Source organism: Pogoniulus pusillus, chromosome 4 (assembly GCF_015220805.1).
Source record: "Pogoniulus pusillus isolate bPogPus1 chromosome 4, bPogPus1.pri, whole genome shotgun sequence".
NCBI lineage: Eukaryota > Metazoa > Chordata > Aves > Piciformes > Lybiidae > Pogoniulus > Pogoniulus pusillus.
This window is the reverse complement of record NC_087267.1, coordinates 3,276,863-3,540,292: the sequence shown is the minus strand read 5'-3', so window position 1 is coordinate 3,540,292 and position 263,430 is coordinate 3,276,863. Positions and strand designations below refer to the sequence as shown.

Genomic DNA, 263,430 nt, shown 5'->3' with positions numbered 1-263,430 from the left:
GCTTTGTGGCTTGTGCAGGCTGACTTTGGCATGTGATAATCAGCACGATTCAGGACACCATACTGGCTCCCATAACATCCTTGTGAGCAAGCTCAGGAAGTGTGGTATGAAAGAACAGACAATGAGATGGATTCAAAGCAAACAGGTAGAATCAACCAGGTTGGAAGAGACCTCCAAGCTCATCCCATCCAACCTAGCACCCAGCCCTAGCCACTCAACTAGACCTCATCCAGGCTTTTCTAGAACACCTCCAGGGACGGTGCCTCCACCACCTCCCTGGGCAGCCCATTCCAATGCCAATCACTCTGCCAACAACTTCCTCCTAACATCCAGCCTAGACCTCCCCTGGCACAACTTGAGACTGTGTCCCCTTCTTCTGTTGCTGGTTGCCTGGGAGAAGAGGCCAATCCCCACCTGGCTACAGCCTCCCTTCAGGTAGTTGTAGACAGCAATGAGCTCTGCCCTGAGCCTCCTCTTCTGCAGGCTGCACACCCCCAGCTCCCTCAGCCTCTCCTCACAGGGTTTGTGTTCCAGGCCCCTCACCTGCTTCGTTGCCCTTCTCTGGACACCTTCCAGCACCTCAACATCTCTCTTGAATTGAGGAGCCCAGAACTGGACACAGCACTCAAGGTAAGGCCTGACCAGTGATGGTGATATAGAAACTAATGTGTGTGGATGGAGAGGTTGGGAGGAGAGAAGAAGCAACCTATTCAGGTAAAAGGTGCAAGAAATTCTGTGAGAAGGCAAACTGCTCAGCTTTGGTGCCTAATCTTAGGTCGCTTATGATCAACTAATCAAAGGGTCAGATCCACCACGTGCTGGTCTCTGCCCATCCTTCACATGTTCAAAGTGGTCAGGGACATGCCTTAAGCCAGTGAGGCAACAACATGACAGAATGTAGTTCCCACTCACTTGGTAGCCCATTGGCTGCTCCCAGCCTGCCCCAGCAGGAGAGCCTCCAATATGCCTGGGTTTGCACAGTAAGCTGCTGAAAAGGGCCAGATGGGCTAAAACATCTGCTGATACTGATGACACACCTGACTTCTTCAGGTCCTGGTTTGTTTTGTTTTTTTTGTTTTTTGTTTTGTTTTTGTTTTGTTTGGTTTGGGGTTTTTTTTTGCCTTTTTTTTTTTTACTTTGTTTTGCTTTCTTTTTGGTTTTGTTTGTTTCTATTTTCTTTGTTTCATTCAGCTGGGCAGAAAGTGATCTGGGGGTACTGGTTGACAACAGCTGAACATCACACAGTATCACCAAGGTTGGAAGAGACCTCATAGATCATCAAGTCCAACCCTTTACCACAGAGCTCAAGGCCAGACCATGGCACCAAGTGCCACGTCCAATCCTGCCTTGAACAGCTCCAGGGACGGCGACTCCACCACCTCCCCGGGCAGCCCATTCCAGTGTCCAATGACTCTCTCAGTGAAGAACTTTCTCCTCACCTCCAGCCTAAATCTCCCCTGGAGCAGCCTGAGGCTGTGTCCTCTCGTTCTGGCGCTGGCCACCTGAGAGAAGAGAGCAACCTCCTCCTGGCCACAACCACCCCTCAGGTAGTTGTAGACAGCAATAAGGTCTGCCCTGAGCCTCCTCTTCTCCAGGCTAACCAATCCCAGCTCCCTCAGCCTCTCCTCATAGGGCTGTGCTCAAGGCCTCTCCCCAGCCTCGTTGCCCTTCTCTGGACACACTCAAGCATCTCAATGTCCCTCCTAAACTGGGGGGCCCAGAACTGAACACAGCACTCAAGGTGTGGTCTAACCAGTGCAGAGTACAGGGGCAGAATGACCTCCCTGCTCCTGCTGGCCACACTGTTCCTGATGCAGGCCAGGATGCCACTGGCTCTCATGAGCCAGCAGTGTGTCCAAGCGACCAAGTGATCTTCTGTAACAGGTGCAAAACATCTGACTACGAAGATGCACTGTTGCTGCCTGCTGGGGGTTAGAGCTGCCTTGCAGCGAGGCTGTGCTGCACCCAGGCCGTGCCCCGCGGCGCTGCTGTGGCTGGGCGGTGATCCCCTCGGCGCGGTCACTAGGTGCCACTGGTGCTCCATGCACGCAGAGCTGCCGCAGCTCCTCTGCTTTAGCGTTTCCAGTCTCCCTCCCCGCTTTCAGGCGGTGAGCGTTTCCCAAGCCGTTCACCTTTGGCTTGCTGGAGCGTGTGCAGAGCAGGGCCGTGAGGACGGCCGGGGGGCTGGAGCGCCTCTCTGGGCACGGGCTGAGAGCTGCGGCTGCTCAGAGGGGAGAGGAGGAGAAGACTCCCAGGAAACCTCACTGTGGCCTTCCAGTGTCTGAAGGGAGCCTACAGGGAAGCTGGGGAGGGACTTTTTACGATGTCAGGTAGTGATAGGACTCGGGGGAATGGAGCAAAACAGAAGTGGGTGGATTCAGATTGGCTGTTAGGAAGAAGTTCTTCACCATGAGGGTGGTGAGACACTGGAACAGGTTGCCCAAGGAGGTGATGGAAGCTCCATCCCTGGAAGTTTCTGAAGCCAGGCTGGATGTGGCTCTGAGCAACCTGCTGTCGTGTGAGGTGTCCCTGCCCATGGCAGGGGAGTTGGAACTAGATGATCCTCAAGATCACTTCCAACCTTGACAGTGCTATGATTCATTTCTATTATTCTGTGACTTCACATTGCAGCCTCTCAGCTCTATTTGACATCTCTTCGTAAACTTGCTAACGTTGAGTAGTGATCCCAAAGTACAGAGACAGGCTGATAGTGCATCTTTGGAACCAGTCCTGGAGCAGCACACTAAGCACTACAAAGGCTATAAGAAATTGTCTCTCTGGAGGATGGGCTGGCAGCTGAAAGAAACTCTCTTCAGGTAGAGGATATTTTCCTATGACAGGCAAGATTTTCATCATCAATACTGGAGCTGAGCTGTTCCATGCTGTCAGCTGAAAGAAAAAGATTACTTTTAGTCCAACTTCTGTAAAAACAAAACAAAGATACACGGAGGCACCGTCCCTGGAGGTCATCAAGAAAAGACAGGATGAGGCACCTGGTGCCATGGTCTAGTTGAGTGGCTAGGGCTGGGTGCTAGGTTGGACTGGATGAGATTGGAGGTCTCTTCCAATCTGGTTGATTCTATGATCTGAAAGAATCACTTGGATCAGATGGTCTCTGGTCTCTGAAGCCATGAGCAGCTCTTCAGGATTATTAGAGGGACCTGAACAGTACAACATGCAAGACCGGTATTTGCTGAAATTCAGTATCCAGAAAAAAAGTGAATTAGAAGCATCCTTGCCCTAAGGAAGCTGTAAGTACACAGTTTGTATGGGCTGGTGCTGGGTTTTTTTCACTGTGCTCACCTTTGAGCAGGTTACCGTGCAGTGTTGCTGGTGCCAACACTGATTAGTGATCTCATGAGCTGTTGCTGGTCTCTAGAAAATGGGTTATCTCATAAACAAGCATGTTCTGGGTTTGACTTACATCCTCTGTCAGTGTCTCTCTGTCAAACAGCTTGGTGCCCCAATAATAAAGCTTTCTCTTCCTTCCTTCCTTCCTTCCTTCCTTCCTTCCTTCCTTCCTTCCTTCCTTCCTTCCTTCCTTCCTTCCTTCCTTCCTTCCTTCCTTCCTTCCTTCCTTCCTTCCTTCCTTCCTTCCTTCCTTCCTTCCTTCCTTCCTTCCTCCCTCCCTCCCTCCCTCCCTTCCTCCCTTCCCTTCCCTTCCCTCCTTTCCTTTTGTCTGCCTGCCTGCCTCATTTTTCCTTCCAGCAGGTGTGTTCTGCTCTGAGATCCTGATGGAGAGTATGGAAAGCTTTGATGAAGGTACTTTGATGATGATGAAAAGAGCCATCACACAGAAATAGAAAGGAGTTTCTTCTTTTATCTTCTCACACAACAGGCTGACTAATTGGAAATGGGACTGCTAAATTGCATCGTGATTATTCACCAGCTTTTAAGCTCCATCCAGGATCACAGAGCAGAGAGTAAGTCCTGCTTGCTTTTCTGTCAGGCAGAACATGTGCCCACAGGATTTTCAAGCTTTGCCATCCACATATGTGGATTGTTGTGGGTTAAACGTATTCTTCAGGTTGTTTTGTTCACAACTCCCATGCAGAGATGGACTAGAGCCTTGTGTACAGCCTTGTGTACTCTAACCCTGAGGTTATTACTCTCAAAGTAAGTGTTACAAGTACATTGTCTGGGACTTATTGCCAGGCTCTCTTCTTGGCTTTTGAAATCATAGAATCAGAGAATCAACCAGGTTGGAAGAGACCTCCAAGAGCATCCAGGCCAACCTATCCCCCAGCCCTATCCAGTCAACCAGACCATGGCACTAAGTGCCTCATCCAGGCTTCTCTTGAACACCTCCAGGGAAGGTGACTCCACCACCTCCCTGGGCAGCCCATTCCAATGCCAATCACTCTCTCTGTGAAGAACTTCCTCCTAACATCCAGCCTGTACTTCCCCTGGCACAACTTGAGACTGTGTCCCCTTGTTCTGTTGCTGGTTGCCTGGCAGAAGAGCCCGACCCCACCTGGCTAATGTTGCAGACTTTTAGTTGCTTGTGCTGCAGGCTCTTGTTTTAAGTTAAGGCCATTTCAGGATGGGAAGAGCATGTCAGCTTAGGTCCTTAGCTGCCTTAAGACAGTGGTCTTAGTTGAGAAAGGATTGAGTTCTTCTTCCCTCAGTGTTTGGTAGATCCTTGCTCCTATCGAAGGGAGCTAAGATGTGACAGCAAGATACCCTTTTCCTGTCCTCCTTAAGCATAGTGTACCTCTAAATCAGGCCAAGCTTCCACCTTGAGCTGTGGGTTCCAAGAAACCTGGTGGTCCAAGGAAAGCTGTCAGATTGCACAGTGAGCAGCAAGGCTTATCTTACACCACTTTGAGCTGCTTCCAAAGGGGCCTTTGCACTGCACGGCATATATCTTCAGATGGCAACCCATGGCTGGAAAAGCAACCAGCATTGCTCTCTTTTCAGCTATTCTCCTTCTGAGAGGCTACATCAGCTGGAAAGTTCTTGGATTTTCTTTAGGTAACTTCTACATCTTAGCTGCTGTGACCTGGTCACACAAGACTTGAAGTGAAGGTATTTTGAAGGGATATGTAGACAGTATCCTGCTTCCTAGAATGGCAGTTATGCTTTTTGAAGCACACATAAAACTGCACCGAAGCTATGAGCAGAAAGACTGTAGGACAAAGCATCAAGGAGGTGGGGTTTTATTGACTACATTCCCTCTGGATTTTTCTTACCAGTGTGGAATTTGCACTTGACTCTTGTGTATCAGGAAGAATCACTCCAGAAAGAGAGGTCAATGCCTCAAGCAGTGAATGTAATATTCATCTGTTTTCCATTAGATAAATCCTTTAAGACACCCAAGGCTCCCTAAACTTTACTTCAAAGGGAATCATGTTTCGTGCAGTGAAGAAACTGACACAGGGCAGTGGATTTAGCAGCTGAATTTTCTTGGTGATCAGGAAAGGAGTTCCTGATGTGTTCTGCATCGTTCAAGTGCTGCTGCTGCTGCTGCACACGGGAGCTATGCTGGGTGGACAGGTGCAAGAGGCTTTTAAGCTTCAGAAGCATCCTTAGGCAATCAGATCTAAAGAAATTTGATCCAAGGGTGGCTACCACTCAGCAAGGAAATTTCCTATTGAATTGCAGTGGTGCACATTCTCACAATAGCTTCTGGCTTCACATCCCCTCTTTGCTGTCACTTTTACAGACTGCTTACCTCTACAGTATTTGTCCCTGAAAGTTATCTCTTCTGCTCTCTTCTCTCAATGTTGCTAAGGCACAAATACTCACACAGAGAACTGGAGGACTGTTTTGGTTTTGGTTCTGTGAGTGACAAGAGGTTGTGCTTGGTACAGTGGAGGTGCCTCACCACCCTCATATCTATAGATAGAGTAGTATTAGTGTTTACCATACTCCAAAGCCCTACTGGTGCCATACAGGGTAAGTGGAGTAAGAAACTGAAGTACCAAATTGAAAGAGCATAAATAGTACAGACAGAGGAAAGATAAGGGAAAAAATCCAAGCATATTTGATTACTACTTGGATTAGATACAGAGGCAGTTTCCACCCTGTGTGATGTACCTACCTGATAAGTATTCATACCTACCTGCCAAGAGGTTGGAGCACCCCTGTATATTTTCTTTGTTGAAGAAGACAGGAATGACTTAATTTCCTATTTCAGATTGCTTTTGCTTGCTTATTTCTTGCAGCTGTGGACATTTATGTCCTTATCTCAGATGTGAAGGAGCTTTGATTCTCCTCCAAGGTCTCTTGGACATGCAGCCATAGAGTGGCTGCCCTATTGCTGGGTCCATGGGATTGCTTACCTACTCCCAAAAGGAACTGAGGCACTTTGTGGTGACCATGGGCATGAGGTGAATGACTACACTCCTCCTAGGTCTTACATCTAAGGATAAGGTGATTTTTTTCCCAAAGATCATTCCTCATGATACTCCAGAAGCCTGTTCAGTTAGTGAAAGCAATCATCTCCTGAACTATTTTTACAGGTAAAATTTACACTTTGTGGATGAAAATTCTGTGGTTTTTAGGTAGATGTATAGAAGAAAACTGCTTTCCAGGACACTGAGCAAATGGCAATATCCAAGGGATGCTGCTTAGGAGCACCTTTTTTTTCCCCTTACCCTGTGCAATCTGTCCCCCTGTTTCTTGTAAATTAATCCTTGCATTGTTTTAAGCTTTAATTTGCCTCTGCATTTTCTATGAACCTGTGGTTTGCTGGTTCAGTGCACTGCAGCAGTCTCCACTTTCCACTCATGCTTCCAAGCTGCTCTTATCTTTCAAGCACAGCAGTTGCAAGTCGGTCTTCCCATGGTTAAGGCACAATCCTTGATCAAATGATGGCATTTCTTTTTGGGAGGGTGTTGTTCTTTGATTCCAGTGCAATTCCTCTCATGCACATTTGATGCAAACCCTTAGATTAGCTAAACCAAGTATTTCTATCCCTTACAAAGCAAGTTATCTTCAGAAAGTTTTATTCTTTCTAGAAGTATGATGCTACCAAAATTTCTGTGGATGTTTCCCGGAGAGGTCTTGTCCTCTTAGCTGAACAGAGTTTTTTACCCTTATCTGTCCTGTGAATTGTGCTGTGCCACAGGCATGAGGAACACAAGATTCAGGAGATTTGGAAACCTAGGTTCCTACAGGATTTTGTGGGGAGAAACCTTGACCAACAGAGGAGATAAGATCTAGCAACTGCCCACTGGAGTTAGACAATGTTTCTTGGTGTCTGTGTGGTTTCTGAGACTCTCCACCCCCTGTTTTCTCTCAGGTTGTCATTGCTGAAAAAACAGTGACTGTATTCTGACTGGAGGACCCTGCAGTACTGGAAAGTCATTTGAGAGTCATCCTTCCACCTTCATTTAAGAATCATAAGAATCATAAAATCAAGCAGGTTGGAAGAGACCTCCAAGATCATCCTAATTTATCCTCTTTCTAATTCGCCTTTGCCCTGCCACGGCTCCTTGGCACTGATATGACACCATAACCAGTCATTTATGATGGAAAGCAACATGGTAGCCTTTTAGCCTTGAGACTTAAAAAATTGCAGCAGAATCTGTTTTATGCTAACCTATCTGGATCAGGACGAATCACAGTACTCTCTCCAAGGTGATGTATACATCCCAGAAGGTCAGGGAAAGGACTGATGGATCTGGGGAGCTCTAGTGATGCTCCTGGCATCACTCAAAGTTGGGCTAGAAGCAGCATCAGGGGCTTAGTTTTCTTTCAGAAGGGTACTGAAACTCACCTGACTTTTCTGAAGGTAGGAGATTTATCTGAAGGCTACATGAGTAAGGTAACAAGTTAACCTTGGGTTTTGCTCTCCTGGCAGGAGCCTATGAGATGAAAATGAGGTAGAAAGTGGCACAACTGATTAAGTGTAGAAAAGGAAAACAGAGACAGAAAAAAAGATTGGGAGGATCTAAGTCTTTGAGGTCAAATGTGGTCACAAAGGAGTTGGGAGAGAGTTGCTGTCCACAGCCCTTCTTCTGAAATACAGCATAAGTCATTTGTTACAGCTGCAAAGCCACCAATAATGCCTGCCCAGGGGGTTGTGGAGACTCCCTCTCTGGAGATATTCAAGACCCACCTGAAGACATTCCTGTGTGATCTGCTCTAGATTATCCTGCTCTGGCAAGGAGCTTGAACTGGATGATCTCTCGAGGTCCCTTCCAGCCCCTAACCTCCTGTGATTCTGTGATATTAAACCAGCACCATGGTTAGGCTGCTTCTCCAGTTGGTCTATCAAGGAAAGTACTTTTTTGTTGTTCTTAGGCACATCAGGCATAAAATTCTACTTGTGAGTCTTCATATTGGCTTTTCACATTTCATAGTTTCTAAATGATATTCAATGTTATCAATTAATCCTTTAATTAATTTATTCTTAAAAAGAAAGGGAAAAAAAAGGAGAAGGAGGAGGATGAGGAGGGGGAAAAGGAGGAGGAGGAGAAAGGGGAGGAGGAGGAGGAGAAGGAGAAAGGGGAGGAGGAGGAGGAGGAGGAGGAGGAGGAGGAGGAGGAGGAGGAGGAGGAGGAGTGGGGAGAAGGAGGAGGAAGAGAAGGAGGAAAAGGGGGAGGAGAAGGAGGAGGAGGAGGAAGAGGAGAAGGAGAAGGACAAAGACAAAGGGAAGGAGGAGGAGAAAGAGGAGAAAGAGAAGAAGTCAGGTTATTTTGCAAGCACTACAGCCTTATTTCCCCACTGTGGGGTTGTGGCTTTCTTAGCATTTAGTGAAATACTCTTAAATATCTCCCAATTAACATTTTTTCTTTTTAGAGTCATCTCCCAAACGATTTCAGTCAATTGTTTTCAGCTTGGTAAAAAGTAATCCCTTTCCAAACCCTGAGGATGTATATAGTTTACTGGTTTGGACTCTGTGCTAGTTACACAGAACAAAGGTAATGAAATCATGATTGCTGGCTCCTGAATTACCACTGCCGCCTGCTTCCCTGAATGACTTCTGTGTCAACAGAAGGGCTAAATATAAATCCTTCCCATATTGAATGTAATGCTTGAACTCAGATGTTGCCTATGATTCTCAGAAATGAAGGAAACCCTCATACTTGCAGCGTGAGACTCCTGAAACCCTTGTTTTCTTCTTCCTGAATGCTGCAGATAGGTCTGTGGGAGTCAGTCATCCTTCAAACCTCTGACCTTACCAAAACTTGAATTCTTTTGCCATTCTGGCATTCACAGCCTGTAATCTAGCTCTTCTCACCAAAACATTCTAGCCTGCTTCAAACTAGCACAGCCATGGAGACAGCACCAGTTATATACAGCATACAGTGCTTTCTAACCACCCACACCCCATGAAAAACAGACATTAAGTTTTTTAATAGACAGCAAAGCAGGATCCCCTGAGATAGTTTGCACAGGAATGCATCCAGGTAGGTTTTGAAAGTCTCCAGAGAAGGAGACTCCACAACCTCTCTGGGCAGCCTGTTCCAATGGTCTATCACCCTCACTCTAAAGAAGTTTCTCCTCATGTTGAGGTGAAACCTTTTATGTTCCAGTTGGTATCCATTGTGCCTTGTCTTACTGATGTGCACCACCAAAATTGCCCCCATCCCCTTGACACACACCCACCAGATATTTATAGACATTGATCAGATCTCCTCTCAGTCTTCTTTTCTCCAGCCTAAACAGCCCCAGGGCTCTCAGTCTCTCTCCTTAGGGGAGATGCCCAAGTGCCCTACTCATCCTCATGGCTCTCTGTTGGACTGTTTCCAACACTCTTGAACTGCCACCCTTGAACTGAGAAGCCCAAAACCAAACACAGTATTGCAGGTGTGGTCTCACTAGGACAGAGTAGAGGGGGAGAAGAACCTCCCTAGCCCTCCTAAACATACTTTTCCTGCTGCCCCCCAGGATGCCATTGGGTCTCTTGGCTACAAGAGCACATTGCTGTCCCATGCAGAGCTTCCTGCCCACCAGAACTCCAAGGTCTTTCCCCATGGAGCTGCTTTCCAGCAGGGCAGCCCTCAACCTGTACTGCTGTCTGCTGTTATTCCTGCCCAGATACAGGACCCTGTGCTTGTCCTTATTGCACTTTCTGTGCTTAGCCTTTGACCAGCACTCTGAAGTCATTGAAAGAGAGAGAAGCAGGGTGTTACTGGTAAGCTGAATCCTCTGTGGATACGTTGTCTAGCCAGGAGCTGTAAGTCTGCTCTCTACAGAACCTGTGAAGAAGTTTCCATTTTCAACTAAGGCCAAAGTAAATACAGACTAAAGACTACACTTACACTTCCAGGAGCAGGCTGGAAGCCTGTGCTTTGGGACGCTGTTCTGCATGCCAGCACCATCATGATGCCTCTGTGTTCTGCATTCCATTTTGGATCACAGTGCCAGATTCAGTGTTCACCAGGCATTGCCCTTACCAGGCACTGTGGTAGGTGTTGAAGCCATTGGCTTAACAGGTAGAGACCTAGCTATGCAAGGAGAGAGGGAGAGTGTGATGGTTTGGGTGTTCCCCACCCCCCACACACTTTAGAAATCACCCAGGCTAGACTCAGTCAGCTCTGGGAATATGAATGAAGCTTATATTTACAGCTGGCACAGTATACAAGCAGATAGTTACAGTGTATACAGAAATATACAAGGTGAAAGGTAATAGAGAAACACAACAGCCCTCCCAGAAACCTGAGTCCCCAGGAGGGGCTCCCAACCACCCTTCCACCTTCTCCCACCCCTCTCAACCTTACCCCAGTCCCAGGGAAGAATGGAGGTTCAGCCAGAGGTTAAGAAGCAAAGTGGGTTAGCCCAAACTGGAGGATGAGGTTAGAGAGCAAGATGCAGCTCAGCCAGCAGCCCCAGCCAGAGTGAATCATGGTGAGAGTGGTTATCAAATGGTTTTATTTCTTGTTCTCATACTTCTCAGCAAGCCTATGAGTGAAGTAGACATCACCACTGTTTTCTTTCCACAGCCTGCAATCTAGTTCTTCTAACCAAAACATTCTAGCCTGCTTCAAACTAGCACAGAGAGAAAGAGGGAGAAGGAGAGGGGGAGAGAGAGGATTCCTTCCCAATATGCAGATGTTGGAGGTATGTGGCTCCCTGTAATTGCAGTTTTGGCTCTAGCACTAAAAATGCATATTTCTTTACTTTAGATGTGCAATCCTGTTCTTTCTGCCATGGAATCACATACATCATTCCAGCTGCAGCAGGGCAGTCCCTAGCTTCTTTACTTACCATACAGCCAGGCTGGTTTCTCTGAAATCAAAGGCTTGGATCTCATTTTGTTTATTTTGCTTCTTTTAAATAGAGAGACTTTCCAAACAAAGAGCCAAACAAATTTTTCCTGTGATCTTCCTAGATTTGTTCTGCTTCAGTTAAAGAAACATGTAGGACAAGTCAAAGTATATTAAGGAACAGTGGAAAAACAGAGAGTAATCCACTTTTTTCCCCCCCCTGTCTTGAAGAGCTCCCTAAACAAAAGCAGAAAACTTTCAGGGTCTCAGTCTGGGCATTCTTGAAATCTGTGCCTGACCTCTCCTCTTCAAACAATGAACCTCCTCACAAAGAAAGTGACAAGTGTTAGCCCAGTGTTCATTTGAACTTCCTCCAGCTCCAGAAGAAAGGGAAGAAACAAATTCCACTTGGGATGCCAGCCAGCCTCGTTTGTGTGGCTGGCACTTCTGAGGGATTCCAGATGGCTTAAGCCCTCCTTTTGAACATATCTTTTGATCTCATCTAAGTTTCCTCCTGATTTCACCTGCTCTGTATTTTACCAACCAGAGGATACACAGGTGGATGTAGTAACTCCACCACAGGGCACGAATGGATAAAAAGGAAATTTGTGTGCAGGAGGGAGGTTGTGTAGCACAACTAATACATCCAGCTCCACTCCATGGCTTACAATTCAGGAACCACAGCATAATTTGAACTGACACAAGAAACAAGAATTTTTAACTGACAGAACAAATCTTCACTCTCCCCAGTGTGTGTTTTCTAGATGTACTCTTCAATCTGGTGCTCACCTAGAAAGTAAAGCAAGAGCGAGAAACTTTTATAACCACCTTCTGTGGTCATGCATTTTATCCTGTTCTTTGTTTAAAGTTCTCCCTGTGCACAAACAAGTCATGCTTCAAACTTTCAAGCTGTAGAATCATAGAATGGTCTGGGTTGGAAGGATCCTCCAAAGCTCATCTAGTCCAACACCCCTGCAGTCAGCAGGGACAGCCTCAATTAGATCAGACTGCCCAGAGCCCTGTCCAGAATATCCACAATATCTGAATCCATTAGATTAAGAAAACTGATGCTCAGGTTTATGTACATTTGGTTATCACTTAGTTTTATAAAAATATATGAAACTGAGAAGATAAAGAGACAGAGTTTTTCTACTGGCAATAGGAAAATCCCCAGTGTCATCAGAAACCACTAGCAAGCAGTACAACATAGAATCATAGAATCAACCAGGTTGGAAGAGACCTCCAAGATCATCCAGTCCAACCTAGCATCCAGCCCTAGCCAGTCAACTAGACCATGGCACTAAGTGCCTCAGCCAGGCTTTGCTTCAACTCCTCCAGGGACGGTGCCTCCACCACCTCCCTGGGCAGCCCATTCCAATGCCAATCACTCTCTCTCTGAAGAACTTCCTCCTAACATCCAGCCTGTACTTCCCCTGGCACAATTTGAGACTGTGTCCCCTTGTTCTATTGCTGGTTGCCTGGGAGAAGACCTCAACATCTGACATTACTCAAAACCAGATCTGAAAATGCTGTACAGGTAAAGGCCAGCACAGTGCACAGCATCAGCTTTGAAGACTGAGATTTTTGCCTAGATAAGGGAATTCTTCATATATGTCTGTGCCAGGTCCACATCTGTGTTTAGATATTTAACTTCACTGATTTCCACAGAAGGTTGCGTGCCCAGTTGTCTCTAGAACTTGGCTATATCTATTAAGGGATGAAAACATGTCCTGACGTACATCCACACATGCTACTTCTTGATTCTAGTTTACCATGACTCCTTTTAGTGTCAACCCAGGTCCAGGTAGCTGCATTGGAGGCTTAGAGAATAAATATGTCTAGATTTTCAATGATGTTGATCATCTTTTGCTACTTGCTTTCAAGTAAACCACAAAACACATTGTTTCCCAAAATACTTGAGCTCTCTCCAGTCACCTGCTGGAAAGATATGATGAAGTTTCTAGCCAAGTCACCCAACCACTCTGAACTTGTCTTTCCTGACTCTTTGCTTCAGAAGGCTCTCGTTGGCCTAGTGTTGATGTTTGCAGCTGAGACAGACTTTCAGATGCTATCTCTAACTAAACGAGAGAAGCAAACCTTTCTGCAGCATGATTCTCTCCATCCTAGGCAAACAAAACACCAGAGCAGCTATTCCAGCAGCAGGCTTCACTGATAAGAGAGGGAACATGTGATGACCAGCATAAATTTAATTCAAATGACCTAAGACCTGCTGTCTACTGATGACAGTCAAACTTGTTCCTTGATCTACCCTCAGGGTTAATCCAGTAGAGATGCTGATGTTTTCTTGTTTTCAGCACAGTGCCCAACCAACCTGTCACAGGCTATTGAGCTGCGGTGAGACCTGCCTGCAGTCATTCCTGTGGCTGGCAGTGGCATGGCCTTCCCCCTAGTAGCCATGGTGTGTACTTTTCCATTCACATGGCTCCTGAGAAACATGAGACACCTCTTTCTCCCCTGAGAACTAAACATGTTGCTTTTCTAACATTCCCAACTCTCACAGCTGCTGAAGAACCACTGCAAGTGTCTCTTTCGGACAGTGCAGTATCCTAATCCTAATGTGTCCTGAGTACATCCCACTGAAATCAGGAATGGTCAGTAAAGGAGTCAAGTCATATTTGCAAAAGATAGCAAATAGCTCCACGTGCAGGGTGCTGCACTTTGGCCACAACAACCCCATGCAGAGATACAGGCTGGGGTCGGAGTGGCTGGAGAGCAGCCAAACAGAGAGGGATCTGGGGGTGCTGATTGATACCCACCTGAACATGAGCCAGCAGTGTGCCCAGGTGGCCAAGAGAGCCAGTGGCATCCTGGCCTGCATCAGGAATGGTGTGGCCAGCAGGAGCAGGGAGGTCATTCTGCCCCTGGACTCTGCACTGCTTAGACCACACCTTGAGTACTGTGTTCAGTTCTGGGCCCCCCAGTTTAGGAGGGACATTGAGATGCTTGAGCGTGTCCAGAGAAGGGCGACGAGGCTGGGGAGAGGCCTTGAGCACAGCCCTACGAGGAGAGGCTGAAGGAGCTGGGATTGGTTAGCCTGGAGAAGAGGAGGCTCAGGAGTGACCTCATTGCTGTCTACAACTACCTGAAGGGAGGCTGTAGCCAGGTGGGGTTGGTCTCTTCTGCCAGGCAACCAGCAACAGAACAAGGGGACACAGTCACAAGTTGTGCCAGGGGAAGTACAGGCTGGATGTTAGGAGGAAGTTGTTGGCAGAGAGAGTGATTGGCATTGGAATGGGCTGCCCAGGGAGGTGGAGTCACCATCCCTGGAGGTGTTCAAGAAAAACCTGGATGAGGCACTTAGTGCCAAGGTCTGGTTGACTGGCTAGGGCTGGGTGCTAGGTTGGCCTGGATGCTCTTGGAGGTCTCTTCCAACCTGGTTGATTCTACGATTCAGTGATTATGTGCATGCAGACTGGACATGGCATGAAGATGCTTTTATTACCCTGAATTCAAAATATTTTGCTAGAAGACAGTGGGGGAATTACTGAGAGGAACAAGCAGATGTTTGCTGTCAAAGATCAGCATGTTATACAATCGTGTTTACAGGAACTGCTTTTGAATGTAAGCTAACTTCTGACCAGTCTTTTCTAACCTACTGCACAAGCTGCCTGTTGTTCCTTTTGTCAGCTACAAGTAAACACCTACCCAGAGTGGAAAGGGCTTTGCTCATGAAAGACTTCTTTGATTTACTATAAGATGAAAACTTGCGTGCCAGAAGCTTTTTGCTTCTCTTAATCACAGCTCAGCAAACTTTTCTTTGGCTTGACCACTCTGATCTCATTGCCTAAACATACCAGCAAACAGCTAACAATTGTGGTGGCTTTTTATTTTTGCTTCCTTGAGCAGAGCTTTCCTTCCCTCTGGACAGGGCAGATGCTGGAGATGGCTTCAGTAGCCAGAAAAAGCCTCTTTATCTCCTGATTAGCCTGAAGTACTTGAACCCACAAACCCAACAATAATCACAGGCTCACAGAAAACGTTCAGGGTGGAAAAGGCTCTCAGGATCACTCATAACCCTACTCTACAAGATGCACCCTAAACCATATCCCCAAGCATCACATCCAAACGATCTTTAAACACTTCCAGGGCTGGTGACTCAGCCACCACCCTGGGCAGCCCATTCCAATGTCAGGGAAGGAAGCTTTGAAAATAAACAGATTAACTGGGTGCATCTTCTTGAGCCCAGTGCTTCTGTGCCAGACACTAATGCTTAATTACTGCCCAAGTAGGCAGCTGTGGCTATAAAAAGTATCATTAGTATTGCAAAGGCAGGAAAAAAATCCCTCACAATTGCTGACAGAAAGGTAGAGCTTCCACATCTTCAAAAGGTGAGCACTGTTTATAAAAGAAGCACTGCTGCTGCTATTAGATGCTTCAACCCCATGAGAAGCCTAGACGAGGAACATGCCTTCTCTCTGCTGCAGGCTAGTAGCAAGTGCCACTGCTTCAGGTAACAGTGTCTCCTCTCATTCTCCCTTTCCCTTCCCTTTTCCCTCTCTCCCCTCCCCCCCTCTCTCTCCCCTTTTCCCTTTCCTTCTCCCTCTCCCTCCACCTCTCTCTCTCCCTCCTCCTCCCCCTCCACCCCTCCCTCTCTCCCTCTCTTTTCCCCTTCCTCTCCCCCTTTCCCTTCCTCTTTCCCTTCCCCTTCCTCTTTCCCTTCCCCTTCCTCTTTCCCTTCTTTGAAAAAGCCTGATTACAAAATTAGCCTAAAAAAAGCAGGAATGAACTGAACACAAACCAAGGAGCTGCATTTTCTTGTTACTCAAAATATTTCCTGCCTAGTCCATTGGAATGGGCTGCCCAGGGAGGTGGTGGAGTCACCGTCCCTTGAGGTGTTCAAGCAAAGCCTGGGTGAGGCACTTAGTGCCATGGTCTGGTTGACTGGCTAGGGCTGGGGGATAGGTTGGACTGGATGATCTTGGAGGTCTCTTCCAACCTGGTTGATTCTATGATTCTATGATTCTATGAAGAAGGTTTAAACCTTTTATGAACAGCCACTTCCCCAAATCCCACTGCATACCATCCAGATAGACCACTTTGTTCCCCTTGCAAACACTCTGCCTCCTCATCATGACTGTTTCTTCTACATCTTAATCACAAAGGCAAAGAAGGTGCTGCTGCATTGGCTTTGAAGTTTGGAAAATTTTTACAGAGTTGTTACCTCCTCCACTGAGGATGGAAGTAGTTTGGACATGGTTCATTTAACAGAGAAAAAAAAAATAATCATAGAATAAAAGAATCATAGAAATGTCAGGGCTGGAAGGGACTTCAAGGATCATTTAGTTCCAACCCCCATGCAATGGGCAGGGAGACTTCACACTAGATTAGGTTTCTCAGAGCCACATCCAGCCTGGCCTTAAATCCTCCAGGGATGCCTACATGTAACCTGCTCTCGTGGTACTTCAGGAATGCTCTTTTCCTTTCTCCCTGGAAACCCCTAATCTTTTCTGTTTTTTTCCCAATTCAGAGCTGAATCTCACCTCATCTGATATCACCAACTGGAAACAGTCACAGGGAGCCAATATTAAGTCTTCTTTTCCTCCCAGACCCATGCAGACAGTGGAGGGCAGAATCTGTAGTCCAGCTTTTGCACCTAAGAGATTACTTACTAAGTTTTGAACAGTCTGTACCACTTTGAGGCTAATTGGAATATTTTAATGAGAGAAATTAGATCATTGGTTGTAAAAAGAAGATAATGATGAAGACTGTATCATTCACTGGTTTGCTGAGAGGGATAAAAAGCCAAAATGTCAACAATTTGTCCCACTCTGCTCTGGGATGCTGGATCTATTTGCTTCCTCCTCAGTCCACTCTAATATGTCTCCACCAACAGAAAACAACATCAGCTTTGCTGGTTGTTTTGTTTGTCTGCCTGGGAAAGTAGAGGAAGAAAGAGAACCATAGAATCATAGAATCAACCAGGTTGGAAGAGACCTCCAAGATCATCCAGTCCAACCTATCCAATCAACTAGACCATGGCACTAAGTGCCTCATCCAGTCTTTTCTTGAAGGCAGCTTTGAGTCCCTTCTGGGCAGTTTGTTCTGGAGAGAGTTTAGATTTCTGCCTGGTTTCTGATTTGTCTATAATTGTAAATATTTGTACATCCATTGGGTACATATGCTTGTAAATCTACTTTTGCTGTAAAGACAGCTTCATCTTATTTCCAAGCCATCTGAGCTGGTCTGGTACATCTCTATAGTGTGTGTGTGTGTGAAGTTCCTAACCCACCACACAGTCCTGTTCTAAAACACTTGTCATAGGAGAGCAGACTGCTGGATGCAGCTGCTGTAGAGCGCAGCAGTCAGGACAAATTCCCACCAAACTGCTCCAACTGCTGGTTGGTTATTAGCTGTCAGTTTGCCACAGCTGGCCCAGGTAGACAGGTGGCAGTTGTCAGGAAATAGCTGCCAGGACCCGGATCAAGTGGGAAGCCAGAACAACCAACTAAAACCTCGGTGTTTTCTGGGGCACGATAATTGGTATAAATTGCAGGGGGTGTGGATAGAGGAGAGATGGAAGAAAAGCCTAATGTGCAAAGCTTTCTTTTCCACAGAGAAAAGCCTTCACACCAACTTTTCAGCAAAGCTGTTTCATGTGTAATGTCCCACTGGGTTTCAGTTTAAAGGGCAGCTAAAAATAAACTTCTTTATGCTCTGTGAAAAGATCACTGAAAAAAAGTGATTTAAGAGGAAGGAAAGCTGAGCACTTTTCCCTACCTATACATATGTTCATCACATGCACATCTGAGCAGAGAGGGACTTCTCACCCTAGAGGAAGAGCTAAATTACCCGAGAAGTTGCCAGTACTTTGCCAGTGCTAATGAGAGGGAGTCTAAATGTTTTGAGAGATTTGCAGCCATAGGAATAAGGGTGGCACAATAATCTGAGGCTGACAATGACTGTGGTTATGCAGTCCCTTGAAAAGTCTTCCCAAATAATTTGGGAGCTAAAAATGAATGCTTCTGAGTACTTTCATTGCCACAGAACAATTTTAGCATCATGTTAATTGCATATTTTGCAGGAACATTTGCTTTTGGCTCAGGAAAAGACCACAGAATGAAGTGTTTGTTATTGATGCCGTCTCGTTGTCCTGGGTGCCTTACTTCAGAAGAGAGATGCTTCTCAAAACAGTTTTCAGTCAAAATCATAGAACCACAGAATTTTCAGGGTTGGAAGGGACCACAAGGATCATCTAGTTCCAACCTCCCTGTCATGGGCAGGGACACCTCACACTAGATCAGGTTGCTTAGAGCCACATTCCGCCTGGTCTTAAAAATATCCATGGATGGGGCTTCCTTCACCTCCTTCAGCAACCTGTTTCAGTGTCTCACCACCCTCATAGTGAAGAACTTCTTCCTAACATCTAATCTAAAGCTATCCTTCTGCAGCTTGGCCCTTCCAGGCACCTAATACCTTCATGACACCCCCCACCAGAATAGTCCAGGCTTTGAGGGTTTGCTCATTTGGACAAATTTAATTTGACTATTACTCCCATTTTACAGCTGGAGATTTAGTGGTTTCCTTGCCCAAGCTCACTGTCCAAGTTTGTGTAAGAACAGAGGGCTTCAGCTCCATGGCTTCACCACAGTCATCTTGTTCTTATTACAATTTCAATGTGTGGCAAAGTCAACATGTGCGACACAGCATCACTTGATTTTGCTACAATGGACTCCGTTCAGTACATAGAATTATAGAATCAATCAGGTTGGAAGAGACCTCCAAGCTCATCCAGTCCAACCTAGCATCCAGCCCTAGCCAATCAACCAGACCATGGCACTAAGTGCCTCAGCCAGGCTTTGCTTCAACATCTCCAGGGATGGTGACTCCACCACCTCCCTGGGCAGCCCATTCCAATGCCAATCACTCTCTCTGCCAACAACTTCCTCCTAACATCCAGCCTGTACTTCCCCTGGCACAACTTGAGACTGTGTCCCCTTGTTCTATTGCTGGTTGCCTGGAGAAGAGACCAACCCCCACCTGGCTACAGCCTCCCTTCAGGTAGTGAAAAAGGTTCTGCTCCTATGATGATTCTCACTCTCCCATTCCCCGAACTATACAGTTATGAACCTGTTAATCAAATGTGCCTGTCTTTTTTTGAGCTCTGCAGAGCTGTCACAATGGACTGCTAAGTTACTCACCTGGCATTTCTTTTTTTTCCTATATGAATTCTTTTTTTCAATCAGGATTTTGTGGCAGAGCTTGCACACAAAGCAGCTAGGACTAGGTGCCACGTGGCAAGGGCTTTCCTTCCAGCTGCGCAGGGGAGAGCTCTGCTCTCAGACTCAAGCTTGTAGCTGTTTAATGGAAGAAATGGGAATTTCATGTGTCTGATTGCAGCAGCAGAAGCCTAAACTGGCTCATTCTAAAGGATGAAAGCACATGGCCAAGCTCTTGCCCTGGTAAGCTAGTCTGTGGCAAGTGTTCAAGGGAAGTATCTTTGGCTAATCCTTCTGTTTTGATTTTCGACCTGTCAACTTTGTTTTCTTTCTCAATTTCCTCCTTTTTCTCACATCTGTTCATTGCTTTTCTATGCTTGCTCTATGTGCCCTTATATTCCTTTAAATGCTACTATTTCCTCTTTTTTAACCTTGCTGTTTTCAACCACATCATCTATTTCTTTCCTTTCTATCATTTCATGCCACCCTGAAGCCCATCTTGTTCTGATTTTCATACCCCTGACACCCAGTCCCTCAAGCCTGCTCTGCTGTGCTAGTTGGCAGCTGATATCTGCCAGGCAGCCCAACCAAAACTGCAGCTAACCACAGGCTTTTTAATTTTCTTTTAAACCAACTGGGCTAATAATGATTGCAGTTTGTCTTATTTGCAGTGGGAAATGTTTTGTGAGTAAATTTTGGTCAATCACAATCTGGCACTGGAACAAGCAACTTGGGTAGTTCTAGGGGCACTAGATAAATTGGCCTTAGATCTTTGATTTCAAGCTGTATTTGAGTCCTGTTCTGTAGCTGCCATTTGCATGCCAGAGGAATTGTGTAGGGGTAATACACACATCAAAGTTGCATTCATCTAGGCTTGGGTGTACTAACTGCAATTAGTAGTGTAATTTTAGGAGACAATGCCACTCTTGTAAGATGACCTGAAACTGCAGCAGCACTTGAGCAGAAAGGCAAAGCTGATGCAGCTCGTTCCTCTCCCAGCAGCAGGGACTAATTGCAGTGGGAGATACTTATGTTACACCCACAAAACCCCCTGGTGTATTTCCAAACTAGGGTGAGAATACTAACTGAAACTCAGGTATTTTAGTACTGTGGCTCTCACCAGGAGGAAAGAAAGTGCTGCAAAGAGAGGATATTTGCTTTGTGTGCTGCATGGGGAAATGAAAGATTAGTGGCCACCAGTCAGAGGGAGAGGCAGAAGGGTTTGGGGTGATATTTCATGTTCCTATTTGTCTCCTCATTGATTTCTTATTGTTCTTTCCTTTCTAAAGACAGCCGTGCTTGAGTATTTTTTTCCCGTGCTGAGAGGAAAAATCTGCCATCCCAGGAACTCTTGAAGAAGAGAAGACTGGGAGAGGATCTGACCAATGCCTATAAATATCTGAGCAGTGGGTGTCAAGTGGAGGGAGGCAATCTCTTTTTGGTGGTGCAGAGTAATAAGACACGGAGCCATGGATGAAAACTTGAACAGATAAGGTTTTGGCTCAACATGAGGAGGACCTTCTTTAGAGTGAGAGTGACAGAGCACTGGAACAGGCTGCCCAGAGAGGTTGTGGAATCTCCTTCTCTGGAGGCTTTCAAAACCTGCCTGGATGCATTCCTGTGTGGACTATCCTAGGGGTTGGACTGGATGATCTCCAAAGGTCCATTGCAACTTCTTGGTTCTGTGAATTCACCTGTCCCTTTTATACCAAAATGTGTTACACATATTGCTAGGCAATTCTTTTTTCTCCACTACTTCTTCTTGGTTTTGTCTCCACCCACTTTCATACTTTTCCTGCTCTGACCCAACGTGCAGCATGGAAGATGGCAACCAACACTGAGAAAGCTGCAGCCCTAAGGGTTCCAGCCTTTGTAAAGTGTGGCTGCTTGTGAAGCAGGTCATTAATGATAGGTGGGATTATGACTATTGCAGAGCATGGCAAATCATGGTCAAATTGTACCTCAGGCTTACAAAGCTGTTTATAAATGCAAAGGTGTCTATTAAAGGATATATTTTAGACATGCACATCCAGAGGCTAAATCATTTCAAATTCTGGATGTCTTCAGGTACAGATATGGAGGGGGGAATTGAGGTTGAGCACTCTAGGTCATGCTTGTGCATTCCAAGGACTGAACTGTGAGACTTCTAAAATGCAGTCTGAGTCTGAGGGACTCACTGCTGCTGAACTTGTCTGACATGGATGGTTTCATCTGTTGTCTTAAACTCATCTCCACGTGATGTGTGAAACTAGCACGTAGACAGGAGATACAATACATGCCTGTCTGTGATCTTATTACAGAGCCTAGACATGCCTGTCTGTGTCCCTTCATTAAGGCCATTAAAGAATCATAATGTGGGCTCAGTGGCACCCGAGAAAATCATCTGATCCAAACCTCTGCTCAGATAAGGACCAGCTGGGGGCTGCATCAGGCTGCATGGGGCAAGAGTGTACACCCCCAAAATGGAAACTCCATTCCTTCCCTAATCACATCATTATAGAATGATAGGGATTGGAAGTGACCTCTGGAGATCATCTAGTCCAACCCCTCTGCTACAGCAGATTCAGCTAGAGCAGGTTGCACAGGATGGCATTCAAGTGGTTTGGAATGACTCAGAGATGAAGACTTCGCCACCTCTCTGAGCAGTCTGTTCCAGTGCTCTCCACCCTTGAAATACAGAAGTTCATCCTCATGTTTAGATAGAAATGCTTGTGTTCAAGTTTATGTCCATTAACTCTTGTCCTGTCACTGGGAGCACTGAAAAAATCTGGTCCCATCCTCCTGACAGCCACCCTTTAAGTATTTCTAGGCATTAATAAACTGCCTCTTTGGTCTTCTCTTCTCTAGGCTAGAAAGCCTCAAGTCCCTCAGCCTTTCTTCACAGCAGAGGTGTTCTAGTCCCCTAATCATCTTCATACCCTTTTGCTGTGACTTCTCAAGCAGTTCCCTGTCCTTCTGTAACTGGGGAACCCAGAATAAGACACAGTACTCCAGATGAAGCCTCATCATGGTAAAGTAGAGGGGGAGCATAACCTCCCAAGAGCTGCTTGCCACACTCCTCTTGATGCACTCCAGGATGCCATTTGCTTTCTTGGCCAGAAGGGCACATTCCTGGCTCATGGTCATCCTGCTGTCCACCAGGACTCCCAGGTCTTTTTCCACACAGCTGCTTTACAGCAGGTCAGTCCCTATCATGTACCAATGCATGGGGTTATTGCTCCCTAGGTGCAGTACCTTACATTTGCCCTTTCTGGCTTTCTTAAGATTACTCTCTGCCCCACACTCCAGCCTGGCCAGGTCACTCTGGACAGCAGCAGAGTTTTCTGGTGTGTCAGCCACCCCTCCCAGTTGTGTGTCATCAGCAAAGATGCCGAGCATACACTCTATTCCTTCATCCAGGTTATTTATGGGTATATTGCAGGGGACTGCATCCAGTACTGACAGCTGTGATTGCACCACTCGTTAATCTCTGGCTAGCCTCTGCTATCCCTATGGCAAATCCTTTTTTCCCCTTTTAGCTGAATTGCAGTGTCCTTTGTTGCAGCTTAGGTCTGCAGGTTCTTTCTCGTGCTGCTGGGCACCTCCTGGAAGAGAGAGTCTGACTTCATCTTCTCTACACCTTCCTGATACTGTTAAACGATGTGCTGTATCTCATGGTTGCCACTTAATAAGGCTTAATACTCAATTAGAAACATTTGACTTCTGCAAAAGCCTGGCGACAGAGGTATTTATGTAAGCCAGGCAACCTGGAACTTGCTCAGAGTCTGCAGTAAAATGCCCAGCTAAACACTTTTGATAGTAAAAAGAACCTTTCTTGCTTTCCTAATATATATTTTTAATGGGTAGATCACAATGGCAACTGAGAAATCTTTGTTGTTCCTTTCTCTCCTGTCAGTAACACTCATAACCAGGCTGAATAAATCCTTCAACAGCATTCTTTGCTCATGGCTGTTTGATGTGATTCCAGCAGCTTCAAACACAGGAGGCATCCAAACTGCTGGAAGTTGAAAAGGCCGAAACACAGCAGCCCAAATGGCAAGGAAGTGACCTGGCAATGTCTCACAGACCCAGGGGTGCACACTCACCACTCCTTCTGATCTGCTGTGCAACATGGCAGCACTTGAAGTGGCTTTCCTAGGGATTGAGACAAGTGGAAAGGTGGTGACAGGGTGCTGTGGGAGGTGTTTCTGCATCTGTCACCCAGTGAGTGTTAGGAGTGCACTGAGACCAACTGTCTGTCAGAGGGTAGCTGCTGGAAGGAACAGCAGCAGTATGGGTACCCTGGCTCTGGTGAAATTAGTGGTAGAGCAGAGCTAAGGAATCTGCTTAGCATGCTATATAATGGGGTCCAGCCTGAAGAAGGGGGTCAAAAAAGTAAAGGTGATGACAGAGTTGTTGGCCCCTGGAGCAGGGTCATGTTTGCACTGCTGTGCCCATGACACTCTCTCCTCAGGTGATGTCTCGGGGATGTATGATATCTGTGGGTCTTGTTGTGGCTTGGGGGTTGGTTCCTAATGTTGCTAAGCCACATGCTTTGGTACCCTTGTGTCTGTCAGCTGGTTCTGTCTACTCAGAAGCGGCATCCAAGAAACAGATGAACAGCTGGAGAAGGCAAGGCCAGCAGAGAAGGTAGGCAACCTGGAGGCTGTGAACACCTTTCCTCGACAGAAAGTGATACAGTGCTGGCCATTTGTGAGTGTGGTATCTCCTTCTTTGGCAGCAGGTCCAGGGGAGACCTGCTTGGCGGGTGAGTGGGTGGATGGATGCTCCAGCATCAAAGTCATCATTTCCTTCTAAGCCCTAGGCTGGCTACAGCATACTGATGTCTCCACAGACCAAGTCTTTCTCTCTGATGAATGTGTAAACGAAAAAGCTGGGCTGAACTTGAGTGTAAATATGGTTGCAAAGTGGCTGTAACAACTAATTGATATTTCAGTGCTAGGGCAAATCAGTAAGTGCCTGTCATCCTTCCTGCCAGTGGCAGTGTCTACTCAAAGCTCCATCTCTGGCCCCAGCAGGTCTCCCTTTAATGAGTGTGTTGTGCATGCCCAGAGCATGCTTTCCTTCAGCTTCTGGCTTCTTCCTTGGCTTGTTACCCTTTGGCTTCAGACTATGACTTACATTTTTGAGTTTATACTAAGCCAAACTGCCTGGATGCTGGATGAGGAGACTTTCTGAGTAGAGTGACTTAGGAGTTACTGATGAAATGGGTCTTGTAGAAAATGATGATTTGTGAAAACAATCCCCCCAAAATGTGTTTTTATTTAAACAAATCTATTAAAAGCAGAACTTACTAAACCCAGAAGAAAAGAAGCAGACCCTTCCCATGATGTGGAGAATTCAAGGATGAATGAGAAGAGTTCAATTAGTTTTCTGCTATTCATTCCAGACTGTCTTTTTCTGTCCTTCTGGAACTGCTGCAAGGTTTGCTACTGCTCCTGAAGAACTGTGGTGTGGACAGACTTTGTCTTCCTCAGCTAGCATTCTGTCACCTTTCAAGAGAATAAAACTCATTGCAATAACAAAATCCCCCAGTAAGAAACCTCAAGTAATTAGAGGACACCACCACACAGGTATACAATATCCAGTAGAAGACCTTGCTGAAAACTAAATAGATTATTCTTGTTAGATGTGGCTGAACTGGACTGGTGATGTTAAAGCTGTCCAAAACACAAATAGATCTTGATGTTCTGTCAGAGCCTGTGGTTTGGTGTTCACACATTCTAGGCTCCAGTTAGATGATTTACAGTACAGTGTAATGCCTTTCAGCTGTCACTTGCACAAAAAGATCCCTTGAATGATCTGCCAGGCAATGAACACTTGTCCAGGGTGGAGTTTAGCCAGCACTGGAAAACCCAGTGTGCTAAGATGTAGAGGAGCAATCATATAACCCACTGTGGCCCAGGCTTGGTTTCCAGGAAACTGAAGCTGCAATTGTATTTGTAAAAATAATGAATCTGAAACCACAGAATCACAGAGTGACAGAACATCAGGGGTTGGAAAGGGCCTCAAAAGCTCATCCAGTCCAGGCCCCCTGCCAGAGCAGGAGCACCTACACCGGATCGCGCAGGAGAGCATGCAGGTGGGTCTGGAATATCTCCAGAGAAGGAGACCCCACAACCCCCTGGGCAGCCTGCTCCAGTGCTCTGTCACCCTCACAGGGAAAAAATTCCTCCTCCCATTTCTGTGGAACTTCCTATGCCTCAGCTTCCACCCATTGCCCCTTGTCCTGGTGTTGGGCATCACTGAGCAGAGCCTGGCTCCAGCCTCTTGGCACTCACCTTTACATACGTAAAAAGGTTGATGAGGTCACCCCTCAGTCTCCTCCTCTCCAGCTCCCTCAGTCTCTCCTCATCAGAAAGATGTTCCACTCCCTTCAGCATTTTTGTGGTGCTGTGCTGGACTACTTCAAGCAGTTCCCTGAGGCCCTTGTTGAACTGAGGGGCTCAGAACTGGACACAATACAGAAGATATTTGTTCTGGTGTGGGGCATTTATGAGTAGCCACCTCTACAAAGGCTGGGGTTTCAGGAATGCTGCAATTCTTTGCCTTTCTTAGGAACTTTCATCTGTTCTTGATCTTTAAATGGTGTGAATTGAAGTTTTCCTCAAAACCCCTTCACAATGGACTCAAAATATCCCAGCTGTCACATAACAACTGGCTGAGGAGAAACAGTTGTCATGGGACAGTGAAAAATGTACTTCAAGAGCAAGGGAAGAAATAAAGCCACAGCTCTTCCGAAATGATGCATTTCAGGGTTTGACATGACCTTAAGTTCCTTGTTTCATTACTACACAAAGTCATACTGTGCCTCTTAAAGACCAAATATCCATGTATGAACAGCACCTAGCTGTGACATCAGCCTGTGAGATGCTTCGTCCATCTGTGGAGTGAAACTGTAGGTAGGCACTCAGGAATGCAAATCCTTTATTTAGGCTTTGGCCTTAGTTCTGGAATTAGTTGCCATTTTTTCATAGAATCATAGAATCAACCAGGTTGGAAGAGACCTCCAAGATCATCCAGTCCAACCTAGCACCCAGCCCTAGCCAGTCAACTAGACCATGGCACCAGGTGCCTCCATAACACCAAGTGTCTTTAAGGCTTGAATAAGATATTGGACAAAAGCATGTAGAGGGTACCAGGGACCCCATCTTGCCCTTTCTGCATGAAGCCTTAAAGGAAATGTTTAGCTAATAGTGTGTCTTTTAGAAACTCCTGCTCGTAAGAGTCAGGTGGTTAAGGGCCCAGGTAAAGGCTAGCAGTTACTTAATGGACTGTTAGTAGCAGGTACCCTGGACCCTGTCTAAACTTACTGTAGATTTAATTTTGTCAGACTCAGGAGGCTTTTTTGTAAATGGAAACTGGTTCTGCTAGTAGCAGAAGACTGCATCTGGGATGCTTTTTAAGGATCTCCCCCCGTTCTGATCCGCTGGAGAACTGGTTGAGCTCACTCATCCTGCAGACAGCTGCTTCTTTTCAGGTGAGGACATAGAGTGAAGGAAAGACCTCTCTTCCAGCACAAGGGAGCAGTTCAGATAGTGCAGGCAGTCCCCCTGAATTGGGTTCAAAGTAAATCTCTTACTCTGTGATACAACTTTGCACGATTCTGAAAAGCACTTGCCACTTCTTCAAGTCTCATCATAACTTTCTTCAAGATTCCTTTTGAACTATGGGCACCAGAAGACCTTTTTTAGACCTGCACCTCTTTAATAACAACATCTGGTTAAGATCTTTAATTCTGTCTGTCATAGAAAATTCCATCAACATCCCTGCAAGGTCGTCTCTTGCTCTTTCATGTGAGAGATGATTCAGGACTGTCTGAAAGGGAAGAGAGTCCTGTCAGCTCCTCCATGCTGCTCCCCTCTGTACTTTGATGGGTAACTCAGCTGGGAGAGCTCTGCTAAATTGGGAAGAATGAGCAGGATTAAACAGCTCAAGATGCCCAACAAGTCTGGGACAATCTCCAGTGCTCAGCTAGCACAGCATGGCCTGAAAGTCAAAGTAACCTTCATGCATTCAGCAGGAGTTGCTTCTAGACTCCAAGTATAGCCTACAAAAGAGCCAAGTTAAGTTTGTGTCATGTAGCTGAGTTCTTGGATCCAAAGCATCGAGGTGGTAACTTTACAGCTGTGCTAGGGTTTCACGGCAAAATTCTTTGCCTTTCATAACAACTCCAGAGATACGAAGTGACACTGCTGCATCACTGACTCTGGAAGAGGGGGAAGCCTGAGTGGAGAATTGCACAATGGCTAGGAAGGTGGCATTGGCAACACACAAGGTTATAATTGCTGTTAATCACTTGGAAGGTTTTAAGAAGCTTCTCCCTTCCCCCCTTCATTTCAAAAAGACATTCCTTGGCTTGTCTTTTAAGGACGTTACTTGTGCTGAGTACAATAGACAAAGCATACCTCCCAATTAGCCACTCTTCCCCTTGTAATTCTTCTCTTTCTGTTTTTTTTCTGGGATGCTGAAAGGGGCCACATCCAAAAGGAATGGCTTTTGCTAGGAGAGGAAGCAGAGTTAAAAAGAAACGTGGGATTCTGCACCCTTCTTTCCATCAAGATATTGTGTTCAGCAGATCTTTTTCTTTTATCTTAATCTCTTCCAGAACAACCTTTGCCAGGGGTATTTGAGTCAAAAGCTGTTGCATGAGGATATGCCAAATCCACTTGAAAAGTGAGCAGGAATCTCAATATCTAACCACCCTCATGGCTCTTTTCAGCTGCTTTCTGTACTTACCAGCTCACCCATTTTACACAGGCGTTTGTGTTACTCATTTTCTTCAGAGGATACCACTCTCCTCCAAGCAGAACAGACTTGTCTGAGTGATCAAAACCTGTTTCACTCAAAATTCTGCTCAACAAACTATTTTCTTATTGTCCTCTAAGCCCCCAAGGAAACATCACATCCAAGGCATTCCTCTGGCCACAGTATTGCTGCTCCTCTTGCTTGTGGGTGGTCTGCAAGGTGTAGTACTACACCTGTAGGCTTCAACATGGTCTTACTGCAGCATTGAATGGGCCCTCCAAAAAGACCAGACGTGGAGGGTTGTGAACAAATGCAGCTCTTGTGGATTTTCAGTTACTTGGGTTCTGTTGACTTCTTGTTTATTTGAAGTTACTGACTTTTAAGTCAAAACACAGAAAGGGAGCAATAGGAGAGGGGGAAATGCCTAAATCACATATTTGGTGAAAGGCTGGGAGAGTTGGAGATGTTTGGCCTGGAGAAAGGAGGGCTCCATGGAGATCTTGCTGTGGCTTTTCAATATATAAAGGGGGCTTATGAAAAGATGCAAAGAAACCTTTTACTTGGTCCTGTAATGACAGGGCAAGGGGCAATGGTTTTAAACTAAAAGATGGTAGCTTTAGATTAAATATAAGGAAGAAGTTTGTTTCAGCAAGGGTAGTGAGACACTGGAAGAGGTTGCCCTGAGACATTGTGTATGCCCTGTCTCTGGCAGTGTTCAGGGTCCAGTTGGATGTGGCTTTAAACAACCTGATCTAGTGAAAGATGTCCATACCCATGACACAGATCACTTCCATCCCAAACCATTCTGTGGTTCTGTATTACAAAATCATGTGTTGGAAAGACACTCAGGAACAGCTGCAGAGACCCACAGGGTTTACAGTGATCTCAGTTTCAGCTCCTTGCAAGTGACAAAGATGCATTTGCTTCCAGAGGAGCAGCGCACCCACCTCATCGGTTGCCACACTTGCACCTGCTCCCACTGATTTCAGAGGTACACAGGAACAAATGAAGACCCCAAATCCACCTCTACCTGGAATACCCTCACTTCTCCTTGTCAAGTGGATCAATGTAACTTCTGACACATGGAACACTCAGTAGCTCTGGTAGTTTTGGGGATGGAAGAAAGCGTTAAACCAGGTCAGCATTTCAGCTTCATTTCAGAGTTGATTGCTTTTAAGGATAAGCCTTGGAGGTGGAACTATTGCTCCTGTCTTATATGTGAGAAAGTGAAGCAGTACAGTCTATATCAAGCCTCTGCTTCAGAAAAAATCCCCATTTCTTGTGGCTGTAGCTGTAAAAGAGGATCAACCTTTATTCCTTTGCATAATGAAGTGGTTAAATAAATTGAATTGGGATGTGCAGTTTCTTGACTTTTTAAACCATTGTACCATCAAGGAAATGCAGTCATTCTCCAGAGAAACCACGGGAGAAATGGCACTCACAGTGACCACCCTCTTGCTGAAGGGTGGAATTGTGCCTTCTGAAACAGCCATGACTCTAATTGAGCATTTGGATTTTCAGCTGGATTAGCCTAATTTGAAGCGAGTCAGACTCCAGCACATTGTGTGTTTTGTGCATAGTAACCTAGTTTGTCCAACAAATTCTGGTAGCTAAGTGTTATGAGGACTGGGGGAAATGCCAGCCCAGGGTCGTGGTGAGCTCTGTTTGGACAAGGCTTCTGCTTACTAGGCTGAAACATGGGCATGAGGTATAAACAGCATGGGGTGGCCTTTCCAAAACTGCCTGTTAATGGACTCCCACTGGTCCTTGCCTATGTGTGAGGCTTGTGGGGGTCTCTGGGCAGGCAGAAAGCAGCACAACTGGAGCACACTGCATGCTCCAGGGTTTATTTCTGGAAGCACAGGCTGATATTATGCCAAGCTGGGCAGAGCATGAGGAAGCAGGACTGTGAGTCAAAGCAAATATACCCTTTGCAAAACTCAGTAGAAGAAACATTGACCTCCAGTTTGATTTTGCAACCATTTAACTCCTCAGTACAAGTCACCCCCTGTCACATCTGCTACGAGTCCTGTATAAGCAGAGCCCCAGAAGGAAGGTATCTGAAAAGCCATCATTGTGCTGTGTGAGTTTATAGGGCAGCACATTCACTGGAGCTGCTGTTTGCATGGGCACACTGGTCTTGTGTTCTGCTTTTCAGGCACGGTGGCTTGTGTTGACCCAGCATGAACAGTGCCCCTGCAAGTTCAAGCTGGTGTCTCATTCATTCAATAAAACCTACTTGAACTTCAAGTAGTCAAAATGTATTACATTTTGAAAGTGCAGCTTATCTTGAAGACAAGTCTTTTTCCTTCCCCTGGGACTTTTGTTTTAGACACAGTGACAAATATTTAAATGGCTTTAAAGAAACGCAAACTTTGATAGAAGTCTTTGTCTCTGATTTCTCTGTCTGAGTACTGTGGGGCTGCATTCATTGCCAGCTGCAGGCAGCCTCACCTCCTCCTCTGCCCAGGCTGTCCCCAGGTAGCACTGGCAATGCCAGATACTGAAGCCAGCACCACATCTCACAGCTTTTCTGTTATTTTGGGGTGCATCTGCCCAGAAGCAGCTGGTCACCTGGTTGCCAAGGAGAGTGCTTGACATGTGAGCTTATCCATGTAGGCTGACCTGAAAGAGAGAAGTAGAAGTTGCTTCTGCAAAGTTATGTGCTTACAGGCTGGCCTCTCCTCCCTCCCTGGCCATCAGATCCACCAGGGATGCACTATGAAAGAGTTAGAGAGGACTTCTGAACATGTCCCTCATCAGCATGTGAACTGCTTATGAGCTCTAGCTCAGTCAGACAGGGAATGTGTACTAAACCCTCTGAAAAAAACACATTTCCATGGAAAGATTTGCACAGCAAGGCTGTTCCTGTCCTTTGATGGGCAATGTGGAAAAGGATTAAAATGCTATTTCTGCAACTAATATAAAGAACAGAATATTCTAACCCAAAAATGCAGCATGGGTTTTTGGCTGGTTTTTTTTTCATTTGGTTGGTTTTTAAACTTTAAATCGTGATGGTTCCTTTCAGTTAATGTCACCTGAATGTCATGCAATTTGGAAAGCCCTAGAGGCAAGCAGCAAATCTGCTCATACATGCATGCATGGAATTCTCAAACCCTTCTGTTCTCCTAATCTGTCTGTTCTGTGCCCTGGTGGGCTTCATATCATTGCTAAGCATCTGTGACCTTACACAGCTGAACTGCGCAGCTGCCTTCAGCCAGGCACCAAGGAATGTGTAAGTAATTGTGCTCCTCCAGCAGGAGCTGGGTGCTGGGAGCCACACACAAATTACTGGCCAGTACCTCAGCAGCCACCCCAGTGGAAAGCTGCAAGAAAAATAAACAACAACAACTGTGACTCATCTGACTCGAAAATACCTTTTTAACTAGCTGGTTTTGTCGCTTGTTTGTTTAAAGCATCACATGAGCAAATCCTGCTGGCAGAGTTTAGAGATGGAGAGGGTGTCACTGGCCTAATCATGATCCAAGGTTGGGGTATGGCCTAAGCACAGCACTTTGTCACCCTGTCAAACATGAATTCATAGTCATAGAATCATAGAATCAACCATGTTGGAAGAGACCTCCAGGATCATCCAGTCCAACCTAGCACCCAGCCCTGTCCAATCAACCAGACCATGGCACTAAGTGCCGCATCCAGGCTTTTCCTGAACACCCCCAGTGATGGTGCCTCCACCACCTCCCTGGGCAGCCCATTCCAATGCCAATCACTCTCTCTGCCAACAACTTCCTCCTAACATCCAGACTATACCTCCCCTGGCACAACTTGAGACTGTGTCCCCTTGTTCTATTGCTGGTTGCCTGGGAGAAGAGACCAACCCCCACCTGGCTACAACCTCCCTTCAGGGAGTTGTAGCCAGCAATGAGGTCTGCCCTGAGCCTCCTCTTCTCCAGGCTGCACACCCCCAGCTCCCTCAGCCTCTCCTCACAGTGCTGTGCTCCAGGCCCCTCACCAGCTTTGTTGCCCTTCTCTGGACACATTCCAGCACCTCAGCATCTCTCTTGAATTGAGAGTCACACTGAAAGACCTGTGGAATTTGGTAGGATTTAATCTCTCTTACACATGAGAGCACTTCTGGCTGATGCAGTTTTTCTAGACCTGAGTTGAAACGACTGCAAGTCCCAGAGCTGCTGTGAAGCTCTGCCCCCAAGCAATGCTTCGACTCTTCTAATGCAATGCTGCAGGCAGGGCAGGCACACAGAAATCCTGGCAGAACTGCAGGCCATTTTAAGCAACCCTCAGCCTTCTGCTGCCAGATCTCCCCTTAGCATCTGCAAGGGGATTTTTTTTTTCCCATAGTGGGCAAACTGAGTAGAACAGATGTTGCAGAGAGAGGAAAATTCAGCAAATCTGTCTAGCAGAAATAAAGCTGCAGTGTTTGAACTAACAGTGGTAGGTCTGGCCAAAACTTTGAGTCTGGCTTTTGGAGTCTGAGTCTCACAGGCAGTGAATCATGTGGAACGGTTTGGAATTAAAAAAAACCCAAAACTGAAACCTTTGTATTCCTTGAAATGCACCTCAAAGCTGGAAGAAGAACAACTGGACCATGCCTTCACACAGAGGAAGGTGTGCTCGGTCCCAGTAGCCAGCACTGCCTCTGGGTGCGAGAGACCCCGCGAGCATCACCATCACCACAGCTTTGCACAGCACAGCCAGCCTCCTGCTACTGGCAGCAATGGTGCTGCCACATGGCTTGCTTGACAGGTGGCAAAGGGAGTTCACTGGCACACAGCTTGCTTTCTTTCCATGCCTTAGGTATTTGCCGTTTGAACTGCTGTGCATAGCTGGATGTACTGATGTTTGAAATGTGACTGAAGAAAGCAGAAGTGTGTGTGGCTGGAGACCCAGCTTGTGTTTGTCTTCTCTTCCAGAAGATGTTCACAGTATCACAGTATCATCAGGGTTGGAAGAGACCTCATAGATCATCAAGTCCAACCCTTGACCACAGAGCTCAAGGCCAGACCATGGCACCAAGTGCCACGTCCAATCCTGCCTTGAACAGCTCCAGGGACGGCGACTCCACCACCTCCCCGGGCAGCCCATTCCAGTAGCCAATGACTCTCTCTCTTAGTTCTAGATCCCTGAAAAGAAAGCTCTTTCTTCAGCAAACCTGAGCTCTTTTACTGCCACTTCATAGAAGACACCAGGCAAATGGCCTTGTTCATGCTGCTTCTCGTTATTGCCTCAGGTCGAGCAGGCAGCTGGCCTGGCTGTTCCCCTCCCTCCCCTGCGCTGCACCCAGAGGGCTGCAGCAATGCATGGCAATGAGGAGGCTGGTCTCCTGCTGGACCAGGCTTGCTGGGCAGCATCTGCAGTCCCAATGCACAAAGGACAAAGTAAATGCAGATCTTTAGTAAATGCAGATCTTTAGAAAGCTGTCCTCTCTCTCTCTGTCCTAAGGAAAGCTTTTTATTTGGCCTACAGGTCTGTTAACTCAGTAAGACCACGAAAATCAGGTCAATAAACTAGACTTTTTCATTTGTAACTGAAAACCTCTCACTCACCAATTCCATGCCTCAGATGATGGGCTATTTATTTTTTGCCTCCCAGATAACAAGGTTCCCAGAAGTGTAGTATATGAAGGGCCAGTAAGCACTTGTGGATACTCTTCTTCGGTGCAGACAGAAACCATCTTCCTTGTTTCCCAGCCACAGCGCATCACAAAGCTCTAGATTGTCACAAAAGGCAGTACCCCAACTTTCCACAGTCTGAAGACAACAAGACAAGGGAACACGGTGATACTTGAACAGGAAACATAACTAAAGCTGGACCATCACCTGTTTGGACAGAGGCTCTGAGAAGAATATCCAGGCACCATGAGCAGGGTGCACCAGCTTGGCTTGACTGACTGCCAGCGCAGTGCAGGGGAAGGAGGACAAGGTGGAGGGCAAATACAGGGAGAGAAGCTCCTGGCTTTCCGTGCTGTCCCCTTCTTTGCAAAGGAACTCTTGTTGCTCTTTTCAAACAGTTGTTCCTTTTAAGAGCTGTGGGGCTAAAAGCAGGGAAAGCAACTCCACACTGCACTGTTTCAAGAGGGTGTTCTACAAAAGCCACCAGCCCAGCGCTGATGAGACTGCAGCAGGCCACATAGAACAGTACCCAAAAAACTAAAGCAGCATCTTTATTTTATACATAACTGTCAGTATAAAAAGTTTATTACATAAGAGCTGGTTTGTTTACAATATATTATATTACCCCAAGCTGATGCAGAAAGTTTATATGGCACAGTTTTACATCGTTTACACCACGCTGGCTTAAATGCACCACTGAAGTGCATTTTTAATACACTTGGTACTTTCCAAAACTGTAAGGCAAGAAATATCAGTGAATTTAGTCATTCAGCTTTTAAATTAGGCAACTTCTCAATTGTACTTTCTCTTTCCTTAGTGGAAAGTCTAAATACAGCAAATATGTTCAATGCACCTTTCTTTTGCCTTAGGGAAAAAAAAACTTCATCATCATCATAGAATCAACCAGGTTGAAAGAGACCTCCAAGATCATCCAGGCCAACCTAGCACCCAGCCCTAGCCAGTGAACCAGACCATGGCACTAAGTGCCTCATCCAGGCTTTTCCTGAACACCTCCAGGGATGGTGCCTCCACCACCTCCCTGGGCAGCCCATCCCAATGCCAATCACTCTCTCTGCCAACAACTTCCTCCTAACATCCAGCCTAGACCTCCCCTGGCACAACTTGAGACTGTGTCCCCTTGTTCTGTTGCTGCTTGCCTGGGAGAAGAGACCAACCCCACCTGGCTACAGCCTCCCTTCAGGTAGTTGTAGACAGCAATGAGGTCTGCCCTGAGCCTCCTCTTCTGCAGGCTGCACACCCCCAGCTCCCTCAGCCTCTTCTCACAGGGCTGTGCTCCAGGCCCCTCACAGCTTTGTTGCCCTTCTCTGGACACCTTCCAGCACCTCAACATCTCTCTTGAATTGAGGAGCCCAGAAGTGGACACAGCACTCAAGGTGTGGCCTGACCAGTGCTGAGTACAGGGGAAGGAAAATCACATCTGTACTCATTGGAATGATTCAGGTTAGAATCCAAAAGGTTTTCTGCTTGGCTCTTGTTAATTTTTGGAAAATATTTGCAGCTATATAATAAAACAAAAAAAAAAAAAAGAGAGGTTTAAATGTAACTGCAGCACAAAACACCACTGAAAGCACTGAAAGCAGCAGCCTATACAATCAGGAGACAGAAGGATGTATCAAACTTTAAAGAGGAACTGTAATTATCAGCTCAGTGGTTTATAATGAAACTAGTAAAAACTTCAGGCAGTAATCTCAACTGTAACGAACAGAGGTTTAACATTCAACCCGTGAGAGGTTAATGAAGGCTATGAACCCGGTGTAAGACGAACCGTTTCAGATGCTGGAGCTCACCAGATGTAATTGGATTCGGGTGGCACATGCCTCTCCTCCTCCCTTTTTGGCGAAGGCGTGTGCTGCCTGTGCTTGCTGCCTGATGGCCTCAGGGCACTCAGACTGCTGGCTCCATACCCTGGAAAATGATCCGGTTCAAGAGAAAAGAAACCCTAGAAGCGGGATCACCATCCACAGCTAGCATTTCGAGTGGAGACGGTCTCTCCTCCTTGAACAAAGTATTTTGCTCTGCCTTACGCAAGCACTTGCCCCTCTGCACCCTTGTGCTAGTTTGAAGCAGGCTAGAATGTTTTGGTGAGAGAAAGTAGGTTATTGGCTATGAAAGGGAAACATTGGTGATGTCTCCTGCCCTCAGAGTATCGATGAAGAAGAATGTAAACAACAGATAACACTTTTGGCCATTTTCTCACTCTGCTTCTGGCTTCAGACTGAGCTACATCTCCTTAACCTCACTGCCACTAAACCTTGCTCCTTAACCTCTTGGCTGAACCTCTTTTCTTCCTAGGACTGGGGTAAGGTTGAGAGGGGCAGGGGGAAGGTGCAGGGTGGTTGAGAGCCCCTGCTGGGGACTCAGGTTTCTTGCAGGGCTGTTGTGTTTCTGTATTGTTTTCACCTTGTGTATTTCTGCCTATAACTGTATATAACCCTGATGATACTGTGATACTGTAAATAGCTGCTTGTATATTGTGCTGCTGTAAATAAATAGCTTCATTTATATTCCCAGAGTCCATCTGAGTTAGCTGGGGTACCTTCTAAAGTGTGGGGGGGCGGGGAACAGCCAAACCACCACAACCCTCCGGGGATGGATGAGGTGCTGCTAGACAGGGATGCTCACCTGGCCAGGGAGACCAGAGGACCATCAGCACACCCAGGCTGTGGCTCAGCCCTGGCTTCATGTGTGCACAGCCCATGCTGGGTGGATGAGTCATGCTGATCTGCCAGCACGGGCTCTAAAACCGGGTGTAAGCATCTCCCTGGGGGAAATCTGTGCCTGCTGCCTGAGCTTGGCTTTGTTTTATGGCTGAATGCAGAAAGCAGAGTAAGAACATGTGGCCGTTTGAGCTGATTTTCTAGCTCAGACATAGGGGAAAGATGAACACTCCAGGGATTGGCCACATAATGACAACAATAGATAAACTGATATCATTTCAGTGGAGCATCAAGAGCTTAATGTCTAGAAGCCAGCAGAAGAAGTGGGAGAACAAGCTGTGCTTCTAGACATTAAGCTCTTGATGCTCCAATGAAATGATATCAATTTATCTATTGTTGCCATTGTGTGGCCTATCCCTGGAGTGTTCATCTTTCCCCCTATGTCTGAGCTAGAAAATCAGCTCAAATGGCCACAAAACAACAGTGATAACAAACGCCTAGCAGGGGCAAAAGCAGTCTTAGCAGACCTGGTTTGTTGTGGAAAATGAAAACAAACAATGGAACTCAAAGTATTATGTTGCCATTATTTATAGGCTTTTTTTACCCATCTCATTGCTCAAAGCTCATGGAAATTACTTTGAAAACCTGAGGCCTCCATTCAGTTCTTTACCCACTTCTTCTTAGAATTATAGAATCATGGAATCAACCAGGTTGGAAGAGACCTCCAAGATCATCCAGTCCAACCTAGCACCCAGCCCTAGCCAGTCAACTAGACCATGGCACCAAGTGTCTTTTCTTGAACACCTCCAGGGACGGTGCCTCCACCACCTCCCTGGGCAGCCCATTCCAATGGGAAATCACTCTCTCTGTGAAGAACTTCTTCCTAATATCCAGCCTATACCTACCCTGGCACAACTTGAGACTGTGTCCCCTTGTTCTGTTGCTGGTTGCCTGGGAGAAGAGGCTTTTTACTGAGGAGTTATTAATTTGAAGGAGGATGAAGGACGTCTCTCAAACGAACAAAAAAATCTCCTCTCAAGATCAGGATAGGGACATTGGGGGTTGTTTTGCACTTACTTTTATTGCAGTGTCTCCCATGCCAACCTTCTTTGCATTGGCATTTGTTGGGCTCGGTGCAGGTGCCATACAGGCCACAGCCAGGTTCGCAGACAGCTGTAAGAAAATGAGCACACATGGCTGATGTCTTGAAAAGACAGAGTTGCACAGCTGCTTCCCGAGCTGCTCCTCACAATGGGTTGGTCCCGGCACTGCCTGGGGCTCTCCCAGTAAATCCCTGCCTTTGCAGCGAGTGTGTGCACAGGCACCAAACAGTTCATCCCTCCTTCATTTGCAAGGTCTGCCTTTGGCAGAGCAGAGAGGAACAAACAGCAGGGTCGAGTGTCTGCCAGAAGCAGCAAGAGAAGAAGAGTAGCACCCAGCATCCCTCTGCCAGTGTGTTCCAAATGGATTTTAACACTGCAGTGTATTGACACTTTATTAGGTATTTATCTGGGATGTTAATGAGCTGACACAGTGCTGTTTATAGAAACTCAAATTCAAGAAAGATGTTGAGGTGCTGGAACATGTCCAGAGAAGGGCAACAAAGCTGGTGAGGGGCCTGGAGCACAAACCCTATGAGGAGAGGCTGAGGGAGCTGGGGGTGTGCAGCCTGGAGAAGAGGAGGCTCAGGGGTGATCTTATTACTGTCTACAACTACCTGAAGGGACATTGTAGCCAGGTGGGGGGTGGCCTCTTCTCCCAGGCAACCAGCAATAGAACAAGGGGACACAGTCTCAAGTTGTGCCAGGGTAGGTATAGGCTGGATGTTAGGAAGAAGTTCTTCACAGAGAGAGTGATTGGCATTGGAATGGGCTGCCCAGGGAGGTGGTGGAGGCACCGTCCCTGGGGGTCTTCAAGAAAAGCCTGAATGAGGCACTTAGTGCCATGGTCTAGTTGACTGGTTAGGGATGGGTGCTAGGTTGGACTGGATGATCTTGGAGGTCTCTTCCAACCTGGTTGATTCTATGATTCTATGTAAGAGACTTTCACAGAGGTTGGAAGTGACCTCCAGAGATCACCCAGTCCAATCCCCCTTGCCAAAGCAGGATCCCCTGGGGTTGTCCATATAGGAATGATTCCAGGCAGGTTTTAAAAGTCTCCAAGAAGGAGACTCCACAATCTCTCTGGGCAGCCTGTCCCAGGGCTCTGTCACCCTCACTATAAAGAAGTTACTCCTCATGTTGAGCTGAAACCTTCTATGTTCAAGTTTGTAGCTATTGATCCTTATCTTGTTGCTGCAGACCTCCAAAAAGAAATTGGCCCTCTCTGCTTGACACCCACCTCTCAGATATTTATAGACATTGGTCAGATCCCTTCTCAGTCTTCTCTTCACCAAACTGAAGAGCTCCAAGTCTCTCAGTCTTTATTCACAGGACAGATGCTCAAGGCCCCCAGTCATCCTTGTGGCCCTCCATAGGACTCCCTCCAGCAGGTCTCTGTCTCTCTTGAACTGGGGAGCCCAAACTGGACACAGTCTTCCAGGTGTGGTCTCACCAGGGCAGAGTAGAAGGGGAGAAGAACCTCCCTAGACCTGCTGGACACACTTTTCTTGGTGTACACTTGTCTTTGGGAATGGTTTTGTGAAAAAAAACCAAGAGAATTTCTGGTTTCATTAAGTCTGCTATATGTCTGCAAAGTAAATCAACCTGATGTCACATAAAAAGGCACTGTGCAGTCAGCCTGATGCTCCTACACCACGGAGACAGATGGAGAGATGCTGGTACTTACGCTTTGAGCACAGGTCTCCCTGGTAGCCTTTGGAGCACTTGCATTTGTTCTTACCAGTGCATTTGCCTCCATTACGACAGGGCTGATGGCATTTACCTAGAAATCAGACACATGGAAACAATGATCTTTGTCTGAGGCATTTACTGGAGACAAGTGTCTGAGGAGCCTGCCTTGTATACGAAAAATTCATTGGATGCTGGTGTAAAAGTGTGCACTGCAGATCCTGTGAGAAGATTCTGATGCAAATCTGTATTTCCAATTTACACAGAATCACAGAACAGTCCAGGCTGGAGGGGACCTGCAAAGAGCATCTAGTCCAATCCCCCCTGCAGTCAGCAGGGACAGCCTCAACTAAATCCCATTGCCCAGAGCCCTGTCCAGCCTCATCTTGAATATCTCCAAGAATGGGGCACCAACCACCTCCCTGGGAAACCTGTTCCAGTGTTCCAAAACCCTCACAGTAAAGAATCTGTTCCTAACATCCAACCTAAATCTGCTCTTCTCCTCTTTGAAACCATTGTCCCTCATCCTATCACCAGAGGCCTCTGTGAACAGTCTCTCTGCATCCTTCTTGTAGGCCCCCTTTAGTACTGGAAGGCTGCTGTTAAGTCTCCCCAGAGCCTCCTCTTCTCCAGGCTGAACAACCCCAGCTTCCTCAGCCTGTCTTTGTAGCAGAGGTGCTCCAACCCCTTGATTATTTTCATGGTCCTCCTCTGGTCCCACTTCTTCTTCTACCCTCTGCCCTACCACTCAGTATTGCTTGCATACATACAGCTTGAGGGTTGTTACTAAGCCTAGTTAATAGCAAAACCAGAAATAAGACAGGGGATGAGAGTGTCTAGCAATGAGTCAACCTTATCTGACTTGATGAGGACCCCACCGTGTCTGCTCACCCTCGCTGTGACCCCAGCAGAGGTAAGCTGCATATCAGACATTCAGAAATGGACATCAGAAGAAGGTGTAAGTGAACGCAAGCACATGGAGATGCTACTCACTGATTTCACATTGGTCTCCTTCATAGCCTGAAGGACAAATGCATTTTCCCAGGTAGAAACATGTTCCTCCATTGAAGCAGGTCGTTGTACAGTTTGCTGAAACACACAGAACATCAATGGAGTCACTACTATGAACTCAGTCTGACTTGACCCTAATATCTTTGGCTGATCACTGTAAATCAACTCTGAATAGCTTTTTAAATGCTGCATTAGTATCTTTTCATTTGGTTTATAAAGGAAGACTGAACTGTGTTTTTTCCTACATAATGCCTCACCATGGACACACTCAAAAGCCAACACAGAAAGAGACAAATGAACAATACAGCAGTAAGCAGACTGTGTTACATCTTTATCAGTCCTCATGTGTAAAGATCATTGAAGGACCAAGTCACTATTGAAACTGCCAGTGTCTGACAACAGGAGCACAAACTAGGACTGAAAGTTACTTCTGCAAGAGAAAATGCCCCTGCATTTCTTAATCAACACCTTGACTAGAATCATAGAATCAACCAGGTTGGAAGAGACCTCCAAGCTCATCCAGTCCAACCTAGCACCCAGCCCTAGCCAGTCAACTAGACTATGGCACCAAGTGTCTTTGCTTGAACACCTCCAGGGACAGCGCCTCCACCACCTCCCTGGGCAGCCCATTCCAATGGCAAATCACTCTCTCTGGGAAGAACTTCCTCCTAACTAGGAAGGAATCTTCATAGATTTTTGCTGTACAGTGACACTGATGCAAATGCTGTGTGTCTGGCTCAGAGAGCTGGGATTCACACGAATTCCTCAAGACATTGGGAGCACTTCATCACTGTGCAGTTTTGAAACCTTTTGGAAAGTGCAGTGATCCTCAGGGATCAGACACAAGTCAGGACACTTGCAACAACAGTTTGTGCAAGCATGTCTAATGGCCTAGGAAGCATCTCATCTGCTGGGACATCTTTCATTTAGTCTTTACTTCAATATAGTTCTGCAGTAACAAATGCAACCTGATGTTCTGTAGTCTGCTCCAGCTATATTTCTGCAGGAAATTACTTGCTTTTCCTACTTGGTAGCCTGGACTGATCCAGATTACTGTTCTGAACAACTGATTGCTTCCATTTTTATCCTTCCTGAGCCACAATGTGGCAACAAAATATGAATGGCCTGCTTATTCTTTTTTTCCTGGTGTCCAGATGCAGCAAGTTAATGCACTAAATAATCAGCAAAACTAATTTTACTCCAGGAAACCAGAATTCAGAGACAGATAATTTTTGTCCCCAAGCCAGAAGTGTAAGTGCATTTTGTGGTAGGTCCCACACCTTTCAGTGGAGCAGCTAAGGTGATTATCTGAATTACCTTTCCCAGAAGTGGCATGTATGCTTGCCAGCACACACAGCTGCAAAAGCTTTGCAAATCCCTACACTCCTCTAGCAGCTGATGGCTTCTGCTTGAGCATCTATTTGAAGAATCACAAAACTTCCACAGCTACCTTAATTCATCACTCGCCTGATTTTCCAAGATCCACTTCTAGAGGGATCACAGGATGTTAGGGGTTGGAAGAGACCTCCAGAGATCTTCCAGTCCAACCTCCCCCTGCCAGAGCAAGACCATAGAATCTAGCACAGGTCACACAGGAATGAGTCCAGACAGGGCAGGAAAGTCTCCAGAGAAGGAGACTCCACAACTGCTCTAGGGAGGCCTGTTCCAGTGCTCTGCCACCCTTACAGTAAAGAAGTCGAGGTGGAACTTGCTGTGCTGTAGTTTCCATCCATTGCCCCTTGTCCTATCCCAGGGCACAGGTGAGCAGAGCCTGTCCCTTCCTTCCTAACACCCAGTCCTCATCTATTTATAACCATTTATTAGATCCCCTCTCAGCCTCCTCTTCTCAAGACTAAACAGCCCCAGGTCTCCCAGACTTTACTCATGAGGCAGTGCTCCAATCCCTTCACCATCCTCATAGCCCTCTCTTGGACTCTGTCCAGTAGATCCTTGTCCCTCTTGAACTGGGGAGCCCAGAACTGGATGCAATATTCCAGGTGGGGCCTCATTAGGGCAGAGTAGAGGGGGAGGAGAACCTCCCTCGATCTGCTGGGCACATTTTTGTTAACGCACCCTAGGACACCCTAAGGAAACTAATACAAACGACTAAGGAGACTGCTGGGTAAGATTCATGGGGGGTGGTTTTAAACAGCAGTTACCTTTGTCACAGTTGATGCCATAGAAGCCTGGAGGGCAGATGCAGAGTCCAGGTGTAATGCAGAGCCCACCATTCATGCAGCGAGGAGCACACAACGCTGGAGAGCAGGAAGAACAGAAAAAGCATTGCTGCTGTGATAGCATCTGGCTACTTAAACACATGGCACAAAGACTCCCTACGCTGCTTTTCCTCCTGCTGAACGTATTATCACCTTTGCAATGCCTCTCTGTCTAGTGGATTAGATCAATCACACCTCTGGTTTGTGTCTCACCATTTGTATACAGTATTGCTAAAACAGTGAAGACTAAGTTCACATCTGGTTCCCTATCACAGAATGGTAGGGGTTGGAAGGGACATCTGGGGATCATTTAACTCCACTCTCCTGTTAAAGCAGGTCCACCTAGATCAGGTTACACAGGAACACGTCCAGGTGAGTTTTGAAAGCCTCCAGACATTGAGACTCCACAACCCTTCTGGGCAGCCTGTTCCAGTGCTCTATTGTCCTCGAAGTAAAGAAGTTTTCCCTTGTGGTTAGATGAACGTCCTGTGTTCTAGTTTATGCCCATTGCCCATTGCCCCTTGACTCACTGAGCACCACTGAAAAGAGCCCAGTCCCATCTTCTTGATGCTTGTTTTGATAAGATCCCTTCTCAGACTTCCCCAGGCTAAACAGCCCAGATCTTGTAGTCTTTCCTAATGAGAGAGATGCTCCAGTCCCCAAATTATGTTTATAACCCTCCATTGGACTCTCTCCAGTAGTTCCTTGTCTCTCCTGAACTGCAGAACCCAAAACCGGACACAGTAATCCAGATGTGGTCTAACAAAAATAGAGTAGAGGGGGAGAAGGACCTCACTCAGCCTGCTGGTCAGACTCTTATTCATCCAAATATGTAAGCAGAAATTGCCTCTTGTACAGCTTAGTTTCAAGTAGAGGAAGTCAAAGTGCCCACCTAGGCTCTCTGGACATTGGCAGTCTGCCCAGAGCAGTGTCCACCATGACTTGACTGCAGTGCTGCAGCTGGTGCCTCAGCTCTGCAGATAGGACCATTCCTTTAGGGGCTGCACTGAGAAGTGTCAGTAATTCAATGGGCTTCCTAGGCAAGCTTTACAAGGAACCCTCCCTTCTCCCTCTGCATACCTGCACTGGGAAGGGAGACCTGCTGTGTGGCCTAGTTTGGTAGTCAAACTGCCCTGCAGGTTCCCCATGAACCTTCTCCAGAGCTCCTGCATGAGGTCAAGTAGGGGCACCAGACCATACATCTTGTGACACTGTCAGTGCTGTCTGTCACAAATCTTTGTCTCCAGCTGACTGGCAAACTCCCCTGGGAAAGGCCACAGGGTGAGAAGTAGCCACTGGCTCCTTAAACATGTAAGCTGTGCCATGCCAGCTGCTCTCCAGGCCAGAGAACAGTCTCTAATCCTTTGTGCTCAATGTTTTGGCTGTAGCCAGAGTGTCTGGGAGTGAATGACAGCATTGGAATAAGAAGCCCATGGGGATGGTCTGCTACATCTCAAGCCACCCCAGGATATCCACTGTGGGACAAGGAAGGAAAACATAGGAAGAAGAGTTAACTTCCTCAACAAGTCACATTCAATTTCCTGCTCTTTCCCTTCTGGAAATGTTGCTTGGGGCCATTAGTCATTGATGGAAGGGAAAAAGAGACTTTTTCCTTCATTTTCCCATCTTCATTGTCAGTCTGACTCCAAACTAGGTCTCATCTCCAAATAAACAACTGCAGAACAACTAAATCCTGTGCTTTGCTTCCCACTAGTCCTCATTAGCAGAATTTTATTTAATCATTTTGCCAGATGAATTTCCCTGTGAATAAGTGCCAGGTTTTGCTAAAAGCAATCTCCTAGAGACAAAACATTTTTCTTATAAGCAGCTAATGTTTCCACTAGACTGTGGATGATAACAGCAATTCTCTTATGTGTGTGAACTCAAAACATATGAACTCTGCAGAATAGACCAGTCTCATTTTTTAGGAGAGGTCAATGTGCTGTAGCTACAGTTTTGTTGAGCTCATAGTGAAGAAGACAGTTGAAAATCTTTTTTTATGATTACCTTTCTCACAGTGTGGTCCATAAAATCCATCTGGGCACTGGCAGATACGTCTTTCATTGCAAAACCCTCCATTTCTGCATCCTCCTGGGCATTCAGCTTCATAAAACATAACAACAACCTTAACTGAATATTACATACTTCAGCTGTCAGCCAGCTCTTGGCTGGATCAATATATTTCTCTGACACAATGATAGAAGTATTTCACAGAATCACAGAACATTAGAGGTTGGAAGGGACCTCCACAGATCATTAAGCCCAACTCCATGCCAAAGCAGGAGGATCACCCAGGGTATTCTGCACAGGAATGCATCCAGGTGGAAAACTCAGGTTTGAAAACCTGCATCCAGGTTTGAAAATCTCCAGAGAAGGAGAATTCACAACCTCGCTGAGCAGCCTGCTCCAGTGCTCTGTTACCCTCACTATAAAGAAGCTTCTCCTGGTGAGATGAAACCTTCTGTGCTCAAGTTTGTAGCCATTGTTCTTTATCTTATTGCTGCAGACCACCAAAAAGAGATCAGCCCTCTCCACTTGACACCCACCCCTCAGATATTCATAGACATTGATCAGATCCCCTCTCAGTCTTCTCTTTTCCACGCCAACCAGCCTCAGTGTCTCTCCACAGGGGAGATGCTCAAGGCCCCCAGTCATCCTCTTAGCTCTCTGTTGGATTCTCTCCAGCATATTTGCAAACCCTGGCAGAAATTGAAGCTCAGCTAAGACCTCCTCAAGAGAGGTTAGTTGATTTCTTGTTAACAAAGAGAGGTTTCATCACATCTTCAGAAAAATGAACAATTTTCTCCTCATTGCTCTGCTGCTCTTTAAGTGGATGAGCAATGTGGACGTTCTGCTCGATCCAGCAGTTGCTCCTCTGCATGGAAGTGAGCAGGCAGCTCAGTGCAGGACTTGTATTGCTGGTTAGACCTGCCCTTGTTATGCAGGACCTCTTTGAATTTCTGCCACCTTAAGCAGACTGCACTGCAACTTGCATTTCATTAATTACTACAGCTGTTACTACTGAGGTGACAGAGTGATTAAATCTGTATCCAAATTAGATTCAACTTCAAGGCTAAATGAAAAAAAAATGGCCAGAGAAGAAGATAAAAGCATTGCTGAACAGTGGTCCTGTATCTTCATTCAACTCTCACCTGTATCTCAACTACTGATCAAATGCTGGGAATAGCATTTGGCAACACTGTCTGCACTATACCAAGGACAAGACACATGTCCAGGTACCAGAACCATCATCAAAACACCCAAGTCCATCAAACATGAGGTCAGCTAAAATGAATCCTATGGAAACTCTGCTATAGATAAGCCTGAGATAGGGGCTAAATGTAGACATACTGGCATCATGTGCCACAGGGCTGTAAACAAGCATGACCAACAACATCTGCCAACGGTATCCTTACCTCTTTTCCACTGCCTCACCAGGAAGCACTGGCATCTACCAACCCTAGGCTGTAAAGAAGTACCACTGATTCACACTGATTCCCAACCACGTAACACCCAAGTTCAAGCTGAAGCAGTCATAGTCTTTAAGCTGCACTTGTTTGAACTGGCAAAGAGTGGCAGGATGTGTATAAATTCAGGAGAGGCAGGTTGCATGAGACATTTTTGCAGCCCACAGAGATTCTTTAAACCATATCTCCTGTTAATACAGAAGAAATATAACCCTGGATTTACAAACATGATTCTCCCTTTAAATATTTAAGTCAAATGACTTAGCTGCTAGACTCATATAGAAATAAAATTCTGGTTTTAAAAATCTGAGAGTTGGTTAGAAACTGCTATAGCTATGCAGTATTCTGCTGCACTTGGGTAATAGCTCTCTATTCAATGGGATCACAGGATGTTAGAGGTTGGAAGAGACCTCCAGAGATCTTCCAGTCCAACCCCCTGCCAAAGCAGGACCATAGAACCTAGTGCAGGTCACAAAAGAATGCATCCAGACAGGGCTTGAAAGTCTCCAGAGAAGGAGACTCCACAATCTCTCTGAGGAGCCTCTTTCAGTGCTCTGTCACCCTTACAGTAAGAAGTTCTCGCTCATGTTGAGGTGGAACTTGCTGTGCTGCAGTTTCCATCCATTGCCCCTTGTCCTATCCCAGGGCACAAGTGAGCAGAGGCTGTCCCTTCCTTCCTGACACTCAGACCTCATCTATGTATATATGGATATACATATTAGATCCTCTTTCCCTCTTCTCCTCTGCAGACTAAACAGCCCCAGGTCTCTCAGCATTTCCTCATGAGGCAGTGCTCCAGACCTATCATCACCCTTGTAGCCCTCTGTTGGACTCTGTCCAGTAGATCTCTGTCCCTCTTGAGCTGGGAAGCCCAGAACTAGATGCAATATTCCAGACGGGACCTCACTAGGGCAAAGTAGAGGGGGAGGAGAACCTCCCTTGATCTGCTGTACTCTTCTTAATGCACCCTAGGGCTTTGAAAGGGAACTCTAAGGCCAAGCAAAAGGAAAGAAAATCTTATGTACCCATCAGGTTGCTGGATACTGTGTACAACTGCCAAACAAACAGGAAAGAGACAGGAGGAAAAGTGTAACTTTAAAATGCTCTCTGTGAACGAAACAACAAGCAGTGCTTTCACAGTAAAGCTGTTTGCAGTAGCAGTAATAGTGGTAAAGGCTTGCTGGTCTTACTGTATCCCAACACTGTACTCTAGGACTCTTCCTGGAAGCTCTTCTCTCTTTGTACCTGAATGCAGAGCTGCTATCCATTTCAGAAGATGAATGCCTAAACACATGCTATTCCAAACACAAACCCACAAAAGCATCCTTTGCGTGTGCCACGTCTTAGTCACATCAAATCCTCTCCTCTCCCACAAATTGCTCCCTTGCTCCCCTTACTTCCTCTGGCAAGGGCCCTTCTGGATAACCAAGAATGGCTGGAGACAGTAACCAGGGCCCTGGCAGGAGGAATTGGAGCTCCTTGCCATGAACAATGTCTTTCAGAGGAGGGAAACTCACCTCTACTCTAACATCAACCACTAGAGACATTCTTATTCTTTTCACCACATGTCCCAAAACACTCTGGTGTCCACTTTATCAGAGAGAGGGCAGGAACAGGAATCATCTCAGTATGTGCTGGATATGAGGTGAGAAAACTTCTCTGCCCACGTCTAGAGTTTGGAAAATCATCCTTGCATCTCTTAGCTGGCTCCAGGAACAAAAGACTGGGACAATAATCTTCTCCAACTTACCTAAGAGGTCACATAGAATCAACCAGGTTGGAAGAGACCTCCAAGATCATCCAGTCCAACCTAGCACCCAGTCCCAGCCAGTCAACTAGACCATGGCACTAAGTGCCTCATCCAGGCTTTTCTTGAACACCTCCAGGGACAGTGCCTGCACCACCTCCCTGGGCAGCCCATTCCAATGCCAATCACTCTCTCTGCCAACAACTCCCTCCTAACATCCAGCCTAGACCTCCCCTGGCACAACTTGAGACTGTGTCCCCTTGTTCTGTGGCTGCTTGCCTGGGGGAAGAGGCCAACCCCCACCTGGCTACAACCGCCCTTCAGGTAGCTGTAGACAGCAATGAGGTCACCCCTGAGCCTCCTCTTCTCCAGGCTAAACAACCCCAGCTCCCTCAGCCTCTCCTCATAGGGTTTGTGTTCCATGATGCAATATTACTAAATTGTTAAGTACTGTATCTGACATCAAAATGGTAACAGCAACTAATAACTGAGAAGTGATGACTTGGATGAATGTTACTACTAAATTGAGTTTGGGGTGTACTCTGTTTAACCTGTATTTCCTACAATACAGACCTGTAACTCTGCTGCCCATATTAAACCACCTCAACACCACTTCCAAAATTTATTAAGCTCAGTACTTTTGAACTGAACTGGAAAAACACCCCAAATATATATCTCAAATGTTCTGTGATGTATTTGCATCAGACACACAATCCCATAGGTGAGATCTGATTGCCTTTGCTTCCATTAAGCCCCAAAATTTTCCTTTGTGTTCCTCTGGCCACTTCTTCCCCTCCTGCAGTTTCTCTGGGCTAATTGGCAGCAGCAAGGCTTCAAAGGACACAGGCAGCTTTGCTGTTTAGGTGTAGTGAGGTTTCAAATAATAAACAGCTCCTGCTCCTGCTGCTTGCTCTTTGAAGCTGAACTACAGCCAATTCGCTTGAAGAAAAGAGAACAGAGTAAAAAGTATGGATCTGGGAATGAAGATTTAATAGAAGAATAAAAATCTCACTGTGTACATCAGCCCTGTTATGGGTTAATTTGACACAGTTGCACATGACATAGGAAACCTGCCTTATCTCACAGTATCACAGTATCATCAGGGTTGGAAGAGACCTCACAGATCATCAAGTCCAACCCTTTACCACAGAGCTCAAGGCTAGACCATGGCACCAAGTGCCAAGTCCAACCTTGCCATTTTTCACTTTCCACAGCCTCACTTTACAGTGATAATTGTAGTTGTTTGCAGTGCATCAAATTAATCCACAGTCTTATTGCACAGTATTTATGGTTGATTAAACAGGTTTTCTGCTATTCAAGTAAACACTGAAATAGCTGCACAGAATCATAGAATGGTTTGGGCTGGAAGGGACCTCCAAAGGTTATCTAGTTCAACCCCATCTGCAGTCAGCAGGGACAGCCTCAACTAAATCAGGTTGCCCACAGCCCTGTCCAGCCTCACCTTGAATATCTCCAGGAATGGGGCACCAACTACCTCCCTGGGCAACCTGTTCCAGTGTTCCAAAACCCTCATAGTAAAGAATCCACTCCTAACATCCAATCTAAATCTGCTCTTCTCTACTTTGAAGCCATTGTCCCTCATCCTATCACCACAGGCCTTTGTAAACAGTCTCTCTCCATCCTTCTTGTAGCCCCCTTCAGAAACTGGAAGGCTGCTGTTAGGTCTCCTCAGAGCCTCCTCTTTTCCAGGCTGAATAACCCCAGCTCCCTTAGCCTGTCATTGTAGAAGAGGTGCTCACACCCCTCGATCATTTTCGTGGCCCTCCTCTGGACCCACTCCACCATCCCTTCACAGTGCCCCTCTTCTACCAGCATATTCTCTGGGTGCTTACTGTTTGATGGCTGCTGGCATAGAGAACCAGCTTTCATCACCTCACCTGTATGCAAAGCCAAGAGCTTGCCATCAGAGCTCCAGAGCCAACTTTTGTGGAATTTTCTGATTTAGGACTTTTACATTCAGTTTGGATGTGCAAGCTGAGATTTAAGGAACTTCTGAGCTAAGGCACCAAATATTCATTGAAGTCAGTGTCCCCACTACAGACCCAGTTCTGCAAAAGTGGAGACAGTGTCAAATTTGATACAATCACCGAATCACAAAGTTCAGTTCTGCAAGTATGTGCTATTTCTGTGAAGATAAGCCTCAGCTTGTTTTCACAGGACTATTTCTCCTCTAAGCACCTCACATCATTTGCTAACAGGTGTTTCACATATCATACATTTTTGTGATCATCCCAGACACAGTAAGCAGTGAACAGGAGAAATGCCTCCAGCTCAGACTGCTAAAAGAGATCACAGAAACATTCAGCTTAGAAAAGACTCTCAGGATCACCAAGTCCAACTCATAACCCTACTCTACAAGGTGCACCCTAAACCATATCTCAAGCACCACAGCCAAATGAACTCTAAATACATCCAGGGTTGGTGACTGCACCACCTCCCTGGGCAGCCCATTCCAATGCCTGACCACTCCTGCCATGAAAAAATGTTGCCTAATGTCCAGCCCAAACATACTCAGTCACAGCTGGAGGTCATTCCCTCTTGTTCTGTCACTAATTACCTGTGAGAAGAGGCCAGCACCAACCTCTCCACAAGGTCCTTTCAGGTAGCTGTAGACAGCAATGAGGTCTCCCCTCAGCCTTCTCTGTTGCAAACTCAACAGCCTCAGCTCCTTCAGTCTCTCTTCATTAGATTTATTCTCCAGCCCCTTCCCCAGCTTGGTTTCCCTCCTCTGCACTTACCTCCACATCTCTCTTGTATTGAGATCTCCAAAACTGAACACAATACTCGAGGAGATGCAGCTGACACTAAGAAAAAGGTTGGTGAACACATAGTAAATGAAGAGCAAACCTATGGACAGAGCCAGAGCATCTTGGCATTCACCATCATTATTACACATTGTGTGACCACTTTATTTCCATCTCCTCTAGTCCTTATAATGAAACATGCAAAAGATGGGTGACTTGGTCTAATAGTATTCCAGCATGTTTTCTTTAGTGTTACCTTGCTGACAGGTTTTAAAGAAGATGGCATTCTGAGGAGTCTGGAGAATAATATTGCTTTCTGAATTCATTATTATCACGTTCACTTCAAAGGCAGCAACCCCATCTTGTTTGCCAAGGCAAGGGAATCCAACCTGAACAACTTAAAAGAGAAAAAGAGCATAATGACAATATTTATGAGCACATATATTTAAAAGTATACATCAAAATACAAATACTAGATATGTTTCAGCTTTAGTGCAATGCTATTGATGAACATCTGCAATACAGAGAACACAGAGATCGCTCTAGCCATAGGCAGCTCCAGGACTGGAAATAAAGCAGCACAGAACAGGAGATGAGCTTCTGTCATTTGCTGACATCACCCCAATGGTCAACAGCATAGAAAGCCATCTTCAAACAAACATGCTTTTGCTTGCAAACAAAGCCAATGCTTACATGGAGTTCTCTAAAAATGCACCTAAACAAGCTGGAAGCCTACATTTCATTTTCTAAGCTGAGCTGATCACTTCTTAGTCCAAATTTTGCAGGCTTTAGTATGACTTCTGCAAAAACATCTTACACACATTTTGGAGGAAAAAAAAAAAGGTTAATTTAGACTCATTTTTTTTTCTGGTTTGGATATTGCAATTAATACTGTTATGAAAGGGCCAGTTGAAATCTGAGTTTGGGGTGAAATGCAATGAGGCTGATCCAAAAGTTATTCAATAATTTATTAATATACGCAAAATAACTTCCCCCAAACTTATTTACAACTATCCTTATTAGATCCCACATGATCACTAAGACACTGCTGTCACTCAGATGCACATTTCTGCCTTTCTGCCACAGGTTAGCCTTGGAACAGATCATGTAAACTGCTCTTCATTCACTTCAGAGCAAAGAGGATCTGATAATCTTATGGAAAGCATTTTTGCTCCACCCAGCTCACTGTGCACTACAGTGCTTCTGGAGCACTCACCTTGGCTTGGTCTCAGCCCCTGGTATGGAGCTATAAGCTCCCGTGGAGAAATAAGAACACCCAGCTAAGGGAGAAGTCAATGGTAATACCTTGAATCAGAACTTATCCCTTTTAGCTGAATGCCTGATGGCAACAGCTGAACCCAACTGGAAGTAAAACCACTCACAAACTGCAACCTCTGATAAGCAGAGTAATTTTATAACTTGACCCATATAGTGATCAAAGATTTTGTTTCCTGAAAGCTGTTTTGAATATTATAAGTAATAATATTCATGCACCTGAATTTTATCAACAATTCTGCACAAGGTTCTGCTGATTTATGTACATGCAAAAGCTTCATGTGACTTGGCTCAGACAAACTAAGCTGCCACAGTCAGGCAAGGCACTCACAAACTGCTCAGTGTCAAGCACTGTGGCAAGCATTTCTTTAGCAATAAGCTTCAGAACTGCAATCTGTAATAAAATATTCATACTTTACTGGCTGTGGAATATTTTTTTACAGGAGCACAGTTTGTAATATTAACAGCACAAACCTGATGCCTTATGAGGAACTGTTCCCAGCAGAGGGATATTTAGAGTTGGATCAGCCATTATGCCTTTATCCAGAGAGCGCAAGGACAAGAACTCGTAGAAGTACTCAGCCTGTAATAAAATGCATGAAACTTTGATATGCACTTGAACTGCATTCACAGAAGCAAACGATTTAGCATATAAACTCAGCAGAAAAATATTACACTTTCCATTACACCATTCACTGGATTTGTTTCTATTACTTCCCTGAGTTCTTCACTGAAGCATCAGGTGTGCCCAGGTGGCCAAGAGAGCCAGTGGCATCCTGGCCTGCATCAGGAATGGTGTGGCCAGCAGGAGCAGGGAGGTCATTCTGCCCCTGGACTCTGCACTGCTTAGACCACACCTTGAGTACTGTGTTCAGTTCTTGGCCCCCCAGTTTAGGAGGGACATTGAGATGCTTGAGCGTGTCCAGAGAAGGGCGACGAGGCTGGGGAGAGGCCTTGAGCACAGCCCTACGAGGAGAGGCTGAGGGAGCTGGGATTGGTTAGCCTGGAGAAGAGAAGGCTCAGGGGTGACCTTATTGCTGTCTACAACTACCTGAGGGGTGGTTGTGGCCAGGAGGAGGTTGCTCTCTCCTCTCAGGTGGCCAGCACCAGAACAAGAGGACACAGCCTCAGGCTGTGCCAGGGGAAATTTTGAATTGAGGATCCCAGAACTGGACACAGTACTCAAGGTGTGGCTTGAGCAGTGCTGATCATTGAGACCAGGCTGTTTGGTCTTGTGTCACTCAGGCCTTCTGTGATGCTGTGCTCTACTAATATGAGCAGAAGCCTTGGCAGAGTGAACAAAACCATCTCTCTTAGCTCTTGGTGGCACCAGCAAACACTCATAAGCTGGGTTCATTATGAAACTCCTCATCAGCCTTAGGAGCACAGGCACCACTCTGTGGGGACGGTATGGAGAACCCAAATAGCATGTGGGGGCTACACTCCACATGGCAAGTCTTCAGAGGATGTTGGATAGGCATGGAGACCTCGGGGGAGGACTTACAAAACAATAGGGAAGGAAGCAATCAAAGTGTTTAAGGATGGGTTAAACACATGGAGTGCTCATGGAAGGGAGAGGGAACATGGAGAAAGGCAGTAAAAGAGATGAAAACTGAAGTCAGGGGGCAATGTTCAAAACACTGCTTTTAATTAAAGACTCTTTTTTTCCAATACAACATACCATGCCAAAATATGAACACAAGCTATAAAGTCAGATTGGGAACATTTTTGTTTTGAAATAAAACTCTGGTTCACAAAAATAATGACATGCCCCCACACATCTATAGAACAGCACAGTCAGTGAGTCAACACCGTCCTGTCTGTTTCTCATTGGTTAGCTTTGATGTTTGGTTATAGCCAAACCAGGTCCTAATGGGTTGGGATATTAAAACATCATATTCTTACCATTCTAGTAAACAACAAAGAGCAACCAGACCAAACAGCTTCACTCCCACATATCCATTCCAGTCACACTGCTGCAGCAAGCTGGCTTGTGAGCCAGAGCCCTGATTTGTAGGAAAGGAACTTCCCAGAGAGAGTGATTGGCATTGGAATGGGCTGCCCAGGGAGGTGGTGGAGTCACCGTCCCTGGAGGTGTTCAAGCAAAGCCTGGCTGAGGCACTTAGTGCCATGGTCTAGTTGACTGGCTAGGGCTGGGTGCTAGGTTGGACTGGATGATCTTGGAGGTCTCTTCCAACCTGGTTGATTCTACGATTCTATTTTCTAGAGTTGAAATTATGCCTAAGGACAAAGACAAGAAGAAAATTCACTGTGGGAAGGGGGACTGCTTGCTGCATGAGCCACAACTCACTGCCTTTCAAGGAAGGAATTCCTCTAACCAGACTAGAGACATAGCAATGATTAGTGGCTGAGGCAGGAGTATATTCTGCCCACATTAGAAAGATGGGAAATGACAACTGCCCAAGCAACAGGCTGCTCAGGAGGAAAGCCACGCAGCGCAGTGGGGCACATATCTGCTCCCACCACCTCAGCAAAGGTTTGTGCATCTGCCAAGCTAACGAAAGAATGAACTTCTAAGAAGACCTGCAATGCCTCAGGTCTATCCAGCTAGCATGAATTCGAAGTTGTGAAGCCATGTGCTGCAGAGTATGTCTGCAAACAACATGCTCTGGACTAAGCTGGTTACATTTTGGTTTTGATGAAGACCAAAATTTACCAGGAAGTTTGCAGATGACACCAAGTTAGGTGGCAGTCTGATCTTCATGAGGGTAGGGAGGCTCTACAGAGGAACTTGGATAGATTGGATTAACGGGCCAATGTTAAGGGGAGGAGATTCAATAAGACCAAATGCCAGGTCCTGCACTTCTGTCACAACAAACCCAAACAGAGGCTTGTGGCATTGTGGCTGTAAAGCTGTCTGGCAGAAAGGGGCATGGGGGTTCTAATCGACAAGCAGCTGAATATGAGCAAGCAGTGTGCCCAGGTGGCCAAGAAAGGCAATGGCAGCCTGGCTGGGATTAGAAATGCTGTGTCCAGCAGGAGCAGGGAGGAGGTTGCCCCCTTGGAATCAGCTCTGGTGAGGCCACACCTCGACTACTGTGTGCAGATTTGGGCACCTTAATACAAGAGAGATGTGAAGGTGCTGGAGTGAGTGCAGAGGAAGGCAACCGAGCTGGGGAACAGCCTGGAGAATAAATCTGATGAAGAGAGACTGAGAGAGCTGAGGCTGTTGAGTTTGGAACAGAGAAGGCTGAGGGGAGACCTCATTGCTGTCTACAGCTATCTGAAAGGACCTTGTGGAGAGGTTGGTGCTGGCCTCTTCTCACAGGTAATTAGTGACAGAACAAGAGGGAATGGCCTCAAGCTGCGACTGAGTATGTTTAGGCTGGACATTAGGAAACATTTTTTCATGGCAAGAGTGGTCAGGCATTGGAATGGGCTGCCCAGGGAGGTGATGGAGTTACTGACCCTGGATGTGTTTAAAGGTCATCTGGATGTGGTGCTTGGGGATATGGTTTAGGGTGCACCTTGTAGAGTAGGGTTATGGGTTGGACTTGGTGATCCCAAGAGTTTTCCAACGTGAATGCTTCTGTGATTCTGTGATTCAGTTTCTGTAGCTAACTTATCTGGAAGACATAAAAATCATATGCAATGACCAGCCTAGAGAGGCTGAAGTGAAGCAGAATGCATTAACTCCTCAGTGAATCTGAAATAAGATTCAGCTGCCAGAAATCCTACCTATTTGGAAAAAAAATGGTCTTGACACAATGCCTACATCCACTCTCCAGTATTCAAGTGAATTGCCAATCAACTTGCATTAATCACCTCTTCTCCAGGCTAAACACCCCCAGCTCCCTCAGCCTCTCCTCATAGGGTTTGTGTTCCAGGCCCCTCACCAGCTTTGTCGCCCTTCTCTGGACACATTCCAGCACCTCAACATCTCTCTTGAATTGAGGAGCCCAGAACTGGACACAGCACTCAAGGTGTGGTCTGACCAGTGCTGAGTACAGGGGCAGAATAACCTCCCTTGTCCTACTGGCCACACTGTTCCTGATGCAGGCCAGGATGCCATTGGCTCTCTTGGCCACCTGGGCACACTGCTGGCTCATCTTCAGCCTACATAAACCCAACAATTTAAAAAATCCTCTACAATATTGTCTCATCAGGTTAGTTCCTAAAAAAAAAACTACTACTGTAACCTGCAACACATCTATGTGGTTCTATCTACATTGAGAGCAAATGGCAAGATCATTTTTTTTCCCCTGGCAGCTTGAAAAAGAAGTGAAAATCTTGGCTGTTTAGCCCTGTGAGTGCATCTTTACACAGACTGTAGACTGCTTGCAGTTTCAGGCTCTGGATAGATTCATTTCTAATACATTAGCCTGAGAATTCTTTTCAAAGAATGCCAAACAATTTCAATCAAAACCTTACAATTAGGATAAATATTGCACTTCAGGAGCATTCACGGTTGTGATGGAGATCCAAGCAGATGCTACACTTAATGAAACAGAACACTTTCAAAAGCATAAATGTGAACCTTGGAGATGGTGGCTCATCTGACATGATGCTAGAAAGTTCACAGCTAAAGATTAAAGCTAATCCACCTCTTGCATGGTGGTAAACATGGATAATGCACACAGATGCATTTTGGTCATGCTTCAAACTTTCAACCCTTTGTTCTTAAGCCTCACAGGACTGCTTTGAAGTCGAGGATAAAGCTCCTCTAGCACACCATTACCAAAGAAAAACCTTCTGATTCTGATCTCATGAAAGCGTAATCAATAACTTACACAAGTTAAAAGCCTGGCAAACAGCAAAGGTCATGTAATTGGGCCTTTATTGAGTCCATGTGTTTCACTCTCAGCTTTAACTGCCACTCCTGTATAATAAATATCCCTCCCCAAAATGTAAGCAATGAACTTTCTCAAAAGTTATGAAATCTCACAGCGGCTTCTGTTACTCTGGAGCCCTTCTAGGGTCTCCAAGGAGAACACTTCCACTTGTTCAAGGCAAGGTTGGACGTGACACTTGGTGCCATGGTCTGGCCTTGAGCTCTGTGGTAAAGGGTTGGACTTGATGATCTGTGAGGTCTCTTCCAACCCTGATGATACTGTGATACTTTCGGGTACCCAAGTGACAAAGTCTGCACCACCTCTGAGAATCTTTACTGCCCAGTAGATACCACTCTTTAGCCTTGTATTCCAAGGAAGTGAGTGTTTAAAAGTGATGGGGGGGAAAAAATCTTCTCTTTAATGACTTGTTAGAAAGACTGCCTTAATACTGCTCCCTTTTAACACCTGCTGCGTGGATCTTTCAAATGCCATTTCTCTGTGACTGTTCAGAGTAACTGACAAAAGTAATCACAGATACTACAATGAGAGAGGAGTTAGTTACATTTGTTATTTAAAGAGAATATTTGGTCAGTGTATTTGAGAAGGAACTCATGGGTCTGCTGTTCTACCTGAAATCATGTTGATTTGCCTACTAAGACCCTGGTATGTAAACATATATTACTGTAATATTTCCTTGTACCACACAGACCTCCATAGAGTTATGTCCTCCATAACTATACTTTGAACTGTTCAAAGCAAGATGGACTTAACTTTGCAGTAAGCAGGGAAGTATTACCTTACCTCCAGGTTTTGATGAGAAACTGAACAGTTTCCACAAACAACTTTTCTGTCTTTCAGGCTGTTTTCCACAAGCAGGCTCTGAACTGCTTCACTCTTGGCTTTACAGCACCAGTTTCACAGGGTCCAATCTTAGGAGTTAAGGTCCAGAACAGTATTTCCCAGGTTGAGCTGAAACCTACTATTGTCATTCAAAACCAGCCTGCCTCATGCCAGCTGCAGAATGAAAGTGCTGGCTGGAGCACAGTAGTATGGGGCTTGAAGTTGAAACTGTAAGATGAGAGGCTTCCTGTTCTAGTAGCTGGGTTTGGGTTCCAGGGTCTGGTGTTGGTACTTTTTGGTGAAGAGGGTGGATGGACAGGTGGGAGTTGGTTAGCTGCTTGTTTTCTGCTTTATGCTGCTGCTTTTCTGCATTTTCATAGAATCATAGAATCAACCAGGTTGGAAGAGACCTCCAAGATCATCCAGTCCAACCTATCCCCCAGCCCTAGCCAGTCAACCAGACCATGGCACTAAGTGCCTCATCCAGGCTTTGCTTGAACACCTCCAGGGACAGTGACTCCACCACCTCCCTGGGCAGCCCATTCCAATGCCAATCACTCTCTCTGGGAAGAACTTCCTCCTAACATCCAGCCTGTACTTCCCCTGGCACAACTTGAGACTGTGTCCCCTTGTTCTATTGCTGCTTGCCTGGGAGAAGAAGCCACCCCCCACCTGGCTACAATGTCCCTTCAGGTAGTTATAGACAGTAATAAGATCACCCCTGAGCCTCCTCTTCTCCAGGCTGCACACCCCCAGCTCCCTCAGCCTCTCCTCATAGGGTTTGTGTTCCAGGCCCCTCACCAGCTTTGTTGCCCTTCTCTGGACACCTTCCAGCACCTCAACATCTTTCTTGAATTGAGGGGCCCAGAACTGGACACCTCCAAGATCATCCAGTCCAACCTAGCACCCAGCCCTAGCCAGTCAACCAGACCATGGCACTAAGTGCCTCAGCCAGGCTTTTCTTGAACACCATCATAGAATCATAGAATTTTGCAGTGCTTTTTCTGCAAACAGGCCAAGGTAATTGTGCATTACATGATCACCTTTATATTAAACTCTTTATCTCAACCTGGAGGGTTTTTTTTTGTGTTACTTCTGTGCTGTTGGGAAACAGGCAGGTTAATCCACTACAATTCTCTTTACAGACACCTCATCCTCAAGTTACTGTACAGAAGGAGAGACATCAGGACTTGCAGAAGAAAATGCAGCCTAGTCAGAGTCTGATTTAGCAGCTGCCTTTCTCTCTCCCTGGGTGCAGACAGAGTCTATTTGCAGCATAGCCTGGACTCTCTTGACTTGCTCTGCACTGGTTTGCTAGCAATATCACATCGCAGAGAGGTGACAAGTCCTGAATCTCACTGTGGCATGTGGGCTGCAATGATAAGTTCACAGCATGTGGTATCATAGTATCACAGTAACATCAGGGTTGGAAGAGACCTCACAGATCATCAAGTCCAACCCTTTACCACAGAGCTCAAGGCCAGACCATGGCACCAAGTGCCACGTCCAATCCTGCCTTGAACAGCTCCAGGGACGGCGACTCCACCACCTCCCCGGGCAGCCCATTCCAGTGTCCAATGACTCTCTCAGTGAAGAACTTTCTCCTCACCTCCAGCCTAAATCTCCCCTGGCGCAGCCTGAGGCTGTGTCCTCTTGTTCTGGTGCTGGCCACCTGAGAGAAGAGAGCAACCTCCTCCTGGCCACAACCACCCCTCAGGTAGTTGTAGACAGCAATAAGGTCTCCCCTGAGCCTCCTCTTCTCCAGGCTAACCAATCCCAGCTCCCTCAGCCTCTCCTCATAGGGCTGTGCTCAAGGCCTCTCACCAGCCTCGTTGCTCTTCTCTGGACACGCTCAAGCATCTCAATGTCCCTCCTAAACTGGGGGACCCAGAACTGAACACAGCACTCAAGGTGTGGTCTAACCAGTGCAGAGTACAGGGGCAGAATGACCTCCCTGCTCCTGCTGGCCACACCATTCCTGATGCAGGCCAGGATGCCACTGGCTCTCTTGGCCACCTGGGCACACTGCTGGCTCATGTTCACTTCATTGAGTCTCAGCAACAGCTGTTTGGGGAAATCCTCCCATCAAAAACGCCTTCCTTCTGCCTCTAGCCACTGCTGGTGTACCAGTCCCTTTCTACTCTTCAAGGTCTGTCCTTTTTGCCTTCCCTTTCTTCTTACAATCTTTCTTTAAAGGGTATTCAGACGATGAATACAGCAAACAGTCATGCTGGTTTTATTGTTTTTCCTCCTCTTTCTTCAACGGGATTAAGAAAAGATCCTGACATTTTCTAGGTTTAAAGTTTGATGCAGATGAATTTGGTGAGAGACAAAAGCAGTGTTCTGATCCAGGCAGTGCTGGCACGACCAGGGCAATCCCTCATTCGAGGCAGATGAAAGAAATTAGGAAGAGTTATGACAGTCAGAGTCAAGCTGAGCTTCCAGACAAAACCTTTGCACACTCTTGCAGGAGTAAGTCCTACTCAGCCAGGTATGCAGTTTATTTTGGGAAAGCTACATTGTCCTGAGGGCTCTTTTGTTTGATTGTTTATTGGTGTGTTGGGGTTTTTGTGTGTGTTGGTTTTGGTTGGGGTTTTTTTGTTTGTTTGTTTGAACTCTGTATACTGTAACCTATCATCTGTCAGTGCAAATCCTGACAGGGAGGGCTAGCAGCTGAAAGCATCCCAGAGGGATATTTTGCAGAGACTCTAACCTCATTTTTGTTAGAGAAAATGCCAGTGGGACAGTTCAGGTTCAGAAACAAATGTGTGGACCTTCTCAAGCCCAAATATACCTCTAATGAAAAACCAGTAGGAGTCTTAGGACAGTGGAACTCTATACTCTGCTGCGAGGTAGCTGCCTCCTTTGGGATTAGTAAGTTTTGCCAAGATCAGAGATGTAATTTATTCCTTGATGCACAGCTATGGTAAATCTGGTTTGTTCTTGCAGAGTGAGGCCAAATTGTCCTTTTTGTCACGCAACGTGCCTCAGATGTGCTGACAAACCCTAAATACTGCTACAGTCAAAGGCTGCTGAAGGTCTCCAAATACCACAAGCCAGCCTTTATCAACTAAATGGAGTAGCTCTGGGCTGTGTGAGCCATGGAAACGCTGGAGCAGAATTGCACTGAAAAACTTGCTGACCTGTCAGCTCTGCTCTCTGCCATCACTATAAGACCCAAAACCGCAGTGCTGTGATGGTTTGGGGGTTACCCCACCCCCCCACACTTTTGTATTTGCCCCAGCTAACTCAGACGGACCCTGGGAATATAGATGAAGCAATTTATTTACAGCTAGCAGAATTTACAAGCAGCTATTTACAATATATACAGTTATATACAATTATATACAGAAATATACAAAGGATAAACAATACAAAAGCACAACTCCCCTCCCAGAAACCTGAGTCCCCAGGAGGGGCTCTCAAACCACCCCAACACCTCCCCCCGGCCCTCTCAACCTTACCCCAGTTCTCAGGAAGAAAAGAGGTGCAGCCAAGAGGTTAGGGAGCAAGGTTAGTAGGAGCAGGGTTAATGAGATGTGACCAGGTCTAAGGCCAAAGCAAGAGTGAGAAACAAAATGGAGAAAAAGTCTTTCTTCTTCCCAGAGTTCTCAGCGTGACTGTGAGAGAAGTAGACACAATTGTTTTTCATTTCACTGCCCGTTATCTAGTCCTTCTACCAAAACATTCCAGCTTGCTTCAAACTAGCACAAGTGCTCAGCACAGCAGCCTGAGGATCAAACCCTCTCTGTCATCTGCAGCAGGACACAATGTAATACCAGTCAGCTGAGTCAACTTTGTTTGGTTCTGCTTGAATTTCTGCCTGACAGCAACGTGGTCTAGTTGATTGGACAGGGCTGGGTGATAGGTTGGACTGGATAATCTTGGAGGTCCTTTCCAACCTGGTTGATTCTATGATTACTGATGGCACTGCCAGAGCTGCCACACTGACACAAGGCATTTTATCCCAGAGAAAAATAAAACATCCAAACACATGATTAACCACCATCAGAAACGTGATCTTTCAATTGTTCATTAAGGTTACACATCAGGAATAATTCAAGCTAACTCTTGTCTGCAATGTTCTTAAGCTTGAGGCCCTTCATTTAACAGGTTTCTTTGCAGCAACACTGAATCACAAACACATTTCTTAAACAGGATCAAGGAGCTGTAGTCTTTAAACACAAGATGACAGGAATGCCGTGTGATGTGTCTCAGGAAAGTGAGACACATCAAGGGCCACCTCTTTGACTGTGGCATGCCACTTAGGTGTGCTGTGCAGCTGAACTGAGGACAGGCTGCCTTCCTACATCTTAGCAAGATGCTTGGAATTAGAGAGGAGACCAGACAAGGGTGATGCACCAGGAAGCTTTTGTGATCAAACCAACCAAACTGACAAAGTTTGCCAGTGAAGAAGTCCACTGGTCAGAGTACGAGCACAGAATCACAGAAGGTTAGGGGCTGGAAGGGACCTCGAAAGATCATCCAGTCCAACCCACCTGCCAGAGCAGGATCACCTGGAGCAGATCACACAGGAACGCATCCAGCTGGGTCTTGAATATCTTCAGAGAGGGAGACTCCACAAAGCCCCTTGGCAGCCTGTTCCACCTTGGCTAAAGAGGCTGGTGCAAAGGCAGGCCCATGCTCTGCTGCTTTTGTGCACAAGATGCTCAGGCAAACTAGACTAAAACACTGCCCTGCTGAATGAAATGAGCCTGACACTCGTCCAACTGCCTTTGCTCTCAGTGCGGTGCACACAGCATAGGGGCTCCCTCATGTGGATCTCCTAAGACGTACCAGAAAAAAGGCCATGCAAGCACAGCCCAGGAGCAGTGCAGCTGAGGAAGACACAGCACAACCTGCTTTCTTCAGCTCTTCTTGGAGCAGGGACTCTGCCACACCCTCCTCAGCATGCCAAAATGAGATCCCGTCTCTGCTATGCTCAGAACGAAAAGACACACTTCTGCTTAGACAATGGGATTAGGCTTTTGCAACACACAAACTATTTTCAAACTTCTAAATTTCTGTGGCACAAAGTGAGGGTTTTTTGCCCCTAATTCTTTCTACCTTTCATTCTTTTATTTTTTTTCCCTTAAGGAAACAGAGAAAATAATATACAAATCCAAAATAATATTAACATTCAGTGGCTGGGGGTGGTGAGAGTTCAGAATATTGAAACTGATAATTATCTCTTTTTATAGAGTATCATCTTGCACCAATTAATTTCTCCCCTCCACCACAATTGGCATAGGTGGCAGAATCCCCCCCACGACACCAAGTAGCTCTGGATGTGATGAAGGTCTGTAAAGGACAGTATGAATTTCTCCACCCTGTACCTAGTGCTAACACATCACAGCTCTGACTAGAGCGAAGTAACCCACTGGGTCACACGCTGTGAGCTATGCTCCTTTGCCAATACAGAAATGTCATCACACCAACACAATATGAATAGATCTTTCTGTGCAAAACCAGCATGCAGGTCAATTAAAAACAATCAAACAAACAAACAAGTAAATCACAGAATGTTAGGGGCTGGAAAGGACCTCAAGAGATCACCCAGTTCAACCCCCCTGCCAGAGCAGGATCACCTATAGAATCATAGAATCAACCAGGTTGGAAGAGACCTCCAAGATCATCCAGGCCAACCTAGCACCCAGCCCTAACCAATCAACTAGACCATGGCACTAAGTGCCTCATCCAGTCTTTTCTTGAAGACCCCCAGGGACGGTGCCTCCACCACCTATGCCAGATCACACTGGAATGCAACCAGGCGGGTCTTGAACATCTCCAGAGAAGGAGACGCCACAACCCCCCTGGGCAGCCTGTTCCAGTATTCCATCAGCCTCTCAGTGAAAAAACTCTTTTTGTGTATCCATGGAACTTCTTGTGCCTCAGCTTCCACCCACTGATTGCCTCCTGTCCCATCATTGGGCATCACCGAGCAGAGCTTGGCACCATGCTCTTCGCACTCATCCTTTACATAGGTATAAGCATTCCTGAGGTCACCCCTCAGTCTTCTCCTCAAGCTCAAGAGCCCAAACTCCCTCAATATCTCCTCATAAGGAAGGTGTTTCATGCCCTTCATCATTTTCATGGCTCTGTGTTGGACTCTTTCAAGCAGTTTCCTGTCCTTGAACTGAAGGGCCAAAATCAGCCAAGGTACTGGCCAGCACCCCCTGCTAGCAAAGCATTTCCCAATTCTCAGTATGGCTACACATTTCATTTGTTGCTTGGCATTACAGGGCTGGGTAACTGTATTTTGCCTCTTCTTCCTCTCTGAAGGATCTTGATGTGCTGTGCAACCTGTCTGTTCTCCCTGAAGGTCCCTTGTGTGGAATAACACAAGCACGCAGCTGCTTGTATTTAATCTGTGGCTTCTCAAGGGAAAAGTAAATTTCTTTCTATGTGATTACTCAAATGGACTCTGTTTAAGCAGTCCAATTTATTTTCCAGAACTTCTGCAAGAAAGAGAACTGGCTAAGGTTCAATTTTGGGAAAATGAAAGCAGTGTTTACTGCAGTTTGAAAGGAACAGGCTGCAGTTGATACTTGCACTCCTTACTGAAGGTGTTCAGTCAACTTGGTTATTTGCCTACACAGTTTTTAGTGTCAGATTCCCATTGACTATAGCAGTATTTGCACATTTGCAAGTTGAGAGCAAGTAGAAAACATTGCAGAGAGTGCCTATCTTCTCCTGCTCATTGAAAGGTTGGGATGTCTCCATGTCTTCCTCATGTGCTCAGAAAAGAAGTGGGTTCATAATTGCAGTATTGAGAACTCCAAACACATTCTCTGATGGTTAGGATGCTCCAAGACATCATTCTGAAGGTTGCCTCTGCTGCTCTTGCTATGGTTTCAGTGCTTCAGTGCTCAAAGCTGGTGACAGGTCTTCTCATTAGCAGGCTGCTGTTAGCAGAGTTTGTTTTCATTGATGATGGGCCAAAACCTGAGGCTGGGAGATTGCCAGGCTTGATGTCAGATATATTTATTTCCTTTAGGATCAGTTGGGTTTCATTAGCTATTTATCCAGCCTCAGGAGCAACTTCAGAGGATTTGTGAGACCAGACCTGAAGGCAGTAGTTGGTTATTTATTGAAGCAATTTGGCAGGGATGGCAGCAAGTGCTGAAGAAGTTGGAAGGCAATTGCCCACTTTTCCTTGTGTGACTCAAACTAGATTCTACCAGTTAGATGCAAAACAAAGCAAATTTTCATACCAGGTCTTCTGGTTTTGAGTTGAAAAAACAAACAACCAACCAAACAACTCCACTTTGCTTAGGCATTTCTGTTCTGCAAGTGCCTTTTCTCCAAGTCAGACAGATTTGTCAGGTCTGCTCCTCCTTAGTATGTTTATACAGCATCTATGAATGGACCATGAAGACACACACCATGGTGGATTTCGGGTACCATAGCTAAAGCCTTGTCAGTGCCTCTGTAAGACAATATTGCTGTCTTTGCTTTATTTATACTACTTCTGGGGCAGATTTCGTTTTGCTGCTTAGCTTTGATTGCACAAGCTACTCTGTTTCGTGCTCCTGCAGGGCCCATTTCATGCTAATGGTTTGCTTAGGAGATGAGAAGAGCAGTGCATTTTATTTACCTAGACTTTATGTCCTCACAGCAGTGAGGAAGGGAAATTCACATCAGGCAGACTGCTGCACCGCCAGGCTCAGTGGGCTGGCAGCAGCAAGTCCAGCTGGAGACCAACAGGGTATCTGAGTGGTTGATACGAGGGCTCCTACTCTTTAATATCTTCACTAAAGAACTGGACATTGTGACAGGCTGCACCCCTGGCAAGCCTGTAGATGATACAAAACTGGGAGGAGCAACTGATACACCAGAAGACCATGTGTCCATCCACAGGGACCTCAAGAGGCTGGAGGTATGGGCTTACAGGAACTTAATGAAGTCCAGCAAGGGCAAGTGCAACGTCCTGCATCTGGGGAGGAACAATCCCATGCACCAGTACTGGAGGGCAAGCAGCTGTAAAACAGCTTGGCAGAAATGTACATGGGGATCTTGGTGGTCACCAGGATGACCACAAGCCAGTACTGCACCCCTGTGATGAAGACAGTCAACAGCTTCCTGGGCTGCATGAGGCAGCAGGTCAAAAGAGGTGATCCTTCCCCCTGTGCTCAGCCCTGGTAAGACACATCTGGAATGCTGGGTTCAGTGCTGAACTCACCAGTACAAGAGAGACACTCACTGGAGTGAGCTCTGGGAAGGGGCAGAGGATGATGCAAGCATGCTGTTGTGGAGGCAGGGAATTAATGTGGCCAAGTCAGGAGCTAGAAAAATAGAATTATTTTTGTTTTCCTGAAAGCCCTGCCCCCACACTGTACACAAAACTGGTTTAGGTTTCTTTACAGGTTCTAATTCAATTGGGAATTCTTCAAAAGGATGCTACGGACAAATGCAGAGATTTAGGAAGTCAGGAAATGGAAAAGGCTAAGCTATAAACGCAGCTTTGCCCCACTATCAATCAGGCTGAGCAGAGAATTAAGGGAACAGCAGGCTTTACTCATGGAAGCGAGATAGGAAATTGGAGGTGAACCCTTGCTGGATTTCTCTGCAGCTCAGCTGCCTCCTGACACTGCAAGCAATATCCAGTATTGTGCATCCACGTGGCAGAAGCCCAAGGTGAGTGGCAAAGCTGCCAAACGCAGGAATGCCTCGAGACACGGCTGCCACAAGACAAGGATTCGTGGAAGCAACGCTGTTTCAGCAGTGGCAGGGGAGAACCAAACTGGGGCTGAGAGTAGTCTGGTCTGGGGGCCACCAGCAGCCCTCTCTCAAAGGGACCCCAGGACTTGCCAAGCTCGCAAGTTTGCACAGAATGGTGCAAAAGTATCACAGTATCACCAAGGTTGGAAGAGACCTCACAGATCATCAAGTCCAACCCTTTACCACAGAGCTCAAGGCTAGACCATGGCACCAAGTGCCACGTCCAGTCCTGCCTTGAACAGCTCCAGGGACGGCGACTCCACCACCTCCCCGGGCAGCCCATTCCAGTGTCCAATGACTCTCTCAGGGAAGAACTTTCTCCTCACCTCAAGCCTAAATTTCCCCTGGCGCAGCCTGAGGCTGTGTCCTCTCGTTCTGGTGCTGGTCACCTGAGAGAAGAGTGGGGAGAACCATCCAAAGGCAGGGACGAGGTAAAACTGACAGCCATGTAAAAAGGTAGAAGCTGTCCAAAAGCAGAGACAGTCCAAAATGGGCATTCTGTCACAGCAGGAACCCTGTCAAGGCAGGAATCCCCTCGCCTTCTCCCTTGCTCTATTCATGCTTTTCTAGACAAAGTGTCCATCTGCCATTTTATACTGGGCACAAAAACCCAGCCAAGCACCAGCCTGACTGCAGCACAGGCTCCCACACCAGGCAGCACACCTGCAGAAACGCCTCCTGCTGTTGCCCCTTCAAGCCTGCAGGGCTGGGGGGAAAGCAGTTTTCATGTCTCCTTCTCCTCCCCATTCAAACCCTTGAGGGGAGAGAAGAAAGGAGTTTGGAGCACTCTGGCATACATGCCTCACAGGAGTTTCAGGACATGCCTGGGTTTCCCTATACAGTACTTTCTTCTATAAGTTAAGTGCAAGGAAAAAAAATGTTCTGCAGCTTCTTCTACAGGTTGAGAGGTCTCAGCAGAGACTGGGAGCACCAGTGATGCAGAGGACTGTGAGCTCACACACATCATCTGCCAGGCTGCCACCCAAGACACACATAGAATCAACCAGGTTGGAAGAGACCTCCAAGCTCATCCAGTCCAACCTAGCACCCAGCCCTAGCCAGTCAACCAGACCATGGCACTAAGTGCCTCATCCAGGCTTTGCTTGAACACCTCCAGGGACAGTGCCTCCACCACCTCCCCAGGCAACCCATTCCACACTGGCTGAGCAGGACTTCTAGTACCTCATACTATTAGCACAGCTCAAAACATCACAGATAGCTCAAGTGTGTTGTGGTTTACCTCGGACTAGCACAAGGTGCTCCTTGTACAAGGACATCAACTTAAATTTGTATAAGAGCCAATCTTTCATGACATTATCACATCTATTATATCCCAATCACAGTTTATTACAATTCAGAATTCAAAGTATCAGTCTTCACAAGCCAAATAGAAGGGGGAATGCAAAGATACCTTTGCATTCAACAACCTATACAAAATGTGGTTGATTTTGTGATTCTTCCATATACACTTTTATGTCAAAAATCCATTTGCATAGCAGAAAACACCAAAAACTCTTCTGCTTTTACTGAAACACATACCTGCAGCTGATTCTGCCCCCTTTACCCTGCTCTCATCAGACCTCACCTGGAGTCCTATGTACAGTTCTGGAGGCCCCAACACAAAAAGGACAGGGAACTGATGGAGCCCAGAGAAGGGCCACAAAGATGAGCAGAGGGCTGGAGCACCTGCTATGAGGACAGCTGGTTGCTGTCTACAACTACCTGAAGGGGCATTGTAGCCAGGTGGGGGGTGGCCTCTTCTCCCAGGCAAGCAGCAATAGAACAAGGGGACACAGTCTCAAGTTGTGCCAGGGTAGGCATAGGCTGGATGTTAGGAAGAAGTTCTTCCCAGAGAGAGTGATTGGCATTGGAATGGGCTGCCCAGGGAGGTGGTGGAGGCACTGTCCCTGGGGGTCTTCAAGCAAAGCCTGGATGAGGCACTTAGTGCCATGGTCTGGTTGACTGGATAGGGCTGGGTGCTAGGTTGGACTGGATGATCTTGGAGGTCTCTTCCAACCTGGTTGATTCTATGATTAGATAGGCTACAAGAGTTGAGGCTCTTCAGCATGGAGAAGACTTTGAGGAGACCTTCTAGTGGCCTTCCAATATCTGAAGGAGGCCCACAGGAAGGATGGGGAGGGACTATTTACAAGGTCTTGTAATGACAGGATGAAGGGTAATGGGTTTGAACTGGAAGAAGGGAGGTTCAAACTGGATGTTAGGAAAGGGTTCTTTACAGTGGTGGAAGCCCCATCCCTGAAGGTTTTTAAGGACAGGCTAGGTGGGGCTCTGAGCAACCTGATGCAGTGTGAGGTGTCCCTGCCCATGGCAGGGGGGTTATAACTGGATGATCTTTGAGGTCCCTTCCAACCCTGACAATTCTGTGATTCTATGAACTCGCTTGGCTAGAAACAAATCACTGTTACTTGGCAGCCACCAAAAAAAAAATCCCTCTTTGAAAAGTGTGATACCAACATAAGCCATCATACACGTTAAAAATCCCTTCAGTTCGTTCTTGTTATGGCTACTACTTTTACTCCACAGCACTACTCGTAACAGCATTAACTTCAGACCGCTAAGAACACACTTGGCAAACTGCCTGCAAAAAAGAGGTGATGTTGACAGAAAAATATTTTCACTCCCACGAAGAGGAAAGAAACACAGCCTGGATGTTTTATTTCAGAAAACAAAACTAAAACCCAACCACACAAACAACACAAACCCAAACCAAACCAACTGTGGGTAACACAGAGAGCGATCTGTAGATTTCACAAAACACAGCCTTGGGGTGCCCTGTCAGGTCCAGTTCTTTTTTTAACAGTTCTGCTTTACAATGCAGCTCCTACTGTAAAAGTAGTGGAAAGATTTTTATAACTTAAGTTTTGGGTTTGGCTGGGTTTTTGGTTGGTTTTTTTTTAGTTTTGTTATAAATGTATTAGAACCTTTATAGAAAGAAAGGCTAAACAATGAAAACCTGGAAGAATGGTTTATTTAATGCAGCTTTACACTGCTGTGTAAAAAGAATAATTGTGTAGTTTACATAGATTCCATGTAAATTACTATGGAAACCAGATGTAGCTTACACTACAAGGTGCCTTGTAACTCATCTCTGCTGAGCAATAAATTTCCCCTTTTTTTTCCCCTTCTTGGCAAAGCTTTGAGAAACTTTACTGCTGTTTTCTATCAGCAGATACAACAGATGGCTGGCATATGCCTGCTTTACTAAGAAAGTGGGATCTCTACAGCATTACTTTGATCCCTGGTGGCATGTCTACAACACTGAGACGTAAAATACCACAGCTAAGCAGCATCTAAATATTAAAGGTTCAGAGCTGTGCTCTTGATATGAGAGCCCCCTGTCTAAAAATCATGCTCACAGTATGTAAACATCTTCACATTCCACATAGAAGTTTCGGGACAGAGGTTTGAAAACAAAGTATTTCCTCATGTCACATGTTTGGTGACGTGAAACCACAGTGAAGGCACTACTGTAAGTCCCAGGAGCACAAGTTTATGCAATTGCCTTGACCAAACTTCCAAAACAGTCATATTTTTAATAGGAAAAAAACCCAAACCTCTAAATTTTGTGTATGAGAAGTATTTTAGTTGAAAAGCATCACTGTAATCAGTGGGTATGAATAAGATATTTACCAAAAGCTCAGCAATTCCTTTGAAGGAAAGTTTTGCAATGTAGTGCTGCTTCTTTTCTTTCAGTTTATTGGGAAAACAGTCATGTTTCAATGGAGCACAGGATTGCATCCCTAATGCCTTAAAACTGCTAACCTGCTTTCTAAGCTCTACTTTACAATACAGAAATTATGCTAGAAAACACACAACATATATTCTTTCTTCCTAAGAGATGAGCATCTTTTTGCTTTACTCAAGGCTATGAGTAACTCTTTAATCAGAGATAACCCAGTCTTTCCAGTAAGGACAGGTACAATTGCCTCTTTTAAGGGCTGTGAGGACTGCATGCTCCTGACATTTCACAGAATCACAGAAGGTCACGGGCTGGAAGGGATCTTGAGAGATCATCCAGCCCAACACCCCTGCCAGAGCAGGATCATCTAGAGCAGATCACATGCACACATGCAGGTGGGCCTTGAATATGTCCACAGAGGGAGACCCCACAACAGCCCTGGGCAGCCTGTTCCAGTATTCCATCACCTTCACAGTGAAAAAAAAAATCTTTCTCGTGTTTCCATGGAACTTCCTTTGCCTCAGCTTCCACCCATTGCCCCTTGTCCTGGCATTGAGCATCACTGAGCAGAGCCTGGCTCCCTCCTCTTGGCACTGACTGCTTACATTTGTATAAACATAGATGAGGTCACCCCTCAGTCTCCTCTCCAAGCTAAAGAGCCCCAGCTCCCTCAGTCTCTCCTTCAGCATTTTTTTGTGGCTCTGCGCTGGACTCTCTCAAGCAATATCCTGAGGTCCTTCTTGAACTGAGAGTCCCAGAACTGGTTACAGTATTCCAGATGCTGGCTCACCAGGGCAGAGTAGAGGGAGAGAAGAACCTCTCTTGACCTACTAACCCACAGCCCTTCTAATACACCCCAGAATGGCATTGGCTTTTTTGGCCACCAGAACACATTGCTGGCTCACAGTTAACCTCTCATCCACTAGGACCCCCAGGTCCTTTTCCCCTGCACTGCTCTCCAACAGGTCAGCCCACAACCTATCCTGATTCATGGGGTTGTGCTCTCCCAAGCGCAAGACTCTGTGCTTGCCCTTGCTATACTTCAATTTCTCCCTTAAATTTGCACCCTTGTGACTAAAAGCACTCTCAGACTAAAGACCTCTCCCCAGCACTTGATCCCTTTGTACACAGATGCACATCTCCTGTAGTAAGGCAGAACCACCACTGCCATATAACAAAATGGCAACATAAGACTGTATATAACTTTAGCACACAATATACATGCAATATCCATGCACTGAGAGATATATACATTCATCCTCCAGCCACATGAGCCATATCCCATGCATTGAATCATAGAATGGTCTGGGTTGGAAGGGACCTCCAAAAGTTATCTAGTTCAGCCCCCTCTGCAATCAGCAGGGACATCCTTAACTAGATCAGGTTATCCACAGCCCTCTTGAGCCTCACTCTGGTTATCTCCAGGGATGGAGCCCAAACCACCTCCCTGAGCAACTTGTTCCAGTGCTCCACCACCCTCATAGTAAAAAGCCTCTTCCTAACATCCAGTCTAAATCTGCTTTTCTCTACTTTGAAACCACTGCCCCTCATCCTACTACCACAGACCTTTGTAAACAGTCTTGTAGGCTCCCTTCAGGTACTGGAGGGCTGCTATTAAGTCTCCCTAGAGCCTCCTTTTCTCCAGGCTGAACCACCCCAGCTCCCTCAGCTTTTCTTTGCAGCAGAGGTGCTCCAATCCCCTGATCATTTTCGTGGCCCTCCTCTGGACCTGCTCCATCATGCCCATGTCCTTCCTATATTGACCTACAGGACTGAGTATTCAGATGTCACATTGTGGGCACTCATTCAACTGTGCAGCAGGAGAGGAGCCATGGGGTACTCACAAGAGCTGAGATTAGAAAACAAGCTGCTACACCAATTCATCTGATCACAAATACTTCTCCCACATCTGAAAGGAACAAAGTGTTCTGGGCAAACCGCGGCCCAAACTGGTTACTTCTCTGCATCAGACCAGAGACTGCTATAGAACAAAAATTCCAACTTGCTTTTTGGGTTTCTTTTTTCATCTTCTGTTTACTAAATCACCTCAGCTGCTACTCTCTCCTGTGCACTGATCATTCCTTTCTTTCTTTCTTTCTTCTTTTTGACATGGTTCTCTCCCACCAATATTCACTCACGTGTGAATTAAATTTTATTGCTGTCAGAGTCCTACTGCAAGCTAAGCATATTGAGGTTTGTGGATCTGAAGCTTAAATCCTTGTCACAAGTTCTTAAATGCTGTAAAAATGATCTTATCACTGCTATCTTTGGTACCTTCAAGTGATGGCTGCAGTGAAATGTGCTGAAGTATTACCATAACACAGTCTAATCCCGGTCTCACTGGGGAGTCTTTAAGTGCAGTCTTTGCAAGAGGACCTTTCCTTTGGTAGCAAACACACACAAGACCAAGAAACACTAGTGAGCTCTAGTGGTCACGCAGATGACTACTGCATGCTATATATTGCCACTGACTTTTGCTTTTTTTCATATCAAGGAGCAACATTTCTAAGCAGCAATTTAATGAGACTGGGTTGGTGATTTTTTTTTCCTGAAGAAAATGTAACATCTGCAATCTTAGGTTTAAATTCATAGGTAAAAATATAAAGTGCACAAAACTGTAACAATCCCATTCTGCAGTACTTCAGCCTTCTCATAACCCCTGGCTCATCCTGATTTCACCATAAAGTGCAGGTATTCAGCCACTGCCGATCCTTACATCTTGTGTTTCTCCCAGTATTTTCTCATCATTAACTAGACTACTGGACTAAGGACTAGAAACATTCAATGCTTTTCTTTGGTTAGTAGTTTCTAGTGAGAATGGCTTTTTCCACATAAAATGGATACAGGGCACTGTATCAGAAATGTGACACCTAAATGTAGTGGGCTTTCACCACTTCAGTTTACATAGAATACAGGTATCATCTAGTGCATAAAAATGCTCCTTTCAACAAACACTTTTTAATTAGAATGTGGATGTCATGAAGCAGGAATATTGCCAGTTGCCTGGGCTGCATTATTTACTCACATCTTGGATCATTATTTATCCCAGGAGCAGGTAGAAGCAATGTGCACTTTCCCACGGGTGTAAACAGAGGTGCAAGGTGCATGTCAGGAGACATTAAGCCCTGTTCTTATGGAGATTCCAGATGTGGTGAATTGACCTTGGCTGGCACCTACATAGACACTCCCTCCCCTGTCTTGAGATCAAGGCAAGGAACCATATAATGACACAGATAGGATCTCCTGCATTTACTTAAGAGTAGTCTGTTACCTATAGACCCCAAAAGGATGTAGCTACTGCTAGAGACGGCAGCATATACTACTGACAGCCCCCAAAACCTTGGAGCCCTTGAGAAACATCTTAAAATTCAGTGGGATACAAAGCTAAAATATCTATAAAGACTCAGAGACAAGACTCACAGAAGAACCTGTTTTGGTTTTACCAAACAGAAGGCAACTGTGTGCTAGTTAACAGTTGTTTAACCAAAAGCAATCTAGTACCTCAGTATCTTGAATGCCTTCTTCAAAGAATGCTAGTTCCCATTTCCTTTATTCCTTTCCACCTGTTAAAACCTACTCACCTCTCACTCCCACAAACCACTGGACATTCTGAAGAAACTGTGTTCTTTTGCCACATTTTTTCCCCCCAATAACTTTTATCCTACTTTTCTTTGCAAAGTTACTGTGAGCAATGATGTTGCCCTATGGTCACAGAATGAGTATTCTTGTTCTATTTCTTTCCCCTTCTCATAATGTAAAGGGCTGGGTGGCATCAGAACAATAAGTGTCCTATTTTCCACAGAAGAGTGCAAGAACTGTGAGTAACAGACAGCTGTACTCACCTCTAGTGGATGCAAAACTCAACAGGACTATTGGTGATTAGAAAAAAAACCAAAATCTAAGATTCCAAGTGTGTCTAATTTTTAACCCAACCCCTGAAACACAAAGGAGGTGAAACTCCTTCCTTAGCTTAGGCTGCTGGTGGAAACCCTGCTCTTCATCTGCAGACCTGCGTAAGTATCTAAATATCCACAGCCATAAAGACTGGAGTGGCAATGTTTACATTCTGTCCACACAGATGAATTTGCAAGAAGTAGCTAGATGGGATTATAAAATCTCCAAATACAGAGCCTCGGTTTTGACATCTGTGAATGTTAACACAGTGTTCTAGGAACAGAGTAGCACAACCATGGTGCTTTAACTACTTAGCTATCTCACTTATAAATAATGTTTTATTTAACAGGAATCAGGTCATTCAGCACAGAGAAATAATGGGTTAGAGAGCTTTGATGCTGCTCAGAAGGGATTTTTGTCCTGCCAGTTGCATCAAGGAGAACATCTGTCTATGCTGTCTTTAAGCTTTCCACTGTCCTCACTGAAATCTGTGCTGCAATCACCTTTTCCTAAGGAGCTACCTGCAGGCAGAAAAGGAAGGAGAGTATAAGAAAGGACAACAAGAGGAGGACATAGTTAAGTCTAACATCTCAGTTATCCTTTACAGAAAATAAGGTAGCTTTATCATGGACCCCAAGTGAAAGCTGGCCAAGAAATAGAGCAGGAAGTACAGTTCCAAAACACACTAATTATTTCTAGGTATTTAAAAGTCTACCCTTGACAAAGTTGTTTTCTCTGTAAAGCTGGGCTGGAATGTCAAAGACTTTGAGTAAGTCACTTAGCCTTTGTGACTAAGTTTTGTCTCTCCACATTCCCCTCCCTCTCTAAAAGAGGAGGTGAAGTGTTTCCTAAATTGAAAGGCATTGTGAGGACAGCAAAAACTACAAGTGCCTCAGACAACACCTCAAAGCCAAACAAGTCCTGTAGCTAGAAAGAGTATTTTAAAACAATCAAAACCACACACAAATTTGTGAAGCTGCAATTAACACAATTACACACCTAATTCTCATTAAATATTTGGAGGTAAATACTGTTTCATCTTTACCATGCTCTTTGCTGTATAAAGCCGATGTCCAGCATTGCTAAAGCTAATTAATTTTATCCATCGTTTTTACCTTACAATTTCTTTTTCTGTGGCCATGCAACAGTGTTTCAGCTTTATGCACATATGTTGCCAGTGTGTTAAATCATGCATATGTTTATTGACAAAAATGTCACGCATTCTTAGCTTTTCAACAAAAGAGTCCAAAGAGATCCAGCACACTGCAGATTTACGTAGTCTTCCAATTAAGCTTGGTGAAATTAGGTCTACAGAACAGGATTATGATGTGCCGGAACTACACGTTAAGTGTGCACACTTAGCACACAGCTATCAGTAAATAATAACCTGTAGTGCATGTGCATAAGCTGAAGAAAGCCGAGAGAGAATTGCACCCACATAAATACTCTCGGGAAGACTTCTACTAAAACTAAACTTTAACCGCTGGCTCGCCGGTGAACCTCAGCCGCCGCCTCATGCCTGGCCAGCTTGCCAGGCTCTCCGCCGCCCGCGATACTCATACAGCCCTGCCTCCAGAAGCGCTTTCCCAGCGACCCGTCCGCGTCTCTCCCCGGTCCCCAGCCCTCCCCATGGCCCTTCGCTTCCCGTGCCGCCGATGCCCGCGCCTGCCGGTACCTCCGGACCCCGCAAGGTTTCGGACGCTGCCCACGGCGGTCGGCAAGGGGCACGACGGCAGCTACTCGCAGCCGTAGCCTCCTCAGCACACCTCGGAGAGGCTTTTCTCAACTGCTCCAAAGCCAAACCACCTGCCTGAGTTTAAAGAGCCGCCGCGACCCCATCTTTGTACCTACCCGTCCCGTTGCCTGCCAGGTGAAGTTCATGGCCTGGATGCTAACAGGAATAGCGGGCATTCTCTGCTGGGCTTTCCTGAAGTCGTGCGTGAAGGGAGCCATCTTCCCCTCGGACACGATCAGAATATCCTCCTCGAAGCCTGCCAAAGGCAAAGGGGGGCAATGAGCGGCAGTCCCGCCGAGCCGGGCTGTGCGCCGCAGGGGCAGCCTGCTCGCACTCTCGGCAGCCTGCTCGCACTCTCGGCAGCCTGCTCGCACTCTCGGCAGCCTGCTCGCACTCTCGGCAGCCTGCTCGCACTCTCGGCAGCCTGCTCGCACTCTCGGCAGCCTGCTCGCACTCTCGGCAGCCTGCTCGCACTCTCGGCAGCCTGCTCGCACTCTCGGCAGCCTGCTCGCACTCTCGGCAGCCTGCTCGCACTCTCGGCAGCCTGCTCGCACTCTCGGCAGCCTGCTCGCACTCTCGGCAGCCTGCTCGCACTCTCGGCAGCCTGCTCGCACTCTCGGCAGCCTGCTCGCACTCTCGGCAGCCTGCTCGCACTCTCGGCAGCCTGCTCGCACTCTCGGCAGCCTGCTCGCACTCTCGGCAGCCTGCTCGCACTCTCGGCAGCCTGCTCGCACTCTCGGCAGCCTGCTCGCACTCTCGGCAGCCTGCTCGCACTCTCGGCAGCCTGCTCGCACTCTCGGCAGCCTGCTCGCACTCTCGGCAGCCTGCTCGCACTCTCGGCCGCCGCGGCACCCGGCGTGGCGTCCCCGCTTACCGATGAGGACTCTCGCTTGCTGCGCGTCGATCCACATGTAAAGCGTGTCGGCCTGCCGCGGCGCGGCCCGCACACTACAGAGGCTGAGGGCGCCGCAGAGCAGCGCGGCGCACAGCCGCCCCGCTGGGGCCATGCTCCGCGCACCGCCCGGGACCCGCCGCTGCCGCTCCGGCCGCGCCTCTCTCTGCCACTGTGCGCCTACAGGCGCGGGGCGGCCCCGCCGGCGGGAGGAGGGCGCGGCGCGGGGAGGTCCCGGCGGCGGCGGCGGAGAGGGGGGCGCGGCTCTCGGTGGGTGGCGAGGGAGTTTGAGCTCCTCCGGGCGCGTTCCTATCCCAGCCGAGGAGGGCAGCTGCACGGTGGAGCAGCGCGGAGCGAGGCTGTAACGAGACAGCACTTCGTTGCACCGGGGCCGGAAGGCCGCCGGCACGGGCACAGCCGAGTGTCATAACAGGGTGCTCTCCGGGAGGCGTGCCTCGGAGTAGCAGAGCCTGGCACATGCCGTGCACTCAGTGCCGCCTATCCCTGCCCCACTCTCGCTGAGCACGCCACCGGGGCAGCCTGGCACTCAAGACGGCAGCACCGCAGTCACAAAAGCGCAGCTGAAGGAACTCACGTCTGCGTGATAAAGCTAAGCTTGGGCGCACCTGGTCATCTTTACAGCCTGCGTTTGTGTCGGGACTGAAGAAGCATCGCTGAAATGGCACCTGGCTGCAGGTGGGCAGGTGTTCCTAGCAGGATCCAGCAAGGCTGCATGAAGTGCTCTTTCGTACTGGCAAGTCGGGCCACGGAGCCATCATTCCGATGGTGCAGCAGGGACAGCTCTTCTCAGCTGTGGGTGAACGTGGCGACGTGCCAAAGACAGAAAAGGCTTTCGTCTTGTGTTTGTCCGAAGAGCTCGGGAATAGTGGAGTCAGAAAAAAACACTGAAATGTTGGTATTTACATAGAAACTGTAACTGGCTCAATATAGAAACTTAGTAAAGCTGAAAGAATTTTCTGTTTAAAAAGTTATTTAATCAGAACCGTGCCTTTTAGAGGAATAAAGAAAAGTTTCTAGTTTGTCTGGATACTTTCAAAAGTATCCAGTATGCTGAACTTCAGCCGAAATGTTTATGTAAGTTCAGCACATGAAATAACTTCACCTTCCCAGTGACATGCTGTGCTCTTTGGTTTTCCTGAAGCTCCTCTTAAGGAATCTTCCGCTGTTGTGGATGCATCACATCACTAACCCTGCATTGCAGTTCCTGTCCTAGAGCAGGTATCTCTCCCTTACTTCTGTCATTCTGTCTGCTCAGGATTTTATTGTCAAATTTCCTAGAAAAGCTCACATGAGCACTGGAGAGCAACACACATATTTACATGTGCATGGGTGTATAAGCCCATATTCATAAATACCCTGTAATCATGACACCGAAACAACATGCCCACATTTTCCATGCACAAGTGTATGTAAGGCACCTTCCAACACTTTAAAACACTTCTGCTTCCAGCTTCACTGCATTTTATGTGTAGCTAGCTGAGACATGGGGAGGGAGTGATCTGTATAAGTTTACCCAAGGAACACATACGTGGGCAAATGTAGGCTGGAATACCACTCTCCAGACCTCAAAAGCTAGAGTCAGCATATGTACTCTAAGAGAAATGCTCTATCTCTGATGTTTGTTAGGAGTGATTATTTACTGCTTTTTATTATTATTTATTATTTATCACACATATTTGTGTGCAGGTGCAGCTGGAAAGCTGCCTGGTGCAAAAAGACTTGGAGGCGTGTTTGCTGACAGCCATCTGAACACGAGCTGACAGTGTGTGAGGTGGCCAAGAAGGCCAGCAGCATCCTGGCCTGTATCAGAAATAGTATGACCAGCATGAGTAGGGGGACATGATCCTGCCTCTGTACTTGGCACTGATGCGGCCACACCTTGAATACTGTGTTAGGTTTTGGGCCCCTCACTACAAGAAAGACATTGTGACGCTGGAGGTGTCCATAGAAGGGCAACAGAGCTGGTGAGGGTTCTAGATCAGAAGTCTTATGAGAAGCAGCTGGAGGGAGCTGGTATTTAGCCTAGGGAAAGGGAGATCTTTTCATTCTCTACAACCATATGAAGGGTGTTTGCATGAAGGTGGGTGTTGGTCTCTTCTCTCAAGTAGCAAGCAATAAGACAAATGGGAATGACTCATTTAGCATTAGGGGAGGTTTGAGTTGGACATTAGGGAAAAATTTCTTCACTGAAAGAGTTCTCAAGCCCTGGAACAGCCTACCCAGGGAAGTGATGGAGTCACCATTCCTGGAGGTATTGAAGACATGTAGATACGGTGCTCAGGTGCATGGATTCATGGTGAACTTGGCAATGCTGGGTTAACAGTTGGGCTCGATGATCATAAAGGCCCTTTACAGCCTAAACAGTTCTGTGATTTATATCAGGACCAGATCCTGCATTGCCTTTACCTACGATGTGGTTTATCATGCACACACTCTCCCGTGCTTGCACCATATATACAGGCAGGTGGATAACTGTGGATGGCATTGCTCTCTAACTCACTTTTTCCCGGCTGCTGGAAGCACCCAGCGGGTGCTGTCACTCTACCCGGCCCGCCCCGGTACAGCGGTTCCCCTCTACGGGCGAGCTAGCGGGCGGCTGGATTTCGAGGGCCCCCGGTAGGGACAGCCGGTGAGAGATCGCCCTCTGCTGGCTGAATCTGGCACTGCAAGCCCGCGGCCCGGCGGCGGAGGGGGCTGCTCTTTGCCCAGGGTGGTGCAGCGACTTCCCTTTCCTCCCCCTTGCCCGGAGGAGCTCTCTATTGCTCCTGGCAGCGTGATGTGGCGCGCTTATTTCTTAGGCTGAACTGCCAGAGAGCCTCTTGAGTAACATGATAGACAAGCAGATGTTCAAAAAACTCCACGCCAGATGAAGTTGTAGCTTAGGTAGACCTGAGATGTGCATAAAAGAGCTATTAAACAGTTTGGAAGTTTACTACTAGTGGATTTGATTTTAGAAAGCATAAAATATTTTGATCTTAAGAGTTAAATGTGATTAATTTTTTCTTAGCTCCAAAATATACAAGCAATTTTAGTGTGTGATTGAAGAGATGTATAGTGTAGAAAGGTTAAAATGGAACCTTAATATAGGTAAGATTTTTGTATACTTTAATACAATTAGTTACAGTTATTTATGACTTGAAGCAGCTTTCTTAAGACCTAGTGAAGGCAGAAAATTTATTTGCTGAGTGAAAACTCTGGAATTTGATTTCTGAAACTGTGATGGCACAAAATGAGTACTCCTGAGCAAAAAAATGCGGCAGACATCACTTTCTGCAGAAATAAGTAACAAACAGTGACTGAGATAATGTTCAGTGGGTATGTATGTGTGTCTACAGACTATCCTAGCCCATATACATCACTGCATGTGTTTGCATGTCATGTGTCTCTTCTCCAACAACATCTAACACAACATGAGTGAGCCCTGTTAGTGCTGAGATTGAACTGTAGGACTGCAGTGTCCATTCTCCTGGGCTTCTCTCTTGAGTAGTATTGTACCATGATGACAAAATGTATTGAAGATATAGTTTGAAGGGCTTGCATTCATGCTGCCTGCTTGCATTAAACGTGAAGATCTAGGTAAAGTATTGTTATATTTCTTCTCAATCCTCATTTAAGTGTCTTTTCCTCCTAACTTACATGATGTATTTCAGGGAATAGTAGTTATTCTAGGAGTGAGTTGAGAGCACTATGGGAAGTGGGTTGAAATATAGTTAGAAAACCAAATGTTTTGTGGTTCTTTGTTTAATGAAATGGAAGACATACATGAAAAAAGAATTACACCGAAAACAGGGCTTTGAGATTTGCTAACTTCCATAGGCACACACACACAGTGTGATTGTGGCCTGCTCTGACATGCATTGCAACTGACACCATCCCACTGATGGCAGCCTCAGAATGAACAAAGTAATGAATGGATGGTTTGAATGATGGTATATCTAGGGAGGGATATGGAAGTCTGTGCCTGTTGCCCTTTGATCATCAGGAGCAATATAAAAACAGGAGGAGAAAAATGCATAAATAACAGTAATTGGCATAAATATGGCCTGAGATGATAGTTTCCATCAGATTGCTCAGAGCCACATCCAGCCTGGCCTTAAAACATCCAGGAACGGGGCTTCCCCCACCTCTGTGGGCAACCTGTTCCTGTGTCTTACCTCTCTCCTGGTGAAGAACTTCTTCCAAGCATCCAATCTGAATCTACCCACTTCTAGTTTTGCTCCATTCTCCCTAATCCTATCACTACTCAACATCCTAAAAAGTTCTTTCTGGTGAACATTGTTAGATAATTAACACTTGAACAATTTAAATAAGGAAGAAGATTCCAAACTGCATCAAAATTTTCAGGAGGGATCAGTTTTTGCTGTTTGGGTTTGTTCACTGAAGTGAATCACAAAACTCCTGACAGTTTCAGCAGAAACATTTATTTGCTATTAGATCCCCTTAAATTCTTGCTAGTTAAACCAAAACAACTGGCATCAAAAGCTGGGGGGGGGGGGGGGGGGGGGGGGAGGGAATTACTAGAATTATTTTTATTAGAAAAACCAGTTTTTCTTAAGTCTGAATATGTTGAAGATTATGAAATTTCAAATGAGAAACTAAAGACTCACCCTTCAATTACTCTGAATATAACATTCCAATTATTTATTTTAGAACATAGCCTGTATTGTATTATTAAAACCTATGTTAAAACGACACTCTGAGGGTAGTAAACTCACAAATTCTAGAGGCAGGAGAGGTTTCCTATTTTGTATTGCTTATGATACAATTTGTTATCTGTTCTGTTTCTTTTCCTATAATATTCTTGGCTCATCCATTTGAGAACATGGAATTAGTCTGGCTTTGAACCAGGCTAGGTGCTGATGAAGGCAGTTCATTTCAGAGCAGTTGCCTCATTTGTTGCTGAAGTTGACAGAAGCTTGCAGAAGTAAAAAACATCACATAGCTAAAGAAGTTAGAGAGAGATGTTCTTGTCTTTGTTTTTCTCACGTTCCTATGTGACAGTAAGCAAGTTACTTAATTCTTTCACTCAGGTGGTCACCAGTGTTTGTTCTTCATTTCACAGTGCCTGTCGTCAGGTCTTTGGTCTTCTCTACAGAATCCAGGTAGGTTATCTCTATATATAGTTCTGTCTTTAAAAAGGATAGGGTAGCAGAGAAGATCAGTGTTGGATGATGAAGAGTTTGGAGAAACTGATATATCAGGCAGGCCTGATTTGTTTTCTGCAACTGTTAGCTACCACCTCATAGAATCAACCAGGTTGGAAGAGACCTCCAAAATCATCCAGTCCAGCCTAGCACCCAGAGCTTTAAAAGGCTTTCAGTCATTTCATTTACAATCTTTGAAATGCTGAAGTGGGGGCTGTGATAATTCGTGTGCCATATCTCAGCTTTTAAAATAGCAGAGCTAAACTTCTTTTAAACTGCACCAGCAAATCACTCTGCTTTAATTATTTCCATTGCAATTTTCATTATTTTAGTAGATTGCAGTAAATTCCATGTTTTTTGGGTTTTTTTTTTAAGGAATGGTGTACACTACTACTTTACCAATTAATTCTCAAATTGGTCATTGCTCTTAGCCTGCAGGCACCAGTTCCCAGCTTGTTCTCCTGGTGACATGAGTTTTAACTTTGCTTCGAGCTATAAGTACCATTTCTGAATCCTAATCTGTATATTACTGTTCTGATTTATTACATTTTTATTAATAATTTCCATGCAAGCATATTTTTATTGCTTTCTCAAATGCTGATTATTGACTTTTTCATTGAAAAATATATACAATGAAAATCATGTCCTTAAAACAACTGAAAAATATGTGTAGTGTTGGCATAATTCATTGTACCTTTCCTATCTACAGGATTAGCACTTTTAGTTAAAAATTAATGTATCAAAGTTGCAGTGAAGTCAAAGTTGCAGTGAAGTTTTTAGCTGTGAAATACTCTCAGAAAGGAATGCTTTATATTGAAGTACGTATTGACAAAACTATTCCAGGAGCTTGCTTTTATCTTGTATTCATGAAACTTCTGTGGTGTATTTCAGGGAATGAGGGGAACAGCACCACCTCACTTCACCCCTTTTGTCCTGTGCTGTTTGAAAGAGGATGGGACATTGCCTGGAGATTGTAGCCTTAGCTTAGGCGGGTACTCCAGGATCTGGGGCTCCGCATCGGTTCTTCCACAGAAGAAGCAAGAATCCTGTTTAATTGCGCCATTCAGTTTAGCAGGATGCAAGGGGCAGCCGCTTGCCCTGCTTTCGCGGGAGCAAGCAGAGATGGCCTGGGAGGTGAAGCTCAGCTCTCCTTGCAGCCCGGCGGCAGCAGGTGGAGCGCCAGGACGCTGCAAGGACTCGGCCACCGCCGGGGCTCAGCCCCCGAGCAGCGCCGGGAGCTGCCGGGAGGCTGTCAGGGTGCCCCGGGCACTGGGTTTGTCTGTGCTCAGACACAACGAATGAAAGGCCATTCTGAAGGCCAAGGGGAAATCTCCCACTTTCGGATGACGTTATTTCCCTCAGCATTCCTTTGTTTTGCAGACTAAGGAAATCCTTCTCCTTCTGCTCTCCACTGCTTAGTGTTCTAAATATCAGCACGACTTAGCTGCTTGTGGCTTCTCTACAGTGCACATAATTGCTTTCTCTGTAGATCAGAGCACTTCCATGTTCTTAGTCACTCTTTCTCCCCTTTTGGGGTTACCTGCTACCTTTGCAACAGTCTTTCTAGAGCTACGCTGACAAATGCTGTTGGCTGGGTTCCAACTGAGGCCACATCACCGATTTTTCTTCAGAGCATTGTCTTAAATTGATTGGGAACAAAACGAGTAGGAATGTATTTACTGTAAGGGTCATGGAGCACTTGAATAGGCTCCCCAGAGAGGTTGTGGAATCTCCTTCTCTGGAGGCAAAATTCAAGACCTGTCTGGATGTGTTCCTGTGTGACCTGTGCTAGATGATGTTCCTGATCTGCCTGGGGGGATGGACTCAATGATGTTCGGAGGCCCCTTTCAACTCTTAACATCCTGTGATCCTGATCCTGTGATATGCAGTTACAATGTCTATGAACTTATCAGTTGATTTCTACCAATTATGATGTATAAGTTTCAGTGTATTTAATATTATATTGCAAGTTTTTAGTAGTAAAGCAGATGAGCCATCTTTTAAATGTCTCCTCTGTGACACAAGTGCAGTCTGTCTTCACACATTATTACATCTCCCTAGGTGCAGAGGGAAGTTCAGTTGAAAATTGCACCTTCTCAAAGAGAAAACCAATCAGTCACAAGATACAAACAGTAGTAATTCAGTCTATGTTAGACTCTAGAGCCTATGAGGCTGTCAGCATCGTTCATTATCCGATTTTTGCATAAACTAACTGTCTTTGCAACAATCTTATTTCTTTGTACCTGTTTGGCACAAATCTTAGATCTTATGAAGAGGTACTGTGACTTACATTTTCCCCTCTAGTGGATGTTGTTTTGTGCTAGGTAGCAGTTAATTCAGTGAAGTTTCAGAGGGAAAGATAGAGTATCTTAGCCAAGTGAATGACAAAAAGGAGGGAGGAGGGAAGAGTGAATTCAATTAGGTTTCTACCTTGGAAATGACAGAGGATGTGAATTAACAGCTGACAAAAATTATTATTACAAAATAATTCTTGAATTGTACCAAAGGAAGCAATCTCTTTCATCAGTTACCTGCAACATCACCATCAGAGTGTTTAACATTTATAACTGTTGGAGGAATGAATGGGTGGATTTGATAAATATTACTCACTGAAAAGGAATGAAATGCACGAGAGCTGTGTGATTTGCTGCTGAATATGGCTGCCCACAGAGCCTTTGATGCGTGTGTCATACACTGGAGATTAAAAGCTCAAATTCTGCGACTATGTGATCATGCAAGTTTCTTTGACAACTGATCAAGTGGTCTGTGACTTGCCTAGCAAGAAAGCTTTGAGCGCTTACAGAATCAAAGGTAAAACTAAAGGTATCGTTACAGTTTCTCAGGAAATAATCCAAAAGCTCATCAAAACAATCTAGGAAAACTCTTGGACAATTCTATCCAATGTCTGAAAAGACCATCAGAGCAACAGTGTCCTAGGAACACGAAGATAACATTTATATTCCCTGTGGTGGAGAAGAATAGACACAAGAGCAATTATAGATGCCATAAGATGAAATAATGCCTTGCATATGGTGAAGAATATGTGAATTGTAAGGAGGGAAAAATCACTTTGGGCCATATGTTTCCCTCTGGCAACAAACTGCATGGGAGAACAAAACAATCCCAAAACCATGTGATTTTTGAAGCACAGCCATTCAATTGCATCCTCCTGCTGCCTTTGCACACTATGCATAGCTGGATCCAGACGTGCCATAATGCTTTGAACAGTGCTAAATTAAAGGGAAGCATGGCTACATTCACCTCTGGGTTCAAACCTTCTCCATGCTAGAACCAGCAAGGAAGCAGAAGAGCAAGGGTAGGCGAGGCCTAACACTCCTTTCAGAGTTACAGTAGGAAATCAGGCATGCAGAATGCCATCCTAACCCAAACAAAGTCAGTGGTAAAACTGCCACTGAATTAGCAGGGCCAGAATTTACACCTCAGTATATAGTATTCTCGATGCCCCCCATCTTCTTGGGACAGCTGTGCAGCTGCTGCTGAGGCATAAGCCTGGGGGCTTAGGTCCTGTACCACACAGCACTCCCAGCAGCATCAGGAGATAGAACAGTACACCAAGTGGCTCATGGTAGAGCAGGACCACCCAGACCCTGCATTTTGTGTGTGTATTTTAGATGGTGTCAGGAGTATGACATTGTGGGAAGCTGCTCATTTGTCAGATCTTTCCTTCCTGTCACTGGGTTTTCATCTGTTTTTCAAACAAACAACTCCCCCCACAAAAAAACTCCTAAAAAACCCCAAACCAAAACCCAATAAAACAAGCCACAACTTTTTTTTACAGGAAATAGAATACAATTAGTTTTCTCCTTGGAGCAAAGCCCCTTTCATTGCTTGATTTTGCTGCTTCTCTTGCCATGCAGCTATACAGATGGGAACATAAGCATGGGAAACCTGGAAGGAGTGCTTTGTAGGAGCTCCATTCAAAATGTGTGTATTAGCAGAAGATAGGATGTGTGATAGTTCTGCTTACATGGCAAGCAGGCTGTCCTGGTTTGGCTAGGACAGAATCATAGGCCGTTCTGAGTCAGCCAGGACAGCTGACTTATGTTGGCTTACAGGTGTATCCCATAACATGAGCATCACACTCAGTATGATGGAGGAAGTTTGCTGAGAAGAGGGGAGTCTTCTGCTAGGGCTTCTCGCCCTGTTGTTCTTCCATCTTCTGCTCTCAGGGACTGTCTTAATGTATGTTCTGAATACTGCATGTTTGCCTGGCTAAGCAAAAATGTATATACTTTGTATTGACATTGCCATTCACTGAATCTGTCTTTGTTTCAGCCTGTGGATCTTCTCTCCTTTTTCCAATTCCCTTTCCCTGCTCTGGAGGGTGATAGAGTGCCTGCTATAGTTTACACCTAAATATAGGCTAAATGAAGACATAGGCAAAGGTGTACTGACAAATCTCACTATAAGAGAAGATCATAAAATCATTTGCAAGTAGGTGAAGCATATCAAGCTATAAAACTAAGCAGAGGAAAAAATTGCCACACTGAGGTGATCTGAAACAACAGAAAACAATGAACTTAAAATTAAGGCTTCTTACTTCTTTAATTGTTTAATGTCTTTTTTTTTCTCCAGTAAATTATTTTCTACCACAAGCTTTTAATTTCTCAATTCACTGGGCATTTAGAATGGACTTTTTTATTTCTTATGTTTATTTCACTTGCTAAGCCTAATTTCTCACACTTGAGGGAATAAAATCTTAGTAGTGACTTCTGGCATGGAGCAGACTAAAAGGTGGGTTTTGTGTAGGAGTAAGTACCAAGATTCAAGTCATCAGGAGAGAGGGCAAAGACTGAATTTTCAGTTCCTTTGGTAATGATGGGTAAAGGAGCTCAGGAACTAAATGCCAAGAGTTGTAATCCTCCACATCCGGGAAAAATGCTGAGAGAAGTGTGGTCATTTGAGCTAAATTTCTAGCTCAGACATAAAAAAAAATCAGAACACAGAAACTTAGAAATGGAAATTCTGAGTGGAGAGAAAAGAAAGGCAGTAACAGATGTAGAAGGATAGGGTATTGCAAATTCAAAACCTACGAGAGGATCCAGCTGGCAAGACAATGATGTGCCTGGTATTAAACACAGCAATTGCAAATCTCTTTAATTGCATTAAAGTTCTTCCATATTTGCTCAATGACATCTCTGAAAAATAGAAAGTTCCACCTCAACATGAGCAAGAACTTCTTACTGTTAACGGTGACAGAGCACTGGAAGAGGAGCACTGGAAGAGGCTCCCCAGAGAGGTTGTGGAGTCTCCTTTTCTGGAGACTTTCAAGCCCTGTCTGGATGTGTTCCTGTGCGACCTGCACTAGATTCTATGGTCCTGCTCTGGCAGGGGGTTGGACTGGAAGATCTCTGGATGTCACTTCCAACCGCTAACATCCTGTGATCCTGAGTGCCAACTCACAGAGCAAAGGCTCTACTCGTGTTTGTGCTCCTAAGGTTTGTGCCTTACCTCAACTGCTATGTTTTCTTATTTCTGCTATATACAACATTGTTGACTTAATCTTTCTGTTATGATCTAACGCTGTTATTAATTTCTTCTATCTGTGTCTGTTGCAGCAGGCTTCTAGGGGTCCAGTAATATATGCCCACCTTGTTTCTGCTTATGACAACTTTATAAATTACATAGTCAGATACACCTTTTTTCTCCCCTGCTCCAGATGGGGTGAGCTGTTGTTTCATTTTTCCCATGAGTGACTCTGCAACATTATCTATATAGCACATTATCTCTTTGTTTGCAGCAGATGATAGAAGTAATCCAGCATTTCATTAATTAGCATTTTTTTTTCTGTATGATTTGCAGATTTGCTTTTTCTAACAAAATACAATTCCTAGTAACAAAAATGTCCTTCTGCAAGAAGTCCAGCAAGAAGAGCACAAAGGATGGGCTGGGGAGAGCACTATGATGGAATTTCTACTTCATTCTTCTATAACATTTTCCATCCTCATTCTTACAGGATTTTTACAAACATAAATCATTATTTCCACGTGCCCATGGCAGAAACTGAGTCACCTGAAGAGGAAGTGATTTGCCATACAGCAAGTTTGTGGCAGAGGCAAGAGACAATAACAAGAGTCTTTATTTCCTACCTGGTGCCCTTATGACATTAACTCAGTTTACAGTTCTGCCAGAGACATCTTTATCACCCTAAGAAGGTAATTTCTTATAGACTCCTTGCAGGGAAGACTTTTTAGCTCAGTGCACTGTTATACTAGGTAATATTTTATTTTTCTGGTTGTATTTATTTTTAGTAATTTTAGCTAGAGAAAACCTGTCTTCATAGATGAAGTAAGTTAGGAGACTCTCAGTGGCTACACTACCTGTGTGCCATGAACATCCAATTATTCTAGAAAGACTATGGCATTCTGAGGTGCATCAAGGAAAGTATGTCCAACAGGTCTAGGGAGGTTCTTCTCCCCCTCTACTCTGCCCTGGTGAGACCACGCCTGCAATGTGTGCAATTTTGGGCTCCTCAGTCCAAGAGAGACAGGGACCTGCTGGAAAGAGTCCACCAGAGAGCCACAAGGACGAGCAGGGGACTTGAGGCATCTCCCCTATGGAGAGAGTCTGAGACACCTGGGGCTGTTTATTCTGGAGAATGGAAGACTGAGAGGAGATCTGATCAATGTCTATAAATATCTGAGGGGTGGGTGTCAAGTGGAGAAGGCTAATGTCTTTTTGGTGGTGCACAGCAATAAGATAAGGAGCAATGGATACAAACCAGAACATAGGTTTCACCTCGAGGAGAAACTTCTTTACAGTGAGGGTGACAGAGCACTGGAACAGGCTGCCCAGGGAGGTTGTGGAGACTCCTTTTCTGGAGACTTTCAAACCCAGGGCACTTTCTCCAGAAAAGGACTTTCTCCTTTTCTGGAGGCTTTTCTACAGGATGCTTTCCTGTGTGGATTACCCTAGGTGATCCTGCTTTGGCAGGGAGGTTGGACTCAATGATTATCTCTGGAGGTTCCTTTGTAACCTTTAAGGTTCTCTGATTCAGCCTTGCAAAAGGCTATTGTTTTTCCGATAAACACCTGGAGCACGACTGTCTGCACTCTCATGCTGTGTTGCAAGTGAGAGGATAGTTCACTTCTCTACCTACTGCTCCCTATGCAGCATGGACGAACAGCTGAGAAAAACATCTTCTCTACCCTGCTCTTTCTCATCCCATACTTGCATAAAGCTCTTCCAAACACTTCCCCCAGCATTCCTTGTAAGAACACTTTTGCAGTGTCCTACAAAGCTTCATGTGGTGTAAAGCATTTGTTTCAGTATTTGTCTCTACATTTTTTGTGTATTTTGCCATTTTTACTTTCTGCTCCCACCTCTGCTTTCTTCTGTTCCCTATGTTTTCCTTCTTCTGTTTTTTTTTTAAAATACTCTCTCTTATTTCTACTGTCTTCCCCCCCACCCTGTCTTTGTTTGAGCTTTTTATTCTTATTTTCTACAAGAAAATGGGTGTATTTCACTCTAGCTCAAACTCAGTTATAAAGGCATGGAGAGGTGAGCTGGTGAGCTGGCAGAAAGCACTGCTCTTGTCTATCTAGCTGGGAGAGGACTAGGACTTTGCTGCTGTTAAGATTTCCCAGAAGTAATATTGGAGCTGGTCCAACAGTTTACAGTAAAATGACTGCAGTTCTAATGCAAGTTCAGCAAGGTGAATGCCATCTTTTTTTCAGGCAAGGAACAATTACCAAGAGTAGCTTGTCAGATATGACTCTGAGAAATTAAATAACATCTTTGGAAGGGATGCTGCATGGTACATCCTGGACTTGAAGAATCCAGGCTTCATATGAAGTCTGACAGGAGAGGCAGATCTCTGCTCTGTAGTGAGCATGCAGAGTTTAGAACAAAAGGCCTCATATCTGGAGGACATTAGTGTGGTGCCACAGCATCAATTCCTGGTTCCATTCTTCAACCAAGATGCTCATCAGTGTTTACAAACAATCCCAGCTCTGAAAAACATTTAAACTTGCTTACATTTGGGTCAACCTAGAGGAGTAGCAGAAGAATGTGTGTTTGGATTACAGACACTTTAGGTACTTGTCAAAGTGATGAAACCTTGGCTTCTCTGCCACACACTGCCCAAGTATTGGGAGCTGTTGAGTGACCAGACATCGATTTCAGCACCTCTGAAGGATGAATATGTCCCACTGTTGAGTTTAGTGCTATCTCATAAATCGCAGAGTAGAAGCTGAAGCAATGGGGCAGAAGCCATTAGCAGCATAGTTTGTGGAGAACAGCTAAACAGTGTTGAAGAAAAACACTCTGTGCATCATACTCACAGGGGGGACCTGTGATGACATCTACATGTGGCAGACGACTGGAGAGTGTGGTGCATGCCACAGCCCCCTATGCTGTGTGACAGGTAGGACCAAACATTGCTTTAGATGGAGATAAAACTATCCATATGACGAAAACCAGTTGTTGTAAACACTTCCTAAATGTACTTGATTTTTATGAGAGAAACAAAGTTCTAGAAATGCAGGTACTTGGAGTAGGAAATGGCAGTGCTCAGGGCCAGTGGAACCTTGTTCCCACTGTCTGGTGTTTTTTTGTGGAAGTTCTTCCATTCTCTATGTAAGAATTTTTCTGACAGTGGAGTTATTGACAGTGAAAATCAGACAGGTAAGGACAGTTAAGTTAAATGTGCCAATCCCCCTGAACGCTTGCAACAAAATAATTGATTTAAAATAAGAACCTGAGAGCAGGAGACTGAGATGCTTGTGGCAGTCTGCACTGCTGAGATGCAGAACTGCTTTCTGTAGGATCATGGCATTTTCTAAGGGCTGACGGCTTCCTGCTTATATATCCAGCCTGCAGTTCAGGTGAGAAGTAATGGAGGCAAGTGTGTACTTGAGACAGGGAACGTAATCTCTTGTTTGCACAGTGCCAAATACAAGAGACCAATGAAAACGGGTCAGGCCTCCAAGTGCTAAACAAGCACAGGGAGTAATTGAAATGATTGTTTGGAACACACTGAATTTAGTGCTTTGCAGCAGCCTAATGATGCCAATAGAAAGCATAATGGTGGCCCTAGTACGAACTTATTTGATTTCATTATTTTTGTCTATTGCATGTATTTATACCCTGCTTATTCATTGAGTGAAGTGAATGTAGATCTTTGTGGGGAAGAAATGCATGACAATCAAAATGCAAAATGTAAACTTATTTTTATTCAGTGAATTATGGTTCTTCTTTTGAACATTATTAGGTGACTGAAATGTAAGCTTTCAAGAGATTAGCCTTGGATCAAAGTTAGAATGTAACTGTAAACAGTGAGCTCTTTGTGGCTATTTCTGCACTGCTCTTCACATTGCCACCAAACACTAGCAAGGTCTCAGGCTAGAATGCTTTGTCTACAGTCATGTTAAAGGCTGTTTAGGACACCACAAAAAAGTATCGTTAGGTATCTACAATATGCTTCCACCATGCATGATGCTTACACCTACTTCCTTAAGTAAGAAAGATACAATACATGAAATCAGGTGTCTCCATGTTTTCAGGGTTCTGTGGATTTCAGACAAATGGGATTCCTTCCCAGTATTCTCCTGCGATTAAGGATGTATTTCTAGTTTTTATCATTCCTTAGGCTGTGAAAATACTTGCAAGGGATACCAAATAATATGAAGTAGATGCTCAAAAGTCAGAATAGTGTATTCCCATGACTTTTGGCCTGTAGTGGGTTAGGACCTTTCCACCCTGCCACTATAGAAATTTGCCAGGGCAGCTCAGACAACATCGAAGTAGGATCAAGCTATCTTTACAGCAAAGCTAAATTTACAAGCATATGTACACCAATGATCTAATTTCTCTCATTAAAATATTCTCATTAGCCTCAAACTCGCACATGGCCACAACACTGTGCTGGTAGGGTATGATACATAAGGAGAAGTGCCTCCACCAATTCTGAGGGGCAAAATTAACCAGAGCTTCTGTATGTTACAAGTAATGAACCAATATGAAAAATATTTCACTTTTTCCTTTTCAAATTTAAACAAAAAACTCTGTATGTAATCTATTGTGATGCTTTAGAGAATGAATCACTGATTTGTTACCTGTTTAGAACTGTCTATTAGACAATGCGGTAATCTTCTAGCAAAAACTATTAAGATATGAAAGCTAACAGAGCAAAGATTTTAGGGACCAACTGGTGATTGAACCTACTTATGAAACATATTCTCTCTCAATAATTCCAGGATGGCACTCTCAACCATTCATCTGCATTTTATATATCTGTCTCACTAGGGCAGAGTAGAGGGGGAGAAAAACCTCCCTAGACCTGCTGGACACACTTATCTTGATGCATCCCAGGATACTATTGGCTCTCTTGGCCACCAGGGCACATTGCTAGCCCATGGAGAACTTGCTGTCTACCAGCACTCCAAGGTCTTTCTCTACGGAGATGTTTTCCAGCAGGGCAACCCCTAACCTGTACTAGTGCCTGCTGTTATTCCTCCCCAGATGCAAGACTCTGAACTTGTCCTTATTGAACTTCACGTGGTTAGCCTTCGTCCAGCAGTCTGGCCTGTCTGAAGGCTGAGCACGTGAAATTAACAATCATTAACATCACATTTCTAAGAGGAAGGGACTGTGGTTGGAGAATATATTAAAGCTCAAAAATAAAAAAGGTAAATAGACAGCAGCATTTACAATACTGAGAGTTTTACAAGAGGATCATGTTTCTTTTAGATGTGACTCACGATTTCTAAACGCTTCAAGTATGCAGCAGTGAGTTGTGTGGAAACTAGGCTGCATTAGTTGATAGAAGAAGCTGCAGTAAGCGATGTGCTAACCCCTGAAAGGTAGCTGTCTTTCACAAATTCTAAGAACACACAAAAATGCATAAACATCACAGAAATTTGCAATCAGGAATGAAAGATAAAAGAGGTATTAAGATAGAACTTCTTAATACCAGTCCAATGAGGTGGATGGAAGTATGGTTGATGGAAGTATGGTTGATAACTTTCAGAAGAACATAATGGAAGTATGGTTGATAACTTTCAGGGAAGAACTGGCAGTTCCCTTAGAGCACCAAGTCCTTTAAGGATGAGAGGAAAACAGAAATCTTTAATGTCTTAGTCAAAACCCCAGCCATTTTTTCCTGATGTGTAACAGTCTCCACACTCCCTGGCACCAATACCTTTAAAAAAGCATCTACTTTTCAGTGTCTACTTCAAAATTTACTTTAAAAAATTTACTATATGGAGGTATTGTATCATGTCCCTTATGAGGAAAGGCTGAGAGAGCTTGCTTTCTTTAGGTTGGAAAAGAGGAGGCTGAGACATGACCTCATTAATGTTTGCAAACACGTGAGGGGTGAGTCCCAGGAGCACCAAGCCAGGCTCTTCTTGGTGATGTTCAATGATAGGACAAGGCGGAGTGGGTGCAATCTGGAGTATAGAAGGTTCCATGTGAGCATAAGGAATTTTTTTTTCCCTGTGAGGATGACAAAGCACTGGAACAGACTGCCCAGAGATGTTGTGGAGTCTCCTCCTCTAGAGAAATTCAAAACCCTTCTGGATGCATTCCTGTGTGACCTACTCTAGATGATCCTGCCTTGGCAGGAGGGAGGGCTGGACTAAACGATCTTTCAAGGTCCCTTCCAACCCCTTAACGTTCTGTGATTCTGTATTGATTCTAATGAAGTATAGGTGTTATTAATAATAATAATGAAAGAAATGTGGATGTTTTGGACTAATAGAGGAAGAATCCTTACTTCACTATCAGCCAGAAGACATGTTTTTGAAACATTTCAAAATATTTTGGCACGTAGATTTTAAAGCACGACTTGGACAATGCAGACTTTTCAGTCAGCTCTTCTGTGTATCTACATGCTATCATCTTGCAGAGGATGATTCAATTGCTAACAATTTGTGGTAATTACAGCCCTCCTGCTGCTAAGTAAACAATTTTATATAATAACTCATGCCCTGAAACAGGCAGAACATCTGAGTTGCATTGGTAAGACAACAGGATCTTCACTTCTTGTGGGACAGTATTATGTTCTTAGAGGGATGGTGCTTAAGCAGGCGCTAGGCAGAATTGCACTTACCAGAATGGTATCTGGTCTGGGAGTGGCTGCTGGTGGTTTGGGCACTGCCAGTCAGCCAGAGGTGAGCACAGAACATGGACAGGCATATCCAAACATGTATCCCAAATAGCTGGGGGAAGGTATGGGTTACTTCTCATTGAGAAGGAGGAATGGAATGTTGGAAGCATTTCTCATGGCATTTGGACCACCAGTTAGCTACCACGGATTGCAGAGGTCAGAGCAGGCACTTTTACACTACTGGTTTAATGTGCTGTATGTGAAATGACTGTGCACAGTGATATGATGTAGAGTGTGCCTGTAATACAGACCATTGTAGTGCTTCTCAGCCTTACGAAAATCATGTTAAACGAGGCTTAGATGAACAATTGAACAGGTTCTGCGTTCCCAGGTGTGGCTGGTCAGGAATGGAGGGTGAGGTACAGGAGTTAATCATCACCATTCATCATCATTAGTGTTCAGTTCTGCTCTCTGCTATATAAAACCAGATGTGGACAGCTTGTACAGGGCCCAGAGAAGGGCCACAAAGATGATCAAAGGACTGGGAAGCCTGCCATCTGAGGAAAGGCTGAGGGAACTGGGTTTATTCAGTCTTGAGAAAAGAAGGCTGAGGAGAGACCTCAATATCTATCATGTTCCAGTATTTAAAGGGTGGCTACAAGTAATATGGAGACTCCTTTTTTTCAAGGAGGCACAAGGAAAAGAGGAGGGGTAGTGGGTAAAACTTAATACTGGGGAGATTATAATTTGCCACAAGAGGAAAAATTTTCACAGTAATTAACCATTGGAGTAATCTCCCCAGAGAAGTGGTGGACTCCCCAGCATTTGCTACTTCTAAGATTTTTAGACTGTGCTTTTGCCAAGAAAGGTTGGAGTAGATGATCCTTCAGGTCACTTCCAACCTGGCATTCTATGATCATCAGTCATCACAAAAGATGGTTCTGTGCCACTAGTGCCATGGTCTAGTTGATTGGTTAGGGCTGGGTGATAGGTTGGACTGGATGATCTTGGAGGTCTCATCCAACCTGGTTGATTCTATGATTCTATGATCTAGTTCTGTAGATTTGGCTTGACCTTCAGCATGTACCTGCCTCACAGCTACCTTAAATCCTGCTCTGTAAATGCTCCTCAACAAGATTAGCAACTTCGGTTTTGCCATTAGCAGGGCACATCCACAATATCCTCACTGCAGCAGACTATGAGGGGGAAATACACAACTGTTCCTGCAGCTAGATCTTGTTTCTTGAACCACTTCTGCACGTTATGTTGTAAGGCCAGTGAAACTCTGCCTCCTGCATTTTTGGTGTAGTAAGGAGTAGATAAGCCCAGGTCTTTGTCATTCAGGTTGGATAGATAGAGACAGAGCTCAGGAGATTCTGAAGCCTCCATATGAGATACACATTTTAAGAAAGGCCAGTCCCTTTATGTTAGTACAACCCCTTCGACACACACATTTCTGCATGCAGTTTTAACTGCAACACATCTATAAGACCGTGTTTTCCCAAAGAAAAGAGCAAGATACATCCAGGCAATCACAGACTCAATGAGGGCGGTGCTCAGCCCCTGACAGTGAGAATGAGGATTTCCAGAGCGTTCAGGCCGTTACATCTGTCCCCTCGCAGCTCCAGATGCCGGACTTCTGACCAAGTTCTCCCAGCGCACCAGTGGAAGCAAGCACACTACCCGCACCTCGGGGAAGGGCCCAATGAAGGTGCGTGCTGGGTTCTTCGGGTCTCTTTAGCCATTGTTAGGCTAACTGTGTACCCTGGAAACCGCGTTAAAGGATATTTGCCGTTGAGCGTGACGCTTCTCGCTATGTTTTCCCCCCAAGTAATCAGACATCCAGACGGCTATCGCATCTTAACGTCTGTTTGCAGGCATACGAAACCAGCGCCTTTCTGACGGGATCTGCCCTTCCAACGCCGAAAGCCGCCGCCGGTAAGCAGAGCTGCCTCTCGCTTGCGCACTTCCCACTTCGGCGACGCCTGGCCGCCGGGGTTACCGCACACCGCACTGTGCCGCCCGTACCTCCCAAGGGTAGCCTGCGCGGGGTTCCCCCCTCGCCTCCAGCTGTTCCCCGCACGCAGGGCTTTTCCCGGCGCACCGCTCGCGGGAGCGGCTCCAGGCGCCGCCTCCCCCAGCCGCCGGGGTCCCCGCGCGCCAGCCGGTGCCGGGCGGCGGCGCGGGGGAGGGCCGCCGGCGCCGCGCGACCCCGCCCCCCCCCAGCCCCGTCTGGCCGCGGCCGCGGCGGGCGGCGCTCGCGGGGTGACAGGCGGGTCTAGGCCACAGCCGAGTGCGCACGCGTCAGTTCCGGCGGGGAGCGCGGCGCGGCGCGTGGGTAGGAAACGCCGCGGCGGCGGGGGAGCGGAAAATGGCGACGGCCGCGCAGCTCACGGACGAGGAGCTCTTCTCGGAGCTGAGGCGCTTTGGCTTCTCCCCGGGGCCGGTCACGGAGAGCACCCGGCCCGTCTACCTGAAGAAGCTGAAGAAGTTGCGCGAGGATGAGCGGGCTGGGGCCCGCAGCGGCGCCAGCAAGACCCGGAACAGCAACAACAATAACACGGGTGCCGGAGCGGCGCCGGGCGGAGGCGGTGGCCCCGGGCGAGCGGCCCCGGGCTTGGGCGCGCGGCTGGTCGGGGCCGAGCACCCCTACCTCCCCGGGGCCGCCGCCGGGAGCGGCCGGAGCCGCGCAGCACCCCCTGCCGGGGGCGGCAAAGTGCTGCTGGGCTTCAGCTCGGACGAGTCGGATGTGGAAACCAGTCCCCGGAGCCAGGCCGGCGCCGGTGGCGGCAGCAGGAGGGAGCGGGCTTCACCCCTCTTCCGCGGCCTGAGGCCATCCGTCCCCCACGGCGCCTGCAGCTTGAGTAACAGCTCTGCTCCGGAGGAGGCGGCCAGGCGGAAGCCCAGCGCCTGGTGGGGGGCGGCGGCCAGGAGACCGGCAGCGGATCAGGGTGTGAGGGAGTCCGGAGACGGCCAGGAGGAAGGAGGAGACGAGGACGACGAAGAAGAGGAGGGGAGCAGGCAACGGCGGTGGAAGAACCGGACCGTGAACGGTAACCGTTTCCTCTCTTACGGCGGCAGCAGGGACAAGTACTCTGACTCGGAGGAGGAGGAGGAGGCGGCGTCAGGGACGAGGGCCAAGCAGCAGGTACCGAAGGAGGAGTCAGTCGTCCGCCGGCCCAGACGGAGCCTCAGCAAGTCTCCTGCTCCATTCATAACAAGCAAATGCGCTGCAGCCGGCGCTGGCGTGATGGAGACGGGCCAAGAAAGGGCTGGCGGAGGCTGCGGTGCTGGTGTAGTAACGAATGACAGGGCGGCGGCGGAGGCAGCTGCTGCCGGGAGTCTAGACGGGGACAGAAATCGGGAGGAGGAGGAGGCGGCGGGAAAAGGAGGAGGAGGAGGATATGAGAATCTGGACTCTAGTCCTTCCAGCCCCAGATACCGCCTTGGCCTATCTAAGAAATCCCCTGCAATGTTGCTGCTGCCCCCGCCGCTCACGGACGTGGACAGCAGTAAAATCAGTGACCCTCCAGGCACCATTAGGAAAGCGACCAATAATCACGTACTCGGCGGTGCTGCTGGTAGCTGTAATGTTGAATCCAGAATCTATTCAGCTACTAATAGCCTTCCCTCGGGTGGAACCACCTCCTCCCTTAGACTCAACCACTCCAATCATACGGGTTCAAATCACACCTACCTGAAAAACACCTACCAGAAGAATCTCTCAGAGCCCGAGGAGGAGCTTCTCCAACAGTTCAAAAGAGAGGAGGTATCCACCACTGGAGGCTTCAGTGCACATTACCTGTCCATGTTCCTCTTAACTGCTGCATGCTTGTTCTTTCTGGTACTGGGATTCACATACCTGAGAATGAGAGGTTCTGGAGTAGCTGAGGATGTGGGAGCCAACAGTAAGTATTAGGTGAAGGGTAAGAGCAGTTTCTGTCACTAGATATAAAACTGTTAATTAACCTTTGTGTTTCCAGAAGTGAGTTCTATCTTGGTGTAATTTTTTAATATAGAGCACAGAGAAAATGTCTTTCCTTTTAAGTATGTGCCTCGCAAGCTGGTATAATAATCTTGCAATGCATCCTGACATTCTGTAGTGTAATCCATTGATATATTTTTTTTATCATGTTTTCTTCACAAAGCAATTTTACCTGTTTCATTCAATGTAGCAGATGTGTGATGAATAGAATTCACGAGGCAAGGCTTTGTGCCAGAGGTAATCATGCATATTTGGATACCTGAGATTGCTGCAGGGCTAAAATTTGACTATCGTTGTTCGATAACAAAGTTTCCATTTATGCATATTGAGGCTTGAAAAAAGTGTGACATTGAGATGATGTTGCACATTGCAGTAGACTTCGTGCAGTGAATGCTGAGCCTGTTGTGAATTGTTTTCTAAAAAGTAGTTTTTTTCCTAAATATAGGTGAGAGTATGTGTGTACACGTAGTACGGTTGTGCTTTAGTCTGAATTTCAGAGCATCCTAAATGGGAACTCCTTTAACATGTGAAAGTAACTTCTCGGAATGTATTTACAAACTACCATTTTCAATTCACAGAGCATATAAAAAATGGAAACGTACCATCTAAGGGTGGTGATTCATGCTAATGCAATTTTTAGCTGCTCTGAAATGTATAGTGGAGATTCTAACATCAGGAAAAATCGTGCCGTTGGTGTCTTAATTTCTCATCAGTAGCAATGAGAAATTACACTAAAAGCTAGTTTTGAGGCATAAGAGCGTTAGAAGTGTCCTTGGGGACTTGTGGTTTTTCTTGAACTGATTGAGGAAGGTGCGGGGGATGTATGCGTGTGCATATATTTCTTCGTATAGATAGTAGAGGATTTACATACTTGTGTGGCCATGTATACAGTGCCTTGTAAGGATTGATCCCAGTGTTGGACTGCGATCTGCTTGATGTTGCAGGGCAGAAATAGCAGTGTGAGCTGGTTGAGTTTTTGGTTGTTGTTGTGTGTTGTTGTGGTGTTTTTTTTTCCTCCAAGAGTTATTCTTTACGTTATGGTAGCAGAATTGTGCTTACTTCTGTGCTGTTTGGTGTTCACGGAGACCTGTAGCATCAAGGACTTAAGCAGTTTGCAGGGGTTGAGTAGATGCCCACGTGACTCTTAACTGCCGTTCAGCCTTGTTTTTGGAGAAGGCGGTGAACATAGGTGGGCTAAAATTAGATCCAGTATAGTGTGACTGTTGGGACTACTTATGTTCTGTGCTTAACTTCTGACCATCACTGCTTGAGACATACGTAGATTTTCTTAATGACAAGCTGTGTAATTCTACAAATACATATTGAATTTTCTAGTCTTGAAATCTGATTTTAATAGGGAAGGTCTGTCAGCCTACTGGGGTGAACTTACTGGCTGTCAAATTCAGTGATCGAGTTAAAACTTAACTGCCATGCTGATCGATAAAGCTAAATGTCTCAGCTCTGCAGGTAGCTGTAATACTGTGAGAAGAAATCCACTCTAAACTTACTGGCTTGGACAAAACTTGGTTTTGAATGAGTGAGCTTTCCTATAGAGCACATGGGGTCACTGTGTTGTGTGTATTGCTCTTGAAAAGTTAACCCAACTGCAACTGATAAACAGGGAAAACTGTTCTTTTCTGCTCTTCTGCTTATGTTGGGCTGCTCAGGTTATTGTCTGGTGGCCCACAGTTTCTTGGTAGTTCAGTTAAGCCAGTTCTTGGCCTGATCCTGTTCGCTCTCTTTTGAGTGGAACTCCTGACAGTGGACTTCCAGAACTGTTCTGACAGTGATGCTCACATTTCATCTGTTCTCCTTTCTCCAAGTCCTGGACTTTGCAATGTTAAAAGATAGGAACAGGGGGAAGAGGGCCCGTCGGAAGAAGCAAAGAGTAGGTTTTGTGACTATCTCCTTTGATAGGACGAGGAGCTAGCCACTTCTTTTAAGTAATGTGGGAGTAAACAGGGGATTACCTTGCACATACTTAGTAAATTTTTGCTTCTCAAATGGGCGTATGCAACAGAAATATGGTAGGTCTGTAGAACAGGCAAGAACAGACAAGACTAGCCAATAAAACTGATTGCTTTTGCAAAGGGAAAGAACACTGACTTATCTTAGGTGCTTCCCTAAGCTTAAGCATCATCTGAGCAAGTCCCTGTGGCTCCTCTATTTGTGTGGATGTGTTGTCTGTTTACTTCATACAAGCAGAACTGTTTCATACATTTTAAATAAAAATTAATGTATCTCAAGAAACAACCCTTCAGTTGAGTGAGTGAATATGGAGCTGTTTTTTTCTGTCTTGCAGATGGCTTTAGGTGAGAATTTTGTTGGCAGAGAATGATTTGATTGTGTAAAACTGTTATTTTGAACTTCAAAAGACATCATAAATGTTTTTAGGATTCAGTGAAGTTGTGCTATACCATAATTAAAATAGTTATTTTAAGAGAACAAAAAAGGCAGTTATTTTTATGTTTGAGTTCCTTCTTATTTTAGCTTTGCAGGGAATGGTGCATAATGAGCTTAATGCTGGTTGTCTTAATTGTTCTTTACCTAAAATGAAGTTAAAGTGATGTTATGTGTGTGGGGCATTGAGAAATACTTATCACCAAGTACACCAATTAGGTTGTAATCTAAGAACAGAGGAGATGTGTGCAATGGGGGAGAGCTTAAAACTAGGTGTGAGGTTGAATTTAGGCCAGGTAAAATAATACAGATAAGTGGTAAGCAGAAAACTTCAGAAGAGGATTGAAACTTTTGCCATGCATAATAATGTTCACATGAAATTAATTTTAAGCCATTGAAATTAAACTACTATTTAAGGGTTAAAAAAAGCCCAGCTAATGCGTGAGTGTTACATTGTGCTTGCAATCTTTTATGGTGTTGTATGTGAAAAGGCAGTTTGGACTTGGTGGTAACTTCTAGTTGATTGAACAGGGCTGGGTGATAGGTTGTAGCTTGGAGGTCTCTTCCAACCTGCTTGATTCTGTGATTCTTCTCATTCATGTTGATCTTGCTGTAAAGTGTTTTTTTTTGCTGCAGCAGCCTCCAAAATAGCAAGAAATTGCTATTTGTATTTTGGTAGAAAAATAGTAGATCTTACTTTTGACTGCTTCCCTGGGTTCTTCAAACTCTGAAGAGCTGGGTATATTTTCCAGCTTTGTTTTGTGATGTTACTCTAAGCCCTCTCAAGTGGCCACTCCTTGGTAGTTAGTTCTAAGATTATTTTTCAGAGAAAGCTGATAACAGTATCGGATCAGTAGATGTTACTTTCAGGTCTGACTTACTTTCTGAAAGATGAAGGCACTACTACAGATGCCGCCTAAGGTTGTAATTTGAAATAGGTTACATTTAGATTCTTGCTCTTTCTTCTCCAGTACTTTGCTTGGTGTGGCAAAAAACCACCACTAAAACCAACAATAATCTTGAAACTGTCAGATTGGTCTCTGCTAAGATCTTAGATTCTTGTTAGGAGAGGTTTTGAAGATGACATCTCTTGCGAAGTAAATTCGATACTTTCTGTGATACTTGTTACAAAGTAATTGCTAGGAGGATAATCCTTACTATATTTGCTACAACTTGCGTTTTTGGAATGTTAATTCCAGAGACTTAGCAGTTCATGTATTGCAAGTGGAACTTTATGCAAATCACAATTCTGAGGGTTGAGTTCTATTCTGTTGATGTTCCTTTGTACTAGACTTCTGAATTCCTTGGGTGTTAAAACTTCTATGGAATTTTATGTGGGGAGATTCCATTGCCTTATAAAAGACAAGATGACTGGGTCTACAAGTTACTATTAAAGTGCTGTTGTATTTCACAGGTAACTTACAAATCCACTTAGAATCTTCTTGACAGTGTTGCCTAGAGTGGAAGAGAATTAATTTTTGATAAAAAATATCTGTAGAGGAGAAAGGCAGTAAAGGGAAGAAACAAAATGAAAGGATTAAGAGTTCCTGTGTTGTGGTTCTATTATTGTTGCATGTGCTTTCCAAGTGTTACTTTGACTTTTGTGTTTGACAGTACAAGCACTTATGCTATTGACATGTTAGCATATAGCTCTTTTTACTTTCTTTATGTTGCTTTAAACTCTAGTTAGCAAGTATTTATCTTCAAGTATTTATCTTGATGCATATCTTAAAGGCTAATCTCTGTCATAGCAGATCTCACTTCTGTCATTTAGTAGGTTTTGGATCAAGATGAATAGATCAAAAATACTCTAGGCTGCCTTGGTTAAGCCAGGCAGAACAGTTAAATTTTCTTAGGATTTTGGAAAATGTTTACAGCATCCAAAGAAAATGGTCAAATAGAGAACACTGACAGGAAGACTCTTATGAGACCCTCAGTCATGAGAACAGCAATATTAAGAAAGGTCAAGATAAAGATGACATATGAAAAATCTCTTTTTAGAAATGGGAGTTTGCTGTGCCTCTGCCCTTTTAAGCATTTAGCATATAGTGGTCTGTTGCTGCTTGCTGTCCTAAGCGCAACAGAGCTGCTGAACAATGATCCATACAAAGCCTGAACACAGCAGTAAAATTCTGAAACGGATTCCTGTGTGTGCCCTATGGAGGGAAAACACCACCTTAACTCTATACAGGACATACAGAAGTAGCTACCAGCAGGTTTCTTATGACAAAGATGAGGCTGCTTCTCTGTATTAGCTACACAGAAGAAGGAAAACTGCCTACCACATGTAGTTGAAGTTTGCAGAGCTCAAACCCAGGATGATCTTGTCAGTAATTCAAGATTTAACATCACTTGACTGGAAAGGGATAGGCAGCAATATGCAGTAACTTCCATTTTGACTCGGCTGGTCTAAGACTAAGGAGCAGGCTAACCTTCCAGGCTGTTTACCAGCTGCATTTGTTCAATAGCATAAACTGCCTGGTTCAAATAAAAAATTACTTGAAGGAAACAATTTTATTACTACACAGCCATACATCACCACTGGCTCCTATGCTCAGTTAAAGAATCTGCTTGAACTAAGACTTCCAGTACTCTTACCATAATTGTTAAACAAGTTATGCCTATTAGTTAATGAGTTACATCAAGAGCTATAGTAGGTAGTCAATTTGATCTAGAGAGGAAAAAGAACCTATCTTAGCAAGAAACTCATCTGCCATATAGAAACAGCAAAAAAAGGAAGGCAAAGAAGAACAAATTACTTTTACCAAGATCTTAAACACTGGGGACAATTAAACTTTACTGCACCATTGACTTTTTGCAGATACCTGAGTCACTGCAGAGTAGTACAAATCTAGGTGTGTGAACTAGAGAAATTTACAAAGGTCTCCTTCCTTAATCCACTTATCCCATGCTTAAGATGGCCATATAGCTAGCAGTCCAGTGCTAAGGTTTAAGCAGCTCAGTATATTCATATCTCTTGAACGGCAAAGAATGTTACGTGCTGATTCACTCCCTTCATCAGAAAGGACAGACAGACCACACTTGGCCTTTGGTCCTCAAATCACTAGGACAGCTCCTTCCCAGTGCTGCTATTTTCATGTGATTTCCCTCCAGTCTTCTCTTGCTCCAAAGGAATGACTTTAATAGCATAGGTCTTATAGAGCAGAATAAAAGAAGGACTTAATATATTTTTTTGCCTCTTTTTCCTCACTTCATGTGCACTTTTACAGCAGCTTTAGACAAAGGTCAAAAGGGAAAAAAACCAACCACTATTTAAAGTGATGAATCAAGGAGTGCATTAACCACTGCATTGTCCAATTATAAGTACACGGGTACACTAGTACTCAGTGCAAACAAACTGAAGAAGTTTACAACACTTCTACTGGGAGTACCATCTTTTATGGAAGTCAGACTTTACAGACAGCAGTCATAATACACCTAGGATCACCAAGTCAGATTGTGCACTACGTGTTCTGAATGAGCAGCCTCTCAGAAGTACTTAAAAGGCTGCTATTTCTGTTTTCAGTGAGAAATTGAAACCTACTAGCCCAGAGGACTCTGTACCTATAATATTATGACTCTTTCAGATGCCCTGGACACTCCACTTTATTCTTTCCTGAGTTTACACCAAAATGAAAGTGTTTGCTGTTAGATACAAAGTACCCAAACATAAACATATCCTTTCAATACAGCACAAATTCTCAGTTTCCCACAGTGATTTAGAAACACCTTTATTCAAAGCTGCTTTTATGTAAGCAGTGTTTCACAAGCTTGCAGATAAGGAAAAGCAAAAGCTGAAAGGTAGTGGGACTACTTCCTTCTCTGAAAGGAAATCTGAATTTTTAACCTGATTTTTCTCAGCTATCAAAAGTCTCCCTGGGAGAATGTAAAGTTATTTTAACAAGCAAACAAATAAACAAAAAACATTGCAGATGACACCAAGCTAGGAGCAGGTGTTGATCTGTTGGAAGGTAGGAGAGCCCTGCAGAGGGACCTGGACAGGCTGGATGGGTGGGCAGAGGCCAATGGGATGAGATTTAACAAGGCCAAGTGCAGGGTTCTGCACTTCGGCCACAATAACCCCAAGCAGAGCTATAGGCTGGGGACTGAGTGGCTGGAGAGCAGCCAGGAGGAAAGGGACCTGGGGGTACTGATAGATAGTAAGCTGAAGATGAGCCAGCAGTGTGCCCAGGTGGCCAAGAGAGCCAATGGCATCCTGGGCTGCATCAGGAACAGTGTGGCCAGTAGGACAAGGGAGGTTATTCTTCCCCTGTACTCAGCACTGGTCAGGCCACACCTTGAGTACTGTGTCCAGTTCTGGGCCCCTCAATTCAAGAAAGATGTTGAGGTGCTGGAACATGTCCAGAGAAGGGCAACGAAGCTGGTGAGGGGCCTGGAACACAAATCCTATGAGGAGAGGTTGAGGGAACTGGGCCTGTTTAGCCTGGAGAAGAGGAGGCTCAGGGGTGATCTTATTACTGTCTACAACTACCTGAAGGGGCATTGTAGCCAGGTGGGGGTTGGCCTCTTCTCCCAGGTAACCAGCAATAAAACAAGGGGACACAGTCTCAAGTTGTGCCAGGGTAGGTATAGGCTGGATGTTAGGAAGAAGTTCTTCACAGAGAGAGTGATTTCCCATTGGAATGGGCTGCCCAGGGAGGTGGTGGAGGCACCGTCCCTGGGGGTCTTCAAGAAAAGCCTGGATGAGGCACTCAGTGCCATGGTCTAGTTGACTGGCTAGGGCTGGGTGATAGGCTGGACTCGATGATCTTGGAGGTCTCTTCCAACCTGGTTGATTCTATGATTCTATGATTCCCTGCTAAAACATCTCTGAACAAACATGCAACAGCTTTTCAGCTTTTTCCTTGAAATGCGTTTCACCTCCAGATACTTCCTTGGATCATACAATCAGGTACGAACATATACAGACACATACTAGGATGAACCTGACATGAGACATTCCTGTTAGTTTCAAGATCCCACCAATGAATAATTTTCTTTACAGAATAACAGTGAACTATTTCCAATGAAATTGCAAGAATGAGGAACACCTCAAGCAAGGCTGCCAAGCTGGCCTTTCCCTAATAATTTGATTTGATTTCCAGAGCCTGGAAGGGACTTCTCAGGAGTTTGTCACACATGCACCACCTAGTCTGTCACTCAGTAAAATTAACAAATACCCTGGCTGTCTGGAGCACAACACCTTAAAATGAACAAACAGCCCACTAAACTTGTAGATAAAGATCAAATGCCAGAGATGAGCAGAAAATTTCATAGTGAAATGTTCTTCCATTTCTCAAGAAACTCTTAAAAATTAAAGAGCAACCCTACCCCAAACCACACTGTAAAACACTCCCAAAACATGATTCAGACAACACTAACAATGAAACAACAACAAAATTACATCTCTACTTTTTAATAATGAAACCTTTCATTCACAGTAAATGCTCCATCGCTCAATATCTATTGACAGGTTTCAGGCCAGTTGAGGTTAGAGTCCTGTTCTCTGTTAGGAACAGTATCTGCACGTTCAGATAAAAATCTGTTTGATGGAATTGTGCTGTGAGATATTGGAATAGTGGGTGTGAGGAGCTTGTATTGTGCAGCTTAATGATGCTGAACAGACACTGGGGTATGTATTATTGAATGAGTGCGTTGTGGAATGTTTTATCAAAGTACATAGTGAGATGATGAGTATTGAGGGGATATATGGGTAAAGTGAATGGCTTCAATATGCAGCCTATTGAAAGTATCCAAAAGCAGACATGAACACTGTCTGAGGTTTCTCCGATAAGCAGTTCAGAGATTTAACTGACTTTCAAAGAAACACTTCTGTTTCTTTGATTAAGATCCAGATATAGCCTTAAAATCTAGTTGAGAATAATACTGTACTGATCCAACTCAGTCCAGCTGTCCTCTTGACATAAAGTTTTATTCAGTTGACTGCCCCACAAGGCCAGTCTGATGCTGCATTTACACAAGATATAATGAGTCCAAGTATGTTTCTTACACTTTTCCAGTACAGAGAATGTATGGGGATATGACCTTTATGTAAGCCCTGTATTAAGATGTGAGGGAATAAAGCTGCCATAAAGTAAGTCTTAGTATGTTTACAAAACAATTATTTTCTAACAAGCCATCTTCCAACTTTTAATTAAGTAAATAGCCTTCTCTATAATACAGGAAAACTGGCCTAAGGAACTGGTCTACAACCCTTCATAATGTAGCATCATTAGAATTCAGTAGATCTCATAGACTACTTAGTTGTGGGTTCTTCTGTAAATTTTCTTCACCATTTCTATTGTCACTGTATGTGTCTGTCCTAAGCAGAAAAGGCTGTATCACACTTGAACCTGGCAGAGGTTCTTAACAGAAGAAACACAAGGTTGCCTTTTGCTTTCCCACTCCTTTCTAGTCTAAAATGCTTTAAAACATGCAAAAGTTGCAACTAGATCTACCTTCAGATCCTAGATCACCTTTAATTTTCTCATGAGAAGCCAGATTTTCTTTCCAGAAAAATTATCATGCACTATGGAGTGCAAACTTCATTTGAGACCTAGTGAATCAGATCCTGACAGAGCTTTTCTGCATCCCTGCTCCTCAGGCAAGTAATCTTAGTTTCAATTACTCATGACCGATTTCACAAAAAAAGCATAGTCTATGTAATAGCAACATTGGAAAAAAGTGTAATTGCAAGAATATATAAAGCCATAACATAAGGAAAGTTGTGTGCATGTCTGCAAACAGCAGCACGTTTCAGTATGAATGCCAAATATGTTCTAAATCTTCTGAACAAAGTATCAAAAACTAATATCTGCTTAAAATTGGGAATTCTGAAGTTGCATTATTTGTGGTTCAAATACTAATAAGCAATTTTCACATCTATGCTTTAAGCTACAGACCTGCTACTAGGTAAATAGACAATTTATTGTCCCTTAGAAAGGATTAAAAGTTGTCAGGTAAGGCAAACTATTTTACACTCTGAAACAATTATTTGTGCTTTCCTGGTAAAAAGTCTTGACTAAATTTGTTCTTCAGTTTTAAGAATTATTTCTGATACACTTAGATTATGACTCAATATATTTACAGTGAAAACTCTTCAAGACAGGAATCCTTTCTGATTTTATGAGGTCACAGGAATGTTTCTGTCCACACTAGAACCCTTGTTAGAGTGTCAGTAGACTTAAATGCAGATTACCATTGATTAAAGAAAAAAGTTTTTGTGGTTTTAACAAGACTTTCTTTCTGTTTCATCCTGAACTTTGGAATTTGAGGAAAGCAGACCACTTTCTAATTTAACATGGAACTGCTTCTGCTGCCATGTTTTCAAATTGGAGTTTCCTGTGCATGTCTTTGGTGTTTGGGTTTTTTTTGTTCATTTGTCTTCGCTCATTGAAGTCCTGAGTGGTTTTTGACCTTATAAAAGAGCTAAAATGCTTGTGATAAGGGAGCACAGAAAGGATGAAAACTACTACAGAAGCCTGTTCTGATTCTCTTGAAAGTAAAGGTATTGACTGCCATTATAAAATACTGGTAGGTGCCTGAAGTTTAACATTTCTCCTGTTAATATTTTACAGCTGCTGATAAAAGCAGTGTGTTTGGGTTTTTTCTTTCTTGCTTTTCTTACATATAAGCACACATAATGGAAACTGTGTGTGTTCAAGGAATGTAGTATTACCTAATCTTTACAATGCATTGCAAACGCATTTCTCCTGAGTCATTTTTCCTAAGAGAACACAGACAGCTGTTTCTTCATTGAAATACAATATAATGTGTGTGCAAATTTTATTGATACAAACCTGTAATGGGAAGCATTAGATTATCCACTTAACACACCTTTACAGGACATATTTTTGAAAAAAATAAGTCCTGCTTTTTATGGAATTAGACTGCTTGTGACATAGTATGTCAGGAGGAGGAAAGTACTTTTCTGTTTGCAGACGCTGCTAGGTTGGAAGCATGTGCTGCAGCGGACAGTCACTGAATCCTTGTGTGGATAGTATTTGGCACTTTTGGCATCACAGAAGAGATACTAAGTGCTTACAGGCTCATTGGGATTATTCTTGTTTCTGCAGCCATGGCTTTACTTAGTCACACTGGAAAGTTGCTTTTTCTTTGTAAAATCAAATAATCTCTACATCCAGTAATTGATTATTACATTACAATGATTACCTTAAAAATGTTAGCTTAATATTTAGTAGTAGCCAAGAAGGAAACACAATGGTAGGTTTTCTTATTACTTAGAGAACAAAGAGTATTCAAGAAGATTTGTTTGAGAGTTGCAGTTAACAATCCAGGGTTCTCCTTTACTTTGAATAGCGTCCAACTCTGGTCCTCAACCTCACAAAGGGCATAGCAGAACTGCTAAAAGGTTAAGAGTAGGAATATGATCAGAAACATAGTCTGGCTTTCATAACTAGGAGAAATAGGACTTGAGTGTGAAAGAGTGAGAGAATGCAGACAGAGAAATGAAGCAAAGGCACAAATACTAGGGAGAGAGAGAGTAGGCTTTGATTACTCACCATTTCCTCTAAATATAAAGAAGAGTTTCTCAATGAGTGGCAAGTTCAGGGTAAGCAGAGAAACTGGTTTATCACAGGTGTGTTTAAATTGTGGAACTGTAAAGCTTCCTTGGTGTTGATTCAGGACTAGACAAATTGGTTGTGGAAAAATACATTAGGGATGATAATTTAGGAGAAGAAAAAGTAGCCAGCCACTTCTGTTTCAGGAGTCTTCTGAGGTGCAAATCATTTTGTGATGGAGAGAATATTCTGCTGATGTATCAGCATATACTTTGTATTCTTGCACTCATTTTTGCAACTGTTCTGTTGATTTCTGCCCTTCAGTTAGAGACAGGTATCTCTGGAACGGGCAAAATCTTTTGCTGCTGATGGAGGCAGGATTCTGAGGTAACTGAATGCTTGGCCCACTATGTGTGTTCTTTCCTAATTCAGCTCAGATTTTATCTGTTGAAATCTTTTGAATACTCAGACTTCAGGAATGGTAACAGTATACAGGGCAGGCAGCACAGCATTTAGGACATAGTAGTAGATTAGCTGCTTTTTGGCACCCTTTTTTAGTGAGTGGAAGGTAACTGAATCCCTTCATTTGGTACTGCGTTAGTGATACGGTTCTAAGTTATGTCCTGAGCAAAGGTGTTTTTACTTGAGTGTGTCTTCTTCCTAAGTATGACTGCCTGTGAATCTGTGCCAGTCTTTGGAAATGTTACCATTAAGAGTCTCTAAAAGCTGACTTGTATATTCATGAATGTCTGTGATTAGGCTGAAACTTCCTCTCTGTTAACCATGCTTCGACAAAAAGGAGAAATCCCACTTTGTGTTCCCTGTTTGTTTTACAGTAGGAAACAAAACCATCAGAAATACTGTGTTTGTCCACAATAGCTACCAGTGTATTAGGGAGGAAAATAGGGTGGTGGTGCATGGTTTTATTGTTACTTTAAAGATGAAACCTCCGGTAGTGTATCAAAAATTAACCTTGTATGTTTGCACTGACTGCATTTGTATTCCTGAAATTGAGTTTCTGTGTGAGACGGCTGGGTATGTGCGTTTGTGTTGACAGCTTTGGTTGGAATGCTTTGGAGCTGTGCTTTGTATTGGTGACTTTTGTTGTTTGAGATTGACTGGTTCCACTATTCTGAGGAATTCTAGTAGTCTGTAAATCATCATTTATAGCTTGTTCCAACAGCAGTGCATGTAGACTGGTTACTTCTAAGGGTCATTAGTAGACTTTTCAGTTATCTGGAACAATATTTGTACAATGCTTTGATTTATTTCCCAGGCTCTTCAGTAATCTTACTGTCTTCTTGTTGGTTAACTAGCATTTAAATGCAATCAGCTTTTAAAAATGGAATTTAAACGGCATATGTCTTCCTGATCTAGGGTAGAGTGTCCCTGCTCATGGCAGGGGGGTTGCAACTCGATGATCCTTGTGGTCCCTTCTAACTCTGACTGATTCTATGATTCCTCTTCTGGAATCAAATTTCACATGAAGATAATATCCCTCAGTGTCCTTAAGCTTGTTTTCTTACCATGTCTGCACATTTGTTGTGGAGGCAGGGAATTAATGTGGCCGAGTTATTTTATTTTCCTGAAACCTACCCCCAAAACTATACACAGAAATTCGTTTAGTCCTAATTAGCAGATTCAGTTTGAGAAGAACTTACACGGATACCATAGATAAATTTGACCGATTCAGAAGTCAGGAGATGGAAAGGCTAATCTAGTAAACATAGCATTCCCAATATTAATCAGGCTGAGCCAAAGTTACTCGCAGGTGAGTTAGGCTGTCTCAGAGAAAGGGCGGTCTAGATGCGTGTCAGCTCGCTCTCTTTCAGAGGACATCCGAGGCTCCTTAGCTTGTACAGTGGGTGCTTATGGTGGAAAGCCTTCCAAAGCAAAGACAGTCCTGTCCCCCAGGAGCTTGTCCAGAGCGTCAGGGGAACTCTTTCTGCAGAAACTATCCAGGTGGGGGAAAACTCTAAGGCAGGAACCCCAAGGCAGGAAGTACCCCAATATTTATACCCTTCCTGGACAAAGAGCAGAGTTAGCACTGCCTAGGCGCGAAGACCACAGCCAATCCCAGCCCGATTCCAGCACGGGCACTGCACGGGCACCCCTTGTGCAGGAAGGGCCTTTTGTTCCCCCCTTTCACGCCTGCAGAGCGGGGCTGGGAAACAGGTTTCTCGCTCCTTTCCTCTCCCATTCAAACCACGGAGAGAGAGGAATTTTAGGCCATTATCATTACACCTTGCCAGGAATAAAGCATTTCTACCAATGTATCAAACTTCAAAGCAGATTGTTTGGGGGAGTTGGTGTGGTTGTATTTGTTAAGTTTTGGAAGTTTTTCTGCCATAAAAATACTCTGGCCATTTTTTAATCCTGCATCTGGTATTGACGTGTGGCTGGGTAAAGGTGCTATGCTTCTTGCAGATCCGCTGCTGTCTGAGGAGTTCTAATGGATAATGAGATTGCTATGTCCACTTGTTTGTTGTTTCCCCCCCTTTTCTGAGGGCACCTTGCTGTGGCTGTTGATGGGTTGGCTAACCTGGAAAGAAGCTGCTCCTGTTTTAAGACGTTAGTGCTATATTTTTTTAGCTTAGTTGTATAAGTAGATGTGAATTTATTCTTTGAAACTCAGAAAAATGTGAGCTTAGTAGGCTGATGATTGTTACTGTATACTGGAGGTCTTGAACACCTTTTGAGGAGGAAGCTTGGAATTATGTGTTGACAAACTCACCTTTAGTATTGAAATTAATACTTTGCTTGGTAGAAAAAGAACTTTTTACTTTTAGAACTACTTTAAGAACTGTCAAGAAACCTTTCAAAACAATAATGATGTAATATATTGAAACAGCTTAGGCACTGGAGTAGATGAAAAGTATCTGTAGCTGGAGCAAGTGGGAGGATTTGGTAAGAGCTTAGATCCTGGACAAAAGAAAGAAGGGTGGATTCAGAACGTCATTAAGGAGTGGCCTCAACTGAAATTTAACAAGGTTTTATGGTAAATAATTGCAGGTTGATTGAGAGTTGTTAATTGCATGTGCAGCTGGTGAATTGCTGCAGTTACATTTAGCATACTTACCTCTTCAGGCATTAGGCATCCTAAACAGTATTAACATCTTAAAGTATATCAGTTAACTTTAAAATCACTAGCTTCAAAGGAATTTACTGGAAGTCCTATAGTGTGAGTTACAAGGATCATCACGTTTTTGTGCTAGATAGTTTTGGAGGAGAGTCTTTTTTTTTTCTGTTTCACTTCAATTGTGATATATTTGGGAGTTGGCATCTCATCTGGATTGCTTCATATTTGGATAAATGAAAAGATCAAATTCATGAAGTAGCTTACATGTCAGACACGGGAGTCGTGATGCTGAGGAGAGGTGACACCACCATTGTCTTCACTTCAGTTGCTGTACTGGCCTACCTTATGTAGAAGTGTAGCTGACAGTTTTCAGTTTGCATCTTTGGAGGCAGGAAAGTATTGCATTTGTGGTTGCTCCATGGCTTTCATCAGTGCTAAAATGGTTTGCCAGGTATACTGAAACCTGTACAATATTGTCTCATGTCCCATTCCCTCTTCCCTGCCCCTTCCAATCTAAAATCTTATAATCAGGATTTTCTATATGCTCAATAAGGTTGCCCTTGGGAAGAGGCCATAATTACATAATTATTCTGTCTGGAAAACTACTGCTCAAACTGGGAGGTTGGCAGTCATCTAGAGCCTTGGCTGTGTCTCTCTAGTCCTATGCTACACTATTTAGATTAAAAGTTTAGTATCCTGGGAAGGTTCTGCTGAGTTAATGAATGAAACACAACCAAGCTTTGTAAAGTTGGTAATCTAGTAGGCAATGTCTTAAAATTTGCAGCTCTAGAATGAAAACATGAAGTGATATAAGGTGTGGTTTACGAGAAAGCTTGAACATCTGCTTCTATCAGTTTTAATTAAACTGTCTGAATCAAGGTTTTGAGTGCCTGCAAACCAGTCCCTGTGTTTGAGTGCTGCTGGTTTTTTGGTGTGGTGTTTCCCCACAGCGTTTACTGTTAGGAAGCCAAAATGCTTGTTGTGTAAGTCACACACTTTATTTTCTTCTGAGCTTAGGCACATGGACTAACTGCAAAGCTTCAGAGTCAGGCTTTCTTCTTCACTCCAAGTATTTTCATTGCTGCACTGTTTTATGCGTGATTTGTTGGGTTTAACTGTAGAAATGTAACAATGGTAGTGAACACATAGAGGAACTGTGTAATGGTACTTATACGTACTTCAAACTTGCCCTTCAAAAATAAGGTGGTGTGCATCAGCTTGTGGCTGCTACCAACAGTGCTATGGGACTTCAGGCAGGTTAAAAATGCATTGTTTTACAAATCTATCTGGATCTCTCCAAGGGTTTCTACTCTGTCTCCCACAGCCTCTTCCTTGAGAAACTGACACTACGACCTGGGCAAGTGGTCTGTGCAGTGGGTGGGGCTGACAGGTCCTACTGAGAGGGTGGTAATAAATAGCTCTTTCTCAAACTAGCAACCTGTCACTAGTGGGGTTCCCCAGGGATCAGTATTTGGCCCAGTGAACCCTATGAGGAGAGGCTGAGGGAGCTGGGGGTGTTTAGCCTAGAGAAGAGGAGGCTCAGGGGTGACCTCATTGCTGTCTATAACTACCTGAAGGGACATTGTAGCCAGGGGTGGGGGGGGGTAGCCTCTTCTCCCAGGGAGCCAGCAACAGAACAAGGGGACACAGTCTGAAGTTGTGCTGGGAGAGGTCTAGGCTGGATGTTAGGAGGAAGTTGTTGGCAGAGAGAGTGATTGGCATTGGAATGGGCTGCCCAGGGAGGTGGTGGAGGCACCGGTGGACTGGATGATCTTGGAGGTCTCTTCCAACCTCGTTGATTCTGTGATTCTATTCTATGATTCTATGATTAATGATTTAGATATTGGAATTAAGAGCACTCTGATGAAGTTTGCTGACAATACAAAAATAAGTGGGGAAGTTGACACTCCAGAAGGGAGAGCTATCCTCTGGGAAGATCTTGACAGGCTGGTCAAGTGGGCAAGAAGGAACTGTATGAAGTTTAGTGAGGTTAGTGGAGGGTCTTGCACCTGGAAACATGGAAACACATAACCCAGGAATGCAGATCAGATTGGGAGCCACCTGGTTTGAGAGCACCACTTTGAAAAGGGACCTGAGGGTCTTGGTGGACAAAAGGCCCAACATAAGTGAACAGTGTGTGCTGAAGTGGCAAAGAAAGCCAACAGGACTCTGAGTTGCATTAATAAGGGTATCACAAGCAGGGATAGAAATGCCATTCTCCCACTCTGCTCAGCACTGGTCAAGCTGCACCTTGAGTACTTTGCACAGTTTTGGTCCTTGCTATACAAGAAGGTGCAAACAGCCTGGACAGGGTCTAGAGAAGGGTGACATGACTGCTCAGAGGACTGGAAGACCTGTCATATGAAGGAAGTTTGAGAGCTGGGCTGGTTCAACCTTGAGAAGAAAAGGCTTAGGGAAGACTTCATAACTGTGTACAAGTATAGAAAGGGCAGCTATCATGAGGGGGGGGACTCCCTTTTTACAGAGTCATGCTGTAAAGACAAGGGATAATGAACACAAGTTGCTACTGGGGAGATTTGGACTGGATGCCAGAAAAAAAAGATTCACTATTTGAACTATTAGACATTGGACTAAACCCCCAAGGGAGGTGGTAGATTCTACAGTTTACATTAGACAGTTCCAAGGCCCAGCTTGACAGGGTGCTGGGCCATCTCGAAAGCTTGGACTAGATCCTGAGGTCCCTTCTAGTCTGATGTTCTATGAATTAATCTATGAATTAAAAAAAGAATTTATTTTTTGCAAGTAAGATCCTTTTTTCCATTTTTTTTTCCTTCCTTTACTTCTCCAGATGTAATTACACTTGGCAAAGGTTAGTGGAATCCTGATGTGTAAGTTGGAGGATACAAGAGAAACTGAGGACCGTTTCTCCTAAAGCAGAAATCTTGTCATGAATTTCTGTTATTTTTCCCATTTTATAAGCCGTTTTTGTAGCCCTCTGTTGGACTCTCTCAAGTAGATCCTTGCCCCCCTTAATGGTCATGTAGTCACACTGTGCTTTTCACCTGAGCTATCCCCTTTTGTCAAAGAGGATAGCTTCTGTCAAAACAGAAGATGCTGAGGATTGTACAGCTTTGTGTTGTATGGATTATCACCTGGCAAACAAATTAGTTTTTGTTGCTTAAAGAAGACACCAAAAATGTAAACCCTTCAAAATGCTGATTTCAATGCAATTGAGTCATTGAAGCAAGAGTTCAGCAAATGACAAGGGGAGTTTTGTTTGCATGGAATTACTTGTGAAATTCCTAGATGTACAAGATTCTGGATCAACCTAAATGCTAGTATAGTGCGTCATCAAATACAGAATTAAGTTAAAAGTTAATAGCTGTCTAATTTTTATTTGTAATATTATGGCCTTGTTAGTTCTTATGGAGATATTAAAGTGTTGTCATAAAGCTACAATGTTGCTGTACCTTTTATAAAATCTTTTTGGACTCTAGAATGAATTTATTTTTTTTTTATTTTGACAGTCAAGAGTACCCTCAGTGAAGAACTTCAACAAATAGAAGTAAGTAAACCTACTTGATAATGAGATTTTAGTCTGGCAAATGATTGTATAATACCAACAAATCTGTGGTTTCAGAGTATTTTGCATGAGCTGAACATACTTGCAACTCTGTTTGAGGTTGTTGTTTTTTGTCTCGGGCAATATGACTAATGGGCTAAACTGCCTGTTCTCTCAACACAAAAGTGTGGGGAAGAGTAACACGCAAAACACAGGGCTGAGGTAGAGATAAGAGTTTAATGTAACAGAAGATACAAGCACAAAGCATAATTACCTTAGCCATAATCTAATTAATCTAATAATACAATGCTTAGCTTAGCCTATTTGCAAAAGGAGCACAGTGACATACACAGGGGAAAAAAGCCAGCATAAAACACAAAGCCAAAGCCAGCAGCTACCCACCTCCCCCACGCCTCTCCACCATCCCTGTGGAAAAGAGACTACACCCAAGAAGCCGTGACCCGGGAGCAGCAACTGGAGCAGAAGTCTTTCACTGTGCAATCTCAACTTCGAGCCCCATAATACTTCGCTCTGGTTAGCCCTTTCATGTTTTGAAGCTGGTATGACTGCAGCATGGTAGGAATAACAGCGGCAGGTTAACTCCATCAACCCATGACAACTAGGATTGCAAGATTTGGCTGTGGCATGCTGGTTGTTTTTATATGCTGTGAAAATGTTATATCATTTGCATTTTAGAGCTGTGAGGAAAAATTGTGGTGTGGTGAGTTTTGAGACTAAATGGTAAGAGTCAGTTTGGCTCTTACCATTTGGCTTCTTAATGTTGAAAGGGCAGCTGGTAAAAGAAACCAGCTTGAAACTACAGCTCTGTGCCACAGAGCAAGTATTGCCATCCTTTAGTTAAATGGATGAGTAAGTTAGTCATTTTCACTTCTATTTTTTTTGCTTGTTCTTATTCTCTGACTCTTTTTGACATGTCTCCATGAAAAGTTGTCTGTGTTTTCAGTTCTGCAGTGCGAGTTATGATGCTTCTTTCTTCTGGCCTTTATTCTGCCTGGACTGTAAACATAGTGATCTGCTTTTGTTAAGCATATATAAGCAAATATTGCAAGATTATTGTATGTGGGGGTTGCTTTTTTTTTTTTTCCCTTAGGATTGAACTCCTCAAAAGTTAACAGTTTTATGTCTTAAGTAGGTAGTCTTGGCTAGTAGAAAATGTTGGTCAGTTTCTTTAACAAACTGAATTTTGTGGGATAAGTTCTGAGTTTTTGAAAGTTAGTAGCGCAGAGAGAATGCATCTTGTGTGCTGGACTTGACAGCTTAAGAACCTGATTTATGTGCTACTTTCTGGTACATTTCTTGTGTACTGTTCCATAGTAGTCCTGCTTCATGTCTGCTTTTTTGCTAAGAAGTTCCTGCTGTTGGTACACTGTCTGAACCTCATGTGGTTCAACAAGAGCAAGCACAGGGTTCTACACTTGGGTTGGAACAATCCTCACTATTAATACTGACACGGGGAAGAGGTAGTAGAAAGCAGCTCTGTGGAAAAGGTGCCAATGGACGAGAATCTGGACATGAGCAGACAGTGTGAGCTTGCAGCCCAGAAGGCAGATTGCGTCCTGGGCTACAGCCAAATATATATGGCCAGCAGATCCAGAGAGGTGGTTTTGCCACAAAAGTGATCAAGGAGTTGGAGCACCTCTGCTGTGAAGACAGGCTGAGGGAGCTGGAGTTGTTCAGTCTGGAGAAGAAGAGGCTCCAGGGAGACCTAAAAGCAGCCTTCCAGTACCTGAAGGAGGGCCTACAAGAAGGATGGAGACAAACTGTTTACATAGATCTTTGGTGATAGGATGAGAGGCAGTGCCTTCAAACTATAGAAGAGAAGATTTAGATTGGATGTTAGGAGCAGATTGTTTACTATAAGGCTGGTGAAACACTGGAACAGGTTGCCCAGGAAGGTGGTTGGGACCCCATCTGTGGAGATACTCAAGGTGAGGCTCAACAGGGCTTTGGGCAGCCTGATCTAGTTGAAGCTTTCTCTGCTGACTGCAGTGGGGGTTGGACCAGGTGACCTTCAGAGATCCCTTCCAACCCAGACCAGTCTATGGTTCTTTGATTTACAAAAAATACCCAAACAAAACCCATAAATTGGTCATAGAAAGACTTCACATGTCTGTTTGAGTGAAGCTGTTAGTGAAGTCATGGGTGTGCCTACTGGCAAATAAATGGAACTTAGAGTACTGCTGTTGATGGATGCATGTGTGGTAGTGGACTGATTTTCCTCTTCTGCTATGCCCAGTATTTTCCAGCCAGGAAATGAGTTAATAAGGTTGCTTAATTTCCTAGGGAGTACCAACTTTATTAATTCAATCTCAATTATGGTTTCATAGGTCCAGAAGGGGGAGAGGTGAAGCTGGTAATTGTTGATGCTCCTTATGGGAATTAAATTGTCAGATGTATGACCAATGAAAGGAGTATTCTATTACTTGGTAGCATGTTTTTATTTAATGAAAAACTCCATGACCACTCATGTTTGCAAGTTATGTCAAATAGTGCTGGTGTATCAGGGAATTAAAGTGTTTAGGTTTTTTTTCAACGTGGGTATAATCAGCAGATGCACAAAGTGGAAAATTACTTTGCTTGAGTATTTTCTCAATAAAGGCTCTAGTCTTATCACAACCATTTGATTCTGCCTCAGGAGTCAGAGCCAACCTCAAAAAACCTCCTAACATTGTGAAACAGCCTTTAGTACTTAGTGTATGTAATTGCATGTTCCTCATCTTCATAGTTTGAATAGTTCCTTTTAATACAAAATGTTTCTGGATGTATTTCAATGAAGTTGCCCAATATCTTGGTAAGTTAAACTCTCCTGCATGTAAAAATTACATGACAGCTCGCATTCATGCTTATTTTTGGGAATTAGACTTTTTTATACTAGTGGTATGTGCAAGAAGTATAAACAAGATGGTACAGTCCACAGCTTTCTGAGTTGTTTGCCTGTTTGCATTGTCATCTTTTTCTTTCTTGTTTTGGTTTTAATTATTTTCCTGTAGTTTGAAGGTAGACAGCAAAAATATTACTTTTTAATGAATTTTCTATGGTAATATGACCAGATGATACTGTCAGTGTGGCTTACATGAAGTGCCACTGCATGGTTATTAAGACTAAAACTGTTTTCTGGTTTCTTTATTTTACATACGAGCTATTGAAAACCACCACAACAAAGCAACCAGACTTCTTTAGGGTCATTTGACCCTTTGAGGTCTCAGTTTTAACTGGCAGGTCCATCACAGTCCAGGTTGCAATTGTATTATGTTTCAGTTGAGCTCTGAGAAGTCAGTTTCATGAATCCTTTGATATAATATCTGTTGCTATCGATCACCATTGTTATCTATAGCTGCCTATCACTGTTGATGTTGGAAGTGCTTCAGCTTTTCACCTGTATGTGTGTAAACTTTTTGATTTTATTTTTTTCTCATGATATATAAAGATTTTGGAGGTAAATGGAAGAAAATTCATCTCTACTCCTGTCTGTGTTAACATTCATGTGTTTTTCTAATTCTAGGAAGCCGAAATAAGTCTCATGATGAACAGCTTATATGCACTTCATGATAAATTGGCACAAATAGCAGGTAACACTTCAAAAAATACTGTGACAGCTATAAAGAAATACATGCTCAGATAGTGGTTTGCAACTACAGCAGACCTGACAGTCATTTAGAGTTTCATTTTGGGAATCTAGAAATCCCAATTCTAGTTCACTTATGCTGCCCTTTTCGCTTTTTTAAGTGCCTTCTGTTGCAATGCTTTTCAGTTAATGGAATAGGATGTTTAATTTTGTAATCCTGTCTGGTTTTGATCTAATGTCTTAATGCTTTGTGGATTTTACTTCATTGAGAATTTAAATATGCTGTATATGGAGAGGAATATGTGTTTCTTCTTAGAGTAGTTATTTCACTATAATGAAAAAAATACCTGAAAACAGATCTTTTGCAGCCATCAGAAAATGTTTAGTAATATAAGGAATGGTACTGATTGAACAGGATTGCCTTGTTAGACAAAACAGTCCAACTTAACCACTCTAGTTATATAGTAATAAAAATTGCTATATATAGTAACATGTCAGAGATGATGTTTAGGATTAGTGTTAATTCAAAGTTAAAAATGCAGTCCTTTTGCCACGAGTCATAATTGACACCGCTTTAAACTGGATATTTACACATCACAGCCATGAAGAAGCAAAGTTAAGTGTGTTTGTAACATTGGCATCTGGTGAGTGTGAGTTGCAGCAGAATCTATATCACAACTATTAAGGCATTTATTTGTCATCTTTGCTTAATTAATCCATAATCCATTTAGGAGGCAGTTGTTCATTTGGTTTTTTGTGTTTCATTTTATTTCTTTAAGCCTTACTCTTCTTTCTGTCATCTATTTGTTCTGTGACAGCAAGCAAGAGGGAGAAGAAATACAGTTTTAGTGAAATTGGTGCTTTTCAGGTCTTTCTGTCACATTCTTGGAAAAATGTCTCTCATTTCATACTTGGCTAGGAATCATTTGTTCATGTTATAACTATTAATGTTAAAAAGACAGACTGGAAACCTGCAGTAGTCTGTGCTATTAAGGTTTATTCAACATCTTAACTGCCATGAAGGTGGTAGTCAAGATTTTGGTTTGTATCCCTCTTTGTTTCATTATGTTTATATTTTTACTGAGCTAGTTTCTTGGAGAGCAAATGATTTGACTTATTATAAAAGCTAAAACACACGAAGTCTTTTGAAGGAAGAAAAAGTCAGGGTAACTTAATTTTACTTGATAAGATGTTCCAACTGCAGATGCTCTAATATGATATAAAATTATTTAATAATCTTCTATAGAAATAGACTGCTTTGGCATTACTAATGTCTTCAGACCTATGGCAAGTAATGCCTAACTCGCAAGAAACTACAGCGAGGAGCAGTATCTGTGTTTACTTCTGAGTTGTAGCTTGTGGTTCTTAATTGAAGTTTGTGTTCCTATGTTCTTGTCTAATGGAGCAGCTTTTCTTCAAAAGAGCAGCTTCTTATTGACTGTATATTTCAGCACCTAGTATTTTCTCATCACTCACTCACATGGAGTACTCTATCCAGTTCTGGAGTCCCTGTTACAACAAATGTCTTAACATGCTGGCATGTGTCCGGAGAAGGGCTACGAGGGTGATCAGAGGGTTGGAGCACATCTCCTATGAGGACAGGCTGAGAGAGTTGGGGTTGTTGAGTTTGGAGAAGGGAAAGGTCCAAGGACACCTTATTGTGGCCTTCCATTATCTGAAGAAGCCCTCAAGGAAGCTGGTGAGGGACTTTTTAGGATGTTGGGTAGTGATAGGACTAGAGGGAATGGATCCAAACTAGAGGACGGGATATTTAGATTAGACTTTAGGAAGTTTTTAAGGCCAGACTTGATATGGCTCTGGGCAACCAGCTCTAGTGGAAAGTGACCCTGCCCATGTCAGGGGGATTGAAACTCTATGATCCTTGGGGTCTCTTCCAACTCTGACAATTCTGTGGGTCTGTAAGAATGTGCTTTATTTAAATGAGACTTCCTTTAGACTTACGTTAATTACTTCATGTCTTGATCTTTGATGGAGAGGCTTCAATATATCACATCCATTTTCAGTCACACTTGCAAAATGAATAAATCCAATCAGACACAGGAGCAGTCAGCTTCCCACAGGTATGACCCTGCTTTCTTGTAGATGTTTGTTTAATTAGACATTTCTTTTGCTGGGCATTCTCCACAGTGATGATCTATCAGATTTAGGTGGTTTCCTTCTGAGCTAATGGAAGTTCTTCACAGAGAGTGATTTGCCATTGGGATGGGCTGCCCAGGGAGGTGGTGGAGTCACTGTCCCTGGAGGTGTTCAGGCAAAGCCTGGATGAGGCACTTAGTGCCATGATCTAGTTGACTGGATAGGGCTGGGGGATAGGTTGGCCTGGATGATCTTGGAGGTCTCTTCCAACCTGGTTGATTCTATGATTTTGAGATGCAGAGGTGAATTAGAATTCTGTATGTAATTTGGTTTACCAGTAAACCTATTGTTGGAAGAAAATATGGCAAAACACTAGATCTTGCTTAATATTAATTTCAAGTATCAGCTGCTTTGTCTGGTTGCTGTAATAGGCTTTCTGTCACTTTCCTTAATCTTTAATTGTTCAAGTTCTAGGGTTGTTCCTGATCCTTGTAGTCCCTTCCAACCCTGACTGATTCTGTGATTCTAAGTGATATTGTGCTGTTTCCAACCAGTGACTTAAAGCCCATTTAGCAAGTTCTGGTTTTCTGTAGAGTTATTAAACTATTGAATTTGCCTTTGGGAAATCAGGAATTCTTACTTGGTCTTGCAACACTTGTTCTGCTCCTGCTTTTCTTCTAGCTACCCACTATAGAGTCCTGCTGCAGATAACATGTGAGCACGTGACTTGCTAAACATTTTTTTTTTTATTGGGTGGATGTACCACATCAGGCTATAAACTAAATTCATGTGCTCCTGAAAGTATTAAATTTCCACTAGGTTTTGGTTCTGGTACTTTACTGCATTTTACAATTCCAAGTATTTCTGTTAATTGCATATGTAACAGTTGACAAATTAAGCTAAATGCTGAAAATGAAAGTCAGTTTCAAATATTCTAGCCTGTATGTAAAAATTCACAGCTGACTTATTTTCTGTATTGAAAACAATTGTGAGAACAGACTTAAATGTTTCTTCAGCGCTGAGGCATTAGTTGCTTTTTGTTAGTATTTCTAGAGCAACTCAGCTCCTTGTGTGGCTTGCCTAAGTACACTAACACAATCTAAATAGTAATTTTGTGGGATGTGTTCTCACCTCCCTAAAAGGGCAAGTGGAATGGTTCTGGCTGCACTTTAAGTTGATCTGCACCCAAGAAGAGTTTGAGCACAAAGTTTCATATTTTGTGTAAGCTTTTAACAGGCATTTTGACAGAAGGAGCATTTTTACAAAGAGCTCAGAGGTATTTTGAAGCAGACCTGTGTGAAAGTTTTATTTGCCTCTGCCTTGGTTTTATTCCTGGATATAGGGCCTCAACTGTGGAACAGTTGGGAAACATTTTTGGCTCAGACTATGGAAAGTGGGCTTCCAAGCCAAGTGGTTAATGATTGCACCAACGTTATTCAAAGTAAGCCTTCATTTGCAGAACTATTAGCTGAAGCAGTGACTGAAATGGTATATAGGAATATCATGCTGTTTGCAGTCAAACAGAAGGTTGATTTGTGAATTGTCTGACCTTCTGCAGGCTTTCAAATTCATGAAAGAAGAAAGCTCTTAAATGATTATTGCAATAGATAGGTTGGAATGAGAATTGCATCTCCAACAGCTATTTGTACAGGACTGAAACTCCGTAACTCTGAGCTTACTCATTTCTAGGGTGGAAGGCAAGATGAAAGTGACTTTTAATTTCCATCCCCAGCATTGCATGAGGATAATTTGAACTGACGGTCCTTAAACGTTGTCAGAGCCCAGGCAGCAAAGGCAGTTTAGCTGTTAAACTTGTTTAGAGGAAATACAGTCTGAAAAAAAATTCAGAGGCAGAAATACAAGGAAGCTGTTTGCTGGTTTTTGAAGAAGAGAACAGAATCTCTGAAGTCAGTGTGTTGGCTGCGTGCTGCATAAATGTAATTCCTGGAAGAAGACAAGATTAGGATTTCAAACTACTAAAGTAATCCAGTAGTACTCCGTCTGCTGGGAGCTTTTGTTCTATCCTAAGAGGAAGTACTGTCTTCTCATAAGATTGAAGAGGCAAAACGAGACCTGAAACCTGCTTGTAAGGATTGATTTTTCACAATCTGGTATCCTGTTGGTGTGTTCTGTTTGTGTTCTCTATATAGTAGCCTCACACTTTCTTATTTCATAAATGGGATTTTCTCCTTATCTACACAATGAAAAAAACCCCAAACTAACAAACGTTTTTGAGCAGAAGGTCTTATCCCCATGCTCTCACAAGCTGTTTTGTCTGTGCAAACTGACTGATGAGCTTTTACTGTATTAGAAAAACCTCAGGTCTTGCTGAACAAGAAAAAAGAGCTTAAACTATCAGACTTGCTCATGTCATACAGCTTAGTACCTGACAGAGATTGTACATATACCTTCTACAGAAATACATTTTGGTTTTGTCATGTGTATTCCATCAGTAAACAGACTCATAGAATCATAGAATTGTCAGGGCTGGAAGGGACCTCAAGGATCATCAAGTTCCAACCCTCCTGCCATGGGCAAGGACATCTCACACTAGATCAGGTTGCTCAGATCCCCATCCAGACCACCCTTAAAAGCCTCCAGGGATGGGGCCTCCACCACCTCTTTGGGCAACCTGTTCCAGTGTCTCACTACTCTCATGGTGAAGAACTTCTTCCTAGCATCCAATCTGGATCTACCCACTTCTAGTTTTGCTCCATTCCCCCTATAATGTTTACACCAGAGACTGTATGTGTATGATATAGTTATCTTAGGTCTGCTAATCTCAAAACATGAAGTTACTGCTGATAGATGTCAGGTTACAGGTTGTAGAGTTTATGCTACCTAAATTACATACAAGAATAGCCCATAACTTCAGTTCTGGTGCTGACTTCTACAGAGTGTGTTTTTGGGAAAGCTGGTGACAGTTTTCACCAGTGGTCTCTCTAGTTTTGCTCTTACAATACACTTGGGCACTAAGATGCCACATGCAAGTGTAGAAGGTGTTTCACTTCATGAGTAGTTTATTCTCTGCTGAGTGCTTGGTTGAAAATACCTGTATGCACACAGACTCAGTGCCAGTAGAACTTCTAAGTCAAGCAGAATATGAGGACTTAAAAACTTCCTTAACCCAAGAGTAAGAGAAGAGCATCCCTGTTATGTTGACATCCTTACAAGGCCAAATTCACTTATATCTCTTGAAATGTATTGAACACAACTTTGCTTTAGGAGTCTGAGAAGAGTGCTTCCTAGAAATGCTTCTTTACTCTTCCTTGCTGTGAATGAACCAAGATGCTTCTCCCTAACTTGCTAATGTTTTGCTTAGGTTACCTCAAACATTCTTGATTGTGTAGAGAATTAACACTTGAAGATGCTCCATGTAAAGTGTATTCAAACACTTCAGAAGAGTATAAGCAGAGGTTTATGTTTTGTGTATGCATGAGTATCTAGATTTTCCTGGCCTTGCTGTATGCTTTGGGAATAATACAGCTTGGTATAGATCCAGGAAGGTAAGGCAGGCAAACCTAAGCCAGTAAAAGACTGGGTATGTTGTTTCCTATTTTATTGTTTTGACTCAGTAAAATCATGGTTATAGGTGCTAAGTTTTTTGGTTTTGTTTTTTTTTTTTTTTAAGAAAGATGTTATGGATTGGATTGGATTCCCTCTCCAATAACCTTTTCTGGAGATCTGCCCCTCACACATCAGGAAAAAAGTGGTTTTTACCACTCTGACAGTTCCTTAGAAATGATGTCCTAGTGCTAGATAAAACGGATGTTAGAGTTCTTCCTTGTCCATGTTATGTTGTATCGGTATTACTGTTGCAATGTTATTGGTTTGTGGTTTTTTCCCATGAATTGCCTGTCTTTAGGTTAGCAAAAGAAATGGGGAAGGTGATGGCATGTGGCTGTGAGGACTGGCTATGCATATAATACCTTACTTCTTTACTGCTTCTGCAGACTTACCACAAGAGTTAAGCGAAGGGTAAAACAACCAGTTTTAGGCCATATGGAAATTTTTGTGCATGTTCAGGAAGATGATGAGCTATTGTGATAGCTTGGATCAATCTAAACTGTAGTGACTTAATAGTGCCTGAAACACTATTATGGATATGCTGCAGCTGCAACTAAATTGGTCAGTATAAAAGATGTGGGGTTTGGAGTAAATGAAAATTACTTAGAAGTTGTCAGGGTTCAGCAACTGTTTTATGGTAATGTACTTTTGGTAGTTCTTTATTCTACTTTTTACTCCACTTCCAGGGTAAATATTTAAATAAACTCTCTGAGCAGTATGTGAAGCCATATTGATTTGTACATGTTATTACCTGTGACAATCTTTCATTTTAAAAAACTTTTTGAAGGACAAATTTCTCCAGAGACTTTAGAAGAACTCACAAGAATTATTGAGCGGCTGCTTCTGATGTAGATTTTGTTAACCATAAAGCTTGTGTTTGGGTGGTTTTATTTTATATAATGTAGTAATAAGTAGATCAAAATAAACAAAAGTTTAATTTTACCAGGGGAACATGAATGTGGCAGCTCTGTTCAAAGAAATCTTACCATCCAGGAGGCAGCTGCGTATTTAAAAGTAAGCAAACGAGGTATTTTTCATTGATTGTACATAAGATTTGTGTAACTTAGAGTTTGTAAGCCTGGTTTCATATCTGGTGTATTGACTACATTTTGACTTGGTAATGAATGCTATTTGGAAATGCTTGGAATTGCTTTCTTTATAATGCATGCTACTCAGTTTTTATTTGGAGAGGCAGCAAGGTTTTGGGGGAGAGGGAAGATGAATGAAAGTGAGTTGATTTTGACAGAAGTGTAGATAGTAGTGCTGCAGTAGCATGCGGGTTTTTATCCTTTAGTTAAAACACCAAGGCATAACTCAAATTGATGGAGATAATTGACCAACACAAAAAGAAGAAATGTATGAAAATCTCTAGAATTTTATCCAGAAATTGGCATACTGTGTTTTGAGACTTTGTAGAGAAGGCTACTGCCTTCCTTTCTTTGGAAGGAGAGGTTGATGTGGATCTGTACAATGGGCTCAACAGGCAGCAGCTGTATGGAGATGCCATTCATCAGTGCTTTAAATAGAAATGGTCAAAAAAGGCCTTTTTGTTAATTTGATAGGTGTGCAGCATTACGAAATCCCACTCTCAACTGTCATTCTCCTGCCTCACTCTCCAAATAAAAGATGACTCTTGCCTTATCTTGACAGCTGTAGGGTTTATTTTAGCCTACGTTGGTGTATCCATCAGTGGGAAACTACTTGAAGCTTTTAAAAGGCTGGAAATATGTAAGATTTCTTTGATTGGATGAGAGGGGGACTGATGTGACATTTAATGTACAAATGTATTGGTATTAAAAAAAAACCCTTACATTTGGGCAAAGTTTACATAGTAGATAAAAAGAAGTGCTAAGAGCATCCCGAAGAGGCTTCTAACACTGGTTTGTGGTTTGGCAGTGATATTCTGTATCTGTTAAAAAACAGTGCATGGTGGGAACACGTTGAAGAATAATTAAGTTGATGCCAGGTAACTAACTGCTGGTTTTGACTATCATTCTTTCAGGAGGGTAGTTGTTATAACAACTGTTTTAGCTCTGATAAGATCAAATTTCATGTTAAAATTTGTCACTGCATTTAACCCTGCAGTTCCTTATTTGGGAAGTGTAAATATGACTTTGCAGAATCTTCATGTTCACTGATTAAAATTTTAATTCTTAAAGTGAAAATAAAACAGTTACTGTGTGTTCTTAAGTGCTTGTGCTTTAAATTGTATGCCAGTGACTTTGAAGTTTAGAGGAAAGATGAAGACAATTGTTTTGGAGAGTATTATTTCAAATACAGTAGCAACTTCCATTGTTGCTTTATTTTTTTTTCTGTGAAAGAACACAGAAGGTCAGCTGTGGAGATAGCCTTAGCTCAGATGGCAGCAAACATTCTACTGTTACAGTTGATGGCAACCAATTTAAAAACTCAGTTTCCATGTAGTAATATCAGTTATTGATCTGCAAACACTGGACTGTTAGCAGAATGCCAGTTAAAGTCGATGCTTCTCAGATAGTTTTGAAACGGGATCTGAACTACATTTATAGGACCCATTTTCACCTATTTGATTTTTAATCTTGAAGTAGATTTTTTTCTTTCAATGAGCACCACCTAGTGGCTGATTTATTTTTCTTGCCATAGGTTAGGCTTGCTAGTAAAATAGTGAATGTGGCTTAACTTTTCATATAGTCCTTAATTTGAGGAATGCTAGTGTGGTGGCTTGGAAACTTCCCTCCCCAAATTAAAATCTACTAGACCAGCTCAGATGACTTGGAAGTAAGGTAAAGCTGTAACTTCTGCCCCGGACAAAGAAAGCCCAGAGGGGGCCAACACCACCCTCTCTCTCCTCGGACAGAAAACCAGCAAGATCTCATGTGGTATCTGGTCAGTCAAGGTTAGTGGAGGAGGTAGAGAGAAGCAAAGGAACAACAAACAGAACCAGTGCCCAAAAGCCAAGAGAAGAAAACTGTTTATACACTACCTTTTTATACCTCCTAGCAAACCAATTAATAATACAGACTGTATCATTATTACTCCTTTACATCCAGTGATGTAGTTTATTTAGATTCTGCACTGAACTTTTCAGGAAAGTCCCAGTTCCTCTTATTAGAATGTTCTGATAAGCCTTAAACTACCATAGCCAGTAGGTGAGAGCTGCTTGTAGTATGCATAGATTCACTTTATTAACTGGGTGAACACTTAGGCAGAATCTGAACAATCAAGAGTAAACCAACTTAACTTTTAGCCACTGGTCTGTGCAGTATCTGAATTTTATTGTAGCATGATAACATTCTGGTTATGTAGAAAGCAACTCATTTATATTTGTGTTTTGACAGAATTTAGATCCAGAATATGAAAGTGTACTTAACACATCCTTGCAATGGATCTTGAGTAGTGGGGAAGATGTTGGCATAAAGTAAGTGGTCTTATTTCTTAACTTGATTTCTTGTAACAGAATGTGTCTTTTTCATAAGTACTCTCTATTTTTCAATAGGTGTCTCAGCAGTGACTCCAGTGAGATGGATGTCATTAATGTGACAGATGTGAAGTATTTGGAATCCACTAGTCCAAAGATGTCTTTCAGGTGTCGTTTCCGACGTGCATTTGTAAATGTCACTCACAGGTTATCAATATTGCTTTTGGGTAAGTTCAAGTCAGCTTTTTTGGTTATAACCTCCCTTTATGTAAGCAGATGGGGAAAAGTGAAGAGCGTGTTTAGAGAGAGTGGAGAGTTTTTATCCAGCCATAAAACCTGGAGTTCCTGTCAGTATCATGATTACAATGCAGTTTGCTTTGCACTTCTGTTTCACATTAGCAGCTGTCATCTGCTGCTATAGTCAGCTGAGCTCTGTGTTTTTCCCTTTCAAAGCGATACTTTATGGCTTGCTAAAATTCCAAGGTGAACCAATGCAAAAAAAGCAAAATGCTTAGTAAGAAGATACAACAGCCTTAGTTTTGAGAATGTTTCATATTGTTCCAGAAACTTTGGAAACATGACATGAGATTATTTTCCTAGTTTGAGGAAAAGTTGGATACCCATCATAATTGTCACCAAAAATTCTTACCTCTCTATTGTAAAAATGTATCTATCCTTCAGTAAGACGAACTCATTTAGTCCTTGACAGTTCTTTAGTTAAGCTGCAAGTTCTTTCAAGTTTATTTAATTCTTAGCCTTTCCCTGTGGCTGGTTATAGAGATACTGAAGATGCAGAGCTTCTCTCATCCACCCATTGAATATTTTCTTAAGTATTGTTTATCCCACTATCTTAATCTTATGCTTCTGAGTAAATGACTTGAGGCCTCCTTGTTCAAGGAAAGACTGGATGAGGCACTTAGTGCCATGATCTAGTTAATTGAACATGGGGGTTGGGTGATAGGTTGGACTGGATGATCTTGCAGGTCTCTTCCAACCTGGTTGCTTCTATGATTCAATAGCCTTTAGATGAACCAAAAGAATTAAAGGCAAACTGTCCCAGATTGCTGTGTTTCAGATAATCAGATAGTAAAGGGTTGAATTGGGTTGGGGAGATGAAACTCAGTATCCAGGACAACCACTGATCTCATCAGTCATGCTGAGCAAATTGCTTCATGTCTCAACTTTCTCATCTGTAATTAAGGTTTACATGAAGCACCTTTACAAAAATAAAACATTGTATAAATGTTAGATTTGTTTAACACCCATATTTGGTCTAAAATGGTGTCTCTCATTCTCCTTGTGTGTGCCTTGTGAGCAGGAATGAGATTTTTCTTTTCATCTTATGCTGATGGCCTTCCTAGCTAGATTGCCTGTTTTGGGAATAACCTTTAATGCAGCAAGAGCAGAAAAACAATTAAATCTGTAGCTGAAGTAGTCCATGTTAATCAGTTTTGACTGATGTATCTAAAAAATATGTGACTTACCTATGAGTTAGTGAATATTTTTACATTTTTAAATCTTAACATGTCAGTTTATGTAACTTTTGATACAACTGTAATTTTTTTCCATTCTAATCAGTTTGCTGTTTTGGCTTTTTGCTTCACAAATGGGTAAAAACCTGAAATGTCAATCATGGGATACCAGGCTATTGTTAAAACAATTAAATGTTTTTCTAAAGGTAATTGCTCTTCAAAATTTAAGAGTTTGTGTCGTGGTGTTGGTAAAATATGAAATACAGACGCCAAGCATAGTATATTCTACTAGCTCTGAAGTATAAAGTACTTCAAAATGTTACCTGGTTCAACCAGCTGCTGTAAGTTTTGTTAAATAACAAATGTTCTGATACTGTTCAAAGAGCATTGTACATCTTCATGCAGGTATAGCAGTTGTCTGGGGAGTCTTGCACTACATGAAATACCGCTGGGCAAAAGAGGAAGAAGAGACAAGACAGATGTATGATATGGTAGTGAAAATCATAGGTATGGTTGCTTGAGTCACGTCTGATGTATATGTGTCAGTTCTGTGTAAGCTTTCAAAGTGCTGGCAAAAATTCAGTTCCGTTTCCTGCCTGTTTAGTTGTCGTCATGCTGGTTGAGTTCTTGATCAAATGTGTTTGGTTTCTTTCTTCTTGCCTTTTTTTTTTTTGTAATTTTGTAATCATTCTTTAAACATTCTTTAAACCCAATCAAAACTTTTTGTATAAAGATGGGTGGGGGTCAGGCACTTCTCCCAGGCAACTTGTGACAAGATGAGAGGGCATGGCCTGAAGCCATGCCAGGGCAGGTTCAGGCTGGATGTTAGGAAGCACTTCCTGAGGGAAAGAGGAATTAGACACTGGAGTCGACTGTCCAAGGAAGTGGTGGAGTTGGCATCCCTGAAGGTGTTTAAAGCAAGACTGGATGTGACACTTAGTAACTTGGTCTGGTTGATGTGGTGGTGTTAGTCATAGGCTGGACTTGATGGTCTCAGAGGTCTATTCCAGCCTCAGTAATTCTGTGAGCCTGTGATTCACAAACTACATCAACATGGCTATAATAAATTCTCACAGGCTTAGTGATATTTTATCTTACTGCTGAAAACAGATATAAGTGATACTTGTTCACTAGGGAGTATGGTGACACATTGCTTTCTGTATCTGGTTTTTCATCTGTCTTTAGCAGAAATACCTGCTCCTGACATGTGTTATCTTTCATTTCTATCTTTAATGGCTTTTCAGAGAAAAAGCAGCTTTCTAATTCATTGCTTTATGCAGAAATGGTTACTGAAATAGAATGCATATCCAAGTTCTGGAATTCTGCCTTTCTACTGGAAGCAACAGAGTTTGCAATAGTTTGTAGCTTTTAGGCTCTGGTTTGGGCTGCATTTTCACCTGCAGTGTCTTACTACTTTCACTTATGGCAGTCATAGGTGCTTGAAAGAGTCCAGTGCAGAGCCACAAAAATGCTGAAGGGAGTGGAATGTCTTCCTTATGAGGAGAGTCTGAGGGAGCTGGGGCTCTTTAGCTTGGAGAGGAGGAGACTGAGGGGTGACCTCATGAATGTTTATACATATGTAAAGGGTGAATGCCAAGAGGATGGAGTCAGGCTCTGCTTGGTGATCCCCAGTGCCAGGACAAGGGGCACTGGGTGGAAGTTGAGGCATAGGAAGTTCCATGCAAACACAAGAAAAAAAATGTTTTTTTCACTGTGAGGGTGGACAGAGCCCTGAAACATGCTTCCCAGGAAGGTTGTGGAGTCTCTCTGGAGATATCCAAAACCCACCTGGATACATTCCAGTGTGATGTAGTTTAGGTGATCCTGCTCTGGCAGGGAGGTTGGACTTGGGTGATCTTTCAAGGTCCTTTCCAACCCCTAACATTCTGTGATAATAAATACAGAGACAGTAGACAAATTGGAACTGTTTTCCTGGTTTTACAATTTTCCTACCTCTTTGCAAGTTAAGCTTTCTTGTGAGATGGAACTGGTTTATTTTCAAAGGTGGCTATATTTGCTAGCATTTAAAAGTACCAAGCAAGAGGAACCACAAAAACTTCTTTACTCCAAAGTTATACTTGTAGGCACTGTGTGAGGTTAGCTTTCTTGGTTAGGAGGAAAAAGCCTTTAAAGTGCCCAAACCACCTTAACTACTGAAACTTGGAAGTCTTCAGAGTTGGCTATTCATTGCCAGAATCGATATTGTTCTTAATGTTTTTATGAACTTCATAGTTACCACCTTTTCTTATGGTGTCCTCAGATGTACTAAGAAGTCACAGCGAGGCATGCTCTGAAAATAAAGACTTGCAGCCATATATGCCTATTTTACACGTGCGTGATTCTCTAATACCACCTCAGGACAGGTATGTTCTCACCAAAAGTAATGCATTTCCTTATCTGTAAGTAAGTAAAAGCAGTATAAATAAATCAGTCAACTAATTTCAGGAGGTTGCATAGTGTAGTATTTTGGAGGTTCTAATAGACACATGGAGCAGGAGGAGAAAACGTTGTGTTTCTCTTATGTGTTGTATATCAGCTGTGCAGGTTGTTATAATGCTAACTTTGTAATTCTTGCTTTGATTTTTAAGGAGGAAAATGGGAAAAGTCTGGAACAGAGCAGTTGACTTTCTTGCAGCAAATGAGTCTAGAGTTCGCACAGAGACACGAAGAATAGGCACTGGTGAATTCCTGGTTTGGAAATGGATGCAACCTTCTGCAGCATGTGACAAAATCTTACTAATACCATCAAAAGTGTGGCAAGGCCAAGGTATTGAAGCTTATTATGTTTTTGCAAATGTAATTGCTTTATGCATTTCACTTCTAAATTACAGTTTTTGTTACTTGAACGTGAAATTCTTGTTTCCTCTCCCCTTCAGGCATGAACTACAATGCAATTCAATTTCTCTGTTACCTTGTTCAATGGACACTCTTTCTATGCAGTCAGTATCTGCCTTGATTTGAAGTAAAACTTCCAAGTTACTGCAGAAATATAGCAGAGGGCATATAGCCAACATTAATTCCTTGTTCCTTTTCATGAATTAAAAAACAAAACAAAACAGCTTTTTAGTTGATCAATTCATGCCTAATACTTACTGGAAGTAATGGGTTTGGTTGCCTCTAACAGCAGGTAAATTGGAGCTTGTAGACTTGAGCTTCCTGCTGTTAAGTTACAAATCAGGTACCTAAAGAGAGTTTGGAGGAAGAGATGTTTATTTTGGAAGGGAAACTGCTGGGACAAAACCACTTCAATCAGCAGAATGTGTTTTTTGAGCATCTCCATTTTGTGCCTCACTTCTGTCATAAATGTTTTTATGCTGTACTTTTGTGTTTCAAGCTCTGTGGTGCAGCAAAGTGTTTGCTTTACTGCAGGAGGCTGTTGTCATACATGGATTTTGCAGTGGTCTGTCACTTTTCAACTGTATCACGGAACCAAGTGGCAAAAAGCCAGTGGTTTTGCAGTTGTCTGTGTGCAAAGATCATCTTTTCCTACTTCTTTTTCTTTCCTCCTTTCTTCATGTTAAGCTTCATGTTTTTGGAGTGGTTTTGTGTTGTGGTTAATGGATAAATGGATGCTGTAAGACTTGAGTTTTGAGTTACAGTAAAAGAATTGTTATTTCTGTCAACATCTGAATTTGAGGGTAAATATTTAAATGCAGCTCCTTATACTAGTCTGTCTTGCCTGATGTTCTGCAGTGCTGTATTATCTCTTCAGTGGGACTGAAATAAAGACTGTGGAGTATTCTGGTTTATAAACTCGTAGGATTGTTTTGATGGGAGGGGGTGATTTTTAGTTCAACTTTGTAAATCTAATGTTATCGAGGTTGTATCATGTATTACTTCTGTGGTATTGAACTAGATGCTGAAAACAGACTAGTTAAAATACCTAAATTTCTTCTGCCCTTGAGAGTCCCACTTAAAGAATACAGAAATTTCCACTGCAAGCAACAGCATTCTCATCTGTAATCTGGAGTATGCTAATTTGGGTTTTAGTTTAACTAATGAAAATAATAATATGCTTCCTTCTTTTGCTTGTTTCTAGCACACATTTTAATTTGTAAGAAACAGTGTTTTTATAGTTTCCTATACAAGAGAGTGCAGTTTAAAGTAGCTCTTCCAGTATGATTATTTGCTTTCCAGAGACAGATAGAAAGAGCTGCTTTGTGGCCTAGAGCATTTATGCTGTTGTAAGCTCGATTGCCTCAGTAAAAATACTGCTAGCATTCTGGTTTTGTCTTAGGCTACTCTTGTGTTTTCCCAAGTTCTGTGTATGCTTTCAGCCCTCAGGTCTTAAATTTTGCTGTTCTGTAAATACAAACCAAAAATGAACAATTCTCTCTCTCATCCTGAAAAGCCAAACATTTTGAGATACAGATACCTGCCGTGTTGTCTGATGATATTTTTACTAGGCTTGGGACCTGTTTCTTGCCTGTCTATGCAAACTGTTATATTGAGATATCATTATATACTTCTCAAAATTGTGTTGCTGACTTTTAGCATTACATCTGTAAGTTTTAATCACTCATGGGAAATGAGGGCTGCTTTTTTAAAAGTACTTTGTGAATACTACTACAGGCTTGAGGCTTTTCACTCTAGTCTTGCACTGGTAGTAACATGACATTATGCAGTGACACCTGTACTGTGCGATTTCAGCACCTCAAAATTTTACTTTGTAAGATGTGACTGGTAACTGAGCGTTGCAGAGCCTTTGCTTTCTAGGATGTCAACTGTTAGGGATGTGGGAATGCTTTAGGTCCAGTGCAGAAATGGTGTGTTTTGTCAACAGATGTCTCTAATACCATCGTTGACTGTTTTTTAAAAGGCTTAAATTGAATGTAGCTTCTGCAAGCTATACACGTTACAAAGCTGAATATTCTACATAGTTTATTGTTAAGTAAAGGCTAGGAAGCATGACACATCATTTCTGGAATCTCTTTTACTACTCAGTTTTGCTTGCTGCATTTTATTGCAATATAAACCACTTTATAACATTCTGTCCTGTGTTAGAAACCAGATTGGATTTTCCTTTGTCTGGAAGACTTCTTGGTGCACAATAGCTTGATTGCTGCTTTTTAGTACATTTACTACATTCAGGACACATTCAACAGAGGAGTAGTTTCCAGAACTTCCTAGAAAGACAGCTACTGTGGTGATGGTGTTCTGTACCATCTGAACTTGAGGATCTGATACTTACCTTAGCATACTGTCAATGTGGACAGAATAATGTACTATTTAGCTGACTTCAAGCTGTATGTTGCCTGTAGAACATAATTAAGACTCCTATGCTTCTGTTGAATAGGATATATTAAGATCTGCCCTGTTTCAAGTCTTTTAGTGACAGATTTCCTAGTTTTCTTGTTATGTTTGTGGTTCAGCAGGTAACCTTTTAAGAATTGAAATGATACACTTTGGCTCTAACAGAAGGACAGGAGATATGGGTGGTTGAAATGACATACACCTGTGTATCTTGGTAATTGGCAGTCAAAATCTATTTTCATATACAAAGGCTCTTTCTATTTTGTGCTTCTTGTTTTTCACATGAGTGATGTGAATAGTTCCATTGCCTGAGTCCTATCCTTCTTGCACAACTGCCTCTTTCCTGATGTTAGGAATTCTATATGTATGTCTTGCTTTCTTCATTTTTGGAAGTACAGCTGGATTTAAGTTTGACATTTGAATGTAGAAACTCATATCTAGGTACCTTTCAAGACTGCTAGGTCCTGAAGAAACTCAGTATGTATAAAATTAGAATGAATTCTTAGTTTGGAATCTTGTGAATACATTTCAAGGTCACAGCTGTTATTTTAATCTTCTGAAATCTGGTAGCACTCTGTGGTAGAGCACAATGCCTAGACTCTACTGTTAGCATTAAGAGTTCAAGCATCAGTGTGGCATTTTGTCCAGTCCTTTAAGATGCAGCCTGGTTTTTGACTGACAATTTGGGATATTTTACTGAGTCAGAATAAAGTCTAGTATGCTTCCTCTTAAATACTATCTACTGGATACAGTAGATGTATCTCTCAGAGAGAGAAATAAAAATGTGTAGCTAAGTTTATTTTAGGATGAGACAAATATGAGCAATGTTTTGGAAACAGTTGACAAAGAGAACTGTCAATTGGAAAACAATCTTGATCATGCCAAATAATTTGATTAAAGCAATGGGAAAATACATTCCTAGTGTGTTCAGTTTGGTTTTGAAAGAACAGACACTACTGTCCTAGCATGCCTTTGATAATTTGAACTCTGGGGTAAAAAAAAGATAGGCAGAGCTCCAGTGTAGCTAAGCTAAAAACAGTAGCTGAAGTTCCTTGACAACTCTGGAGATGAAATAAAGAGGTTCTCCAAAGTACCACATTTAGGGTGATATTTCATCCTGCAGCATACAAGGTAACCTGTTACCTTGTCTCAATGACACCCCACCTCTCTTGGCTTGTGAGAATATAATCCTTTCTCCATGTGGTTAAAACAACACAAACCACAGAAGAAGAGGCAAACCAAAACAACAACTAAACTCCAAACCAAAAGCAGCCACAAGAGTCTTTCAAGACAACTCTAAATTCTATGCTTGTTGTGAAATGCTGTGGCCATCCCATGCTGATCTTCTGTAGCTGAACTTAACTGTATTAAGCTGCAAGTCAACTGCATTCTCATCTGAATAACATTTCAGTAGTATTTTCATTTCAGTACTTTTTCTATTTATTTCTTCAACATTTTCAACTAAATCCTTTTGCCTTCGGTGGGAAGTGTTAGTACTTAATAATGACAGTGATCTGTGGCTTAACATGAATGAATCTGTTTGTCAGAAACGGTGACCTATATTTGATGTAAGTATTAACCCTAACAGGTACATCAGATTCGTATCTAAAAATCTGTGTGGCTGTCTTACAACCCACAATGGTGCTACTGGAGAATCCCTTTATCAGGAATACAGTAGAATTCAAGAGGTATAGAAAGCTGTACTATGGTTTCCTTGGTGTTCATTTTGAAGTGTCCCAGTGTCACTTCTTCAATCATAGATATATTCCAGTCACTGTGTTAAGAGAGGAAAGAGGCTGCTGAAAGCACACACTTAGAGCAGCTATGTGGAATTATACAGTCATGTTCAGTTTAAGGTAATAAACCAAAGTACTTTATTAGTCAAATAAAGTGGTTTCCTTTTCCTGAAGATGCTTACTGGTCCAGTCCCCGAGGGGAATTTAAAACAATCCTAAACATTCTCTTGTCAGCGAATTCCTGCATAAAATTGTGCTTCTGCTTTTGTATTTTATCCTCACCTTTTTACCCTCATGTTACTGTTGAGACCATGTAGGAAAAGTAATGTCATGTGAGGTGCTTAGTTAATGATGGTGCAGCTTAGAATGCTGTCCCACAAGAATGTCTGCTCATGCCCTTCCTGTCAGGAGGATCATAGAATGGTCTGGGTTAGGAGAGACCTCTGAGGGTCATCTAGTCCAACCCCCTCTGTAGCAAGCAGGGGCATCCTCAACTAGATCAGGTTGCCCAGAGCCCTGCCAAGCCTCACTCTGCATATTTCGTATGCTCCACACCAGTGTCAATTTTCAGATATTCTGCACTGTAATCTCAATACGTTTGTCACTTAAATTTGGTCTGTTGTGGGGAAGGGGGAGAAATAATTGTTACAGATGTCTAACAAAGCTAGAAAGATCCATTAACTACACGATTTTGAGTTTTTCTGTGTAGTTACAACATTATTTTGCCTTGCCTGTGTCTTCCCTAGCCTCCCCTTTCAGTCCCATTTCTGGTATTCATTTTAGTGCTAGCACTGACTTTTTTTTTTTTGCTATTCTTTGCCCCCTCTTTCCCCCAATACTTAAAAAGCTCTGATTTATAAAACTTAAATTTTAATCTACCATGACCTAGATAATTTTTGAAAAAAAAGCAGAATTCATCTTTATTTTCTAATGTTGCACTGCCTTGGGCATACTTGCTCTAGCAGTATGATGTTACATTAAGTAACAGATTAAGTTTTTTGCTGGTGGTAGACTTCAAATGGCTGAAGTCATCTCTGCAAGTACCTGAGATGTACCAATCAAGAAGGACATCAAGATTATTAGAGACTGGGGCAGGCAATGTTGTTTTTTTTGTAGGTATCTATACTAAAATGTGAATTCCCCATTTAGTTACTTCTGCATAGGTCAGTGGTGTAGCTGCAGCCTTGAGCAACAGTATGTTCAGGTTGTGGAGTTCATAAAGAGCTTGCAGAAAGATGCGTCTTTAGGGCCTAGGATCTCTGCAGAAAGCCTCACCATACTTCATCCTTGGATAAAACCATGTGCTGAATAAACCTAGCTATTAACAATCAGCACATAATTTCCTCAACCCCACACCTTTCCAGGTCCATGACTAAGCCACCCTAGATCACCTTCTCGAGTATGGTGTGGTGCCCCAGTGTACAATATGCTGGTGACATTTCACTCCCTCTTGATCCACTGGAGTGAACCTACATGAATAAGGTAAGTCCATTTATTTTTCAATGTTGCTTAGTTCTGTAAAGTTTTTATTGTATACCTATGTGTACTTTTTAATCAAGGGCAAAAAACTTTACAAAACCATGTGCTATTGAAAAAGGACTTGTCCTTAAACTACAAGCAGCTCAGATGGATGCAGTGTCACCAGCATATTTAGCAATCTGTTGCCAAGAAAAAACAGGCAGATGTTACAGATATTGGTGACTTGGAATCTGTGTGCTTCTACATTGTAATACTTCTAGTTATTTGGGGAATTTGTGGTAGGTTTCATATTAGCTTTGGAGACCACCTTTTCTAATTTCTAGTTGTTGTTTTTTTTTTTCCTCTGTGTGTGGTTTGCTTTTGTTTTGTTTTCCCTGCAGAGGTTTGCATAAAGAGCATGTTAGTGTATGCCAGATCTGCAGGCAGTGAATATTTTCTTGATTAGTGCTGGTCTTTCACATGCAATGCCTTCCACATGAGTGAATTTCTTCTGCATGACACAGTTTTTGTTCTGGTGGCATACAGGAGAGCAGCAGTGTTTGTACAGTTTGGATTATTGGCAAGGTGGTTTTTTGAAAGGATCCCCAGTAAGAAGCATAGATCTGTAGTGTCATCTGCCCAAACCTGAGTCTTCTAAAACTTGGAAGACAGCGTCTTGAGTCTTTCAGCCTTTTCCAAAATAGGGATTGCAAAGCATCACCTTGGAACATCCTTTTGCCTTGTTAGTATTTTTAATCTTGTGTTTAAATTCTTGAAGCTATTAGCCTCAAGTTTTCAAAGTAAAACTTCCTTCAAGTCTTGAAATTTGTTTTACCAGGTTACCCCCTTCCATTTCTCTTGCTGGCCCTTCATGAGGCGTGGAACTCATTTGAATCTGAAGGGCTCCTTTACTCTTTTTCTTGTGGTGCTACAGTCTTCTCTTGCAACTTCCACAGGCAGAACTTGTGAACTTCAGAGAAGTTTATTTTAGAATTTCAGGTTGTTCAGCTTTGAAAGAATTAGTTATTTTTACTTTCTGCTTTTCTTCTTATCCTCTGCTGTGTTTCATTTCACATTTTTGCAGGCTGCTGATTGTATGGGGAACATTTAGGGTTGCAGAAGCTGCATTCTTGTGGGGCGCTCCCTGACTTGTTACTGCAATACAACAGCCACCTAAGCGTCTCCTTGTTTCTTGGATATGCAGTGGATTGCCCCAAAAGTGGAAGAAATGCAAATCCATCAGGCAATTAAAACTCAGGGGTTGACTTGCAGCTCCAAACACTTGTTCTGGATATAGGAATTTCTTGTCTTTTCATGGAGATGCAATTCAAATACTTTCTTTTCAACTATATGGTATTTTTGTGAATATCCTGAATTTCTTTCAAGTACTGTGGGTTGGATAAAAGAAAGTACATTATCCTCTTAGGTACAAAATTATAAATCTGGAAAAAAAACCAGTTAAGTATGGTGTATTTTTTTCAGTGCAAGAAAGAAGTTCCCCACAGAAAAGTGTGGGAAACTTAATTTGCTTGTAGCCTTTCTCATATAGGAAGGAAAGTATTCTTCTGGGTAAAACCAGAGGAAGGTTCATGCATAAAGTTGACACTTGTTATCTAGATAGTATTATGCCTCTCAATAAATGCTATCAAATTTGTTTTTCTTTGTAGCATTTCATCTAGACAGAAGAAATTCACCACCAAACAGCTTGACACCATGCCTAAAGATTCGCAATATGTTTGATCCAGTTATGTAAGTAAAACCATTACCTGTCTCTGTTCCCAGCTCCTTTTCTTTCCTCTAGGCTTTGCAAGAAATTAGTGAAAATTAATACCTTAAAGAAACATATGAGTTGCACAAAATTAATCTTCTTCTTACCAGGATCACAGGATGTTAGGGTTTGGAAGGGACCTCTGGAGACCTTTGAGTCCAACAGTCCAAATCCCCCTGCCAGAGCAGGACCATAGAATCTAGCACAGGTTGTGCCGAAACACGTCCAGACAGGGCTTGAAAGTCTCCAGAGAAGGAGACTCCACAACGTCTCTGGGGAGCCTGTTCCCCTGTCACCCTTACAGTAAAGAAGTTCTTCCTTATGCTGAGGTGGAACTTCCTGTGCTGTAGTTTCCATCCATTGCCTCCTGTCCTATCCCAGGCCACAAGTGAGCAGAGACTGTCCCTTCCTTCCTGACACCCAGCCCTCATCTGTTTATATCCACTTATTAGATCCCCTCTCAGTCTTCCCTTCAGACTAAAGGTCTCTCAGCCCTTCCTCGTAAGGCAGTGCTCCAATTCCCTCATCTTCCTTGTAGCCCTCCATTGGACTCTCTCAAGTAGATCCCTGTCCCCCTTGAACTGGGGAGCTTAAAATTTATGCAAAGACATAAATAATCCTACCGTCTGTCTTCTGCCCTTGTTTGTCTTGCTTTGTGCACCTGTGTCATGTTCTGGAATGTGGCATTTAGTCAAACTCCTTGGAATAACAACTGTCATTTCTCAGTTAATTTTGTTAATGTTCAGTTTTAGCAGCTGATAGGGGAGACTCATGGCCTAACAACAGACTTGAGTTTCTGAAGTACTGTAAAGTGTTCTGGAATGTTTGGACTGTTACAGAACTTGCTCAGTTTGTATTTAACAGACAGAATTTAAATCATGTATTGCTTAATGCAGTGTGACTGCCTAATTTTGAGCAAATTAGTGCAGAGTACTTGGTTCTAATACTCAGCTATAATTCTAGAGTAAGTACTATGTACAAATAAATAAGCCTTGTTTCGTGTTGTTGCAAAGGGGAAATTCATTGATGCAAGATGATATTTTCCAAAATTAATATTGTTTATTAATTTTGGAACTCAGAACTCTGCCACCCCTGACCATTAATTTTAATAATATTTCAGTTCTCACACGGTCATGGAAACATTCTATGGATAATCTCTAGATCTAGTCACAACCAGCAAAATATAGAAACATTAATTGAACTGGAAGAGTAGGTTCCCGTGGTCAAATGCCGCTTGTGGTCAATATGCTGCTTGCCCAGTAGCTGGGCTCAAGCTCTTTCTGCTCTATGGCAGAAGGCAATAGAGATTGCAAAGAGGCATTGAGCATTTACTCACAAATTATTATTATTACCCTCATGGGGGCTAGCCACAGTCCAGGCAGTGACCAGATGCCTTCAGGGGCCTCTGTCTTGTTGGACGTTGAGACTTGAATCTTCCCAGCTTCTGGGGAAAGGACACAATCTCTGACCTTGTCTCCTGGCTTCCTTTGGATGGTCTGTATATATGTCCAGGAATTCTAAGCAGCACCTTCAGGTGCAGAGGCAGATGTGGTGCAGTCTCAGCACGGTGTCAGGCTGGCCACACAGGCTGATGGCGTGCAGGCATCCAGGGTCTGCTGCTGGTCACTGGCGGCAGTGGAGTTTAGCAGGCAAGCAAGAAAGCAGTGTGCAAGAGCAGCAGGGCTGGGCACAGCAGAGAGAGCACAGCAAAGAGCAGGGAAGCAAAGCAGGTTGTTCAGCTGCATATCTTCTTTTATCAGTGTGGGCCAAGATTAATTGCCCTTTGGACACAGAATAGCCAATCAGGATGGCAGTTAGCCAAACCATACCATATTAGGCAAAGCCTTAGGCTTGCTTTTCCCTGATTTGGGAAAAACACAGGCCTTGCACTGGGCAGGCACAAGCTAAGTGTGTGTACCTTACACCACAGGACCCTGGGCAGGCCAGACTCAGTGGCTCCAGGTTCTTTTGTGTCCCATTTCCCACGCTTGCCTCTCTGGTGGAGCAGGAAAGCATGCCTAGGCAAGGCAGGACATGTATAAGCCTATTTTGGGCCTGTCAGGCCCACCACAACACATGTGCCAAGAATCAAGGAAGAATAATGATTTTTTTGGTAGTTTTTTAAGCTTCATCCACTGCACTATCCTGTTGCATTCCCATTGGATGTGGACTAGAACATGTTAGGAGTTGGAGACTAATACATAGGTTATGTCATTTAATTCTTTCTAATCTTTGAATCCTGATTTGTGTTCCAGAGAGATAGAGAGATTCCAGTAACTCCTCTGAAGTAATTTGCTCCCTAATGTGATTATACAAGGGAAAAATGAAGATGCTAATTGGAACTGAAGAATACGAGAAGTTAAAAATAAATAAAAGCTATTAGACTGGAATACAGAATAAGAGGAAATAGGAAGGGACATTAGAACCATGGGCACAAGTGGTTACAAAGTTTGGATATATTTCTTCATCTCTGTTTCTAGCCACACTTAGTGAGTTCTTTGCCTTATTAATTGGAAAGCTGCTAACTAATTTATCTGAGGACACTGGTCAGGCCACACCTTGAGTACTGTGTCCAGTTCTGGGCCCCTCAATTCAAGAGAGATGTTGAGGTGCTGGAACGTGTCCAGAAAAGGGCAACAAAGCTGGTGAGGGGCCTGGAACACAAACCCTATGAGGGGAGGCTGAGGGAGCTGGGGTTGTTTAGCCTAGAGAAGAGGAGGCTCAGGGGTGACCTCATTGCTGTCTACAACTGCCTGAAGGGACATTGTAGCCAGGTGGGGGGTGGCCTCTTCTCCCAGGCAACCAGCAATAGAACAAGGGGACACAGTCTGAAGTTGTGCTGGGGGAAGTACAGGCTGGATGTTAGGAAGAAGTTCTTCCCAGAGAGAGTGATTGGCATTGGAATGGGCTGCCCAGGGAGGTGGTGGAGTCACCATCCCTGGAGGTGTTCAAGCAAAGCCTGGATGAGGCACTTAGTGCCATGGTCTAGTTGACTGGCTAGGGCTGGGTGCTAGGTTGGACTGGATGATCTTGGAAGTCTCTTCCAACCTGGCTGATTCTATGACCCTAGCATAGAGGAGTACTCTTTAAGATTCATTGACTGTCATGGGCACAGCTGTTTGTAACTTTCAAACTTCAGTAGGGTGAGCAAAACTGAAACATTTTGTTCCTGAATTATTCTTGAGGGAAATTGATCCTTTTGTAGGAAGATGAAATAAATTAAACTTAGGTGTATGTTCTAGGCATTTATTATGTCAAACACAAGCTTTTTAAAAAAATAAATCAGTGTAAGCATTGTTTACATAAGCCTGGTTCAGTGTTTCTGCATCTACCACTAAGTCAGCAAAAAGAATTCTGTTTATAAAGCAGGAGCAGAATTCCTGCAAGACAGCTAACGGGCATATATGTGAAGGATCAGGGAAGGACAAGTCATTCCTGTGAGAAGCCAATTTCACTATGGAGAAACTCAGGCTGTCATGTGTTTCATGTCCCAGGTCTGCAAAACACAAAAAGCAGACTGGACCGAGAACACGCTCCTGCTCGGTTTGCAAACAGGAAATGATCACTTGGGAGTAGTAATGCAGTGAGTTCAGTATTTGGGAAGAATACACAGCAGCAAAGGTTGTGTACTTGTAGCAGTATGATCTCTTCTTAGCTGGCTTTCTGCTGAGGACAGCATGATTCTCAAGAAGATCTGGACACGAGGCCTGGGCTCAGAGTGGATGCGCTGAAGTCAAGATTCCGTAGCAGAGACGTTTGGGTTGGAGCGGATCTTTCCGAAGTGCTGGCTTTTGCAATTTGGAATGACTCTATTTCCCTAACATCCTGAGCACAGCATGCTGTTCAGAAAATGCTGCTGTTTGTGCTTTGAGAGGAGGGGAAGGACACTTGTATATTCCCATCATTCTGAGCTATCCAGTCACAAAACCCACCTCTAATCTGAGTAGGGTGCATTTTCTAGCTTTGCAGGGTGTGAGATTGTAGGTGTGTTCCAGTAGGGAGTATCTCTCTGCCAGCAGGACCTTTATTTGCATCTTTTTTGCACACTTATGTCCACATCCTGCTTCTGTTTGTTTACATAAGATTTGCCTGAGCAAATGCTGTCATCTGGGAAGTTTGATCCTCTAATCATACAGGGCAAATGACAGAAACAAATCTGACATTCCATGTTGCCAGAGTCCCTCAAGTCTTGTGTTTAGAGCCCTGCCATCGCTTGACCTGTTAAATTCCCTACGTACATTCCATCCCCTGCCACATTCTTTTTCTTATTTTATTTTACTTTTTAATAAATAAGGAGGAAGGCAGATTAAACATTTCAAGAATGTTGGCTGTATGTAAAGAAAACTTTAAAACTACCCAAAGCAGTATTATTGAAAGAGTAAGTCCATTGTTTTTTTGTGTAAAGACCATTCAGGCAGGCTTAAAGGTGCATTAAGACTGTTAAAATAGTTTACTTTCTGCCTAGATTTATTTTATTAGGGCTAGATGGTTCTTGCAACACCTTAAGAAAAATACATAGACTTGTGTCTTTTCTGATGATGCACTGAGTAGTCTTGACAACAAAATATTTCTATTAAAAGCCCCCAGATTGAACCTGATTTTAGTAACTTCTTTTTCTGGATCTAGACTGGCATGTTCTGTCAGTGCCCTGTGGGATGAATGCAGTTCAATTCTTTGTTTGGGACAGTGAATAGCTATTTGAGTGATGAACAGTGTTCTGAGTAGCTAACAAGCTCATTCAGCCTGCTGAAGCCTGACATGCAATGTTGCTTCACTGACTACTGGTAGAGGTGATGTAATAAAGGGGCAGAGGCCTTTCTGCTGTCGTCTTCCACTGCAGCAGGAACAGCCTGGGAATAGCCTTCTTGGAACAATGGCTTTCTCCTGTCTGATGTAGGAAGATGAATGTTTGACTACTTGCAGTTCCAGACAGGAAGATGATGGCAGGGCTGCTGGATGGGGAGGGACACTCCTTTCCCTCTCCCCGCAAAGTACAGATTATTGTTAGGGTTGGGACTGTTGGACCAAATTTGCTGAATATTCAGTAGCTGAAGTACTAAATCTGTCCCCAAGGTGTTTTAGCATAAAATGATGTCACGTTCCAGAAAACCCAGATGCACGAGGGAAGGATGAGGTAATTCAGAACACTTGGAAAATTGCACTTAATTAAATCTTTCACTCTTTACATAGGGAGATAGGTGATCACTGGCACCTAGCAATTCAAGAAGCAATCTTGGAGAAATGCAGTGATAATGATGGAATTGTTCACATTGCTGTTGACAAAAATTCACGTGAGGTGAGTTTTTTTTCCCAGTAGCATCTTAATTATTTGTGTGTCCTTGTCCAGACTTAAACCAAAGAAAAACCGACCAACCCAAAACCCTCTCTTTCTTAATGCAGGGTTGTGTCTATGTCAAGTGTCTCTCTCCAGAGTATGCTGGAAAGGCTTTCAAGGCATTACATGGCTCTTGGTTTGATGGTAAGGAATGGGGATTTATAAGAAGACCTGGATAGAAATGACAGAGGAGGGGGCAGTTGGAGTTCTTTCTAAGTGGTGAAATGTTTTATATCTGAAGTAACAAAAGTGTGGGCTCTTCTTAGTAGTCATCAGCTAGTAAAATAATCCTAGTGTGATGACTCTTGTGTTATGTCCCGACACAAAATGCAATAATACAGAATAAAAGGTTACTCTTTCTCTCTCTTTGCCTCCTAGGAAAGCTGGTAACAGTAAAATACCTGCGACTAGATCGATATCATCATCGTTTCCCCCAGGCTCTTACTTGTAACACTCCACTGAAGCCATCAAACACACACATGAACTCTATGTCACATCTGCGTCTTCGGACAGGCACAACTAACGCTCAGGGAAGTTCCTGAGGAGACTTTCTACAACTGCTAGGACTGTTACTTGCAACAGGAATTTTCCTGTTTGGCTGCCGTCTTCCTTTTTTAGTGCTTTTTGTATGTAAGACTTTAATGAATTAAATAAAAGTTTGAACGTTCCAGAAATCTTGTTTCCAAAGGGACTTAGCAATGAGGCAGTAATACTGAGCTGACAACAACAACACCACAAATAAAAAAGGAAAAAGGAATTGCTTCAGGAAGTTTTCCGGGGCTATAGTAAACCAATGTATTTAAGTTTTGCATGAGGAATACCAAATCCATTATATATTTGCAGATGTGGTGACTGTATTTTATTTTTTTTTTCCTTCACCAAGAAGTGTTTTTGATAATACAAAAGCATGGAGAAAAGAAGACTTCATATATTTCCATAGCTTCCTGTGAAATAATCTTGTGGGTATGTTGTAACAACCAACCTACAGTTCCTGATGGTGAATAAGTTTAAAAAAAAACCTTTTTTTTTTCAGTCAGTTGTTTTTTTTGTTTTGTTTTTTTTTTGGGTTGCTGTATAAAAATCTTTTTTCTGCAGCTAGAGTATGGGAAAAGTTAATCTGGCATTAGTGGTTGCATATAAGTGTGAGGGAAAATGAACTGAATGCAGATGTGTACTAGGTTTTGTATATAAATGTAAATGCTGGTGGTGGCAAAAATGGCTGTGTTCTGTGAGGGTGTCTGCATTGAAGCAGTGAATAAGCTTCCTATTTTATTCAAAACCTAATGTTTTATATGGTTTTGGCTGTCCCATGACAAGAGGCCAAATACCTTGACGTGTTAGATACAGGTTAAATATCTTTTATAGGTTTTTATATTAAAGTACCTGACTGATTTTGTGTGAAAGGTCTGATACCAGTTGTAATGACTTAAAATTTGTGAGCAATAAAGAAGCAATTGGCAGATACTGGAAAAAATATATTGTGAAAAGCTGTATTTATTATTCCAATTGCCAGGGCTGTGACAAAATACCACTGGGATTAAGTGAATTTCCCAATACATTATAAATTGTTTTAATGAACTAGTTACCTGTTAAAGTTCTGAAAGGTACATACTTCCTTGCAACAATTTTGGCTGATGCAAACTAGGAGGACAGCTGACAAGCAATCTTGCAATTCCAAGCTTGTATATTTACTAACACTTATCTAGAAGTACAAAATTGTTGCTGAGAAGCTTAGTTGCAAAGCTAAGATTATTGGCTTTACTAACCCCCACTCTTAAAACAATTTTATCTAACTATCCAGCTCAATAATCCTGTAAGAGGCGAGGCTTGGAAGCACACCAGTCTCGCAGGTTTTACTGAAACTCACTTTGTAGATACGATGGGTTTGCAGCATGAACTTGCACAAATAATGCACGTTTTTCCTTTATGGTTAAGTAAACATGATGCACACTATTCTGCAACAGAAAAATCCTATTGTGCCTTACCTTTGTGCTTTTGTGGGCACCATGTTTATTATTGGGGAGTTTGTTAAGGTGACAAAAAAAAAAATCCTCAGTTTTATGTCTCAGATGCTAATGAATGAGTATATATAATATATAATCAGCCATGCAGAATTCTACTTACCAAGGACAAGTACATATTTTTGATGGGTAAGTAGATTGTGCCAGGTCTGGTAGATTTTGATGAGTTTTCCTATATACATATATGTATAATATACATGTATATGTATTATATATGTATATAAACAAACTTAATTTTGTTGTATTTGATGTGCATCATAGTGAATCTGTTAACCTAACCTTAGTGAACCCCATCTTGTGACCTGTTGCAAGAGTGAATGTAAAAATAGTCGTCGCATTTTGAAAGGTCGCCTCGATGCCAATGCGTCTATCTCGCTTCTAAAATATATTTCTTGTAAACACTGTACATTTGATTATTGTAATATGTACTATTATGCAGCTTTACCTTAAAACTGTCAAGCTGACCAATATCCCTTCCTGCAAGACAGATGGGAATGTGTATAATACCTGAACATTTGAGAAAAAATCAGATGTTTGTTGTAATTTGTCACCCTGTCCTGTAAAAACAAACCCAAACAAACATTAATTAAAGGTTTATTAGGGATTTTTATATGCGTCTCATCTAGATATTTGGATGTCTCTCTGACTCAAGTACTTCTTTCATCGGGTGGGGGGGGGGGGTGGTTAAGGGGAGAAGATTAATTCGTCACATCCACCTAACATTAAACGTTAGGTTTTGAAGCTGGATCGATGCTGCTGTGAGCTGAGCTTCACCTGAATTATTACCTGGAGTGCAGGGGCATTATCTTCGTGTCTAAATCTGGTGGAGGTCGCATCTGAGCTGTTTAAATGGCAGAGGCGGAGAGTTATAGCCTTTAGTTTATTTCATATCTTTTGAGACAGAATGTCATTGACGACTTTTTATGAGACGGACAGAAAACACAGGCACCTGCACCTTTTTTTCCGTCACATTACGTTTATGTCATGCTGTTTGTAAAGACTGTTTTAGTGAGAATCTGCACTGGAGGATGGTGGAGCAGGAGGACCAAAGAAGGGTGTGCCAGTCTATTTACGTGCGTTGGCCCAGTTGACTTTTAGCTCTTCTTTCTGGAAGGAGAGTGGGAGGAGGGAGAATTTCGCTGTAATTATTACACCGCCCCTTCCCCGCTTTTCTTTTTCCCCACTTCTTTCCCTTTTGTTGACAGGCAAGGTGAGCAGCTGGAGCAGTTCTAACTTGGCTGCCTGCGTTGAAGTTAGCGCAGTCGCTTGGCCGCTGGCCGCAAGTGGGAGCGCTGGGCCGGAGCCATCGCATCCCGCAGCGCCGCCGCGGCAGCTGCCGGCCTGCCCTCCCGCTCGCCCACGGCCGGCGCGGCGCAGGTAGGTCACGGCCGAGGCGGGGCTGCCGCTCTGCGAAAGAGGAGCCGTGCGCCCCGCGCTTCCCGGCCCCGCTGGAACAGCAGGGAGATAGCCAAAAGCAGCTCTGTTGGCCTTCCCGAAGCTCGCCCTTTAAACGAAGGGACAGCTGGCTCCAGGCGTGGCGGGACAAAGCTGGGGCTCGGCCCGGTCCTACCCGCCGGCTGTCGGGGTGCAGGGGCCGCTTCCCCGCTTTGCTGGGCTGTGCCGGGCCGGCGGCGGGTCTCTCCCCGGCTCCATGTTCATATTTGGCGTTGGCTGCCGGTGCCCAGGAATTTCCCGTCATGCTCCCCGGGCGGCGGGCCCGTCGCTGCGATCCCGGGGGGCGGGAGGGGCCGGGGCCGCTCGCTCGCTCCCTCGGGCCTCCCCTCGTGCGCGCTGCGCCGCCGCCGCCGCTCCTCATTCTGCTTTGCCTGCCGCTGGCGGCCGCCGCAGGAGCCCCAGGTAGGAGCCGCGCCACCGCAGCCGGCAGCTGGCCCTCCGCCTGCACGCCGGCCCCCTGCTGCCGCCCCGCGGGGGGCCGGGTCGCACCTGCTGGGACTGTGGCGGGGGGCGGCGGGGAGGCAACGGGGAGGAACGGATCTCCGCTGAGAGCGACCCCTCGGGCCCTGCGGGCGGCTGGGAGCGGGGGTGGGGCTGGGATCGGCGCTCGGGTTGTTCCCTTGGTTCACCCTGGCTGACGGAGCGAGCGCCCGGCACGGTTTGTCCTCCCTCCATCCTGGCCGTACAGCTGCGGCGTCCCCGTGGCCGCCGCACCGCCTGATCCCACGGGCGGACAGGGCGCTGAGACCCCTTGCTCCGGGCGTCCTTTGCTGTAGCCGCCGCTTCTGGCTCAGAAACGGGGTAAATAGTTTCTGGGATGCTCAGCAGAATAGTTGGCTTGGTGAGGTAGCGCTTGACCGAGTGCGTAATTAGTTCAGCTCCTGACTGCTCGGTAAATTGTGCTTCGTTGGTTAAAACACAGAGTTCAAACTTCGCACAGACTTTCCCAGTTCGCTCGGTTTTGTCTAAGGGAGCTCGCTGTGCTCGCTTGCTGGTTTGGTGTTGTGTTGACAAAGAGAGTCGATGAGAAGAACCACGTATACTTTTATTACCTAGTGTCACCTTTCCAAGCTACTGTAGCTGTTACTCGCTGCATCTTAGTATTTCTGGGAGCGGGAACGCCGCTCAGCTTCCTGCCGTATTTGACACATTTGCTATAAACGCTAGCTTTTCTGCCTGAACTGAAATCCCAGCCATCGTCCCCTTAATATAAAGGCTGTCTGAAGGTGCAGCGAACTTCGGTCGGGGTAGCCATGTGTTAAAAGCACCAAATCTAATGATAGATTTCTATGCTTAAGGATAGATGCACGCTGTTACCTAGAGAAAAACTTTGAATCTCAGAGTTCTGACCTTAAACCCAGCTTTTAGGAAAGTAGCAAGCCTTACACTGTGTGTGCTGCACTTTTAGTTCTTTCAAGCTTCCCCTTGTTACTATTAAAACGGTTCTGAAAGATACCAGAGACGTCTGCAGTAAGCAGATACTTTGTCTTACCGGTATGGCTTGTTTATAGCAAACAGTAAATGGAAAGGGGCAACGCGGCTCCCACCATGGCACAGTTGACACTGCCAGCATTTAACGCTTAAGGTTTGTCCCACTTACGTTCCTGCCCTTACCGAATCGACACAAGTGCTCGCTGTCTTATTTGCTGATGATTCCCAAGTTTTTAACGCACTGCTGCGTGCCTTTGCCGTTTGTCATGATTCCTCGTCTGCCAAATTTGGTTGGTAACAGTGCCCTTTAAGTCTGATTCTGGAAGCAGTTTCCATGTGGCTTGTCATCTTAATCAGATGTCTGCTCATAGTTTCTAAAAGAATCGCCTGGCTTGCCGTAGATGAGGCTTATTTTAGAAGAGTGTGTCTTTATTGTCTTTGAAGATTTATGGAGGGATTTAAATATGGTAAGCAGCTTAACCGGGATTCCTAAATAATCTTGGAATTCTGAGGTGAAGGAAGTAAAGTTCTGCGCTGATTTCACCAAACCACTAAAGTTAGTGGAGTGAAGCCATATATAGTTCAGCCTGTAATGTGGTTGCTCGGTCCTTTTCCTGTCTAACATTCCTTGGATCTTTATAACACACATACAAAAAAGAGCTTTTAAGAGGAAAAAAGGGTTTCTGTTTCTGCCGGTGATCTTGCTCTGGCAGAGGGGCTGGACCAGATGATCCACCAGATAGAGTGGTGAGAGGCTGGAATGGGTTGCCCAGGGAGGTGGTTGAGGCCCCGTCCCTGGAGGTGTTTAAGGCCAGGCTGGATGAGGCTGTGGCCAGCCTGATCTAGGGTAGGGTGAAGGGGGGTTGGGACTGGCTGATCCTTGTGGTCCCTTCCAGCCCTGACTGATTCTGTAATTCTGTGATCTGTCAAAGTCCCTTCCAACCCCTGACATTCTGCGATCCTTCCCCAAAAGCACAGTCTTTGCAAACGGTGCCTTTATACATGGGATAATGTTTCTATATTTGGTAGCAAAGCCATATAAAGCAGTTGATCCTAGACAAAATCTTTTGACTGAATGACCTTGCTTATGTTTTTCTAAGTGACAGTGCTTTATACACTGTCACAGGGGTTTGCTTATTGCAGATTTTTATGTTTGTTCATACTGTAAGAATTCCTCACAGCTGTCTGATAAAGGAAACGTGCACACCAGGAATACATTTGGGCCTTTGCCCTGATATTTATTGGAAGGATCTTGTTTACCTACTTGCATTTTGTCAGCTTTGTAATGTGATACTTGTTTCTGTTTCATTGGAGGTTCAGCCTCTATTACATTAGAAATGCTAGGGAAAAAAAGAAGTTTCTCTTTCAGGTGGATTGCTCAAGGTTCCTTTGTCACTTAGTATAAAAGATGAGGGAACAGGAGGGAGAAGGGGGAGAGTTCCCTCTGTTAAGGATTTAATCTTCTCAGCCGGAAGGTTAAGAAGTCTGTCTGTCTGCATCTGACTGGCATTGCTACAAGCCAACCATGCAGTAAACCCATCCAACGTTCAGACAGCATGATTCAAGTGAGATGTCCTCACTACAGAGCAGCTCATAAGCTACATGCAACATTATATTAGTAAAAAAATACCAAATATGACCATTGGCCCCTTTATGTTGTTTTTCTTTTGACATTAAAAGCTGTGGTTTTGGCAGCACATAGGCATCATATGTACTTAAGCTGTGGAGGCTTTAGCTACTGGGAAAGTGGCATAAGCTATCAGCCTAATTAGGCTGGGGGGGGACTGACCTGTTGGAGAGCAGTGAAGTGGAAAAGGACCCCCAGGTCCTAGTGGGTAGAAGGTCGAACGTGAGACAGCAATGTGCTCTGGTGGCCAAGAAGGCCAGTGACATCCTGGAGTGTATTAGAAGGGCTGTGGTTAGTAGGTCAAGAGAAGTTCTACTCTGCCCTGGTGAGGCTGCATCTGGAATATTGTGCCCAGTTCTGTGCCCCTCAGTTCAAGGACCTGAAGGGATCTTCCTTATGAGGAGATCCTGAGGGAGCTGGGGCTCTTTAGCTTGGAGAGGAGGAGACTGAGAGATGACCTCATGAATGTTTATACATATGTAAAGGGTGAGTGCCAAGAGGATGGAGTCAGGCTCTGCTCAGTGATGCCCAGTGCCAGGACAAGGGGCATTGGATGGAAGCTGAGGCATAGGAAGTTCCATGGAAACATGAAGAAAAATGTTTTCACTGTGAGGGTGACAGAACCCTGGAACAGGATGCCCAGGGGGACTGTGGAGTCTCCCTCTCTGGAGATAATCAAAACCTCCTTGGATGCGTTCTTCTGTGATCTGTTCTAAGTCATCTTGCTCTAGCAGGGGTATGGACTGGATGGTCTTTTGACGTCCCTTCCAATCCCTAACATTCTGATTCTATGAGTTACAGCTTGGTCTGGCCCTGATTTAAGAGTCTCTTTAGCCAAAAAATGCTCAGAAACATGTACCCTCAAATTCCTGGTGTATTTATGACAGTGTGTTTAGGAATTACTGTAGAATAAAGTCAGGTGTGGATTTATTTTTCCCTGAGTAACTCTTGTGTGCTTACTTTGGAACAGAGTCCTAGGCCAGATGGAAATAGGGTGTTTCTTGCTCTGGAATTACCATGTCCATGCATGGAGTTATTTAAAGGCTCCTTTATGCAAGCTAGAGGTCTGTAAATGTCACAACAAACCCTGACATTTCTTTTTTAAGCTTTATTTTTGTATAAGTCTCTCATAGAGTAAGAAGTGGCTACAGGTAAACCTCCCATTCTGCCACTCTTATTGCTTCTGTAGGTTTGTATTACATTTTCACTTACCTCATTTGTCTCAGAAGGTTCTTAGGTTATCAGTAAACTATTAATAATGTGCTAACTAAAAAAACAAACAAACAAACAAACAAGCCCCCAAACCAAACCACAAAGCTGAAGTTTCAAGTTCTCCTCTGTGGAAATTTGTGAATGTGTAACCAACTAGCAATGCTTTAAAAGTAATTTCCAACCAACCACTTAAAGAAAAGGAAGGTAGAATCATTAACCTCTACCAAAAATGAAGAGTGTCAGTCTGGGGTTTAACAGGGATTTTTTTTGTCCTTGACCTGTGAGGATGGTGGTCCTTATGTTTTGGCTGAAAATAAGGGAGAAGAATTTTTTGGGACCCTCATTTATGGTGAAGCATTTGGAAATTACATAATTTATCTGCTTAGCTCCAGCTTTCTGGTTCTCATTTAGCAACCTCAATTCCAGTGACATTATCTGAAAATCACATAATCTAGCAACTGGAACTGTGAATAAAGAGGCTTTTCTTAGCCAGGATTTTAAAACCAGAGTAATTGAATGATGCTAGCTCAGAGGAGGCAAAACTGGTGCTTAAACTTACAATGTGGTAACACAGCTGTACCCTCTTTGCAAACAAGTTAGAATTTAGTGGGGTTTTGTAATATGATTAATAGCATTAAGTAGTTCTGTATTTAGCCTGAGCAGGGGACGTGATCACTCCAGTAAGTTTTGGGTTTAAATATGATTCACCTTTTGAGTGTTTCACAAACAAAGTCTAAGGGCTGGACTTCTGAGGAGCTCCCCAGGTCTCTTCTATGCATCCGAGTATTGGGATTTAGAATGGTTTGTTTGAAGCGTGGGCAGCAGCTTAGCAAAACATACATAGTGTGCCGATGCATTGTTTTGCTGGGAAGTGCTACCACATCCAAGAACTCTTAAGAGGGACGTCATGCATGGCATTTGGAAGTTTTTCCCTCAGGGTCCCTTCAACTCTCTGTTCTCCTGAACAGGCCCAATGCCACTGAGTTTCCCCTGATGGAAAACAAATCCCCACTATCAGGTAGTAACAACTGCGCTGATGGAAAGTAGCTGCCAAATGTGATTGCTCTCACAATGGAAATGGAACAAAACAAAGCAAAAAAGTCAACACCAAGAACCTTATGAGCTTCCTAGGGAAGTGATCTGTGCCAGTCCTTGCTGAAAGAAAACAGCCCACCAAGTGTTTGGTCTGGCTGAGGGATTGCCCTGTTCTTCTTCCTCTCTGTTGCCCCGTGTGTGGTGCTTGGGGAAGTGCGTGGGTGAGGCTGTGCCTCCGGCTGCACACATGCATGGGGAAGTGTAGGTGATTTCAACCGCTTGCAGGACCTGTGTGGTGGGTTGCCTGGGGTGGGAGCCCACATGGATGTCCCTTTCAGTTCGTGCAGCAGGTATTTGACAGCATGAAGTCTGGTCTTGGGTTTCCTGTGGCTGGTTCAAGAGTAACCGTTGATTTGATCCAAAGTTACTGTACTTAATCAAATTGGCTAAGAAAAATAGAATCATAGAATCAACCAGGTTGGAAGAGACCTCCAAGATCATCCAGTCCAACCTATCACCCAGCCCTAGCCAATCAACCAGACCATGGCACTAAGTGCCTCATCCAGGCTTTTCTTGAAGACCCCCAGGGACGGTCCACTTTGTACAAGCTCGCTTTGTCACCTGAGTCAGACTGTCCCCACCCTACTGCTGGGAGGAAGCTTGAGATTAAACAAAAAACCAGCGAGTGTCCCTCCTTATGTGCCTTGATGACAAGTAGTCATGGCTTACACCCAGTTTGAGTTTGAGCTTGTGAGTGGACCAGCAGAGATCCACTCTTCATGATGCAGAAAGCAAGGCTCACAGACCAGGCTGATTAGGCTTCTCCCTCGCACCGATGGCACTGGCAGTAGCGACAGCATGAGTTTGAGGGATAGAAGGGAGTAAGAAAGAGGTGGATGCATATGCTGCCAGCTCGGGGACAGGCAGGAAAGTTGAGATGAATCAACCAAAGGTGTAAAATTAAAACCCTGAGATATAAATGCAGAAACTCCACAAAGAAAGTGGTTTAGGTTTTCCATATTTTTATTGTCTCTGCTTCCAAATGGCTGTGTTAAAAGAATATCAGCCCTGTTGGTGAAAGTCTTTGTTTAGCTGCTTGCTGTGGGAGCTGTGCTTTTAGACTGCATCCTTCTTGTTCCTAATTTTATTAGAGATTAAAATCAGCATTGTATTAGTTCTTTTGCATATACAGGGGTGCTGACAGCGCACCTTTCAACAACTCTTTTCATGAGAGAATCCAAGCTGTCTGTGTGCTACTTGTGCTGTGTTTGCTTAAAAGCAAGCACACTAAGGGACAACATTTGCACCATCTTATGCAGCAAACTAGTGGTACGCTTACAGAGGAACCCTCCAGACACTTCTGGTTTCTGATCTTCTACAGAACCTTGTGTTGCCCATCCAAAACCACAAAGTAGCTTTGCTACTTGTCTCTGAACTTGCGAGAGGTGCTGTATCGTACCAAACTATTTTAGCAGTGTTTGAACCATGCTGGGAAGGATTACAACAGATACTTTGCAAAACCCTGAGACTGTGCCCATGAAGTACTGAAATACAGTAGCTGTCTGGGGGAAATGAAGCTGGTTTTCGTTGCTCTGTTACATATGAATTACAGAGCAGCACATTTTTAGCTAACAACAGCTGAGGAAATAGCTATGACTAATACTGTAATAGCTGAGGGATGTAATGCTATTTAAGACGAGATGCAGGTTTTCAGAGCATTATTCCATCTCCACAGTCATTCTTACAGACTAAACAAACCAAGTTCTTAACATTTTGCAGGGATTTGGTTTTCTGAACATTTAAAAAAATACTTATTTTTAAAATGCCTCCTCTTTTCCTCAATTGTTTTTGTCCTACACCCCAAAACAGTAGGGCATTCCAGCTGATCCCTCACTGCTGCTGAGGTGAGCAGATCTCCTCCCCAGCCCATGCTTTTGTGCATTATGTTTCTCATTTTAATAAACTCCAGATTGCCTTCTTTTTGTTTTCCTTTAATAGCTTTAGACTCTTGGCTCAAGTTACTGCCTCTGAAACCTTAGCATCCTCTTCTTTTCTTTTCTCTTTTCTCTTTTCTCTTTTCTCTTTTCTCTTTTCTCTTTTCTCTTTTCTCTTTTCTCTTTTCTCTTTTCTCTTTTCTCTTTTCTCTTTTCTCTTTTCTCTTTTCCTTTCTTTTCTCTTTTCTTTTCTTTTCTTTTCTTTTCTTTTCTTTTCTTTTCTTTTCTTTTCTTTTCTTTTCTTTTCTTTTCTTTTCTTTTCTTTTCTTTTCTTTTCTTTTCTTTTCTTTTCTTTTCTTTTCTTTTCTTTTCTTTTCTTTTCTTTTCTTTTCTTTTCTTTTCTTTTCTTTTCTTTTCTTTTCTTTTCTTTTCCTTTCTTTTCCTTTCTCTTCTTTTCTTTTCCTTTCTCTTCTCTTCTTTTCTTTTCCTTTCTCTTCTCTTCTCTTCTCTTCTCTTCTCTTCTCTTCTCTTCTCTTCTCTTCTCTTCTCTTCTCTTCTCTTCTCTTCTTTTTCTTTCTTGCAGTACTGCTGCTGGTCAGGTATTCTTCCTTGTGCTAGTCTGAAGCTAGAATGTTTTGGTGAGAAGAACTAGCTTACAGGCTATGGAAGAGAAACAATGGTGATGTCTACTTCACTCACAGGCTTGCTCAGATGTAAAAGAGCAAGAATCCAAACATAGATAAGACTTTCGGTCACTGTCTGGGCTTTGAGCTGCACTTTTCTCTCTCTCTAACCTAACCTGATTAATCCACCTGCTTATTAAACCCCCTGGCCCACCCTCCATTCTTCCTTGGGCACAAGGCAACATCTGGGGTAATGTAGAGAGGGGTGGGAGAAGATGGAAGGGGAGCTGGGAGCCCCTCCTGGGGACTCAGGTTTCTGGGAGGGCTGTTGTGTTTCTGTATTACCTTTCACCTTGTCTATTTCTGTCTATAACTGGATATGCTGTAAATATCTGCTTGTCTATTGTGCTAGCTGTAAATATAAGCTTCATTCAATTTCCAGAGCTGGCTGAGTCTAGCCTGGGTGATTTCTAAAGTGTGTGTGGGGGTAACACCCAAACCATCACATTCCTTCTGTTTTTCTGTTTGTTTGTTTATTGCATTTGGGGGTTTGGTTTGGTTTGTAGTGTGAAGTTTCCATTTTGTTGTGGTGGGGTTTGGGTTACTTGTTTGTTTTGATTTTGTTTTGCACTTGAGGATTTCTTTTAAAGACCACAAATACTTAGCTGTATTGAATTTCATCTTACTGCTTTTTTGACCATGTCTTCATTGTGAGACCATCCTCAGTTCTGCTCAGCTGTTTAGGGTGCCTTGCACTCTGTACAGGTTGGTGCCTCTGCCATTTCAGTGAGCCTCCTTGCTGGATTTTCACTCCAGTCAGTATGAGAAGTGTTGAACAAATAATGTGGGTTTCCAAATCACTCTGCTCCTGTGCCATAGGAACTAGATCCAGAAGGAAGGTGCTTTTCTATGTTGCTCTGTCAAAAAGTATTTTGTAGTTGAGAGCTGTTTGATTTACTGTTTTCCTCCTGCTTGCAGAAGAGAGGGAAATAAGGAAGATGAGTCGATTGTTGGGGTTAAATTTGGACAAGTGCATCTTGGCAGCTAACAGTTTTCCACTGCCTGTTTACAGATTGTTTAGTGATTTGTTTCAGTGTCTTTCTGGGTGTTGAAGGTGGGTTCGTGGCCATGTAGTTCACCAATAGTGCTTTGCTCTCTTCTGAAAAATGGACATTGTCAGCTCAGTCCAGAGCTTTTGGAAAGAAAAAAGCCTCTCAAAAATTCTCCAAGGCATTTGCTCTTTTCTGAACGATTGCCCCAGTTTGTTTCCCAAAGGCTGTAGAGTAAATTTCCTAATCTGTCAGAAGAGAAAGACCAACTTGAGACAAAGGTTGCAGGCACACAAGTTAGCTCTGTCATCTGAGAACACAGAGGTTCAGCATTAGTGTGCCTTACTTCTGATCATGTCTCGTGTTTGTCCAGCTAAAGGACCTGCAGAGAGCTCCTAAGAATAACAAGGAAAGCTTAATAAATCTTGATGGAGGTCTCTCTGTGTATCTTCAGCAGCTTCAGCCTTCCAGTATCTGAAGAGGGCCCACAAGAAAGCAGGTGAGGGACTTCTCTGGGTGTCAGATAGTGATAGGACTAGGAGGAAGGGCTCCAAGCTAGAGGAGGGGAGATTCAGATTAAACATTAGGAAGAAGTTCTTCACCATGAGGGTGGTGAGACACTGGAACAGGTTGCCCAGGAAGGTGGTGGAAGCTCCATCCCTGGAAGTTTTTACGGCCAGGATGGATGTGGCTCTGGGCAACTTGTTCTAGTGGAAGATATGCCTGCCCATGACAGGGAAGCTGGAATTAGATGATCCTCGAGGTCCTTTCCAGCCCTGACAATTTAGTGATTCTGTAATGGACAAGACAGTTCGTTACAGATCCAAGCGACTGTCAGGCTCCACTGACAATCTGTGTGCAGAACAGGGTCTGTGCAACAGATGTCAATGGTTTGAAATTAGTCAGTGCAAATATTTCAAATATCTACCTCTGTTTCTTCAAAAAAGGGTAAGTGTCCTGCCATGGAAGGTCACCTGGGCACTCAGCCTATTGCCAGACTGATAATTTGTTCTGTGTGTTGCTTGCTTTGTATTGGGCTACACATAGTGAAATTTGGAGATGAAGCTAACTGGTCACAGCCTTTGGATTATTAATTTTCTTATTTGTCTTGCCTGGCAACTACTTAGAGCTTTCAAACATCTAGGTAAGTTCTATCTGTGAGTATCTATTGAAGTACACATACATAAGAGAGTGAGAATCTTTCTCTGCATATGCACCAATGCTATAAAAATAACGTAAGGAGCAAGAAATGAATCAGAATTCTGACCCATAATTATTGTCTTAAAAAACAAACCTTAATGTGGACATAGAGCTGTGCATCCTTTCTTCTCTGGTTTTGATAGGGGGTGCTGAAGGCTTGTGTGTGCTCAAGAAAAGACTGCAGTGCCATGGTCTAGTTGACTGGATAGGGCTGGGGGATAGGTTGGACTGGATGAGCTTGGAGGTCTTTTCCAACCTGGTTGATTCTATGATTCTGTGAAACAGTGGGACAAGAGAGGTCCAGTGCTGGGGACTGAGGGTGCTACTGGAGTGTGGCTAAGTCACTGAGGAATTTCTTAACATGTCAGTGAGAGTGGTGTGAAATGTCAGGACCAAGGGGGGAAAGAGAGACTCTCAATGTTTTAAGTGTAGCATTTCCTTTTCTGGAGCGTAAGTCCAAGTAGGACAGAAACAAACTGCATTTGGGGGCAAGGCTTAATGAAGCTCCTGACAGCAGGCTTCAGCAGGAGGGGGCTACCTTTGAGTGCCATGCTGCTGCCTCTGAAAGTGGAACAAATGTCACTTTAAAGAACAGACTATGCAAATAAAGCATCAACGTTTCTCATAGAATATTGATCCAGATGGGAGAATAAACTACAAAGCCTTAAAACTAGTAAAAGGCTGAGGGAAGCAGAGAACAAAGCTGATGGCTGTATTGTTCCCCCTGATGACCCTACAAATGAGAGGAACTGAACTGGGCTGTGGGCTTGACCCATGAGCCATCTGCATGGGCATGAGCATGCCTGGTGTGTGCAGCTGGTGGGGTTTTACTCAGGACTGGGGGGCTGTTGCCATGCTTGCCATGTGTGTCTGGGAGAGCTCCACACAGGACTTGGGGCTGTTGCCAGGCTTGGCATCAGCAGGCAGGCAGCATCACCCCTGCCTGCAGGTGGCTCACAGCTGAGGCCATGGGAGCTGACTGTGGGGATAACTCCAGTATTAGCTCTATCCTCACAGTAACAGACTGGGGAAAAAATATTTATGATTTTTGCCCAGAGGTAAAGACTTTTTTTGCTGTGCAGAAAGGTTTTGCCTGGTTACTGTTGGCTGCAAGTCCAACTGGGGGATATAGGATGAGTATTTTTGTCTTTTGAATGCATTTAAAGATGGGAAATTTGGAATGAAAAACCTCAAGCTTTAATAAATATTCACAGTCAGTTAAAAGGTGTAGAAGAGACAACTCATTCTGGACAGCTGGGGGAGAATTAAAGAGAAGGGAAAGAATAAAAATGTGTTTAGAAGTTAATCATAGAATTGTCAGAGTTGGAAGGGACCTCAAGGATCATCAAATTCCAACCCCTCTGCTAGATCAGGTTGCTCAGAGCCCCATCCAGCCTGGCCTTAAAAGCATCCAGGGATGGGGCTTCCACCACCATCCTGGGCGTCCTGTGCTAATGTCCCAACACTCTCATGGTGAAGAACTTCTTCCTAACATCCGATCCACTTCTAGTTTTGCTCCATTCCCCCCAGGCCTATCACCATCTGACACTATAAAAAGTCCCTCACCAGCTTTTCATTAGGCCCCCTTCAGATACTGGAAGGCCACAATAAGGTCTCTTGGGAGGCTTCTCTTCTCCATTTTAAGTATAAGCACTCTTGGCTTATTTACTGTAGTGTCACAGAATCACAGAACATTAGCAGTTGGAAGGGACTGCCCTGCCAGAGCAGGATCACCTAGAGCAGGTCACACAGGAACATGTTCAGGTGAATTTTGAGTGTCTCCAGGGAAGGAGACTCCACAGCCTCTTTGGGTAGCCTGTTCCAGTGCTCTGTAATCCTCGGAGTGAAAAAGTTTTCCCTTGTACTTACACGGAACCTCCTGTGCTCCAGCTTGCACCCATTGCCCCTTGTGCTGTCATTGGGCAGCAACAAGAAGAGCCTGGCTCCGTCCAGGCAAAGTTGGTGAAAGGTCTGGAACACAAAGCCTATGAGGAGAGGCTGAGGGAGCTGGGGTTGTTTAGCCTGGAGAAGAGGAGGCTCAGGGGTGATCTCATTGCTGTCTACAACTACTTGAAGGGACATTGTAGCCAGGTGGGGGTTGACCTCTTCTGCCAGACAACCAGCAATAGAACAAGGGGACACAGTCTGAAGTGTGACAGGGGAAGTCTAGGCTGGATGTTAGGAAGAAGTTGTTGGCAGAGAGAGTGATTGGCATTGGAATGGGCTGCCCAGGGAGGTGGTGGAGTCACCGTCCCTGGAGGTATTCAGGAAAAGCCTGGATGAGGCACTTAGTGCCATGGTCTAGTTGACTGGCTAGGGCTGGGTGCTAGGTTGGACTGGATGATCTTGGAGGTCTCTTCCAACCTGGTTGATTCTATGATTCTATCCTCCTGACACTCACCCTTCACATATTCATAAACATGAATGAGGTCACCTCTCAGTCTCCTCCAGGCTAAAGAGACCCAGCTCAGCCCTTCTTCACGAGGGAGATGTCCTACTCCATCATCTTTGTGTCTTCCCACCACTATTCATGAAAATAAAAGTACATCTCTGACAAGGGAAGGCTTACAAGTTCCTCTTTTTTTACATGATGGAGTTTTGCTATGGATTAGATGTTATTTTAGTTTATCTTTTGTTCAACTGCATCGGAGGTATTTGGTTAATGTCACTGTTGCAGTGTGAGAGCCATTCTTTAACGTTGTTTTGTATCCCAATTTCTTCATGCTGGAATACTTCTCAGACTGTTTTTAGCTAAAAGGCTGAGGGTTTCTTGTATATTCATAAGGCTGTTCTTTGTACTGCCCTGACACACTCTGTGTGATCAAAGGGACCTTTTAAAAGAGTGCTTTTATTCTGCTGACATATCTACAGACTTCTGTGTGCTGAGGATGTTGTTTGAAGGATGTCGCTTGAAGGGTAACCGAGGCTGTGTGGTCTCTCAGTTCTGGAAGGGCGCTGGCTCCTCTCGCTGGTGATGAGTGGTATTGGGCTTTAGAGGAAGCCACATAGAAAATGTCCATGTAAGGAGAGATTGGCAGCTCTGATGTCTTCAGCTCTAAATGCTTTTCTAGTAGCTGGAATGATGTAAAAAATGAAGCAAACATCCTGCGTTGGTCTGAAATGCTGGCCAGTAGAGAGCTTGTAACTGAATTTGGTAAACTTCATGCTTTATTAAAAAGCTTTTTTTTACGAGATAGGAGATGATCAGGAGTCACAGAATGATCTAGGTTGAAAGGGACCTCCCAAGGCCATCTAGTCAGCAGGGACATCCTCAACTAGATCAGGCTGTCCAGAGCCCTGTCCAGCCTCACTTTGAATATCTCCAGGGATGGGCCCCCAGTTACCTCCCTGGGCAACCTGTTCAAGGGTTCCACCACTCTCACAGTAAAGACCCTGTTCCTAATGTCCAATCTAAATCTGGTCTTCTCCAGTTTGAAGCCATTCATTGTCCCTCATCCTGTCACCACAGGACTTTGTAAACAGTCTCTCTGCATCCTTCTTGTAGGCCCCCTTCAGGTACTGGAAGGCTGCTATTAGGTCTCCCTGGAGCCTTCTCTTTTCCAGGCTGAACAACCTCAGCTCCCTCAGCCTGTCTTCATAGCAGAGGTGCTTCAACCCCCTGATCATTTTTGTGGCCCTCCTCTGGACCTGCCCCATCATGTCCATGTCCTTCCTCTATTGAAGGCTCCAGAGAGGGACACTGCACTCCATGTGAGGTCTCAGCAGAGCAGAGTTAAGTGGCAGAATCACCTCTCTGGATCTGCTGGCAGTGCATCTTTTGATGCAGCCCAGGATGTGATTTGCCTTCTGGGCTGCCAAGTGCACAGTTCTCACGTCCAGCTTCTCGTTCATCAGCACCCTTAGTGGTGGGGGATACTCGGATCTGGTTAACAGTCCAGTGTAAAAGTTACATTTTCTTGTGTAGTAAATTATAAAACATACAGGGAGATAATTCAACTTCCAAATGGTTTGTGATGAGGAATTGAATGCTTTATGAAATTGCACAAGCTGATGTTTGGGTAGGATGTGAGTCTGTGTGTGGTTTCTGCACTAAAAGATTAAAAAGTAGCAGGGTTTGTGGCATTTAAAGGCACAATATGGGCATGTACGAGGAGACAGGTATTAGCACCAACCACTTTTTCAATTGAAAAAGTTCAAAATGTCTTCAAAATCTGCTGGCTATAGCTGTACTGAGTATGTTTTGGTAGTTTGCTGTATGTGCTGTGCAACGATCCCACGGCATCTCATCGCTTACCGAGGATGCTTTAGTTTGCTGCTGCGGCAGACAGCGTTGTTTCTTTGGAGCTTTCTGCTCCTTGATACAGGTTTTACTCTGCGAGCTCATTAAATTGGAGACCAAACCCATGTCTGAAATCACAGCTCTTTTTAGCTCTGATGCTTTCCAGGACATTGTCTCCTTCAGTGGACTGGTGTCATTCCTACATTTCTTTACAGTGCCTGGTAAAACAGGGTCATCAAATTAACTCCTCTGTGATCTTTCAGCATTCAGCTTCTTTGTGCAGCAGAAATGGTAGCCTCCTTAATACCTCCTGCAGCACAGCTCATTTGTGCTCTGTAGAACAGGAGTGCATGCTCAGCAAACTACTGCAAGGCCAGTTTCCACTCATGTCATTTTAGGAACGAGTGAGGCAATGCTCTTTTCAAAAGGCTGTGCTTTAAGGTTGGAAGTCCTCTTAAGTCACACCAGTTGTCAGTTGGTGGCATTCTCTCTGCTTCATTTTTATGAGACACTCTACTGAGAGAAATGGCTAGGATCATGTATCTGCTGTGTATCATTACCCAGGAAAATAAGCCTTGTGAGCCAAGGAAGAAGTCCACTGAGTTACAGAGCATTGTGTAACACAATTTAAAAGAACTCCAATTCCAAGTGATGCATTTGTTTAATCTTCAAAATCAGTCTGGGTTTTTTTTTGTTGTATCTTTTTTTGTTTGTTTCTTTTCTGTTCTGTGAGAAGTAAGAAGTAGTGCAGACTTCAGCCCTGTTGAAGGACTTCTCTTCACTGCCAAAAACGAAAGTTATGTTTTACCTTCTGGTAAATGATGCATGGGATTTGTCTTGAACTAAAAATAACGAGAAAACTTGGTGGCTCTTCTGCGTTGGTAAGCTTGACAAAGCAAATATTGGTGGAGGGGAAAAGCTTGCCTATTTAAAGGGGCCTGATAGTAAAAACAGGTAACATAACTTCAGTGAGCCTCTTGTATAGTCCTACCAACAGCAGTAACCTAAAAGTTTAGAAACTAGGTTTGGTTTTGGTTTTTTTTTTCTTTCTAGTATTGAAAATGAATTCTTTGCTGGTGAGCAGTGCAAAAGGCTTTTGGGCTTGCCAGTAGGAATTGTTAGATGAAAAGGTTACTTCCAGAACACTTGTATCTCATCATCTGAGCACCAGAAGCAATTAAATCTTTACTACTGTGCTGGAGAGGCTTGCCTGGAATGGAAAAGATTAGATGTTTTTTCAAGATGTTGAAAGGATCATGATTCTCAGAAAAGACCCATTTAAGAATAGTTTATGACTGTTGTAGTTATAAACTCACTGCCCTAAAAGGAATGTGCTGTATGTTGGCAGCCTGCCAAGCCAGGGAAAAGGAAAGTGTGGCACAGCTCTATTTTAGTGCATCAGATCTGGGAGGAGCAGGCATAGATGGGGGGAAAATCCCGAGTGACCTGTATTTACTGTCCTTTGGGAAACATTTGCATGTTGTAACTATTAGGAAGCAATCTGCAAATGACAGATGTGTGAGCGCTTTGCAAGGCTCAGAGACTTGCTGGTTTCTGCCCTTAGCCAAGGGTCCTCTTTTGTCCCACGCTTGAGGACTCCTTACGTGTGTAGTCTCTTCCTCTCCTTGGGATCTCTTCACTTTTCCTTGTCTCGTTGCAGTTTCACTTTTCTCTGCTCATGTAATCCGTTACCTGCAAGGCTTGCAATGTCTTGTCTCTGCTCTAATGAAGTCTCGCTCCAATTTACACCTCAAGCCAGAGTCCCTTGAGCCAAGGACCCTCTTAACTTTGATATTACTTAAAGGACAATTAATTAACTCCCAACTTCCTTTGTATTCAGTGTAGCATGGATGCCCTCTTCATCCTCACTGTACGAGGCCACGTCCTTTGGCTGCTCACAGGGGAGCAGTATCACTGCCCTGCTGTGTGCAAATGTTAAGTGGTAAAATGAGGAGAATTCAGGCTCGTAGTTCTCTCCTCTGTGGGAGCAGTTGCAGAACAGGGAGGTATTAATGCCCTTTCCCCCTTCTCGCTTTTCAAGGGTGTACAGCCTTCAAAAAACTCTTTGTTCTGATAATTCTCTCACGTCTCAGGCCTTTTTAATTTGGTCCCTGAGCGCACCTCTGGGCTTTAGTTACACCACTACGAACAACCTCTTTGTTGCCAAACTGGTTTTCCACTAGCTGGATGGGGGGCAATACAATGGCCAGTTCACTATTGGAAAAGAGGTATTCCCATCTTTGGCAGCTGATGCTAGAGGGATTATCTCAATTTGCTGATTAAATGAAAATGAAATGTAGTTCTTTGTTCTCAGCTCAGGTTTAGTGTTCTACTAAGCTTGAGATAACCATTCTGAATGGAAATGCAGATGCACAGATATGTAGAGCCCTTCCTCCTGACTGAGCATATTTGTTTTCTCAACAGTTGAAGTCAATGAAATTGGCCTGAATTGTGTGCAGCTGTTTCAGAATCTGGTTTATTTTCCAAGGTTTTAATGGTTACTTAGTTATTTTGATCGTTATAGCCTGCACAGTAACCTAAAATGTATGGTGGAAATCTTGTCTCTCTGAGAAGAAGGGGCAAAGTCTGGGTAATAAAGGACTTGGACTAAAGGCTGCAGTCCTATAAGATCTTTGATTCACCTCCCTGGGAAACTTATACATAGCCCAAGGATAGAGTATGGAGTGTGGTTAGTCCCTAAGGCTTGGCTTGTCACTGTAACACAGAATGGGACTTAGCATGAGCAGGTATGAGTAGGCATTCTCGCTATGGGGAGAGCATTGCTCCCATGCTGTTTGACTGTTTTTCATCTTCTTTTCCTGCTTTATTCTACTTCTTTGCTTTATCTTCACCTTTAGACTTTTCTTCTTCCTGCATTACTTCAGCTGTTAACATGATGAGTGTAGAAGAGGCTGCTACTGAAGCTTCTTGGCTACAATATGAAAACCACATTGATACATGAAATGCTTGAGCTGTGTTACCCCCTTTCAGAGGATAAAGAGAGCTGGCCTGTGGATTGGGAAGACCCTCCTGTGCCTGGTGAGCTTAGGCAGCTGCAGCACATGCCATACTTGGTGTGTGGCATACACTCACCCCCAGCCCTACTTGCTCTGCCAGTGTAGGGAGAGCCACTATAGTCTGCATTGTCACAGGATGTTAAGGGATTGGAAGGGACCTCTGGACATCTTCAGGTCCAACCCCCCTGACAGAGCAGGACCATAGAATCCACCACAGGTCTCACAGGAACACATCCAGATGGGTCTTGAAAGGCGCCAGAGGAGACTCCACGACCTCTCTGGGCAGCCTGTTCCAGTGCTCTGTGACCCTTACCGTAAAGAAGTTCTTCCTCATGTTGAGGTGGAACTTCCTATGCTGTAGTTTGCATTCATTTCCCCTTGCCCTATTATAGGGCACAAGTGAGCAGAGGCTGTCGCTTCCTTCTCAACACCCAAGCCCTCATCTATTTATAGACTTTTTTTTCCTCTCCAGACTAAAAAGCTCCAGGTCTCTCAGCCTTTCCTCGTAAGGCAGTGCTGCAGTCCCTTCATCATCCTCGTAGCTCTCCATTGGACTCTCTCCAGTAGATAAGATGGTACTACAGCCTCCTGATAATCTTCATTCTGGAGGCCATCTCTAACTACGTGGAGGGAAAGAGGGTTATCAGGAGTAGCCAACATGGATTTGCCAAGGAGAGATCTTGCTTGACTAATCTAATAGCCTTCTGTGATACCGCGACTGAATGGGTAGGTGAAGGAAGAGCTGTGGATGTCATATACCTTGACTTTAGCAAGGCTTTTGGTACTGTCTCCCTTAACATCATCATTAATAGGCTCAGGAGATGGTGGCATAGGCAGTTGGTCCGTGAGGTGGATTGAAAAATGGCTCAACAACAGAGTCTGTAGGGTCATCATCAGCGGCACACAGTCATGCGGGAGGCCTGTAGCCGGTGCTGTTCCCCTGGCATCAGTACTGGGTCCAGTTTTGTTCAATATCTTTATCAATGACCTGGGCGAGGGCATTGAGTGTACCCTCACCAAGTTCACTGGTGATGCAAAATAGAGGGGGGGTGGTGTGACTGACAGCCTGTCAGACTGTGCTGTCATCCAACAAGATCTGGACAGGCTGGAGAGCTGGACAAAGACTAACCATATGAAGTGCAATAAGGACAAGTGCAGGGTCCTACGTCTGGGGATGAATAACAGCAGGCACCAGTACAGGTTGGGGGCTGCCCTGCTGGAAAGCAGCTCCATGGAGAAGGACCTTGGGAGTGCTGGTGCACAGCAAGTTCTGCATGGGACAGCAATGTGCCCTTGTGGCCAAGAGAGCCAGTGGCATCCTGGGATGCATCAAGTGTGTCTAGCAGGGCTAGGAAGGTTCTTCTCTCCCTTTTCTCAACTAGGTCAGGCTTCCCAGTCCTATTGAGCCTCACTTTGAATATCTCCAGGGATGGGCCCCCAACCACCTCCCTTGAGCAAGCTGTTACAGTGTCCACCACCTTCATAGTAGAGAACCTGTTCCTAATATCTGGTCTAAATCTGCTCTTCTCTAGTTTGAAGCCATAGTCCCTCATCCTGTCACTGCAGACCTTTGTAAACAGTCTCTCTTCATCCTTCTTGTAGCTCCTTTCAAGTACTGGAAGGCTGCTATTAGGTCTCCCTGAAGCTTTCTCCTGTCCAGGCTGAGCAATCCCAGCTCCCTTAGCCTGTCTTTGTAGCAGAGGTGCTCCAACTCCCTGATCATTTTCATGGCCTTTCATTGGACCCACTCCATCAGGGCAATGTCCTTCCTATACTGAAGGCTCCAGAACTGGATGCAGTACACCATGTGAGGTCTTACCAGAGCGAAGTGGCAGAATCACCTCTCTGGATCTGCTGGCAATTCATCTTTTGATGCAGCCCTGGATGGGATTTGCCTTCTGTGCTGCAAGCTCACACTGCTCACATCCAGCTTCTTGTCCATCAGCTCCCCCAAGTCCTTTTCCACAGAGCTGCTTTCTATCGCCTCATCTGCTGGTTTGTATGAGTAGAATAATTTGTGCACTGAAAAGAGTGCTAGCTTCTGGATCAGAGAGCTCAGATTGGAAGGGGAAACTGAAACTTTTTCATTCTCCTTTCTGCAGTTAATAAGCAGCAGTCCTCATCTCCCTGCTGAAAAGTTTTCTTGTGCTCCAGCCTCCTGCCACAGCTGGTAGGTTGTGATGGTTAGATCAGACCCCATGAAACATTGCCCTACAAGCTATTAAACATTGCCTTTACCCTCACATTAGGGCACACCATGACAAACCTAAGATACTTGCTGCAAACACTAAGTCCATAAAGACTACAAAGTGCAAAGCAGGGAGCAGGAGAGGCCAAGAATTGCAGCGTTAGAAAAATTGTTAAAGGAAAATGATGAGGGAGTAAATAGCTGTGTAGACACAGAAATCCATGATGTACTGAAATACTTGCTCATGTGTTTCTCTCTAAGCTGCACTTTCTGTTCCTGCAGGGCTTGGTAGTTGCTCTGTTTTGTCTGCTGAGTCTGGCTGGCAGCAGCTTTCGGTGAGCAAAGACCAAATGAAAAACCAAAACAAACCCAACAAAAAGTTGCTAAGGGCTGGAATAAATACACATATTAAACAGTCCACAAAGCTTCACCAGTGAAACATTTGGTTATGGTTTGATTTATGTCAGTGTAAATAAATAAAACCTTTGCAGAGCAACTGTTAGAACATATTGCTGGACTGGAGAAACTTAACAAAACAAATATTGATTAAAATTAAACTGTTAATGTAAGTCTTGAGTGTAGCAGGCTCACAGGCTTTTACTGTCTTCTAACTTCTGGCTGTTTGCATTTCTCCAGTGTGGCAATATTTTTGCTCTTTACTTTTTCCAGTGACATAGTAATTCTTGACATAAGAGCCTGACTCTCTAGCTAGTATATACCTATCTCTAATTGTTTCCTGCCCTCCAAATGGGGCCAGAGATTTTGGGGTGGGGGCAGGGAAACTGGGGAAAAAAAGAACAGTAGAAGCTTCAAACTATTAAGGGCTTATTGCTGTGGCAAGAAAAGAAATGATCATTCCCTTAAGAATTTTTGTTGGCTTTCAGTTTTGCTTGTAAAGGGCTAAAACTTCACAATTTTCTTGTGAGAGACAGAATTCTCATGCTATTTTGGAAATTCTGGACCTAAGTTGTCAGGAAAAACACTGAAAATGGAAAACCTTGAACCAGTAATGCTATCAGCTCCTGAGACCCCCAATGCTTCCATTACAGCTGTTAAAAGCAAGATGTGGTAGAATCATAGAATCATAGAATCAACCAGGTTGGAAGAGACCTCCAAGATCATCCAGTCCAACCTAGCACCCAGCCCTAACCAATCAACTAGACCATGGCACTAAGTGCCTCATCCAGGCTTTTCTTGAAGACCCCCAGGGACGGTGCCTCCACCACCTCCCTGGGCAGCCCATTCCAATGGGAAATCACTCTCTCTGTATCAGAATTTAATCTCTGAAGTTGTCCCTCTGCCAGAGAAATTTCTCTAGTTGTGGTTAAAAATTGAGAAAACATAACCCAAATATATACCAAGTTATTAATTTCTGAAGGATAAATTTCACAGATTCCTAAACAAATGTTTCTTTGGGGACCAAACACTGTACAGGTTTGCAGCTGACAATATAGAAGCTTTTCAAAGCTGGCAGTACCTGACTATATCCCAACATTGGGATATCAGCATCCTACCAGGAAGGTTTTCCTACAGTTACAATGGGTACCATCCTAGCAAAAGGTTCCTAAAGCTCACCTAGTAAGATCACAGAATTGTCAGGGTTGGAAGGGACCTCAGAGATCATCTAGTTCCAAACCCCCTGCCAACGGCAGGGACACTTTCCACTAGATCAAGTTGCCGAGAGTCACATTCAGCCTGGCCTAAAAACATCCAGGGATGGGGCCTCCACCACCTCCCTGGGCAACCTGTTCCAGCGTCTCACTACCCTTATGGTGAAGAACTTCTACACCTTGAGTGCTGTGTCCAGTTCTGGGCCCCTCAATTCAAGAGAGATGTTGAGGTGCTGGAACGTGTCCAGAGAATGGCAACAAAGCTGGAGAGGGGCCTGGAGCACAAACCCTATGAGGAGAGGCTGAGGGAGCTGGGGGTGTGCAGCCTAGAGAAGAGGAGGCTCAGGGCAGACCTCATTGCTGTCTACAACGACCTGAAGGGAGGCTGTAGCCAGGTGGCAGGTGGCCTCTTCTCCCAGGCAACCACCAACAGAACAAGGGGACACAGTCTCAAGTTGTGCTGGGGGAAGTATAGGCTGGATGTTAGGAGGAAGTTGTTGGCAGAGAGAGTGATTGGCATTGGAATGGGCTGCCCAGGGAGGTGGTGGAGTCACCGTCCCTGAAGGTGTTCAAGCAAAGCCTGGCTGGGGCACTTAGTGCTATGGTCTGGTTGACTGGCCAGGGCTGGGGGATAGGTTGGACTGGATGATCTTGGAGGTCTCTTCCAACCTGGTTGATTCTATGGTTCCTCTCCTCTAGCTTGTATCCATTCCCCCCAGTCTCCCCAGCTTTCTTGTAGGTCCCCTTCAGATACTGGAAAGCCACACTAAGCTCTCCTGGGAGCCTTCTCTTCTCCAAACTGAACAACCTCAACCCTCTCAGCCTGTCCTCATAGGAGAGGTGCTCCAGCCCTCTAATGGCTACTACCCTATTGGTGTGATGGGTATTCATAAGACTTACAAGCTATTTCTGAGCATGCTGTCTATCTTTTGGGTGCCAGACAGATGAGAGGTCCATGCTGCCACAAGTTGTGCTAGGTTACAGCGTGAAGCATGGTGGAGGGGCTCCAAGAGTTCTGGTGGCACTCTGGTATTCCGTGTGTTGTGGGCAGTGCAGCAAGCAGCATGTATTTAAAAGGAAAAAAATGGGGAAAAAACAACTAACTCAACAACAAAAGCACAGAGTGATGAGTAAGAGCACCATCTAGTTCCCTCTGTTGTGAGCTTTCCTCTGACCTCTTCGCAGAGGTCATCCAGGCAGTGGCATGTTGCAGTGCTGTAATTAGAATGCAGGGGGGTGGCACATCTGTGTGGTGCAAGTGCCAGGCTGCAGACTTGCCGTGCCTGAAGGACACAACGGCTGTGTTAGCACAGTGCTTTAGCCAGGCTTCTGGGCCCTGGCACTGGTGAAGTGAGATGCTGAGCTGACATGGTGGGCTTCCGTCAGGGCTGGGGCAGCTGCCTCCAGCACCAGCATGAGGGCTTTGCTTAGCCAGGAAAGATCCAGCTGTGCACAGCACAGGAGTTGAAACCAGCCTCAATGACATGCCCAGATGCAGTTTTTCTTCCCATGTTTGTGTCCTGCTCTGCGAGTTCCTGTTTAATAAATCTGAGGCACAGAGAGAGTACCTGACCCTGTTGAAGGCTATGGCCAAGCATGAATCTGCTGCAGAAAGAACAGAGGAAAGATCTAAACCAGCAACTTTAGCACCATTCTCCCTCGGTCTGTTGTCTGCATTGGCAGACACAGGTGAAGCACCTCCAAAGGAAGTGTGCTACTATAATGAGCTGAACTTCTGTCTGTGTGGTGATTCTTTACAAGCAGTCCTTACCGTGGTCAGTTAAGTGACCTGCAGCAGGGGGTTTGTGTGCAGTGCCTAGCACGGGGAGGTCCCTTCCTACTTGAAACTCCAGGGAATTGCTGCAACATGGAGAACAAATAAAAACAGAGATCAGAACGTCAGCAATAAAATATGTTAACTGCAATAGAGTACTTTCATGAATATGCAGTTGTATTTTATTAGCCTTTCAGGACTTGTATATCCTCTTGAGCTTTTATGAATACTTAAAACTAAATAACAGTTCTGATGAACACCGAAATAGTTGACTTTTTTTCAAGTGGTCAGGATCTATTTGATAATCCTCAGGCATTGAAAATAATTTCCTTTAAACTGTTTACACTTGAGTGAGTTATAGTCCTGATACCAGCTAGCAGGGAAGTGGTGCTGGTGTGGGGAGGCTGGTCTAGGACCACTGAGAAGCATGGCTGTTGAGTCTCTAGGGAGGTTCTTCTCCCACTCTGCTCTGCCTGAGTGAGACCTCACCTGGAATACTGCATCGAATTTTGGGCACCCCAGTTCGAGAGAGACAGGGACATCCTGGAGACAGTCCAGTGGAGACCCACAAGGATGACTGTGGGACTTGAGCATCTCCCCTACGGAGAGAGGCTAAGACCTGGGGCTATTTAGTCTGGAGAAGAGAAGATGGAGAGGAAATCTCACATCAGTGTGTACAAATACCTGAGGGGTGGGTGTCAAGTGGAGGGGGCCAATCTCTCTTTGGTGGTGCACAGTACTAAGACAAGGAACAGTGGTTACAAATTTGATCATAGAAGGTTTCACCTAAATAATGAGGAGAAACTTCTTTAGAGTAATGGTGACAGAGCACTGGAACAGGCTGCCCAGAGAGGTTGTGGAGTCTCCTCTGGAGACATTCAAAACCTGCTTAGATGCATTCCCGTGTGGACTACCCTAAGGGATCCTGCTTTGGCAGAGAGGTTGGACTTGGTCTCTGGAGGTCCCTTCCAACCTCTAACATTCTGTGATTCTGTGATTCAGTGACTGCACAAGAGGAAGGTCCCGTGGTGTGTCACTTTACCTCTGCACTCAGCTTGTCAGGTGCTTGTGTGTGTCTGCAGTGGGGGGCTTCATAAAGATGTGTAAGAGGTCATCACATAGGCAGGGTCAATGCAGACCTCGCCTCTTAGGGACCCATTTGTCCCTCTGCCCTTCGGCGTGCAAGAACTTTACAATGGCTATCAGCGCTCCGCGTCTGAAACAGCGGCTCCGGAAAGCCGCGCTGCTGAGAGCTCTGGCGAAGCCAGGCGCTCACGAAGCCCCGCGGGCGGCGTTGTTCCTGCGGAAGCCACGGCTAGGCTGCTGTAGCGCCGGCTGTGATGGAAGCTGCGCACCCGAGGGTCAGCCGCCGCCGGACGGCGCCGCAAGCGCGAGGCCCGAGCGGTGCCGGGCCGAGGCCGCCAGGCGGCGCCGTCCTGCCAGGGCGGGCGGAGCGCAGGGGGCAGTGCGGTCCGCCCGCCGGCCGGGGGCACTCGCTGCCAGCAGAGCTCGGCGTTCGTCGCCGGCCGACAGGGAGGAGCGGCGGTGCTGCCCGCGGCCGTGCCGCTGACACCGCTACTTCGCGCCCGGGGAACCGTGCTGGAGGTGTAGCTGCGTAGTGACCTTTGGTCCTTTAGTACCCGGTAGTCAGGGTGGGGAAGGTTTTGTCCTTTCTTGTAAGTAGCTCTGCAGTCACTGGCGACAATGACATGCTTATTCCTATGCAGTGTCCCTCTCGGGCTGTCCGCCGTGCTGCCCCTGCCTTTCTCCGCCTCTGCCGCCGCACAGAGGTGCTCGGGTTTCAGCGACTTTAGCTGAGATAACTCGGATTCCAGGCATGTTAATTCAAGCGACTTTTCCATTAGGAAACAGCCCATTAATAGGTACTGTTGGGTAGGGCAGGATGAGTCCCGCTCAGCTGCTGCGCTGGCAAGTGCTCAGGACACAGCCCTGCGCTAAGGCAACGGCTGGACCCATTCCGCGGCGCTTGTGCTGCCGCAGGCAAAGCGGAGGGCATCTGGGAGGAGACTGCGGGTCCTGCCCTGCGGCTCATTACCCACGTGGGGGCTAATCCGTCTGCCACCAGAGTCCATGAGAGCTTCGTTATTGACTTCGATGGGGGTTGGCTGCGGTTCCCCGTGTCACATAATCTTCTGAAGTTAGCTGCAGCTATAAATGGTCGGGTTATAAGGCAGCTGCGTTTCCTCTTTCCCATTGCAGGGTAAACGAGACAATTAGTATTTATGCATTAAATTCCTCTAAAATAAAATCTCACCACTGCCATCTCTCTGTTTGCTATATTTGAACTTGCCAGAAGATTGTTTAAATACATCTGAGGGATGGTTTACAATGTCAATTATTTCCTGCCTTTCGAGGAAAAAAAAAAAGTCATGGTTTTAAGCTATCTGGCAAGTTTGTTACAATGTCCCGTCCCTCAAACAAGCCATCAAAAGAACCGATTCTAACAATGACTGCTTCCCAGCCTTCCCCATTCAGAAATACGTCAGAGTGCGGTTTTATTTTGGGTTTAATAAATAGAAAAAGCCTGCGTGTTTGATCTGCCGTGGGCTCCTGGGTCTGTTTAAAGCAGGGTTCCTGCAGTCATGCACTTGCTACCCTGAGTTGCTCTCAGATGGGTATCTAAAGCAGCCCCGTCGAAATGCCCCCTCTATCACAGTATCACAGTATCATCAGGGTTGGAAGAGACCTCACAGATCATCAAGTCCAACCCTTTACCACAGAGCTCAAGGCCAGACCATGGCACCAAGTGCCACGTCCAACCTTGCCTTGAACAGCCCCAGGGATGGCGACTCCACCACCTCCCCGGGCAGCCCATTCCAGTGTCCAATGTCTCTCTCATTCTTGGTAACACAGCAAGTTTCACTGAGTTCTGTATGCCAAAATGCTGGGGGGGTGAGGGGGGGGGGTGGGGGGGGGTGTGTGGTATCAGAAATGTGCTAAACTAAGAAAAGTCCATTTAGAATTGTGCTCTTGTGTGGTGGTCTCATAAAATCGTAAGCATTGTTTTTTTTTCAGTGAATGTATCTTAACATTTTTGATGTTTTAATTCGTTCTCTTTTTTTTTTTTTCCTTTTTTTTTTTTTTTTTTTTTTCTTCCCTACTCAGCTCTTGCCCCTGTTCTTTGCCTCTGGTTTTGTTGGTGAGGATATCACAGTGATGTCTGCATTCAACCTGCTGCATTTGGTGACAAAGAGCCAGCCAGTGGCCCTGCGAGCCTGTGGGCTTCCCTCAGGTTGAATGGGTGCTGCTTGTTGTGTCATGCGTTAATGAAGGCCCTTTTAGGAATGAGTGTCTCTGCTGCAGGAAACTATGTGCTATGGATTGCTCTGCTTTGTTTAAGTGGTCTTTTGAACAAAAAATCTGTTAGCTTTTTTTGTTGTTGTAAAAGTCACTGATTTGAGCAAGGGTTTTATTTAGGATGCTTGGAAATGCTGTCTTCATTTCCTAGTCCAATGTTTTCTCTCTTAAATTTTATACTATTGTCCTCATTCTTGTTAAAGAAAAAGTGAATCAAAGCAAAAATAATGCATTTTATGCTGTTCACAATTTTTTTTTAAAGCATAAAAGAATTTAATGTATTGATTGGTATTAAATCATAGGACTCCATAATATTTTCCAATAGCCTAAGCAGTATATTATAGCTACACTCCATGTGTCCCTTTTCTTATGTTGTTATAAATCAAGTATCTTCCACTGAAAAGCATTCAGAGTTTAAAACTTAGTTCTTCCCTTCCTCTGACAGCATATTCTTCAGTTTTGTGATGCATGTCTAAATAAACATACACGTAATTTAATGCCTAGATGCAGCTGCACTCTTCCTGCAGAGTCCAGGCATGATTATGAGGTCTGTGAAGGATGCTGTTACAGCCTATCTCCATTAATTGGTTGTATCACAAAAACCTTGAGCCTATGTGTTTTGTGTTGCACTTCAACATCAACAGTGTCTGTCATGTCTGCATAATAACCTCAATGTACGTGGTTATGTGGGAGAAAAGAAAGGTGACACTGAGCTAATTTCTTTTGCACATTTCTAGGATTTTTCTTAATATCCCAGTAAATAAGGTATAATCTTGGCTGATCAGCATTAGAAATATCAAAAAGGAGCCAGCTGGGGCATTTGTACTACACTTTTGACTGGTTCATAAGGGTGCAAAATGCTGTGAGCATTTTTTTTCCCCAAGGCTGGATTTAACAAGCACATGGCAATGATGTCTTAAAGATTTTTTTCAGTGATAAGACATCAGTTTTCAAGATGATGGATTGTTCTAAAACTGATTACACTTTATTTGAAGTAAATCTGAGACCAATCTTTGCAGCACTTGTGTTCTGTTTCCCCCCCCACATGTGCACAAAACTCCCATTAACCTAGATAGGAGCTGCAAACATATTGAGGAAGAGAGCGATTGTGTCAGCCTGACCTTGGTTTCCTGTTATAATTGCTGCTGAGCCAAATTTAAAATCCTAAAACTATAGGGTAAGCAAATTTCCTTAGCCCTGATTATCCATCCACCTTTTGATGTGCACTTGTATTGCTGGTGTCTGTTTTAAAGTGAGAGGCACTTTGTTCCTGCTCTGAAAAGGAACAGTTAGTCAGCTAGAAGCGCAGCCCTGTGGGAAGCTCTGCTGTTGTGTACCTGCTTGCAAAGCATTAGCTGGTTGGTAAATCAGTTTTCTGGTGTAATCCAGAAGGCAAATTTTGGAGTAAAAAACTCTTTACTGTTGATTCCTGTCCCTTTGATCCATAACTGTGCAAACATTAATAGAGTTCCACTGACTGGCTGCTTTATAGGTACATAGATAGATAGATATAGTCATGTATTATAACCTCAAATTCATCTGCTGACAGTGGAATAATATACAATCACATACCTCACATATTTTAAGAGTAATCTGAATTCCCTGGGTGCTTATAAAGTAGCATAGGCTTATTTTGCCATTGATTTGCTTTTCTTGTGTGTGGTGTATTGAGGAGGCTGCAATTAAGTGGTATAGCTTATATCAAATGAAACATGGGAACGAGAGCTACAGCCAACAGCTGCTTAAATGCTGCAGTGTGCTCTGACTTTACTTTTGAATATACAGAAAACACCCTCTGTTCTCAGGGGTTTCTAAATAGTGTAGCACTTTGAGTTAGTGCTTTCCCCACCTTCCACTTCTGTGAGAATTGTAGCCCTGCAGCAGACCAGGGTGCTATGTGCCCACCAAATCTGTAGTTTGGTCTTCTAATTCAGTGGCAAATTGCTTATGGAAGGAAACATTCTAACCTAGAGCCCCTGCTTGCTCAGTATAAAGCAACAAAGCGCCAACAGAGCTGTAAATTCAGCTTTCAGACAGTTTTAAACTCCACACATCTAAGTATTTGCAAGACAAGGACTTGAATGAAAGTATCATTTCAAATTCTCTGCTTGGAGTGCTACCTTCGTCCTTCCTGTAAGGAAGTAATAGACTGCAATATTTACTTCATAGAATATAACGTTATAGTTGTAAAGCAGAATAAGTGACTCCCCTCCCAGAAAAAGTTAAACAAAGAAACATCGTTAGGAAGTATCTTAGAACAGGGATGACCTTCTGTCCCTTCTTTGAAACGCTATTTGTAAGCAATGTGCGAGGTACGCTGGGTCAGTTGTGCCAGTGAAGTGTTCTTACTTTCTCTGTTTGTGTCCTAGCACCTAGAGTGCGAATCTGCTCTTCCAATTTGTGTTTTAAAAATACTTTTTTTGAGGGTCTGAAGTTAAACTAAACGTTTCATTATGTGCAAGCCTGGTGCACGGTTTGCCCGGAACCTTTTCTTCGTGGCAGGCACAGTGGAGTATGGAGCAGACACGTCCAGTAGATGGCGCTGTGCACCTGCGGTTCTGCACGCCCAGCGCTGTGCGAAGCTTTCCCTTTAGGAGTCCTTCATACATGAGGTAGATCCTGAGCCCTTAGGAACATTTACAAGTATTTTAACAGAAGCGTAAGCGTTGGGAAAAATCAGTCTGCGCTTGTACTCAAGCTGCTTTCACATTGGTTCGAGATTTCTTCGTTGCCAGTAACGATTCCAGCTCTGTTGCGCCTGAGGTGTGATGTAGAAGCGTTGGCCCTGGAGCCTGCATTATTACAGTTGAATGCTTTACATTTCTTTGGAAATGTAGGATGCACTCAGCACCTGCCAGGATTTAGTTCACAGAAATTACATCTTTTACCAAAAACCCCAACAAAATCTCCCAAAACGTTTAATGTAAAAACTAGTTCAGCTGCTTTAATGCATATCAACAAGTAACCGGTACAAATAATGACTATGCAGATTCCATGGTACATATGTTTTCTGTAGCAGAACACCAAGCTGTAAAGTAAAAAGGTAGCTTATTTTGCTTTGCTGTGTATTCTAATTATTATGGGCTTTCAGTTCTGAAAAAAAAAACCTCCTTTGTTTCTTTAACACTTTGTGCTGCTTACATCACGTTTTTTGCATGAGATAATTTGGCTTTTCCTCTCTTGTAGATGAAAGGGAACTATGGTGCTTGTAAAATTAAGTAAAAGTGATGATGAAGAAATTACAGGGGTAGACTTAGATTTTGGGTTTGTTTCTTCGTTTTTTTTTTTCTCCTGTATGAAATAATAAAGACCTAGATAATATAAAATGGTTGTGAAGTGTTTAATTACTAAAATTACTAGCAGGAAAGCAGACTTTTCTAGGATTAGATTACAATACATCTGTATGAAGATGGTGCTGGGCATATGGTGTTAAGTCTTATACAACTATCTATGGTCCAGTTTCTCCTAATTTGTTTTATTCATTTTTTTTTTTTTTTGTTAATTCCAAGTTTCAGTATAATATCTTTTCATAAAATGGCAATGAATAGTTAGTGAATAGAAAATTACAGGTCTCAAAACTGGATTTTTAATAGTCATCTGTTAACATGAAATTTTGCTTTTAGGAGCAGATCTTGCAAACAGTTGCATGCACAACTTATTCCCATCCGTTTGTCCCACTGCACTCCGACACTGCTCATGCCAGAGAAATCATCTGTCTGTGTAGCATTTGCCAGCTCTGGCTTTAACAGTGAAAAAAGGCTAGAAAATACCTTAGCCTTGTGTGTCCAAAATACTTTGTGTGACTCAAGTATGTCTATATATTTCATATTGTACGTTTCTATGTTCAGAGATGTAATCTCCATGATGTTTGTTACAGTTTTTCCCTAGCTTTCTGTAATGTGTATCACCAAAGATGTACTATTGCAGATGTCTGTTTATATAGTCTGAAAGAAAATAAGAAGTAGGATTTTTAGTTGTATAGCAAAACCCACCAGAATGGCTATGGTTCAATGCCTGTTGATGTTTTTATTATAAATCCCTATTTTCTGGGGTTTATATCCTGAATGTAAAAATTTGCTCGAGGTTTAAATATGTCATACAAGGTCTCAGCTTCCTCTACTTGGTCCTTAGAACCAGGAGGGAGGCAAACATTGAAACTCAATTCTGTCAAGCTTAATATTTTAAAAAGCCAATATCAGTTTGGAACAAAACCAGATTTTGGAATGTGAAATAGAGTCTTACAAATTGTGTAGTTGACTACCTCCCAGCAGCTAAAAAGAATGGGGCAAATGCTTCAAGAGTCTTGAAAATAAGCACTGTGTGATCACAATATTAAGAAGAATGTGATGCTGTTCTTGTGTCATTATTATATGGATGTCTGTGTGCATGTCTGCTTCCTAATCATATGACAGTAGAATGCTGTATTCTCATAATAGAGCATAACATTGCTATTTTTTTTTAATGGCTTAAAAACTGTTTTTTAAGATTACCTTATGTATTGCTGCCTTAATGGGATTATATTCAGTGTTATTCTGTATTTATGAATGTTTCTTTTTTTACAGTAGCATTCAGTCTGGAATGTCTTATTTAATACAGTTCAGCATGAAATTTATTTATAGATATCTCACTGGGAATAATACTTTTATTGTGCCCGATGCTTGCAAAACTTGGGATCATAAAGACCAGATATGCTTTGTTAATGTGCCCTTTTTGTTAGTGCCCTGGGGTTTGTACCTTGTTTTTTCTCTCCTTCTTAACTCTTTGTTCTGTTTCACTTTTGCACTGTCCCTCATCTTCTGAACACACAGAAGGTGCTTGTCCCTGCGTGGGCTGAGGAAATGGTCCTCAGTGACTCTGGCATTGAGCAACACAGGGATGATGAGATGTTTCTTGTGCTCCCAGACCATGCGTAGAGCCAATTCCTTAATGTGTTCCCTGACAGATATCTTAAGGTCATTTACATTCCCTTCCTGCTCTCATAAAAGACCCACCACAAGGCATTTCTACCCTTCTTGCAGGAATGTTTTAATTCTGGGAACTCATAAATTTCCTGTGTTCCATTCCTGTGCCCTCTGCAGCTCAGGCTTACTGTGTTTTCTGCTTAGTTGGTTATGGAAAAGATGAAGTTTCAGCACTGGTGGTGTTTCTGTGTTTTAAAGTTTCCCATGAAAAGCTACTTTAGTTATTGGACTGTTTATAACAGGAGGTCTGTGAAGTCCTTTAAAGACTGCCTTCACTTTTTTCCCCTTCAATTAAATGCAGTCCCTGGCTTTGCCCTTTCTCAGAGGAGTATATGATGGAGGTTGCAGGAAAGAATGTGGTGGAGAGATGATAGCACACAAAAAGGAAGGAGTTTTTCTATATTGTTAAGCTGAGGGAGGGCAAGGAAGAAAAGGTGCAAGGTGGGAGTGTGAACCCACAAGTCAGTAAGAGTATGTCGGGAAGTGATGGAAGAGATGCTCCAGAGGCTCACTTAGGGGATGTGTGAGCTTGGAATTTGATGGTACATTGAATGGGTCTTGGGTGTGGACTGGGAATCAGGAACCAGAGACAGAAACATCCATAACACTTAGCTGTTAGATTAACCACAGGCTGCTTCAGCACAGATAGTGATTTAGGGGGAAATTAGTAGAGAGGAATCGTGTCCCAGAGATGCTTAAGTAGAAAATGTGTCTCTGATCTTGTGTTGGGAAAGGGTACGTGGCTGGGGTGCAAAGGTGCCCCCTTCTCCAGCCAGAGGAGACACTCTTGTGAGACCATAGCTGCTGGCAGCCCAGGTCCAGCACTGGCAGCTTTGTGTGCTGCAGATGCTCTGAGCGAGCTCAAGGAGTGCAGAAGGGCTTGACTGAATATGACTGAAGCCTTTTCTATGGCTTCACCCCATCTTCCTGACCTATAAAACATAGCTGAATTTTACAGAAACATAGGGAAGTCCAGAAGGCCCACTGGGGAAAGAAGTTGGCAGTTACTGATCTTTTTGACTGTTTCTCTACCTTCAGCACTGAAGCACGTAGAGAGGGAAGGCAACTACAGTGTTTTCCCTGGTGGCCATAGCAAAGCAGCATCTGGAGCACAGTATCCTCCAGCTGTTCCTGCCCTCATGCTGCATATATCCCTCAGTGCTTGGAGAAATGGGATGAAAGGCTGTGGAGCAGGCTGTACCTGCTTGAGTCTTTGCTAAAAGAGTTCCTGCACAGTTGGAGACAGACCAAGATTTGCAGGGAGTTAGATCCAGGCTGTTGTTGGGAATAGGGAGGAGAAGAGAGACCTTCCCCTCACTGCTCCTTATCTTCACCCCATCTCATGTATAGATTGTGGCACCTTGGTTCTTGAAATGAGGTGCTCATCTCACAGGCCACACATCACTGTAGTGGAGGAAGCAACAGGAGGAGTTAGCAGCAGCTTGGATGCCACAGTATGCTACACACCACTGAAACTGTTGGCAAATGTGACTTCTTAATTGTTTCTGCTGCAGGGTTAAACTGTTGTTAATAAAGCCACGTGAATAAACTGATCTTGGTGGCTTACTGAAATATTTTAAAGGCAAAAGGTAGCACAGAGTACTTTTAGTGAATAGAGCCTAGTTCTGCTGTTAACAAAATGCCTTTCCATGCCTTTTGCACCCTTTTTATTGACTGACAGAAATCTACTGACCAGATACAGAGAGCTTAGTGTGTCTGCCTTTCTTATTTTTAATTCTAACAAATATAGTGCCTGTGAAAGATGCTAAGATCATATCAGCAAAACAAAAGTCTCTTTATCTGTTAGGGGAGAGAGAGGAAGGGAAATCCATCATTATATATAAATGCTCCCCTTTATGCTGCTGTACTAGTAGATCTTGATCTTGTCTTGCCTGGTTTGCATCCGAGAGTAAGGCAAATAGATCAGCTGCCTCATGCACTCAGTCTTTGGCCAGCCCAGCAGAAAAAAGTTGTAACAAAACTGGCAGTTAATGTAACATAACGAGCTTTTGCTCTACTCAATTGAAAGTGCTTCTATTCGCTAACTTCTACTAAGCAGCCACATGCTGCCATTGCTGTGGTGAGGATAGCAGCTCAGAAAGCCCTAGGGGACGGTGCCTTAACTGGCCAGCACAGGGTGGTATGGAGTCTTCAGGGGTTATAATTTGTAAAGGTAAGAACAAGATGGTGGCTGGTAGTGCCATTTATTTCACTGCTGTGAGATAAAGTAAAGTAGACATCCCAGCAGAGGACAAGTAGAACTGCATTTCTTTCCCCCTTCTCCACTATACAAAATGCTTCTATTGTTCACTGGGTTTTACACAGTACACAGTATCACAGTATCACCAAGGTTGGAAGAGACCTCACAGATCATCAAGTCCAACCCTTTACCACAGAGCTCAAGGCTAGACCATGGCACCAAGTGCCACGTCCAATCCTGCCTTGAACAGCCCCAGGGACGGCGACTCCACCACCTCCCCGGGCAGCCCATTCCAGTGTCCAATGACTCTCTCAGGGAAGAACTTTCTCCTCACCTCCAGCCTAAATCTCCCCTGGCATAGCTTGAGGCTGTGTCCTCTCGTTCTGGTGCTGGCCACCTGAGAGAAGAGAGCAACCTCCTCCTGGCTACAACCACCCCTCAGGTAGTTGTAGACAGCAATAAGGTCTCCCCTGAGCCTCCTCCTCTCCAGGCTAAACAATCCCAGCACCTTTTACATTCATAGGGAGGTGAGGCAGCTTCAGATATCTTTTCCAGGACATATCTTTTTTTGCTGGTGTGGCTACCTTGACCATATAACCTGCCAGAAAGTCCTGTGCAGACCTGCAGGCACAAAAAGACGCTTTCTGTTCCCATAGATGTTGCATGTGCTGTGACAGCTGGGGGTCCCAGCACCCCTGTCTTTGGGGTTCCAGCACCGCTTTTTCTTTGGAAAGAGACTGAATGCACAGAGGAAATTCGTTAGTTGGGAGTTGGGGGCTTTTTTTGTTTTGTTTTAGCACTTGAGCAATCTGCTGTCTTACGTGGGAGACCTCTGTTGGTGACCACATGTCCATCCATTTGGGTAAAACATAAGCCATTCCCGTGCCCAGGTGGGAAAAATAAATCTGACAGCTCCATTCCTGGATTGCATGGGAAGCTTGCAGATTTGCAAAGAGAGGGCTTGCCCTCCCCTTGTGGCTGTGCAACCCTGCTGGGTGCTACACAAATATTTTGTTTAAAGACAGTTGATTTTGGGGTGGTGGTCTTTTAAGATAGAACCTGGTGTTTGACCCAAAGTGGTGACTGTTGTCCCGGTACCCAGCTTTTGGATTTTCAACGCCTAATATAAGGGAAATGGTCTTCGCCCCATTACCCCTAATGCTTGCATGAAAATGCAAATGGCATTTCAGCAGCAAGTGGGAGTTAGCTGCCTACAGCAAAAAAGCTGAGCAACCATCCCTCCAAGAGAAAACACAGGTCTGTGTTTCAGTGTGTAAAACGTTTTCAGGGATTTTTTTAGTGACGAAGTTTGGGTTTTACTTTCATGACCTCCTGACATTCCAGAGTTCTTTTGCAGCATCCTCCCTCAGCAGCAGAGTGTTTTGTTAATTTAAAATGGCTTGTGATGGGGTTGTAAAAGGATGTGTCATGTCAGATACAGGTGTTGTAAAACAGTGTTTTCCATCTTACAATCCAGTGGAGCTGTTTACATTGCATTTGATTTGCATTTTCAAGAGGCGTTCTTTCTTAAACTGAATCAGCAGTTCCTGCCTTGTTTGCAGTGGGAGGACACTGTGCTGTTCTCCCAGAGCTGCAGACTAGAGGCTGCAGAGAACAGGCATTTGCTTCTTCCCAAGCAGAGAAAGAGGTAACACTGTAAACAAGAGGCATAAACTGTGAGAATTACGTTTAAAATAATCAGAGATTCCACATAAGGGTACTTAAAGAAATGTATGCAGGTATGTTTAAACTTTGTATTCCTCTTAATGTCACACTGATGAATAAGGTATGATCATAGGGATCATAGAACCAACCAGGTTGGAAGAGACCTCCAGTCCAACCTAGCACCCAGCCCTAGCCAGTCAACCAGACCATGGCACTAAGTGCCTCATCCAGGCTTTTCTTGAACACCTCCAGGGATGGTGACTCCACCACCTCCCTGGGCAGCCCATTCCAATGCCAATCACTCTCTCTGCCAACAACTTCCTCCTAACATCCAGCCTATACTTTCCCCAGCACAACTTGAGACTGTGTCCCCTTGTTCTGTTGGTGGTTACCTAGGAGAAGAGACCAACCCCCACCTGGCTACAATGTCCCTTCAGGTAGTTGTAGGCAGCAGTGAGGTCCCCCCTGAGCCTCCTCTTCTCCAGTCTGCACACCCCCAGCTCCCTCAGCCTCTCCTCATAGGGTTTGTGTTCCAGGCCCCTCACCAGCTTCGTTGCCCTTCTCTGGACACCTTCCAGCACCTCAACATCTCTCTTGGATTGAGAGGCCCAGAACTGGATGCAGGACTCAAGGTGTGGCCTGAGCAGTGCTGAGTACAGGGGCACAATAAATTCCCTTGTCCTACTGGCCACACTGTTCCTGATGCAGGCCAGGATGCCACTGGCTCTCTTGGCCACCTGGGCACACTGCTGGCTCATCTTCAGCCTACTATCTCTCAGTACCCCCAGATTCACTCATGAGGCAACAAGCTTTGTGAAGCAGAGAGATACATACTTAGAGCCATATTCTGTAATCTGATGTACATTAACAGACCTTTATGTTGTTGGAGCTTGCACATTCCTGAGGATGTGTCCTCATAGGTCACATTGCAGGTTTGAGGATGGGGTGGTATATAAATAATAAAATGTGCTGGAAGGCCCCTAGAAAAACCTGCTTAGGTATATTAAAAGAAGTAGCAGTGAAAACTAGAAGCCTGATTTATTTTATGACTGTGCTCTGCTGGAACATTTGATCTTGCTGTGTTTAATTCAGGAAGTCTTAATGGTATGTGCTCAGTGCACAACTGCAATGGCTGGTGGAACATAAGCATAGGTAGGAGGAGGAAAATGTGTGCTGTGTCTTCCACCTAGCTGAAATGTTGATTTCAGTGATAGGAAGGAGCAAATCATGCTGTTCAAGGCAAGGTTGGACGTGGCACTTGGTGCCATGGTCTAGCCTTGAGCTCTGTGGTAAAGGGTTGGACTTGATGATCTGTGAGGTCTCTTCCAACCCTGATGATACTGTGATACTGTGATAAGTGAAAAGAGTTAGGAAGTTCAAAAGACTTTGAAGAAAGCAAGCCATCAGGCAGAGTGCCACTGTATTTCAGGGCACACCAGGCAGTAATTGCTGCCCATGCAGGAGCAGGGCTGAGTGGTGAGGAGTAAAGATCTGGTAGCTTGCGTCCGTCTGTCTGGACGGATCTCACTGGTAGCTTGGAGGTCTCTTCCAACCTGGTTGATTCTATGATTCTATGATTCTATGATTCCTTGTGACCGCTTGTGTGGATGGAAGCAGCACACAGTCGTGCTATGAGCCACAGATATGCAATGTCAATTGAAACTGGCATTTGTGTGCAAGGTGAGATGCTCAACATCTTCATTACCAGGTCAACACCCTGAAAATATTTTCTGTCCATTTCATCTGTACACAGGAGGACTCCAGAGCTGAGCTCTGACATGCCCATAGTCTGCAGGTGAATGGCAAACAGCACAGGAGTGCTGTGAAGCCTGCAAAAGCGATTTTGCTATGGTGGGGTTTTTTTGTTTGGTTGTTATTTGTTTGGGTTTTTTTGCATTTATGTATTAAGATTTGTGATCCTGGTGTTTTCTTCACAAAACCTTCCCTCTTGCTCCAAGATCTTAACAGTTTTTAGCACTGCTGTAAGTAACTGTTGGCAAAAGGCTAAAGGCAGGTGGCCTCAAGTGGAAATGGTGGTGCCAGTTTTGGAACAGTTGCCTGTGTTCTTCTAAAGAGAACTGTGCTCAACCAAGGCACCAAGGTGCACTGGCTAGAGATTTAGTCTGCCTCTGATCACACAGAGAATGGAAAGGGAGTTTTGTCTGCCCTTGTAGGACAGCATTCATCTCTCCTAAAAGCAGAATCTGGCTTGAGTTAGGAATGTGGCTGTCCCAGACACTTCTGAGTCAGAACAAGTCAGATTCAACCTGGAGTCCTAATCGAGATCCAGTGAATCCAGACTCTTATTCTCACAGTATTCTCCAGCCAGCCAACTGTGTCCTGGGCTGCAGCAAGAGCAGTGCAGCCAGCAGTGCAAGGGAGAGGATTCTGCCCCTTTGCTCTGCTTTCCTGAGACCCCACCTGGAGTCCTGTGTGCAGTTCTGGAGCCCCTGGCACAAGAAGGACATGGAACTGTTGGAGTGAGTCCAGAGGAGGGCCACAAAAATGCTCAGAGGGCTGCAGCAGCTCTGCTATGAGGACAGGCTACAAGAGTAGGGGCTCTTCAACCTGAAGGACTGCATTCCTAGAATCTCACCCATTAGTTTTTAAGATGTATTGCATGTGATTGAGGCTTGTAGGCCTCAGATAACATGTCCTTGTGTCCTGTACAGTTGAAAGTGGATCTTGCTTTACCTCTGGCTCACAGAAACATTCAGCTTGGAAAAGACCCTCAGGATCACCAAGTCCAACCCTAAACCGTATACCCAAGCACCACATCCACATGACTTTTAAACACATCCAGGGTTGGTCTCTTCTGCCAGGCAACCAGTGACAGAACAAGAGGAGTCTCAAACTGCGCCAGAGCAGGTTGAGGCTGGATGTTAGGAGGGAGTTCTTCACAGAGAGAGTGATTGGCCATTGGAATGGGCTGCCCAGGGAGGTGGTGGAGTCACCGTCCCTGGAGGTGTTTGAAAGGAGACTGGATGAGGCACTTAGTGCCATGGATTAGTTAATTAGGGTGTGTTACATGATAGGTTGGACTCGAATGTCTCAAAGGTCTTTTCCAACCTGGTTACTTCCATTCCACCACCTCCCTGGGCAGCCCATTCCAGTGCCTGACCATTCTTGCTGTGACAAGACTTATCATCCAGTCTCATTGACAGCTATGAAAATAGTGAAGTCAATTTACTGAGCTATTTTTCTTGTTGTTGTTGCTAGCAGTTAAGTAATAAGTGAATTAATTGCATAGAGCTGGCCTTGAATGCTGAGGGCTGGACCAAGAGATTTCCTTTTATCATTTGTAGTGCAACTACAGCTTTTTGCTAATGTAATTTTACTCCATTAAATTACAAACCTGGAGAGTCCTTTGCTGGGGTGGGTTGCAGTTTACCCCAGTGCAGTGTGGCAAAATTGTCCTGCAAACATAAATACCTGTCTGTATTATAAGCCACACAGTTACTTATTAACAGCAATGCAGGCAGGGAGGGAATCTTTTGTCACTTGCTTTCTACTTCTAGACTATGCCATGGAGCAAGTGGCATACAGAAAGTTTCTTGTGCATGTAGTGAAGCCATTGATTGGAGAACACTACACTTCTAAAACAGAGGAAAAACTAGTCAAGGACAGCATTCTTTAATAGATTCAGGATATTCTCTGAGTTTTTCCAAAGTGAAGTTGTGTTTAATTTGAATTTTGTTTGGGTTTTTTTGGCAATATCTGAAGAGCAAATAGAATGTTTTATTTTTTCAATTGAAGAGGTGTTTGTTTGTAAGATTCTTTGCTGCTCTCTAGACTGCTTTTGAAGACTGAGATTGTAGATGAAATACCATCCCTCAAAGAGTTTTCTTTCTGATCTGTGTAATGCAACATAACAATAGCTATTTATATAATGCATATGCTTCCTCTCCCTGATAGCTCTACTTTTGAAAGACTTATTAGTCCTGGAACCCCTGCACGTTTGGAGAATAAAAACCTCCAGCGTTTGACATCTTTAAATAAGCAACCAAATGTTATAAAGAACAAACCTCACTTACAGTTAGGAAACAATATTTACATTGAAGGTTGAAAAGCCAGGATGTAGGAAAATTTTGCTAATTTGGAAGGTGACCTTTAAGTGCACCAAAACCAAATAATTTGTAAGCTATGGCACAGGGCACATTCCTGCAAAATTTGTGTGAATACTGCTTTAGAGGTTCTTGAAAGACAAACAAAGAGACCCGGAATGAAATCTTTATCCCTCTCCCAAATAAGATTGAAGCTAACAAAGGCATACAGCAGTGCTCTTTCAAAGCTTGCCATTAAAATGAAGGCTGTGCAGCACAGCTAATGAGATGGCTCAGAGTGGAAAACAAGCTGTTTTTAGGAATGTTTAGATCAAAAGTAATTTCTAATCTATGAAATAAAGTCACTTTTCAATACCTTTCTTTCACTAGTCAAGCTTTTTATGTTTGCACTATTTACCTCAATCAGATGTTTTCAATTTTCCTTTTTTCCCTTCCTGAAAATACGACCTAGGGTTAGTCAGTACTGACCAATAGCATTATTTTTTCCCCTCTCTCCCCTATTCACTCACCCCCACACATTAGAAAAATGAGAAGGGGGGGGGGGGGGGGACGGGGAGGAGGAAGAAAGAAACATCTTTTCTTAAATGATTTGCAAGCATCTGTGCTTTAAGCTACTTTTTATGAACACTCCTTAGTAATGACTCAAGGTAAAAAAGCAGAAAAGCATCCAATGTTAGGAAATTGCAATCCAATACCATGTAATTTAAACCTGCCATTGCCTCTCCTGTACTAAATGACATACAGATGGGTAGCTCTGTTCCCTCAACTTTGGGAACACAATTGGCCTCTTTATAAGTGTATATATGTTACCAGCAAAAGATATTTTCCTTCAGACTGTTTATTTGTAATTGTACCATGTTTTAATTGCTGTCCTAATCAGAGTGGGCTTTTTTTTTCCCTTCCACGTTTTGTCAGATCATTTTTGCAAGTAGTTATGGAAGTTACTCGACTGTTTGGCAACTTCTGTTAGTTTTGCTTCTCAAAAGAAAACTCGTTGTTACTTCTTCTTCCCCACTATAATGTGAATTTTTGCATTTCACAAACGTGTTTTTTTTTTCAACAGTCATCCTTATGTACTGTGTGAACAGTAATCCTGATTTTCTGTGTGAAAAGGAAAGATGAGATTTTCAAAGGAGGGTAATTTAAACCTGTGATTTTTACCAGTTCATATAGCTTTGTGCATAAAGAAATTGTGCATAAAAGAAATCCCTTTGCTCCTCAGGCATCCATCTCCAGTGCTTCAGCAGTGAAAAAAAATGCAGTGGTTAATGTTAGGAAATAAAATGATGAGGATGTGACTTGAAGTTAAATCAACCTTACTGGAAGTCTAAAGATTTAGATCTGGTTTTCAGCTACTTTAAAGAGCAATTAAATTGTTCGCTGTTGTGGCTGAACATCATATGCCCATTACCATAAGTCTCCAATATAGATGTCTTGTAAAAGGTGTGGCAGTTGTAGATGTTTTTGTGGGTGGGTTTTATTTGTTTGGGTTTGTTTCATGTTTGTTTGTTTGTTGTTTTTTTTTTTTAACAGATTTTCCATTTTTTCGTGGTGAGAAAAGCATTCATTTCTGTGAATGACTTTGTGCACAAGGGTTTAGTGCGTAACACACCGAAGGGCTTTGGCTGTAGCACACTGTCACTGCTCCAGTGGAATCACCTGGCTCTCAAGCTAAATTCTTTCTTAAACTTGGGTTTGAAGAAGTAATCAGCTGCAGTTCAGCTGAGCTGCTCTTTGTGCATTAGGGACCGGTCTGGTCATTGACAAGCGAAAGCAGAAGCTATGCTGTGGCCGTCTGCCAAAGCAATTATTCAGGATTTAAGCTAAAAAGGCTCCTTCTCCCATATCCTCTCCCTTTGCAGGGTCATGTAGGGATAAAAAGGACTATAAGGTGGTCTTTTCCCAGGAGGAGCTGAGGAAGCGGCTGACACCCTTGCAATACCATGTCACTCAGGAGAAGGGGACTGAAAGGTAAGGCAGGACCAAGGAAACACAGTCCTCGAAACACAAGCATCTTTATGTTATTCCCCTGCTCTCTGGTGCTTCCTCACCTTCCCCACCAAGTCTGTGGGTTTTTCTTTCCCCAGGATTTCTGCACTTGTTGACTAACCCCTATGAATTAACACCACTGCAGAGACAAGCATCTGTAGCACAGGGGCTGAGGCCAGGGGTCTTGTGTGACTTTTAATCAATGCTGCATGTCTTATAAAGTCACCAAGCTCGTGTTTAGAGTCTGTTTTCAGTTTACTACAAAATGTGTGGAAGTAATAGCAGTTCAGGTACACTTTTTCTGGGGGGAAGACATTGCAGTGAGCAGAACCATGAGGGAAGTGGCCCTGTGCCAGGAGGCTGGAGTTCTGAAGGTGGCCATTGTAAGCATAGACGTTTTGGCTGCAGAAAGAAGGTAGCATAATTTAGTTCTTTTTCCACCCCACTCCAATTTCTTTTTGAAGCACATGTGGAGAAGGTATTTATTGGCTCATTTGTGGTTGGAATCTCAAAAATTTTCAATAACTGCCCTCACATGGCTTTAGTCACTGGAAGCCAGCCCCAAGTTCTAGAGGAATATAAAGAGGACTCACTTCCAAGACTGTTTATAGTGAATAAAGTCTCTCTCTCAGCTGATTCCAGCATGAAGGTAACTTGCCAAGGCCTAGCCATTTTTTGTTGTCTAATTTATACCACTGAGCTTGGCACGAGGCCCTGGCTCTACCACTGCTTGAAGTGTACTAATGATGTAACTGCTTGTTTTCACTCATGACCTGAAAGGGCTCTCTACCGCACATGGGGCTCCAGTTAATCGGCAGCACCCTTCTGACAGCACATGCTGGGGGCAGAAATTACTGGGGGGGGGGTGGTGGTGGCAAGGATGCTTCTCCCCCTCCTTGCCCCAGCCTCCTGCCTTCCCTTGCAGCCCCAGCAGGGCAGGGGCATGCTGGCCTCTGCCAGGAGGTCTGTCTTGCCCCGGCTCTGCTCGCTCTTGTGTACGGCACCAACACGGTGATTTAATGCACACAAACAATCATAGATTAGGTCATTCTTAAAAATCCTGTTTAGAAAAAAAAAAATGAAAAAAAAAGGACCTCATAAAAAGGGTGAAAGGATAATAAAAACAAGCTGCTGAGCACATAGGCTTTTTGTTGGGCTAGCGCAGCTGATTCGTATTAGGTGAATGACCTCCTAGCCTTTTAGATTGTTAACTTAGAAAAATATTCCCTTAAAGCTGTAATATTGCTTTTTTGGACTAAAAATATAAGGCACACACAGCTTGAAATCGTGGAGCAATTATTTCATTTTCAGCTACAATGCCTCTGTGGCCTCAGCAGCCCATCACAGCCTGGCCCAGCACCACAGCTGCCCAGGTGGCAGGCACCCAGGCGCTTCACACCTCTGCCTTGACAGCTGAGCCCACCACCCACACTCTCCTAAAGGCAACCTAGGGAAGTGCATCACTTTGAGCTACATGTCAAACAACCTGTGTTTACCAAAAAACCCTAAAGTTTCACTTGTCCAATAATGGAAGATTCTATTTGCTTCCTTGTTGTGCTCTCCTTTGAACCGTGGGACATGTCGTTTCCCTTTGCATGATGCATAGCACTTGAGGTCCATTCAATGAGGATGTTCACCTTTCCCCTTGCCTGCTTTATTTGCTGCCTTAACTGCCAGCTTCTAAAATGCAGTATTTCCCTGTAATATTATTTCTAGCTAATTTAACAATAATAATAATAATAATAATAGTAATAATAATAATAATAACAACAATAATAATAAAAACAGCTCAAAATTCCTTTATTTTTAAAATGCAGTGTTGTTGTTTTCCCAGTGCCTTTGAGGGGGAGTACACACACCATAAAGCTCAAGGAATATACAAATGTGTTGTTTGTGGGACTCCTTTATTCAAGTGAGTATGCTAAATATAGTTTTGAGCTTTCTATCTCTTAGTTTATGAGCTGTGGTCCTGTGTAAGCTTGTGTACTTAACAGAATTCTGTGAGATCATTTAAGTCATTCAAACTGAAAAGGGATACAAGAGAAGCAATATAAATGATAACACTGTGGTAAAGTTAGTCTTGTAGTAAGGATTAAAAAAAATTGTAAATAAGATAATAGCATTCAAGTAAAAGAGGTATTTTAACAGAAAAAGAAGTCTTTATTTGTGTTTTCATATGCCACTCTGCTAAGTAATTATCACAGTATCTCAGTATCGCCAAGGTTGGAAGAGACCTCACAGATCATCAAGTCCAACCCTTTAGCACAGAGCTCAAGGCCAGACCATGGCACCAAGTGCCACGTCCAATCCTGCCTTGAACAGCTCCAGGGACGGCGACTCCACCACCTCCCCGGGCAGCCCATTCCAGTGTCCAATGACTCTCTCAGGGAAGAACTTTCTCCTCACCTCCAGCCTAAATCTCCCCTGGTGTAGCTTGAGGCTGTGTCCTCTTGTTCTGGTGCTGGCCACCTGAGAGAAGAGAGCAACCTCCTCCTGGCCACAACCACCCCTCAGGTAGCTGTAGACAGCAATAAGGTCTGCCCTGAGCCTCCTCTTCTCCAGGCTAACCAATCCCAGCTCCCTCAGCCTCTCCTCGTAGGGCTGTGCTCAAGGCCTCTCCCCAGCCTCGTCGCCCTTCTCTGGACACGCTCAAGCATCTCAATGTCCCCCCTAAACTGGGGGGCCCAGAACTGAACACAGTACTCAAGGTGTGGTCTAAGCAGTGCAGAGTACAGGGGCAGAATGACCTCCCTGCTCCTGCTGGCCACACCATTCCTGATGCAGGACAGGATGCCACTGGCTCTCTTGGCCACCTGGGCACACTGCTGGCGCATGTTCAGGTGGGTATCAATCAGCACATAGTCTAGTTGATTGGTTAGGGCTGGGTGCTAGGTTGGACTGGATGATCTTGGAGGTCTCTTCCAACCTGGTTGATTCTATGATTCTATGATTCTATCCCTTTCTGTCTGGCTGCTCTCCAGCCACTCCGACCCCAGCCTGTATCTCTGCATGGGGTTGTTGTGGCCATTTAAGTCATTCAAACTGAAAAGGGATACAAGAGGAGCAATGTAAATGATAACACTGTGGTAAAGTTAGTCTTGTAGTAAGGATTAAAAAAAAATTGTAAATAAGATAATAACATTCATGTCAAAGAGTTATTTTAACAGAAAAAGAAGTCTTTGTTTTTGTTTTCATATACAACTCTGCTAAGCAATTACAGCATGGTCCTTCATTGCACCGATAGATACTAAGTTTTGGCTGTTAGCTTTACAGCTAGCTTTAAGAGCTGCATCCTGGGTGATGATGCTGTACCTGTGCTAATAATGGAGAATGAAAGTAGCTAGGTTTTTTTGTGGAATTAAAGCAGTTAAGAAAGCAAAACTCAGGAAAACTGCATTGCTTCTTCAATTTTGATCCACCTCAATTAGCATGCAGGGAGAGTTGCTTTAGGAACTGAAGCAATGACTGGGGGGACGAGTGGGGGACTTGAGCATCTCCCCTATGGAGAGAGACTGAGAGACCTGGGGCTGTCATGTCTGGAGAAGAGAAGACTGAGAGGGGATCTGATCAATGTCTATAAATATCTGAGGGGTGGGTGTCAAGTGGAGGGGGCCATGCTCTTTTTGGTGGTGAGCCATAATAAGAGAAGGAGCAATGGATATGAAGGGGAGCATAGAAGGTTTCACCTCAACATGAGGACAAACTTCTTTAGAGTGAGGGTGACAGAGCACTGGAACAGGCTGCCCAGAGGGGTTGTGGAGTTTCCTTCTCTGGAGACTTTCACAACCCACCCAGAGGCATTCCTGTGCAGGCTACCCTGCTTTGGCAGGGAGGTTGGACTTGATGATCTCTGGAGGTCCCTTTCAACCTCTAACATTCTGTGTTCTGTGATTCTTTAACGTTCTGTGATTAAGAAAATAATTTAAAAAACCAATTTTGTGTCTTGCATGAAAAATGCTCTCTAGAAATACTCTAGGAAGTGTGGCCCTAAATTTGGTGCTGGAAGCAGCGCTCGTTGGATTCTCTCAATCACTGCATTGTTCTGCATGGATCCAGTTGTGATGTGTTTTTTCTTATTTCTGACTTCCTGTGTTCATTGTTAAAAGGAATTCTATTTTTTTTGCTTGTTGGTTTTTTTCACTCAGTTCACACTGACTCAGGGCCTCTCACATACAGCAGCATGAAGTAAGATGGGCAGGTTAGTGCTAACAATAGAGAACACAGGGCCAGTAATAGATTACAAAGAAGATTAAAATTGATGTAGCTCCAGAATCATGGATGTGGCAGTGATAGTTGTTCTCAAGAGGCTGTCTGTAAAGGTGGAAAGAAGCACTTAATATTTGTTATGTTTGATTCCTCTGTTAAGAGGATTTCCTGCAGAAACTTCAGTAATAACTTGAGTCTTTTGAGATGGAAAATTGATCGTTGCAAACTCAGCCAAGGCAATATTCTTGTGTCACATGTTACTTGTGGTTCTTGGCTTGGAGCTACAAAGTGTGGATCTAAAGTCCCCATAACCTGGTTTTCTACTTTGCCATTTAGACATTGCTTGGCTTACTGTGGCTAAATCTTTATGAGGAATATCCTGTCTCAGTTGAAGTAAGTTCAGATTTGGCAAATTAATTCAGTGGAGCCAGGATTTCACCTTCTACCTTCAGGTATTGTCTGCTGGAGAAAGAGTAGAGTTTTTTGTGGAGTGAGATTTGGACAGCAGTAGTTCACCTAAATGACTGTGAACTTCCCATATATGAATGTGAACTAGTTTCCAGTTGCTTTCACAATTAATTTAATGTGGGAGAAAAATGCAATATGAGACCTACCTGTGATTACCTAAAGTGCACAGTATGCTTTGGCATAGTCTTGACTTTTTCAGCTTAATGAGTTGGATTTCTCTGTGTGAAATAAGCTATATGGAAATGTCCCTGTTTTCAGATTCTCTTTGAGACTTCCCATGGATTTTATGGGAGGAGGGAGAGGGAAAGAGGGAAGTTGGGTTTTATTTTTAACAAGTCCCAGACTGCTGGGTACCTGAAAAAAAACCACCTTGCTGATTGTGTCCCAAGGCTGGACTGGCCTTTGCCCAGTCCCCCCAGAGTCTTTGTTTTGCTTTGTGAGCTCTTACTGCCCCTGGTCTACATCAAATTCATCTACTTTTTCTGAAGTGGCTGTCAAGGGTGGGAACAAATGGAGAGGCCAATAGGAGTCCATCTTCTATTGTTTAGTGACTCCAAAATATCAGTATCACAGAATCACAGAAATGTTCAGGTTGGAAAAGACCCTTGGGATCACCAAGTCCAACCCAGAACCCTACTCTACAAGGCACACCCTAAACCATATCCCCAAGCACCACATCCAGATGACCTTTAAACCCATCCAGGGTCAGTGACTTCACCACCTCCCTGGGCAGCCCATTCCAATGCCTGACCACTCTTGCCCTGAAGAAATGTTTTGTAATATCTAAACCTACCCAGTCGCAGCTCAAGGCCATTCCCTCTTGTTCAGTTCCTAATTACCTGTGAGAAGAGACCAGCATCAACCTCTCCACAAGGTCCTTTCAGGTAGCTGTAGAGAGCAATGAGGTCTCCCCTCAGCCTCCTCCTTTTCAAACCAAACGGCCTCAGCTCCCTCAGTCACTCATCATAAGATTTATTCTCCAGACCCTTCTCTGCACTCACTGCAGCACCTCCACATCTCTCTTGTAATCGAGGTGCCCAGAACTGACCACAGTACTTGAGTTGTGGCCTCACCAGAGCCAAGTCCAAAAGTGCACACAGTACTCAAGGTGTGGCTTCACCACAGCTGAGTCCAAGGGCACAGTCACCTCCATACACCTGCTGGACACAGCATTTCTAATCCCAGCCAGGATGCCAATGGCTTTCTTGGCCACCTGGGCACACTGCTTGCTCATATTCAGTTGTTTAAATTCTACATGCTGTCTTCCTCACCTTGGGAAGGTAGGTTCCTGTATTATCTTGGTCCAGATAGCTGAAGAAGTGAGAAGGCAGCACAGGTGTATGCTGTTCACTAAATTTTCCCCACAGTGTAAATCACCAAAGTAGGTTTTTAGGAGTAAGGTCACAGAAAGAAAGTCCCTTGCCCTATTTAAAATGAAAGTTGTTTTTGTGGTGGTGCTTTTTGGGTTTTTTGTTGTTATATTTTTCCTTTTAATATCCAGCTAGTCATCTGAAGCTTGCATTTCCATTTGTTTCTCGTTGAGTCTCTGTTATTCTTTTTCCTTTGTGTTGTTGTAATTTGTAAATATATATATATATATATTTGGACTGTGGAGCTGTCAGTTTAACTGGGTAAGAGACTGGAGCTTCAGCAGGAATATTAACAGTCTTCATAGAATCATAGAATCAACCAGGTTGGAAGAGACCCCCAAGATCATCCAGTCCAACCTAGCACCCAGCCCTAGCCAGTCAACCAGACCACGGCACTAAGTGCCTCATCCAGTCTTTGCTTGAACACTTCCAGGGACGGTGACTCCACCACCTCCCTGGGCAGCCCATTCCAATGCCAATCACTCTCTCTGGGAAGAACTTCCTCCTAACATCCAGCCTAGACTTCCCCCGGCACAACTTGAGACTGTGTCCCCTTGTTCTGTTGCTGCTTGCCTGGGAGAATAGACCAACCCCCACCTGGCTACAATGTCCCTTCAGGTAGTTGTAGACAGCAATGAGGTCCCCCCTGAGCCTCCTCTTCTCTAGGCTGCACACCCCCAGCTCCCTCAGCCTCTCCTCATAGGGTTTGTGCTCCAGGCCCCTCACCAGCTTTGTTGCCCTTCTCTGGACACCTTCCAGCACCTCAACATCTCTCTTGAATTGAGGGGCCCAGAACTGGAATGTTACAAGGGAGCAGCTACTAAATGTCAAAAATACTAAATTCTTAAAACTTACATGAAATTTAGAGTTCATATTCAAGCCCTCTCAGAGGGGATACCTGAACTATTTATTATTAGATTTTGCTAGATAATATTATTGAAGCTAATCCATAGAATCATCAAATCAACCAGGCTGGAAGAGACCTCCAAGATCATCCAGTCCAACCTAGCACCCAGCCCTGTCCAGACAACTAGACCATGGCACTAAGTGCCCCATCCAGTATATATGTTTTAATAATAACAGTTGTATTATTCATATATAATTGTATTATAACAGAGACTCCATATGAGGGTGGAAGAGAGAGAAAGAGACATTATGAATGTCCAGCTCTGGGAAGTACCTGTGAGTGGATTTGCCACCTAAGACATTATGGAAGCTATCTCCTGGCCACGATATAGCAGCAACAAGTACAGCTTTGCTTCTTCTGCTGCCTGAAGAACATCTTGGTTCTTAACACTCAGGGGATTGTCATGGTGCAGGTCTCATAAATTCCTAGCTAGTCACATCAGATATTAATTTTTACATTGGAATACTGCTGCATTTTTCTTTCTGGAAGTTGGCCTTGCTATTTAGAGCTTGGGCTCCTGAGTAAGAACATTTCAGAACTTCAGAATACGCTACAGGGCAAAAGTAGAGAGAACATACAGAAAGCTCTTCTGGCTTTTGTGGGGTTCTTTTTGTCTCTTGGTGTGATCACTGACAAAAGACAGTTTGTAAAGCCAGTGCCTGGCTCTGTATGGTGCATCTTGTCCAGTGGGATGCATAAGTGGACATGTGAGTCAGTACAATGATAACAATGCGTAGGGAAGTTTTTTCCTTCTAGTTAATACAGTTTTTAAAGGATAAAGGAGACAGCAAACATTTTTATGTGCAGCAGCACATCTCTTCAGAAAGTACTTTTGGCATTTATCTTATTTATTGGCCATTTTCAATTGCATGTTTGTATCACCTGTGTGCAACTAGCTTCTTATACCTTTGTCTGATGTACTGTCAAGACAAAGCTAGGGGGAAAGTGCTGGTTTCCTTGGAATTGCTGCAAGCTTTGTCGTTCTTTCAAGTAGTCAATCTGACTTTTGTGTTCCTTCAGAGTGCTTCTTCCACATCTACCACTTGTTACTTACTCACAGTCTCAAAGATGCTTCATTGTTTTTCTCTCTCTTTCTTCCTGTGCTTTTCTAATATCTCTGACCATGATGTGACAGCATAATACTGTGTCCTGAATTTGGCATTGTTTTCCCAAGGTGACATGGTGGTAGGTGACCCTCCTCCTCTTAGTGCTACCTCCCATGTTGTGTTTCATTTCGTAGCTATTCTGCTGCTGCCAGACAAAGTTCTACTCATTTGTCACCCTGTAGCAGTTTTCTGATTTGTTGTCCAGTAATTTATGACTGTTTGGAGCTTTGGTGCTCATTAAAGTGCCCAGTGACCCTTGTGACCCTCCTTCCCACGTACACTCTGCCACCTTGGCCCCTGGAACAGTTTGTTGATGCTGGAGTTTGCAGTGTGTGTGTCTGTGCCAGGCTATTCAGGCTGAGATCCAGGGCTTTGTTTGACCAACCGATAACAAATACCCAGAACTCAGGAAGCAAGGAGTTGCGTGTGCAGATGCACAGATGCTGAGGGCAAGATTCAGACCTTGTCTCCATCAGTGTAGGCAGTGAGATGAGCCGTAGAGCAGTCTGCACAGATATACTGCAGCTGGAAGAGAACACTGTGAGTGAAATACTGAGTGATTTTACTTGGAACTCAGTGAAACTCCTCCCCACGAGCAACATGTGCTTTTTGCAAGCCGAGGACTTTATCCTGCTGGGTGTAAATACCATCTGCTGGGTAAAATGCAGTGACAAACAGGAGCTTGGGCTGGTGCTCTAGGCTGTTACAGGTGGTGGTGCTTACGAAGACATGTAAGCAACATAATTTCCTTATTAATTTATTTTGGTGGTACTGTAGAAGTACCAGCTAGGAAGGTAACTTCTGGGGTTTTTCCCCCCTTTCATCTTGTCAGCTGAGAGTTACATTTAAGACAAAAAAAAGATGACAAGTACTGGAAGAAGGTGAAGAATGAGCAGGAAAGTTGAGAAGGAAGTTGTTTCCTTTCTGACGAGTTTAACTGTAACTTGAGAGGGTGAAGCTCTTAAGTTTGTAGATCATGATGATTGATTTGATGCTTGTTGATGTTTGGTACAGGATTGCAATGCCAATGATATAAAATAGGTAGAGCACATGCAAAATACATCTGCATATACCTGCATGTAGAATATTAGAAAAGAAAAGAAACAAATCTGCAATTAGTTCTTGAGCTTCAGTCGTTTATTTAAGAAAACCCCACAAACTGCAGCTTCCCAAAGCACATCCCCACGCTGGATGGAATGTTCAGGGATCCAGCAGTGTACTTCCTCTGCAGGATTTCTGGAGAAGTGCATGTGGCTGCCAACGTAACATCTTTTAACAGGTCTCCTGCTGGTCAGACCTTGTGTCCTGCTGTGACAGCCATGACCATGTGCACAACCGATTGTTAGTGGGCAATATAAACCCGATTGGAACATGCTCCTTAATTGGTTTGAGAGCTCGATATAGACAATGCTGTCTTATAGCAGATTGTGTAGATAGGCCCAGTCTTAGGGTTAATTCTGCTTGACAGCACATCGGCAGCATCTTGAGAGTAATTACCCAACTTAAGTTTTCCCACAGCTGAATTAAGATCTTCAAAGGCTTCCACATTTACAAGTATTATTAACCTATATCTGAAACATGACGTTCCCACAAGGGCTAATTTTTTTTCTTCCTTTTATTAAATATACAGGTTATAGGGTTCATTTGCTAAGTGCTAAGCCCTTAGAAGAAAACACTACTTGTTAGAGAGGAAAATCTGCAGTGCACGACCAAAGCTAATGGTGCATAATGCACACAGCATTGTCTTGTTTGCAAAGACTTTAAAACAAGTTAAAATGTAGGTCTGGCTCCCTTCTTTTATCCCTCTCTCCCATCCCCCGCTTTCCACTTTCTAGAAAATCAAACCACTTACTCCTATGTGCAGAGTGAGTAAATTGAAGACACACACAAACAAAAACCTCCTAGGATGTTGTACAATTAAGTACAGATCATTGGATGCAGTGCATATGTCATTAATGAAACGGTATCTGCTTCAAAAAGAGATTGGAAACATCCACGAATAAATGAGATCCTCTTAATGACTCTTCAAAAACAAAAATAAACAAACCCAATACTTATTTCATAGAAACAACTGTCTGCCACAGTTCACAGCCTATCATTTAATCCTGGTTTGAATTTATCTTCTGCTTTCTGCCTTCATTTTGGGATTTGTCTTTTAAAATACCTTCTTTGTAACTCTGTGCTGTATGAAAAAAAAACAACCCTCAAAGTAAGAAAGGTGATAGTTGTTATGTGGGTTCCAATGCCCTTGAATGCATGAAATATTAACATGCAAAGGCAGGTGGTTAAAGACAGCATTTGCTGGGGCACATCAGTCTGGCAAATGGCTTTTATGGCATAAAGCAGTTCTTGTAACTTACCATCTTTTTCTTTTCTTTTGCAGGTCAGAAACAAAGTTTGACTCTAATTCAGGTACGTTTGAGTTTACAGTGGTTTGCTGAATGTACTCCATCCAGGTTTAGTCTCAAAAGAGTAGTTCATCAGTTTGATTTTAAACAAACTGGGGTAGGTCAGTCTCAAAAAGGATCTTCATTACTTACCCATTGCAAACATCATTATTACTGTGAAACCTTTGCATTCTTTCCCTTCATTACTGCTTGTCTCTACATTCTCCCAAAAGATGATCAGGGAGATGTCTCTTACAGCAGGCTTTTAATTGACCTAGAAAAATTATAGCACAAATAAATGATAATACACTCTAAAGTAAATGGAGGACCAAAGTGAAGTCTGAGGATGGATCACTGCTTTAAAGGAGAATGCTTTTCTCCCTGGTGGACAAAGACATTTGGTGGGGATCTGAAGTCAGTGCAGCCTATCTGTCGGGAAGCCAGTGATTTGTCATCACGTTTTTGTGACAGATGCACGTACACAACGCATGCCAGACCAGGCTGTAGAGCTTGCTTTAGGAGCTTCACCAAAAGGCATTCTCTCTCAAGTTGTCTTTTTGAAGAATTTTAATGTGTTGTAGGGATTGGGAGGGAAGTGAAGGTCAGTCTGACAGGTTAATGTCTATCTAGCAAGACAAAAAGTGCAGGACAGCAAACAGCAACAGCTGAGGAGAGAGCAGACATCCTAACACCAGACTGTTACTTGTTCAGTTAACACTGGGTGTGCCTTAAAATTAGATAGTAGTAAAACAAGAATAGGCTGCTGTCCTAAAACTAGCTGAAATGTAAAGTTCATTCATAATACAAATTTCAGATGAAAAGGGCTGTCTGAAAGGAGGAAAAGTAAAGAGAAAAGATATGATGATGGCAGTTTTATATTTGGGCCAGTGTTACCTTCCATGTAATTTGCTTAATTCAGTGATTCTAACTGATTATAGCGATAGGAATTTTACAGTATAGATTACCAGAGCATTTATGAGATGGCATCTTTTCCTTTTATCCCTGTCACAACATGATTTGGGTTGGAAATATGGGGTATTACTTTGCCTTTTCTTTGCACAACAGATTTTATCTTTGGCACTATATGGGAGTGAAATCTACAGCAGGAAGCATTTATATAGGCAATCAATTCTTGTGAACTTGAGTCATCTTGCTTCTCTTATGATTTCAGTCTGTGAGTTTGAGGTTACTTGCTTTAAATCCTGCTTGAATTAACTTGGTGCTAAGATTGCTTCTTGGATCTGCACAAACCCGTGTGACTTGGGGGATAGCTTCACACTTTGTCTGCCATTACCCTCTTTGTTTTAGTAAAGTCATCAAACCAGAGTGTGGAGCAGAATGTCAAAGGCCTCACTTTTTCTGCTGAACTTCCATTTTATTGGTGGGTTAAGCTACAGTTTTCTAACTTTCTGTTTGGAAGCAGTGTAGCTGTTAGGTACACAAGTCTGCATGCTGCTTTTCTTGGCAGTGAAGGCAGGGACACAGTACTCTCTAGGGAACACATCTCAATGCCCCTCCTAAACGGGGGGCCCTGAACTGAACACAATACTCAAGGTGTGGTCTAAGCAGTGCAGAGTACAGGGGCAGAATGACCTCCCTGCTCCTGCTGGCCACACCATTCCTGATGCAGGCCAGGATGCCACTGGCTCTCTTGGCCACCTGGGCACACTGCTGGCTCATGTTCAGGCAGGTATCAATCAGCACCCCCAGATCCCTCTCTGTCTGGCTGCTCTCCAGCCACTCTGACCCCAGCCTGTATCTCTGTATGGGGTTGTTGTGGCCAAAGTGCAGCACCAGCACTTGGAGCTATTGAACACCATCCCATTGGACTCTGCCCATCTGTCCAGGCGGTCAAGGTCCCGCTGCAGAGCCCTTCTGCCTTCCAACCCAGCCACATCTGCCCCCAGCTTGGTGTCATCTGCAAACTTGCTGATGACTGACTCCATGCCCTCTTCATCTGTGCAGTCTCCAAAGGCTTGCTTTCCTTGAGCTTGGGTCCATGCTCTGGGCACAGTTTACCTCTTATTTCTTACACAGGGGTGTTGGAAAGTCCATTTGTCCACAGACAAGAGGACTAGAGTTGCTCTCCCTGCCCTGCTCGTTCGAAGGCGCTCCTTAGGCACTGTTCTTACAAGGCCAGAGCTCTGGCCTTATGAACACACGATGCAGTTTTATCTCCCCAAAGCACAGAGCACACAGAGGTTGTGAAAACATTTGGAATTAAAGACCATTTAAAGGAGACTACATGAAAAAAGCCATAAATGTAAATGAGCAGTGAAAGACCCAAGAACTTCTCTGTCTCCAGCTTTTGTTTTCTGCACCTGAATATTCTCAGGGTGCACACCAGAATTCTCTGCAGCAGGTGATGAACATTAGTTTGCTGAGTGTAAACATCAGCAGCTGCCATGAGCATGAAAGTGCTTTGTATACCATGAGGGATACACTATGGGAAGGTCTGGGACTGAGGGATTTCTTAGATTTATTCCTTCTCTTTCTACACAATCTCCCTTTCATCTTCTGCTTGTGATTCCTTTCCCCTCAATCCCTGGAAAAGTCTTTGGTTAAAATAGTTTCAGGCTTTCTTGTGATGACACCCTGAGGTGTTTAGTGCTCCTCACCTGGTGATCAGTGATGGGCTGCCAATGTGTGCAGCTGGTCAGGGCAGCCTGGACTCCTGCTCTCATTTTATCCTTTGCCCCAGATGCTGTACTTGGAACTGAGAATTGCAGAGGTTTAATCCCTTGGTCTCATCAGCACAAGTTTCAGGTTTCAGCCAAGGGTAGATGTGAAGAGATAGTAGAAGAAACAGATTAAGCACCCAATCAAAGTGGCATTTGAAGAAGAAGAGAGATCACAGAAAATCCATAACCTCACCAGCAACACCAAGGCTGAAAACAGCCCTTATCTTTGTGAAAACTGCAAGAGCCTTCCCTTTATAGGGACATTGCTTCTTTCTTCCACCAAGGAGCTTTTGTTGATAAGGGGACAGTGGAAGCACTGTTTGTCTCTTGTTCCTGTGATGTGAGAGCAGAAGTGGAGATCCTGTGATCAAGTCAGCCTGTGTCACCCAAATAAACAGTCACTGGTTTTGATCCACAAGGCTCCGAGGAGACTGGCCTTCCAGGGGGCCTACAAGAAAGCTGGAGAGGGACTTTTTAGGATGTCAGGTAGTGATAGGACTGGAGGGAATGGAAAAAAACTAGAAGTGGGTAGATTCAGACTGGATGTTAGGAAGACGTTCTTCAGCATGAGGTTGGTGAGACACTGGAACAGTTTCTCCCGAGGAGGTGCTGGGGGCCCCATCCCCAGATGTTTTTAAGGCCAGGCTGGATGTGGCTCTGAGCAACCTGATCTACTGTGAGGTGTCCCTGCCCATGGCTGGGGGCTTGGAGTCAGATGATCCTTGAGGTCCCTTCCAACCCTGACAATTCTCTGATTCTATGATCCCCCACAAAGCATTTGATGTCCCTTTCCAAAACCAGACTCACTGGCTCTGAGTGAGCAAGAGGATGTAGGCAAGGAGAGGAAGGATGTGTCACTGATGATGGAGAGGCATATGAGGGCATGCAGTGCCCTATGCAGCACCATGTTCTGCATCACACACACCTTTGAACTATGTAAAGATAATGTTGATTTTAACATCCTTTTAAAGGGACTGCTGCCATGTGACAGCTATGACTATTTATGCCCTCGAGTTCCTTGGAGACACCTGAAGGTATTTCCACATCTCTCATTCTGTTTTGAATTCCCCAGACTGTGATTCTTGAATAAACCAAAGATCCTGCAGACTGGAACAAACATGCTTTGTTCTGATTTATCTCATGTTACTCAAAGCAGCTGAAGTGTTGAATGTGAGAATGAGGTAATTTTAGTCTAGAAGGAATATTTTCTTCCAGGGAGCTGTTCTACAGCCTGTCATGTGCTCTAAATTAGCTCTAAGGTTAATTCCAGGTACCTTACAAGTCTAGATGTGCCCTTGTTAAGCATTTACCAGTGCTTGTTTTTTCTAGAACCACATGTGAAGAATTGAAGAATTAAATCTTTCTGAAACAAGTACAAAGTGTGGAATGCAACTTTAAGAGTGCTCAGTAGACTCACTGTGAATGTAACCCTGGAAGCATTGTTCAACACTGAAATAGTAGGCAAACATTGTCAAAAGAAGATTAATTGGAACTTGAACATTGACTTAAAAAGAAGGCTGTAAAATTTCCCTAGTGATGATTGGGATTTATCATATAAATAGCTATAACATCTGTAGGGGACACACATTCTTCACATCATGACTAACAGTTCCATCTGAGAAACTTCTTTTTCTCTGCTCATTCTTTGTAAGTCTACAGCTGGCAAACTTTCTGTCTCAGAGACCATGGGGTTAGCTTCATGCTGTTAGAAGATCTTATGAAATGAAACAATTTTGCTTTCCTGTAATAATATGATGGATTTCAGTGGTACTGAAAATAGATTTTTTTTTTTTCTTCTAAAAAGGTACTTGAAGGCAAAAAAGGTTGCAGGACAATTCCCTCCCCCCAGCCCCCCGAATTCTGCTAGAGACCAAAGCAAACTACAAAACCCACAGCTGAAAGAGTTCTGTTCTAATTATTAGTCTGGAGATGAGAAGGCTCTGAGAGCTAATTGTGGCCTTCCAGCATTTGAAGGGGGGCTACAAGAAAGATGGTGAGGGACTTTTTAGAGTGCTGGGTGGTGATAAGACTAGGGGGAATGAAGCAAAACTAGAAGTGGATAGATTCAGATTGCATGTTAGGAAAAAGTTCTTCACCACGAGGGTGAACAGGTTGCCCCGGGAGGTGGTGAAAGCCTCATTCCTGAAGGTCTTTAAGGTCAGGCTGGATGTGGCTCTGATCAATCTGATCTACTGTGAGGTGCCCTTGCCCATGTCAGGGGGACTTGAAATGGGTGATTCTTGAGGTCCCTTTGAGCCCTAACAATTCTATGATTACATGATTTTGGTAGTGTCTTAAACGCTTATTGTGCTGTGTGCTTGGTTAGCCAATTTTAGGATTTAAGACCAAGAATTATATTGGAATAATAAGCTAATGAGAGGTGTTTTTTTTTAATTAAGAGTAAAAAACAGGACTTCAGGATGCTGTTCCATAATAGCAAGGATTTGTAAATCTCAAAAGCTGTTGCTGAACACAGTTAACCCCACATTACTAATAGAAAAATAAGCATAGAAAATGCAGACAACATTCTCAGCATGCCCCCTGGTCACCAGGGAATGAATATGGTGAGATTCCTACCGACTGCCAGGAGGGATGAAGTTTTCTTGGGGCATCTCATGTAATATTGGGTGTGTCCTGCATGTCACTATGGAAGTTAGCCATGTGATATTCAAGTGATAATGGTGGCAGTGAAGTCATGAAGGGGAAGACACAGAATCATAGAATCATAGAATCAACCAGGTTGGAAGAGACCTGCAAGATCATCCAGTCCAACCTATCCCCCAGCCCTAGCCAGTCAACCAGACCATGGCACTAAGTGCCTCATCCAGGCTTTTCTTGAGCACCTCCAGGGACGGTGACTCCACCACCTCCCTGGGCAGCCCATTCCAATGCCAATCACTCTCTCTGCCAACGACTTCCTCCTAAGTGACAGCTGAGGAAGCACAGTGCTGTAGTGTACTGGTTCTAGTTTAAGCTTCCCAGAGCCCAAAAAGCCTACCAGAACAATACATTAATAGGATGCCTTCCCCTCTCCTGGTTTTGTAAAGAAAGGAAGTAGATGTAGAGAGTGAGAAGGGGTAAAACACCCAGAGAGTAGTCTTGCTTCATTTGGAATTTCAAAGTAAAACTTTAACAATAAATAAAAGGTGTTCAAGGTAAGGGGAGTTACAAAAAGGTATAGAAAAGGGAAACAAGATACAAAATCTATATAGAAGCAGATTGGTGGCAATGGATGGAGGTAGATTCAGGAAGTGGTTGTCCCACCATGCAGTAGGGTGGCAACATAGCAAAAGGAGGAGCAGCAGGAACAAGGGTAGTGCTGCAGGCAGGTCAAAGAGCAAGAGAAACAGGAAGTTCCTCTGTTTTTATAGGGGGTCTGGAGAGGAAGTGGGAATGTGCTAACCACCACACCTGGGGTCAGGTTCTGACCACCCCCAGGGAGGAGTCAGGAGAACCTGGGGTCAGATTCAGACCACCCCCGGGAGGGTTAACCCTTTACATGTAGCAATGCATCTATGCATGGGCAACAAAGACAGGAGTGCCCAAGGGCTGACAGTGCCTTCAGCTGTGTTCTTCAGCATTTGCTGTGCCAGCTTCCTGCTTCTCTCAAAAAAAACCCCACCAGTTTTCCAAACACATTCTGTCTCCCTGCTTCCACACAGAGCAATTGGAATTGAATTCGAGTGTACTAATGTCATTGTATATCCCTGTTTGTGCCAATACTTTGGAAACATTCCAGTTAGTATTGGGAATTAAGCTATAATAGCTGCCCATGCAGCTAGAGGCTGTCCCGAGGGACAGCTACACACAAGCTTTTGTTGGATCCCTGCTGCCCCAGCAGTCAAACACAGAGCAAGCCAAAGAGTCCCCAGCATTTCGTGGAATTTCCTTTGCCTGCTGTGTCTGGACTCACAGTGTCAGCCAGTGACTCTGCAGCTCATTTCTCCTCTCCACACATCACCTTTTGCACCAGAATGAGTGTAGCTCCATGTCTTCAGCACTGCATAATGCTGTCACCCCTCTGTCCCCATCAAAGTTCCTTTCTCACCTCTTGTATTTACTGGTATCGTTCCTGTACTGTGGCTCCTGCAAGGTACTAACTTGCTAGGCTACATGATTCAGCACAGGTGCTAGAGAGCAGTGAAGAAAATTATAAGGTAGGGGGTGGTCAGATGTTTTCCTCCCATAAATTCCACTTGGCTGCACTTCCAGATGTTCTGCAATAGACTTTCCAAACTCTCGCTATCAGCCCTGGTTTCCCCTAGCCTGTCATCAGTCCCGTTGTATGAAAGTAATCAGAACAACTATTAAGAGCATAAGGAACTCTTCAGCCAAGTAAGTGAGAAATGAAAACCAAAAGGCACCTTGGAAGTGAGCATCTCTCACTGCCCCTTGCTACTAGAGAAACCCAAAGGAAACTTCACTTGCCTGAAACTTTAGTTCCCTGAAGCAGCAGGGTACGTAGCAATACCACCCACTGATAGATTGGGTCATGGATCTGAATGCAGATTAACAAATCAGTTCCTAAATTTTAGTGATGTCAGCTTCTTCACCCAGGTTGTGCCAGTGTGGTTCTTAATTCTTCTTGGTGAGGTCGAGTAGTTTCAGGAATAGGGAGAAGTGACAGTTGGTGTTCATAGCAAATTCATACTGATGAGTTCATCAATCACCCCACAACCAGAACATCTGAATAAAGCCATGAAAGATAACTTGCAGAGTCTGTAGCAAGGAAAAGTTGCAACACAAACTGAGATACTGAAGAACAGGGATGCTCCACAGCTTTTTGGATGAGGCAAATGACCTCTCCAGAGTCTCTTTCAACTGTGAGGAACTACTTCCTTCTCTCTGCCCATCACCAGTGTGAGCTGGCATAGAGAGATGGTGGGAGACAGCAACTGCATAAGCAGAGCAGCAGATGAGGATATTTTACTTCTTGTTACTTGTCAGTGCTATTTTGGTTTTGGCACTGACATCTCTACAAGCAGATTGTGCAATGGCTGGAAAGCATGGTTTGTTCAGCAGCAGGATGAGCATTTAGATTCAGATGCAAGCTGAACCATCTGTTGAATGTTCTCAGGGCTGTACAACAATATGACTTGTACTGTAAGTGGCTGGCACATCTCAGGGGTACGTCCCAGTGAGCTACGTGTTTCCAAAGCACCCTTCTGTAGTCATTGTCATTGCTCTGCTCTTACATCTTTTGTAAAGGATGGCAAAAGCTGCTCAGATGATTTCAACACATAGAATACTGGTTTTAATTTGTGGAGGGCTGATTACAAATGTTGTAAATGTTGTTGTTGGGGGTGCTGATTGATACCTGCCTGAACATGAGCCAGCAGTGTGCCCAGGTGGCCAAGAGAGCCAGTGGCATCCTGGCCTGCATCAGGAATGGTGTGGTCAGCAGGAGCAGGGAGGTCATTCTGCCCCTGTACTCTGCACTGGTTAGAGCACACCTTGAGTCCTGTGTTCAGTTCTGGGCCCCCCACTTTAGGAAGGACATTGAGATGCTTGAGCGTGTCCAGAGAAGGGCGATGAGGCTGGGGAGAGGCCTTGAGCACAGCCCTACGAGGAGAGGCTGAGGGAGCTGGGATTGGTTAGCCTGGAGAAGAGGAGGCTCAGGGGTGACCTCATTGCTGTCTACAACTACCTGAGGGGTGGTTGTGGCCAGGAGGAGGTTGCTCTCTTCTCTCAGGTGGCCAGCACCAGAACGAGAGGACACAGCCTCAAGCTGTGCCAGGGGAAATTTAGGCTGGAGGTGAGGAGAAAGTTCTTCCCTGAGAGAGTCATTGGACACTGGAATGGGCTGCCCGGGGAGGTGGTGGAGTCGCCGTCCCTGGAGCTGTTCAAGGCAGGATTGGACGTGGCACTTGGTGCCATGGTCTGGCCTTGAGCTCTGTGCTAAAGGGTTGGACTTGATGATCTGTGAGGTCTCTTCCAACCTTGGTGATACTGTGATAACCATGCAGGCAAGCTTACTTCTCTCAGATTTTTAAAGAAGGCAGTCAGCTGCCAGAGGACTCCAAATGTATAACTTGACGAATTCTGCTGCTGTCTTTGCAGTTGCAGGTGACTTTTCCTCCAACTTTCTCTGTTCATTTTTCTTGCATCTGAGCTGAACTGTGCCTTGCTGTCTTTGATATGATATGATTCTTTTCAGTTGTGAAAGTATTTTAATAGAAAGCCTGTTCAATTCCATAAGCTATATCCATGAATCCACAAGGATGATCAGAGGGCTAGAATTCCTGTCCTGTGAGGACAGGCTGAGAGTTGGGGTTGTTCAGTTTGGAGAAGAGAAGGCTCGAAGGGGACCTTATTGTGGCCTTGCAGGATCTGAAGGGGGCCTATAAGAAAGCTGACTTTTTAGGGTGTTGGGTAGTGATAGGACTGGAGGGAATGGACCCAAGTAGATTTTGATTAGACGTTAGGAAGAAGTTCTTCACCATGAGGGTGGTGAGGCACTGGAACAGGTTGCCCAGGGAGGTGGTGGAAGCCCCATCCCTGGAAGTTTTTAAGGCCAGGATGGATGTGGCTCAGGGCAGCCTGATCTACTGGAAAGTGTCCCTGCCCATGGCACAGAGGTTGATCCCTGATGTCCCTTCCAACCCTGAACATTCTGTGATTCTGTCATTCTGTGACTCTACCAATGAAGGCCAACAGCTTTAATGGGACTGACAACAGCTGCAGAGATGTTGTGATTCTTGCTTGGACCTGTTAATCATTGTGCAGTTTCTGACTGAGCAAGGCTACCTAATTGCCTTTCAAGTGCTGCTTGTATTGCAGTCTTGTTCAATAGACAAAGCAGGAGATTTTTGGTGACACTCTTGTCCTACACTTACAAACATAATGAGTTTTCCTGCTCCTTTGAAATGAAGATTAATTTAGTCATATTAACCCTATTATAGACTAGTTGTGTTAAATAACTTTGCCATAGTCTCATTAACAGGCTGAGAGAGTTGGGAATATTCAGTCTGGAGAAGACTCTGAGGAGACCTTATTGTGGCCTTCCAGGATCTGAAAGGAGCCTACAGGAATGCTGGTGAGAGACTTTTTAGGGTGTCAGGTGATGATAGGACTGAGGGGAATGGATCAAAATTAGAAGTGAGTAGATTCAGATTGGATGTTAGGAAGAAGTTCTTCACCACGAGGGCAGTAAGACTTTGGAACAGGTTCCCCAGTGAGGTCGTGGATGCTCCATCCCTGGATGTTTTTAAGGCCAGGCTGGATGTAGCTCTGGGCAGTCTGATCTAATGTGAGGTGTCTCTGCCCTTGGCAGGGGGTTGGAGCTAGATGATGCTTGAGGTCCCCTGCAGCCCTGACAATTCTGTGATTCTATGATTCATTTAATTAGCCAAAAACAGAGTATGTGCAAAAGAAGCCACAATAAGGGACAAGCAGGGAGCTTTCTGGTCACAGCCATACCTCTTTGAGATTATTTTATAGCTTAAATGCAACTTCCCTACACCATCTATGGCTCAGGTCAGGTGTATTTTTTTCATAGCTTTATTAGTACTCTATTAATCTGAGCCTTGAAATGGAGGGGGGAAATTGCCTGTCTGCTTTGTAACCTGGAAGCTGAGCTATCATTCATTTGTAAATGGAATGTTATGAAGTTGTGCATAATGGCACAGACTTCTGCAGAGGTTTTGAAGAATGGCAACACAGGGTAGTGTTTAGCTCCCTGTGTGGTGCCAGGAAACGAGGTCTGTAGGATACATCTCTACTATCACATCTCTACTGTCTTCTGGTGCAGAAGATACAGTCATCCATCTGAGTGTATATACATAGCTGAGATGTGCAAGTTTGGACATAATTTGGATAGCTGCTTCATATTTTTAATGTTGTTTGGGCATCTGCTTCTTCTGTTCCCTGTCCCAGCACGTCTGACAGCTCTGTGACCTTGGGCAATGTACTTTTCCCCTACGCCTCCTTCCTCCTGCCCATTGTCTGTCTGGTTTGTTTATGTTGTGAGGCTTTTCAGGGAAAGCACTGTTGTCTCTTGCTGCTAAGTCCAAGACCTAGTGCAGTAGAAACACTTTATCAGTTGAGACCACCTCTTAGGTCCACCATAAATCAAATCATGGGTGGCCTCTACCAAGTGTCTTCTTTTAGACTGAAGAAATTAACTTCTATTAGGAAGAGTCTCTGGAAAGCAGTATATAAGATAGCATGGTAAATGCATTCAGCTGATTTGCAGTTTTTTACCCTGCCCACACAGTGATTGTGTCAGTTTTTGTCAAGGGTATCTCAGTTCTCTGCAGAAGAAATACAATTCATGCAAATGGTCCTCTCAGGTCCAGAATCTCTCACCTAATTGAACTCTGCAGCAGAGTGCATGACAGTGGCTATAGAAAAAGGCCCAAATCCACTTGTTGCAATCCACTACGTATGTGGTGGGCTTGAGAAATTAGCCCCCCCCCAGATAAAATTAACCAGACCAGCTCAGACAGCTTGGAAGTAAGATAAAGCTGTGTTTAACAGCAAGCTAAATTTACAAGTATATATGTAAAATACATTTACATGTATTTACAACTAGATACAATTATTTGGAACTAATACAGAAATGCAGGTCACACAGGGACACATCCAGAGGGGTCTTGAAAGTTTCCAGAGAAGGAGACTTCACAACCTCTCTGGGCAGCCTGCTCCAGTGCTCTGTCACCCTTACAGTAAAGAAGTTCCTCATGTTGAGGTGGAGCTTTCTGTGCTGCAGTTTCCACCCATTGCCTCTGGTCCTAGTCCAGTGAGCAGAGGCTGTCCCTTCCTTCCTGACACCCAGACCTCATCTGTTTATATCAGTTTATTAAATCCCCTCCCAGTCTTCTCCTCTCCAGATTAAACAGCCTCAGGTCTCAGACTTTCCTCATAGTGCACTGCTCCAGTCCTTTAATCATCTTTGTAGCCCTCCATTGGATTCTCTCCAGCAGATCCCTCCCCTCTGGGGAGCCCAAAACTGGATGCAGTATACCAGGTGGGACCTCACCAGGGCAGAATAGAGGGACAGGAGATCCTCCCTCGATCTGCTGGCCTTCTTAATGCACCCTAGGATCCCATTGGCCTTCTTGGCCACAAGGGCACATTGCTGTGCCATGCAGAACTTGTTGTCCACCAGGACTCCCAGGTCCTTCTCCACAGGGCTGCTCTCTCCTAACATGTACTGGTGGAGTTTATTATCCCTTCCCAGGTGCAGGACTCTGCACATATCCTTTTATTCTGTGTTAACCCTGTGTTAAGGACACCTAACACAATAAATGCACATGTGAAAACTGAAAGCTGCAGTTTTAAAACATTACAACTTAGAAGCACTGTTTCTGCCTTTTGCTTTTTAAGAAGGTAGTCATGAGAACAGAGTCTCCCTGTTTATATTCTCATTAAAACCCCTACTTATCCATAGAATTTATGGGCTTTGAAAGTGCTCATACCCTCAGTTCCATACTATTATGTCACCGTGAGTCAGTGATGTTTTTTACCCTGCCATGCACTCTGTATTTAAGGGATTGAAATGAAGCCCTAGGAATATGGATTTGCAGAAGAGTCAGATTTGAAATGTCAATTCTTAACACCAGTAGGATCTCTGGAAACCTATTGAGATATATTTAGGTTGAAGAATGGCAGAAAAAAAAAATATGCTTGCAAATATAAAACCTGCTGCATGAAATACTGTGTTGAGTACATTAGGACTATGGAAACAAGTTTTAAAGGCAACAGAGGAAGATCTCCCTGCTTTCAAGGATAGTAAGAAATCCCTGATTGAAAGAGTATTGTCAGAGCTGGACCTCAGGTCATGAGTTCATGTTAACCTGTGGCAAAATGAAGCGTGTTGGCCATCACTTACCTAGTTAACTGGCTTTAATTATAGGACCTGTCTGTTAAAACTGTGCTATTCTCTTGACCATCTGCATGCCTGAGACTCTTCCTTTGCCCCATGACAATGACATATCTTGTGTGTATCTGGACCTGTGGCAGCACAAATTAAACAGGCCTGCATTTTAGTGCTGAAGAACAGAATCTATACTGGTAGCTGCCTTCACTCCCTTAGTTCCAGGTGTCACAGTACAGACCACATAAAAAGTGAGTTGCACTCCTAAAACCCGGAGAAATGAACATAGCAGGATCGTGGCCTCGACTCCCTTGCTCTAGTCTCTGTAAAAGTAATTTCATGTTCCCCTTGGCTTTTTCACACAAGGAGGGTTGCAAGTTGCAACCTGTTACCACAGAGCTCAAGGCCAGACCATGGCACCAAGTGCCACGTCCAATCCTGCCTTGAACAGCTCCAGGGACGGCGACTCCACCACCTCCCCGGGCAGCCCATTCCAGTGTCCAATGACTCTCTCAGTGAAGAACTTCCTCCTCACCTCCAGCCTAAATTTCCCCTGGTGCAGCCTGAGGCTGTGTCCTCTTGTTCTGGTGCTGGCCACCTGAGAGAAGAGAGCAACCTCCTCCTGGCCACAACCTCCCCTCAGGTAGTTGTAGACAGCAATAAGGTCTCCCCTGAGCCTCCTCTTCTCCAGGCTAACCAACCCCAGCTCCCTCAGCCTCTCCTCGTAGGGCTGTGCTCAAGGCCTCTCCCCAGCCTCGTCGCCCTTCTCTGGACACACTCAAGCATCTCAATGTACTTGGATGGGAGCATATGACTTTGTATTTAAAAACACAAAGGTGGTCTGCAAAAGAATCTGAAAGAATAAGGCAGAGCATTCTTCAGATTCCCAAAGATTAATAAAGGAAGGCCATTCAGTGTCATCTGCAGGGTAAAGAACAAGATTATCAGAGTTACACAGACATTCTACCTTGAATTCAGGCTGTATTTACAGAAACTTCCCACCCATATCTCATTAGTTCGTTGTTACAGTTTATTTGTGCAAGACTGGTTTAAAATTGATGAGTGATGGAGGATTAGAGAAGCACAGCAGCGATAGCAGGTGTTTAAAAAACATTCAAAGCAGGAGTGAAGAATGCTGCACTCTCAGGAAATGGACTGATACAAACTCAAGGCCATGAAAATGGAGATCAGTGAAGAGAAAAAACAGTCTTATGGGATAGGAAAGTGGATTGTTTAACACAGAGACAGCAAAAAGATATGCTACCTCAAAGCTGCAAATGAAATCACTGCTTGCCCCGTTCACCCATTTTACATATTTGGATGGGTGTCTAACCTTTGCTGTACATTCTCACTGGATGTAAGAGAAGGAGATAAAATGTTCAATTAGAGAAGGCTAATGTTAGTCTCAGAGGCTAGGACGGCCACAGCTACAATCACTGAATCACAGAATGGTAGGGTTTGGAGGGAACCTCCAGAGATCGTCTAGTCCAACCTCCCTGCTAGAGCAAGTTTGCCTAGGTCAAGTTGCAGAGGAACACGTTCAGGGAAATGTGTGATGGGACATCCGAAGCACAGAGGGAGTTTGCCCCTAGCTAAGTTAAAGAGTAGGATGAAAATAAGCCAATCAATATGTAGTGAATTATGGAGACATTGGGAACAAAGACGACACCGACTCATAGAATCACAGAATGTTAGAGGTTGGAAGAGACCTCCAGAGATCATCAAATCCAGCCCCCCTGCCAAAGCAGGGTCCCCTAGGGTAGTCCACACAGGAAGGCACTCAGGTGGGTTTTGAAAGTCTCCAGAGAAGGAGACTCCACAACCTCTCTGGGCAGCCTGTTCCGGTGCTCTGTCACCCTCACTGTAAAGAAGCTTCTCCTCATGTTGAGGTGAAACCTTCTATGGTCTAGTTTGTATCCACTGTTCCTTGTTTTGTTACTGCTCACCATCAAAAAGAGATTGGCCCCCTCCACTTGACACCCACCCCTCAGATATTTATATTGGTCAGATCCCCTCTCAGTCTTCTCCAGACTAAACAGCTCCAGGTCTCTCAGCCTGTGTCCATAGGGGAGATGCTGAAGTCCCCTAATCATCCTCATGGCTTTCTGTTGGGCTCTCTCCAACAGGTCCCTTCTAGACAACTGTAAGCAGACCTTTTATGCAAAGGCTAAGAGCACTCTGCAGCCAGAATGTGTTATTTTGGTTGCAATCTGATGAACATCTGAAGGGAAGGAAAAAAACACCCCAGCAACCTCAGGCATCCCAGTCCTTCCCCATCCTTGCATTTGCCATTGTCATGATGCCGTTAAATCCGCTTTGCCCGATCAGAACTTAAGTAAACAGACATTGTACTCCTGGGTAGTTATGCAGCACTTAAAAGAAGGTTTGAGTTTGTGAATAGAGTTGTATCAGTACCGGCATGGCTTTGTGTCAAAGGTTAGATTTTGTTATATCCAAGCTAAGGTTGGAACCTGACATACTGATGATTTTCTGGAGTGATCTGGGTTTAAAATGCCCTTGGCATGCTTAGAGAATGAAAAGTGCAGTGTGTTTCAGTTTCTTTCCTGGAAAGTGCCCTGCTCCCTGGTCTCTGAGAAAAGCTTTAGCCCAGCTAATAACCCCAGGTCGTTTATTTTAAGCTTTAAATTCACATACTTTGCCTTTTGTAATTGTGAGGCAGAGGAGATCTTTGGAGCAGCGGGATTGCAGGCTTATTTGAATTATAAAGGCAGTGACCTCAAGCAGCCTCTAGTCAAATCTATTGTTTGTGTGCTCAGCTTATAATCATGTTTCTGTGATATTAGTGTGAAGATGCAGTGTCAGTGCCAAGTTCAGAGGTTTACTTTATTCTAACAGTAGAGTTTCTATCTGTCAAGGATATCAGAATATCCTGATACACACAGAAGGAGTGTAAGGATATCCTTACACCCTTTGGCCTGTGTTCTCACCTTCTGCCTTGTGTGGTCTCCACTGGTTGTTTCACCTCTCAGTTAACTGATTCAGCTTGCTAACCTAGGAATAAAAAAGCCAAAGGATTTTCTGATGATTTAGTGAATTGAAATTCTCCCCTACAAATGTATGAGCACCAAAGCTAGTGAGTAGTGAGGAAGCAGAAGAACCTAGACAAGTGAGAGCAGGACCAAGAGAGGGCAGGAAGCTGATGTCATCTTATGGCACCTTCCCCAGGTCTGCCATACTAAAGTTCTTATATATTTCAAGGTGGCTAGAACAGAAGCCTCCCATGCAACCATAGGATCTCCCAGCAGCAGATCACTGGCTCTTCTGGGTTGAGCCAGTCTTTGGTGAAACAGACACATCCCAGCAAGTAAGCATTTCACATTTCTTTTGTTTACAACCCTGCTTTTATGGAAGACTTCCTGCGGAGCCCTTGTCAATATTTTGTATTTTGCCTTCTCTGGTGGAAGTGTCTGTAACAGTTCCCTTTCAGAACAAACCCTGAACTTGCCTCAGACCTAAACAAAACCTCTGTACGTCTCCTCCCAAAATCTAACCAAAGCTACAGTTTCTTGACTTCACACTCCATCAAAGAAGATGCTCAGACACTCAGTTCTCTGCCTTTTTGGGTGAATAAAAAGTAAGCTAACGAAAAGAAGAAAGTGGAAAGGCTGAAAATGAGAAGGTGGACACACAGGGGGTAAAATTCATTGAAGAAAATTGAAATCTCTACCTGCAGCTATATTTGAACTTAGCTGTTCTTGCTTGCTGTCAGTTGGAGACTGGATAAGGCACTCGGTGCCATGGTCCAGTTGACTGTCTAGGGCTGGGTGCTAGGTTGGACTAGATGATCTTGGAGGTCTCTTCCAAGCTGGTTCATTCTATGTTTCTGCTTGTTTCAGTGTTGTTAACAATCCTTCTTTCAGTCAAGTCTGACCTACCTGTAGAATCATAGAATAGAATTGTGCAATTGCTAGGGCTGCAAGCGACTGCAAAGATCATTCAGCTCCAACCCCCCTGCCAGGGGCAAGTACACTTCACACTGGATCAGGTTGCCCAGAGCCACATCCAGCCTGATCTTAAAGACCTCAAAGGATGAGGCTTCCCCCACCTCCCTGGGCAACCTGTTCCAGTGTCTCACCACCCTCATGGTCAAAAACTTATTCCTAACATCCAATCTGAATCTACTCACTTCTAGTTTTGCTCAGTTCCCCCCTCAGTACTATCACTACCTGACACCCTAAAAGGTCACCAGATTTCTTGTAGGCCCCATTCCAATACTGGAAGGTCACAATAAGGTCTCCTTGGTGCCTTGTCCTCTCCAGCCTGAACAGCCTCAACTCTCTCAGGCTGCCTCCATAGGAGAGGTGCTCCTCATGGTCCTTCTCTGGACACACTCCAGCACTGTATCTTCCCACTTGCTTCATCTCAGGGCTCTCTTGGTACAAGTTTTGGCAGTATGGAACCCAATAAGCAATTGTGTGTTTGAGATGTGGATTGACTTTGCTTCACGAAGTTCAGAATCCCTCACAAACTTCCTTGGCACTATTTATGCAAAATTTTGGCAGAGTTTACTTCTGAAGTAAACATTAAAGTGAAATGAGGTACAGCACCATCTTTGAAGGCAGAGCATTATTTTACACCTCCCTAGGTCCATTTTTCCTACTAATACAGCAGAGGCAAATGGGCAAGTGAAAGACTGATGAGATGAAGCATTGTTGCTTTCATAAGCATGCCAAATCCATTCTGTAAATGTGACATTAAAGCAACAGAATATCTCCAAAACTACATGGTATAAGTTGAGCCTTCCAAGGAAAACCTGCACTACAGCCTTTTGTATTTAATCACAGCATCACAGAATGTTGGGGTTTGGAAGGGCTCTCAAAAGATCATCCAGTCCAGCCCCCTGCCAGAGCAGGATGACCTGAAGCAGATCACACAGGAACTCATCCAGGTGGGTTTTGAGTATCTCCAGAGAAGGAGACTCCACAACCCCCCTGGGCAGCCTGTTCCAGTGTTCTGTCACCCTCACAATGGAAAAAATATTTTTCTCACGTTTACATGGAATGTTCCAGATCCTCCTTTCCCTGGACATCAAACAGGTCATTTGTCTGAGTGCAGCTAATTTGCAGGTTTACTCAAGGAAATACACAAACTAGCATTAATTGTAGTTGTTGGGTTTTTTTTTCCTGCTTTAGAAAATGTGAAGCTTTTATAAACGTTGGCAACAAGTTGATCCTGTTACTTAGCAGGACCTTTACTAAGCAACAACTCTTAGGATTGTTTTGGGTCCTCCTGACCTCTCCACAAGCTTACACTGCAACAGTTATGGAACTACCCAATCATGTGTCTGACATGCCCTGTGAGAATAAACCATGTAGGGGAGGAAACTTACCCTTACTCACAGCTCCACACTAGCCACCGACTCCTTCTCCAGCAGATTTAAGAGTATTACAATAATTGGTAGTATCAAGATTCCTTTTTTTAGGGATATCATATTGTAAATGATTCAAGTGATATCTCCCATTGCTACCTGTATCACATCTCTGTTGTCAGCTAAGTGAACATCAGCTACATCACAGTATCACAGTATCATCAGGGTTGGAAGAGACCTCACAGACCATCAAGTCCAACCCTTTACCACAGAGCTCAAGGCTATCAGCCCCTGAAATGGGCTGCCCAGGGAGGTGGTGGAGTCACCATCCCTGGAGGTGCTGAAGAAAAGCCTGGATGAGGCACTTAGTGCCATGGTCTGGTTGACTGGCTAGGGCTGGGGGATAGGTTGGACTGGATGATCTTGGAGGTCTCTTCCAACCTGGCTGATTCTATGATTCTATGATTCTACATGAAAGCAGCCACACAAGAAGGTGCACAGCTTTCACAGATGCATCAGCACTGCTGTTGATTTAATAACACTCTGTTTGACCAAATATGATAGTGCTACAGCTTCTGAATACCCATTCCTTTATTTTTTTTTCTCTGTAGAAAAGCTTTGCAGTGTTACCCCTTCACACACAGCTTTTCTTGCCTTCAAGAGTAAGATTTAGCTGCTGATACACAATCCCAAAAGGCATGAGGGTAACGAAGTGAATTAAACATTCCTATTCCAGCTGCTGCTGTTCACAACACTTTTGACAGTAAAAATACATCACACATTCCCTTGTCTGTTTAATGTAAACAATTAGTATTTTAAGTGGAGTCCAGAATCAACCCCAAATAGGAGGATCCAGACAGGCAATTCAGATAGGAAACTAAGCAGTGTCCTAAATTTAGGTAAAAGTAGTTTGCACTCAGTTCAGCCTATGCCTAACATGCTGCCTAACACAGCACATTAGGCTGTGGAAACTGGGAGAACAGGGGCTTGCCTTTTGGGGATGAACGTTCATTTTTCATCAGAAAATTATTTCAGCACAACTTTTTACCTAAAATTGTGCAACAAAGTGGAGAAAAAAGAAATCAGGCTACAGTATTTTGGGTTTCATATAATTATTTTGGTGTATAACGAAACATCACAGAATCACTGAGGTGGGAATAGACCTCTGAGATCATCAGGTCCAGCCTAAGACCTAACACCACCTCATCGACCAGACCATGTCACTAAGTGCCACAGCCAAGCTTGCCTTAAACACCTCCAGGGATGGCAACTCCACCACCTCCCTGGGCAGTCCATTCCAGGGGCTAATTCTCCTTTCCACCAGCAAATGCTTCCTAACATCCAGCCTAAACCTGCCCTGACACACCTTCAGGCCATGTCCTCTCATCTTGTCACAGGTTGCCTGGGAGGAGAGCCTGACCCCCACCTTACTACACCTTACTTTCAGGTAGCTGTAGAGTGTAATAAGGTCCCCCTGAGTCTCCTCCAGGCTAACCATCCCCAGCTTCCTCATTCTCTCCTCATCAGACTTACCCTCCAGTCCCTTCCCCAGTCTCTTTGCTCTCCTCTGGACCCGCTCCAGCACCTCAATATCTCCCTTGCAGCGAGTGGCCCAGAGCTGCACACAATGCTCACCAGTGCCAGTACAGGGGCAGAATGACAGCCCTAGTGCTGCTGGCCACACTATTCCTGCTCAGACCAAGATGCCATTGGCCTTCTGTGCCACCTGGGCACACTGCTGGGCTTTTGGGGTTTTAAGGAGGAGATGTCAGAAAATTTGCCACAGGGATGACTTGAGGCATCCAAGCATTCATAGCAACATCACTTTTTAATCCTTCAGTGTTGGCTCTTCCTACCAACATTTTAACTTTCCCAAGACCAGTCTTGGAGGGAAGATTGTTTAAAGAGAATTTTCCTTTCTCTTTTATTTTTTCCCCCTTTTTTACTTTCTGGAATGAAGACATTTGAAATCACAAAACTCATTGAAACAAATAAACAAACAAAATCTGACTTCCCTAATGATTTACTTCAAGATGAAGTAACAGAAGGGTTGGATGCAAACAATTTTCATCTAGAGGCCACACTGTGAGAGTAGAAGTAATCTTTGTAGCTTCAGGAATAATAACATCATCTCTGCAAAATGTAGCTTGCTAAAATTTATTTCTGAGATGGGAGAAATTCAATTAAAATATTATAAACAGAAACAGCTCCTAACTCCTTACAAAAGGTATCCAGGATGAATATACATACTTAACCCCCTCGTTTTTGGAGGCTGGGCAATGCGTGGCTCCATAGTGGAGAGGAGGCAACATTCTGTGTAATGCTGTTTCACACAGGTGGTCTTGAAATCCTCTACCTCAGAAGTCAAGGCCCTTTGGGGTGAGGATTTCTCTGCAAACCTCTCTGACAGCTTCTTTTATGTCAGAAACTGAGCACGCACCTTAATGTGAATCTGGGCAGGGCCAGCTATCATTTAGGTTTGAATCCTCCAGCTACTAGCATGGGTAAAATATCTAACAGGCATTTAGCCTCACTTCTGCTTGCCAGGGAGGAAGCTAAACTTGCTGTTACAAGCTTTACACCAGTGATTCCCTGCACTCCTTTGCAGCATTTAGGGGCTTCATTGCATTGTGCCCTGCGGGGTCTATAATAGTGCAAATAATGAATCATAAACAAAAGACTTCCCAGCCTTTTAAAAGGAAGACAGGCAATTAATTTCTTTTAAAGTGAGACTTCATCTGAAATGAAATAGTCCCCTCAGACCCACATGGCAGCTTCAGCAGCTGCCAATTTGGTTTGCATCTTTAAAGAAAAAAGGAGCAGGACACGGGGAGTAAAAATGAAAACAGCTTCAGGTTGTTCCATTTCCTGTTTGTTTAAATTTTTCCTTCCTGACATGTGGATTCATCACACTCCTTTCCTGGTGACTACTTCATTAGATTAGTTCAGTTAGGTATTCAGAGGGATTTTTATCTTCTGACTCATAGAATTCTTGCATTCCCCTGAGAATTTCCTGTGTCTGACTGGAATTTTATGTCTTTGTAGTTTTAGCTGGACTTCTTGAAGTTGCTTTCTAAATGACTCTGCTTTTGAGGTCTGCAAATAGCATCTGAGGAGCCAGATCAGAGCCTGCTTCCTGCTTTTCAGGAAAACCAATCAATGCCAACACTTCACCTCTTAAAATGTAAATCAGAAAAAAAATCTAATCTTTTTTCAACTCCTCCCTTCTCTACAGTTATTTCCTTGCTGCCCATGCCTTTTCCAGGTATCCACTTCAGAGTATCTTGGTCCAGTTCTCAAAATGCACCCTGGTGGCTCAGAGTGCAGCCTGCAGGCCTCTCCCATCAGGTTTTCATCAATCAGTTGCTATAAAGCAGAGAAGCTAAGGTTACGAGTATATTGGACCATTTAGCAGCTGATGAGAAATGCCTTTGTATATCCCTTCCCTGCCTTTTTGGAGTCCTTTCTGAGGAGGGTTAGTGCCAGGTTAGGCTGGAGCCCTGGTGCGTGCTTCTTGGAAGGGTTCAGTGAGTTGAAGGTGATGCTGTTTGACATGCGAGCTCCAGAAATGTATCGAGTGATTGTAGTGCACCAACTTGCCTGCTTACACAAGAGCTTCCACTGCCTTCACTGGGAAACGACGGCGCTTAGCTGCCCTTGGGCATCACAGTTTGGTGGTACCTTTGAGTGCCTTTGAAGAGGAAGAAGCAGACGACAGGATGGCACCCTGGTTGTTTTCCCAAAGTCTGGGTGAAAAAGGCAGAAAAAACCCCGTTCTGGTTTTAGTGGCTTTTGCCCTCTCGCAGGCTACGGTGTTTGACTCTGGCTGGGGGTTCCTAGAGGGGTGCTCCGAAGCGCAGCTTTCAAACGCCGGGCGCGGGTATTAATGGGTGAGGTTGCTTTCCCGAGGTACATTTGCTTCTGAAATCAGCAGGTGGAGACAAGCCCCCGGCAATGCGCTGCCGCCCGAGCCGCCGGGCTCTCCGGGCTGCCCCTAGCCGCGGGCAGCCGCTGCCGCTCACGAACACCCGGGGCTGCCCTGCGGGCCGGGAGGAGCTCCGTCCCCCTTTCGTGACCCTCTGCACAAACAGCCCTTGAGGAGGCAGCGGGAGGGGGGAACGGCAGGGTCGTTAGGCATCCTCTCCTCCCTCAGACGCTGTGGCTTGCAGGGGCTTTCTTCCGCCGCTTCCTCTCCCTCGTTCCCGTAGGGTTTTCATCAGGGAGATGCCCGCAGCCGATGTTCCGAGGCTCGGTCGGAGCAACCGGCGTGTCCGACGGCAGCCCGCACGCCCGGCGGCAGCGCGCACGTCGGGCTTGCCGCGCCGAGGCAGCTGTCCCTGTGCTGCAAGCTGTACAGGCCACCCTGAGCACAGGCTGCGCCCCAAGCACTTGAGCCTGGAGGTCTGTGCCTTCTGGTCAGTGCGACACGGGAATGGCCCGAAGGAGGTGGCGCGGGGAGATGCAAACATGAAGCAGCGGTCAGTGTTACAGAAGAGAATATCCGAAGTGTCCGTAGGTGACAATGTGAATTGCAGCTGCAGCTGACCTGCTGCTGTGATGGAGGCTGATCCCCGTGGGTGCAGAGATTTTTCCCTTGAGATACTTGAATGCATCTATTAGAGGACAGCATAGCCAGTCCTAGTCTCTTGTCTGTCTCCAGTTTTCTCCTGCACATTGACTCACTTCCTTTTGCTGATTCTCTCTAAATCACAGAGTCATGGAATTGTCAGGGTTGGAAGGGATCTCAAGGATTATCTAGTTCCAACCCCCTTGCCATGGACAGGGACCCCTCACACTAGATAAGGTTGCCCAGAACCATATCCAGCCTGGCCTTTAAAATTCCAACAGCTGGGGCTTCCACCACCTCTCTGGGCAGCCTGTTTCAGTGTCTCACAACCCTTATCCTGAAGAACTTCTTCCTAGCATCTGATCAAAGTCTTCCATCCTCTAGCTTGGATCCATTCCGCCTAGTCCTATTACTACCTGACACCCTAAAAAAGTCCCTCACCAGCTTTCTTCTAGGCCCCTTTCAGATATTGGAAGGTCACAATAAGGTCTCCTCAGAGCCTTCTCTTCTCTAGACTGGACAATCCCAACTCTCTCAGTCTGTCTCCATAGTAGAGGTGCTCCAGCCCTCTGATCAGCCTTTCTCTGGACACGTTCCAGCACGATGTTTCTCCTCCTGCTTATTACATCACGTTTCTTCTCCAAGACAATTACTTCTTTTCACATGTTTCTTTACCTAAAATAGTATAAAAGAAAACAAGACCCTGAAATGAGTGTGTCTGCAAAAACATGTAATAATTGCCTTCCACTGTGACCATTTGTACTGTACCCAATTACAAATGCTTTTAGCTTAGATTGAAAAATAATGACATGTCATGAGAAGTTTGTACATTTGCTTTGTTTATTTATTTTTTTCAAGTGAAGAAAAATAATTACAGAAGGATAATCCAGAAGAAAAGGAAGAAATCAAAGCAATAGAACAAGGGGACACAGTCTCAAGTTGTGCCGGGGGAGGTCTAGGCTGGATGTTAGGAGGAAGTTCTTCACAGAGAGAGTGATTGGCATTGGAATGGGCTGCCCAGGGAGGTGGTGGAGTCACCGTCCCTGGAAGTGTTGAAGCAAAGCCTGGATGAGGCACTTAGTGCCATGGTCTAGTTGACTGGCTAGGGCTGGGTGCTAGGTTGGCCTGGATGATCTTGGAGGTCTCTTCCAACCTGGTTGATTCTGTGATTCTATGTGGTCACGTAAGGAACCCCACAGGCACCAGAATGATAAAGGGACTTGTGCTGAGCTGATTTGCAGAGCAACCATGTTAGCACTTGCTTAGTCTTTGAGAGTCTCCAGAGGCAAGCTGGGCTCTCCTCAGCAGAGCATTAAAGGAGGACTGCTCCTCACGACGTTGTTTTTAAGTAGCTTGCTTCTTTTTTTCCTCGGACTATGTGACCAGCTACATAGCATGGCTGTGAAAAGTCTTCCTTTGAAATCCTTCTTGGAAGGAAATAGAGCATTTGGAGAGAGGGTGTGCTTTGCTTTAGAAACTGTATCAGAAAGCAAACCAGACGGTGAGCATGGTTTGAAATGCAAACTAACATTTCCATAGTCTCCAGAAGAGGAAAGTGAGTGTGTGGAAGGCTGTGTGCACATGCATCCTGAATCATAAAATCATAGAATCATAGAATCAACTTGGTTGTCTTCAACTACCTGAGGGGTGGTTGTGGCCAGAAGGAGGTTGCTCTCTTCTCTCAGGTGACCAGCACCAGAACGAGAGGACACAGCCTCAGGCTGCTCCAGGGGAAATTTAGGCTGGAGGTGAGGAGAAAGTTCTTCCCTGAGAGAGTCATTGGACACTGGAATGGGCTGCCCGGGGAGGTGGTGGAGTCGCCGTCCCTGGGGCTGTTCAAGGCAGGATTGGACGTGGCACTTGGTGCCATGGTCTAGCCTTGAGCTCTGTGGTAAAGGGTTGGACTTGATGATCTGTGAGGTCTCTTCCAACCCTGATGATACTGTGGTACTGTGATACCTCAAGGGACGGTGCTTGGTCAAATCACTTCCATTGTAAGGCTTCCAGCTCACTTGTTTTACTCATCCTATATGAAAGCTTTCAGTGGATGGCACAGGTAATTCACAGGTTTACCAATTGCAAGATGTTTTGCAATCTGTAAATTTTGGAAGGAAAACAAAAACATTTCTTCAAAGTTGAGTGCTTTGGGCTGAGGTTATGAGGTCAACAGTAAATTCTGAAGATTACTTGAGACGTTTCTTGATGGCATTTAAAAAATACAGCTGAGGGTTACACTGCTTCACACAATTCTGTTTGGTTCCTTTGATGCCCAAGATCTACAGCTGATTTATGTGTGAGATGTGTTTTAAAAAAGCATTAGCTGTGATTTAAAGTAACAAGAGACACTGTTCAGATGAAGGGAGAAACCCATCCTTTGGGAGGAATCGAGTTAGGTTCAGTAGTTTTGTTGAACCTGAACCAAGAAAGAAACCATTAGTAACTCAATCTTTGTAAGAAGACTTGAGGAAGATCCTAACTCCTGCCCACCTGTTGATTTTAGCAGCAGCCCAGACATGGGAGATATCAGGAGTGTTGTAGTAGAAGGCTCTAAAACAACTGGCTTGTAATTAGCAGTATTTCAGAGCACAGTGAGAAGACTAAGGAAGCAGCTACAGCGATAGCAATGTTGTGATACAGTTAGTCATTACTAAGGAGAGCAGACTTCATGCTTTTATTTCTTGAGAAACATCAGAAGCACACTTGTCCTGAAAATTCAGACACTGAACGACATTGTAGATGTGGAGTTTCAGATCTCCCTTAGCAATCACTTAAAATTTAGCCTCCTCCTGCTAACAAAGAAATAAGTCTGGATTACATATGCTGTTTCATAGGAAGTTGTTTGGATAATCAGAGTGCTGTGGTGGAATAAAACAAATGCCATCTTTGTTTATGGCTTTCACTGCTTTATTTCCCAAGTGAGAACCATTAAAAAAACCCAACAAAACAAATAGGTGAGGATTGTCTCCTAAAAGCTGCTATTGGAAGGCCAACTGTTTTGTTGAACTCCTTCCCACAGTGTTCTATCAGAGTGTATCTATGTGCTGTGATAGCCCAGCTTCATTCTTAGGAACAGGTAGTGTGTTAGAGATAAGCCTCCACTTCACTCTTCCTTCCAAGATGAAGCTTCAGTGTGTCTTTGCTCCCCCATTCTAGCAGCCACTCTGATGCGCTGCATCTTCTGCTGATAACCAGTACTGTGTCACCCTTCTTATGTCAGGATGGTGCTGGAAAGGACCAACTCTTTTCTTTCCAGTGGAATACATCAGTGACAAGGTTGGTGAAGGGACTAGAGGGAAGGTCTGATGAGGAGAGGCTGAGGGAGCTGGGCTTGGTTAGCCTGGGGAAGAGAAGACTCAGGGGGGACCCCAGCACATTCTACAGCTACCTGATGGGAAGGTGTAGTAAGGTGGGGGTCAGGCTCTTCTCACAGGCAACTTGTGACAAGATGAGAGGACATGGCCTGAAGCTGTGCCAGGGGAGGTTTAGGTTGGATGTTAGGAAGCACTTCCTGATGGAAAGGAGAATTAGACACTGGCATGGACTGCCCAGGGGAGTGGTGGATTTGCTGTCTCTGGAGGTGTTTAAAGCAAGGTTGGATGTGGCACTTAGTGACATAGTCTGGTTGATGTGGTGGTGTTATGTCATAGGCTGGACCTAATGATGTCAGAGGTCTATTCTGTGATTCTGTGACTTGCTAGGGAACAAGAATTTTACTATGACTGACTGTTTTTCTAGCTACATTTGGATAAGTTAGATGAACCTTCTTCTGAAAGCAGGAATGGTAAAATATTTATAAGTCAGAATATTCATTGTGCATTCATCATCGTGGGGGTATTATGAAAAAGAAAGCAGCATGCTGGCCCCAAAAAGCCCTATATCTGCACAGGCATTCTTCATAATGGCAATATGTCATTTTGTAGTTCAACATTAAACTTGCATGTGAGAAGTTGCAGCTGTGGATGCCTGTGTTTTTCAGGTTCTGTTTCAATAAACCTGTGAGAAAGGAAGAAGTGAAGGCCCTTCAGCTTTACAGCAGTTTCAAAGCAGAAGCTTTATTGCCTTTTTTTTTTTTTTTTGTTTTGTTTAAATCCTATACACTGCATGTTTTTACACAGACATAGCTTCTTAGTGAAGATAAATGATGAGACTCTACCTTAAAAAGCCTTTGGGTTTTCATTAATCCGTATTAGGTTAAAAGAGAATCAGAGTTCTAAAAATACAGCACATCAGAGAAACAAGGCATTTCTCAGGTCAAGGTCCTCTTCTCCATCTGGTGCCGTTTGGTACTTCTAACATCTTCCATCTCCCCCTGCTTCTCCATCTGTAAATAACTCACTGGGGTAAATGCTTGGAATATTTACAGCAAAGAATGATAAAATGCAGGTTCAGCTTAATCTCTTTGGGATCTAAAATGAAAGCCATAACCACAGACGTCGCTGTTATTGAAAAACTGTGGAGGTCTCTCGTCAGCAGGTGGATGAAACGGGAATAATGCTGGGAGCATTAGGTGCTCTGGGACTGCAGTTGTGCTATTCAAAAAGAAAGAAGTCCGAAGGAGTATTAGTTCAGGAGAGGGGAGAGCACATCCCAGCAGGGCTGACTTTCAAAAGCAGCCTGCCGTTTTGCTTCTGCAAATAATTACAGGCTCATATTTTAACGGTTAGATGTCTAAGTGCTTGCATCCGTTTATTAGGAAGTTGGAGACCTAACCAGTACAAAATGTGTGCAAACTTGCAAAACTGGAAGGAGGCTTGATATGCTTCTAAACCTGATCAATCAGTCAACAGCTGGACTGCTTTCCAAAAGTTTATGGGAACAAAATGTCTCTCTTTCTTTGTTTCAGTTTGGTTTTTTTGCATAAGGTCAGCATTGCCCTAGGAAAGAATCCTAGAGTAGCCCATGAGACAAGGCGCTTTAGAATTTCCTGGGTTCATGTGAACAAAACAATCAGCTCCTGCTGGCATTTTGTATCTCTACCAGCAATGCACAAAGGACACTGGACTGTAGGCACATGGTTTGCTGTTGCTGCCTTATTCAGGCATGGCACCGACTTCGACGTCTCAGTTTAAGGACACTAAGTCTTCAGTTTGCCAGTGGTTTGGGTCTGCTCTGTACTGGCTGCCTGTATTGTTGTGATACCTACCTTGTGCTCTCCTTAGGTGATTGTTTAGTAATACTGGTTCAATCGTGTACCTAGAACAGGAGGTCTGAAAGTGAGAAAGAAGATGCCTCTTTTCAGTTATTTGAAGCCCTGTGTTCAGGGCTGCAAAAGCAGTGCCCAGCACGGGGTATCAAAACCAGCATTTCTCTTCCCCTGTGTTCTTCAGCATTGCTGCCCAGGGCAGTACCAGGTTGTCTCTGCTCTGAAGAAAGCATTATTTGTCTCCTCTTTGCCATAATAGAGACCATTATGAAGAACAAAAGGTTCAGTTTTGGTGAGGGAATGTGGGGTGAATTTTAGAAATGCCATGCAGCCTTAACAGGATATTTGGGGGATGTCCAAGGATGAGGAAGGATAGGACATGAGTCAGTATGAGTGATGCCCAGCAGCTTAAGAGCCTTTCTATTGCTCATGCAGGATGGAGTGGGAAAGATCTGTTAATAGTGTTCGGTTTACACATGGTTTCCCCTTACGTACTTGCAAGAAGAAAGTTTCATGGCTTTATTTAGTGTATTTTTAGATCCAGGAAAGGATACTTGCTATATATATGAAAAACTATTAATCTCCATGGCTGCCTTATTAAGGTACCAGAAACTATGCCACTTAGGAGGTAGTAGGCTGACTGCCATGTAAAAAAGTCATCAGAGTGAGCATGAGCACAACAGCCTCTTATTCTAAAGCCTGTTTAGTTTACCAGTGTGATGCAGAATGATTGTGAAGATAAGAATGAGCCCACTTTGAGTGTCTGTGACATGATAAAAATCGCTGATTGTTAATGTGTCATACTCTCCCTCAAACTAAATTTTACACACAAGGACAAATGTATTCACAAATCCTAGCTGCACACAAGTGTAAATGACATTTGAAGTTGTTCACTCAGCTGGGAGACTCCCCCCACCCCCATATTGTCTCCTGCAATTACCCTTTGCCCCTTTCCTCCAGCAGCTATTTCTGCCTAGCTGTTATGCTTTACCATCCTTCAAAAGACAGCAGCTCCACTCCTGCTGCCCATCGGATGTGGCCTGACAAAAAGCCATCACCCAGGGAGGATTGAGTCTCAGAACTAGAGTCCTCCAGTGCTCAGTCTCAGCATTACTAAAGGTTCCTGTTTCTATCTCTCAGTTCAGCAAAGAGATAGAAAATTATCATCTCCCTCCAGTTTTTGCAGAAGTGTGCCCTTTGCAAGTACAGGATAGCCTTCAAAGGCAGGCTGAAGCTTTAATGCACAGCTAACAGCAGTCTAAAATGTAGAGCATCTCAACCATTATTCAGCCTTACAGCAGGAAGGAGGCGGATGCTCAGTAGGACAGGAGTGGAGGAGCAGCATCAGCATCCGGTGAAACGGCATCAAAAATAGCCTGGGGCTTGTGAAGTGAAGGCCATTGCTGGGTCATTTACCACTTATGAAGGCAGAAAGAACATGTGAAGAGGACACAGGGGTCTGGTTGGCTTTCCCTTTCACTGCGAGTTGGCCAATGTGCAGGCAAGCAGACTACTTCTACAGCTTATTTCTGGCAGATTTTGAAGTATAGAAAGTGGCCACAGAAGGCTTAGCAAGCTGGCAAATAGGTTTCTACTTCATCTGAGGAGAGAGGAAATGAGACAGAAGAGGGACATGGGTTTTCTTGGTGAATTTAACTCATCAACTCAATAAGCAGTTCACTTGTCTTCCTCTCAAGGTCAACAGAGTGACAGTGTGCCCTGTTCTGTTGCAGGGTTTGTTCAGTCCAGTCAACCCTCATCAAGTTACTAGTTTGTCACAGTAATACTGGTGCCAGGCCTGCCATGTCACTCAAGAGAAGATAGTTTGGATGAGAGAGAGTTTGAAGTCCACGCTGTAGAGGCGCAGTCTATTTCTCAGTCCAAGTCTTGGGACAATGTGGCAACGGTGGAGCCTTTGTTGCCTTTGTCATGTAGAGCTCGGATTGACAGCCTAAACTGAAGTCACTCCAGTTGGGTACCAAGACTACTTTAGGGGAAGCTTGCCTGTTGATAGAGGGTTCAGATTACAGGCTGCTTACAGGGGTTGTGGAGTCTCCCTCTCTAGAGATATTCCGGACCCACCTGGGTGTGTTCCAATGTGATCTGCTCTGGGTGATCCAGCTCTGTCAGGAAGGTTGGACTGGATGATCTTTCAAGGTCCCTTCCAGCTCCTGACAATCTGTGATTCTGTGATTTTTAACAAGTCCATGGAGTTCACCCAAAGCAATAGTTTTTGTGGTGAATGGGTAGACCAAAAGGAAAAGTCTGCAGAAAGGATGGATGGATGGATGGATGGATGGATGGATGGATGGATGGATGGATGGAGAGAGGGATGGTTGGTCAGTCTTTCTTTAATGGAAGGACTTTTCAGGATATCAGGTAGTGACAGGACTAGGGGGAATGGAGCAAAGCTGGAGATGGGTAGGTTCGGGCTGGATGTGAGGAGAAAGTTCTTCACCATGAGAGTGGTGAGAGCCTGGAATGGATTGCCCAGGGAGGTGGTTGAGGCCTCATCCCTGGAGGTGTTTAAGGTCAGGCTGGATGAAGCTCTGGGCAGCCTGATCTAGGGTAGGATGTCCCTGCCCATGGCAGGGGGGTTGCAACTAGATAATCCTTGTGGTCCCTTCCAACCCTGATTGATTCTATGATTCTCTAATGTCAAAGCTGACATAAACACATCTCCTCCAAATGTTTCTCACAAGATAATTTCCTCAGCAAGGCAAAGATTTCTTCAAACTCTGTGTAGCTTCCCCTGTATTGTTGTCATGGAGGAGGCAGAGTTGCCTTTGAGAGCTTCTGCAGCACTGAAGTGTTCATCCTCCAAAGGCTATCAGATGATTGGTTGCTCCAGACACCTTCCTCTTTGGAACTTCTCTGCCATCACACAAGGACAAACTGATAGGTCTGGTTTGCAAAATTACTGAATTAATAAAATCTAAAAAAGGCTTCATTAAAAATATTCAGACCACCTCTCTGTAAGGCTACAATGTTTGTAAGGCAGAGGCCAAGCTAAGATGACAAATGGTGTTGGAAAGGAGCCACTGATCAGGAGCCATAAATATTTCTGTCAACAGAGTAACCTCTTTTGTAAAACTTGTCATTTGTTTATTCCTTTTGTGTTTGTAAAGGTAGTTGCTTGGCAGGGATATTGTACATGTGGGGAACAGTTTATAAAATGCCCTTTTTTACAGTTGTCATTGCACTGTTTGGGGTTGCTGCCTTTTCAGAGCTCTTACTCCTCAGTTTGTGTGCTGGCTGTAACTCTTCCTTTTGCAGTGTTTTGGGGAACAAAATTACTCTGCTTCTGCGTTAAGTTCTGGGGTGGAAACATTTGTGGGTACCTTGGGAGTATAGGACTTGGGACTTGCAATGCCTTCAGGTTGTAAGCTTTGGTATGCTACCATATGGTTGTTGCCAAAAGAAAGATTAATGCATTTCTGAGCATTTCTTTCTTACCCAATCTATTCCTGTTATGCTTGTCTCCTTATAGGAGCTCTTCTCTATTTAATAGTTCAAGATAGAGCTTAAGACATATATTTTTTTCTCCAGTTTGTACACTTCCTTTACTCATTTTCAGAAAACTGGAGGAGCTCCATGCCTCATTTGAGTGTACAGGAAATTTTACTCACTTTGCTTATGGGAAATATGGGAAGTTGTATACATCCTTTGTGCATCTGTGTGCAGTGATTCACAGTTGCTGCAGCATTTCTTAATCACAGAACCACAGAATTAGTAAGGCTGGAATAGACCTCTGAGATCATCAAGTCCAGCCTATGACCTAAGACTACCACATTGACCAGACCATGTCACTAAGTGCCACATCCAAGCTTGCCTTAAACACTTCTAGGGACAGCAAATCCACCACTTCCCTGGGCAGTCCATTCCAGTGTCTAATTCTCCTTTCCATCAGGAAGTGCTTCCTAACATCCAACCTAAACCTCCCCTGGCACAGCTTCAGGCCATGTCCTCTCATCTTGCCACAAGTTGCCTGGGAGAAGAGCCTTACTCTCACCTTACTACACCTTCCCATCAGGTAGTTGTGGAATGTGATAAGATCCTTCCTGAGTCTCCTCCAGGCCAAGCAACCCCAGCTCCCTCAGCCTCTCCTCATCAGCCTCTCCGTCCATCCCTTACTCTGCTCCATCCCATCCCCAGTCTTGTCACTCTCCTCTGGACCTGCTCCAGCAGGTCAGTATCTCTCTTGCAGTTAGTGGCCCAGAGCTGCACACAGTGCTGGAGGTGAGGCCTCACCAGTACCAGTACAGGGGCAGGATTACATCCCTAGTGCTGCTGGCCACACTATTCCTGATACAGGCCAAGATGCCATTGGCCTTCTGTGTCACCTGGGCACACTGCTGGCTCATGTCCAGCCAGTTGCGAACCAGCACTCCAAGGTTCCTCTTAATAGGTTATTGCAAGTCCTCAATAGCAAATGCTTAACAGATAGAGGAAGAATAATCAAGGAGGTAGTGTATATGTGGGCATATGTGCAATATACAGATGACAAGAGCAGCCTGTGCATGTTATATTTGATGAGAGATTGAATGAGAGAGCAGAGGAGAAGGTGGGATTTCAGGTGGGCATTGGTAGATGTTGACAAGACCTTTAAGCCTTACATAGTTCTTATCAGGTTCTTATGTGGGAATCCAGTGTCATATGATGACAGGTTTTTGAGAGGTGGCTTAGAGGTTTTTCTTAGGTGTGTGTGTGGGGGGGTGAGTAACACCCTAACCATCACATCCTTTTACACTGAAAAAGCAAAACCATTTGTGTTCCTTGAGATCTCATTGCTTGTGTCCAGGGTGGAATTGGTGTTTCTTTAAAATGATGATGAGACTGAGTCTAGCTTAACTGGGCAACCACCTTCAATGCCTGAGCTAAAGTGCTACTGCTGCTTGTGGCAGAGTGCAGGAAGCTCTGTTGAGATAGAAGATGTGCAGATAGTGGCAGTTTAGTCCTTGCCTGCAAACAACTTTGTGTTTATGGAGGGAAATTTTCCTAAGTATCTAAGAGAGTTATGATCCAAATTCTCCATTTCGGTTCTTTTCAGGCTCTGGAGTGAGATTGACATTTTTCAGAGTGTCTTGCTTTTTACAATGCCATCTGCCCCAAAGATGCCTTCTTTCCTTACTTATCTCATTCTCCCTTTTCAGGTTGGCCTTCCTTCTATGATGTGATCAGTCCCGATGTAGTTACCTTCAATGATGATTTCTCCTATGGGATGCATCGGATCGAAATATCCTGCAGTCAGGTTAGTTTATAGCACACAGAGACCATTCCAATGACAAAGGCTGCAAAAATCATTACAGCGTGCTGTACTTTCCCTAAGATTTGTAAACCTTTTGGTTCCATTAAATAGTAATCATTGTGAGAGAGCACAATGGGTCGTAGGTATAACAGCTGGGTGGAAGGAGCTGAAGGCACAAAGGACTCGTTGGAATGCACGTCGCTGTCTCTGTGAGATTTAACAGAGCAGATGTAAATGGTTGGATTCAGTGCTGAGTCTACAAAGCCCTTCCTGAGGAGAGTCTCTTCAAAGGAGCTCCTGAGCCTGAGCCTAGCCAACTGATTCCACACATGAGCAGTTGTGAGGTTAGTCAAAGGCAGTGGAGCAAGTGCCTGTGTGCTGATTCCATCAGTGTGCATTACTGTGCAGCCGTGCTAACTCATGCCCAACACTCATTCCCAGCACAGGCCTAGTGGCTGCCCCAAACAATCTCATCTGCTGATAAGGTGCTGATGAAGTCATCTTGGTTCATAACGTGCCCAAATTTTCCATTACCTGGGTTGTTTTGTTTTCTCTCATCTTTTGTGCTCCTCTCCTCCTGGTGAAGGGAGTGGCATAATTGTCACTTAGCAAAGGGAGAGGCTGATCCATTGGTGTTCAGCACATGTACACAGCAACTTGCAGCCCTCTAGCTCCACGTACTCCAACTCCTCCTGAGAGAAGCAACAGCTTCATTTGGGCAGCCATAATTTGCTGTTCTCTTTCCAGACAGTAGTGGAGGGATAACTGATTTTGTCCATGATCATCAACATCCTTGCTAGTCAATCTTTAGATAGAAATGCTCAGAGTGAATCAAGAGTCTGAAAAAGAGGCAAAATTGTGTTTGTGGGGAATCTGTTTGCTTCAGCCTGGGTAGAGGTGTTAATGGCCAAATCAGAATGTCTGATAGTATGCAACATATACTGCACAATTCTGTAGTTTGTACATCACTGATATGCTTTAGAAGATCCAATTAACACTCTTTGGGAGCATCCAGTTCCCTAAATTCCCTAGCAAAGCAGCAATGGAACTGCAGACTAGGAATCTCATGCTTCACCAGTGATTACTTGCATAATCAAAAATCCTGGAGTCATAGTTGTAGAATGATTTGGATTGGAAGGGACCTTAAAGATCATCTAGTTCCAATCCCCCTGCCATGGTCAGGGACATCTTCTACTAGGCTATGCTACTGAAGGCCCCATACAGCCTGGCTCTGAACGCTTCCAGGGTTGAAGCCTCTACAGCTCCTCTAAGCAACCTGTCCTAGTGCCTCACCACCCTTGTGATGAAGAATTTCTTCCCAGTGTCTAATCTCAATCTAGCATCTTCCAGTTTGAAGCTGTAACCCCTCATCTTACCACTGCATGCCTTTGTAAAAGGTCTCTCTCCAGCTATCATCTAGGCCTCTTTCAAATACTGGATTGGTGCTCTAAGGTCTTCCCAGGGCCTTCTTTTCTTCAGGCTGAACAACCCAAGTTTCTCAGCCTGTTTTCATAGAGGAAGTGCTCCAGCCCCCTGATCATCTTTGTGGCCCTCCTCTGGACCCCCTTTAACAGTTTCATGGCCTTATTGTGTTGGATGCTCCAGAACTTGGACGCAGCACTCCAGGTGAGGTCTCTGCAGAGTAGAGGTGGGGAATTGCCTCCTTCAGTCTTTCAGCTGTGCTGCTTTTGGTGCAGCCCAAGACAAGGTTGATTTTCTGGGCTGCAAGCACACATTGCTGGCTCATGTTGAACTTCTCATCAACCAGCACACCCAAGTCATTCCCCTCAGGATTGCTCTCTATCCATTTTCTGCCTAGCCTGTATTTGTGCTTGGGATTGCCCTGACCCAGGTACAAGACCTTGCACTTGGCTTTCTTGAACTCTTTGCGTTTCACATTGTCCCACTTCTCAAGCCTGTCACGGTCTCTCTGGATGGCATAACTTCCCTCCAGCATGTTGACCACACCACATAGCATGGTGTCATCAGCAAACTTGTTGTGGATGCACTTGATCCTGCTGTCTGTGTCACCACAAAGATGTTAAACTGCACCAGTCCCAGTATTGACCTCTGAGGAGCACCATCAGTCACTTGTCTCCACTTAGCCATTGACCATCACTCTTTGATTGTGATCATCAAGCCAATTCCTTACCCACCGAGTGGTCCACCCACCAAATCCATGTCTTTGCAATTCAGAGACCAGGATGTTGCGGGACACAGTGTAAAATGCTTTGCCCCAGTCCGTCAGTGCTGTCACCCCATAATAGAAGGCCACTGATTTCTCAGGCACAGTATGCCCTTGTCAAAAACACATTGGCTGCCACCAGTCACCTTCTCATTTTTCACGTGCCTTAGCAGACTTTCCAGGAGGATCTGCTCAGGGTAGGATGTGAGACAGACTGGCCTCTAGTCAGACCTATAGTTCTCCAGGTCTTTCCTTTCCTCCCTTTTTGAGAATGTGGGTTATGTTTCCTCTTTTCCAATCAGTGAGAACTTCACCAGATTTCCATGATTTTCAAATACAATGGAAAGCAGATCAGCAACCCACTCTCCTCAGCTCTTTGTAGGCCTGAATAGTGCTAAAATCAGCATACTGCTAACCTGCTGAGCCTATATCTGCTGACACCCATAAAGAGGTGGCCAGAGCTCCTGCTTTCACCTGTGAGAAGCCCAAGAAAGCCTATGGTCAGGCCAAGGAATCTGGGAATGTCATTTACCTGTTGCCAAACCAAATAGCGTTAGCAGACCTGAGTCTGACAGTATTAGCAGCAGTCACATGCAGACACCATAAAATTAAAGCAAAACCAAACCCTGAATGTCAAGCATTAAGAAGAAAAAATGCAACCAAGGTTGCTATATAATCAGATGGCAGCTTCCTACCAGCTACTTCCACTTCCTGGGGCAATAATAACTTGATAGATGATGAAGTCCCTCCAGAGAATAGCTTGAGGAGTGGTGAGCATCTTTGCAGCCACTGCTCAGCACAGTTAATACCACCACATTGTTTATCCATAACAAGACCATTTCCTCCCCTCCTTGGAGCCCTAGGAATGTGAATCACACGTGCAGCTGCAAAAAAATGCAGTTTTACTGCAGTCTGGAAAGAAGTGGGATTGATATGGCAGGCCTTGGTGGAACTGGAAGAAAATACCCTCTCCCACACCCAAGACCTTATTAATCTTTTGCAGATGAAAAATTAGTTGACTTTTTCCTTTAGAAGTCCTTTCACCTGAGAGAATAAACCCTCCTCTCCTTTAATGTTCTCCATTATAGAAAGCAAAGCAAGGGGAAGATTGCAGTAATATAAATAAAAGACATCCATGAGATTGTCCTACAATAACTTCTGCAGTGCTTTGGAAACTATCACACTGGGTGTATTTAAAAGGTCAATGATCAATGACAGGTAGGAGTTAATTACAAATAGAATCATAGAATGGGTCAAATTGGAAGGAACCTTAAAGATCATCTAGTTCCAACTCCCCTGCCATGGACAGGGACACCTTCCATTATGAGAATTAATGAGGCAGGAATTATAAAATAAGTAGTTATTTTTATTTCTGGAAAGCCCTGCCCACAACTCTATATTAATTAGTTAATTTTAGGGTGCTAATTCATTTGGGAAAATCTTCATGAGGATGCTTATGGGCAATATAGTAATTTAGGAAAATTGGAAAAGAGTATCCACAAAATGGCTTTGCTCCACTTACAAATAGGCAGCCTGGAGCCCTAGGGAGAGTCTGTGCTACTCACTGTGGTGGAGTAGAAATTTCAAGAGTCTATGGCTCCTTTGTGGCAGTGTTGGAACTGCTTGGCCATTGAGAGGCTTCCAGATCTTCCCAGGGTGCTGGGAAAGAGGCACAGTATCACAGTATCACCAAGGTTGGAAGACTCCTCATAGATCATCAAGTCCAACCCTTTACCACAGAGCTCAAGGCCAGACCATGGCACCAAGTGCCACGTCCAGTCCTGCCTTGAACAGCTCCAGGGACGGCGACTCCACCACCTCCCCGGGCAGCCCATTCCAGTGTCCAATGACTCTCTCAGGGAAGAACTTTCTCCTCACCTCCAGCCTAAATTTCCCCTGGCACAGCCTGAGGCTGTGTCCTCTTGTTCTGGTGCTGGCCACCTGAGAGAAGAGAGCAACCTCTTCCTGGCCACAACCTCCCCTCAGGTAGTTGTAGACAGCAATGAGGTCTGCCCTGAGCCTCCTCTTCTCCAGGCTAACCAATCCCAGCTCCCTCAGCCTCTCCTCGTAGGGCTGTGCTCAAGGCCTCTCACCAGCCTCGTCGCCCTTCTCTGGACACGCTCAAGCATCTCAATGTCCTTCTTAAATTGAGGCAGAGGATCTCTGACCTGATCCTGATTTCTCTTGGAAGAAGAACCTCTTGCAGAGGTGCAAGCAAGACCTCTTGCAGATGTGCAGAGAGCACCACATCGGTGGCACTTCTTGCCACATTGTGAGGCACTTAATGCCTTCTCCTGTGAAACTTGAGGCACTTAAGTTTCCAGGTAGTTCAAGCCCAAAACATCAGGGCTAAGCTGGTCTGAAGCACGAATGAGGCAGAGCAGAACACGTTGTCCAAGAGCAGTGGGGCAGAGGCAGTTCCACGAGGCAGAGGCAACAAGGCAGAAGCAGCACACACTGAGGCAGAGCAGTTGCAACTTAGCTCAATTTGTATTACATGCCCAAGTGTAATGGCTCTTTGGCCACAGAGATTCACCAGTCAGAATGGCATTTGCCAAGCTGACCGTATTAAGTGAAAGCAGGGTTTACTGACCCTTATTTGGGCAAGACACCAACAAGTACCCTGTGGGTACCTGTGTGTCACTTTAGGAGGAGACATGATGGCCCAAGCCTTTGTTTTTCCTTCTGCCCTTGCTTCCCTCATCAGCAGAAGGGTGGGGCAAACCAGGACATCTAACAGGCCTGTTAGCCTTCCAGGACACACTATAACAGGTAGCTCAAGGCCCTGTCCAACCTGGCCTTGAACATCTCCAGAGAGGGGGCATCCACATCTGCAGAATACTGTCAAGATGGTTGCATCTCTTTTTCTCTCTCTTTCCTACATGAGAGCCCCTTCACCTCAGGTCTCCCAAGCTATTAATCACACCTGTAGTATGAAGTACTCACAGTAGTTTGCACATCACAGAATCACAGAACCTTAGAGGTTGGAAGGGATCTCTGCAGATCATCGAGTCCAACCCCCCTGCCAAAAGCAGGATCCCCTAGGGTAGTCCACACAGAAATGCATCCAGAGGGGTTTTGAAAGTCTCCAGAGAAGGAGCCTCCACAACCTCTCTGGGCAGCCTGTTGCAGTGCTCTGTCACCCTCACTGTAAAGAAGTTTCTCTTCATATTGAGGTGAAACCTTTTACGTTCCAGTTTGTATCCATCGCTCTTTGTCTTATTGCTGCTTACCACTGAAAAGAGATTGGCCTCCTCCACTTGACACCCACTCCTCAGATATTTGTACACATTGACCAGATCCCCTCTCAGACTGCACAGCCCCAGGTTTCTCAGTCTCTCTTTGTAGGGGAAATGCTCAAGTCCCTCCAGTCATCCTTGTGGCTCTCCACTGGACTCTTTCCAGCAGATAGCTCAGAGCTTGCTACAGCAGCTGACTGTAATCTGCTTTCTGTGCCTCCCAGCAGCATATCAGAACCAGGAGGCTTGGGAGATCCAAGCATGCTGACAGTTAGCAGTGACCTCCCTGTTTCCTGCTTCCAAACGTGCACTACAGGTGGCCTTATCCTGCTCCACCATCCCGGGGACATTCTGCACAGCATATTTATGTGCAAGGCTGCAAGAGATGATTTTTTCTCTTTTGGGGAAGCTTTGCAGATGTATATACAAGCCTAGGAAAATGGTCAGCACCTCTTCTGTGTAGGGAGGACAGTAAAATCAATTCACCCTTTGTACTCTCAGCTGAGGGCCAAGTTTCTTCAACGGTGATAGAAAGGATTGGATTACATTTATTTTTAGGGCGGATGAATTATAGAGCCCTCTACAGAGAGAATTGCCACATAAATCTTTGGTGAGGGGTAATTTCAAAAGGTAACAAATTTTGCAGTAATCCAATCCTGATGTGATTCTGCCATCACAAGAAGGTGTCGTGAGACTACCTCAGACTCTTGCTCAGCTTCTCAGGTTTTCTGAGGAAAAGCTTTTTGATAGATTGTCTTTGTAGTCTGTATGTGCGTCTATTACTCCTGCAGACCATTTCTCCCTACAGTTTTTCTTGTTCTGTTTCCATCCAGTGGAGAGGGAATGATTTATCTTTGGTTAAATGTTAATCTGGAAAAGATCTGTTTAACACTTCTAGCCAGGAGGTTTTGAAGCATTCTTAGTTGAGATGAGATGATTTAATTAGGATGCTGAGCACTGAGGAAAATACTCTCTCTGGGACATTTAAGTTTTTTTAGGTATTTTTTTTCCCAAGGTATGGAAAAGCTTTATAATCAGGTGGAATGCCTCGTTGTGAGAGACCCCACTCTGAGAAACAGCAGAGATTTTCTGCCCAAACTGCCTGAAAAAGAACTTCAGTCTGTACCACAATGAAATAAAATAAGCAGCGGTGAAAGAAGCAAAGAGTGGCAAGATAGCAGTCTTTCAGGAACAAGACCTGAAGCTTTGTCTTCTCTATTTCCCTTGCATTTTTCCTTTGCTCTTATCTTATTTGTGATTGTTTGTCTCCCTTTCTTTAAAAAGCTGAGCTGCTGCTTAACCTGAAGTCATCCCTGCCTTTTCCTGCTGCCTCTGGGAGCTTGTCCTGCCCATAGCTGTGATGGTTTGGGCTCTTACCCCGCCCCCCCCCCACTTTGTATTTGCCCCAGCTAACTCAGACGGCCTCTGGGAATATAGATGAAGCAATTTATTTACAGCTAGCAGAATTTACAAGCAGCTATTTACAATATATACAGTTCTATACAATTATATACAGAAATATACAAAGGATAAACAATACAAAAGCACAACTCCCCTCCCAGAAACCTGAGTCCCCAGGAGGGGCTCTCAAACCACCCCAACACCTCCCCCTGGCCCTCTCAACCTTACCCCAGTTCTCAGGAAGAAGAGAGGTGCAGCCAAGAGGTTAGGGAGCAAGGTTAGTAGGAGCAAGGTTAATGAGATGTGACCAGGTCTGAAGGCAAAGGCAGAAGAAGAAAACAAAATGGAGAAAAAGTCTTTCTTCTTCCCAGAGCTCTCAGCGAGACTGTGAGAGAAGTTGACATCAATTGTTTTCATTTCACTGCCTGTTATCTAGTTCTGTTACCAAAACATTCCAGCTTGCTTCTAACTAGCACAATAGCACAGGCTGGAAATGCCCTTATTCGTTGTTGAGATCCTTGCTGGATTGCCATGGCTGTTTCAGCACCACTCTCTGGGAGCAGGGAGCCTGTTCTGAGATGTAGCTGCATAGGTGGGACTGACGATTGGGAGCACTGAGGTTTCCCAAGCCTACCTGCCCTGCTTCCAGGGGCAGTGAGGATTATTGACTCAGCTGTCATTAAACAAGGATAATTTTTGTCCCTCCCAGCTGGCACGAGAGCCTCCCCCAGCCTTTCAGTCTATTGAAAGAGTTTAACCTGAATGCAAAGCTTCTGCAGATAGCCTTCCTACTGCCTTGGTGAACTAAAGACCAGAACAGCAGGAGAGCAGTGGCAACACATCACATTCGCCATCCCTAACTCACTCACAGTTTAGAGTAGTCACTGTTGCCTCTTTGTATTTGGGATGCTATGAATTAGTTCAATGTTAGGAATAATTTACAGTCTTTAATTTTTGCTGTCTGACTGTGAGCCCACGAGCAGCTCTGTGATCTCAGTTACAGCATTTTGGGTCTTACTGAGATCAGCTATTGACTTCAAAGGCCAAGGCTCTTGGGTAGAGCAGCATGACTTTCCTGTTCAAGATAAATATTTCTCCAGTGCAAGGTTTTATTTTTCTATTTTGCATGGCAGGCTGTAAAAATGAACTTGTGGATTTTAAGTGACTAATTACAAGAAGTTCTTACTATCCAGAGAAGTTGTCAGACATAATGTACAGCAATATCAATCCTAATTTTTTTTTAATGAAGATCAACTGGGTCAGCTTCTCAAAAATATTGTGATGTTCTGTAAAGCAAGGGACTGTGCCTTTCTTACAGAGAGAAGCAGCAGTGTTCACCTTGACTACAGAATCACAGAATTGTCAGTGTTGGAAGGGACCTCAGAGATCATCCAGTTCCAACCCCCCTGCTGTGGGCAGGGACATCTCACACTAGGTCACGTTGCTCAGAGCCACATCCATCCTGGCCTTAAAAACATCCAGGGATGAGGCTTCCACCAACTCATGGGCAGCCTCTTCCAATGTCTCACTACCTTCATGGTGAAGAACTTCTTCTCAACATCCAATCTGAATCTACCCACTTCTAGTTTTGCTCTGTTCCCCATAGCCCTATCACTACCTGACACCCTAAAAAGTCCCTCCTCAGCTTTTCTGTAGGCTTCCTTCAGATACTGGAAGGCCACAATAAGGTCTCCTCAGAGCCTTCTCCTCTCCAGACAGAACAGCCCCCAACTCTCAGTCTGTCTCCATAGGAGAGGTGCTTCACCCCTCTGCAAGTGTCTTGAGGCTGCCTTGTACAGAACAAAAATGTCCACAGACCATCTGTAGTTTCATACTTCCTACAGAAAGTAAATTCAGCATCATTCTTATTTGTAATTAATCCCAGGTAAAGATTATTGATCCAGAAATATTTTGCATATCTTCACTACAGGTCTGTTTTAGTCACTTGTCCCTATCCTAAATATACTACGGAAAGTAGTAGGAAGTGAGTAGTGGACAAACTGCATCCAGAAGGAACCTGATGCTCAGAAGAGGCTGTGTAGAGTTTAAAGAAAAATAGTATGTGGGTGTAATCCAAAGAATGTCTTTCCCACTTTAGGACCTTGCCAGGATCATCATGAAGTTCAGTCATAGAATGTCATAGAATGTCATAGAATGTCATAGAATCAACCAGGTTGGAAGAGACCTCCAAGACCATCCAGTCCAACCTATCACCCAGCCCTAACCAGTCAACTAGACCATGGCACTAAGTGCCTCATCCAGGCTTTTCTTGAAGACCCCCAGGGACGGTGCCTCCACCACCTCCCTGGGCAGCCCATTCCAATGGGAAATCACTCTCTCTGTGAAGAACTTCTTCCTAACATCCAGCCTATACCTACCCTGGCACAATGTGTTTTCTTATTGTGAGGTGCAGCAGATGGCTGCGGGCTGAGGAGACCCCAGAGCTGCCCCCTTCTTACACCACTATCCTTACAGCACTAAGTAAAATGTGGGAAGTGCTCCCTCATCGCTGTGCTTTTGACAGAGCTCCTGCCACGAGGTCATTACAGGGACAAGCAGCTCCTGAGAAACAGAACCCAACCAAACATACATATAGTGGCACAATAGACAGCAAAGAGGAAACTTGGCCTTGAAGTCTTAGGTGCCCATGGTATTCTCAGAAGTTCATCTCCGGTCACTCTTACAGGTAAATGTCGGTTGTAAATCCCACTTGGAAGAGCCAAGTAGGCATCAGTGGGCTTCCTTGGAAGTGCCTGCTGGTCATTGCCTACGGCCTCAATAATGCCATCAAACTGCACAGAGAGATGCAGTGATGCTCTGTTGTGTTTTGTTTCAGTGTGGTGCTCACCTGGGGCATATTTTTGACGATGGACCTCGCCCAACTGGCAAACGGTACTGCACAAACTCTGCTTCGTTGTCTTTCAAGCCAGCAGACAAGAGTAACACCGGGGAAGGCAGCAGCAGTGCCAGTCCTGCCCAAACAGGCAAAGCTGAGCTGTAGCATGGAGCAAAGATTGCAGAGAACTGCACTGATCCCACACGGCTTACAAGGAATGTTTTCTAAGTTGCCTGCTCTCTTCTAGCCTAAGAATGTTTAAATGTACAAAAGCATTTTGCACCATCCTTCTTCTTCCTCACCTTTCCAGAACTGAGGCCTTACCTGCTGGTACATTTACTATATCATTGGATTGAGAAATGTGTTGACTGATGCCACAGGTTTTCTTTTCCTTTCTTTGCTTTGAGATTGCTTTGGGGGATCCTTAAACAGAGAGGCTTTGGCATCATTATTTATTAGTTGCCTCTTGATGCTGTGTTACTCTAGGTTTGAACACTATTCCTTTTTCTTGTGTGGGAGATAAGACTTGTGTTTTACCTCCAGTCTATAGGGAGCTGCTGGGCATAAGAAAATCCTGAATTCCTAGCGCATCTCTGCTTTGTCCTGACTTGCGAGGCATGCAGCCTTTGGTCATAGGTATTCAGCCATCTCCTAGCATCAGCCGCGCCCTGCACAAACTCGTAGTTACGGCTGCTCCTTCCCAATTGAGAGAGATGCATGAGAGGCAAAACCCTTTCTTTGGCTGATTTGCTGCCGAAATTTCAAGGGTGTGGTTGAAAGGATGTAAACATTGTCTCAGCATCTATTTTCCCCTCCTTTGTTTGGTATTTAAATCAAGATTTTAAACTAGTAAGACTACTAACAAGGTGTGGTCTTTTTCTGAGGCTGGTTCAATGACTGAAATCTGAATTAAAGTTGAAATCTGCTGGGCCCATTCTATGGACAAGTACAAAGATAAACTTGAGGACTGAAGTAGCTGACGGATGGCATTTGTCTCAGGCTTTGTCCTGGATTCAGAAGTGTGGCAGTTTCTGCTAAAAGAGAGCTTAGGAGTGAATGCAGCAGGATGAGTGAGACCATCCTGGAGAATCTAGTTTTAGAGATTAGCTGCTCTGGTAGCCTACTGCCTGCAAGGCCACAGCCTTTCATTTGTGCAGTTGTGGTGCAGAACATGAGTGAGTGGGTTGATTTAAGAAACTAATGTGAAAAAGGCCTGTCAGAGCTCTGCAAATTCTCACATAGCAAAATTTGCTGTCCCATAAGTTGATTTTTTCACACCTGGCTTCAGGTTTTGCTGAGTAACAGTTTCTCTAGGATGGTACATAGTACTGTTCTTTAAGCTGTGCTGTGCAGTATTTGCTAACACCACTTTGCCTTTAAGCATTGAGGGACTTAATGAATACAGTGTTTACTTTTGTTAGCAAACTTTGTGACTGAATTGCTTTGGATCCAATTTTATTTCCAGCAGGAGCAAAGCAACCACTGATTTCTGTGGAGGCAGGATTGAGGGGTTTAAGTCAGTCATAATAAACATAAACCAGGTTGCCCAGGGAGGTGGTGGAAGCCCCATCCCTGGATGTTTTTAAGGCCAGGCTGGATGGGGCTGTGGGCAGCCTGACCTAGTGTGAGGTGTCCCTGCCCATGGCAGGGAAGTAGGAACTGGATGAACTCTGAGGTCCCTTCCAACCCTGACAGTTCTCTGATTCTGTGATTCTCTATCTAAATTGCAAACATCCTTCAGTTAAATTACAGCTACTGTCAAAACATGTGGACTAGTCAGAAATGCCCTCTTTTTTTTTAGCCACAAAAGAAAGACCTGGGGAAAAAAAGATACAATATCTTAATGTCAAATAGATGCAAAATAAAGGCAATCAGTGTTGAGAGCTAAAACTCTCAGGCTCTGCTGTAGCAAGCACCTACTCACATGAGTCTTCCCTCGGAAGTCATCTAAGTAGTTGCTCACTGGCTACAGGAAAGGATCTGCAGACTGGCCTCTGGTGTTTCCAGTTGGTTGAGTATAGAATCATAGAGTGGTATGGGTTGGAAGGGACCTCCAGAGGTCAGTTAGTCCAACCCCTGCTCTCATGGGCTGTTAGCAGTTTCCTCTAGAAGGACTGCTTTTACTCCTTGCTTTTATTTAAAGAAAAGTAGGTTTTCTCGACCACAAACATAGAGAAAACCCCAAACAACCCAGCATGAAAGTGTGGTACAGAAACATGGTTTAATTACAGATTGCTGCTGAATTTAAGTGTTATAAAATTTCAGTATATCCCTGCCCTTATGTTAAAGAAATACATTACTTAAACTTCAGTCTGCAGCAGCATATGCTGTCCTACAGGAGATTTATTTTTGCAGGATATGGAGTGCAATGAAATGAGTCAATGTGGTGAGGTGTATGTGATCTCTGGGAGTGAGACCCTTTAACATAAGAAATGCATTGTTCTCTCTTGTGTGCACACAATGCTGCAGCACAGAGCAAGGCAAGGCAGATTTCCTTGCATTGCTCTGAGAAGATGCTACTAAGGACTAATATTGAACCCTCTGAAGTGAGTTTGGTGTGATTAAGATCAGGACAGAGGAAGCTTGGGAGCTGAGCACAAGGTATACAATCACAGGGGACTATTTCTGTATGTTTAAATTTTACACTGTCTAGATGCTTAGCAAAAACCTGAATGCAAACTGTGCAGAAATAGCAAACTATATTTTGTATTGTCACTATTGCTACTCAGATGTTTAAATAACATACCTTAAAATACCATGTAAGTCACACCTGCTATTTATATATACTATATATATATATATATATAAATTGCACATGGTTTTTATATATATATGTACACAGAAACCTATATTATCAAAGTATAATTTTAGCCTTCAGTACTGTTTTACAGACTACAACCTTTCCTTAAGAGGATTCAATACTTTTAAAAAAACCAAATAGACCTTTTTTTCAAATAAAATTTGTTTTCATATATTTGTTGTACACAGATACAAAATAAACCTTCTTTATAAATAGTTTTGTTTTCCTTCCTTATTGGTCTAGCTTTATGTCAGGTTTTGTGTCTCTAGCTACGGAATGCCCTGGGGAACTGATTTTGCTTTGATTTGCATTCCCTTAACTGGCTGTGAATATTATATAACCAGCACTTCATCTCCAGCAGGTTTCTGGCAGGGGCACAGTGCTGCAGAGTACATATTGCAATCACCCAGACCCAGTAGAGAGAGGAAACATTCAGAGAAAGGTACAGCTTTTACTTAGCCTAAGTTTTGTCTGCTTCTGAAAGCTGCAGTGGTGAGTTGAAGGTGTGCCATAAGAACCCTATGGTGCCCACACTCAGCCTGAAGGAATTTGGCTGGGAAGTTGGTTTCTGTCAAAATTTCACCTCCCAGGATGCAGGTTTGGAACACCCTGTGGACAGCAAGGTAGTGCCATAGATCAACAGGAGATCAACTCAGCAGTGGGGTTTTAGGAAATAGGTGCAAGGAAGGGGAAGAATTTTCAGGTTGTTTCCAAACCAGCTTGCATGTTTTTATTCATGGAAACTGGAGGGTTACATCAAGACCATTTCACTTGCTAATTGCTCTTCAACGCTGCAGAGTGCCCTAGGATAGATGGAACACTACAGGTTTGGTTTACAAGCTTAGTATAATCCCTGTTAGTCAGAAAATTAATCCCTTGGAGCCCTCTGCCTTCCACTCATCCACCATGGTTCCCTATCAGAACTGTACTAGTTTGGTATTTCTGAAATGAGACACCAACTGAATGAGATGCAGCCAGATGCCCTGTGGTGGCTTTGCCTAGCACCACCCAGCCAATCCATCAGCACTGAGGGATGCTGTGCTGAGACAGCTCTTTGGAGGTGTGTGGACCTCTTACTGCTGCTGGCCTGGCAGCAGGCTTGGGGGATGTCTCTGCTCTTCAGTCCAACTCAAGGCAGGCTTTGTATTGCAGTGCATGGCATGTCATGGTGCTTAAGACACAGGCACACACCCCACCACTTCAGACCCAGGGAAACTCCTAGTAAGGGACATTCTCTCAGTTGTTGCTACTGCTCCCCTGGTTGCAGGGTGGGAGAAGCAGTGGTGGCATGATCAGCAGCATGAAACCAATTAACAAACCAGTCTCTGATTCTCCTCATTGTAGCTATGAGGCTTCCACATATAAAAGGTACCTTAATTGTAAATTGTTTTCAAGATGCTCTATGAGCTGTTTACAACTGAGGCCTTAGCACAGTGGCTATGGCATGTACTCCACGTGTGGGTGATGGTAGGCTGACATCTGGGTTTATACAGGATAGCTGATGGTCCAAGAAAGAAGAGAACTTGATAAGTAATGCATTTGCCTCTTACTTGTGCTTGCAGGTGAGCGATCTCTGGAGGCTCTGACATCTCTCAGAATAAAAGGGAAGATAAAACAAGCACACAACTTTCCCCCAGTGGCCCAATGCAAGATAGTGCAAATAATGACCTGTGGGGTAGGATCTGCCCAATTTACTAGCATGAGACATGAAACACTGTTACAGAATCACATGTTAGAGGTTGGCAAGGACCTCCACAGATCATCGAGTCCAAACCTCCTGCCAAAAGCAGGATAATCCAGGGTAGCCCACACAGGAGTGCATGCAGGTTGAGTTTTGAAAGTCTCCAGAGAAGGAGACTCTACAATCTCTCTGGGCAGCCTATTCCAGGGCTCTGTCACCTTCACTGTAAAGTTTCTCCTCCTGTTGAGGTGAATCCTTCTGTGTTCCAGTTTGTAGCCACTATTCCTTGTCTTATTACCATGCACCAGTGAAGAGATTGGCCCCCTCCACTTGACACCCACCCCTCAGATATTTATAGACATTGATCAGATCCCTTCTCAGTCTTCTCTTCTCCAGACATGGCAGCCCCAGGTCTCTCAGTCTGTGTCCATAGGGGAAATGTTCAAGTCTCCCACTCATCCTGATGACTCTCCATTGGACTGTCTTTAGCAGATCCTCTCAACAGGTGACAAAAGTGGAGCTTTCTGTGGCACTAGCTAAGCTCCATTTTATTTCCTCTTCTTCCTTACCCCCCCGCAGAAAAGGCTCATTCAAATAAGACTACCTCGTGAGTCAGTGTTTCTTTTGGGGTGGCACATTGGGTACTGATTGTAAATCAATAGCCAGGGGGCTGTTGTTTCTTTTTCAGTCGGCTTTAAGCAGAAGCATAGGAAGAATGTGTATTATATGCTTAATAGGATTCAATCTACCCCACCTGAAGCAGAACTCCCACTGATTGTAAGTCTCCTCCCACCCCAGCTGTGGCCACTTTGCACTCCCTGCTCACTGCCCTTTATAAGCAGCGCAGGAGGAGCCCAGCCCCAAGCTGGGCCCATTGCGGGCCAAGGGATCCTCTGCCTGGCATCCCAGGTGAGTGCCCACGGGTGAGCACCGGGTGCGTGGTGGAGGATTTCAAAGGCCGGGGGGCCTCGCTGGCCCCCCGGCTAGCTAGGGCCATGTTAGGGCTAAACTACTGACCAACTGCAACATCTGCCTTTAATTTAGCTCACGGGTGCTAAGTCTGTGCTGTTATTGAGGCTGTTTTCTCTAGGAGCTCGGATCCTCGGAGGTTTTGCTCTAGGTTCTGCGATGGATGCGAACATGGACCAGGAGCTGGAAAGAGACCAGGAGCAAGAGCTGGAAATGGACCACGAGCAGGAGCTGGGAATGGAGCTGGAAACTGAGCAGGAGGTGGAGCTGGTAACGGAGCGGAGCAGCAGCTGGTAATGGAGCAAGAGCTGGTAACGTAGAGAGGAGAAAGGTAGCAAAGGCTGCCCGGGGAAGGCAGAGAGCAGCAGCAGGGCGGCAGGAGCTGCCCCGGGGAAGGCAGAGAGCAGCAGCAGGACGGCAGGAGCTGCCCCGGGGAAGGCAGAGAGCAGCAGCAGGACGGCAGGAGCTGCCCCGGGGAAGGCAGAGAGCAGCAGCAGGGCGGCAGGAGCTGCCCCGGGGAAGGCAGAGAGCAGCAGCAGGACGGCAGGAGCTGCCCCGGGGAAGGCAGAGAGCAGCAGCAGGACGGCAGGAGCTGCCCCGGGGAAAGGCAGAGAGCAGCAGCAGGACGGCAGGAGCTGCCCAGGGAAAAGCGGAGGGCAGGGCAGGACAATAAGGGCAGACTTCAGCCTTTTTAAGGAACTAAGAAAGTTCCTTGGGAAAAAGCCTTTGAAAACAAAGGAGTGCAGGAAGGCAGGACCTACATCAAGAAAGAACTCCTGCAGGCACAGGAGCAGGCAGTGCCACTGAGCCGGCAGACGAGCCGACGAGGGAGGCAGCCAGGCTGGATGGGCAGGGAGCTGCTGAAGGAATTAAAAAGAGAGTGTATCACCTCTGGAAAAGAGGGGAGGTGTCCCAGGATAAGTTCAAGGAAGTTGCTAGGTCTTGTAGAGGAAAAATTAGAGAGGCAAAAGCCCATTTGGAGCTCAGGCTGGCCACGGCTGTCAAGGAAAATAAAAAGTGTTTCTTTAAATGTATGAATGGCAAGAGAAGGGCCAAGGACAACCTCCAGTCCTTATTAGATAGAGAGGGGAATAGAGTGACAACAGGTGAGAAAAAGGTAGAGGTGCTTAACACCTTCTTTGCTTCAGTCTTCACTAGTGGGACAGGTTGTCTCCAGGACAGCTGGACTCCTGACGTGGCGAATGGAGTCAGGGACCAGTACAGTGCTGACACTGATCCATGATTGGCCATTGTTGCATTAATGGCCTGTGATCCCACTTTCCCCCCTTTCTGTTGCACAAAAAAAGACCCTGAATGTGGCACGTTCAAGCATTCTTTGAATACATTGCAAAAAACATGGTACCAATATAAGCAATAATAATCATAACCTAACAAAACACTAAGTCCTTCAAAATCTTCACAACCATGTCCCTGAGCTAAAAGTGAAAAATCAATTGCAGCCCTATTTTGCAAGGTAGCATCTCTAATACTATCTATATCTAATAGGAGACCTGAAAGTGCCATGCTGGTAGCATTTTCCTAATTTATTTCATGTTGCTGAAGCTTGGGCTGATGCAATTTGTGGTGTAAAGAAGGAAGCAGCAATCCTCTCTCCTTCCTTCCAGAATTCTACATTATCCTTACAATCTTGTTGAAAAGCATGAACTGATCTTTTTCAATGATGGGGAACATACTTTTTTTTTTTCCTTTCCTTTTTCTGTTTTATTAAAAATAAAGGCAGTGCTTCTTACCTTTCTGCAAGGTGCCTTTTACAAACACATAACAAGTACAGCACTTTAAACACTACCAATAAAACTGTTATTTCCCATCTTTACCTATGAGTAGGAGTTGTTGGAAACTCATGAAAATACCTAGATTAAGCATGGTCAAAACTTATACCTGTGCAAACACAATCATTATCTTCCCATTCAAGTTCTTGCCACAGTTTATCCATCAGAAGCCTGAAAACCTGCCTGAACAATTGCATAAAACCAGAAAAAGAATCCCTAGGGTGAATCTCTCTGTGTGATGTAACAAAAGACTTATCCATTTTTTTTCTTCTCTCTTTTTTCACTCAAAAGAATCCTTGGCATTAAAATTTCTGATAATCAGGGGTTGCTATCCATAAGAAAGCAGTTTAAAAATTGAAAATTTAGAAGGTTTTCTTTTTGCAGTCCCTCTTTCAGGGTGGCTGTCCTTATACCCCCTCTTTTTTATTATATTTTAATTTATTTTTATGTAATCCTAATGCTATATTAATATACAGAAAAGACTTAAGAAAAAATATTTTGTGATATTCTATTATAAACTCTTAACCTTAACTATGTCATCAACTTAAAAAGTCTAAACAAGTAAATCATTACTGAGGAAAAAAGCAAAGAAAATCTAAGAAGATGATCACAGTATCATCAGGGTTGGAAGAGACCTCACAGATCATCAAGTCCAACCCTTTACCACAGAGCTCAAGGCCAGACCATGGCACCAAGTGCCACGTCCAGTCCTGCCTTGAACAGCCCCAGGGACAGCGACTCCACCACCTCTCCAGGCAGCCCATTCCAGTGTCCAATGACTCTCTCAGTGAAGAACTTTCTCCTCACCTCCAGCCTAAATTTCCCCTGGCACAGCTTGAGGCTGTGTCCTCTTGTTCTGGTGCTGGCCACCTGAGAGAAGAGAGCAACCTCCTCCTGGCCACAACCCCCCTTCAGGTAGTTGTAGACAGCAATAAGGTCTCCCCTGAGCCTCCTCTTCTCCAGGCTAACCAATCCCAGCTCCCTCATACATTCATGGAGCTCCTTGAAAATACCCTGGTATTCAGAAAAGGAAAAGAAACCTTAAGTCACAAAACCAGATACACATACAAAACAAGTCTTACCATAATATTCCGTTATGTAACTGAACTCAGAGATGCTTGTGCACAACTCAGAACATGCTTAAGCAGAGACTGTCCCATGAAAACTGTAAAATGTTCATTTGTGCTCTAGATTCTCTAAATGTGGTGTGTAACTTCACACAATCAGGAAGTGCTGCATCACTTAACAAAGCAGAACAGAATACATTAATTCCATATCCCCCCACCCAAAAAGAGGCTCCCTGCGCCTCCCCAGGTGAAGCTCTTATCAGAGTTGGCTTAATTACTTTGAATGAGCCTGTAAGTGCCTTTGGTTGTTTCAGCTTGAAGTCAAGCTAAGCACAAACCAAATTCACCTCCCAAACCCTGTACGATTTTACAATTGATTGGTGAGCTCACAGATCTCTATGCTTCACCTCCCCCACTCACCACTGAGGGGTGAAGCCCTCAGTTCCTATGAGGCACACCTGTCCTCTTATCAATGGTGGGCTCAGGCCAGTGTTTCACAACCATTTCTAACTGCCTCGTGAATAACCTGGCCATCACTTGAGTACTGTGTCCAGTTCTGGGCCCCTCAATTCAAGACAGATGTTGAGGTGCTGGAAGGTGTCCAGAGAAGGGCAACAAAGCTGGTGAGGGGCTTGGAACACAGCCCTGTGAGAAGAGGCTGAGGGAGCTGGGGGTGTGCAGCCTGGAGAAGAGGAAGCTCAGGGGTGACCTCATTGCTGTCTACAACTACCTGAAGGGACATTGTAGCCAGGTGGGGGGTGGCCTCTTCTCCCAAACAACCAGCAACAGAACAAGGGGACACAGTCTGAAGTTGTGCTGGGGGAAGTACAGGCTGGATGTTAGGAGGAAGTTCTTCCCAGAGAGAGTGATTGGCATTGGAATGGGCTGCCCAGGGAGGTGGTGGAATCACCATCCCTGGAGGTGTTCAAGCAAAGCCTGGCTGAGGCACTTAGTGCCATGGTCTGGTTGACTGGCTAGGGCTGGGTGCTAGGTTGGCCTGGCTGATCTTGGAGGTCTCTTCCAACCTGGTTGATTCTATGATTCTTTTGCCTGGGCAGCCTAGGCCAGCAGACAAAGAGAAGCAGTTCCAGAAAAGAAAGAAGAGACTGCTTCCATTTTTGAACTCCTGTTTCACTCACCTCTTGTTAAACAGCTTGCAAACACTGAAGGCATTTCACTCTGCAGATGTCTTAGCCAGCACATTCTCATTTGGTGCTCTTTATAGTTTCAGTGCAGATGGTACCTGTGACCTAACTTCTTTTCCACCAGGAAATTTTACTGCCCTGATGCTACAAGTCTCTTCCTATCTCCTCCATTTTCAGTTACTGCAAGGATTTTCTTTTGTTTTTCAGCAGCTGGCATTTGTGATGGTTTGGGGGTTACCCCGCCCCCCCACACTTTGTAGGTACCCAGCTAACTCAGACGGACCCTGGGAATATAGATGAAGCAATTTATTTACAGCTAGCAGAATTTACAAGCAGCTATTTACAATATATACAGTTCTATACAATTATATACAGAAATATACAAAGGATAAACAATACAAAAGCACAACTCCCCTCCCAGAAACCTGAGTCCCCAGGAGGGGCTCTCAAACCACCCCAACACCTCCCCCTGGCCCTCTCAACCTTACCCCAGTTCTCAGGAAGAAGAGAGGTGAAGCCAAGAGGTTAGGGAGCAAGGTTAGTAGGAGCAAGGTTAATGAGATGTGACCAGGTCTGAAGGCAAAGGCAGAAGTGAAAGACAAAATGGAGAAAGTTTACTTCTTCTTCCCAGAGCTCTCAGCGAGACTGTGAGCGAAGTTGACATCAATTGTTTTCATTTCACTGCCTGTTATCTAGTTCTGTTACCAAAACATTCCAGCTTGCTTCTAACTAGCACAGCATTCTAGACAATGTCTGAACAATGCATTCTTATTTCATTCATACCGTAGCCATAAAGCTATCTGTAGTGTAGCTTCATCTTGCCCTAGACCCTGTACTTCTCACTCACTGCCTGCCTGAGTGGAAGGAGTGTCTGCTTCCCAAAATACAAGCAATCACCTACTGGCAGTGTAAGAGCCGTGACAAATCATGCGTGCCCACTTGCTGGGAGAAGTAGCAGTTCTTTAGAAGAGCAAATAAAAGAAGCCTTTATTGTCCTTTATTGTGGACAAGTTGATTTTGCATGTGGGCTAGTTCGTCTTCATGTGTTTTCCAGACCGCCCAAAAGCCCTTCTCGCAGTCCGGGCATTGTTTCCTCCAGTTTACAACTTTATTATTGTATGTTTCATGCAAACACGAACATCTGGAGAACATCCTCAGGTATAACAACTGCTGGGCAGTGCACAAAATATCTGGCATGATCTGAAACAGGTTTTTCTTCCCGTGAAACTGCGCCCCTGGGACTGGGAAACTTAGAAGGTCTGTAATGGTGTAGAGATGCTGTCACCTCTAGAATACCACTTCACATTTGGCCTGGGTCTGTAGCAGGCAGCATTCCATGTGATTTCTTAGCTGTTCACTGTTCCTTTGTGAAATCAGTTGTTGCTGTGCTGGTTCACAGAAGTCACTGTGGTGCTGTCCCCAAGAGCCTCTGTGATGCTGCAGCTGGCGAGGAGGTTGAATTCCTTGCTGTAGGAGCAGTCGGTTTCTGTGCAGAGCACTCAGGAGATGGAAGGGTACGTGGAGGGTGGAGAAAGGGGGAGGGGGATTTGCAGTTTGCCCCTTGCTGTTTGTCCCTTTTGGTCATCTTAAATTAGGTGGAATCCCACCGTGGCACCGTGAGAACACAGCTCAGGACAACTGAAATAACACAAGCTTCTGAAAACCTGTGAAAATAGATCCTAATCCTAATTCTTCGTCCTGGCATCTGTCTGACCTTGGTGAAATCAGAGGGGATGGAAAAAGGAATTAAGGTCTACTGAGAAGGATTCCTCAACATACCCAACATAAAATATTTAAAATACTCATTCAAAACTTTCTGTGGGAATAGAATGCCTGTGGAAAAATCCTGCTTCTCCAAACAGCTAGTACAGAGACTAGGAATCCTAAAAGTTCTCAGAAGGAAGGTCTGTACCAGCTGCAGCACAGAACTGCTGATCCCCCAGTGACACAGTCCCTCAGCAGCTGCTCTGCACGCATCCTTACCCATTTCACACCTTGCCTTAAGCACTGCAGAAGATAATTGCAATCACAATGTGTTTGTAGATCTTTGCTGCTTCAGCAATTCCTCTTATGCAAGAATTCCCCCTCTATTCTGCCCTGGTGAGGCCACACCTGGAATACTGCGTCCAGTTTTGGGTTCCCCCAATTCAAGAAAGATGAGAGACCTGCTGGAGAGAGTCCAGTAGAGAGCCATGAGGATGATTAGGGGGCTTGAGCATCTCCCCTGCGAAGAGAGACTGAGAGCCTTGGGGCTGTTTCGTCTGGAGAAGAGAAGACTGAGAAGGGATCTGGTCAATGTCTATAAATATCTGAGGGGTGGGTGTCAAGTGGAGGGGGCCAAGCTCTTCAGTGGTGCATGGTAACAAGACAAGGAACAGTGGATACAAACTGGAACACAGAAGGATTCACCTCAACGTGAGGAGGGACTTCAGAGTGAGGGCGACAGAGCACTGGAACATGCTGCCCAGAGAGGTTATAGAGTCTCCTTCTCTGGAGATTTTCAAACCCCACCTGTTTTTCAAAACCTGAATTCCTGTGTGGACTACCCTAAGGGGATCCTGCTTTGGCAGGGAGGTTGGACTCGATCTCTGGAGATCTCTTCCAGCCTCTAATGCTCTGTGATTCTGTGATTCTATGGTTTTAGAAAGTTGATCATTTCTTGTTCCTAGTTTGAACAATGCTTAGGAAATAAACAAACAAACAAACAAAACCCCCAAAAAACCAAGCAAACTAACAAAAACCCAACAAAAAACCACCACCACCCCCAACCCCCAATCTTTTTGTTTGTTTCCAAACATGAGAACATTCTAAGCAATCCCTAGAACTTGTTGTCTCCTTGTTGTCAGTGTCACCTTTGTGTGCTACCAGCAGTCCCAGCACTTCACCAGTGGCCAAGAACTCAGTGTTCTCTGTTGACAGACTGCAATTTTGTCTTTGTTTGGCTAGGGCTTTTAGTAACCTGCCAACTCAAAACCCTTGCCTAATATATCATCAGTGGGCAAAAATGTTCCCATGTATGCTTGTGGCATGCTCCTACCAAAACCTGGGCAGTCCAGAACCCTCTGAGGAGGGAAAGCAGTGCCCCAAATCATTTAGACTGCAGATTTTTCTTTTCAAAGGAAATATCTTGTTTTTCAAGGTCAGACACTTGGGCCTGTTCAGGACCTAGGACCCTTGGAAAAGGGGACAGCAGTGGTGGGAGGTGGTTTTTAGCAACACCCAAATCTAGCCATTTAAATCAAACAGCAGTCTGGCCAAAAGGCAGCTTCACTCTTTCCTACTGACACCATGACGTAGATGGAGAGTGTCCAACAAATGACTGATGTGCATGCACCAGGAATGGTGTTTGGTAGTCTCATTTGTGAACTCCAATACCTCCAAGCATGTGGGAGATCCTCAGATGAGAGCATTAACTATTTTGCATTAAGTGGGGTCAGTGTTTAGAGTGGGAAAGGAATTCTTGAAAGGCTGAGGTAGTGCCCAGTAGTGGGCTGCATCTAAAAGCATTTTGGTCCTAGTGGAGCAGCACTTTTCCTACACTCAGATGCCGGGTGGGATAGCAGGTTTTCCTCTTCCCTTTGGGGTGTTATAGTTTGTCTTTCACATATTCAGGATATGGAGATTTCTATGGAAGCCAGGTTTCCTTCATTCATGGGAAACCAGGACTGAATCTTTGAGAAGTTGATACAGAGTGTAAGGAAATAAAGAAGTGTGAGGAGTTCCTGCTGTTGGTGCATATGGAGGCACTTTTAGATGTAGCTTTCTTTCTCTTCTGATTTGCATAGAATCATAGAATGGTTTAGGTTGAAAGGGACCTCAAAGCTCATCCAGCTCCAACCCCCTGCCATAGGCACAGACATATTCCACTAGATCAGGTCTCTCAAGGCCTCATCCAACTTGGCCTTGAACACCTCCAGGGAGGGAGCATCCACAACCTCATTGAGCGCCGGTGTCTCACCACCCTCACTGGAAAGAACTTCTTCCTAACATCTAGTTTCAATCTCCCCTCTGCCAGACTAAACCCATTACCCCCTGTCCTGTCATTACAAGACCTTGTCAATAGTCTGTCCTCAGCAGTCCTGTAGGTCCCCTTCAGATACTGGAAGGCTACTACAAGGTATTAGTAGCCTTCTCTTCTCCAGGCTGAAGAGCCCCACTCTCATAGCCTGTCCTCACAAGAGGGTAAGTCTGATGAGGAGAGGATGAGGAAGCTGGGGCTGGTTAGCCTGGAGAAGAGGAGGCTCAGGGGGGACCTTACCACACTCTACAGCTACCTGAAAGTAAGGTGGGGGTCAGGCTTTCCTCCCAGGCAACCTGTGACAAGATGAGAGGGCATGGCCTGAAGGTGTGTCAGGGGAGGTTTAGGCTGGATGTTAGGAAGCACTTCCTGATGGAAAGGAGAAATAGACACTGGCATGGACTGCTCAGGGAGGTGGTGGTTTGCTGTCCCTGGAGGTGTCAAAGGCAAGATTGGCTGTGGCACTTAGTGACGTGGTCTGGTCGATGAGGTGGTGTTAGGCCACAGGCTGGAGCTCATGCTTTCAGAGGTCTATTCCAGCCTCAGTGATCCTGTACAACGCACACCTCCAGCTCCCAAAGCATTTCCATGCCCCAGGCTCTATTACAGTTCCGAAAGCGAGCGGCAAGGTCTCCAGGTTTGTTTGAAGGCATGCACGAAGAACTGCATGGCAAAACATTTCATTCTGGCTGTGAGGGGAATAAAACAAGCCCAAAGTTAATTCAAAACAAATAGAACGTCAGTCGCCAAGATGTACAACATTTCTCAGGAAGCCTTGTCCACCCTGAACAAATGTTTCCCTAAGAAACAGCCTGCCTGCAATAATCACTGTTATTGGAAAGATATCCCAAGGTCACTGCATGGGAATACGTTAAGTAAGGTCTGAAATTCAACCTGATAGAATTTCAACATTAGAGCTCATTCATAATCCTGTATTAAAAGCCTGTGTAATGTCCATGAAATACGGCTGGCTGCGCAGTCCTGAATGCTGAGTATTGTCACGGCTTTCCAGGAATTCTCAACCTCAGTGCAGAGGGAAAGAAAGTTCTTCCAGCTGGAGTTTTACACCCCTGAGAAGAAATAACAGTAACAACTCTAAACTTAAACGTTTCTGGGGAAATTGCTGTCTCTTGAAAGACACTGCAGGCTGAATTTCGAGCTACTAGTGATGTGACGCAGAGACTTTGTGCCTGTGGTTACAGCTCCTTCCTCGGTGTAATAGAGGGGGACAAACAGCCCCTGGAAGAAGGAATCTGCTTCCTCACACTTAGATTTAGAAAGTGATCCCTTCAGATGGAGTTGGCTTAAATCCCATAAATGGCTTAATCCTTCTCTACTCCGCCCTCGTGAGACCACACATGGAATACTCTGTCCGGTTTTGGGACATGGACCTGCTGGAGAGAGTCCAGCAGAGAGCCATGAGGATGACTAGGAAACATGAGAGAGACTGAGAGCCCTGGGGCTGTTTAGTGTGGAGAAGACTGAGAGAGGATCTGATCCCTGTCTGTGAATATCTGAGGGGTGGGTGTCAAGTGGAGGGGGCCAATCTCTTTCCGGTGCCGAGCAGCAATAAGACAAGGAGCAATGGATAAAAACTGAAACAGAGAAGGTTTTGCCTCAACAGGAGGAGAAACTTCTTTACAGTGAGGATGACAGAGCACTGGAACAGGCTGCTCAGAGAGGTTGTGGAGTCTCCTTCTCTGGAGACTCCCACCCGGATGCATTCCTGTGCAGACTACCCTAGGTGAGCCTGCTTTGGTAGGGAGGTTGGACTGAATGGTCTCTGGAGGTCCCTTCCAACCTCTAACATTCTGTGATTCTGTGAAATATTTCTGCTTTGGGCCCCCAGTTTACAACTTGGTGTAGCTGTTACCTTGTTTAGTCAGTCAACTTTTACCAATTCTTTCTCATTGCAGAGCACCTCAAGTGCAGGCAGCACGACAGGAGTGGAAAAGTAAAGACTTTGGGCATCATCATACAACAGTACTCATATGAGTACACTGGCTGCTCATCATGAATTTCTTTATGTTTATAACTTTATAAAAGAATCAAAGCTGAAGATGAGCCAGCAGTGTGCCCAGGTGGCCAAGAGAGCCAATGGCATCCTGGCCTGCATCAGGAACAGTGTGGCCAGCAGGACGAGGGAGGTTATTCTTCCCCTGTGCTCAGCACTGCTCAGGCCACACCTTGAGTGCTGTGTCCAGTTCTGGGCTCCTCAATTCAAGAGAGATGTTGAGGTGCTGGAACATGTCCAGAGAAGGGCAACAAAGCTGGTGAGGGGCCTGGAACACAAACCCTATGAGGAGAGGCTGAGGGAGCTGGGGGTGTGCAGCCTGGAGAAGAGGAGGCTCAGGGCAGAGCTCATTGCTGGCTACAACTCCCTGAAGGGAGGTTGTAGCCAGGTGGGGTTGATCTCTTCTCCCAGGCAACCAGCAACAGAACAAGGGGACATAGTCTCAAGTTGTGCCAGGGAAAGTATAGGCTGGATGTTAGGAGGAAGTTCTTCCCAGAGAGAGTGATTGGCATTGGAATGGGCTGCCCAGGGAGGTGGTGGAGGCACCGTCCCTGGAGGTGTTCAAGAAAAGCCTGGATGAGGCACTTAGTGCCAAGGTCTGGTTGACTGGCTAGGGCTGGATGCTAGGTTGGACTGGATGATCTTGGAGGTCTCTTCCAACCTGGTCTATTCTATTCTGTTCTATTTTCAAAGCCTGTGAAGTTGTACTTGACCACACAAAAGGGTGAGGGGTCAGAGAACTCTGCTTCTCTCTCAAACGTCCCTGTTCTCTGATGACTCTTTGATATTTCTGCTTTGTATGAGCAACCTTTTCCCCTTTTCATTATTAGTGGAATATTACTGGTTTCGTGGCATAACTTTAAAATGATAGGAAAAATTACACAACTGGGATCTCAATTATTCAGCAGAGCCATTTTAATCCTTGGTGTTATTTGATCCAGTACAAGGTAATACGCCTCTTATTTCCAATTAGAATGCAGTTCTCACTATATCCATCATCTATCCATGTCTGCTTTTCCATTTGTCAGAGGCTTAAAGCTCTGTGATTCAAAGGGTGCCGTTCAGGCTACTCTACTCACAGACAATTATACAGTGTCAGCAAGGCTGCCTGTAGGTTTGGTGCCTGTAGCCCAGGGCAGCTGGCAGCTGCTGTGCACTTTCCTTCCTGCAAGAGTTTTTCACTGACTGGCAGTGTATTGCAGGAATGGTTCCTCTGTGTCCTGTGCCCTTTGTGTGAGCAATGTTGCAGAGCACATCTGTTTGAGACTGCTCTGCTGCCTGTGGCAAAAAGATCTCTTCTCATTCCTGATGGCCTTATCCTGCAAGCAGAATCAAAGAATGTTGGAGGTTGGAAGAGACCTCCAGAGATTATCGAGTCCAGCCCCCCTGCCCGAGCAGGATCCCCTAGGGTAGTCCATACAGGAATAGATCCAGGTTGGTTTTGAAAGTCTTCGGAAAAGGAGGCTCCACAACCTCTCTGGGCAGCCTGTTCCAGTGTTCTGTCACCCTCACTGTAAAGAAGTTGCTCTCCCTTTTGAGGCAAACCTTCTCTGTTCCAGTTTGTATCCATTGTTTCTTGTCTTATTACCATGCACCACTGAAGAGCTTGGCCACCTCCACTTGACACCCACCCCTCAGATATTTATAGACACTGATCAGATCCCCTCTCAGTCTTCTCTCCTCCAGACTAAACAGCCCCAGGACTCTCAATCTGTGTCCATAGGGTAGATGCTGAAGTCCCCCAGTCATCCTCATGGCTCTCCACTCGACTCTCTCCAGCAGGTCTCTGTCTCTCTTGAACTGGGGAGCCCAAAACTGGACACAGTATTCCAGGTGTGGTTTCACCATGGCAGAGTAGAGAGGGAAAAGAACCTCCCTAGCCCTGCTGGACACACTTTTCTTGCTACACCCCAGGATGCCATTGGCCCTCTTTGCCACAATCCTGTCTCCTTCACAATGCTGTGTGGTCTGTGACTCTGTGTTTTGTCCTCCTTGCTGTCCTGGGGAACAAGGTGGGTGATGAACAAGGTGACAGCAAGAAGGAAGGAAAGGAGAGGAGAGAAGAGCAGGAATGGTGGTGGATGAAACAAGAGTGTCGCTCTGGCCCATCACTTGCTGCCAGATGCAGGGTGACACTAGTCCTGTACCCCTCCTTCTGCCCCTGTCCCTTCATTCCTGCTGTTCCCTTGTTTTGGTAGCTTTTGTGGTTGGCATTGTTTTAGCTTTCTGAAGCCACAGAAGATGAGCTTGGCAAAAAAAAGAACAAAAAACAACAAACAAACAAACAAACAAACAAAAAAACAAACCCAACAAACAAGTAGGTAATTTGGAGTGGTGAAGTGAACTGACTTACAGCAGGGTGAGATGAGCACTTGAGTCTGGTAGTCAGATGCAGAGGGAAGGAGAAGCAGGGGCTGCCTAGGAGAACTGGAGGAAGAGGTGGTGAGGACCACAAGTCAATTCCTAATGGGAGTGACAAATTGCTATGGCAATTTTGAAAGCTGTCTTAAAAGCCTCCAGTGAGTGAAAAGCTGACAGTGACAGCAAAGCTGAGTGTCTCTTCCATGAGCTGGAGAAAGACACACACACTCCAGATCCAGTTGAGGATGTCTCTGATCACTGCACAGGGGTTGGGTTAGATGACTTTCAGAGGTCCCTTGCAACCTGGGATTCTATGATTCTGTGATAAGCTCAGCAGCAGAGTACTCACAACTGTGTCCATGGGAGAGGAGAGGCTTGATGCACAACATGCATATGAACTTGGAGGTGAGGGCCAGAAGGTGCCTGCCTTTAGACAGTGGCAGGACTTCAGTGATGCTTCCTCAGCATTAAAGGTTGTCCCACTCCCTTTTCTTTGGTTTTCTTACATGATAAGCTCCCAAGCACAAGTCAGGCAGATCTGAGCTGAGAGCAATGCTATAGCACTGAAATGAACTGATGGTGTCTAAATCAATGGTTTAAATTGCTTTTGTGAAGGAAACTTCCCAAAAACCTACTCCAAAGCCCTCTAGACCTGGTGCAGTACTGGCAAATATTACCCCTGGAGGAGACAACACAAATACCTACTTCTCCATGTGCAATGGGCTTTGTTCTCACAGTTCCAAATGAGCATGCCAAGAGAATGGACTCAGGCTCTGCTCAGTGATGCTCAGCAATAGTACAAGGGGCAGTGGATGGAAGTTGAAGCATAGGAAGTTCCATAAGGAAATTTTTTTTCACTGAGAGGGTGACAGAACACTGGAGCAGGCTGCCTGGGGGGCAGTGGCCTCTTGCTCTCTGCAAAGACCCACTTGGATGTGTTCCTGTGTGATCTGCTCTAGGTGATCCTGCTCTAAGTTGGACTGGACGATCTTTTGAGGTCCCTTCCAGCTCCTAAACTTCTGTAATTCTATGATTGCTGCTTATGCAGCTGTCAACATCAAGATTTTAACTGCTTCCATCTCAAATCTTGCTTCTTTGTCTGTCTCCAAAATGTCATGGCAGATGACCAGGTTACTGATAATGAAGCTGGATAGGGCAGAGACCCACTCATCCTTAGGGTACAAGAACTAGAATGGACACAGGGAAATTTCCAGGCAGAAAGTTCAGTGGAAGCAGGAGACAGAATCTTTCTGTAGATCATGGAGTTACTCTGTGGGACTCAGTGTCACAGGATGTTATGGGATGCACAAGCACGCAGGATCCCAAAGAATTAGGCAAAATTATGGAAAAACAGGTATGAACTATTTAAGACCAGTGATATAGGCACAAACATGAGCTTGGGGGTATCCTAATCCATTTATTACTGGAAGTTGTTAGTCTGTAGTAGAAGCAGAATAATAGCTTTCTTACAGATATTTCTTAAGAGGCCATCACTGGCCTTGATGGGAGAGAGGACTCTCTTCTCCCAGGCAACCAGTGACAAAACAGTGGGACACAGTCTCAAGCTACACCAGGGGAGGTTTAGGCTGGATGTTAGGAAATTCTTGCCAGAAAGAGTGATTGGTATTGGAATGGGCTGCCCAGGGAGGTAGTGGAGTCACCGTTCCTGGAAGTGGTTAAAGCAAGACTGGATGTGGCACTTGATGCCATGGTTTAGTTGATTAGATAATGTTGGGTAACAGGTTGGACCTGATGCTCTTGCAGGTGTTTTCCAACCTGATTGATTCTGGGACACCGAGTGAGGCAGCCTTGGGCAGCTATTTGTTACACGTGAACATGTGCGATTCGCCCGTGTGTGTGTGTAGCTGCACATGTGCAAGCTCATCCCCACTTAGCCTGCAGGAGCTCTGACCATGCTAGACCCTCAATATTCTGTATGTTTGCCAGGAGCCAGGATGAGAACGTGGTTGTCTTGTTCTTTGTCTTTCACCCCAGGAGAGGGATGTAATTTTGCAAGGCACTGAGCACTGTTGGCTCAGGGCAAGTGCTGGTGAGCTCTGTACAAGCCTTGCTTTGAACTGTTTTTTTTTGTCAATGAATATTTTTATCCCAGGTGGAGACACCTGGACTAATGAAATGTGCAATGCTTTGCAGAGGTGTGGCAGGGCATGAGCCCACAGCTCTGTATTTTTCATAATGGTTTTCTCAGTCCCTCTTTTAAACTGTCCCCTCACTGATGTCAAAAAGTTGTGAGCTCTAAGACATGCTGACGCTGGGGAAAAAGTGAAAGGTGTTAGTATCCTTAGAGACATCTTTTTGCAGGGACTTTTACAAGCAGATCAACAATGAGAGCTGTATATTTTCACATAAATATTTGAAAAGCATTACAGTGGACAGTTTCTTTTTTGTTTTTTAAATCCCCCTCCCCTAGGAGTAGGGAAAAAGGCCTTAATAGCTGTAACATTGCATAGCACTGGTGGTGGTGATTACAGGACAGAGAAACTCCAGACTCTGGCACCATAAAGCTTTTCTGGGTGCAGCTCCACATTTACACAGAGAACACCTGAAATTTAACTTATGGCTGTACTGACCAGGAACAAGAAATCACAGAATTAGAATAGACCTCTGAGATCATCAGGTCCAACCTATGACCTAACACCACCACATCAACCAGAACATGTCACTAAATGCCATATCCAATCTTGCCTTAAACACTTTCAGGGGTGGCAATTCCACCACCTCCCTGGGCAGGCCATTCCAGTGTCTAATTCTCCTTTCCATCAGGGGAATTAGTGCTTCCTAACATCCAACCTAAACCTCCCCTGACACAGCTTCAGGCCATGCCCTTTCATCTTGTCACAAGTTGCCTGAGAGAAGAACCTGACCCCCATCTTACTACACCTTCACTTCAGGTAGTTGTAGAGTGTGATAAGGTCCCCCCTGAGTCTCCTCCAGGCTAAGCAACCCCAGCTCCCTCAGCCTCTGCTCCTGGTGATGTAGCCTCTTTAAAGATGCAGGAAGCAGACACAGGAGTTCAAGGGAATATGAGCACATCCCCTTTAAACTGAAAATTCTCTGAAAGTCTCTGCCCAGTAGAAGGCAAATGTAGCAAGTTGCCAAGTGCTGCTGTTTCTGTGGGATGAGTGATCACTGCTGCTTAAGACTTCCTTTGGAATGATCAGATCTTTTGATCATATCTCCTCTCAGCCTTCCTCTCCTCTCTCCTTCTCAAGACTAAACAGCCCTAGGTGTCTCAGTCTCTCCATAAGGGGTATGCTCGAGTCCTCCAATCATCCTTGTGGCTCTCCATTGGACTGTCTCTAGCAGAGACTGATCCATCCACATGTATCAAGCCTTTCTGCTTCCTGGTTTGTGGCCTTTCTCCAGCACAGAGGTGTCCCTCCACTTATCTGCTGCTTTTGCATTCAGGTGTTGGCTGGTCTGGGGTCACTGAGTATCGTGGTAGGCTTAAGC

The 263,430-nt window shown here is 44.5% G+C and overlaps 3 protein-coding genes across 4 annotated transcripts; 2 read left to right on the top strand and 1 right to left on the bottom strand.

The window, feature by feature from the left end:
• Positions 1-34,205: 34,205 nt before the first annotated feature.
• On the bottom strand, positions 34,206-76,810 carry WIF1 (WNT inhibitory factor 1). Its single transcript, XM_064141991.1, has 11 exons — positions 76,178-76,810; positions 75,420-75,559; positions 52,095-52,203; positions 50,602-50,742; positions 44,374-44,469; positions 42,310-42,405; positions 40,133-40,228; positions 39,138-39,233; positions 37,428-37,523; positions 35,459-35,598; positions 34,206-34,406 (listed from the first exon to the last, which is right to left on the bottom strand). The coding sequence occupies exons 1-10, from the start codon at positions 76,308-76,310 to the stop codon at positions 35,477-35,479; spliced, it is 1,125 nt and encodes a 374-aa protein (XP_063998061.1). The 5' UTR covers positions 76,311-76,810; the 3' UTR covers positions 34,206-34,406; positions 35,459-35,476.
• An 18,890-nt stretch (positions 76,811-95,700) lies between these two features.
• Positions 95,701-147,239, top strand: LEMD3 (LEM domain containing 3). Of its 2 annotated transcripts, XM_064141989.1 has the most exons (13): positions 95,701-97,338; positions 114,905-114,942; positions 118,463-118,529; positions 125,136-125,203; positions 127,507-127,586; positions 127,665-127,813; positions 129,464-129,565; positions 131,319-131,421; positions 131,647-131,825; positions 139,173-139,254; positions 144,464-144,569; positions 144,674-144,752; positions 144,987-147,239. In XM_064141989.1, the coding sequence occupies exons 1-13, from the start codon at positions 95,802-95,804 to the stop codon at positions 145,148-145,150; spliced, it is 2,754 nt and encodes a 917-aa protein (XP_063998059.1). In that variant the 5' UTR covers positions 95,701-95,801; the 3' UTR covers positions 145,151-147,239. The 2 variants fall into 2 exon arrangements, with proteins under 2 accessions (XP_063998059.1, XP_063998060.1); XM_064141990.1 differs by lacking the exons at positions 139,173-139,254; positions 144,464-144,569; positions 144,674-144,752; positions 144,987-147,239 and adding an exon at positions 131,935-133,673.
• Positions 147,240-148,012: 773 nt separating this feature from the next.
• Positions 148,013-243,030, top strand: MSRB3 (methionine sulfoxide reductase B3). The gene is given in 9 exon segments (XM_064142879.1): positions 148,013-148,373; positions 148,375-148,407; positions 148,409-148,486; positions 174,151-174,277; positions 189,095-189,203; positions 191,056-191,133; positions 199,662-199,690; positions 232,356-232,453; positions 242,112-243,030. Coding segments are annotated over 9 exon segments (810 nt in total). The 5' UTR covers positions 148,013-148,280; the 3' UTR covers positions 242,277-243,030.
• The last annotated feature ends 20,400 nt before the right edge of the window (positions 243,031-263,430 follow it).

Excerpts from the sequence above, each read along its gene's own strand:
- LEMD3 (XM_064141989.1), top strand. The coding sequence starts at position 95,802 with ATGGCGACGGCCGCGCAGCTCACGGACGAGGAGCTCTTCTCGGAGCTG. Across the intron at positions 127,814-129,463 it reads GTTATCAATATTGCTTTTGG|GTATAGCAGTTGTCTGGGGA; the intron begins GTAAGTTCAAGT and ends ATCTTCATGCAG. Across the intron at positions 139,255-144,463 it reads AATATGTTTGATCCAGTTAT|GGAGATAGGTGATCACTGGC; the intron begins GTAAGTAAAACC and ends CTCTTTACATAG.
- WIF1 (XM_064141991.1), bottom strand. The coding sequence starts at position 76,310 with ATGGCCCCAGCGGGGCGGCTGTGCGCCGCGCTGCTCTGCGGCGCCCTC. Across the intron at positions 75,560-76,177 it reads GCAAGCGAGAGTCCTCATCG|GCTTCGAGGAGGATATTCTG; the intron begins GTAAGCGGGGAC and ends TGCCTTTGGCAG. Across the intron at positions 52,204-75,419 it reads CCTGGCAGGCAACGGGACGG|GCTGAGTACTTCTACGAGTT; the intron begins GTAGGTACAAAG and ends ATTTTATTACAG.